Consider the following 243,793-nt stretch of genomic DNA (forward strand, 5'->3'; position numbering starts at 1 on the left):
TACCAATATTTATACACTTGGTTTTCCCTCACACCCCTACCACAATCAAAGGAAATTTTATTTAGATAAACAAGCGAAAACTGCCGCCTTTCAGCCGCTCCACACCATTAAATTCTTTTCAAAGCAGCTCAGCTGGCCTCGTGTAGCCAAAGTCAACAAAAAAAAAAAAATCAGCAAATCAGGTTTCCTTCCTCGCTCTACCAGCTCTTTAAAAAACCAAACTGAGCCACGCAAAAGTTTAGAAGTGTGACCTGAAATGCCAGCCTGTGTGAATAAGCCATCTATGCCAACCTGTGCCACTATTCAGGGCAGCGGAAAGTGGGTCACTTCATGACAAGCCAAACAGCTTTCTGAATAAGAGAGCAGCAAAAGCAGTCGCTTCTCATTCTCAATTATGCTTTTTGAGTCAAGATCCTTCAAACATGTCATTGAGACTTGAGGCTGGACCACAATTAGTTTCTTTAAGGCCCTGCCTATAAAAACAAACAGTCTGGGTTTACAGGTCTCCATGCACGGCTGCTCCCAGCGCGCTGTAGTTTCATGCGAAACTCCAGCTGTGGTGTTTTGAAAACATGCACCATGGTGACCTTATCTTTCTAGGAACTAGGAAGACACGTCAGCTTTGTGATGTCACGGGTCTGATACAGCATTGCCAGGTGCAGCCAGGTCACAGTCTACTTTCAGACTTTATTTGGATTTGTGGGTGTGGTGGTGGAGTTCCCTGATTGTAGAGTGATCTTAATGTAAACTGCAGTCTGGAGAATAATGTGCTGTGCTAAAACATAGTGGTGGAGTGACAAAAACACCCTCTGTCTAGGGATGCCTTCATGTAAGACTTGCACATGAATTTCAGGAGAAGTCACTTTCCATGAATAGGCACAAAATAGGACCTCAAATTTAAAACAAAAACAAAAAAACTCTTTCTTTCAGCAACTGGTCAGTGAAATGAGGCACTTAACTTTCAGAAAAAGGCAGTTTACCCTCATTCTTTGAGTTTCCATCATGGGATCATTTTATGGATTTAGTTTTAATTAATTATTTTTTTATTTTAATTAAATTTTTATGAATTAAACAGCTTGTAAACATACCTTATCACTAGAAATAATTGGAATTAAAGCTGCAAGCAGCGATGAAAGGGCCCTTAGGAAAGCAGTGAACAGTGGGCGACATGCATGTAAGCGAGTAAATACAGGAGAAATATGGCAAAGTCATTTCGCCGTGCCCCACTTCCTGCTGCCAACAGGTGGCACTTTAACTATAACTGAATATTGCCATGTAGATGTCTTCAGGCCAGGACTATTATCAAATGTGAAGTTTGGAGCCGATTGGACATTGTATGCCTGAGTTACAACAACTTCCTGTTTCGTGGCATTCATCGCACACATTAGCACTTAGCTAAGTGTTTCGTGATTTAACGTGTTTCTAGCATGTTTGGTAGTTCATGGCATATTGAAATGTGTTTCTGGGAGTGAATTACAGTGTAAAGCATGCCATTTCCAGTTGCCAGCAGGTGGCGCTATGACTAACTGAACATTGGCATATACTGTAGATGTCTTTAGGCCAGGACTCTTATCACACGTGAAGTTTGGGGCAGATCGGACATTGTATGCCTGAGTTACAACAGCTTCCTGTTTCATGGCAAAACATCAGATTTTGTCAGGCCGCCACGGACACGCCCTTCAGCGAAAACTCAAGATCTTTGCAATTTAACATCACTAAGGCCTTAAGATTAGACTGACCAAATATGATGTTGATCTGGTTAAATCTCTATGAGGAGTTAATCACAGTGTAAAACAAGTCATTTCCTGTTGCCTGCAGGTGGCGCTATGACTGTAACTGAATATTGGGATGTAGATGTCTTCAGGCCAGGACTCTAATAAAACATGTGTAGTTCTGGGCAGATCGGACATGTAATAGTTGTATGCCTGAGTTACAATAACTTCCTGTTTCATAGCGAAACATCAAAATTTGTCAGGCCGCCACGGACACGCCCTTCAGCGAAAACTCTAGATCTTCGCAATTTAACGTCGCAAAGGCCGTAAGATTAGACTGACCAAATATGTTGTTGATCTGATTAAAGCTCTAGGAGGAGTTTGTTAAAGTACGACGTATGGGAATGGCAAAAACTGCAAAAATTTTGCAGAGAAAATTCAAAACATCGCACTTCCTGTTGGGTTTTCAGATTTTGCACCCAGGACCTTTCATACCTGTACGTGAAACATAGCGTGAAGGGCGCTCAATTGAAATTTTGTAGGTGGCGCTATCGAGCCATTTTGCCACACCTAATTCTGAAACCCATATCAGACATAAATTTTCACCACTTCTGACGTGTGTGCAAAGTTTCATGAGTTTTCTATTTATTTCAGAGAAGAAGAATTGACTGAGCAATTACAATAGGGTCCTCACATCATCTGTGCTCGGGCCCTAATAACCTGTTAAATATGAAAGTATTGTGCAATTATTGAAGACATTTCTCCTTACATAGAACCTTTTTGGCATAAAGAGTTCTTTAAAATTGAGTCAAGAACACTAGGGTTTTTTATAGAACCTCATTAAACCTTTTTTTTCCCCCAAGAGTGTACAAAATACATGGGATTTTTATAAAATAATGTCACACCAAAGTATACCCTATTAATGGGAATAACCAGGAATCTACAGGACGGGTCAGGTGTATTTTAGTGATTATGTGTCTGCAGGAGCTTGACATTTTGTCCCTTTGTGCCAAATCCTGAACACACACAGCTGAGCAGTTCATCCATATCTCGCCTGCTCGTATTCTTAGCCTGTCACTAATGATGTAATGTTTGAGGCGGGCATTCCCCATGGAAGCGTTAGTGAAACGCTCCTCACTAAGTGACAGGGTGAAGGGCAGGTTTCACAGCAGCATGTGACAGTCATTGTCTCTGCTGCAGCTCATGAGTCAGTGCAGGAATGCAGGTGAAAGTCAACAGCAGTTTACATTCAGATGAAAAGCTCCAGACACGCTGCGCTTCCGTAATGGTTTAAATGTGCTGGAAGTGATTTCAGCTGTTTTGGCAAGGAGGTCATTTCAATCTGATGTCAGCAAAACTTATCGTCCAACATGATTGACGGACAGAGAGCATTTCTGATTGGCTAGTTTTTGGGCTGCTCATTTTTTTTCTGTTTACAGACTCTAAGGCTGTTGCAGGTGTGAATTCTCACACCTTTTATAATGAAATCTGTAGTAGAAATGTGTTCTAATCAGTATTTAAGTATTGCTTACAGCTGCTTAAAGCAGATTTGCATGATATCAATTCTGTTATTTTAGTATATATATATTGCTGCCAGAAAAAAAATTGCAAAAATTGTACCTTTAGAGGTACAACAACTTGTCACTGGGGCAGTACCCTTAAAAGGACATCTTGACCTTATTTACCAATAAAGGTGCATATTACTGACTTAGAGTAGTAATATGTACTATATAAACTATGAATGTTTAAATTGTGTGTGTGTGTGTGTGTGTGTGTGTGTGTGTATACTTAAGGGTACATATAACTACTCTAAGGCACTAATATATATATATATATATATATATATAGGCCTCGAACCCGGGTCTCCGGCGTGGGAGTCGGACACTCTAACGAGAAGGCAAAAGGCTGCAACCCCTAGCATCAGTTGCTAGATTGAATATATATATATAATTATATATATATATTTATATATATATATATATATATATATAATTATTAATTATAATAATAATTATTAATTTTATTATTTTTTTAAACTAAAAAAAATTAATAAAACTAATTATAATAATTGTATATTTTATATATATATATATGTATATATAATAAAGTTTTAGCAATATTGTTTGATTTAGAACATTTTAAAACATTATTATGTGAAATAATATAAAATAATTCAGATCTTTTCATTATATAGCCAGTTCAGTTCATTTCATCAAAACACATTCCAAACCAAACTTTTGTACCTTGCTTTATATCCAGTTGTATGTTTACAGAATGAAGACATGTTCTCAACACTCATCCCGAGTTCCTGTGCTAAACCTGATAGTTTCAGTATTGCACACAATAGCCACCTTGTCACGCAAGCACATATAAGGCCGTGTTATGTCAGACCAGAGTTATTCAGCCGTATAGGTGACACAGCCGCAGCTCAGAGCAAACACACAGGCTGAGGTCTTTGTGGGATTGTGTTTGTTTTGCCTCCAGTAAACCCTGCATATCTGTCTCTGATGTGTCACCTGACGCCGTCACCGATCTGAGAGCGTAACGAGAGTCTTGCGTGGGAAGTCATGATGGTTCCATCCGCACAATTTCATCTTCCAGGCCACATTCCTGTTGACAATGATCCGTTTGTTTTGAAAAGCAGCACAACTCGAGACTCAAAGTGTGCCCATTTTTACATGCAGCAGGCATTGTAAAGGCAAAAGGCAAGGGTTTGTGGAAGTTCGAGACTGTCATGTAAGGTTATATCATGTGGGGTTTTTGTTAATGAGTGAGGATAGAGTGAATCTTCCTGGTACTGCGGGTTACACGCTCAACAGGTTTCAAGGTGTCCATGGTAGTTACTCACAATAGTGGAGTAATTACTCTGAGATCTGTGTGACCTGTGTGTTCCGGGTAAATCATTTCTGAGAACCTTTTCAAACATTCACAACCTCAGGACTATCTGAGCCCGGTCTGGACAAACTGTCACCACATGTGGCCAGAGACACATAAGCTGCATTCGCACATCTCTTCATGTGGTGTCTCGCAGATTAAGGGTTTCAAATATGACGACATCATAGATGTATAAATATAATATAAAATACCATGCTTTCATACATATAAATGTATATTATACATCTAGTTGTATTTGCATAAAAATACACACTACCAATCAAAAGTCAGTTTTTTTATCATTATTATCTTCCACATTTTGGAGTGCCTTACATAGGACAAGTGGTTTGGAGAATGCATGGATCGATGGAATAGTAAAGTCATCTAACTATAAAACAGCACAAATGGAAGTATTGGAATCAAAACAAACAAAACTCTCTAATATTTGAACTTGTTTGTCTAGATTCAAGCTGTGTTCACTCTAGACATTCACTCAGCCAACTTTATGAGGTAAATCATGAGATGTTTTAAACAGTCATGAATGTGTTTACAGGTATGCAGAACATTTTCTAATGGCTTTTCCTTAACTGTCTAGTTCAACTAACCAATTTAACAAAATACATACATACTTTATTCTATAAAAACTATTTAGTTTGAATTAATTTTTAGTACATTTAAATAATACATATTATTTTATGTTTTGTTATCTTAAACCCCCAAAATGTCAGGTCGTGCAACTGTCCAAACAAATGAACAGACTAAAAAAAAAAGTTATTCTTAATAATAAAAAATTAAAAAACTAAAGACTATGGGATCATTTTAGGTTTGAAATCTTTCATTTAAACAATTTTTTATAAACAGTAGTTGAGATAATTGAAAAACTTTTGTCCAGCAATTTGAATGTCAGGGTGGCACAACTGCAAACATGGCTCTTTTATTATGAATTATGAACATGATAATGCATCATCCAGAGGACTCCAGCTGATCCTTGTGTCAGAGTGAAAAGGTTTGTAGATCTCTCAAATACTGGTAAAAACTGCTCATTTCAAGTATGGGTAGGTTGGTACACTTTCCATGTCAGGTGGTACAACTACAACTATTTGGTTGTACCACCTGACATAAAAACAGTCAAAAAATGAATTTAAACACTTGAAATGTTATTTATCAACTGAAACATGTTTAAACACATTGTTCATGACTCAAAAATATGTATTACATCAGTTCTGAAAAGATTTTTTAAAAACACCTTTTTTGAAGCTTTATTTGTCAATGACCTATTAATAATAATAATAATAATACATAAATTAAATAAAAAATAGATTTTGTAAAGAAATTCATACATGAGTACATTTTGTACTTCTTTAATAACTAATTTTAAACTTTTAATCATAAGCCTTTATGATCAACTTCAGTAAAGTCAAAACATTTGAATGTTTGTGTATTTTATGTAATGAATATAAATGACTGTTTAATATGAAAATGAATGTGATTTGTTATGTTACAAGTATTTGAACTCATATACACCTGTCTAGTACCTGTTTCTGAGTTAAATTAAACATTTATTGGTAGCACTTTATTTTACAGTCCTGTTCCCCATGTACATACTATGTACTTAGTCTAGTAATTGCAATAACTGAGTAATAACTAGGTACTAACCCTGAACCTACCCCTAAACCTAACCTTAACCAATGTAGTTACCTTATATTACCCAGTACTTTCTTAGATAAGTAAACATTAAGTAAGTGTAAGTGCACGTACTGTAAAAAAAAAAAAAAAAGAAAAAAAAAGTGCAACTCATTGATTTTAACATTTGTAATGATGTGCTTAATGTTTAACCCTTGTGCGTCCTTATGGACATTTTTGCCTTTTTCAGTTTTTTTTGTTTTGTTTTGTTTTGATCATTTTGCCTGTGTTAATGCCAACTGCAAAATTTTTGGCTCAGGGTGTGTATTTTTATTGGAATTTTACTATTCCAACCCCATTTCCTTTAATAAATCTATTTTACACTAGGTACACAAAATAGTTCCACTCAGGACCTTAAGGACAAAAATTTCCCCATTAAAACAGCAATTTTTAATCCCGGGGCCATTTAACTATAAAATGATGCAATCTTTGTTAATAGGCTTTCATTCTGTTGGAAAGGCTTCAAAACTAAATTTTTTCTATTTTTTACCAGATGGTGTAATTTTCTCAAGTTTGGCCTATAAAGCAAATACTTGCTTTATTCCTGTTTTCTGCTTAGGCATATTATAGAGCCAATTGGATAAATTATGCAGCTATAATTGTGTGGGTGTGTTAGTATGGATGTCAGAGTGTGGTTTGTATGTGTGTAATAAACAAAATTGTGCGTATGTGCGCATGTAATATTTGAGAAAAACTATTGCAAATCACAAATCCAACCCCTGTGTGTACCAGTGGAGTTTTACTGGCATCTAATGGGGAAAATTTGGTACTGCGCCCAAACAAAATCTTACTGAAAGCTCATTTTTTTAAGATATCAACCTCAAATTTGGAACACAACTTGTTTAGATTTATGGCTTTGATTTTCTAGCAGGTTTGGAGTTCAACATGTATCATAAAATATATATTTTATATAAAATAATGTTCATAAATCATTTTCATAAATGTAAACCTCTGTAGCTTTTTTCTTATTTCACTTTTTTAACTGCCAAGGGTCCTCTTAAAAATGAGACCAAACTTCAAGCTTCAAATTGTCATGACAGTTTTTGGACATGGACATTTTGTCATCTTTGGACCTATGTGTAACTTTTTTTTAATTGACGCACAAGGGTTAAATGTTGAAATGCTTTCTCTTTCAGGTTGGCCACAGTGACTGATGGGTGAGTGAAATTTCCCTGCCCGCTTCCTGTGAGGTTACATCGGCATACACTTGTGAAGATATGCTGCGTTTCAGGCCGAGCATATACACGCACCCTGTGATACGTTATCTTTTTGATCTTAAAAAACTTAGCATAATCATAATTAATGTTTAAAAACATAATAGTTTTTAGATGCATTTAAGCATGCTGTTTTAGACTCTCCAGTGCTGTAAGCATTTTCTAAGATCTAAGCAACAAATATTTCTTGAAAAGAATCAATTCTGCAAGCCAATCTTTGCAAATAAAGAAGCTCAGGCAACAAGCGGTTCATCCTCAGCAGTGGTTTGAGCCGAGGAGAATCAATCAGACAGATTCCAGCACAGCCAAACCAAACAGGGCTGTTCAAACAGCCGACAACACACCATCTCTGTCTCTTAAACACACCTCTCTCTTTCCCTCTGCGGGCCCCGCTTTTTTCCCACAGTCCCTACTGTATGTGCACATGTATACACTCCACATGTGAGGAAAATATTTGGCCAAATGGTTGGCAGCTGTAAAGCAGAGAGGCCCCTCGGAGGGTGGAGACTCAGCCGGCTTGAAGAACACAGGGCTCAGACGGTCTCGAGGGAGTCGGTACAGGTATATGGGTCAGCTTTGCCAGGTTGAAAGATCCTCACTAGTCTTTCCCAGGGCTACCGAATCTGCTGAATGTGAGGGAATAAAAACATCCCCCGGCTTGTTTGCACTCTTTATAGATTCAGAGCTGCGACTGAGCCAGTGCACAGACGTGAATAACAGACAGCCTATTCAGCCCAGCTGCTGAGATCACCTGAGTACAACTGGCACTTCCTTCAACCTCGCCAGGAAAAAAAACACTCCCTCCAAAACAGCTGGCTGGCTCTGCCCGGCTCACTTCCTGTCAAGACTCGGCAAACTAGATCAGACCAGTTTCTTTGACAGATTCCAAAGAAGTCTTTCAAAGTCGTTCTCATCTGAGATTATAAACAGTTTCAGATTTATTTAGCTCTTTTGGAAGGGGCTGTTGATGAGAACTGATTTTTTTTCTGTTCAGATGTAATTCCTAAAATACTTAACTTTGTATTACAGTATTTATATAATTAAGCAATACCACAAGAGATGGCTCAATGAAGTAATGTTATTGCTTTTGTCCAAACCTATTATTTATTGAAAAATACATTAAAAGTGTACTTTTATTTGAATACACCTCTTTTTGGTGTATATTTTTAAAATTATTTTTATATTTAGCCTATATATATTTTTTAATTATATAATTTTTTTTTTCAGGGGGAATAAATTCAAAGACGTCTAAAACAAATCCTAATTAAACAGGTATCTAGAAAAAACATTATTAGGTAAATTTGCATAATCTTTTTTTTATTTTTAAGCTTTTTAATTATTATTTCTTAGAAAAAAAAAACAGTGGAGTAAAATATATTAATTATCTGAAATTATTTGAAAAAAAAATATTGTTTGCTAAATCAAAGTCATGTGATTCAATCAATGTGCAGAAACATGCAGGACATAAAATATTATAATAATTATATATTTATTATTACTATATAATTGTAATAACAATAATTATAATAATGTTATTTCTTTTGTCCGAACCTATTGATTGAAAAATACATTAAAAGTGTAATTTATATGGAAATATTTGAATACACCTCTTTTTGAAGAATATATATATATAGTCATGTGATTCAATCAATATGCAGAAACATGCAGGACAAAAATATTATAATAATTATATAATTGTTTATTATTATAATATAATTGTAATAATAATAATTATGAGGAAATAATAAGTACAAATTACATCTGTTAATATTTAATGATTTTATGGAACTGCTTGTATTTGCACATTGTTGTTTATTGTATATTTATATTTGTAACATGAACATCGTAGGTATTTACCGCATTCAGTGTGTGATTTATTGTCTAATGTTAAAGGTGATGTGTGTTAAAGATTTTTTTGACATACACCGACACTGTTCACTATCAGCATGAACTCTTTCTGAATTTTGTACCATTTTCTCAGACGTACCGTAACAATACATTTACAAATGATTTCTCACTGTTGTATTTTTGGACTGAGTTGAAGAACTGAAAGCAGAACAGCTATTTTCAAAAGCAGCTCATAATTAGAATGCCAATCAGATGAACAGACTGAAGGATCTAGAGGGCCAAAATAACCAAGCCGAAGAGGGAAAGGAGGTTTCTCACAGTCGTTACTGTCACACAGCAGATTTAACTAGAATTGCTCTATGATGGTATAAATAATCTAAAATACTTAATGTGGTAACATATAACATTGTATTTTTTAATCAGTCAAAATATACTGTAATATGACTGTAGAATCAACTTGCATAGGTAGTAGGGACATTTTATGCTAGCCATTCAATTTTTTTTTATACCTATAAAGACATCAGAAATGTGTTTCTATTAAGTCATATTACACTGGATATCATTAAGCATTATGGCACTGACTGAATTTAGTGAAGCCTGCAGTCTATTAGTGACGCTATTAAAATGATTGGGGCTCATTAAAGATATCTCTAGAACCTGAAGGACTTTTTCCCCTCTGGGAGGGAAACTCAATCACATTAAGGCTGTATTTATCACTCTAGTCCACTCAAAAATGTGAAAGGATGTGGATGTGGAACAGTGGGTCAGCTGGCAGCAGGGCACTGCGGCTGATCTCTTGGCAGTGAGAAACAGAAATGTGAGGCTCTTATTAATTGTGTTTTAGGGTGGCCTGAAGAAACCTGCTGAGATGTCTCTGCCACCCAAGATGAAGAGGACAGTCAGCATTACCCCGGGACTGCGGCCAGAAGGAGAAAAGAGCCAAAGGAAGCTTTTATTCAGTGCAAGATGAAGTTAAGCAGCCAAAGGAGGAAACTGTAACAACAGTCTTTTTAAATGTAAAAGATCAAAGTGCTGTGCTAGTTTCAATCATAGCATGATAAGAGGCAAGATGCTCTTGATGTCCAGAGCTCTTGGTAATCGGGGCAGGATCTCAGAGGCGGGCAGACAGAATGAAGGGATTAGAGAAGAGAGGGCATCATGTTTCAAACACAGAGAGAGAGGGTGAAGGTCAATCCAGGGTCAGTAATCCTTGTTAACATGATGAAAGCAATCATGCTTCTCAGTGGCGTGCAGAGATGCAGATGAACCGCTTTGGGCCAAAAACATACTTAATAGAATACTGTGAAAAATACTTGAGGAGCAAAACTGCTTTATCTTGATTTTTTATGATCATTTTTTCAATTTTGTCAGATATATGATCAAAACAAGATTGCTTTAGTTTTCAAAAATATGCAGAAGGACTAAGAAAAAACCTAAAAACAAAAGTCCTACTATCGTATGCATTTTTTTTTTGGAAGTAAATGTATCCTGTTTACATTACTGGAAGAACAGTAATTTTAAAAAATTGCAGTGAAGTACGCAAACACGGTTGTGACAACATATGAAATTGAACTTGGGTAGTTAGAAGCTTTTGCATTCATGTACACTACCGTTCAAAATTTTGGAATCGTTATGATTTTTGGTAACAATTAACTTAAAGCCTTTATGTACAATGCATTATAAAGGTACTCATAATGTACGTTATAATGCACTACTTATAAATTAATTGTAACCAAAGTTAAAATGCATCACAATACATTCAGATTTTTTGTTACATCTGAAATTGGTTGTTGTCATATTATGTTTTAATGCGTTATACTTTCTAAAGGTGTAACAATGAATAGATAAGTATTATTATGTATTGTGGTTACTATTATTAATGAGACCATACACTGCATTATAAGGTGCATTACAAGGCATAATTAATGCATTAAAAATTTAATGATTTTGTAATAAGTCTCTTATGCTCACACCAAGACTTCATTTATTTGATCAAAAATAGAGTAAAACTGTAATAATGTGAAATATCTGCTTTTTATTTTAATGCATTTTAAAAATGTAGTTTATTCCTGTGATCAAAGCTGAATTTTCAGAATCATTACTCAATCTTCAGTGTCACATGATCAGAAATCATTCTAATATGCTGATTTGCTGCTCAATAAACATTTCTGATTATTATCAATGTTGAAAACACTTGTGGTGCTAAATATTTTTTATGGAAACCATGATACATTGTAATCTTTGACATATAGAAAATTCAAAAGAACAGCATTAACTTCAAATACAAAGTTCTGTCGTGATGAAACCCTAGATGGCACAGGCTGATAGGTCATTAACTCAATCTGCTTGCCATCATATCATTCTCTATAGGGCAGAGCTGACTGGTTTCTGCTTTATCAGTAGCCAATGATCTCGCTGCTCAACCTTCAAATGTCAGCATTTTCTGTAGCAGTGCAGTGGGTTTCTGAAAACACACTGCACTGCTACAGAAAATGCTGACAGAGTATTTGAAGATGGAGGAGCAATAACAGCAACAGCAGCAGCAATAGCAGCAACAGCAGCAATATTGGCAGCAATAACAGCAGCAGCAATAAGAGCAACAGCAGAAATAACAGCAACAGCAGCAGCAGCAGCAATAACGGCAACAACAGCAGCAATAACAGCAACAGCAGCAATAACAGCAGCAGCAATAACAGCAACTGCAGCAATAACAGCAACTGCAGCAATAACAGCAGCAGCAGCAATAACAGCAACAGCAATAACAGCAGCAGCAGCAGCAATAACAGCAACAGCAATAACAGCAGCAGCAGCAGCAATAACAGCAACAGCAATAACAGCAGCAGCAGCAGCAATAACAGCAACAGCAGCAGCAGCAACAGCAGAAATAACTGCAACAGCAGCAGCAGCAGCAGCAGCAATAACAGCAGCAGCAATAACTGCAACAGCAGCAGCAGCAACAGCAGAAATAACAGCAACAGCAATAACAGCAGCAGCAGCAGCAATAACAGCAACAGAAGCAGCAGCAACAGCAGCAGCAGCAGCAGCAATAGCAGAAATAACTGCAACAGCAGCAATAACAGCAACAGCAGCAGCAGCAATAACAGCAACATCAGCAGCAATAACAACAACAGCAATAACAGCAGCAGCAATAACAGCAACAGCAGCAATAACAGCAACTGCAGCAATAACAGCAGCAGCAGCAATAACAGCAACAGCAATAACAGCAGCAGCAGCAATAACAGCAACAACAGCAGCAATAACAGCAGCAGGAGCAATAACAGCAGCAGCAATAACAGCAGCAGGAGCAATAACAGCAACAGCAGCAATAACAGCAATAGCAGCAATAACAGCAACAGCAATAACAGGAGCAGCAGCAAAAACAGCAAAAGCAGCAATAACAGCAACAGCAGTAGCAACAGCAGCAATAACAGCAACAGCAGCAATAACAACAGCAGCAGCAATAACAGCAATAAAAACAGAAACAGCAGCAATAAGAGCAACAGCAGCAGCAACAACAACAGCAGCAATAAAAGCAACAGCAGCAGCAGCAGCAATAACAGCAACAGCAGCAATAAGAGCAACAGCAGCAGCAATAACAGCAGCAGCAATAACAGGAGCAGCAGTAATAACAGCAATAGCAACAGCAGCAATAACAGCAACAGCAGCAGCAGCAGCAATAACAGCAATAACAGGAGCAGCAGCAATAAAAGCAACAGCAGCAATAACAGCAGCAGTAACAGCAGCAATAACAACAGCAGCAGCAATAACAGGAGCAGCAGCAATAAAAGCAACAGCAGCAATAACAGCAGCAGTAACAGCAGCAATAACAACAGCAACAGCAATAACAGCAGCAGCAGCAGCATCAATAACAGCAGTAGTAACAGCAGCAATAACAGCAGCAGCAGCAATAACAGCCGCAGCAAAAACAGCAACATCAGCAGCAGCAATAACAGCAACAGCAATAACAGAAGCAGCAATAACAGCAAAAGCTGCAGCATCTATCTTAAATAAACCACATTAGTTAAAGTATCTAGTATTAGTTAAAGTTTCTGCAGCAGCAGCAGCAATAACAGCAGTAGCAAAAACAGCAACATCAGCAGCAGCAATAACAGCAACAGCAATAACAGAAGCAGCAATAACAGCAAAAGCTGCAGCAGCAATAACAGCAATAACAGGAGCAGCAGCAACAAAAGCAACAGCAGCAATAACAGCAGCAATAACCACAGCAGCAGCAATAACAGCAGCAGTAACAGCAGCAATAACAGCAGCAGCAGCAATAACAACAGCAGCAGCAAAAACAGCAACATCAGCAGCAGCAGCAATAACAACAGCAGCAGCAAAAACAGCAACATCAGCAGCAGCAATAACAGCAACAGCAATAACAGAAGCAGCAATAACAGCAAAATCTGCAGCAGCAATAACAGCAGGAGCAGCAACAATAACAGCAGCAGCAGCAGCAGCAAACTTTTGAAAAGTAGTGTACGTTCGTAGAGTATATTCCAGGTTATAGCCTCATTGCTGACAGCAGTGAGTGGACGGTGCCAAGAATGTGTCTCTCTGTAAACTCTTCCATCAGCAGGCCTGCATCTGCAGGTGAGAGAAAGCTGCTGCATCAGCATTAACGTGCAATCCATACTGCACTTCAGCCAACACTGTTCTGCACTGCAGACCTGCACTGGCTCCGAATCTACCCTCCAGCATCACCCTTGGGCTCGGATCCTCCTCTGACTCAGCTAGTAGACAGAGGAAGAGTAATGAAAATAGTGTTATGCCACAGGGCCCAGTAATTGGCATTTGTTAATGTTTCATTTTATTTAGCAAACATTACAGTGCTAAAATGTAATTGTATTATGCTTTTAAAACTGTTACTTTGTTAAACCCAGGGTGCAGTGTGGTACTCATGCCAGTGAAACAGATTCAAACGTGGCTCGCAACATCACACTACACCTCTCTCTCCCAAAGAATCTTATTCCACTCTCTACTGTACCCACTTGTTAAAGGAATAGTTCACCCAAGAATGAAAATTCTGTCATCATTTACTCACCCTCAAGTTGTTCCAAACCTGTATGAATTTCTTCTGCTGAACACAAAAGAAGATATTTTGAAGAATGTTGGTAACCAAACAGTTGATGTCCCTCATTGACTTCTATAGTATAGAAAAAAATACAGTGGAAGTCAATGGAGCCTATCAACTGTTTGATTACCAACATTCTTCAAAATAACTTCTTTTGTGTTCAGCAGAAGAAAGAAATTCATACAGGTTTGGAACAACTTGAAGGTGAGTAAATGATGACAGCATTTTCATTTTTGGGTGAACTATCCCTTTAAGGAGGTAAAAGCCTCTTTCTAAGGAATACGAACAAACATCAACAACATTTACAAGAATGATACTTTAACTAATGTGGTTTATTTAAGATAGATGTTTTTGGTAACCAAATAGCAAACAACCTGGAACAACAGCATAGCAACACTCAACCACCCAGAACACCCTAACAACTGCATATTATTGTCCTAGCAACCAATCAGAACACCATAGCCACCGTATAGACATCCTGGTAACCAGTAAGTTCTGCAAGGGAAAGCACCAGTTTCTTCAAAATACTACAGAAAAGTATATTGCTCATAGTAGCCATAAACTCAAACAGGGGGAGCTCGATGACAATATATAGACAGTTCTCCTTTTAGATGTCTGACTTATGTCTGAGTCATATACAGTAAAAACAGACCATATTGCATCAGTAAAAATGTATTATCAAGCCCTGAGATGTAGGAGGGAGACACAAACCACATAAAACATAACGGAAGGGCCGTCTGAACTGTAGATCCAGTTGGAACTGGATTTTGCCTCTTGGTCTGGCTCGCCCTCTGACAGATTTTTTTTGCTAGTTATCCCTTTCCATTTATGATGTTACTCAAGGTAATGTTTGCAGACATGACTCAATAAAAAAATCAGAAAAGGACAGTCAGAGACAATCCACACCCAAAACTACTTGTATTTTGAGCAAGCCCCTGTTTCCATATCCACAGAGTAATCGTGACAAAGCAAAGCAAGCCGCCCACATCAAAGATGAGAAGGGAGCGGGTTGAGGGGGTGGGGGTGCATGGCTCATGAAGCATGAAAAAGCTCTCGCCTCAAGCGGCAGATAATATTGAGATATTAGCATTTCTTAAAACTAAATTTCAGTAGCTTTGAATATATGTGGATTTAGGCTCATTATAAACTTATCTGAAAGGGATCTGTAATGTTTATGGTGCTTTTAAAGTTAAACATGTTCTGTGTACATAGACAGGATATGTTTTTATATAGTGGGTCCTGCTTCAGCAGATAGCTGATATAAACACTAATGTTTATACGGAACGCAAAAATGTGGATGATGGGGGTGGAAAGGGTCATCGACACAGTTACATAAGCAGACTCAGTATAAATATATAGGAAAGACTTAATCTCAACTTTGATCGAATATACCATGGCGACTGAGACCACATAAAAATCTGTGGGTTTTTTTCTTCATTATTTTTTAAATTGTGTCATTGTAAATGGCAAAATTTTATATTATATATATATATATACATTTTAAAATGAATGATATTTTTTCCAGATATTTTTTAAATTGTGTCATTGTAAATGGCAAAATTTTATATTATATATATATATATATATATATATATATATATATACATTTTAAAATGAATGATATTTTTTCCAGATATTTTTTAAATTGTGTCATTGTAAATGGCAAAATTTTATATTATATATATATATATATATATATATATATATATATATATACATTTTAAAATGAATGATATTTTTTTCCAGATATTTTTTAAATTGTGTCATTGTAAATGGCAAAATTTTATATTATATATGCATATATATATATATATATATATATATATACACATATATATATATACATTTTAAAATGAATGATATTTTTTCCAGATATTTTTTAAATTGTGTCATTGTAAATGGCAAAATTTTATATTATATATGCATATATATATATATATATATATATATATATATATATATATACATTTTAAAATGAATTATATTTTTTCCAGATACTTTTTAAATTGTGTCATTGTAAATTGCAAAATTTTATATTATATATGCATATATATATATATATATATACATTTTAAAATGAATGATATAGACATGGACTGAAAGAATGTCAGATATCTCGCATACATCCTGTCTCAGAATATTTAGAAAGGTCAGGAAGCCTGTTTCCAGTAAATCACTATTGTAAATAACTGCTGCATGGCAGGGCTACGTGCAGACATGGATACTGGTGTGAGGACGTGCTGTTTTTTCCATAACAAACGGTCTGCATATCTGTATTTTGGAAGCTTTTTAAGCCTTCTTCCCTCATTGAAGCAAATCAAATGGGCCTGGACACACGGTCATCACCAACATATGCATTTTTGGAGTTCAAAATGCTGTTGTCTGACTATACTGAATCTCAAGAAATAGTGACTAAAGGCCCGTTTTCCATATCAGGACATAATAAAAAATCATCTGGTCCTTGGCAGGTCTTAAAACTTGGAAAATAAAACCTTAGATGAACAACAACACATGACATATCACACCGTTTCATTATTTATTTAACAAAAACTAGGGCAAAATGGAAAAGCCATGTGTGACATCCTTAATGTTAACATAGGAATTAACAGTCAGGGAAGTAGCAGTCAGGTGCTGCTATTGAAATGCCTTTGATTAATTGATCACCAGCAAATGTGATCACCTCTAAAAGCTGAAGTTTTGGCAGTTTGCTGGTCTGGAGCCTTCAGGTGTATGTTAACACAATGCCAAGGAGGAAAGACATCAGCTATGATCCTAGAGAAGCAATTGGTGCTGCCATCAATCTGGGAAGGGTTATACAGCTATTTCCAAACAATTTGAAGTCCATCATTCTACAGAGAGGAAGATTATTCACAAATGGAAAACCAGTCTTCCGAAGAGTGAACGTCCCAGCAAATTCACCCCAAGATCAGACCGTGTAATGCTCAAAGAAACTGCAGACAACCAAAGAACTACAGCTCAGACTCTACAGGCCTCAGTTAACATGTTAAATGATAAAGTTCATGAGAGTACAATTAGAAAAATATGGGACAAGTATGGATTGTTTGCAAGGGTTGCCAGGAGAAAGCTTCTTCTCTCTAAAAAGAACATGGCAGCATGGCTTAGGTTTGCAAAGTTGCATCTGAACACACTCTATTGGACAGATGAAACTAAAATGGAGATGTTTGGCCATATAATGAACAGCGTCAAGTTTGGTGAAAACTAAACACAGCATATCAGAACAAACACCTCATACCAAAACTCAAGCATTGACTTCATTTTCACATGACTGTATAGATACAGTATATATATATATATATATATATATATATATATATATATATATATGGTCAAGACGATCTGCTGAAGTTCAAATTGAGCATCAGAATGGGGAAGAAATGTGATTTAAGTGACTTTTAACATGGCATGGTTGTTGGTGCCAGACGGGCTTGTCTGAGTAATTCAGAAACTGCTGATCTACTGGGATTTTCATGCACAATCATCTCTAGGGTTTACAGAAAATGGTCCGAAAAAGAGAAAATATCCAGTGAGCAGCAGTTCTGTGGGTGAAAATGCCTTGTTGATGCCAGAGGTCAGAGGAGAATGGCCAGACTGGTAGAACTGATAGAAGCAACAGTAACTCAAATAAGCACTTGTTACAACTGAGGTCTGCAGAAGAGCATCTCTGAATGCACAACATGTCGAACCGTGAAGCAGATGGGCTACAGCAGCAGAAGATCACACCGGTGAAACTTCTGTCAGCTAACAACAGGAAACTGAGGCTACAATTCGCACGGACTCACCAAAATTGGACAATTTTCAAGACTGGAAAAACGTTGCTGGTCTGATGAGTCTCGATTTCTGCTGCGACATTCAGATGGTCGGGTCAGAATTTGGCATAAACAATATGAAAGCATGGATCCATCCTGCCTTGTCTCGACGGCTCAGGCTGCTGGTGTAATGGTCTGGAGGGTATTTTCTTGGCACACTTTGAGCATCGTTTAGCATTGCCACAGTCTACCTGAGTATTGTTGCTGACCATGTCCAACCCATTTATAACCACAGTGTACCCATCTTCTGATGGCTACTTCCAGCACGATAACGCACCATGTCACAAAGCTCAAATCATCTCAAACATGTTTCTTGAACATGACAATGAGCTCACTAGACTCAAATGGGCTCCACAGTAGTGTTGTAGTACTCAAGACCGGTCTTGGTCTCGAGACCGGTCTTCTTGATTGGAGTTTTTCAATTGATTGGTAACAGCTCTATATAGTGTCTTATTATTCTAATTGTAATTATTGATTAAAAATAAGACATTTCTCAGGCAGTAAATGTGGATCTTTCAGATGAATTTGAGGAGTGCTAGTCTGGTCTTGGTTTTGTCTTGGTCTTGTCTTAGTCCGACACACACTGGTCTTGGTCTCGGTTTAGGTGGTCTTGACTATAGCACTACTCCACAGTCACCAGATCTCAATGAAGCACCTTCGGGTGGTGGAAGGGGAGATTCGCATCATGGATGTGCAGCTAACAAATCTGAAGCAACTGCGTGATGCTGTCATGTCAATATGGACCAAAATCTCTGAGGAATGTTTCCAGCAACTTGTTGAACCTATGACATGAAGAATTAAGGCAGTTCTGAAGGCAAAAGTGAATCCAACCAGGTACTAGCAAGGTGTACCTAATAAAGTGGCCGGTGAGTGTATATATGAATTTTGTGAGTGAGGAGAAACTGACTCATTCACAGTGCTTCATGGGAGTGGGCAGTTCTTTTGGCGCAATTTGCTTGTCACAGTTTTCTGATTGGTAAGGTTTGTATGGTCTAAATGACCACCAGGAATTCTGCTGTTAAACTTGAATATTTAAAAAAAAAAAAAAAAAAAGGAAGCTGTCTTCAACAAAAGCATACACCATTGATTAACCTCGTAGCTCACAGTAGGTCAGTCATTAAAGGTTTATAAGTTAGCTTTAAAAATCAATTCCCCTATGAAGAAAATGAATCGTTATAGTTATCTTGACTGTAAGCACACCCATTAGCCGATCAAAAACCTCCTTACATCTACATCTTTATGGTCAGATCACGTGATTTCTAGTAAGACTGGCTGATGGTGTTGTGTTTGCTCATTGTAAATGTAGATTAAGTTGGAATTCAGGTTAATAAAACAAACTATGGCACAGGAGCTGCCCAGGCCAAGACTTGTGCATCTGGTTCACAGATGAGTTCTGTAATACCACTGGACTTGGCAACCATCTAACACGTCTATATCCCGTTTTCTAAATGCGATTTAACTTGCTTTTATTTTGTTTACAAGTCTGCACACACAGTTTCTTTGGAAGCGTTTCCTCGAGCACAAAGGATATGCGAGTTGAGTACTTTAATAAGTTACAGAAAAACAGAGGTGTGATCGGAAGTCATAAATCAGTAAAACTGTGCCGGTCATTCTGTGGAACAGAACAAACTGTGGTTCTGCAATCATCATGGTCTAAAGTGCAATAAAACCACAATATCAGTGCCAGAAGTGTTTCTGTGAATGTATGTGTAATGATAATGTGGGTCTGGCTTTAGCACACTCTAGACAATATGTACTCTAAAACATCATAAAATGATTAAGTGTTGTTATATGATCTGAAATGAAGAAAAGTTATTTTCAGGAAATCATGGCCTCATCACAACCCTATCCAGAAATTCCCCATCTGTTGCTGCATAGAAATTACCATTCTTTTTTTTTTTTTTTTTGCATGACCCACATAAAAGCACTTTATTAATCTGAGGTTTGACCTCACAGGAAAGTATTTGTACAGCATGTAAATCTATATTTAAATACGAGACCCAGTTATTAAAAGATGCTGCAAATTCATGGTTCACATAAATACTTGACCTGCTCTGTTAACCTCTAATGCCAGCTGAAGGCACCGAGAAGGTAGTGAGTTGGCCTATTGTGAGTAAAGCAGACCGATTTGTTCTAATAGGGTCATGAAGGGCAGGGAAAATGCAAATAATAACAGTAAATGTATAACTGTGCATATAGCTAAAGTAACAAATAAAATGCTTATAGACTTTTATAATAAGAAAACCTTTTTTCCATATCCGTTGTAATTGATGTCAAAGGATATGCGTCTAATCACTACAATATTAACTCAAATTCACTTATAGTAAAATATATTAATACATTATTTTCCCCAGTGTTTGTTTTTATGGCTGAGAAACCATAATGCCATTGTTGTTTATGAATTTAAAGCTACACTATGTAACTTTGTTTTGGTTGCGCTTCGGCTAGCTTCTCTGTACGGATAAATCAAGGCACCAATGTACACATACAGGATACAGGACATCTTATAAGAGTGGATGGACAAATAAATAAATTGCATCTGATTTTAAATCTGATCTGAAATTAAATTTGTTTTTACAACTGGTGATTCTCGGAGGTTTGCCGTTTTGAATGGCCCATGGTTAATTTTTCAAGTTCGTTGTGACAACAAACTTGCAGCTTCACGCTAACCACAACCGGAACTACTTCTCTACAGATGACGTGACAAATGGCATAAGCAATGCATTTTTACGCAAAATCCGTCCCGAGAACTTAAAAATAAATCATCATTATAGACAATAAACTAACTGTATTTGGGTAAAGATATGTGTAGAAGATTTTTTTGCAGTCTATCATTAATAACATTTTATTTTTTATCAAAAAAAGTTACATTGTGTAAAATGTAGGCTACATTTTCCTATTTAGCCAAGCTCTGTCATGTTAATAATTTCCCATATTGTTGGGATAAACAATTTTAGTACAGTTCCACATTACATCCAATCTAAATTCTGGATACTAAAGCAGAACCAGAACCATCTGATAGGCCTATGGTATAGTATGGTGATTAAGGGGTGCATGTGTTGGCTATGTTTGAACCCTTAGTAGGTTAGCAGAGGTGTTATTGAGGTTTTGTCAATAGTTAGGTTTACCACAGTCATTTTCTGTCAACACGGAAAACACAATCACTTGCACGCTGCTGCTTGTGTAGACAATAGGGCTGACAAGCGTCTTTTCTGCAGTGCTGGTCAAACACAACGTCACATCTATTGCCCTCCTTTATGACTTGATAGTAAAATGGTGCTGTTATTTCAACAGCACGCGATAAGGAATAGCTGAGATGGTTTTGTGACATTGCAAAAGTGTTGTTGGAGACCAAAGCTGCCCGTGATGCTGCTGAAGGGATCTTGGCCACAAGCCAACAATCAGAGTCTCTCGAGTAATAAACAAGAGCGCGCGCAGCGTACAGTAACAGCAGTGACGCGAGCGCCCTCTAGTGTCGCCTCTACTGAATAAATACAAAACAGATGTGAAGATAAACGAATTTAGAGACATGTACACATAATAATGCTAAACAAGCGAGTTTACACATATTTTACAATTAATTTTATTGTACATAATACAATACAAAAATAGGCTATGTTATCCCACTAGGACAGTTTCAAGCTTAACATTTGGCAAAAGCAGCTGTTTTCGCTGTGATATGAGCAATGTTACAGCAAAACATTTAATAACTAAACAATTTTACTGATCATTCATAACGTGTAATGGTGGTCACGCTAAGATGAAAGAAATCAAACGATTAGCTCCCTCTAGTGTACATTCACAGTCTATTTTAACCTCTCAAAATAGTTCATTAAAAATAAATTGTGCAATTAAAAACATCTCATTTACAAAACACAAATCACACTCATACTGACGGACATCAACAGACAGTTCCTAAATTATGTATTTTAGAGAGGTTTCTTTCAGTAGCTTTTAATAATGGGTTGTTGACATGACATGTAATTTACTGTACTCATAGAAAAATGCCATTTTTCTTTTCATTTCCCCCATTATATTTTTAGAATTTGTCTGGACAGTACAGATCTTGTCCAATACATAATATTATTTATATAGCTTTAATATTTTAACAATTCAGCAATTACCAAATAAAATGTTGAAACTGTCCTGTCATGTACAACTATCCCTTAGTTTCAAAATTAACAATGTGGATAGAAATACTATTTAAATATATATTTATATTGAATTATATAATGTGGTCATAAAATTATCGATCATAAATGTATTTATTTATTAAGTCTATAAATCTGTGTCACCACTTATTGAGTCCTGAAGAGTGACAAAATCTAATCAACAGTCTCTTGAAAATGTTGCCAAACAGGACAGGAACAGGAAGGAATTTTTTAAAAAGTAAAGTTTTACCTCCAACTATTAATTAGATTTGTAGTGTTTATGTGAAGCTACTTCTTCAGTCCTGTTGTGTGACACATCCATATTATAGCAAGAGAGATTAATTAATAAACATAAAATAAGTCAATATGTATTTATTAATATTTGAAATATTTCTATTTTTAAAAATCCATTTGTCACACTACAGGACTTCAAATGAACTAGCAAAAAAGTTGATTAAAAGTTGTGGAAAAACATGGTGACTAGCATCTAAACAAACACTTTCTATTATTAAAATATTCACATTTTTAGTCTGAAATCTTGAGGTTGGAAAAATAAATCATGCCCATTTGTGTACATACCAAATGAAAGTGTTCATAGCATATTTGAGTTTGACACAAGTGGTGGTAATCCCATACAAATTAATTTATTATATTAGTAGATTTATATACTGGCTTTTAGACACATTTTTTAAATGAATACACATAGACGTAATCACATTCAGTCAGAGCTCAGTGAATGCAGGATTATTTGATCCACAGAAAGCCAATTTGTGTCCCAAAGTCAAGTCCATCTCTTACATGGGAGAAGAATAATTCAGGAAGGCAGGAGGTGCACAGTGTGGAATCAGGCTGGTCTGGGATCCTGATGTCCTCGATGTGTTCAGGCTTAATCCCACCTCTCTCCAGCAGGATTCTGAAAGACAAAGCATGATTGGTTGGTTGACATATTGCAGTTTAATAAATGCAAGATAACGTAATATAATTCAAATAATAGTTTTTTTAATAATAGTTTTTAAAAATTTTAATAATAGGCTTAATTTTATATAGCGCAAGCTACTCAAAGTGCTTTACATAGTTAAAAACCTGTTATTTTAGTATTATTGAGATACTATTATAGGTTTTATTAATATTTTTAGTCAGATTTTATTTTATTACAGTTTTCATTTTCATTTTAGTTAATGTTTTAGTAATTCTGGTGTGTATTTTTGTAATTTTTAATAATTAAAAATATGTATTTATAGTTTTTATTCATTTTTATTTCAGTTGTAGTTTTAGTTATTTTAGTACATCAAGTTGCAGTAAATTAAAATGAGAAATGCTGAAATAGCTGAAATAAAATTAGTTTAAGTTTTATATTTTTGTATTTTATTTTAGTTAACATTTATTTTATTTCAAATAACATTTTTTAAGGGTTTTAGTTTCAGTTTTAGTTAACTATAATAACCCTGTGAAATCTGGGAGTGAAGATACAGTATACAGTGTTAAAAGATCAAATCAATCAAACGTCTACCATTAGAACACTAAAATATTTTTAAAATCTTATCAGATTTTCAAAATGTGAGAGACCACAAACATGGCGATTAAAAAATCATAGATTTAATGGTTTTGTTCCTATAGTATGTGGAGTGCCGCGATGTGACCAGGGGTCATCAGCTCCCTAGCTTCCGAGGTCGTGAATCAGTATATCATGTACATAAATTTGGTCACTGATAAGAAGAGTAAGGACACTGGCTTACTATACATTGGGACACTAACAACTCTATTTCCGGCGAGGTGACAACATCTTCATTGTACAACATCACTACAGGTATTTATGAACAACAGCAGAACTGATAATATCTTTCTTTTTGACATTATTTTTTAATATTATTTAAAGTATGTTATGATAAATACTTTACTTGTTACATATTTGTAACCCCTCCTGTTCGAACCGACCGCTCTAAACAGGACTCGAACCCGGGTCCACAAGATTGGGAGTCAATTGCTGTAACAAGGAGGCTAAAGGCCGCAGACCACAGTAAAGTTTACATACACAACTCTTACCAGCCTACATCCGTTACCTGTCTAGTGATATATGTTTATGCTGAAATATAATTAAAGGTTTGTATTTTAGAAAACATCACGTGTCATTATGTGTAGTGAGTTGGCTCATGTGATTTATGTTTCGCGCTTCAGCACTTCCGTTAAGGAAACATAGTGAGCACCAAAGCTCCCACTGTGCATTGTGGGACTTTTTAGGCAGCAAAAGTTTCAGTGGACTGGAAGGATTTTGCGATTGAGATGGCCCTTAAAATGGCTGACTCCCTGATCAGTTCCCTGACTACTGAACTAGGGAACTAATTGAGACCCCAAGACAGCACACCACACACTAACAGATTACATTCACTAACAACCGGATTCCCGACTGTGAACATGGGAAGCCTTGCAAAATCTCTCACGGTCAAACGTGACTTTAGAGTAAACAAACTTGGCGAATGACGGTCAAGAAGAAATGGCAAAAATAGTGTTTGGAACTGCTTTTTACAGAAAATTTGCTGAGAAAAAAAAGAAAAGATTTGAAAGAAGTCATGTTATGCTTCCGTCTTCCATCAGCTCGCTTTCTGATTGTGTATCGTTTCGTTCCACATGACAATCTACAGATTGTGTTTAACTTTCCTCTTGGAAATCATCAGTCTTTGTTTCTGCTAATATTCTAACAGAGATATATTACTCTTTACATAAATCACCTTTATTTCAGAGGTGTTCATTACTGTGAGTCACTTTAGGGAATGACTTGACCTACGTGAGTGACACAGAGGACTGAGGGATCAATAAAACAGGTCTCTGGAGTACAGTTGAAGTCAAACCAAGATTCTGCTGGTTGACCTTTGAACTTTACCTGGTTGCGAGTCTGATGTCGACATAAGGTCTCGATGAGTCCATGTTTCGAACACAGTCTGGGTGTATGGCATGAAACTCTCTGGCTGAATCTTGCTCCAGAGTAAAGCAGCATGGCCCAACAGAAGGCCCGATCACACACACAATGTCTGCAGGCCTGCTGCCAAACTCTGACACCATGGCTTTCACTATTGCCATGGCAATTCCCATGAGGGTCCCCCTCCAGCCTGGGACACACACACAAGAAATACCAGATAAACAATTGTTACATTATGCTATAGCTGGTCACATCATTTCTGGCATAGACATTATGTATAAACACAGAAAATGTTCATACTGTATGTATCTAACTAACTCTGAAATAGCATGAACCAGGATTATGTAAGCACAGCAAGCACTGAGAATAACTCAATTACATTTACCCTTCACGGAATACTTTAATACCAACTGAATTTCAGATGAAACTAATTGATTTATATGTCTGTCAGTAATGAATGTGCTGCGTTCTGATTGACAGGGTCCCTGTGAGGTGTACATGGCTCCCTGCTCCCTGAGCATGGGATATCAGTTGTTCACTTCACTTGAGAAAACGCACTCATTTGGAACAGCCTGCTACGCCATCACACAGACGACACTTGAGACGCGCTTATTGTAGTTTGAGGTATAATGACAAAATATCTCTCTGTAAATATAACAAATGTTTATATAAATATGAAATTATTCATTTTTGAAAGCACTAAACTGAGTGATAAATGTCTGTTCTGATGTCTAATATGAAAATAACACAATTTGGTTAGTTATGTATTTTATCTTATTTAAAGCTGCAGTCCGTAAGTTTTGCCTCTTTGTCGCCATCTCTGTTTGAAACTTGCAATTGCAGTTATTTGTGGAATTCTCATCTTTACGTGGGTTGTGCCTCGGCACGACTCCTCAGCACGGATGAATCTAATGTTTGCTGTCAGGTACGCACCGGTGTGGAAACTGTACTCCGGAATCACAGATTGTAGTCTTGAAGTATGACCAAAATAAGAATTTTCACTGGAAAATATCATCTGAACAAGTAACATGTCTGCCACTTTTGTTCTGACCAACTGAGAACAAAAGCATTACAATAAATCGTGCTACCAATAGTGATTAAATCTAACGATCGCTTAGCTCGGATCATGTTAAACCATGCAAATTATTATTATTGTTATACTTTTTTCTCAATTTTTTAATGTTAACAACATCAGCATTGTGTATTTACCTGTAGATTTTAATTTCTGTACAGTCTAATCTCTAATGTTAATTTGTCAAACCATACAATCCGCCATCAAAATAAGTTTAATTATTGCAGCTGCTGTGAGAAAAGGCTATAAATGATCTGCTACCAGCAGCATCCTCACATGATATAGCCTACTAACTGGGACTCGTTCTTTATGTAAACAGAAGTGATGTAATGATGCAAAGATGAACGAATGCTTGAATTTCCAGCAGAAACCAATACCACCTGAATTAGAAAACATTATTACAAGCTTACCATTGTGAATCGGGATAGTTTAACACTGGCTGGTTATGTACTTGCTCAAAAATTGATTTTGGATAATTTTTAACCAAAAAACTTACAGACTGCAGCTTTATCTAAAATTATAATAATTGCACTGTCACATCTCATGCACATTATACCCCTCAAACAACTGCTTACAAAACTTCGGAAGCTTGTTTCTGACTTTTTTTCTTGCAATGCGGTATATAAAAAGTCAGAATTGCAAGATATAAACAATTCTGACTTTTTTCTCACAATTGTGAATTTATATCCCACATTTCGGAATTGTGAGATACAAACAATTCTGCAATTCTGAAATAAAGTCGCAATTCTGAGAAATAAATATGTTCTGACATTTTTCTCGCAATTGTGAGTTTATATCCCACAATTCTGATTTTTTTTTCTCAGAATTGTGAGATATAAACTCGCAATTGCGAGTTATAAAGTCCGAATTGGAAGATATAAACTCTTTTTTTCTAAAAAAAAAAAAAAAAGGAAAAAAAAAAAAGAAATCTCACAATTCTGACATTTTCTCACAGAATTGCGACTTTATTTCTCAGAATTGTGACTTTATATCCCGAAATTCTGACTTTGCAACTCGCAATTACGAGGTTATATCCTGAAATTCTGACTTTACAATTCGCAATTACGAGTTTATATCCCGAAATTCTGACATTACAATTCGCAATTGCGAGTTTATACCCTGAAATTCTGACTTTAACTCGCAATTGCGAGTTTATATCCCGAAATTCTGACTTTCACTCGCAATTACAAGTTTATATCCTGAATTTCTGACATTACAATTCGCAATTGTGAGTTTATATCCTGAAATTCTGACTTTATAACTCGCAATTACGAATTTATATCCTGAAATGCTGACATTACAATTCGCAATTGTGAGTTTAGATCTCATAATTCTGACATTATAACTCGCAATTGCAACTTTATATCTCACAAATCTGACTTTATAAATCGCAATTGCGAGTTTAATTCTGAGAAAAAAGTCAGAATTACGAGATAAAAATTGACAATTACTTTTTTTTATTTTTTATTTAGTGGGGGAAACAACCTTCTATATAAAACACACCTGGGACTAAATAAACTCAATTAAACTGCTTGAGCCTCAACTCACTTTCACTGCGTTTATTTTATTCAAACTACTTTAGTACTTACGGAGCCCTGCACATGACATGCAAGAAAAAAAAGTAAATTGTGCGCACAATTTACCAAGTCGTTCCCTTGATTTATATATTGTGCGCACAATTTACTAATTCGTTCCCTCGATTAGCTAAATCATGCACATGATTTGGCAAATCGAGGGAACAAATTAGTAAATTAGCCTACGATTTAGCCTACTATTTTTTTCCTACATGTCACGTGCAGGGCTCCGTAAATACTGGAGTGATGCGCAATGACCAGTGGGTAAATGTCCTTCTCGACTTCATGTGAAGTGATATTCTCTTATTCCTTATAGCATTCGCTGGTACATACTGTATGGTCGAATGGAACGCACCTTTAGACTTCCCTTTTGTTTCAGACTATATGATCACATACTTCCCACAGAACTCACTGCGAAGCTTGAAGTCAATCACTAGAAGGTTATGCAGATCTAACCATAATTTATCAATTAAATTATTATTGAGTGTATTTAGGTGAGTTAACCTGTCAAGAAAATGTCTTGGTCATATTTCACTCTAACATCAAAAGATCTGATGACTGAAATTATATATTTTTTAAAGACAATCAAGTCTATTTGAAGAAGCATTAAGATTTTTTGCATTGTGATGTGACTAACCTGCATGTGCCACTCCAGTGACCTTTTTCACAGGGTCAGTGAAGAGCAGCGGCATGCAATCGGCCCCTGGTGCTGCTATGACAACTCCAACCTGATTGGTCACCATTCCGTCGTAACTGGCGGGGGCGGGTTTACCCATCACCCACACATCACTGGCATGATTGCACTGAAGTCAATAACAAAGACACATGTAATCAGTATATAGAAGCATTACGTAGAAAATGTTGGTAACACTTTAGTATGGGGAACAATTCTCACTTTTAACTAGTTACTTATTAGCTTGCATATTGGCTGTTTATTAGTACTTATAAAGCACATATTAATGCCTTATTGAGCATGACCATATTCTACACCCCTTAATCCTACCCCATACCTAAACTCAAACCAGTGGTGTAGTCCTAAAAAAATAAGTGGTGTACTATTACCCAGTCGCAAACCCCCTTTTTTTTTAAACTTGGTACAATGAGATGACATTATTCTATTCACCCTTCAACCAACGAACATTAAAAGGCCATTTAAAAGTGTAAAAGCATCAAGAAGGTACTTTCAACAGGCCATGAAAAAGCGCGATTCTTTCCACAGCAATAACGGACGGGTTAAACATAACAGTAGTAATATCTGTATTATGTAATATAGGCTACGTTGCCTTAATAGAAATGTTCATAAACTTCAGCATTGCGTGAAACTAATTCAAAGTGATTTCCGTCATTTTGACAGATAATAAATTGTATTTACCTGTGAAAACAAACCTGGAAAGAGACGTGAGGCTTTAAGGAGAAAAACGAGAGATTCTTCGTGCATTCCAGTGAATTATTAATGGGATATATCGTAAATTATATCCGGAGAACAGACTACTATTACAGTGGAATGCAAAGGGACAAAAGAAAATAATCACGAGGATAGAAAGCAGCGACTGAAAAGAGCTCTTGCCATAGATATTCTTGTTATAACATAACATACATACATTAAAATACCAAGCGTTACATTATTCTCATGATGTCTGAAAATAAAACATGAAAGAAAAATTGACAGCTCATTCAGTCAAACTGACGGATAAGCTTTATTTGTAGGGCAACCTTATATTTGAAATGATTCGTTTCAGTCTTTTTAAATGGAAGTTCCCCAAACCGGAAGTGCCACCCATAATTCAAAACGCAGTAGGCTAGTCAGGAATAAGGTCAATACTTTCCCTCAGTAACCTCTCACTTCTTTCCGTCATTTTTTTAAACGAAACGAAACCTACCCTGTGTGTACGTGAGACTGTTGCTTACTTTCAAAATTTTAATGATGATTAAAAATATTAAACACACTAACCGTCAGAAACTGCATCATGGTTTATAGCCTATGATGTTTTATATTATTTCAGCACCTGTAAGCTTATCATCAGTTTGACAGAATTTTATACTCCAATGTGCCATAAAAAGTCAAACATTTTTGTTTTTTATCATAGCATTTATTATGAAAAATAGCAAACTACACATATAGAAACAATAGCTAGTCTACAACATGTCACATAATATCTATAGTGAAAATATATTCCCTTAATATAATATAAATTGTAAAAGCTGATCACAATTAAAACCAAGGGTTGGTCTGGGTCATGATGAATAGTTTAAAAAGCTTTCTAATCTTGGCTCAAGATGATGTTTTTCTCTCTTTTCATCAGTCTTTTGTTCATTTTGTTCATCAGTCTCAAGATCATGTTTGACTTTATAGCGTTTTAAAGTGTTTAACTTACAATATATAATCAAATAGATCGCACATTTTATCATCAGTGTCACGATAGGAATGGCTTGTGGAAATCTTATCTGTGTTAATGCACCAATTACAACAAAGAATCGCGAGTTTACGCAACAGCATTGGACACACAGTTAAAGGGGAAGCTAACATGACAATAGATTGGACTTTCGAAGCAAAAAATACAAGTGGGTATACGCAAATACTGATCCTTAGAAGTCGTAATACGCAAACAGCCCTGGGCAAAAAGTAAGTATACGGCGTATACGTGCGTATGGCCCCGACTACACCACTGACTCCAACGCTACAACAACTATCTTACTAACTATTAATAAGCAGTAAATTAAGAGTTTATTGAGGCAAAAGTCATAGTTAATAGTGAATATGTGTACCAAAGTGTTACCAAAATGTTTAATGTGAAAGATCAATGTGTGAGCCAGTATTCAAATAACTTCTTTGGCAGAATGCAACAGGAAAAGTTAAAAATGCAGTGACATGTGTTTAAAGTTATGATATGCTGCTTGCTCTTAGATTGCTTCCTCATATTTTCTTTGTAAGTAAAGTACCTTTATGAGGTTGAACTGATGAGGGTGAAATCCAGCCCGCAGGCCGAGCCGGCGGAGGTTCTCGGCCACCACAGCTCTGGAGTCTTTGCGCCGAGGGTTACAGAAGAGGTTCAGTGAGCTCAGGGTGCTGATGTAGGAGATACCTCCAGTACGAGTGGTGAAGCCATGACCAAAGCAGTCTTTGAATGAGAAGGAAATACAGGAAAATTTAAGGAATTACAGCCAAAAAGCCTTGGCTGTGTGAATGTCCAGATTAAGCAGAGACAAAGAAACAGCTAATATATACAAATTATCCATTAATCCTACAAAGCCTATGGAACATATTTGATAAATGATTTTCTAAGGCCAATAAATGATCAACATTATAAAAAAAATGTTGCTGAAAAACCTGTTGTACACCATCTACTACTTTACGTCTGCCCTCTAAATGATAGTTCATACTTTAGCAGGAAGAAAAAAATGCTTTTTAGTAGAATTGTAAAAATGTCCCCCTTCAGGTTGGGGTACACGTGTCTTTTTGCTGTGAAATCTTATAAAACGTAAGACTAACTTTTATATTGTTATGAATATTTCAGAATGAACACTTACTGCACTGCACTGAAGCAACTTAGGATTACTTGATTATACATACAGATTTTTTTTTTTGAATAATTACATTAAAAATCGACAGCGCTCGACATTTAAATATCATTTTTAGAGTTTTAAATATCAAGTTTAGAGTGACAATAGTGACAATCTGTTATAAAATCTCATTGATTTAAATCACAAGGTACATTACATCTTACTTTTACCATATAAATAACTAAACTTCATATTTTTGCTCAATTTGAGTCTTTCCTCCTCAATATGAGCTCCATATTCTACTATATCATACTATAACACAAAACACAAACTTTTAGATTTTTTTTATTTTTTTCTATAAAAAAAAGCTATAAAAACTTTTTTTTTTTTTTTTTTAATAAACGGTTCCATTTCAAACAACAAAAAAAGAAGAAGAAAGTTTTTCTCACTATGATTTCATATGTCAGGCTTTACAGGTTTAATAATAATAATAATAATAATAATAATAATAAAATTAGTTTGTAGAAAATTTATATTTGTGCACTAAACTAATTTCAAGCATTTAAGCATAAGCATTTACAACAAAAGTTTTAAAGATCATAAGAATCATAAATTAACTGTATTGTATTTACTATTCCAAATGAAATAATGCTAGCCCTCAAATTCATAGCCTATAGTTCCTGTTTTGTAGACAGTGAACATAACTTTTACATTTTTACTTTATTACTAGTTCAATAAAAAGTATTCAAATTAAATAATATAGCCTAACGAAAAGTAGTACATACTTAAGTATAACCTCAAAGGTAAAATACACGTATAATGTGATCAGGAAGACGAACACCACCAACCTGAAATTAAAGCAGATCTAAGAACTGTAATGTCTCCTTTGACCGCTGGTAGGTGCTGTAGGAACCTGCCGAGCTCGTGTTTAGCATCAGCTGCCTCAGTGCTGATGGCTGTGCAGTCACCCATGGGACAGGAGTCGGAGGACAGATTGTCAAACATGATAGTGTACTCAAAATTATACGCAGAAGTGAAGAGGAGCTCCTGGTAGACCTGAAACACTCCTCTCCCGTGGCTCGAGGTCATAATCTTCACATTACTAATGTCCTCTTTGTCTATAGCCTGTTTGAATGAGTATAATGAGGCTGAAAGAGAGCTTTTGCACAGGACCTGTGGGGAATTGCTGAACCCGATAAACATCTCCAGAATAGAGCTTCTTGGAAATCTGTCCGTCCCCACGGAGCTCTCTGGATCCGCTATGATGAAGACCGGTTCCTGTGAGCCATTCCCGGTGACTGCACAGAACTTGCTGATGCGCTTTTTCACACAAATGTCGTACTGTGAACAGCGGACATGTGTGAGATCGACAAGAGTAACTGCAGCCATCTCTGCTCGGATCATCACACGCAGACACGCTTGCTTCTCTCTCTCTGGGATAGAAGTTATGTGGACGTGCAAACATACCACACCTGGTTATAAGAGTTACAAACGAGGAACCTTTTTTTATTTACCACGAAAATAAAATTTCCTCTGTCCTAGCACTTCCTGAAAAGAGTGTAGCGCCGCCCTCAGTGGAAACTCCTCACCAGACGAGCACGTCGCATGTACAGACACTGATTAATTTCTCATGCAACGTATAGCATATGACATTTCTCAGACACAGAATTTCCAGCCTGTTGCTACAATCTTTTGCGTTTTCATTTTATCCATTGACTGCTTTTCAGACATGCACAGTCAGATTTCCTCATAAACTTTCCCATTAAAGTGTCTTGTTCTGAGACTGGACTGACATTGTCATTGAACCTTGCACTGTGGTCATAAGAGTAATTCCTACTATGCTATTGGCATAGGCGTAATTTGCGGGTGGGCCGGGTGGGACATGTCCCCACCACTTTTTGGCAGGGTCGATATTGTCCCCACCACTTTTTGAAACATCTCGCGGCACAGATGTATACTAATGCATAAGAACCATCTCTAGATGATTAGCAATTCGTTTGTGTTAAAAAATAGGCGATCTGTCACTGGGATGTGTTGTTTTTGAAATCATGTTGAGTGCTCGTTGCCGCTGTTATCAGTGGCGCAACAGTGTGCTCTTGGCGCTCGTGCACACTGCGCAGTCTTCACTGGGACGAGCGCTTCAATCTATCGCTAACGCTGTTGCGGCCGGAGACTCTATTCTTTCCAGTGAAATCACAAAACAAAATACACATAAACGTGTCCCTGCTCTTGATATACAATCACTGATGAACATCTTTGGTTTTAATGAGAAAAAAAATAAAGTAAATTACACGAGGGTGGATTAGAACGCGAAACCTCTGGCATGCTGCACAGAAGTTCTACCCCTCGTCTTGTCATCAGGACAACCTAACAATAGTTGCGGATCCATGTATTTATTGACTAATGTAAATGCTCTTGGGACTAACAACAGATGTAAGGACAAAACTATGATATTAAACATGAGGTCTATGTCGATACATTTTGTGCATTTATTATTGCAATGATACAATACCGCCCCACCCCCCACCACACACATTCCTGTCCCACCCACTTTTTTAAACCATGTTATAGTATAATATAATATTGGGATAATATATAGGCTATATATAAAATTGGGAGAATTATAAGTCACTTTTCACTGGTTTGAATGGATGTAGCCATGAACTTTGCTTGAACTTCTGATGTGAAAAATATGGAAATATTCCAGGTGGTTCTTCACTGTTTCCTTTCTTTAATCAAAATTTTTAAACTAAAAAATGCCCTCAATTTCACTTTCCATTGTGTTAGCCTTTTGTAGTGTCCCTTTATCTAACAATTACCACACTGTAAAAAAGAATTGTTGGTTTAACTTAAAAAAGTAAGTTACCTGGTTGCCTTAAAGGGCTAGTTCACCCAAAAATGAAAATTCTGTCATTTATTACTCAACCTCATATCATTCCACACCTGTAAGACCTTCGTTCATCTTCGGAACACATATTAAGATATTTTTGGGTAAAATCCGATGGCTCAGTGAGGCCTCCATTGACAGCAAAGTTAATTTACACTTTCAGATGCCCAGAAAGCTACTAAAGACTTATTTAAAACAGTTCATGTGACTACAGAGGTTCAACCTTAATATTATAAAGCGACGAGAATACTTTTTGCGTGCCAAAAAAACAAAAAGACAACTTTTAAACAATATCTAGTGATGGCCGATTTCAAAATACTGCTTCATGAAGCTTCGAAGCTTTACGAATCTTTTGTTTTGAATCAGTGGTTCGGAGCATGTATCAAACTGCCAAAGTCACGTGATTTCAGTAAACGAGGCTTCGTTACGTCATAAGTGTTTCGAAATTTCAATAGTTCACGTGACTTTAGCAGTTTGATACGCGATCCGAACCAATGATTCGAAACAAAAGATTCGTAAAGCTTCGAACCTTCATGAAGCAGTGTTTTGAAATCGCCCATCACTAGATATTGTTGAAAAGTCATTATTTTGTTTTTTGGCGCACAAAAAGTATTTTCGTCGCTTCATAATATTAAGGTTGAACCACTGTAGTCACATGAACTGTTTTAAATATGTTTTTAGTAGCTTTCTGGGCATCTGTTAATTATCTTGCTGGCAATGGAGGCCTCACTGAGCCATCGGATTTTATCAAAAATATCTTAATTTGTGTTCTGAAGATTAACGAAGGTCTTACGGGTGTGGAACGACGTGAGGATGAGTAATTAATGACAGCATTTTCATTTTTGGGTGAACTAACCTAGGGCTGCACGATTTATCGCGATTAAACCGCACGCGATTTGGCAAAGGCTGCAATTATTTTATGCGCAGCTTGTCAGAGCTGTATGGCTGTGATCAGAAGTAAATGCTTCTCCATCTGAAAGCCAGAGGGCGCTCTTGCGCAGAAACTGCAAAATATACCCTGCTGCAGAAGAAGATAACACGCGTCATATAGCCAAAGCCACTGGAAGGCAAACCTCAGAGATCGTAGATCGTATTATTATAGGGAGATAAGAGGGTCTGTATCTATGGAAGCCCATTTCCGCCACAATTGAGTAAAAAAATATAATTCTGTAAGTCATAATAATGAGAAACTTTCTCATAATTATGACTTAGTATCTCATTATATTGAGAAAGTTTCTCATAATTATGACTTAGTATCTCATTATATTGAGAAAGTTTCTCGTAATAATAGTTTCTCATAATAATGAGAAACTTTCTCGTAATAATGACTTAGTTTCTCATAATAACGAGAAACTTTCTCGTAATAATGACTTAGTTTCTCATAATAACGAGAAACTTTCTCATAATTATGACTTAGTATCTCATAATAACGAGAAACTTTCTCGTAATAATGACTTAGTTTCTCATAATAATGAGAAACTTCTACGCATGCGCAGAGCAGCGGAGCAGAAGGGCGTGGCACGCTAGCGACATCCGCTGGTCAATGTCTCGTAAATGCGAGAACAGCAAACATGGCACGTTATGCAAAACAGTTGTTTTCGTTAAAGTAATCTACAAAGTGCAGTCTATCTAGTATCATTAAATAACATCAGTTATTATAAATTATTAGTATATCTTCAATACTTTCCATGCGCACGAGAAGGTGGAACGCAAAGTGGTTTCCGTGGTAACGGTGGAAACTGTTGCATGAACGCGACGGCTTACACAACTATCAGATTAACGAAGGAATATGACATGTATTCGTTAAGTTTAAGTGCAACGTCTTCATAAAATGTGTGGGTTTATGTGTTAACGTTAACACGTATTTCGCGGATGAGTCTAGGCTATTTGATGTGCAGGTTTGCCTAGACAAGGCGCTGGGAAGCTTTTCTAATATAAACCGGGTCCTAAAGCACTTGCCCAGTCATAAACTTTCATTCCAGTGATATTCCTACAGAAAACACCTTTTAAGATGTTTATGACTCATTAGAATGTATGCAAAAGACAGCTTTCCAGGTGAAGCGTTCTTTAACAGACTTGGATATGTTGGTGTGTGCTGTCTTATCATTCCTCTATCTGTTTGAAATCCATGAATCACCACTCTGTACTTCTGCTTGTTCATACACAAAAATACAAATGAATGTTACAAATGAATAAACGACTATATCCCGTCTCATAGGCTACTGATAATTTATCAATAATGTTATTTATTAAATGATATTATAGATTACACTTTTGCAGAACGTGCCATGGTTGCGGAGTTATCGCATTTGACCAGCGGATGTCGCTAGCGTGTCACTGCTCCGCTGCTTTGCGCATGCGTAGAAGTTTCTCATTATTATGAGAAACTAAGTCATAATTACGAGAAAGTTTTTCGTTATTATGAGAAACGTAAGTCATTATTACGAGAAAGTTTCTCGTTATTATGAGAAACTAAGTCATTATTACGAGAAAGTTTCTCGTTATTATGAGAAACTAAGTCATAATTACGAGAAAGTTTCTCATTATTATGAGAAACTAAGTCATAATTATGAGAAAGTTTCTCATTATTATGACTTACAGAATTATATTTTTTTTACTCAATTGTGGCGGAAACGGGCTTCCATATGTATCTCTTACCATTGGAGAAAGCGTAACGGCTAACTTAATCATGTGCGGCACCTCTCAGCCTATCGTGTCGCGTTCAAAACTCCTCCCTGCGTACCGCCAATGTGTAGCATTAGCCGTTATGCTTTTTTGGCTAAAGGTTGCAGGCTTGCCTTCCAGTGGCTTTGGCAAGCCTGCAACCTTTAGCCAAAAAAGAGTAACGGCTAATGCTAACTGGCAGTACGGGCGGTACGCATTGGTAGTATGCAGGGAAGGGGACCAGAGGCCGTTTTTTGAATGCTTTGATTGATTAAACATGACTAATAAACACACAACTGCCTTATACTATGTAAGAAGCCACATCATCTCACAGAAGGATGCTCAACTGTCGTTATGAAGTGAGTTTGGAGTAAAAACATGTTATTAAATGTCTTTTGTTGGACAAGATGTTAACAAATGCTTCTCATGTCTGGAAAGATGTTTGACGCATGTTGCTTTTTCAAATGTACATTATAAGCGACTCAAACTCGCAGTGCTTTCATTTGGAGCCATACTTCATTGACAAGCTGCGCATAAAAAAAACAATCGCAGCCTTTGTGATTTCATAGATGCACTAAGAATCACGTATAAGCGATAATCGCATTTAAGTTCAATTTTATTTTTCATATCGTGCGATAAATCTTGCAGCCCTAATTTTGAGTTCATTGAAATTAAAAATTTGAGTTTATACAATGAAGGCGATTGGTTTAATCAACAGAAACACAAAAGATCATGTTATCTGAACTACATTAATTATCTAAGTTGATTTGACAAAAGAAAAAATATTATGATTACAAATCATGAAAACATTTTTTTTTACAGCGCAGAAGCCATTTGCAACAAACCCCAGCAGCTGCAAAACAATAAGAGAGCTCTCAGTAGTGTCCTTACAATTGAAGATTTTCTTGAAGGCTTTCAGGAAGTGACATCATTTTTGGTGAAAAAAAGACAGCAGAAACATCAGTAAACATATGAATCATCAGTGGTTTAGTTTTTGTCAGTATACATTCCATTGAGTTATAAAGGTTTCCAAAGTTTCCACTGATAGCCTGTCAGAGATTATAATTACGTGATTATTATTGTTAGTTATTTTGTTGTACTGCACTGCACTGATCCCAAGAGAAAACCCCAGGTAATAACTAGAGAAGTTATCGTATTATTCCTATATTTCACAGAAATTCCTTCATCATTTCACCATTTGAATAGAATGTCATTTATGGAGAACAAAGCTAGATGTCACAGGGGCACAAATGCTTGTTTTCTCAGCAGTGGATGTTAATTACAAAAACCTATTAAAAATGGCTTTCATGAATTATATCCTCCAAACTAAAATTACAATATCATTATATTTCTGTAGCTCTTAGGTAACAAGTGAAAACAATATAACCACACTGAAATACATTCAGGCCAGTTTCAGGTATAATAACTTAAACACTGAATTAAATTCAACTGTTAATAAGCGTTTTATTAAAAACCTTTAAGTAGCATAGGTATAATACAATTTTCCAATGCAGATGTATTGTGTAAAATGTTTTTTTTTTTATTACTTTTTAATTTCACATTTCCTAAAAAGCTAGATCCCTATTATACTCAAATCAGTAGTCCAATAGGTTTTCACCATGATAAGAGTGACAACATACGGTTAAATGCACTACATTTTTTTCTTGGGCAATAACAGTAGAAATGTTCGGCCTCACCAGCTGGTTGACCATCTGATCCATAAATGAGCACTTTGGTCCAGAAAACATCAGAAGAGTCACATAGCCTATATGTAACCTCATGTTTGGGCTTTATCTACAATAGGCTATTTATAGCCTAATATTGTGTTAATCCCCCTTTTGCTGCCAAAACAGGCAGAGGCATGGACTCCACTAGACCCCTGAAGGTGTGCTGTGGTGTCTGGTACCAAGATGTTAGCAGCAGATCCTTTAAGTCCTGTAAGTTGCGAGGTGGGGCCTCCATGGATCGGACTTGTTTGTTTAGCACATCCAACAGATGCTCAATCGGATTGAGATCTGGGGAATTTGGAAGCCAAATCAACACCTCAAACTCATTGTTGTGCTTCTCAAGCCATTCCTGAACCATTTTTGCTTTGTGGCAGGGCGCATTGTCCTGCTGAAAGAGGCCACAGCCACCAGGGAATACCGTTTCCATGAAAGGGTGTACATGGTCTGCAAAAATGCTTAGGTAGGTGGTACGTGTCAAAGTAACATCCACATGGATGGCAGGACCCAAGGTTTCCCAGCAGAACATTGCCCAAAGCATCACACTGCCTCCGCCGGCTTGCCTTCTTCCCATAGTGCATCCTGGTGTCATGTGTTCCCCAGGTAAGCGACGCACACGCACCCGGTCATCCATGTGATGTAAAAGGGAACATGATTCATCAGACCAGGCCACCTTCTTCCATTGCTTCGTGGTCCAGTTCTGATGCTCACGTGCCCACTGTTGGTGCTTTTGGTGGTGGACAGGAGTCAGCATGGGCACCCTGACCACGTGAATCAATGAGCCATGACCCTGTCGCCAGTTCACCACTGTTCCTTCCTTGGAGCACTTTTGATAGATACTCACCACTGCAGACCGGGAACACCCCACAAGAGCTTTTATAGATGTTCTGATCCAATCATCTACCCATCACAATTTGGCCCTTGTCAAACTTGCTCAAATCCTTACGCTTGCCCATTTTTCCTGCTTCTAACACATCGACTTTGAGGACAAAATGTTCACTTGCTGCCTAATATATCCCACCCACTAACAGACGCCTTGATAAAGAGATAATCAGTGTTATTCACTTCACCTGTCAGTGCTCATAATGTTATGTCTGATCGGTGTATATTCTCTAGGCTTAAGAAGGGCTTTCATTTATTAGTTGATTTTCCATGTATTTTCTTAGATCAGTTTGATGTTGACATTTGATCAAATCCACCATGCTGATGCCATGCAAATGAAAACATTTTCAGAATGACAATTAATAATCCTTACATTTGATTTTCTCCTGATAGGGCCTATAAAAAGGCCAATCAGTCAGGAAACTTTTTTTTTGCTCTACCTTACATAATGATTCAATCACTTCCTCATAGTTTTATGACGTGTTATAGTAAGTGACGAGTTGATCATTTGATAGGCCAACTAAAACATTTAGCAGCAGATACCGAGTGTGTCCAGTGGCCAACAGAGGGAGTACAATTACCAGATGATTTTGCGTTTACCGTGATCAGCAATGGTACTCTGACTCTGATCTGAAATACATGCAATAACCTCTCTGTTAAAAATCACTCACACTGTATCTCTCATCTTGAGCTTTTGAATTTCATTTAAAATTAATACACAAGCAATAAACAGATCACAGCAAACTTCTACCCGCATCACATACATTTTAAGTCACAAGACTAAATCCTGAAAAGTTTCTGAATGCATCCAAAGAATCTTTTTTCATCAAGCACTCATAAAAAAATAGATAAATAAAAAACCACAACACCAAATTATTCTGTTAATAATTTCAGTATGTAGTGAATATTGTCATGCGTCTTAATACATTAGTATAGTCTGACGCACACTATAGTACTAGTGATGGCGGTGTTGTATAAAAAATATATTAAAAAAAAAAATTCTGGTGTAAGAACTTTATAATATTTTCCCTGACCCCAGACCGGAGACATAACACATCAGGCAACTGACTCAGTCGTTACTTTAGATTATTTGCCAGTTTTTAGACATTAAAAAATAGGCATATATATCGTTTTTTATTAAAATGCACACGAACTGTCCTCGTTCATTGGAGGCAGTTCGCTGTGGACTCGTGCACGCTGATCCGTGTCGCGCGCGCCTCAGTCTCTCGTTCTCAGCGCGTGGAAACAGCAGCTGTGCCGTCAGATGCAGCAGCACTGAAGAGCAACGACGGGCAACATTTCGCCATTCAGCTTCATTCACGTTTATTTTGCAGGATTATTACGCCGAATCACACCGAGGCTCGGAGCAGGCTTGATTCAGACCGGTAAGAGTCGTTCTTCATTTCTTCAGTGTTGCTGTTGTCTGTATTCGCTCCTTGTGTACGTCCCAGTCCTGATAGCGTCTGCTAGTTCCCATTCTTCTCATTTCATCAGACTGAGCTGAGCTCCATCACAATGTTTCCCCCTATCGAAGCATCAATAACATTTACGAGTGGTGTGTTTACTACATTTTGTTTACATTCTCTATATATTTTCTAAATTGCGCGCGTTTCACTTGAGACATATTATACTTGTTGAAATACTTGTTGAGACAGAATTATTATTATAAGCTGTTGTATGTTAAATATTTTGTCAGTTTTGAAAGTTCAACGGGCAAATGTTTTGCTTTGGATACAGAGTTCACTGGGAAGAAAGCTACACGGACTCAGTGAAGGACCTTATTTCGTGCACGTGATAAAAAACGAAAGACGGTCACAAACAATAAGTTTCTCGGCTTTGCGATGTTTTGAAACAGGCTGAAGACAACATACGTTGGTTAAATTCTGTTGAGAAGTGTTGAATGTCGTGTAATTTTTGTATTTTACTTATTAATCACGGTGGTTTCGTGAGCGTCAGATGGTTCAGCGGCTCTGCGCTGCTCTGTAGAAACGCCGATGCCCTTGATATCATGTCACCTGGGCAACCGCTTCAGCACCATGGAGAGAGTTCGCTGGCTGAACGCGACGAGGTCCACATTCTGAGGAACCAAAGTTATTTACTCTCATCTGTTCGACTTCACAGGTCGTTGATTATCAACTTTTGTATTGACGCTATTCTTGGTTTCTAAGTACGTTTGCTATGACACTAATCTTATACAAACAAAACGAAACAAAACAAAAATTTAAAGTCAACATAAAATCAAAATGGACAATTCTTAATTTTTCATGGAATATTGCAGTATTTATTATAAATGATTTATCCGTGCACATCATTATTTAAAAAAAATAAATAAATAATAATAATAATATGCCCTCATAATCTAATCAAATAGCTTCCCCTCCCTTTTGCAGCCTCTTCTCTTCTCTTCTCTTCTCTTCTCTTCTCTTCTCTTCTCTAATGACGTTTACTGGTGCAAGGATGGGACAACCTGTCACTCACATGACATCACAGCAATCAATTCCTGATGGACAAAATCAAGTCCCGCCCTACATTTTTTCTTGTTCAAGTAGACGTTTCACTCACATATATGTCCCAACAGAGGAGAAAAGAATATACACTCTAAAAAATGCTGGGTTAAAAACAACCCAAGTTGGGTTGAAAATGGACAAACCCAGCGATTGGGTTCTTTTAACCCAGCGGTTGGGTTAAATGTTTGACCCAACGTTATTTAACCCAACTATTGTTTAAAAATGACTATATGGCTGGCTTAAAATGAACCCAAAATAGGTTGGAAATTAAAGGTGCAGTATGTAAGATTTCTGTCCGCTAGAGGTCGCTAGAGGCCTATTAAAAAAAAAGGCATAGCTTGATGACAGCAAGTTTGAGCGCAGAATCTTGGGACATGTGGAATAGGACTCAGGAAGAAATCATTTTCATGGATGCGATTATTAACGTTATTGTAGTATGAAGCAGAGCAGGACCGAGTGTTGTGGGAGCTGAACGAGGCCGCTGGAGCGATTGCGCAACACACGCCTCACGAGCAGCGTAACTTTTATTATGCCACAGTCGCCGGCGCCGCTTCCGCTTTTCCGGTCATGAGTATGAAGTAACGCAGATCTGTTTATCATATTAGATACATTTGAGTGTGTTGAAAATGTTATAACGTTACTCTGTGCGTTCGCTCGGCGGCTGTTGTGAGACACTTGTTGCACACTGCAGTAAGCTAGATCGATTTTAGAATATCAAATTAAATGCTGGATGGCTTGTGTTGATAAATGGCATGGAATTAATTTTAAAACGTATTGTATGATGGAGAAAATTCTGTATTATTTTTACTATAAATAAAGCTGCATCTGATTATGCTATGTTAGCTACTTCACAAAATAGTGTTTTTCTCTGAGGCATGGGAAAGCATGGTACTCGCAAAAAATCAAGAAAATTAGATTTAAACAATAAGACTAAACGTGTTGAGCTATATAACAATAATTAGTTTTCTGTCTATAAATATATCAAAACAGTTGTTCCCTTGTCTATTAAAACATGTAATATATTAAAGCGTCTTTGGTGTTTCCATGGTTCTACAAAATAAAACTGGAAACCGAGGCAGACCGAGGGTTAACGCGGGTATGACGCAATTGACAGGCGACTCCTCACACGTTCCGGAGCCTTGGTTAAAATTGCAATTTTCTCAAGAATTAGAAATAGTTACAAATAGTTTTAAATTAGAATTACAAATAGTTGGAAACATTTGGGATATTTTAAGTACTCAAGTGAACAAAATATATAACACTGGCCCAGTGGTTTTTGGATATTTTACTGCAAAATTCTTACATATTGCACCTTTAATAATCAGACACATAATTACTAGTGGCAACAATAATAATCAATAGGTAAACAATTATTAATAAGCAATTTAATACATGCTTATTGTTTAATTATTATTCATTAAACATATTAATAAATGTTCATTTATTAAACATATTAATAAATGTTAATTTCCAACATACTTTGGGTACATTTTAAGGAAGCAATACAGTCATTTTTAAACAATAATTGGGTTAAATCAAACTATCCAGCAGGTTGGCCAAACATTTAACCCAACCACTGGGTTAAAACAACCCAGTTAATGGGTTTGTCCATTTTCAACCCAGCTTGGGTTGTTTTTAACCCAGCGTTTTTTAGAGTGTAGCAACTACTGTTTCATGCTGACTTTAAATTCATGTAACGTTCTAAATATAAAGTATTTATTTTAAATGACAGTTTGTTCTGGTCCTCAAATTTGGTTAGCTTAATGAATATTTAGTTGTATTTTTAATGAAGCCCTGCCCTCATAGAGGTCACTGTCCAATTAAATAAATTCTATTGGTCAATGATGTGAATTTGTGTGTCAAAGTTCCCCAAACTTGAAACAGACATGAAATTCATGGAGGGAAATTTCTCCGCCATTTGATCATAAGGAACAGGCATGTTAAAAGTTGTTGTGTCTCTGTTTTCTCTCGTGAACTGAAGCAGAGTTGTGTGGGTTTTGCTTATAGCAGCAAGTATCATTCTAAGTGCGTTTATTATTATGTATGCATGTTATATTTGGCGTGTTTATATCGCTCCACGATCGCCACGCTTTCTCTCACTATTGTGCGCTGAGTGAAAACCTGGAATGGAGTTTGAGCCGAGTGATTACAAAGCACTTTCAGCGGGGGAGGCCAAATATCTGTCGCTTCGCTACACTCATATATGCTGTTCCAGCCCGGATTTCAGCCTGTGCACTGCTTAGTTACGTGCAAAGCTTGATGCTTTGGCTTCTTTTGGAAGCATTTTTGTTGACAGATAAGAAATATACAAACCAACTGGTAAATTTCTGTCCAAAATGTAAATTACTTGATTTTAATTACTTGCATGTTGAACGTTTGTGTAAAAGCATTATCAGACTTGCAATAGGTTGTTTGCAATCACGTGGTTCTGGTGATGCGCAAAATTAATGTGGAGGTTGACTTGACTGCCATCGAGGAGGTAGATATAGAGAATGTGAAGCTGCCGTCACGCCGTGTTCAGTTCTAGTCTGGTTTGTTTATATCGCGCTGCCTTTCTGCTAGTGACTGTTAGGGCAGTATTTTTGATTTTCTATCGTGATTGTGAAATATGTCGCCATTGTAGGTCATTTATGCTGAATCGAGAATTGCAACAGGAGCTCACATCATCGTTCAGGGAAAAAACTGGACGGTGTAATACAATTTTCGCATTTCTACGTGTAAAAACACACTAAGGGAAGCAGGTTGAGGAGGTGATGGGAAGACGCCGTATAGCAAACCTAATAATGTCACTGATTGAACCCACTGAACCCATTTTATCACTCAATAAAATAATCACATAGCTGAGTGTTTTTGAAAGTGTTGTATTTTAATAATTAACATTACATTTGTGAGTATGACCCTCACTCGGCTTGTGAATGAGCATAACTTGCACGCAGCCACAACTGTTCACAAGCTTCTATGGGTTTGATTTTGGTTGTCATTTGTTGAAATAAAAAACAAAAAAAATACAGTGTGTCGGTGTCTGCCATAGACTGTAAAAAACGGTGTCTGTCCGCTGAATGCCCCTCTGATTCTCCTCCGTGGTCATATGGGAAAGTGAATATTTACAAAGAAAACATTAAAACTACAGTTACATTTACACCCTTCCAACAAAGAAATGGATCGACTTCTGTCAGCTTGTTGAACACATTTTTATTTGGACATTTTCTACCACATGATGGCTGAAGCAGCAGCGTGTGACACTGCTTTCATGATAACCAGATCAACATTGTAAACGGGATTCTACAAAACTGAAGTGAAAACAACAAATGATCATGCAATGGGATAAAATAGCTTCTCTTCCCTGCAAACGATACCATGAAGAATGGGAATATTTAACCAAATCAAAAACAAAAAAGGGTAAACAGGTATCCATATTCATTTCAGTATCAGTATCAGCAGACGCAAAACGCTATAAAAGGTGACAACTTTTAAAGTTAAAAAAACGATATAAGTTACGTAAACGATAAAAGCTCATTGTGGTTTCTCGGTTTGATAGATTTGAGCAACCATAAACGATGCAAAACATAAGAATTTTGAGTTTGTGATAGGATTCCTATATAGAAAAAACACTCCTTGCCCTCCAGCCACATTTCGCGTGCAGCAATGACGTCATGTGCAAACAACCTATTGTGCAACTACATTACAATTTTTTATTATATATTCTAAAAACCACATCGCTTTGAATGCAATTGTTTTCTCTGAACTGTAGTATTACAGCATGTAATATATTACAAAGAAGCCAGTCTTCTGCTGAAAAAGAGGATTAGAAATGGTTCGATATGATTCAGATTAGAATATAAACAAAAGTCCATTGTACAACCTGCAAATTTCTGTCGACCTATTAGTTACAATGGGAGAAAGTGCTCTAGAAATCTTCAGGGGCTGTCATTGTTATGAGGCACTGAACTTACAACATGTTTGTTATAACATTATTTTCCATTCTGGGTCAGTGAAGTACCTCAACAAGAACTGTTTTTGAAACGATAGCAAATGAGTTCTTTATGGATGGCCAAGCAAAATCAGTACAAAATAACCAAATCCACACTTTAATCAGAGCTGGCAGTTGGACCTACAGGAGAAGAGCTGTGAAGACAAAAGAAATAATGATATTTAATACTGACTTTATGAATGCTTGGCCAGCTATTTTTTATGATACATGAGTAATAAATAATCTTGTAGTTAGGGGTGCAACAAGCAGATATTTGACTCTGAATTTTATTTTGAAGTCCATATATTTTAGAAATGTGTTGCTTTTAGTCTTACCAGGACCTAAAATCCATGTATGAAGGAGATCTATATGTATGAATAGGTATAAATATAAACATGCAGTCAGATTAATGCAAACAAAACCAAAATTGACTGGTGCATAAGGTGAAGAAAATACATCTCAGATGGATCTCTAGAAGGAGATCCTTAAGTGAGATTCTTAAGTGTCCCATAAGGATGATGCAGTAAGTAACTCTCTTCATAAAAGCCTCTGATGATAGTCACAGCATTTTTACTGCTGCTGCTTTTCTTTCAAAGGCTCTGTATACAGAGAAAGACACGCACTGATTGAAATGCGCTGGTTGTGGAATTAGAGTATGATATCAGGCAAACACTTAGTGGTCATGGGTCCATATTAGAGCTGCACGATTAGTTGTTAAAAGATCTCAATTCAAACACCCACGCGACATATTCCTAAATGACAATGATTCTCCTGTGTCTAATAAACCTGACAAAATGACACCTGAACATTCAGATCTGCACTGGCGCTGTCGCTGACCAAGCAGTTGTCATGTAGGTATGAAACAGCTTCTTTTCAACCACTCAGTATCATTATTTCTGTGATAAAAATATTCAAATTATCACAGAAGTACTGGGATAAAAGTTTATAGTTCAGATATGGACACTGATGTCAATGGTAGCGATCAAAATCATCTTTTGAAAGTAACTTGGTACTTCAAATAACGATTGTATCTGCATACCCCGTATTTGTGGCTCTGTTTGTAGTTGCATGTTTCTCTGAACTTAATATATGGTAATTATTCCCATCTGTATTGACTTCATTGCAGATTCATGAAAATGAAGCAAAGCATCACTTTGTGATGACTTAATAGCATTATGCCAATACTACAATTAAGATTTGAAAGCTATAACAAAGCGTTAGAAAATCCTGGAAACATTCCCTCTCGAATTCATATTGTTTACAAATGTAGTCATACTACAAAAGAATGCCATACTAATGTCTTCCCTCTCAAATTAAATTACCCTCAGTGATTGAACTGGCATTGCAGTGTGCTCCAATACTTTCCACAGGCTCTGTTTTTCAAATAGTTGAATCATCTGTGAGAGTGAACTGTTTCACTGCTGGCCAGCATTTTTGCAAAAAACAGTTGTTTTTTTCCATCTATCAAAAGTGAGTCCAATTAGACTCATGTGCAGATAATTCTTCTACCAGTGCTTTTCTCATTCACCATTACGTGTAGCACAGCACGAACCCTTAAACAATACAGAGATTGTAAAGATCAACTGAGGAAAATTATAGTCACCAAGTGTGCACATGGCTGATATATTCTTAATAGTTCGGCTATTGATGCAAAGATATTCTGAACGCAGACACGCTGGGCTGTCACAAGTTAGAGGATCCGGGGCACCCCTTGATTGGGTCATGGGGTGGGGGGGACTTCACCATGCGGGCCCTTAAAGCACAGTTATTTAATATGATTGAAATAAACCATGCGGGCCCTTGAAGCACAGTTATTTAATATGATTGAAATAAACAGTGTTTTAAGATTTTCAGGTAGCCTATTCAGGTACAGAATCTGTAATCAAAAAATAACTCTGCACTTTATAAATAAAATATACATTTTATTTTAACTACATTACAAATATAGTTACAAAAGTTATACAGTCAAGAACAGCGAGTGAATTTTCTCTTTGTCTTTTGTCGTTTGATTAACATTATTATAGAGACGGCAGCAGGAATAATAGGCTGCTGTTACTTTAAGAGCTGCACGGATCCATTTTACTGTTACATGCGTTTTCTTTCTCAATTGTTTACGTTCACTTAAGACTGGACCGACTGTGTTTACGAGGATATTTTGACATATTTTTGTGTGTATTTGTCCATTCAAGTACAAAAAGACTAGGGCGAGAAATACACTGTATGAGAGGTGGCTTTCTGTGCGCACGTTTTGGATGTGTGTGCAGCACAGAAAACAGTGTGCGAGTCTTTTGCCGCTTGAATTGTTTAAAATCACATTAAAATCACTTTTTCTGTGAGCAGGCTTTGACAGAAACGGCGCACGGGTCTTCTTGCGCTTAAATGGTTTAAAGTCATATTAAAATGTGCACAAAGGAATCGATAAGAGGAATCAAAATTTTATTTTTTAAGTTTATAACGAGTATCCAATTCCTGACCTTAAGTTTCAATCCCAAACCCTAATTTTGTGTTTAAAGTATAACTGCTAAATCTTTTCTCCTCTCATATCTTATGTCACACTTTCACTAACAGATTTAGGACACTGTGACGTTGATGCTATTCTGCATGGCATGCTTTTCCTCAGCTGGCCCCCATACCAGCTGTCTCCTCGGTTTAGCAATACTAGCCATTATTAGAATTCTCTCATCTAGACCCCCTGTACTTTAACACATGATCATGACCGCCGTTGACGAGACAGTAATTGGCCCAATGTGCCGTGTCCGAATGGCTTTGGTCACACTTGCCATCTGAAGCCACTGTATCTCACTGCATCTCAAAGCAGCAATTATGAAAGCCTCCTTTGATGTTTGGATGTTTTTCTGGGACGGCTTTTCTGCCACAATAAGCTGCGTTATCCTTTGGAAGGGGGCTGTGAGCCCCGAAGTAAGGCTTGGCAATAAATCAAGTTATAATTTAATTTATATGGAGATCCATGGAATAAAGCGAGCAGGAAATGCAATTTGCTGCCTCTTAGATCTCTGAATAAACATGGCTGGGTTAGTACAGGACACGAGGAGACGCTTCAGTAAGAGTCAAACTGGTGGGTCACAAACCAAAAATGGGTTGCAGACAAGTTGTTTATTGGTCGCAAACTGAAAAAAATTGTTACAATAAGGTCTCATTTGTAAACATTACATATTGGACTAGCTAACATGAACTAACAATGAACAAAATGTTTATTATGTTTTATTATTTATTATCTTTCTCAATATTAGTAAAAATATAATTGTTCATTGTGTTCATATTAGTTCACAGTGTGTTAACTATGTTAATAAATACAGCTTTTGATTTAAAAAATGTATTAGTAAATGTTGAAATTAACATTGATTGACTAAGATTAATAAATTATGTAGAAGTGTTGGTAATTTTTAGTTCATGTTAACTAACATAGTTAACTAATGTTAACAAATGAAACCTTATTGTAAAGTGTTACCAAAAAATGTGGTGTATGATTAGCCTTTTATTCAGAAACTGCTAGTAAATTTCACTAATAATTACAAAGAAATGGCAAGTAACACACTGAATTAAAAGTGAAATTTTGTAGTAGAAACAATAAAATAGTATTTTCATGTAAAATTTACTCTAATAATCTTTTTTTATTTACAATTTCGAAAAGTCATTTTTTACAGTGCAGACATCAAGGGGAAATGCTGAATGCAAATAATTAAATGTAAATAAAGAACTAACTAGTTATGAAAGCAAGATAAATAGGCTTATTGTATGGCTCTCTGGAATACTCAATTCTATTGCACAATTCAGGATTTTTTTTAAATTATTGCAATTATGTGATGTGAATTATTGACTGCTAAGAGCATGAAAATATTGGAAGTAAAATACATTAGGAACCAATCGATCAATCTTCTTTTTTTTTTTTTGCACAATAAAACAATTTTAATGTTGGGTTGCCAGTTGTCACTTGACATCCTTGTAAAATCTTGTTTCTGAATTAAATCCAGTAAAGAACCACAGCTATACTAATTAAATAGCAATGAAGAGAAATGGGAAAATATTTTTCTTTTTAAAGAGAGCTGTTTACAATAATTAACTGTGAATGACTGTATTTGCCTTCTATTCAACTAGCTTTTGTTGTAATTACACATTTTAAGTGCTAAAGTTAATTGTCCATGGGTGGCTTTTACAGTGTTATTTCATTCTCGTTGATTGCTGAACGGCAGGGTCTGGCTGTTAAAATGGACGATTCTTTCCTCCATCTCTCTTGGGTTTTCATGTCAGTTAGAAAGTCAAGATTTTGGCGACTGCACTGGAATCTTTTTTTATTATTTCAGGAGAGAGTGCTGCGTGACTTCAGCTATGTTACTTTGCCTTGAGAGGTGCATTTGCTTAGTCTCTCACTGACAAGGGTGCTATGGAAAAGGAACAGACCGTCTGTCTCCCCATTACCAGCCTGTGGCCAGAGAGAGATTATCATCCGTGCACACACAAACCTCTGCCTGCGAACAGTGCAGCAGGCAGTGATGCAGAAGCCTTCAGGAATGGGGGTTAATGGTTTTTGCTGTGCGTGTCTCTCTCATTTGGTTATTCAATCCTTCCATTCTGCATGCTTTACTGCAAGAGGGCTGTGAAAGGGGAAAAAACTGTCAGCAGGCCTGCTGCTTCTACATTGGTAAAATGATTTTTAGACTTTTTTTGACATCATTATTTTCACTGTAAAATTTGCTAGAGTTTTCTTTCTTTTTTAATTCAGCATGCTGTATGTAATGCTGTATTTTTACTGTGGGAGAATTGTACTGTGAAATTAATGCAGGCTAGGTCCTTTCTGTCATTACATTCTTGTTAGGGGCAGAACACCGATGGTTCCTGCTGTATCAGTAGCCAATGATCTCGCTGCTCAACCTTCAAATACTTGGTCAGCACTTTCTGTAGCAGTGCAGTGCGCTTTCAGAAACCCTACACCCCAACTCCACCTGTATAGAACTGCTATGGGTAATTCATGTACACTATATTGTACAGCAGCAGCATGTCTTACTTGCTCACAGTAGTGTGCTGTGTAGGCATTGGCAGTAGCAATTCTTATACTTGCCCTGCAGTAGCAGCAATAGCCAACAGCAGCAGCAATAACCAACAACAGCAGCAGCAGCAGCAGCAGCAATAACCAACAGCAGAAGCAATAACAGCAACAGCAGCAGCAGCAGCAATAAAAGCAGCAGTAGCAGCAACAGAAGCAGCAGCAATAACCAACAGCAGCAGCAACAGAAGCAGCAGCAATAACCAACAGCAGCAGCAACAGAAGCAGCAGCATAACCAACAGCAGCAGCAGCAGCAGCAGCAATAACCAACATCATCATCAGCAGCAATAACAGCAGCAGCAGCAGCACCAATAACCAACAGCAGCAGCAATAACCGCAGCAGCAGCAATAACCAACAGCAGCAGCAATAACCAACAGCAGCAGCAGAAGCAGCAATAACCAACAGCAGCAACAGCATAATCAACAACAGCAGCAGCAATAACCAACAGCAGCAGCATAATCAACAACAGCAGCAATAACCAACAGCAGCAACAGCAGAAATAACCAACAACAGCAGCAGCAACAGCAGCAGAAGTAGCAACATAACCAACAACAGCAGCAGCAGCAGCAGCAAAACCAACAGCAGCAATAACAGCAGCAGCAGCATAATCAACAACAGCAGCAATAACCAACAGCAGCAGCAGCAGCAATAACCAACAGCAGCAGCATAATCAACAACAGCAGCAATAACCAACAGCAGCAACAGCAGAAATAACCAACAGCAGCAGCATAACCAACAGCAGCAGCAGCAACAGCAGCAGAAGTAGCAACATAACCAACAACAGCAGCAGCAGCAGCAGCAGCAGCAAAACCAACAGCAAAACCAACAGCAGCAATAACAGCAGCAGCAGCAGCAGCAGCAATAAGAGCAGCAGCAGCAGCAGCAGCAGCAGCAATGACCCACAGCAGCAGCAGCAGCAAAACCAGCAGCAAAACCAACAGCAGAAGCAATGACCCACAGCAGCAGCAGCAGCAATAACCAACAGCAGCAGCAAAACCAACAGCAGCAGCAGCAATAACAGCAGCAGCAATAACCAACAGCAGGACCAGATTTTAAGACCAAACATACCAACATTGTCAGATCCATCACCATTCCAAACACTCAGAGAGTCATGACAAAATTATATTTAATCTTCTTTTGGTTAAGGAACGTATTTGGTTTCTCTGTGTTATATGGAGAAAATAAGCTCAGCTTAATGACTCTTAAGCCAAAAGTATTAGAAATTAGGGGTTTTTTTGCGCGTACACTAGCGTATGCATAAAGTCGAACGTGTATCTCATAAACCCCTCATACACCCGCTTGTCAGTGCAGGCATCTGTTGTTGTTGCAGTCTCCGGTATTTTGTTGTTGTTGTTTTTCCGTCTCTTTAGTTTCGTTTTCTACTGTGAAACAATGGCTTGGACCAGTGTTGCCACCTTAGCTATGTCCCAGTTCAGAGGCTACATCCTTTGAAGGCCGTGAAGGTTGGACCAAGCGTTGTTAAATGGGACGGCCTAGCCTATGGAGGATTGTTCTTGTCGCTTAGCAACTGTGACAGCTGCCGTTGATGAGCAGCAGTAACGTTTGTACTGGACTTTTTTGAAATTTATATTAAACTGTCTGAAAACAAAACAGGGTTCACAAACTGTCTAAATATGTTCACCATGGTCCATTTCTGTATATAATAAAGAGTCTAAACTATAATCACATCTTAGTAAGATATGTCAACATTTGAACCGCTTTAAAGTTTTTATTTTTATTTTTACATTTGTATTATTAGATATTCGAGTAAGCTGATACTTAATACTTATGTTTAAAAGTATAATTCGACAATTTCTCTCAAAAAAATCCTGTCGTCACTGGCACGCAATGAATTGTGGGGTAGGCAAGGCTGCGAAGGATCCATCTGTTGGATCCTTCATTGCACTTCATTGCAAAACAAATTCAATGCACATGTGCGACGCGTGTACTCTTCTGGTGACGAAATTTGCATCACGCACACTGTACACAGATCCTCGTGTAAGCATAAAAAGTATACTTTAAAGGGATAGTTCAACCAAAAATTAAAATTCTGTCATTTACTCACCCTCATGTTGTTCCAATCCCTTATTACATTCTTTACAGACAATACATAATGGTGCATTAAATGAAAATTGTACCCTTAAGGGGACATGGTGGTGGAAAAAATATGAGATGGGAGGAAAAATTATGTCAATGCTTTTGCGTTCTCTCACAAAAGTTTCGCATTCCTTTTGCAATCGCTTGCAAAACCTTTTAATTTTTATGAAAACGAATGCAAAGTTTGCGAGGGAATGCAAAGCTTTTGCAAGTGAACATAAAGTTTCTCAAGGAATGCAAAATTTTTGCGAGAGAACGCAAAAGAATTGACATATCCCATCCAAAAATTTTTCCACCACCATGTCCCTTTAGGGGCTCTGTACAATTTAAAACCTCCCACACAAAAATATGAATATGATATAATATAAAACCAGTTATCCATACCCTAAATTCAAGGGGAAGGAAAAAAATACTGTATGACTTTCATCTTATGTGGGACACACAAAAAGACATTTTGAAAAATGTGTTAGTGCTTTTTTTTTCATTCAGTGAAAGTTGTTTTGGACCCCATTGCCTTTCATTGTGTAGATAGAAACAGTTCTTCACAATATCTTTTTTTTTTTTTTGGACAGGTTTGGACAGAATTCACACTAAATTGTATTTAATGTGTATTTAGTTTGTTGTTACAGTACATGTTCCTTTTCTTCAGCTTCATTTGCAATACAAAGTCCTCCACGCTTATGTTGTGGCAGCTATTGTCCTGACCTTGCACTGCATCATTGGACATGCATAGATTGAATGAGATAGTATCTCTTCAGGCGGAGAGTATCAGATTGTGCCATTGCCTTGTTTTACATTAGGTCTTGGTTTTACTCCAGGTTTTAGAGCTTGAAACACAACTCAAATTATCTGGTTTGAGCTGATCTGGAAGATCAGCACAAAGTGAAAAAGTGAGTTCATTCTAAGTGCACAGGACGTAGTGCTGGTTGATATATATTTACAATATATTTGCTATGGTGCAGAAAATTACTACATAATTAAGCAGCAGGATTTTAATATGCTATTTATTAGGAAATCACCATTCGGTGATACTGCATGGTGTGGGAAACACACTCAGTTGTGAACAATTCAATTACTATGGGGGCCACAAACAGTGTTTCAGTCCAACACACCTGGACTCATTGTGTCCAAAGCCAAGAGTCTCTTTGAAATTACATGGATTGCTCTCCAGATTTTAGTGTTTTTTTATTCTTTAAATGAACTAACAGAAGAACAGGTTTGCTGTATCCTGCATTACCCTTAGAAAATGCAATTTTTACAGAGTAAGACAATGATCAAATGATGTCTGTAAGTCTCTCACTTCCTGAAATGAATTAGATTTTTGCCTTGTATGATGGATCAATGGACAGACACTGCATGACTGCACAGATGTCCTAAGATATGAAACCCTTTCAAAGATGGCTTTCATCTCCTCTGTCTCTGTCCTGTTCAAGGACAAAGGCTTGTAAAGATGGGGGAGGGGAGACAATGGAGATATAAGAAGCGCTTGACCACTGACACATGCACACCGGCTCGAAACATACTCATACGTGAATGCAAATGCTTCTAGTTAAGCAAGCTGCATCATTTTTTTTCCCATTTCATACACTTTATCAACATTTAGCAAGTGTACACTGCAGTTCAAAAATTTGGGGTCAGTAAGATTTTTATAGAAATTAATATTTTATTCAGCAAGGATGCATTAAAATGATCAAAAGTGACAGTAAAGACATTTATAATGTTACAAAATAAATGCTGTTCGTCTTGATCAGAGAATCCTGAAATAATGAATCACAGTTTCCACAAAAATATTAAGCAGCACAACTGTTTTCAACATTGATAATAATGAGAAATGTTTCTTGAGCACTAAGTCAGCATATTAGAGGATCATGTGACACTGAAGACTGGAGTAATGGCTGCTGAAAATTCAGCTTTGAATGAATTACATTTTAACCCTTAAACGCATACCTTTATCAACCCATGATGTCATTCACTACCCTCCCCCTTATTCATTTTTTAAAGTAAGACATCAACCTTTTTAGTATTCCTCAATCTATTCATTATAAACAATATAACAAGAAAAAATATAAAAGGATGTGTGTTTTCTAATTATTTTTTTTTTATAAAAAGTCTATAGGGTCGCTAGTGACCCGAGGTATATAATAGTGCAATTATATATATTTTTTTGTGCTACAATAATTGAATCTTTGATGACTCAATAAGTTCAGTTCACCTTTATTCCTCAAGGTGGCGAAGTCTGATACATAAAAACGTGATGTTTCACTCATTACCGCAGGCATAAAACAAAAGGGTTAAGGCCTTTGCACACTGAGTCCGAAATTTGCGTCCGAAATTTTCGCACGTTAAAAAATAAATACGACCTCACGTTATGTCAATCACGTTTACACACTGCCACCGAAACCTTCGTCCGTCATAAAAAAATTCGGATCAGGTTCGATTTTCTGTGTTTTTCGCATCCATGGCATGCATTTTGAGAGACATTTTGACAATTCAGAGCTACCGTACAAGCGAACGCCAAAATCCCGAATGCCATCTGACTAGTTCATCCACGTCGTCTACAGCACAAAGCAGTAGCACTGTATGACAAACAAAGTACGTTATACAAAGAGACAGAATATAAAGACAGATTGTGCCAGTAGCAAAGCATCAAAACTGAGCCAATGACATCCTGAAGTACACTTTGAAACGCTGGGGATAATCCCGCAGCTCCTTGATGAGGTGGAACTCTCCTTCCTCTGTATGCAATCTCGGGATTGGATGGACCCAATATTTCCTCTTTCTTTTTCTCTTTTTAAGAAGAGAGAGGACAACTAAATCATGCTCACTGCTTGAAGACTTCATTTTGTATTGTTTTGCGAATTTTTTCGCAATGGATTCATTAATATGCATCGCACTCAGTGTGCAAGGTCTCTGTGCATGACGAATTTTTAGGATCACGAATATGAAAAAACGCATACGAAAATTTTGGACTCAGTGTGCAAAGGCCTTTACACTTTAGTTTAAGGTGTCAGTATTACAGTGTAATTATACATTTAAGTACTGAGTAATAACAATTAACTACATGTACTTACTATAGGGTTAGGGTTAGAATTAGGATTAGGGTTTGGTTTAGGGTTAGTCACATGTGCGCTCTGATGATGACAGTGATGATGGTAAAAAGCTCAAACTAAATTCTTATAAGTTCCAAAAGGTATCAAAATATGGTTTATTTTATTCTTTTGTCATTTTTATTAATATATCAATAGAGTTTTATACTATTGCGGCAGTTAGAGATTTATTACGTTAGATATACGCTAAAGACACGAATATGTAATAATGAATGGCAAAGCATTCATGCATTTAAAGGTTAAAAAATATTAAAATAGAAAACAGTTATTTTAAATTGTAATAATATTTAATATATTTTTGATCGAATAAAAGCAGCCTTGGTGAGCATAAGGCACTTTCAAAAACATTAAAAAGATCTTACCAACCCTAAACTTTTGAACGATAATGTACTTGCTCAATAAAAACTTTAAAATTCATTATAATAAGTTTTATACTTCCTTTGAGTCAGTGCTGCTGCTGGTTATGTCATATATCAGCCAGATAACTAGATTTTAGTGCTCTTCCTGATTTAACCCCTCACATCAACCATCCTCCTCTCTGCAGCAGGTGTTGGGAGATGATGAAGACGGGTCTTTGAATAGCCCACAGCTCCACAGCACTGAGCTCCATGTTGGATGATGAGATTTCTCTAGACATTAATGGCCAGTGAGCAGAAAGGCTGTACAGGCCGTGCTTTCTCTTCCAGCTGAACTGCTGACTGATCAGAGGAGATTCTCTGGCTACGGCCTCAGTAAACACAGACAGCCTTTTGCATTGAACTCTCTAATGAAACAACGTCAGCACTGATAGTGTTGGAGCTGGGTACACCTCACAGTCCAAATCTCATCTCAGTTCCATTTCTCTTGCCTAGATTGCTTCTGGGATAGATCTAACCCGAAAGGGCCAGACGAATACATAAAACAGGGAACAAAGTGAGTCATCTGTAAATCTCTAGTGTTTCTCTCTCTATCACCGAGAGGGACTATTGTTCGGGCCTAAAGACTGGCACAGAGGTTTGGCACGCACACTGAATGTTGCATCAGGAACAAAGCTTTATACTTGACATTTTAACACTTCACCACTTCAGTCAATCCATGTCCCTAAACCTGATGACATGCACACTAGTCAGGGATGGCCAATGAGTCCTTCATTATTATTACTAACATTATAAAACAGATAGTTACAACATTAAATGAGGGTATATTCAATACAACAAAATCACACATCCCTAGTGTCTTTTAATATCAAATTAAGAATTTATTCTCTTCTGGACAAAAGGTTGAGCAAAAAACTTAGTAAACCACTTGAGCCCAAAAAATAACTTGTGATTGATCAGAAGTAAAAGTTTCATTATTTTATATAATTCCTCATGAATCAGTTCTCCCTGTTATCACAAATAATAAAAGTAAAGACACATTGAAGTCTGCAAAACAATTGGACCTTATTTACTTTTCCAATGCATTTTCTACATTGTCATATTCTGAATGATTCATCACTCCACGTTATTCCACGGGAAAATAAAAATGTTTGTCATCTTTATCTTCAATCAGAATGTAATAGCTTTTCACCTGAATCAACTTTCTTTTTTTTTCGCAACACTTTTGTTAAAAAGGCTATTATATATAAATGTAGTCATTAGGTCAGTCTCAGTTCACATACTATTCTGCACTATTCTGTGTAATATAAGTAGTGTGAGTAGTGTGTTCACACTGAAAACCCCAAAAAGAAAAAGTGCACTTTAAATACCCAGACGATGCACTTAATTAATCCAAAAACTGAAGTGTGGAATGTTGGACACTTAAAGGGGCCATCCCAGGTGAAAAAAAAGTAATGTAATGTACTTAAAGTGCTCTATTTTCATGCACTAATTTTGTACCTAATATACTAACAATTCTTCTTTAGTACTTCTTAAGATAATCTTCTAAGTGTACTCAACTGTGCTATTTTGAGACACCATGAAATATGAACTAAAATGTGCTTTTAATATACTATCTCTATTTAAAAAAAATAGCACAGTTGAGTACACTTAGATGTTCTTAAGATTATCTTAAGAACTACTAAAGAAGAATTTTTAGTATATTAAGTACAAAATTAGTGCGTGAAAATAGAGCAATTAAGTACATTATAGAAGTGTACTTTTTTTTTTTTCCTGGGATGACATGAGAAATCAAATTTGCCTTGATCTTTTGATATATAAGAGGTCTTTGTACCATTAAAACATCCTGCAAGTTTAATAGCTTACAACATCCTCCTCATTACAAACAAAGCATTTATTTAATCAAGCTCCAAAAGTAGCTTGTTTTTATATTGCGCAATCTGTGATGTCACACTGGCAAATACATTTGCATATGACTGCCTCCTGAGCAAGACATCAACAAATAGCTATACATCATTGCACCATTGGTCCCACCCACTGGGATTAACGACTGACATTTGGCTACACTGGATACGAGCATCACATCGCATCAAAAGCATATAGAGCCCATTATAATCACTGACACTGTCTACACTGGATATAGTATACAGATGCACTTTCAGTTTTTGGCATACTCCACTTGAGCACTTTGAGACTGTTCTTCAAGAAGAGGATAACTGGAAGAGAGAAAGTATGTTCGCTTTGACGCGTCCAGTTTAAACAGCTTGTTTGCGTCTCTTTACAGACTTCAGAAGGATTCCAGCATCTGAAACAAGTGGATGGTTTCTTGGCAGCGGCTGTTTGCACTTAGTGCAAATAGCGATAGATGCTATTTACACTAAGTGTAAATAACAATTAGATGCTATTTGCACTAAGTGAAAATAGCATATTTTCTTAGCGATAGATGCTATATACACTAAGTGAAAATAGCAATATTCTATTTACACTAAGTGACAATAGCAGCATTTTCTTAGCGATATGCTATTTACACTAAGTGAAAATAGCGATAGATTCTATTTACACCATGTAAAAGTATCAGTTCTTTGCAATAAGAGTAAACAGTAATTAGATGGTATCTATACTTTATATTGGCAGATACTATTTGTACCTCAGTATTTTTGTACATTAACAGGATGCAATAATATCAGAGTGTAAATGATTATATTTATTTAAATTATTAAATGGATGCTGCCTTATTGGAAGAATAAAAACCCTCCCTACACCTTTCCCTAACCCTACCCAATAAACACTTTTAATATTGTTAAACACTGGTTCACAGTTTATTTCCACTTTTAGAACATTATTTTCAATTTTATTGAAAATAAATGCAAGCTCGGCAAAAGGCGGATTCGAACCTGCGCCGATCGTGTTAAAAGCCAGGTCTGCAAGCCTTAATCGCCACTGCTCTGCCAGTGAAGACGCTGTTTTCTGCGTGTCCTTTTTAAAACTTAAGTGGCTCAACCAGACATTGGTGGGCGGAGCTAGTGTAAATAGCGTTTGCCAACAAGGGACACTATTTGCACTTAGTGTAAAGAGACATGCCGTTATTTTAATGTCGCCCCAGATTGTGTCTGAGGATTATATGTTTGTTCGGAGCATTTTGTTTTGTAAATGAGGCACAGTGTAATGTAGAGTTCACAAAGAAACTTTTGTTAAAAGATGAAGCATCCAACTGTATTGGAACTGATAGCAGCTGTCTGTAAATGGATAATGTTTTCAAAACACTTTCTCATATTCAATAGCAACTGGGAATGCAATGACATTAGCCAGTCATATGTAACATTATAAGTGAACCTCCAGGAACATATTACAATTATAAAAATCCATGTCATGACCATTTTAATGAACTTATGTGCAGCTTTCCTTAGTCACTAGTGATGGATGACAAAATAACCTTATAAAATTCATATGTATGTCATTCAGAACACAACTATTGTTTTAGCAAACTCACATATTGTCTGGCTCGGTTCTGGATTGTAATGGACTTTTCACCATCCGCTTAATCCCCATCCTACTTTTTTTCTTGTTGAAATTCTAATTTCACATGAAAATATGCCACATTGCTGCAGTAAAATGGATTGAGAATACCAATTCACATTGACTTTACCGTCACATAGCAATGTGATTAATTAATAGTAAGTGTGGTATTTTCATGATGGATGAATTAAATCGCATTTGATTTTGTCAGATCAGTGCTAGGAGAGTATCAATGAATGGAAGAGATCAGCACGTAAAGGCTGATGTACACATGTACCTGCCATGGATCTGACACCTTCTCGACTGGGAATTGAACAGGTTGCTAAGCAACAAGCACAAGCCTCCTTGGAAGGCTTGAATCTTAATTGGTCTGACTGGTCAGTCCTTTTTTATTTATTTATTTATTTATTTATTTTTGATGACAAGGTCACAGGTAGGAACACCAACAAAGAAAAAACATGTTGGAGCTTCATAAATTAAACATGAGCAAACCTCCCTTGCTGTCCAATCTTCTTCCAACTATTTATGTGGACACACTCACTCAGTTTTCCCTCAAGCATGAAAGAGCAGCAGCTGCAGCACCTGAGGACTACAGAGTGTGTTTTCCAATGCAATGAAGATCTCAGGCGTTCAGAGGGTTTAGGCTTGAGGTGCAGACCTCACTGCCTTTGTAATTTCACTCCTGAAGCATGCCTCATCCAGAATAAAAACTCATTGTCGAAGTGACACTCACTTTTTTCACATTATGATCAGACAGATGGGAACTTTATCTAGTTTTTATTAAAATGTACTCAGATTGGGAATAAAGGAAATACTGGAACAGAATGATTTTCATTTGAAAATGATTTTCATTTGGTTTCTTTAAGAATTCTTGAACATCTTTATTCGTCTCTGCAAGTAACAGTGTTTACTGGTGCCGCTACTGAATCTACAGCAGCACTGCAAAAGAAACTGTCAGCCAAGTAGTGCCTGAATTGAATGTGATGAGAGAGAAAGAATGGGTTCTCTGAAAAAATAAAGGACCATAAATAGACAACACAGCTCTCTGTTGTAGTGTCTTCGCTGGTTGCACACAGCAAATGCAGAGAGCGGCCATAGTGCTCACGACTAAATAGCTCTTATGAGCCTTAAAAAAAAAATAATAATAATATTTTTATATATATATATATATATATATATATATATATATATATATATTTATATATTTGTCAAAAATACAAACTCTAAGGGCCCTAATGATCTAAGCACATTGCCTGAAGTGGATGGCGATGGTGCACTTAGGGTGAGTCCAAATCCACTTTTGCTAGTTTAACGACGGAAAAAATGGTTGGCGCACCAGACGTATGGTCCAAAAGGGATATACCTAGTGTCTCAATGAGTCATGGGTATGTTTTGGGCGTAACGTGCAATAAACCAACCAGTCAGTCTCATCTCCCATTCCCTTTAAAAGACAGTTGTGTTTGCACCATGGCGGATTTGCTATTTACATGGCGGAATTTGCAAGCGGAAAGACTGATCGTTTCTCCAGAGAGAAATCCTTTTATTTTTAATATTTAAAAATGTCTGGGTGCTGCTGCGCGTCCCTGTGTGTGTAACAATCAGAGTGTGCACACGTTGTACACACGCCTATAGGCGCATATTACTAATGTGGCCTTTAAATAACAACAACAACAACAACAACAAAATACTGTGCCATTGACTTGACCAGGTTTTTGTTGGTCAATGGCGCAGTCTTTTTCAGTTGCCTCAAAACAGCAACACGCCAACAAAGCGCCTGAACACACCTCATTTTCAGACTAGCATGCCCATCGGTGAATAGATGGCCACAAATGCATTTGCTATTTAAACAACGTGGCGCTGGACATGTAAATGATAACTGTGTCGGGCTGAAACCAGCAAAAAACACTTGCGTCACGTCGCATTGCACCGGGTGTATGATAAGGTCCTTAATGTTACCAAAAAGTAATATTGTTTTTGTTTAGTGTGTTATTGTATATTTCTACACAGACAAACTTTTGGATTGTGTTCCTGTCACAAAGATGCATGATGCAGAATGACAAATGAACCGAGAGATTTTAATAAACACAAGAGAGCAAAAAAACACTACACATTTACCATAAAACGAAAAACACAGAACTGAGGAAACTGAGGGCTTAAGGGGCCATTTACACAACACCATTTTTCAAAACAGAAAACTTTTAATGCGTTTTGGCCATTCATTTAAACGACAACAGTGTTTTGGGGGCCTGAAAACACAAAGTTTTGAAAGCGGGTTTTAAAGTGCATGTTTTTGAAAATGATACGATTACCATCTCCATGTACCACAAAAACGCAAATTTGTGAAAACGGTGACATCATGCGCATGCGTATTATGTGTTCAGTCTATAGTGTTTCTTTACAAAGTGACATCGCCAACTACTGGCCTGACATGAACAATACAGCGGTTTAGTTGTTTTCGAGTCATGGCAGTTCCGTCAACACCATTAAAAAGTTTGGGGTCTTATGATCTCCAAGACTGCATTTTATTTGATTAAAAATACAAAAAAGTAACATTATAAAATATTTTTACAATTTAAAATAAGTGTTTTTTATTATTATTTTAGTTTTTAGTATTTTATTATTTATTTATTTCTGTGATGCAAAGCTGAATTTTCAGCATCATTACTCCAGTCTTCAGTGTCACAAGATCCTTCAGAAATCATTCTAATATTCTGATTTGATGCTCAAGAATAATTTCTTATTATTATCAATGTTGAAAACAGTTGTGCTGCTAAATATTTTTGTGGAAACATTTTTCAGGTTTCTTTGATGAATATAAAGCTCAAAAGAACAGAACTGATTTGAAATAGAAATCTTTTGGAACATTATAAATGTTTTTACTGTCACTTTTGATCACTTTAATGCATTCTTGCTGAATAAAAGTATTAATTTCTTTTAAAAAAATCTACTGACCCCAAACTTTTGAATGGTAGTGTAGATTTGCAAAAAATATTCAAGAACCAAGTGTCATGAAAATAATTTAGGTACTGTGCAAGAAATGGTTCTAGGTTCCCAATGCTACTACTGTGATTTTCAGGGAAACAGTAGTCCTTCATTTACACAAGACTGGCATCATATATAATGGCCCAAAGGGCTTAAACAAAGATTTTCTCTCATTGGCCAATGGTGTTTCCCCATGAATGTTTCATCAACCATTGAATATCAGCCAAAAATAGAGCCTACAAAAATATGTGTAACATTATCCCACTCCCTCTCACGGCAGCTTACAGTCACCATTTGAAATGTGTACCCAGCAATGTGTACCCAGAAATCCCTCTCTCTCTCTCCACAGTAAACACACATTCATACTCTTACGCTACTGACCCACACACACAATCTTCCGGCGTAACGCACACTTTTTACTCCAGTGTGAGCCTAATGCACTTCAAGGTGGAGATTGTTTTTCACTCATTCGGCGGGCAATATGTGCTGTATGGTGATATCCCTAAGAAAGGATGGTTTAAATTTTAATGACTTTTGCAGGAGGTGGTTATTTCATTGGAAACACTTGGGTGCACAGGCTGGAATCTATAATCCTCTTTATTGGATGGCGTCTCGTTGTATTCTCACGGGACGTCCACCTCCATAATGCTGCTGCGTGCTCGGGATAGTGATGGGGGTTGTCTGTGGAATTTCTTTGTTTGGTGTATACATATTGTTTTTATCTCATCTATCATAAAAATAGGTTTGTTACAATCAATTTAATGAGTTATTCTGAAGAATAATATGGGAATTAGTCACATGAAATCACTCTGAATGGATGTATTTGATTTCGTACTAACAAAATGTGTTGAACAGAAATATCCACAATAGCATTTCCACATAGGAAAGCAGGTTAGATTGACCTCTACAGTGATATTTCTATATGCAGTGGTGATCTAAGATATAAATACTTTAAGCACATATAGGTCAGAAGCATTTCGTAAATCTCTAATGACACAAAAATGAAGCATGAAGTGGTGCTTCAAAAAGGAACTTCTCGACATGAGGAGATAACAAAGAAGTGAGATGTAAATGTGCTTTGATGTATTCTGCTCTACTTAGACTGGTTTAGGACTCTGGAGAAGCACAAATCAATAGCATCTCCAGAGCCTGTGGGAGAAATTAGACCAGATTTCCTGGATTGGAGACATTCAAAGAATAGGCTTGTGCACAGTTGCGTTGATGTTTCGACCTGGTGTTTACAGTAAACAATGCATAATTTGTATTCTCTCTTTGGAAATTCTGCATGGACTTTGACAAGCACGCAAAACCACTCCATCTGTTTTTTGTTTTGAAATTAATGTTGCATAGAAAAGCTGGAACTCTCAAATAATGCAGTAAATTTCTCTGTGCTTACCTTATTTTTTAATGTTTATACACCCCTGGAACAAACGCTGTACTTAGCAGGCCTTCCAGATCTCTGAGCTCACTCAAGTAAGGACAGGTGAAGGTATTGGCAATTTACTCACAATATACTGTGACAAAGAAAGAGAGGGTTTTGAGTTAACCTCCATTGATTAGAACAGGTAATTTGAATTAATTGGACTTCTGTATATTGATCAACAAACAGAAACTGAAGCTTCTGAAACTTTTAACTGTTTGAATCTGGGTTGCTTCTATGCTGAGGTCACTTACACAGCTTAAGTATAATGTCTCTGAAAGGACTGAAAAGAATTCAAGTATGATTGCGTGACCTGAAAATGATTATAGCATGTCCATAAACATAATCAGAAAATGTATATACACTTAATGTGTATCTTGGCATAAGTACACTTGTTAACTAGCTAGGGGGTTGGGTTGGGGTAGACAGACTGATTAGCTATATAGATTGGAAGCAGCCAATCTCCATGCTAAATATGTTATCTGCAATTGGCTGATGTTCCTTCCATTTGGCCGATATCTGAGGCGATCTATGATACCAAATATTCAAGCCAACATTTTGCTGTGTGCCTTGGAATGAAAACATGCCCATCTGGCATTTTTTTTCTCCTTTAAATTGGATCAGGCTAATGCTATTTTCAGTGTTTGTAAAACATGTTTTGTGTGTAGAGCAACACAAAGGCTTTCAATATAGCTAAGGCGAGTATGAGGAAGTACTATATCATTAGCCATATAGTTATATCAAAATGATCACAGCTGGCAGTGTAAATGGTTTTAGCTTCTTCTTAGGCTGGATAGCAATAAACATTGTCCTTACAAAATGCTGATGTGCCTGTTTCAAGTTTATGCTTTCTAAATCTGTAAAGATAAGTGCATTTTGCTTTTAAATGTTCATACATGTGACCATTGATCATTGAACGTGATGCAGGTTCTGTTAATTGTATAGAAATTGTAATATGGTACACAGCTTTTTTTTTTTTTAATTAAAAATGTAAAAAATGTAGATGATTGAGTACATCATAAATCCATCTTCCAAACCATGTTTTTGTTATATCATAAATCACTACGGTACACCTATAATAAGTGTATGGGTCAGTGACGTGACACATAATTTTTTTGGTTCAAAGGCCTTAATAATAATAAAAAACAAAGATATGACATCCAAAGTATGTAAGGTAGTACAACTAGATCTCTTTTACTGAATCCAAAAGGTTTTAATTATATTTTGCCACATATAAAGGTATTTTAAAGATTTTGAATTGTCAAAAGGTCATTCGGTTTAACCGTCCTAAAGGCCAATACAGCCATTTCATTTGTGATTAAAATATCTTAAAATGTAATAAATGTATATATATTTTTTATTCTGGCATGATTTTAAAACATCATATATCAACATAGTGCAAAATGGTATTAAAATTATTTGTAGAAGTCGTGGCTTTGTTATGAGAAAGAATGTCTGGTAAAATTAATTTCATTGATGTCATTCAGAGTAACCAATATAAAGGGACCATTTTGGATCAAGACGCGGTCATTATCATGTGACAGGATGTGACATCATTCAGACACCTGCAAAGGACCACATGGTCATGAAGCAAAGTAACTAACTCTCTCTTAACTATTTGAAAAATTCATGTTTTCACTTTCTCATACGCATGTCCCGAAACATCAGGTCATTTGGTACAGCTGCTATAAAACATGGAAAATGTTGTAATATTTTAAAAGCTTGTACTAAATACAAAATGGTTGATTGTCCTTTTGCTAGATAGCAGCATGTTAGCATTGTTTGAAAATATTGTCATTCGGTATAACCAAAAGTGTCATTCGGTAAAACCGAAATTTTGGTTAAACCGAATGACTTTTTTGGTGACAAACTTTGTCCATCTTGTAAAAAATGACAAAAGCAGTGTTGATTGATTATAAAAAACACATAATCTCTTAACACTTAATACAACTTCAAAATTAATTATATCTCCATTATGTTTTTTTACACTTTTAAAAACCTTATTCGTCAATGACCCATTTACATTCAGACTATTTTAGACCGAGCAGGACGACAACCGCTGCGGAATAGCCCAGTGCCTGCGTGAAGCCCAAAGTATACTTCATTTTTTTACGTGCACAGTTGAAAGCACAGCCTTGCAAAGTATACTTAATTTTAATCGTACGCGTAAACAGCCGTTCGACGCATGTGCATCGTTGTATTCTCTAATGCTAGAGTTGTACAAATGATGGTACTTTCTGTTTATGCAGTTTTTCTTGAACTACCTTGTAAATCGACTGCCCCAGGGCACGGTTGCCACCTTGTGGATAAACTAATTACTGCAGAAAAATTTAATGCGCATGTGCAACCTGCGCATACAAAGCACAAAAAGTCGCCGGTTACAAAAATCTGGCGGTGCGTGTACAGTATGTGCGTACTCTTCTGATGAAGAAACTCGCGTCACGCACACTGTACGCTGACCCTCACGTAAGCGTAAAAAGTGAAGTATACTTTGGGCTTAACTTGTCATAGACATAAACAGAGAGAAGTAGCTCCGGCTACAATGTTCTTCCACAAGACGCATGCAGTTTTGTTTATTACCCGCTAGAACGCCAAAAGTTACATAGTGTACCTTTAGTTGCACTGTCTGTTTCCAAACAGGTTTCCTAAACACTCCTCCCATTTGCCATTGGTCAGGCAAATAGATAGTCCCGTCCCAAAGGTTGAGCCAGTGTTGCTGTTGTCGGACTGGAGTGTGTTTCCCATACAATGATGTAACTCGCTGCTTAACTACCATAGTATGATGGATCGTTGGAGAAAATCGCTATTTTACGTTACTTCTTACACCTTTCGTGACACATTCAAAGTGAAATGTCCAGTGAGTGGCGCTAAATGCATGTTTTGATTTATCTGAAACAGATGAATGTGAATCTGGCAACGTTTTATTAGGTTGACTGTGGCAGTTCAGAAATGAAATGTCTGGTGAATGGTGCTAAAGGGTTAATGCTCATGTTACTTGGCTACTTTTACTCTGTTGCCACCAGTTGTTATAACATGATATTTAGCCCATGGAATGTGAATTTTACCAGGGGAACCCCACCAAAAATGTGGATTTTACCCCCTGGAACGGGGGGCAAAAATGCGATTGGGCTAGTTTTGAGCAGCAATTGGGCAGGTTTTGTTGTGAAAACCTGGCAACACTGTTCCAGCTGGAAATTGCAGTGAATTGTACTGTATACTGTATATAGGTACGTTTTTTACATTTTGCAAACATGTAGGTAGAGGCACCTTTTTTCAATGCGCCTGGGTTGAGATTGTACTACATGTTATCTTGCTTATTGTGTTCAAGAGCATGATTTATTTCAGTCTACATGTCATGTAACAAGAAACTATGCTTCTAACCACAGGTTGAGAGATGTAGTTTCAACCACACAAGTTTGCAAAGCTGTTTGCGAATGTTCTTTGAAACTTCTGTTTCAGGAAACATGGAATCATTTAATTAGGTTGGTAATGATGAAACTTGAGAACACAGATGCTTTTTGGTAAGCAATTAGAAATATGTTTTGACAGCACCACAGGTTTTACACTTTTTAAGGGAATGAAACAAATAGCTTATTGTAGTCTCTCCTTATTATGCTAGTAATTTAACATTGCAAAAAAAATGAAGCAGTTCACCTGGGTGACTGGTCTTTGTATTTGGTGAAAGATTGGTAGAGCCTTGTTGGCCAATGGTGTTAACCAGAATAAAGGTAGTGAGCCGCAGATTCCTGTTAGCTGAAGGTGATTGATCGTGACAAAAGCTTCATCCCTACATCACATCTCTTAGATACACTCCATCCAGCAGCCTGTGAGAGGAAGTCAGCCCTGCCACAAGAGGTGCTCATTAGAGGAGGCGTCTCTGTTCATGGACATCATGATGAATGGAGGACACAGCACCTCAGGCTGACGGCTGTTTATCTGTGAACACTTCCTCTGCCCTGAGCCTGACATCACAAGGCTCTTCTGCTATTTCACAAGTCTATTCAATTCACATACTGAACTTAGTGAATCAGCTTGTCTGCACTGCCATTTGAAAAATGCCCAGGCTATTTATCATCACACTGCTAAAGTGATTTACTAATTTATAATCAGTGTTGTTGTTCAATCCCTGAGAAGATACCCAAAACAATTAAATTTAGTCAATTTAGAAGTCATATACACCTGAGGGTGACTAAATCATGGGATAATTTTCATTTTTGTGTGAACTATCCCTTTAATCTTGCTAGATCCCTGTGCTTAAATAATTTTTTTAGAAAGATTTTTGCTATTAAACATTGTTTATTTCTATGACTTTTAGCTCTCATTCATTAGTGTTTATGAATTTCCATGCAGTCACGACTAAAGAATGTACCTCTCACCCAAAAGTCCTCCAGCTAATGAGATGTTCCCTTCGGAGTCAGAGAGCACCCACTGCTCTCCACCATATGTACAGCCATGCTACGCAGTTTTCGCTCATCTAGCAGTGGGTTATCTGACCACGACCGCTCCACCATATGTGCATTTTTGGCAAACAAATCCCCAACACTTGTTTCTGCTTTAACAGCAGTATTTTCTGATTTTCTTTCCATGACATGCAGAACTTGCTGTCCTACATTTTGCCACTCATCACATTCGTTTCAGTTCTTCCCTGTGCTGCACTTGCAAATTCAGCCAAGACGTGCTATTTTCCACTCCTTAGCAGGGGTGCAGGAACCAGGTGGGATGTTTTTGGCCTGCATAAACTGAACCTAATGGGTTGATATTTAATATGTCCTTAGGTTATATTGTATTCAATGTGCATTTCTGTTATAAACTATAATTTGCTTTTAACTAAAATTAATAAAATATTGTATGCTGTGCTAAACTTGTATCTAACAATGAAGCTAATGTTACTTTTAAGTTAACATCCCTTGTGAAAAAGAAGTATGCTTTATTGTGTTGAATGTGCACTTGTAGTGTACTTAAGTGTATTTTTTTTTTTTTTTTAACTGTGCTTAGATAATATAATATTAATGAAAGAGGCTATTTAAGTGTATTTAAAGAGAGCATACTTTCATTAATATGCTTCTAACACACTTAAAAAAATCCACATTGCAATAATGTTAAGTTAAAGGTTTTAATTTAAAGTACATTTTAAACCATTGTTTAGTAAACTTTTGAAATGCACTTGTTTTGATGTGTTTGCCTCAACACACTAAAGCACATGTAAAGTAGGCCTACTTGATTATAATTTTTATCTAGTGTTATTCAATATTACATTTAAAATTAATATACTTTAAATTAACTAAATTGAAACTTTATCATTACAAATGTGTAATTATAAATAGATTTAAATACATGACATACAAATTTCAATAGAAATGACATTAAAGTAAATTTTAGTTTACCATAAATGTTTGTCAGTATGTTCGTGCGGTTCCGACTCATGACCGGGATCATTATCGCTGTGACCGCTCCATCTTTCAGTTTCAAACGATCTGTAAATCCAGCGTAGAACTGGACCTTGTTTATGAAACCATAAGCGCCGATCCTGAGGGCTCGAGCAGCCACAGAAAACACGAGATATTCTTCATTCATTTTAACCAATAAAAAAGTGATTGCAACTATCAGTTTCTATAGTTATTTTAATAACAAATATCGAAAGCACATCAGTGTATTGCGTGAGCACAAAACTCTCAGCTCTATTTAACGCTGGGTTCTTTGGGAAGCAAGGTTATCTTTCCCTCACAATCAAAAACACACTTCTTTGGTGACATTGTTGATTTCGTTAAGTCCTGTGACCTGTGCAGCGCTGCCGACGACTTCCGTAAACCCGAACGCACGTTGATGTGCGTGCTCTTGCTAAGGATTTGGAAGAGAATTTTTGGCACAGAAATACTCCGTCATTCATTCAACTCGTGTTTTGAAACTTTGGCCATGTTTAGCATGAGAATCCAACTCTTTAACAGTGTAAATAAGTCAGAATACATGAAATAGCATTATACCCCCACTTTAAGTCAGACTTAAGTGCATCAAAAAAAGCACTCTAAAGTTCAGCTAATGTTATTTAATACAAATTTAAACTATAATTACCATTGCATTACATGTAATTTTGCATAAACATTTCATTCAGTTTGCACTTAAGTATACTACTTCTGTAAGAAGTACTCTTTTTAAAAGTATGCTAAAGTGTACTTCCTTTTCACAAGGGATATTCTGGCTAGAATAACGGTGAAGTAATCATAACTTGATGTTAAACTGTTGACATTGTTTTGATATATGAGACATAAGCAAAGCATAAGCATCTGTTCTCCAGATCTTAATTACGATACATTATGTTACATCTTAAGTATTAGGACACCAAGAACCCCTTTCTTTACTCCAAAATGCTCACAAACCCCCACACTTCCATTGTAACCACAAGAAAATATAACAAAACATAGGACCTTTAGTCTGGTGCAGTAACAGCAAAAACACTAACAAAATAACAGTCAATCTACATACAGGAGACAGAAATAGACCGAAGCGAATGCTGCATAGATTGGATATGACAGATTACATTCTGGTCATATGCACACAAAAATGAGCAAAAATAAATCATGCAGAAAAGTAACTGCACGCAAAAAGGAAAAGGCTATATTTTTCGGTCACACATTCAGGATGCTTGTTTAGCCAGTGGTAGTAATCCATTTATTTTTTGCAATAATATATTTTCATTGTTGGTAAACTCTAAGCCTCTAATTTGGACTGCTGAAGGACTATTTCTCATTTGGTCTGACAGTTAAAGCCAATAATACAGCGGACAGTGGATCTCCTCTCTTAATTTACTGTCTTCAAATGGAAAACACTCTGCTTAAAATGTGGCCTGTACAAATAAACATGAAATAACAATTCCAAGTCAAATAAATTTAAATAATGTAACCATTAAATCTGTTAATATTTACCAGGCATACAAAGGAATAATATGCTCTGCAACACGTCAAATCATAATTATTGCAATATCATCATCTAATTTAAAGGGTTAGGTCACCCAAAAATGAAAATAATGTCATTTATTACTCACCCTCATGTCGTTCTACACCCCTAAGACCTTTATTCACCTTCGGAACACAAATTAAGATATTTTGATGAAATTCGATGGCTCAGTGAGGCCTGCATTCACAGCAATGGTACTTCCTCTCTCAAGATCCATAAAGCTACTAAAAACATATTTAAATCAGTTCATGTGAGTACAGTGGTTCAACTTTAATATTATAAAGCGACGAGAATATTTTTTGTGCACCAAAAAAAAAAAAAAAAAAAGACTTTTTAACAATATCTATTTCAAAACATTGCTTCATGAAGCTTCAGAGCTTTACGAATTGAATTAGTGATTAGGATCGCGTATCAAACCGCCAAACTGCTGAAATCATGTGACTTTGGCGCTCCGAATCACTGATTTGATTCGTAAAGCTCTGAAGCTTCATAAAAAAAAATCGTTATTTTGTTTTTTTGGCGCACAAAAAATATTCTCATTGCTTTATAATATTAATATTGAACCACTGTACTCACAAGAACTGATTTAAATATGTTTTTAGTACCTTAATGGATCTTGAGAGAGGAAATACCATTGCTGTGAATGCAGGCCTCACTGAGCCATCGGATTTCATCAAAATATCTTAATTTGTGTTCTGAAGATTAACAAAGGTCTTACGGGTGTGGAACAACATGAGGGTGAGTAATAAATGACATTATTTTCATTTTTGGGTGAACTAACCCTTTAACTTTGTGAAAGCTTGGCATATTGACACCCGATTGTAAGCTTGTACAGGTCTGTTAAGCCGCATTTCCACTGCAGGAACTAGGGATTTAGGGGGGGGTGCTCGGTGTGTTTCGACCGCAGGTACAAGGGTCTAAATGAAGTTCTGGGTAAAAATTTCTCCCTCAGAAAGTCCCTGCTCACAGGGTAGTACTTAATCAAAGCTCAGGAACTTTCGGGGGTGAGACTTGGGCGCTCAACATGATGATTGGTTGACTCCACGCAGCATTTTATTTCAACCACCATTTTTAAAAGTCTATTACGGTGCGTTTAGCAAGAGTTGTTTGCTGTTCGAATCAACAATGGAATTTGAAAAATACGACAGACGGATCGACGATGAGGTTCAGGCTTTATTAAGCTTACATGCGGAGGATGAAATCCAGCGGGAATTGGAAAGTTGTGCACAGTCCTACATCACTGGACTTAATCTTTACGGTACTTTAGACCGCGATGGAAACGCAGACAGCAACAGGTCTGGGAGGAAAAAAAGTTCTTGGGACAAATTGTTACGGGTAATTACGGTGGAAAAGCGGCTAAATTGTCTCAAATGAAAAGTCTGAAAACCCTTGCTCTCTGTGGGCCATGGAGGATGTAAATTTGATGTCATGCAGTGATGTCTGGATCCCACCCTGCAATGACAGATTACTTGACTGCACCCAAAATCTTTTGTGGGTTTTGCAGGCCTGTTTTTTGTCAGGAAGGGTGTGCACTGTTTACAGCTGACCCAGATATCAGAACACATCTGTGAGAACACAGGCCAGACATGACCAAACTACAGCCACCTGTCCCTGCAGCATTACGGCTTGCTGAGCTCCAGGAACTCTTCCTTTACAAAGATCAATATTATTCAAGGAAGCTGGAGAAATATTGATCATTTCTATTTGGAAGCTTTTCCCTTATGCTTATCAGCATGGCTGGAGTTAACTTAATGTTCCCTTCTGTATTTTATATAGTTCATCATGGTTCCTAAATATAATGGTTTGCTTTTTAAATTAATTTTCAAATCATACTTATCAAAAGACTTTTGATTTTTGGACAGTATGGAATGCTGGTGTCTTCATCGCAGAACCTGATTTCACCAAGTGCAACAAGTTCCTGGATCAACATCTTTGTTGATCCTGGAACAACATTCCAATCAACCAATCAGATTTGAGGGGCAAGTTTACAGTTTATGTCAAGTTTAGCCTCACTCGGCAAAATCAGGACATGCGTCTCCATCAGGCTTTTTAATTGGCTTAACCAGCAAGACTTCATTGGTTAACCAGCTTTAGAAAGACATATTCTGATTTCTTTCTCAAGAGCTGTAACTGACTACGTTTACATTTATAGCTGCAACTGTTATAGGGAATGCTAGACAGCCATTTAAATGTTGAGCAGGAAGCTCATTGGCTGCAGATGTGGCATTAACCAATCAGCTTGTGCCAAGTAGTTAACACTGTAAATATCATCAGTTTGCATTAAGGACCAATCAGCTTGCGCCATCTAGAGTTTCATGACAGAACTAGACATTATTCACATACCCCAATGCACAGCATGAATGATGAATTGACATACAGTAGGTGTGTTACTGGCCACTGTTTTAATCTACTTAAATCAAAGAACGTATTGGATTTTTTTTTCGGTGATGTGCCTAAAATGTCATCATTTTGTTATTTTTTTACCATCAATATACTGTATTATATTCATGTCAAACAACATTGTCAAAATGAATTCTTCAGCACCCCAAAAATGTGGTAACACTTTAGTTTGGACACAACTAGAAACAACTAGTTGCTTATTAACTTGCATATTACTAGCATATTGGCTATTTACTACTACTTATAAAGCACATATTAATGCCTTACTCTGCATGACCATATTCTACATCCCTTAATCCTACCTAATACCTAAATAGTGTTTACCTTATAGTGTTTACATGCATGTTTATTGAGATTTAAATAGGCATACATCACATATTTTACTGCATCTTATGCAATTATGAGCTTAATCACATCAATTTGATCAAAGTATCATGTTTACATGAGGTAGATTTTAATTGCAATATTGCCTAAATCTCATTATAATCACATGTAAACAAATGTGCATGTAAATGCACTGTATCAATTGGTACTTTAAAGAAAAAAAAACTTCCAGGCAGACTTGTGCACCCTAACTGCAGGAAACTGCATATACAAGTCAGCCAATCAGATTAGAGCTGCTAAATTTCATATAGTGCTTGCGAGTTTTCATGCAATATGCACTAGAGAGTCTGCCATCTGAGGCTGATATGAAGGTCTAGCTGAGGCAGCTGATCATAGAGATGAAATGAAGTAATGAAGAGAGAGAGAGAGAGAGAGAGAGAGAGAGAGAGAGCATCAGGTGTGTGACACCCCCAACCTCTGATGGCCACCGGAGAGGAGAAGCAATAAAAGTGGATTAGAGCTGGATTAGCTGATTGTCACTTCACTCTGCATTTTCACCCTCTCCACACACTTTCCTGTAGGGAAAACACACAAGCATGCCATTTTCCATGAACAGGGTAGACTTTACTTTTTAATGGCATTAAATTATTATCAAACATACAATTAGGATTAAAAGTAGCTAGATACACAAAATAACCATCACCTTAGAGGTTTAAACCTTCTTGGCTGTTGTAACCATTAAAATCATACAACAATTGTGACATAATCTGTTGAATTAATATTCAATTTATTGTAGTAAAACTATTTTTTTAATTAGAAAGTAATTTAATGACCAAAACATGATTAGTTGCGCCCCGACTCCGATGATTTTACAAAAAAGTGAATGTATATTTAAATTTTGATTCTTTCTATGGGATGATGGAAAGATAATGAAATTATCCCATTCCATTTTGTATTACTTTTGTTAAGATCTGCGTTATTTTACTATTGTAGTATTTACTATTTCGAATTAGCTTTTATTTTTTGTACTTTGTTTTCATTTTAATTTTAGTTTGAGCAATTTTATGTGATATTGTCATTTGTATTAGTTTTGTTATTTTTATTTTTAATATTTCAGTTTACCTTTAATTTTTATTTATTTTTATTTTTTATTTTTATTTCAGTTTTAGTTAAGGTAATTTTAGTACTTTAACATTAAGTTAATTTACCAAGGCAAAATTTCTTAAAGGGGACATATCACGAAAATCTGACTTTTTCCATGTTTAAGTGCTATAATCGGGTCCCCGGTGCATCTACCAACCCAGAAAATGTGAAAAAGGACAACCCCGTAACTTTGTTTGGCAAGCCTTTGTCGGCAAGCATGTAAAAAAATGAGCCGCTCAGATTTCACTCCCCTGGTGGCGTAGGAAGGAGATCTTATTATAATATCACCACCCCTTTAATCTGTACGTTTCCACCCACAGCGCCTCCATTTTGTTTTTGCAAGCGAGGCAAGGCTGCAGATGAAAAAAATTTAAGTATTTTTAAGTAATGCAATGTGTTTCTTTGGTTCAGGCAGCTCCACTTTCCGTGTGCTTTCCCTTGGCCTCCATACGCTCTATTACTTTATGCTAGCACAAACAGAGGTTGTGTTTGACAGAAATGTATTGGTGTTACTTATGACTCACCCACAAAACAGCTTAGACTACTGTGATGTCATTTTACGACTGCTTCACAAATGAGGGTCAATTCAATGCTGGATTTGCACAAAAGATTAACATGACGACACATGCTAGTCGATGAGTTGAATCAACTCCACAGCAACTACATTAATTTATCCACTAACCATTCAGAAACGTCCAGTTGCATTCTAAAAGTTGTAACTTCTTCCTGAATCTCTCCATCAGTATCCGACTCCAGTTTGATCAATGTAAGGCTGAACACCGTTACTGACAATCGTCATTTTGGCTGCGTGAGATTCTCCAGCTTTGTTGTTGTTGAGCAACCGAAGCACGAGCTGTTAAAGCTCCACCCTCTTCTGGAAAGCAGCAGCTCATTTGCATTTAAAGGGACACACAGAAATGGCGTGTTTTTGCTCACACCCAAATAGGGACAAATTTGACAAGCTAAAATAAATGATCTGTGGGGTATTTCTAGCTGAAGCTTCACAGACACATTCTGGGGACAACAGAGACTTCTTGTCTCGTAAAAGGGGCATAATAGGTCCCTTAAGTTTTTGTCTTTCATCTAATATTTATATTTTATTTCAGCTTTATTTCAGTTCAGCTGTTAAGCTCTTGTACCTACGTTATTATAATACAGAAAAATGATTTACATAATTTAGCTATAAATTAGCTATTGCCAAATTTGCACCCTGCTACCAATTCTATAACATTTTTTTATTTTTATTTTATGTATTTAAAATTTGGTTTAGTTTGATGTTTATTTAAAGTTTATTGCAAGAAACAAAAATCGCACAAAATTACATTGTCTAGATATTTACAATAGATTCACTATTAAGGTTAATATTTTCTGAAGGCTCTAAAAGTTCATTTTAATTAAAAAATACTTTTTAATTAAAATGGTGTAGTAATGGTGTTGGAATTAACATGTTGATTTGTCAGAGGACTCTTGTAGTGTGGAGGTGATGAATGGGTCACGGCTGCTATTGTGCTGTGCTAAACCTGTGGTGATTTACGGAGGCTATTAAAGGCTGAGATGGTCACTATAAGGCCACTTCATCTTGTTGATATATAAGAGGACAGCCATAGATAGGGACACCAAAAGTAGAAAAACCGAGACCAGTGAAAGCATGTGGCGGCAGACGATGAGAAAGGATCAGGAACACAGAGGTAAGGATACCTTGTGCCCAAGCTAAGGGCTGCTGTTGTCGAGGTTGGCACTGCTTGGATCGTATCTCACAAGAGATGGTGCTGATCTGGAGCGACGGGCCGTGTGGCTCATGCGTCTTTGCCAGGGCGCTGCATCTCATTCAGCTGGCTTAAAGGCCTGGGCATGAATATGATTTCCATGATTCAACTGTCCCGACAAGACCTATGAGTGCTATAAAGCCCTGTAGGACCGCACACAACTGTGACCGCATCCAAACCAGAATAAAAAAACGAGAGAGAGGGTGAAGCAGGGAAAAAAGTGAGAGATGTTTTGAGAGGATTTCATATAACAACACAAAGCCCAAGGCTGTTCTATGTGTCTGTGTAAGTGAGATAGGATGTTTGGATGGATGCTCTGTTCCCTGTCTTGTTGTGTTTGTGTAAATGCGTGTGTGTGTGTGTGTGTGTGTGTGCATGACAGAAAGAGAGGGTTTTTGTTGTGGATTGCAGTTTGTCACAACATTAGCTCAAAAAGTTGCATTTCTCCCTGAGACAGTTACCAGAAACTGTTTATCTTTCTTAAAGCGGCAGTGTGTAATTTTTGTGCTTGCATCACCAAAAGAAAACATTACTGTTTTCAAACTGGTTTCCTGAAAATTTGCAGTTAGTCAGACTGACAGGTAGTCCAGCCCAAACTAGCACCATCGGGGAAATGTTACTTACGAATGGTTGTCACATTAAGGACACGTTTACACTAGTTTTCGTTTTAAAATGCATAACTTTTGCTACTGTTATGCCTGTCGTTTACTCTACTTCAGCGTTATCGACTCTCGAAAACGGAGACTTTACGCTGTAGAGCCTGTTTTAGTTTGAAAACGCTGGGGTTTGCGTTTCAGTGTAAACGGACCAAAACGGAGACTGGCGTGGCTGCCCACGTTCACTCTCACTTTTGCCATTTTTAGCAGAAATTGTGCAGTTAAACTATGCATTTTTTTAAAGCAGCTGCCTACATGCGCAAGAGGCAACTGTTTTACATTTGAAGAATTCATTTGCAAAAACCGATAAACGCCACTTTTAAAAAAAATGAACTAACTGCTGTGCGTTATTCTCCACATATAGCACGTTCTGAACGCTAAATATGTTTTGTCAAAAAAGCCGGTATTGTCCACTGTCGAGGCATCGCGGGTTCATGTTTACAGCAAAAACCGACAAAGGCCCTTGTTGTTTGTGTACAGAAACCGGTAAGTCCATTTTAGCGAATCAGCGCGGAGTATTTAGTTCAGATGACAAGGCTGCTAGTCGATTCAAAAAGACACGCTAGCTGAGGAGAGTTTCGTCAAAGCTGACTAAAAGTGATCGAGGATTCATAATTTCGACTCCTGCAAATACTTGTACACCATACATGTCTTACATGCTGAACCCTTGCTTGTCCTTTTGGGTTTGTGTGTGTGTGTGTGTGCGTTTGTGTGCACCCGTGTGTTTGAGTATGTGTAAATGCAATTACAAAGAAATTTACTTGGTTAGGTTTAACATGAAATGTGGAGTTATCTGCTTTTGCTAAAAAACAAACTTTTAATATATATAAAAAACATACTTTCAATGAACTTTAATTTTGTAAGTTACCTGTAGTTTTTGGAGTTATTATTAATTAAATTCAATTAAATTCACATTTATTTGTATAGCGCTTTTCACGATACATATCGTTTCAAAGTAGCTTTACAGAGAATGCATGTCAACATTACAATTTAGAGAATGCAGTTAGCTAATAATGTAATAATTTAGGCAATTCAATTTACAATCACTGTTAGCAGTTTAATTGAAGGTCGAAGCAATGAGCTCCTGGAAATAATGAATTACATATTAACAATAATTAGGATATATAGAAATTTGGGAATATTACTTAATCAAAACAACCCAACTGCAGTTTGATTGATATTACTTGGAATGCACAATAAAAAAAAAAAACAAACAAAAAAAAAAAAAAACATGATTTGTGAGAATTAATAAAAACAGAGTTATCTGTTTTTGCAAATGAACTCTTCATTTGTATGCACATGCCCAGTGTGCATGAATGGTCATGTGAGATTGTTTCTGAAACGCTGTGGAAACGCCAGTTTCGTGGAAACGAGTATAGTTTTTATTTTAAAATGCCGTTTTAAAACAAAAACGCACTAGTGTAAACGAGGCCTAAGCCAAGATAGGAGAAAGCATTTTAACATAGAATAAATGAGCTTCCAGCATTCCATGGAACAAGCATATTATTGGAGTTCCGTATGTCTGGATGCTCCCATCCTAATCATTTATTTCAGTATGTGGGTGTAATTGCAAGAGTTCATGAGTCCTGGAGAATGTCAGACTCTCAGTCCTTAGGGATCTATTTTGGTTTTCTGTGTTGAACTGGAGTGTCTCATGATCTCACGTCTAGTCCAGCTGTCAGCTGCCAGCACTTTCGACTCAACTTCCTTCAATGGCATCAATCTCAGCTTTGAGTCAAGGGAAAATATGACACTCCTGCCTTCGTTTAAAAGGTGCTCATTTTAAGCAGTTTAACCAATGGTCATGTTAACTGATGTCTTTGAATATGCCTGTGGACTGGGATGCAATATGCAATCTTTTATAGATGACCCATATATATGGGTCAATGACGTGACTGGTCTTTTTTTTTTTTTTTTTTTGTCCAAAGGCCTTAATAATAATAAAAAAACAAAGATATGACATCCAAAGTATGTAAGGTAGTACAACTAGATCTCTTTTATTGAATCCAAAAGGTTTTAATTATATTTTGCTACATATAAATGTATTTTAAAGATTTTGAAGTTTCAAAAGGTCATTCAGTTTAACCGTCCAAAGGCCAATACAGCCATTTCATTTGTGATTAAAATATCTTAAAATGTAATAAATATATATATTTTTTATTCTGGCATGATTTTATAACATTATATATCAACATAGTGCAAAATGGTATTAAAGTTATGTGTAGAGGTCGTGGCTTTGTTATGAGAAAGTTAATTTCATTAATGTCATTCGGAGTAACCAATATAAAGGGACCATTTTAGATCAAATCATGTGGTCAATATCATGTGACAGGATGTGACATCATTCAGACACCTGCAAAGGACCGCATGGTCATGAAGCAAAGTAACTAACTCTCTCTTAACTATTTGAAAAATTCATGTTTTCACTTGCTCATACGCATGTCCCGAAACATCAGGTCATTCGGTACAACCGCTATAAAACATGGAAAATGTTGTAATATTTTAAAAGCTTGTACTAAATATAAAATGTTTGTTTGTCCTTTTGCTAGATAGCAGCATGTTAGCATTGTTTGAAAATATCATCATTCGGTATAACCAAAAATGTCATCCGATAAAACCAAAATTTTTTTGGTGACAAACTTTGTCCATCTTGTAAAAAAAAATGACAAAAGCAGTGTTAATTAAATATAAAAAACACATAATCTCATTGTTAATACTGAATAAAAAAAATAATTAATTATATCTCCATTATGTTTTTTTTTACATTTTTAAGAAACTTATTCGTCAATGACCCTCATACGGTATCTGGCAGTATTATTTTCACTTTGCAATTTCATATTTTTCATTAGTTTTTGTTGTCACTGACATTTTTATCAGTAATTTTATTAATACGATGAAGACATGAGGGAGATTCATGCTATTACATTCTATGTTTACCTCACAATTTTTATTTTATCAATAGTCAGATTCTGATCTCAAAGGCAGACAGGCTTAAGTTTTTTCCCTGTCAAAAAAGATAAACTATGAGCTGAAAAATGGGTGAAGTCAGAGGTCGCTTACAAGTCACATTCTGATTAGTTTTGCGTATGGGCCTTCAGTGAATGAAATCCATGACTTCAGCAAAATCTGTGTATATCTGAACTCTAGAGACATGCATGATGTCATCAGACTGTGAGAGTGTTGAATGTCAAAGTCTTCTTTCCATGACAAAGACTAACTACAAGTGCACATTAAATCTATTGCATATATCTTAGCATCCTGTGATCTGTAATGTCACTCTTTAATAGTGAAGTTCTGTGCCAGTAGTGACAGAATCATCTTCCATTGTTCAGCCAAACCCATGCTACTGTTGAAGCCAATGTTCCAGCTAGTCAGGCCAGTTAGAAAAAAAAAAAAAAACAGAAAAAACAAAAAACAAAACAGACTGCAATTCTGTCTGGTGGCACAAAAATTACACACTTCACCTTTAATTTATTTTGCTCTCAAATCGAAGCTCATGCCTGAGCTGAACTCCAGCTATGAGACAAGATTTGTGGTGGCAATGAATCATCTCTCCCTTTTAATTAAAACTCTCTGCGCTTAAATGACACAACATCCATCTGATGAACATTGTCACATATATGGTTATAACAGACTGCACTGGAGTGCAGCATGCAGTTTCCCTCCCTTCTTTATGAGACAAAACAATATAAATCCCTTCAATAGACAAAATAACGGCGTCTCATTCACTCTTCTTGACAGAAGAAAACATATGTGACAAATGATAAAGAACTAATGGGAAACTAGGAACATAAAGGTTCCTTTGGGGCCTCACATGACCTTCTGCTGATGTGGATATATAGATCATCTTGGTCTGGCTTTGTTTCATGGAAAAAAACCACAAACATCCACTGACAAATATGCCTTTTGTCCCACTGTATGTTCAACACAGGCATTTCTGTGAAAGCATCATCTATTATTTTTTGCTTTCCAAAACCAAAATTATTTACCAGAACAAAATTGTGTTTATATATGTAGTCAGAGTCCTCATGAAGTGATGGTTAGTTGTCCTGGAGACAAGTGAGGCCACTGAGGTCCTCTGTGGTAAAGCCTGCTCATTGATTTTCTTTTTTGGCCCTGCGAATTAGAGGGTCCCTGAATCTAATTAAAGTTTATTAGCAGTTATGCAGGTCAATGACATCTAAGAGCAAAGAAAAGGATATTTTAAAGTGTCAAAATTTTAGAAATACTATTTGTAATCATGTTGGTTTCATATGGTTTTGAAAAACTACATTTTAGGTAACACTTTACAATAATATCCCATTAGTTAACTTAGTTCATGCATTGACTAACATGAAGTAACAATGAGCAATATATTTATTACAGTATTTATTAATCTTTGTTAATGGTAGTTAAAGGTACACTATGTAACCCTAACCCACTAGCAGTTAAAAACAAAACTGTATGCATTTTGCGGAAGAGCATTGAGCATTGTTGTGCTTCTGCTCTCGTGACTGCGCATATGGTTATCCTACTGCTCATAAAACATTCACTACTAGGCTTAAGAGATATCACCAGTTCAGATGGAAAGGATCTCAAGCTGACTAGCTGAAGACGTTACTGTAGCTTTACCCATTAATAGACACGGTACTTCCTTGAAAATAAATTCCAGCACAGTGCTACAACAACCCATAATCAAAGGATTAGTTCACTTTAAAAATAAAAATTATCCCAAGCTTTACTCACCCTTAAGCCATCCTAGGTGTATATGACTTTCTTCTTTCTGATGAACACAATCGGAGTTATATTAATAAATATCCTGAAGCTTTATAATGGCAGTGAACGGGAAACAACGTTTTTTTTTTTTTTTTTTTTACACTTTCTTCGTAAGTTAAATACGGAAGGCGATCTGGCGGAAGCTAGATATTTTACTTTATAACTTGTTAAATATGGATATTTTTCTTACACAAACGCACCGCTTAATTTCAGAAGGCCTTTATTAACCCCCCGGAGCCGTGTGGAGTACATGTTTATAATGAACGATTGCACTTTCTTGAGCTTCATACTCATTGGTCCCATTCACTGCCATTATATCCAATGGCAACTTATCTGTTCAATAAAATACCTTACTTACCTGTTAAGTAAAAGTTCCATTTCAGTGCTGCTTTTACAACATTTCAAATCCCTCAGTTCTCGCCATCTCTGAAAAGCCAATCCAATGTTGATTCTTGTTTTATTACGAGCTCTGTCGCATTCTCTTTCTGCCAGCAGACTGACAGTTTGACATTTTTTAAAACTGGTGATTCTCCGGAGGTTGGAGATTTAGCTGCTCCATCATATCAACCTTTCTCGCTCGTTGTGACAACTAACCTATGCCACTCCCACACCAGACACGCGCCAAAGTAGCCGGAGCAACTTTTCTCTATTTACAGATATGACGAGACACACACGGGCGAGTGACGTATGTACGCAATTTCCTGTAAAAACCATCCGTCAGGTCTAAGATATAAGAATTTTTCTCTTTTTTTTTAAGCTTATGCTAACTAATGTATTTAAAGGGATAGTTCACCCAAAAATTAAAAAAATTGGCATAAATATGCATGGAAGTATGCTGTTTCCTGTGAAATATGCTATAAAATAATATAAATCATTATTAAAGTCTTCCCGTAGTGATTCATAAGCCAAAAACACAGAGTTAACACTGTAAATTTTCACCTACTTCAACTTAAAGAATTCAATTGCTTCCTTAAATTAAAAAAAAAAAAAAAAGTCTCCCAGTTCATTTGAGTTTAATGTGAGACCAATATTCAATATACGGTTCAAATCTGAGCCTGATGGACTCTCAAGCTACTTCTTGGTTGTCTTTGCAATTTGGGCAGGAAAATAACATCTGATCATTTCTATTTTAGATAGCAACTTTTCATTTGTGGGAAGCAAGCCATTCTGCACTATTCTCCTGTAGTAGCTCACCAATACCAGCAGCTAAAAAGTCTCCCCACACAATGACACCTTTTCCTCCACGCTTCACTGTGGTAGAGATGCATTTATATTTCTCAGCAGATTTTCCGAGATACTGCTCTGGAGCATCTCCATGCAACTCGTGTTTCATTGTGATTCATCAGTCCACGCACAACTTCCCATTTTCTGCCAAAAACTTTTTTCTGTCTTTGATGTTTTTCTGAGACAGCAATGGCTTTTTAAGTAGTGCATTTGCTTAAATTGAGCTAATTTCCTGACCAATAATTTGTGGTTAAGACAATTAAAAGCTTAGTGTTATGGGCTTGATTAATTATTGCCCAGGAGTGTAGTGTAGCTTTAATGTATTTTTGAATACATTTAAAAGATCTGGACTGAAAAGAGCACTATATCATTGACCAATGTAGTGCAAAAATACCCCAAACTCTTTGTTATTTACCCCATTTTAGAGTGAATACAATAAAAAGAAATCCATTAAAAGTATATTTTTTCTTTTGAATACCAGTTAAATGTCTTCTTTATGTCTTAATACCAGCTAAATGGCCGCTTTGTCATTTTCATTTCAAAAATGTTAGTTCAGATGGAACAACGTGGGTTGAAATAATAATTCAGTGCATAGCCTGAGTTAAACTTTTCTTCTCCCACACATTAAAATAACCATGTCAGAAAGGTCAGTCAGAAAGGAGAATTAGTTCAGGGCAGGATAATCTCGTGTGCTTAGACTTTTGAGGGTTTGACGGGTAAACCTGAGGTAGTCTGACAGAAGCATAAGAGAGAAACACCGTCATGTACATCACAGGTTGTTTAGTGCAGGTGGATTATGGAGATACTCAAAGCTTGCCTGTGACCTCCCGCTGGTGGTATTACACACTTAATCGAATGAGATTTAAGCAGGAGGCATTTTGAAGCTCAGTTTTTGCATCATACATTTTGAACCACTGTCAGATCTTGTGGCCAGGGCAACGCTAATACCTCCTAACAGCAGCAAAGAAGAGAAGGGCATGTCATATTCAAGTGTTTCTTTTTTCACTGTGTTAAATGTGCTGGGCCGCCACCTACATTTAAGGCACACTTTCCCTCTCGGAAAACAGGCTTTTTAAAATTCAGCACATTATTCTGTACCCTTCAGCTATGCATTTGTTCCTTCTATTATTTTCCCTCTTTGTCTCTCTCATCAGCCATCTTTAGAGCTTAAAAAACATCAAAGATTTCCGTATTCAAAATTTAGAATTTGAGAATGTTGTTATCTTCACAGCTGCAGCCGCAGAGCATAACTCAAGGCTCAAAAATCACAGTATGGGCTAAAATATCTAAGGCTGAGAGCTTATGTTGCTATTTCAATCCTGTTTGTTAACAGCCCTAAGGATCCAGCGCACTCCATGCAAGAGAGCACATTAGTAAATTGATGAATGTATTGTCTCATGCTATGATTTGCTTGTTTTTAGTTGATAATTTGCTTATTTGTTCATCCAGGCATCCCTGACAAGATGTCTTAAAGGGGTTGGCATTGGTCAAATGAAGGTAAACAGAGAAAATAGGAGAAAATAAATTTGGATTCATCATCAGCCTTGTAGCATGTAACTGATTATGTTGTGAAATCAGTGTTTGTCGCATGCGTTGAAGCAATTATCTCTTAGGTAATAGAACATGTTGTTCAAGTTTTTTATGGTGGATTACTGATGAATAATGTCAAGTGAATTCTTGACTAAAAGCTGGATAGCACCTGATCTATTATGATCTAGCATGCATCTGCTTTTTCAACCCTAGGGGTGAATACGACCGTGTCTATAGTGTCTGCATCTCTGGGGAGAAAAAATGAAGTCTCTTCTCTCCTTTGCTGGTTTTCTCTATTTTTAATTGGCTGCATATCAGATGTTTTTTCTCCTGATTCTATACATAATCTTCATGCAACAGCAGTTCTATTAAAGCCTGCGTAGAGTGAATCTCTCTAAAAGGAGAAAAGTGCTGCTGTATTTCAGCTGTTGAGAAGTATGTTTTCTTACTGGTCTATCAAGCATTTATTCAAAGGAACTTTATGAATTGCCTCATAAGATGTTTATTTATTGAATGTGCTTGACTTGAAAATGAGTCTTTCCTCTAAGCAAGAAAGTGCCACAATTTGACTGTGAGCTGATTTGTTTGATACTATTCATTAGATGCAGAAGAATACATGAACCTGAATCACTGAAGGCTTTCAGTTCAAATAATCACACAAAGAGCTCTAGTTCATGCCCAGTTTCTTCCACCTAAATATATAATCTCTTAAACAAGTTAGTAGATGTAGTAGTAGTAGTAGGATGTTGTGATGCAATACAAAAGGTTCAAAATATCTTTTTAAATGCTCCTCATTTTTAGGCCACATCATTGTTTCATGCTGTTTTTTCAGTGTCTCATGCCATGAGCGCTGCTTGTGATTAAAATTTTAAAACAGTTCAACTATTAAAAACATTTTATATTTCATTCTGTCTCACTCTGTCCAGCTGTTTTTTAACCTAAGAATGAATTCCAAGAATCTGATTTAAGTGTGGTAGACACTACATCATTCTTGCTGTAGGGTTGCCTTAAGATTTCCTTTTGGATGTTTGCAGGTTAGTAGAGTGAGGGGTTAAAAAATTAGAGGGCTTTGATTATGTTAGACAAAAAGAGTCATTTTAGAGGCAGAGCAAGTTCGACCATGACAACTCTCTGAAGATTTTAACATGGTAATGGATATGACATTTGGTGGAACACATCTGCTATGCTGCTGCTGTTGATTATTGCTATAGTTGTTGATTATTGCTGCTGCTGCAGAGCAATAATCTGCTACAGCAACTTGCTACTGAAAATACATATGCTGCTGTGCGTTTGCAAGACATAACAGCTCACTTTCAGCAGTTATTTTATCTATGGTTCGTAACATTTCTTACAGATTTCTGCTTGTTGTAAATCAGATAAAGATAAATTAGCTTGCGTGTGTGAATTAGTCATACCGTTTCTCTATTAATTGTGAAGCTGTGGGTTGTAAATAGTTACTTCAAAAGTAGAAAAACATATGCTATAATAACTTTTGAGTTTCTAAGCTACTTTAGTGATAATCACAAGACAGCACTGACAACTAGTTTCTGCATTCCTCTCTGTGCGCGCGATCTTCAAGTTTTGTGCAGCTACTGTTTGTATGAGTGTTCGTGCCACAATGCAGCTGCGCGAGCACGGTAGCTCGATATAATACACATAAGATCGTCTAAATCGCTTGAATGTCCATACTGGCAAACCTTAAAACAAATGCATCTGACAAAGTTTAGTGAAGACGCAAGGCTCACCGCTCGTGCACCGTCTCTGTGTGTTGACTCGGCGTTCACCTGTGTGCTGACTGGAGGGGGGGGAGTCACGTGACTATACTCCACTGCTATAGTGAATGCTAAACAGCCATTTAAATGTTGTGAGCAGCAAGCTCATTGGCTGCAAATGGGACATGAACCAATCAGCTTGTGCCAAGTAGTTAATGCTGAGAATATCATCAGCTTTCATTAATGACCAATCAGCCTGTGCCATCTAGAGTTTCATGACAGAACTAGGCATTTATTACATTTTTTCATGGAAGAATTATTGTTCACAACAAGACCAAAAAACTTGTATTAAGAAAGTAAATGCAGTATACACTACCATTTAAAAGTGAGGGGTTATTAATACTTTCATTCAGGAAGGATGCATTAAATGGATCAAAAGTGACATTAAAGACATTTATAATGATATAAAAGATTTCTAGTTCAGATAAATACTGTTCTTTTGAACTTTCTATTCAACAAAGAATCCTGAACAAAAAAATGTTTCCAAAGAAAAAAAAACTGTTTTCAACATTGATAATATAAGAAATGTTTCTTAAGCATCAAATCAGCATATTAGAATGATTTCTGAAGGATCATGTGACACTGAAGACTGGAGTAATGATGCTGAAAATTCAGCTTCGCATCACAGGAATAAATTACATTTCATTTTCTAATACAGCAAACAGTTATTTTAAAGCATTATATTTCATAATATTTTTTTTTTTTTACTGTATTTTGAACAAATAATTAGTGTATTAGTAATGTATTTAGATTTCATGTTGATTTGAGTTAGAGAGAATATAGACATGAGACAAAATCATTGAACATATTCAAGATATCCCTCTTTGTTTGACATAATGATTTATTGAACAATGGAAAGTTGAAATATGTTTACCAGACATATTTACCCGAGAATGACAATGGCTTGCTTTGATGGTGAACTGAAGTAGATCTTGGTCCAGATTGTCGACTATGTGGACGGAAAACAAATGTAAAAATTAAATAAAAAAAATGTAAGTAACAATATTCATTTTATTTGGTGATTTCTATGAAACAAGTTTAGGCTCAGTGGTGTCTTCACTGCAAGATAAAGACTTTGAATGTGTCCATTTCTAACAGGGATGTTGCCAGGGTCATAGCCAGACTATGGAAAATGTTGAGCTCTTTTGCTCACAACAAAAGCCAAGTGCTGTTAAGTTTCACAGAGAATAATAACAGACAACCTGCGTTTAATTTGCTGCTTTCACTCTTCTGACTTGTTGAAGAAACTAGACCTGCAGGCAGCTCAGCCCGGGATGCCCTGAAGTAAGAGCCAAAACATCTGGGTCTCTCATCAACCCAGTGAAACTGAAACCCTGCAGACACGCCTGGATCGCACTGGGTCCCGACTGCTTCTAAATCAGGTCCGCCTTGGAGTCGCGCTTGCCTGTCATTAGCCAAGGGTGGGCCTGTCTCAGGATATTATTCATAGATTTGATGGTAAACATGTGTTGTTTACTCTAGTGTGCACACCTCTGAGGCTCACCAATTAATGCTTACGTCTGAAATTAATTGGAAGGGAAGGGAACATACGGTGTTGCTATAGCTCAGTGACTCCGTCAATCATGCTGTTTAGTGCAGATATGCAGGCCTGTGACAAACAGGCATGAATGTGTAGAACAGGTTGACTTCCTGTTTGGCTTACGGACACAGATTTTTTTTCTCGCTACAGCGTAGTGGTTGTGCCATTACGGTGTATTAGGGCTGCACAGTATATCGAAATAAAATCGATATTGCAATATGGCTTAGTGCGATTGACAGACTGCGATCTAATAAAATAAATATATGAGGTACCGATGTAGTAATGTAGTAGTTTCATAGTGAAGCACAGCACTGTGTTTATTTACATGAATGCAGCTCATGATTGAATGTTTATGCTTCTCAGAGCCGCTGTGAACCATGAGCTGTATGCGTGTAAATGAACAACACAGTGTTGGCAACACATATTCATTTTATATTTGTACTATAAAATATAAAATATGATTTTTCTGAAATACTAAATTTCTTATGTTGTTTAATATTTTAGTTATAGTCACATTAAAATCACGATAATTATTATTTTATAGATTATAGACTAATGAATTACACACACACACACACACACACAATATAAATATAAAAAGTATTTACAATATTTCAGTTTTTTATGTATTTGTAATAAAAGAAATGTTGTCTATAAAAGCTCAAGTGGAAATACAAATATTAAACAACATAAGAAATTGAGTATGTAATAATAGTCACAATAAAATCACAATAATTATTACCTATAGATTTATAGACTAATAAATTATATATTTATATATATATATATATATATATATATATATATAATATATATATATATATATATATATATATATATATATATATATATATTTATATATATAAAGTATTTATTTATTTATTTATTTTTCAATATTTCAGTTTTTAATTAACCAAAATATTGTTGTCTATAAAAGCTCAAGTGGAAATCAATTTTGTAAAGAATAAACCCAACTGCGAAGACCCATATTTTTCAGGTTTTCCCAAATTGTTCGGCCATAAAAGGATGGATTGCACTCAAAAAAGAAGTCTTCAAAGTAAAAAGTAATTTATTTTTTCATATTGCAATATCTATTGCAGAAAAACAAAATATCACAATGTCAGTATTTTCCAATATCGTGCAGCCCTATGGTGAATTGTCCTCTGTAGTGGCTGTCATGCTTTCTGCTGGTGTTTGTCAGCTAATTTATCTCTCTCATGGTCTTGGGTATAATGTCCTTGCAGAGGACCTGATATACAGCAACAAATGCTGTAGTAATATTTCACTGCTCCTGGTGACACTTGGCATGAAGATTTTCCATCACAGGGGTAAAGGCCCACAGTGCATTGCTGTATGCAAATGGCAGGACAGGTTTGTCACGTACCATGTGGTAGGAATGCAATAGTAGCCTCTTTCATTGGTTCATTAAGATAACAGAGACGATTTATTTGGAGATGTTTACTTTTGGACCAGACAGTGTTTCTCACCTCCTCTTATTGGATTCCTCCCCCTCCTTCTGTTTCGTTGGGCTTTGGCGGTGCCTTTCTGCATGGTGTAAGGCCATTGGCCCTGTTCCAGGAACAGCAGCGCTGCTTTAGGGTTGGGAGCTTCGTACTCCATCAACAGTAAACAGCCATATGGATCCAAGGTCAAGGATACAGAGCCATTCTACCAATACTGTGAGATACTGGGTTTCTGTGAGAGGTCTTAAACTTCAGAGAGATAAAAGCTTGTTCTCACTCTGTTCCACTGCCTTATGAAAGTGAACATTCACCATCCATTTATAATGTTTACGGGTGGACTGACTGACTGACAGAAGAGGGAATCAATTTCAGTCAGCCTTGGCCTTCCTCACATCCTAACATAATGGCCTGTAATAAAGCCTGATGGTTGAGTGGATTTAGACGAGATGGGTGTGGATGGAGAAACCTGGAGCATGAAGAGCAATCTTAGTCTGGATACTTACTCTTATGCAAGTATGTAAGCGAATGGCGGAGCTGAAAAAGGTAGATATTATAAACGTTTATAGATAGCTATCTGAATAGGGGCTTTCACACCGGAGGAATGTTTTCATAGTTTCTCTAACAATTGGTGGCCGCGGAAGTACCCGCTTTTTGGCAAGTTCGCTCCGCAAGAACGAAATTACAGTAGCTCACTAGCTCCTACTTCAGAGTAGGGTCTAACCCAGCACAATAGGAACTACCAGTGATGTAAGTGTATGATGATTGGTCAAACGCATGCCATACGAAACACCGGCACCCGCCATTTTTAAAAAGCTGTGTAAGCACAGAGTTTACATATACTTAATCCATGAACTAACTCTATGAACATGGAAAACAGGTATAGATATACTGACAGCGAAGTCCACGGCCCCCCTCATTTGTCACTTGACTTCAATTGACATTGGTCTTACAATATCAGTGTTAAAGTGCCCCTATTATGGATTTTTGAAAATTACCTTTCATGCAGTGTGTATTGTAGCTGTATGTGAATGTAAACTGTCTGCAAAGTTGTAAAACTGAAAGTACATCATAAAGAAAGTTATTGTCTCTCAAAAGAAAGAGTCGACTCTGAACTGCTTAAATGAGTCGTTTGTAATTCGAATCCCATTTCCACAAAGTTTGTCACAAGTTAATACATTTGCATTATAGCCCGCCTACATTCTGCATGGACATCCCGCTAAAACTTTAACCCCTCTCAAACGCTGTATTAGTGTGGATAACATGTCGACAAGACACTGTGCTCTGTACTGTGAAAGGAAATTCGGTTTATTTTCACTTCCAAAGGATGAGGCTGTGAAGAATCAGAGGTTAAAGATTGGACAGTACCTGCTTTATTTGGGCCAACTTGCTCCTCAGAATCACAAACTGTAAGTGTGATTAATTATTGATGTATTTTATATCGAGTGTTCAAAATACATAGTTTTGTGTTTTAGCTATATTGTGTATGTCTCCGGCTAACCGGCTAACTCGCGTTACTGAAATACTTCTGCTAATCAGCTCTGGGCCCACTATTAGGCCTACCAAAAATTGTGTCCATTAATGCAGAATGTCTTTTGTTCTTACTACTCAGAGTAATGATAAAGGATGGAGCAAGATTTGTTTTACAAACTTTAGTGTTACATTAGTCATTCACGTTAGTGCTCCGCTAACATTAGCACTGTTGATACTGTTAATAATATAGTTCCCACATGTTCACTGCAAAAAATTAGAAATATACACATCGGTTTGTTGATGGATATACATTTGTTAATGCTAATGTAGAGGAATTACAGTTGCAACATCTCATGATGAACGTCAAACTTAGTTGCGTATCACTGAGAAACGTCCTGCTCAAGTTGTCCTTGCGATAAAGGCTTGGGTTGAATAACTAGTTCTTCCAATATTTCATCATCGGACTCGTGCTTGGATTGATATGGTAAAATTGATGCAATTGCTGAGATTTAGGAATCCTCCGGAGCTGTAAGCAGTAGACCAATTGCAACAGACTGGGTAATCTGGCCAGTCAGAGCAGAGCAGGCTCTTGGAAAGGAGGGATTTAGAGAGACTGATTCATCCGACGAGTCATTTGAGAATCATTGAAAAATGTGGTGATGTGCAATGTATAATATCAGAAAATGAAAGTGTTTTTTTGACCTTTGATACATGTAAACCTGTTGTAGGAGACCTCCTAAACAGAATTAGGAACCTTTCAAATAGCATAATAGGGACATTTTAAAATATTTCAAAAGTGCATATGGTGATTTTCCTATTATGTTGAAAAAGTTTTTAAGTTTATTTATTTTTTCATATGGTTCATGTCTAATTTTGTTAATGTTTGTTGCAAGCGTTAGATTGAGAAGGAATAATAAGATAAAGAGCAGTTAGAAAAACTAACAAACTAAAAAAAAAAAACTTTTCGGTACATTGGAAAATCAGCCTTTTATGAGAATGTACTGTATATTTGTACCATATGTACCATACTTGCATCATATGTACCTACAACAGGACCACACACTTGCAATATGTTGGCGAAGCATTTGCGTCTGCGTTTGTATACTATTTTTCTGGCCCTAAGGAACGTCCCACTGTGGAGCATCTGTGCATGGGACAGTAGGGCACTGCAGTACCCAATGCCTCCAGGAATTGGGTTCAGCTCTTTTTAACAAACAGCGTCTGGCAGGAATCGGGCATTGTGGATGTAAGCCAGTGTGGGGTTTGTGTTGCATCTGACGTGTGCATATATTCTCTAACTGCATGGTGAGGAGAGACATACTTTATCATCAGGCTGGCCTGTGTGAGTGTTAAGTCAGCACAGCTGTGAGATTCATTAGCAGGCCTGGGGAAGATTCCACTCAAATATGATATGCATCCAAGAGTTCAATGCTCCTCTTTATGGGGATTATATCGTGGTCATTTGCAAGTCTTTGACCTCCCTTGTGTATATTATGGGATTAGATTGCGATCTTGGGATTTTTTTTTTTGTCATGGTTTGGCACATTGATGACATTTAATCTGTAATAACACAGTGCAAAGAAAGCCATAACAGTTTATGTGATGTATCTTAGCCAGCTGTGCCCTAATTAACCCATTTCAGCACCACTAGTGGCACCAAATAGAATTGCAAAAATAATCAAAATCGGCCAATAATAAAATTCAAATAATAATAATAATAATAATAATAATAATAATAATAAATTATCCTATTCAAATCAATGTGATAAATGAGTTTAGTCAAAAGTAATCTAAAAGTAATTAAAAAGTAGTCAGATTACATTACCTTAAATGTGTAATGTAATGGATTACGTTACTAACTACAATTTTTGTCATGCAATTTGGAATCAGTAACTGATTAAAATTTTTAAGTAATCTACCCAGCTCTGAATATGAACACATGCAAAAACAAGAGAGAACCAACAAATTTATTGATAACTGTTATTACTGTTATTAATAACTGATTATGTTGTAGTCTATGCATGCTTTTTTCTGAGTTTTTGTTTTTCTATGCATTTTTTGCATAGTAAAATAAAACCTGTAGCTGTAGTTTGCCCTTTTTTGCCAAATAATTTTGTCAGATAAATACCTTAACCAAATTTAGTGTTTTGTTCTTCCATCATATTTAAAATACTTTCCTCAAATTTTGATGGTTTTACGAACTTGTAGGGTCATTAAAAACAAATATCCCCTCCGTACATCACTTTTGGCCACTACTGTACTGCATTTTGTATACTATATAGTAAGAAAGTAGGCTTATTTGGACAAGGGGACTGTCTTTATACAATCCCCCCATCATTCATTGGTCAGGGAAATGCCTCATGCCATTGGTTGCTGTGTTGGGCTGGTCAGCATTGAAGACAGAACCACATTGTTACATTTTTCAGGGAAATCAATCTACCTAATTATACAGTAGTTGACTCTGCACATTAAACTGTGATAAGATAATGTATTTAAGCATTGTAAATGACACACTTCACCTTTAACAACACTTTACTTCTGAACACATACACTTGTGCTTTGCAGGTGGTTAGATGAACACAATGGCCATGGAGGCTCTTTTCAGGCAGTAATAACATCCTGTGCTATTTCACCCTGTCTCTGTGGACCACTGTCTCTAAATATTCATGGCTCAGGTTTATAGGCAATGTGTGAATTGCAGTACGATGCTAATTGGCTCTGCCTGCCTGCGTGTTTGGGTGTGTGTATGTGTGTGTGCGCGTGATGTGGGATCATGGTGAGGCAGGCTGTTTAAAATGCAGATCAGTCGAGGCTAGAGGAATGCTTCAGTTCGCTTTCGCCATCTGGTCACTTTCACTGTGACTTAGAATCATCACCCTACCACACGTTTCTAACTGCCACATCACACACACACACACACACACACACACACACACACACACACACACACACACACACACACACAGTGAAGTACAATTTAGCATTTTTTTTTTAAAAAGGTGCTTGTTATGGAAACAATATATGTTTTCAGGCACTTAATTTCATATCGTTTGCAATTAAATGAAAATGTATTATATTAAGTTAAGTTTTATTAAATGCAACGTAACAGTATTTTTTTGACTCACTTAAGTAGGACTTACTGTAAGTACATCTTTAATTTCGTAATTACTTCTATTGTCTTTGAAAGAGTGTACTGCCAAATGTACTGACAAGCATTCATGGTAGACTAAAATATACTTTAATGTCATTTCTATTAAAACTTATATGTCATGTATTTAAATGTATTGGTAATTGCACATTTTTAATAATGAAGTTGCCATTTTGTACATTTAAAACATTAACTTTAAATGTAATATTGAATTACACACTACAGTTAAAATTAGAATTGATTATACATGTGCTTCATATGTGCTTTTGTATGTTAGTAACACATCAAAATAAGTGCACTTCTTTAAAGTATAACTTTTAATTTCTTATACTTATACTTCTTATTTCTTATACTTCTTTAAAGTATAACTTTTAATTTGACATTATCACAAAGTGGACTTTTTAAAAGTGAAATTCATGAAAGTAAACTATCTTTAAGTACACTTAAGTGGTCTTTTATTTCATTAATATTATATTATCTGCAAGTACCTTTTTAAAAATATATATTTATTTGAAGTACAAGTGCACATTTAACACAGTTAAGCACACACACTTACAGTAGGCTCTGTTGCAAAACCTAGTCAGCATCATTCTAACCTCAAGTAATTCTTTTTCATAGGCAGCAGATTTGGGCATCACAAATAGTGCTTCTCACATGAAAATACATTTTCTAGTTCATTTCAATAGAGAATTAGCATGTTGCTAAGCTAACAGCGTGGTACTCTTATGAGCACAAAAAAATAGACAAAAAACAAATACTGGGTACATGTTTTAAATAAACTAAACAATTTTTTTTTTATCTATATGTAACCCCTCACCCAGGTCCTACTTGCTCCGTTCTGTGCGGGCCTCAAACCTGGGTCTCCGGCGTGGGAGTCGGACACTCTAACAAGGAGGCTAAAGGCTATAACCTCTAGTGTCATTCGCTAGAGCAGGGGTTCTCAACCTTTTGCAAGCTGGGCCCCCCCCCAAAACTGGTTCATTGCAGTTGGGGCCCCAGTGCGGACTCAGTCAGGGTGCAAGGACCTTAAACTTTTGAGGCTTGCGCAGCTTCTCGAGGAGAAATCAAACAAATGAGCGCTGTTTTCTAAAGTCTATGAGCGCAGCACACACAAATAAACTAAATTGACATACTGCAGTTAAATTTCAAAATGTGGTGTTTTTATATTTATAACATTTGAATACAGTTCAGCAACATACATCACACGACCTGACGACCAAAAAAGCAGACAATTGACCATCACTTAATTTACCATCACCTCGCGATTGAAAATGTGACACTGATATGACAGTCCAACAAACAAGTTAATAACATTAAGTCACTTACATTTTAGACGAAATAATGACTGTTTTGGTCTATTTTAGCAGCGAAAATAGATCCAATGAATCCAAACAAAGATCACAACATAGCGCATCTCACAGCAACACTCAATCGTGTTTTGAATGATTCAGTGTTTTGAACAAATCGTCAAAGATTCAATCACCCATTCACAAACATCTGTCTCATTCTTGATGAATCGGCCGTTTGAACGAATCGTGAATGAACGACTCAATGACTCACTTAATAAAACCGCTTATCACCTGCATTTGCGCTCACTATCGACAAACCAATCAAATTTGTTCAAAACTTTTTTTTTTAAATCAGTCCAAACACATTTTAATTTTATTCAGGAGTTATGTATATACAAAACTATAACTTTTTATGACAGTAGTTTAGTGATAAAAAAAGTGAAAAAAAATTTTTTCAGGTTTTTTTTTTCCCCCTCTCATCCTGTAGCCTACTAGCGCCCCCCCCGGGAGAGTGTCTGCGCCCCACCAGTTGAGAACCACTGCGCCAGAGCATCTCTTGAGATCAGAGGAGTGAGGTTTACTCGCACAGCAATTACTAGCTGGCCTCCGTTACACTCACCCCCCTAAACCTCACTTCCATCCGGGTCACGGCACCAATGTAATCCCTCCACCCAAGTCCTACTTGCCCCACTCTGCGTGGGCCTCGAACCTGGGTCTCTGGTGTGGGAGTCGGACGCTCTAACGAGGAGGCTAAAGGCTGCAACCCCTAGCGTCAGTTGCGTCAGTGAGGTTTACTTGCACAGCAACTACTAGCTGGCCTCAGTTACATATAGGCCTACTGATAATTAATCAGTATTATACTGAATTCTATTTATACCAGAAATTTCTCTTGTCCGCCATCTTGGATGAATTCTTTTCGCTGAGTTTGTTGCAGTGCATATTCTGAGTTTTCCTTCAAGGATACATGCAATGATGCCAACAGAAGGTGACTTAGGTGCTCACTATTTTTTTGGAAAAGAGCTTAAAACCCTCTATACAGGCCCAGACAGGCACTGTCTCAACCGTTTACTAACTTCATTTTCCTCTTTAGGCTTTATATAATACACTCACACTTCTTGTCACAGAGATGTGATTACAACACCAAAAATGGGTTGTGCAGCCAGCGGTGGATAAAATTGGTGACTGGTGCTCAGACTGCCATGATGGAAGGACACACAGGGTGAGAGGAGGTGATTAGTTTGTTCAGAGATAGATTAGTTAGATTGAGATGCAAGTCTTCATCCATATGGCTTCCTCCAAAAAATAAATAAAGAGAGGAACAGAAATAAGAAACAGAAAGTGAAGATGATGGGGTACAGAGCACATTTTTAGAACATTTATCATACTCTAACATGTTGAGATGTGACACTCGTGTGAGTGTTTGCCAGGGTCGTTCACCACTATTTTTACTCACTAGAAAAGGGCTTGGGTCCCACCTTCAGTGTTAAGATTAGGTCACTTTTACTGTTGTATGGCATATATTTATAGGCAAAATCCTGTCATTTTGCCTATAAATTCCATTTAAAATGGAATCCATGCAACTGAGAATGAGGGTGAAAGATTTCCTCACGCCGATTTCACAAGTTGGTCACGCAAATTTATTGTGTTGACCAAAAGAAAGCTGCTTGGTTTGAAAGTGACTACATACATTGCTACACTACTGACAATAGACAATGGACCTTTTTTGCCCATGAAATTTCACTAATGTGAATTGATTTGACTAATGTGAATTCATTTTGACCCTGCACTCTTAAAAATAATGGTTATTTTTTGGTGTCTTTGGTGAAGAATCTTTAACATCCATTTTAACATTTCCATTACACAAAATGTTTGTGTAAAATGAAAATGTTTCTCCAAATTAATAAAATGTCCTTCAGACTAGGAAAAAAAAAACGAGCTGTTTTAAGAGTTTAGCATTGTAGGTAGCTCTGCATGGGCGAGCACAATATTTTCCTCAGAAAGTATAAATATCTAGTTTTTGTATACTGTCTCTATCAATAAGAGGGGTGAAAAGGTCTGCAGTATGCATAAAAATATTTATTTATTCTCATTGCAGATGCTATACAAAAAAACAACATATTGCGTTTTGACATCTCATAAAGGGAAATGTGAAAATAATATTAAAAAGGGAAGGGGGGAAAATGAGTGGTGATAATCTTTTTCAAAATAGAAAACATCTAATCTGCAGTGTGTGTTAATGCATACTGAATCTGTTGACCCATTAATATGGATTTATCACGCATTAAATTTATGTGCACATAGATTAACATGCTCTTATACTCAGAGTATTAAAGCTTATGTATGCAGGGCCAAATCTCGCAGGGTGACTGGAGGTTTGCTCTCCTCATGTGTGCATGAGTGCACAGGTGCTGGGCTGCAAAGATCTGTCATGTGATAGTTTACTGTACCTTCAGCCAAGAGTTGACCCTCTCGGCAGTGGGTGTCAACGGACAGGAGCAACAGATGGTGCGAACAGACAGATGAGAAGAGAGTTGGGAAAGGGGGAGGGAAAAGCAGTGTCATCATTTTGAGGAGCTGTAGAGTTGGTGACCTGCAGTGCAATGTGCCTTAATCAAGTGGGGTCTTTGTCACATTAGACTACATGCAAAGAAAACACTAAGAGAGCATTCCAGTAATGACTTGAAACAATTTTGGAGATTACGAAGGGTATGTCACACCTACCAACATTTTTTTTGAAACCTCACCCTCTTCTATGGAGTCCTGCACATGACACAATGGAAGAAAAAATAGGTATTGTGGCCATGAATTAAGAATTTGTTTCCACAACTTAATTTCTGGCCACGATGTATTAATTTGTTCCATTGTTTTGCTTAAATAATAGCCATAATTTAAAACAAGGGTATATTAAGGGTATATTAAAACAAGGGTATGAGCTAGTACAACATTGCCATAATTTAAAGGGGCCATAAGTAAGAATTTTCATGTATTTGTCGTTTTTTTTAAATCCATTGTGTGAACAGCTTGTGATGAAACTTAAAAAACGAGACATTTCCTGACTTCCTAGGTAGACTGATTTTTATGTGAAGGACTCGGCACGTTTTTGCCAGGAAAATCCAAAGGATGTGACATTTACACGCTCTCGAAAAAGCGTCAGGATGTTCGTTAGCAGTATATCTAAGCAAAGAACAGAAAAGAACTTCCCCGTGAGTATATCGGGGCACTGAATTAAATTCAGTTTCTTGTATGTTATGATCACAAGCAATAAGTCGCTGCCTGCAGTTCACTTAATGGACACTGGTGTCGCTAATAACAAGGATTTCTGAATTCTACATATACTGTAGCCCTTTTAACTAAAATTAGGAAACACATTAATACAACATGGCCACAAATTAATAAGTTGTGGGAACAAATTCTTAATTCATGGCCACAATATCTATTTTTTTTCTTCCGTATATCATGTGCAGGATGTAATTTTTCTCTCCCACGATAGGCAAAATATAAGAATTGGCTCATGAGTTTGAATTTGAAATAAATCAGACACACCTAACAGGATATTGAATTGGAGTGACAGGATGAGGAATTTAGTGAATTACATTTTTAAGAAATACAGTCAGACAACAGAACATTTCAATTTTAGCTAATGAAATATCATTAATATTCCTAGAATATATTTTAACCTGTTAAGACATGATTAGACATATTTTCCTAAATTTTGTCAAATTACCAACACCTTTAAAACAAACTTTAATTTTGCCAGTATGATAATCAGTATCATAACATTTTTATTGGTAACTCATATTTAAACAGTACTTTTATGAATTCTGCATTCAAATTACAATTTAAATTACAAATTACAACGTTTGCCCCTCCTTAATTCAAGTGAGAGTGATAGCGACCCTGCTCCTGTCGACTGCCTGTGACATTTCTATATGACTACCTATCACATATTGCAACATCAGTCCCAATCGTTCTCACACAAACTTATTGTGTCAAGTTCATTCTTGACACAATGTCAACAGGCCTTGTGCTCAATTTTGCACATAATTTGAAAAAGAGTAAAAAATGTAGTTCTGAGAGTTGGAGGGACGTGGGCAGCAGTTTGATGTTTTTTTTTTTTGGGGGGGGGGGGGGGGGGGGTTATGCCTATGCCTACTTCCCACTGCCTTTCTATCCTCCTGCAGTCTCTCTCTCAATTTCATTGGCCATTGCTCATTACCACAGTCTCTTATACACTCTAAAAAAATCTGGGTTGGTTCAACCCATGTTTGGGTCAAATATAGACAAACCAAACTGTTGGTTATTTTTTAAATACATTGTTTTAAACCTAGCGTTTGGGTTAGTTCATATTTGACAAAAACATGAGTTGAAACAACTCAGCATTTTTAGAGTGTACAGTCAGTGATTAAATGCAGTGTGACTCACAGGAAGAGGGTCAGTGACGTCACATGCTGCAAATGAGTTATTATGTGGGGCTTTTCTTGTAGTCTACTCACAGACTGGTGATGAGTGTTGTATTGAATGTGCACTTGTACTGTACTTCAAATCTTAAAAGTATATTTAAATAAAAAAAATGTACTTCCATATATTCAAATAAAAGGCCATTTAAGTGTACTTAAATAGAACACACTTTCATGACTGTTTCTTAACACACTTAATTACACGTTTAAAAAGTCCACTTTGTAATAATGTCAAATTAAAAGTTTTACTTTGAAGTACATTTAAATCATTATGTTTTAATAAACTTTTGCCATGCTTTAAAGAAGTACACTTATTTGTGATGTGTTGACTAACATACTAAAGCTCATAAAGTACTTGATTACGAACTGTAGTGTGTTGTTCAATATTTCATTTAAAGTAAATATATTTTAAATGTACGAAATTGCAACTTCATCATTACAAATGTGTAATTACAAATATTTTTAAATTCATGCCACACAAATCTCAATAGATATGACTAAAAAGTATATTTTAGTTTATCATAAATGTCAAAGACAACAGAAGTAATTATGAAAGTACATAAAGACTTCAGCTAATTGCATTTAATATTTTTAACACTATAACAGATTTTCATTTAATTACAATTAACATGCAATTAAGTGTCCGAAAACATTACATTCAGTTTGCACTTAAATTGTTAGTTCACCCAAAAAGCTTTACGAATCAGTGGTTTGTATTGGCAGTAGCAAGTCTCGGTACTTCTGCAGCAGCAGCGTAGCAGATCTGTTCTGCTAAGACCAAATACATTAACATCATTGCCAAATCCATTACCATGCCAATCTCTATTACCATAAATCTCCTGAGAGTTTTCATGATAGAACGTCTGTAATACTGTAAGTACTTTTATTTATGCTAAAGTGTACTTCTTTGTCACAAAGAAAAAGAAAGTGTGCTTGGCATAAGAAAAAAGTCAGAGTGAGTGGTCAGAGAAAGAAAAAGAGTGTGCGGCGGAAAGGATGGCTGCAGGAAGTGAGGGATCGTGGCTGAAAGGCTGGAGGAAGGGAGCGAGCAGATATGAGAAGTTGACTTCCGTTGCATGCTCCTTTGTGTTGGGTGTCTGCAAACACAATCGCTCACATTTGTCTTCATTAACAGTTGAGATGCGTTCTGGTCTGACAGTAGCAGGCCTGGTCAGCCTACAGGCGCTCTGAATCCTCCCGGACGCTTCCACAGGCCTGTACAGACACTCTAATTAGTTTTGCGATGTAATGGCCAACTAATGACTTTGTCCTCATGTAAGGGTATTATGACAGAAATGCACAGACCTGGTTTCCTGTTTGTCGTATACTGCAGAGTAATCAGTGACATGCCCGGTGCTGCCCAGAGACAGAACAAAGAGAAATAATCCTCAGACGAATGTCTGTTCTGCTTTGACACACAGATACAGATTGTACCTTGGTGCGACAGAGTGGATAGAGGGCAGCTGAAAGACATGGATATGCTTCATAGTGAATGCCAATTAGGTGGAAGTTGTAGGGCAGGGAGATGAAATGGCCAGTCAGGGAGGATCAGACATAGCTCTTGGCTTTTGTTCTGGCGTCAACTGCCAGTCACGGTACGCTTTTTCATTTTTACACTCAGGAAAATAAAAGCTAAGATATCTCTACAGTGAATTTCAGCACTACCCCATTTGTCCTCACTGGTGACATCTGCTCATTTTTCTTGCCTGTTTAGCTACAAATGTGCTGAACAAAGTGAGAGAAACATCTCGCAAGACAATTGTTTTTCGTCTTTTCTGTGTGGGCTGCAGCTTCACTATGTATTTTGGCTGGATTCATCATTCATTTTTTGACTTTTGTGGCTACATTATCTGTTCATTTACTTGCAGTTAAAAGATGCATATTTCCACAACCAAACGTCTTTAGCCTCTATATTTATGTAATGTACACTAAAAAATACTGGGTTAAACAACTCAAGTTAGGTTGAAAATGGACCCAGCGGTTGGGTTAAATGTTTGCTCAACGTGCTGGGCAGTTTTATTTAACTGAACTATTGTTTAAAAATTACTATATGGCTGGCTTAAAATGAGCCCAAAAATGGTTAGAAATTTAAAAATCCGACACATAATTACTACAGGCAACAATAATAATCAAAAGGTGAACATTTATTTATAAGCAATTTAATAAAGGTTTATTGTTTAATTATTATTAATTAAACTTAATAAATGTTCATTTATTAAACATATTAATAAATGTTAATTTCCAACATACTTTAGGATCATTTTAAGCAAGCAGTACAGTAATTTTTAAACAATAGTTGAGTTAAATAAAACTACCCAGCAGGTTGAGCAAACATTTAACCCAACCACTGGGTTAAAACAACTCATTCGCTGGGTTTTTCCATTTTCAACCCAACTTGGGTTGTTTTTAGCCCAATTTTTTTAGAGTGTACATTCACTTGATCATTGTCTCAAAATAAACCCCAATAGGTTAATCAGGACGGGGTGTCTTGAATCACTTTGATGGGGTTTATTTTGTAGTAATGAGTGACTGAATTATTGATTTGAGTTGAAATTGTTTTATTATCACTGCACTATAAAAAATGCTGGGTTGTTTCAACCCAAATTTAGGTCACATATGGACAATTTAATTTATAAATGTAACCCAATAGTTGAGTTTGTCCATTTTTGACCAAAAATAATTTGCTCTTATATAACCAAGCATTTTTTAGAGTGTGTAAAAAATATCCTGTTAAATTTACTGTAAAAAAAATGTCAGTTGTGGTTTCTAGAAATTCACAGTAAAACATACAGTGACAACGTATCAGGAATTAAGGCATATTGGCATCTGTATATTTTACTACTAATAAACGTAATGTTAATTTACCAATCTATCAAAATCTGCTTACCATAAAATGTACTGATAACCACAAAACAGCTGCAACAGGTAACCTATAGAAAGCCACATGATGAATCCATTGCTAGTGGCCTGTCAATAAAACATGCCAGTACTCGTATATATACTGTAGACCGTGCAAATGGAAGGTCAATTTACTGTTCATAGTTTATAGTTTATGAAGGTAAAATTACATATACAGTAAAATTACATATAACACAATGTTAGAACATTCACAGTTTTTCACCGTTTATGGTAAGGTAACTCTCAGTTAACCAGTTAACAGGTTTGTACTGTAGAACTGATTTTTTTTTTTTTTTTTTTCTGTAAAAGTTACAAACAATTTTTACAGTGTATGAGAAGATTGCAAATAGCTCTTTAATAAAGTTAATTCATCCAGATCAACAGGTGTCAGCATAAAGTCCAGGACCACTCAGACAAAGAAGAGCCAGCGACACATAAAAAATGACAGAGGGTGCTTCTCATTACTCTAACTGATGCTTCCTGTTTTCCTTGCTGTCCTGGAAATCATCAAAAATTGCACTGTGAGGAGGCTAGGAACAGGTGCATGGTTTTTTGCAACACAGTTTTTTAAAAATATATTACACATTACAGTTTTTTTTTTATTTTATTTTTTTATTGCTTACACACAAAAAGTGGTACTTGAGGCCCACTCAGTGAAATCGTTCACTCATGTACCTAATCTTGAGGCCAAGTCTGCAAAACTGCAAGCACATTATCTGTTTTACACTCAGTCTGCAACTGTAAAACAATTTTTTTGCAAAACGCTAAACACAATCCTCTACATTAGACACATCATTCAAAACTAACAGCTCTTGTATTTCATTTGGGAAACACTGCCACTTAAATGGCACACTCATTTACTGATTACCTACACCCAACGATCATGTATGAAAACACTCACATAATTCGCTCACTTAGAAATCAAAACTTCTTGTTTTGAGAAATAAATAATTTATTTTTACCCCTTTGCAGTTGTCACCTCTATGTCTATAGAGCTTTATACAATACAGATAGTAACAATTCAAATTCTCCTGTAAATCAGCACTGACAAGCCAATAGTGTCATTTTTCAGCTCAATTCAGTTCAGTATTGATTCAGTTCAGTTCAATAACTGTAAAGTTCATGTATTTGTGTACATACATGTACTGTACACTCCACTTCACACTGAACAAGCAAAAGACACAAGATAGTAGTGTTTTACATTTTCACATGTGTGTAGTTTGACGTGTATATGGCTAATCATTTGATGGTTTGTGTGTAGAGTTACTATGCAAAAATACCATTTTTCATAAAATAGTTTTGAATGAAGTGTTTGCTTGTGCAAGAGTTTTAGAGTTTTGAGAAATGGAGCTATAGTTTCAAAAATTGTATGTAAGCAATTTTAAAAAACTGTAAGCACACTTCTTTTTCACAAGGGTAATTAATGAATGTCAAAGTATTTGCAAACAAAAGTGTACAGTACAACACTTCATTTATTAAGATTTATTAAAAATGTCTTGCTTAACCAGGCTCTAGCAACATCACTTAAGCACAGTGAGGTAATGCAGTTGTGTCATCAGTAATAGATACTCGAAAGCCAAAAACATGGCTCCAACATAATTACACCTTTCAGGAAGGAATTTATTGGTCAGCACCATTAGCAATCTCATATGTCCTATAAATGTAATATGGTCTGGTTTCCCATTTGCCCTCATTCCCATCTCAATGACCACTGACCACCACAAGAGTTACAGAAACTCTTCAAATTAGCATAGCAAAACATTAATCACTAATAAATCTCCCACTTAACATTAATCTTGCACAAAAAAAACAAAAAAAAAAACATTATATAACACTTAATTTTAGCATTTACTATCACTTTGAGTGTCATGCTGGGAAATAGAAATCCCAGCCCAGTTTCAGTTAAATTTAAGTTTGTCTAAATTAAAAGAAACAAGTTCATAAAACTCAAAACAATGAAACAATTCAGATTACTTAAAATGTGTCGGTTTTGTGAACTCAAAAGAAAAAGAAAGTTCTAAATACTCATAAAAGTTCATTTGATTGAACTAATTTGTTAAATTTAAGTTTATCCTGAGCATTACGGATTACAGTGTTGATTGAATTACACCTTTCAGGAAGGAATTTATTGGTCAGCACCATTAACAATCTCATATGTCCTATAAATGTAATATGGTCTGGTTTCCCATTGGCCCTCATTCCCATCTCAATGACCACTCATCCCCAACAGCACTAAAAAGATTAGAGAGAGCCATCAGAGCTGTGCTTCACCGGATCTTAACCAACGCTCCAGCAGGAATTACATTTCTGTAATACATACTGAGGGATTCTCCAGCTTTTTCATCTCACTAATGGGATTAGGATAATGCAAAGGTGTGCATGCTTCAGAGGAAGAGTGTGGGAGGGAGAGACAGGCTTTACAAACCACAATCAAAAGGACCATTCTGCAGCGTAAACATCTGTGTCTTTCCTCAGATGCTTCTGTTGTTGCTTAGTTTTAGCTCACATGCTTCCTCTTGGAGTTACTGTCAGTGTCTTTGCTCTGTGTGTTGCCAGTGCTTAAGCGCGAGCACTTCGCGTTCTCCTCTGTCAGTTGGCGGAGGTCTAGTCGTACAGCGAGTGATCTTAAGAGCTCCTCTCCTATACAGCCATTTGTGCTCCTCTGACTCTGTTCAGGACGAGCAGATGGAGAATTGCCTCCCTTTGTTCGGATGCAGTGTCACATTCAGCATTTAATTCAGTGAATACGCTAAGTAGTGTATTCACCAGGAGCTGCAGATATGAGTGCTGATTCTGAGCTACTTGAGCTTGGCTTGAGGCCAAAGAATTGCATTATGGATGTTAATTTCTGGTAGTAAAACTTGCACGCAGTTGCCTTCAGTGTAAACCCAAATAAGTTGGCAAAACTCCAAAAATTTGAGGTAATCAGTTAGTTGAGAAATTCAAAGTTTAAGTAAGTAGAACTGACAGTTTTTTATTTTGTACTAATACATTTTAATTTGTCTTAACGTGCAATATTTGAGTAAGCTAATTCATACATTTAACTTAAAATTGTCATGTAATCTCAACTTAAATATTTTAAGTAGTGGAAACTTGGCTAGTTCAAGGTAGCTAATTCAGTAAAGGCTAACTTACTAATCGCTAACAATGCTTTGATAGCATTAGCATAGCATAACAATTGCTGAATAAATACAGCAATATAGAACATTTATCAAACTAAGCTCATGCTTCACTCGTCTCCATGATGATAACCCCCCAAAACACCCAACATTACAGAAACTCTTCTAAATTAGCATAGCAAAACATTAAACACTAATAAATCTCCCACTTAACATTAATCTTGCACAAAAAACATTATATAACACTTAATTTTAGCATTTACTCTCCCTTTGAGTGTCATGGCAAAGTATGCTGGGAAATAGAAATGCCAGCCTAGTTTCAGTTAAATTTAAGTTTGTCTAAATTAAAAGAAACAGGTTCATAAAACTCAAAATAATGAAACAATTAAGATTACTTAAAATGTGTCGGTTTTGTGAACTCAAAAGTAAAAGAAAGTTCTAAATACTCATAAAAGTTAATTTGATTGAACTAATTTGTTTAATTTAAGTTTACCCTACTCAAACCAATTAATTATTTTGAGCATTAGGAATTACATTGTTCAGTTTAGAGTGTCAGTTGACTAATTGCATCTGAAGTGGTCTTTTTGAGCCGATCAGTGTGGTGTTGGACTAATTTCACAATTTTTCCTCTCTCAAACATGTTTTTTTCTCCATGTACAGACCTGGGTTTAATGGTGCCTTTCTAATGGTATTATTAAGAACAATTTGCACTAAGCTATGAATGATATTGTGACCTCTTTTCCATCAAAGGGAAGTGCTGGTGTTAGTGCCAGTCATTTCATACTGTAGCTCTGTTCTGCTCATTTAGATCTGAGTGCTAGGATATATGCGCCTAATGTTAGTCCACCAGCAAAACAGGAAGGAAAACCAGGACACAGCGAGAAGTCAGACAAGAGAGGCTTAACCTAAAGATGATGTGTGTAATTTTTTCGATGTTAAAATATTTTCCTCTGCTCTCCAGGCTTAATATGCAGAGACAACTGTAAGTAAGCCGTTTTTTGTAGGTTGATTCACCCAAAAGCATAAACACTGTGGCTATATGTGCTGCTATCAAAGCCAACCAATGGCAAACAGTCTGGGAAACTTATTTAAAAAACAGTCATTATTTTTCAGTTCTGTTCTGATCAGTGTAAAAATTACATAATTTTTACAAAGAGAATCCAAAAACAATGTAGAATGAAAATTAAATTAGCACCTCCATATATAAACTGACATTCATTTTGAATATGCATAAGACAAAATACTATGTAAGCCTGTTTCCAGCACTGAATTAAAAAAGTAACTTTATATCTCACAATTCTGACCTCTTGCAATTCTTATATCTCACAATTTAGAGTTAACATAAAACGATTCAGATTTTTTTTTTCTCACGGTTATAAGTTTATGTCGCTTTTTTATATTTGCAATGTGATATATACACCGATCAGGCATAACATTATGACCACCTTCCTAATATTGTGTCGGTCCCCCTTTTGCTGCCAAAACAGCCCTGACCCGTCGAGGCATATAATATATAATATATCCCAGCCACTAACAGGTGCCGTGATGAAGAGATAATCGGTGTTATTCACTTCACCTGTCAGTGGTCATAATGTTATGCCTGATCGGTGTATATATAATGTTGTCTACTTTTTAAGCTGTCTTGGTTATGAAAATATTTCCCATTTTAAATTTTAATTTAAAGCTAAATAAATAATTAAAATTAAATTAAGTAAAAAGACAAACGTACTACACTGTGTACTTAACATCATTAATAATGAGTGAATGAGGAGTGATAATGAGTTAATAGTTAATAATGAGTGAACAGTTCCATAAAGCATTATAAATTATTTAATTGAATTTAAAACAATAGAAAAAAACAAACAAAAAAAACTGTTGATTATAAATGCAAAAGTATAAAAAAGCATGCATATCACCTAAAAAGCTTCACTGTGGGTGCTTGTCCAAAAAAAACTATAGGACATCAAGAAAAAGTAGGCACACTTCGACTGCAAACAACTGTAGAATTGTGGGATGTGAACTCACAACTCTGAGAAATAAAGTCAGAATTGTGAAGTATAAAGTTGAAATTGTCTGCGGTGGAAACAAGCTTCCATAGAATAGCGCTTAGTGAATTCCTCCATTGGAGTTTATACCTGGAAAGTCTGCAGGTGTCATTGAGCTTGCACATTAGATTGTGCCATAAATCTGATGTTATGCGCAGGCTGCAGCTTGAGCGTATGATGTATTTGCACCAAAACATTAGATACACCATGGGTGGGTTATTATAAAGCATTGATATAGTTACAGTCTTTCACAAGTTCTGCGTAGGTGAGACTATTTGCTGACGTACAGCATGCTGCGCTGAGCTTTTTAAACCAGTGTGTTCATAGAATGCATTTGGTCTTACCATGAGAAGCATGTGGGACGCGTATCATCTGTTCCATGGCCTCAGGCGAATAAATAGATCACCCTTATACTGGATGGCTGAAAGCACATACTTATGATGTTCTGAGGGGTGGAATGTTCGGCATTTTGGATCCATCAGATGGATGTAGACAGAAGAACACAACAATGGATAAGACATTTAAAACTGAGTTAGAAATAGAGCAACGGAGGCCGCCCACGTTTTAAGCTATCTTGGTTCTGGAAGTATTTTCTCCATTTATTTCCCATTTCAAGTTCACATAGACAAAGTAGTTTTGCTTTGAGTTCAAGCAAAAAAAAGACAAAAATTATTATTATTTTTTTTTTTTTAAATTAAGCAAAACAACAAAGATACAACACACTGTGTACTTAAAGGGTTAGTTCAGCCAAATTGACTGCAAGATAATTAACACTTACATTGCCCAGAAAGCTACTAAAAACATATTTAAAACAGTTCATGTGGTTTAACCTTAATACCTTAATATTGTAAAGTGACGAGAATACTTTTTGTGCGCTAAAAAAACAAAACGACTTTATTCAACAATATCTAGTGATGGGCGACTTCAAAACACTGCTTCATGAAGCTTCGAAGCTTTACGAACCTTTTGTTTCGAATCAGTGGTTCGGAGCGTGAATCAAACTGCCAAAATCACGCGAACCATTGAAATTTCGAAACACTTATGATGTAACGAAGCCTTTTTTACTGAAATCACCTGATTTTGGCACTCCGAACCACTGATTCAGAAACAAAAGATTCGTAAAGCTTCGAAGCTTCATGAAGCAGAGTTTTGAAATCGCCCATCACTAGATATTGTTGAATAAAGTCATTATTTTGTTTTTTTGGTGCACAAAAAGTATTCTCATCGCTTCATAACATTAAGGTTGAACCACTGTAGTCACATGAACTGTTTTAAATATGTTTTTAGTAGCTTTCTGGGCAATGTAAGTGTTAATTATCTTGCTGGCGATGCAGGCCTCACTGAGCCATCGGATTTTATGAAAAAATATTTATGCAAAAGAATAAAAAAGCATGTATATCACCTAAAAAGCTTCACTGAAGGTAAGGAAAAACAACAACAACAACAAAATTGAGAAAAAAAATGAAAAGACCCTGAGCACTGGCCCCATCCTTGATGTTTACCCTGACATTGAGAATTGATCTTTTCATTTACCAAAGAACACATCACATAGCCAAGTCCAGCTAATCAGATCAATCTTGACATACTGCTGAGAGAAAAACAACAATTTGGATCTTGAAGTGGAATCTTCTGGAATTGAAAGCTAATAAAACCAATTCACGTCAAATTGATTTATCAATTTTACTTCCGAAGGAGCATTTGGAAACCATCAAGAGTCTTGCACATGGATAACACATTTAAGATCCCTACACTTTTCATTTTTTTTTTTTTTTTTTTTAAACATTTTGATTATAATATACTCTAATTTTGAAATGGCCTGCTTGCTTGGGAATGGATGCCACCTAAATGATTTAGAAATGTCAAGTGAGCCCATGAATTATAAAAGCAACATGGATTGCGGTGTAAATATTTCATGGTATGTGAAAGTGAGCCGGATGCTTCATGGGGTTTGTTGATAATGACCAGTGTGAGAGAAGCACAGACTGATAGGAGGAGAGATGAGAAGGGGTGTTCAGGCAGTTCTGGTGTGTTTTAGCTGGCCATGCTTTACCCCACACTGTCTTCTGGACCTTATGAGGGAGGAGATGATGCTATATTAAGCCATGTTTGTGATGCTACATTGCCTTCACACTAAGGACACATTAACCACAGTGAGATTGAGATGAGGGAGGGATACTCTTGCTTAGTATGCATGTTTTGGATTTTTCACCCACAGGAAAGAAAAATCACAAATGAGATCTTGGCTGAGATCTTCGAAAGAGAAAATATCCTGCCTCCGCAGGGAGCATATGGAGGTAGGAAGGGAACGAGGCACGTCCGACTCTAATGGTAGTGTCACATCCTGTCTACTGAAATACCCTCATCTGACTGATTTTTGAAGGCAGCATAGATGTATCCTTCACACAATCCTGTGATTCCATGAAAATTAAAATAAAAAATAAAAATGGCATCTGAAAGTTGGATTTGATGGTCAGTTTGTGTGGAAATGTAAAAAACTTTTTTTCAGTTTTGACTTTTTGTAGCCAGAAATAAGTATTGTAGTAATTACATATTTGCTTAGTTATCACCACTATATTGCTTTAAGCCCAGGACACACTAAGCCTTCGTCAAAGAACTAGCAGCGACGAAAGCTGGCAGGGTTGTCGCCTCTCATTGGCTGCATCTTGGCCAAAAAGCTGTGCTTAAACACAACAAAAGGACTAATGGTGACTGTCAACTAGCATGTGCGTTCTGCGCCTGCGTGTAAGTAAATGTCTGTCTATATCAGCAGGTATTGTTAGTCTATCTTCGTCTTTCAAAAAGGGAAACCAAAACCAGTACTGCAAATATACAAACCGTAAACAAAGCAGCACTTGCTTTTTGAATATCAATGACGCTGATCACTTTCTTCATTCCAGTCGGCCACTGTTGTTATGAAAATATTTGTGGATTCGTATGCTCAGGTAAGATGACGTAAAATTATAACACCCTTCTGTTTGTACCTTCTGGACTTTGCTCGCTTTCATTACTTTCGCTTTTATTCTCATGCACTGACTTGTTCACTAAGCTGAACAGCCAATCAGAGTTCTCTCTCTCACCGATTCAACACGCTGAATCGGCCCAAAAAACCCAGATGGCGTCCAACTAGATCCAACGGGGCAAAACACGCCGAAAAAACTAAGCCAACAGACGCTCAAAAATGGCCACCATTGCCCGATGGCCGACCGTCGTCTTGGTGTGTGGGCCCTTAAGTCATTAGACTGTTATGCTTCCTCAGAAGCCTGTCCAAAAATCAATTTCGGGTGGTGCCTTCATGCGCAAATGCTGCCTGCAAAGTCATTGCCTGATAGGGCAGTGAAGCAACAAGTCAGCTGCCTAATCTTTCGGATACAGCAGTTGTTTGGATCTCTCAGTTGTTTCCTCTAAATCATGGGTGTCCAATCCTGCTCTTGGAGGGCCACATCCCAGCAGAGTTTAACCGCCATCACTGTAAAAACACCTTAACCAGCTAATCAAGGTCATCTGGATCACTAGAAACTTCTAGGCAGGTGTGTTGGTGCTAAACTGGGATGGTGGACCTCCAGGATTGGACAGACTTTATTGAGATTAAATGGAGAGTCAAAAGAGACAAGTCTCCTTCTCCTCAGATTTTTTTTTTTTTTTTCCTGAGAAAAAGACCCAAGTAGTCTCATGTTTCTCCTTTTGAGCAGTGGTTCTCAACTCTGTTCCTGGAGATTTAGGTTATCAGCTTATTAGTAAAGACACCAAGAACCAGGATTGAGAGCCACTAGTTTCAGAAAAGATCTCAACAACATCTCAAAATGTGCTCTAATTTGCAAACATGCCAAAATCTGTAATCAAACATAAAAGATTTCAAACTGAACTCAAATATTTCTTATCATATAAGACCAAGACCAAATTAGCAACATTTTATAGTGGTAGTCTTTTAGGTCTCATTTAGGTCTAAACCTAGACATAAATGAGAACTCCAAGAATTCTTGGAGGCCATTCACACAGATTGCGTTTTTGGTTTAATTATCCCCATATACTGGTTGGCTTCATAACTCTGTCTCCTCTCCACCAATAAGCTGGTGTGAAGTGGGCGTTCTGGCGCAATATGGCTGCCGACGCATCATCCAGGTGGATACTGCACATTGCTGGTGGTTGAGGAGATTCCCCCTTCCATATGTAAAGCGCTTTGAGTGCTGAGAAAAGCAGTATATAAAAGTAAAAAAGCACTATATAAACTATATAAATGTAACAAATTATTATTATTAAAGATGCAAAATTGCTAGGTCTAGAGACACTTTTTAAAAAAAAAAAAATATTGAACTACTTTTAACTTAAGCTCTGCATTTTTAGAATGCCATGTCATGCAAGAGACGCTGCAAAAGATATGAGACACAAGCACAATGGTCTAGCACGCTTACACGGAAAAAGAATGCATAATGAAAAATTGCGTTCTGTGTTACTTATGACTTCTGAGCAATACACGTGCACACGTCAAGCAATATTTGTCTCATGTATTTATGTATGCATTGAAGTAAAATCTGTATGTTTTATATTCTAATGTGGCACATTTCAGAGTTAAACAGGATATTCAAAACGACAAAATGTAGGGCAGGACTTGATTGTATGCATCAGGAATTGATTGAATCTCCCTTTTTTATGATTGGATCATGTAAAATGGCGTTACCAGAATAGGAAAGTCATTTCACAGACAGAGCAAGTTTTTAAAATTTGATGAAATATTATGAAGATGTGCATGCAATGTCACACACAATAGCATGCACCCATAAATCATGCACAATAAGACCAGGGAAATGCATTTAAAAAAGTACTTAAGGTCAATTTTGATGTCATGCTGACAGGCATTAACCCTGTAAAGCCTGTAAAGCATATTATTATGAAATAATAGTAAGGAAAATCTTTTTTTTTTTTTTTTTTTAAATGGAACAGTTTTTTAACATTTAGACAAAATAATAGCAGACTACCTACATACGATGCATACAAAATATCAGTTATCACTCTATATTTCGCAGTAATATGTCTTATAAGATCATATTTAAATGATTTGATCAGTGCTCTGTAGTTTTATTGTGGGAGGCAAAACATAATGCAATGGAGAGCAATGATGACTGAGAGATGTACAAATAAACGCTCCTTAAAAGCCATTTAATATGTACATTTTAACATAACTTTTCTAACAAAATATGTATGGATGTTCCAGTAAACATACAGTAGGTTGTTTTAGTTCAGTAAGTGTTCATCTATAAATATTAATGATAATTAATCAATAGTCATTCTTACATTTTCCATATAAAAATTGGTAAACATTTCACAGCAAAAAAACGTGTACCACGACCTGAAGGTAGACGTTTTTACAATTATACTAAAAGGCTGACAGATGACAGAAGGCATGTAGTAAATTGTGTACAACATTTTTTGATCTTTTTAAACAATTAGAGGCCTTAGAAATGTGCATATCAAATGTGATACATTAGGATTTAGGGTTAAGTGTGTTGAGTGCTATTGCACATTGTGAAAGAGTTAAAATCCACACACTTTTTCACCAGATATCCATTTCCTACAAATAAAACGCAAACACATTAACACTGTGCCTAATCAAAGTTGTGATATGATTGTTTCTCAATTAAAGGGAATCTCATTGTGCTCCTAAGTTGATATCCGCGTGTCAGATTTGAATAATGTGCTATGGTTTAGAGTGGCAGAGAGGAACGCGTTTGGCATACTGATGATACTTCACTCTCACAGACCCGCTGGGGATGGAGCACTGAGCTTTCGCCGCATATGGGATCCATTATTCCAACCCGTATTAAACAGCTTAATGGCCCCATCTCCCAGACTTTGATTTTCAGGATGATATAATGCGTGAGGATAGAGAGTGCTGGAGGAGGGGATGTGATCTGTCAGGAGGGAGGGGGTCAGATCTCTCACACACACTGTAACCCATCAGCTGATGACATGTGTCATGTTGATGGAAGACTGATGGGTCAGCTGTAAGTCATTCCGAGCGGATGCACTGACAGAATGACTCAAAGTGGCTTTAAGGAGCTACACGTCCTTGAAGGCATTTCCTGCAGTCTTGTTACCGCAGCTGTAGAAACTATTGGACCCGGTATGATTGTGAAGAGTTTGCACATTAGGATCCGATAATGAAAGTTACTGTGATATTTCTCCTCTAGTGATTATCATTACTATTTACAGCTTCGCTCCATCTGAGGAGACATTTGTAGCTGTGCGTTTGGCTGGAGCGATGGGAACCGAGCGGCCTTCCTCAGCCGCATTAAATAGTCCTAATAAAAGTGTGGCTGTGCTTTGAATGCTGGGGCTGGCATCAACTCCGATTCCTGGTTTTTGTTGTTTTCGATTCTGTTTCAATTCTTTGTTTTTTGAAAGATTAGAGGAACATGTTCACTTAATCTCGCTGTGACTGCATGATATGATACGAAGGCTTATCTCCTTTGTATACATTGATTATTATCAGCATCTATTATTTCTTCACATTAGTCAAGAACAGAACAAACCAGTTTCACCCTTTAAAGGGGACCTATTATGCAAAATTTACTTTTACATTGTATTTAAACATATGTGTGTCGGCAATGTGTACACAACCACCATATAATTGTAAAAATCCACCCACTCCTCTTTTTTTAATCCCCATAAATCATAAGCAGTGTCTCAAAACAAGCCATTTGCAGATTATAGCTTTTGTGACCTCACAAATGCTTTAAGCCCCACCCACGACTGCTGATGGACTCTGCCCTATTAGCATAAACCCCGCCTTCAGTGAGCCGTATACAGTCCGCCATGTTTATCTCCTCACTAGAGCATTTAACAGCAGCATTTAAGTAAGAAATGTATTCTTATTAAAGGGTTAGTTCACCCAAAAATGAAAATAATGTCATTTATTACTCACCCTCATGCCGTTCTACACCCGTAAGACCTTCGTTAATCTTCGGAACACAAATTAAGATATTTTTGTTGAAATCCGATGGCTCAGTGAGGCCTGCATAGGCAGCAATGACATTTCCACTCTCAAGATCCATTAATGTACTAAAAACTATTAAGATCCATTAATGTACTAATATTTAAATCAGTTCATGTGAGTACAGTGGTTCAATATTAATATTATAAAGCGACGAGAATATTTTTGGTGCGCCAAAAAAACAAAATAATGACTTATATAGTGATGGCCAATTTAAAAAAACTGCTTCATGAAGCTTCGCAGCGTTATGAATCAGCGTATCGAATCATGATTCACGTGACTTTGGAGCTCTGAACTGCTGATTCGACACGCTGATTCATAACGCTCCGAAGCTTCATGAAGCAGTGTTTTGAAATTGGCCATCACTATAGAAGTCGTCATTTTGTTTTTTGGCGCACCAAAAATATTCTCGTCACTTTATAATATATATTATTACTGAGCCATCGGATTTCAACAAAAATATCTTAATTTGCGTTCCGAAGATTAACGAAGGTCTTACAGGTGTGGAACGGCATGAGGGTGAGTAATAAATGACATTATTTTTATTTTTGGGTGAACTAACCCTTTAAAGCTACTAAGTTATTCAGTCAAGAGGAGTGAGTGATTTTCTGTTTTTCTTTTGTTGTTTGATTCATATTAACTGCATATACAGCAGTAGGTACTGTATATTATGCTGCTTTCATTCTAATACACAGATTTAATATACACACTCTTTACTTGCTGTTTACGTTCACAGACATAACTGACTGTTTTTATGTAAACTTTGTGTGTTTTTGACAGTTTAAGCACAATAACATGTGAAAGAGAACTTAGTTTAATACTCACAGGACGCGCCGTCTGACAGCCAGCTTTCTGTGCGCGTGCTTTGGATGTGTGCACTCAGAAAATACCATATATCAGTAGTTTAGACTGATATGGCTTTATAACGCATGCAGATAATAAACTTTCTTGATGATGAGGAACTGCAATGTCACATTCTGGGACACCAGAGACTTAAAAAGGGGCATAATCTGTCCTCTTTAAACTAAATTATGGACTTTATAAGATTAGTTTATACTTTTTATATACTTAGAACATAGAACAAATCCGTGTTTGTGCATAAATGTCTGTATTGTGTGTTTTAGGTACAAAACTTTAATGTAACAAACTTGTCCAAGATAGGCTAATCTATATTTGTCAATCATATGCTATTCTACATGCAGGATCACGGAATGAAACGGTGACAAACCTTATTAATTTAAGTGAACAAAAGGTAAATCAGCAATGTGTTTATAGCTTTATTTGAATGTTTCAGCGTGACATAACAATGACACCGAGTTATTACATAATAGTGATATCATTACGCACTGACATAAAAGAATGGCTGCAATCTTTTATTATTATTATTATTATTATTATTATTATTATTGTTTTTAACCCTCTGAAAGAACCGACTCGAGAAAATGAATCAGACATCACATCACTATAGTGAGCGATTGAGAGGCAAAAAAATGATAGCTCTATTAAATAACAAAAAAAAAGCAATTAAAGAGGAGTCGATTCTCTTTGATGGAATCAATTTTTGACTCCCATCACCTCGGAATCAATACTTTTTGGAAACGAATCCCAGCACTACTGAATGGCATCTCAGTTCTCACATGGTTGTGTGGTTTGTGTGTCTGCAGGTTCCTGTTATGAGTTCCTGAGTGCCCCATTCTCCCCAGCCAGCTGTCTTGGAAGAGCAAGGGCTCAGGTGACAGCAGTGGCACCCAGAGAAACAAACACTGACGACCGGCCATGGCGAGCGGTAACTAACCTCCAGTACTTGCCCTGTTTAGCAGACCAGTCAAACCACACATGCTTCCAAAACCTAGTGAGCTGCCTACGTGGGCAGCATTTTAAGCGTGTTAATGATGTGAAAACTGTTCCAAACGTAGGCAGGATGATTACGCTGTCCTCTGAGATACCTCGTTACAGCAAATTTTAGGGCATCCTCGCATGTGGCCATTGTGGAAAATGCAATCCCATTATGCATTGCATTGAGCTCAGTGAAAAAATAAGTCAGTACATTTAAAAAAAAAAAAAAGAAATTTATAGTTTTATGCAAGGATGCATTAAATTGATCAAAAGTGACAATAAAGACATTTCTATTGTTACAAAAGTTTCTATTTCAAATACTGTTCTTTTAAACTTTCTATTCATCAAAGAATCCTGAAAAAAATGCATTACAATATCCACATAAATATTAAGCTGTTTTTAGCTGTTTTTAACATTAATAAATTAAGTACTGCAACATAAACAGTTTGAAACAAAAATAGTTAAATCTAATAAAAATTAAAGCTGCAAGCAGCATTTATGGGGCCAAGCACAAACAAGGCACAACAAGCCAGCCAACATGGCTGTGAGCATCTGCAGCAGTGAGCAATTAAAGACCTATTAAGATAATTTTAGGCAAAATAGCTGAAAAATACAGTTAATAATAAGGATTTACTGGTTTATCACTTTTGAACAATAGGTGGCGCTGTGACCAAATCAATGCAGTATGGTCAGAGTGAGGTGACAATGACACTTGCAAAGTTTGGTGTCAATATATCAAAGCATTGCAGAGATACAGCCCCGAGAGTCCTTTTGGCATCAAGCCTCTACTTCGTTGCTGTGGTATATGAATATGGTTTCGTCTATCAACACGAAATCCATAACATTTTACCGTATCGTTGTATCGTTACGAAACTCGGTATGGGTCATCAGCACAATGCCCTGAAGGAGCCTGAGAAGTTTCGGACCAGCGCCACCTAGTAGAGATTTTTTTTTCATATGCTTATAACTTTTGATCTGGTTGACATATTTTCACGGTTTGTGCGGCATGGTGATTTAGCGCTTAAAAAACGATTGCGAATATCTTCGAAACCGTTAGTCCGATCGAGACGAAACCAGCATAGGAAACACGGAACCTAAGCTGGTTAACTAGATGTTAAAGCCCAAATGTCAAAATTTTGATAGGAAGTGGCAAAAAAATCTAAACAAAGTCGTCCATGGGTCATTTTTTATGATCTCATACATATAAATGTCTATAACTCCAAAACGAAATGAGATATTTGCACCAAATTTGACACACACATGTATGGGGTCACCCTGAGGACACATTAAAAAAATTGGTGGGATTGTGCCTCTTAGTGGCGCTATAATTGAAAAAAACATGAAATTGCCATTAACTACAATACAGTATTATGATATAAAATGCTGTATTATATGAATGTATTGATGTACCATTACAAAAATCGGAGTAACAGCCTAGGAGGAGTTCGAAAAAGTAGGTTTTTAGGACAAATCAGGAAATGGCAGGAAAATTTTTATGATGGAAAATGACGTCGAATTGGCTTGAGCCAGGGAATCAGAAGAAAACAGAATTTTGTTTCTAGCCCTTATGGTTCAAAAGTTATTAGCATAAACATGAGTTAAATTTGGACAGCTGATGGCGCTATAGGGATTGAGTTAGAGACTCCAAATTTGCTACACACACATTTCAGAATGCCCTCTATCAGTGTGCCAAATTTCACAACTTTCATACGGTTCTATGGGCTGCCATAGACTTCCAGAGCGGAAGAAGAAGAAGAAGAAGAAAAAAAAGAACGCCAACGATTACAATAGGTGCCTACACACCTTCAGTGCTTGACCCCTAATTATGTACATGCTAGCATATTCAGAGTAATGTGCTATTAGCTTAGCAAACACCAATCTCTATTGAAATCTGTGCGGTGTGGGCATTGTCCATTTTCTCTATTGATTAAGTTATGACATAAAATTATTTACGAATAGAGTATTTGTTTTTGTTACACATTTAAATGACAAAGCCAGCTTGGACATTGTGGACTTTGGCCTACTTATTTACATAATCTTTTGTTTCTGTCTATATAAGCTTAGGCTATACACTGTTGTGGCAATACTAACATTATTTATTATATAATGTTGTTGTTTTTATTGTAAAATAGCAAAGGAAATGTTCATACCAATGGATTTTATCGATGGAGAATAAAGCATATACAGTAATACACTGAAACAGTGTAAGTTGTGATTGTCTGGGCAGATAGGTAACATTTAGACTGGGCCTTTCTCAACTTTAATTGAACTAAAGTAAGATCTAATGTGTGTACAACTAGTGCAAGCAGCCCCTGATGTCAAGCATAGCAGTCCGGTTATGCTCAGATGAACACATATAGTAAATGCAGCTGTTGAACCAGTGTGTGATTGGAAGGTACTTGTCATTTTGACTAATGGTGTGTGCACAGCAAAAGCAAATTTTTATTATTTGCCTGAGTAGATTACATTTAGCAATGCGAATGACACGATTTGGGCAACACAATTGCAGTGAACACACAATATTCGCCTCAATCGCGTCTTCCGCACAATTTTAAAAAGAGCGGGAAATTTGCATGACGCGTTGTCACACAAGCCAATCAGCGAAGAGCTTACTGACATGTCTGGTTATATCAGAAAATGGAGGAGAGCACTATTGTAGCCTTCTGCGGGCACCCCGAAATTTATGACACAACTTCTCATTCATACAGAGACCAGACAAAAAAGGAGATAGCTTGGAGAAAAGTAAGCGAGGACGAAATGTTTTTGTTGTTGTTGATGATGTGCGTGAAGACACTCCTCATCGCGCATGTTTTTATTTGTGCGAGTGACACAAAAAACAAGTAATCCCTCAAGTAACCTAGAGCGAGTATATTACTATGGTAACTGACACTATGGTTTCTGTTAAGAGAATATGGGCTTGACTCTCGTTGAACTTTCATACAGACAGTATTCGAGACTCTACTCTATGTTGTTGTGTGAACAGGACATTTCGAGACTCGTACTTGTAAGCAGGGCTTGACATTAACTTTTTTGCTCACCAGCCACTTTGGCTAGTGGTTTTCCAAAGTGAGCCATTTTCACTGGCCACAATTTTGACATTGATACCATAGGGAAAAAAAACTGTAATTTAGATATTTTTAATATTGTCTCATAATTTGGCAGCAGGTATATTAGGCTGCTGTCACTTTAAGAACTGACGCACAGATCTACAAACCCGATTCCAAAAAAGTTGGGACACTGTACAAATTGTGAATAAAAAAGGAATGCAATGATGTGGAAGTTTCAAATTTCAATATTTTATTCAGAATACAACATAGATGACATATCAAATGTATAAACTGAGAAAATTTATAATTTTAAGGGAAAAATAAGTTGATTTTAAATCTCATGGCATCAACACATCTCAAAAAAGTTGGGACAAGGCCATGTTTACCACTGTGTGGCATCCCCTCTTCTTTATATAACAGTCTGCAAACGTCTGGGGACTGAGGAGACAAGTTGCTCAAGTTTAGGAATAGGAATGTTGTCCCATTCTTGTCTAATACAGGCTTCTAGTTGCTCAACTGTCTTAGGTCTTCTTTGTCGCATCTTCCTCTTTATGATGCGGCAAATGTTTTTTGGCTTCTGAACTGAGCGCTGATAACAACTTGGGTTGTCCTTGTCCTCTTTAGTCCGGATGACATGGCGTCCCAGTTTTCCAAAAAGAACTTCAAATTTTGATTCGTCTGACCACAGAACAGTTTTTCACTTTGCCACAGTCCATTTTAAATGAGCCTTGGCCCAGAAAAACCGCCTGCGCTTCTGGATCATGTTTAGATATGGCTTCTTTTTTGACCTATAGAGTTTTAGCCGGCAACGGCGAATGGCACGGTGGATTGTGTTCACCGACAATGTTTTCTGGAAGTATTCCTGAGCCCATGTTGTGATTTCCATTACAGTAGCATTCCTGTATGTGATGCAGTGCCGTCTAAGGGCCCGAAGATCACGGGCATCCAGTAAGGTTTTCCAGCCTTGACCCTTACGCACAGAGATTGTTCCAGATTCTCTGAATCTTTGGATGATATTATGCACTGTAGATGATGATAACTTCAGACTCTTTGCAATTTTTCTCTGAGAAACTCCTTTCTGATATTGCTCCACTATTTTTTGCCGCAGCATTGGGGGAATTGGTGATTCTCTGCCCATCTTGACTTCTGAGAGACACTGCCACTCTGAGAGGCTCTTTTTATACCCAATCATGTTGCCAATTGACCTAATAAGTTGCAAATTGGTCCTCCAGCTGTTCCTTATATGTACATTTAACTTTTCTGGCCTCTTATTGCTACCTGTCCCAACTTTATTGGAATGTGTAGCTCTCATGAAATCCAAAATGAACCAATATTTGGCATGACATTTCAAAATGTCTCACTTTCAACATTTGATATGTTATCTATATTCTATTGTGAATAAAATATAAGTTTATGAGATTTGTAAATTATTGCATTCCTTTTTTATTCACAATTTGTACAGTGTCCCAACTTTTTTGGAATCGGGTTTGTATTATAATGCTACACATTTGTTTCTTTCTCAACTGTTTATGTTCACTTAAAACATAACTGACTGTGTTTATGTGAAAACTCACCAAGACCAGCATTATGACATTTTTTCTGTATTTTACTGTTTAAGCACAATAATCAGCAAAAAAAAAAAAAAACTCAACTGAGTACTGTGAGGTGGCTTTATGTGTGCGCACTTTGGGTGTGAGCACAAAATCTGCTGGAATTAGTAAAATTATGTGCAATATGCGCAATCCCACGCCAAAATTCAAGCCCTGTCAACAATATTCACCCGAATATTCACCAAATGAAATGAGTGAGTGAGGGGAGGCGTGTTTGTGTGTCAACTCGCTGTCAGAGAGATGAGAGAGAGAAAGCGCAGCTGGTATCGTGTATCTATTCTGTGGAAAATGAGTATTGGAAGTGCTTCAGATATGTCAGTATTGATATGTATCGAAACATCGATATTTTTGTATATGCATATATTATAAATAAAATTCAACCTGCCAAAGTGGCTAGTAGGAGTGACTGTGTTACACGACACTGCTGAAATCCACCCGCATTTAGTTGGTTGGCCAGTTGTCAATCTCTAAAACTGACAGTGTGAACGTAGCCTAATAAACTGTATTGTCTTTTGCAGCAGCAGACGGCATCGGCAGTTTGGGAACCGAGCAGAGCCACATCAACGTTCCCGTGGCCGATCCCAGTGCCTGGGCCACCGCCATGAACAACCTGGGCATTGTGCCGATGGGCTTAGCCGGGCAGCAGCTGGTATCAGGTAAAGCCTTGCGCTCTCCCTCCAGTGTGCTAATCCTTGTGTTTCATCCACAGCTCTCTCTGCTCTTCCCTTTCACGGCAGGGGGAATAAAAGACAGATATTAAACCGGGGTTCCCATATTCCCCCTCTGGCAAGCTGCACAGGCACTAGCCTCCCCTGCCAAATATGTGACCTTTAGAAGCAACACTACATATTGGATTTTACATTGAAGCATGTTACAGTTTGTTGAGCTTTATTCTTCGGCTGAGATGCTGGATTGTTGTGGATCTGAAAAGCTCACGGCCTGGCGTGACGGTGGTACCTACCGCTTTCTTGCCTTAAGCTCTGAGTGCTGGTCTCCACTGAAGCTTTGTAGAGATTGTCCGAGAGCTGGACAGCTCTCTTCATTGCTGATCATCAGCAGCCATCTGCAATCAGTCTTCATAACAGGCCTGCTGCTTTTGTAAATGCCAGTTACACACACACACATACAAACAATGTCTCTTATAATCAGAAGCGTTTATGGATTTTATCACAAACATGCTGTGGATGCAGTGAGTAAACTAATGAAGTGCTTGAAAGTTTGTTTTCTCCATACACTGGCAATTCACCTCTCTTGCTTTGACAGCACTCATGAGTGGGAGTGGAAGTAGTTCAACTACAGTCAAGCTACAGTACTCTTTTAAAGAAGTTGTTAGTATCACCAAAAGCTGCTAGCCAAATACAATGAAACTATTAAAGTGGTCAATATTTTTATATCTAAATATTATGCAGTGATATGACTTATTATTTGATCTCTGTTAGGATGACAGTGTTTATTCTATTTAAATAAAAAAAAATAAAAAACTACAATACTAAAAGATACATAATACTACATACTGTATACAAATAGTAATGAACATCAGCAAATAACTGAAAAGGGGGATACTCGGATATGTTTGGTACATTTACGATCTTAAACTGTCTGAATGAACCGATTCTCTAGAATAAACTGAACATGTTTTTGATTATTCCTCTCCTCATTTGCTCACAATACAAATGTGAAATTAAAAACAGCAAAAAAACAAACAAACAAAAAGTACACTACCATTCAAAAGTTTAGTAAGATTATTTAATGTTTTTGAAAGAAGCCTCTTATGCTCACCAAGGCTGCATTTATTTGATCAAAAACACAAAAAACAAAAAAAAACAGTAATATTGTGAAATAATATTACAATTTAAAATGAATGTTTTCTATTTTAATATATTTTAAAATGTAATTTATTTCTGTGATGCAAAACTGAATTTTCAGCATTCATTGCTCCAGTCTTCAGTGCCACATGATCCTTCAGAAATCATTCTAAAGTCCAGAACACACCAAGACAGTTTTTGTTCGTCGTTGGTCCACGTCGGCTTTTTTCCGGCCGATTCGACATGTTGAATCGGCGTCGGAGCTTGTCGGTCAGTCGGGCCATCTGATCATTCTGATTGGCTGTTCAGCTACTGCCACCTGCTGGTACGGAGAGGCATTTCTTCTTACGCAGGCGCAGAGCGGACGTGCTACTTGGCCGTCGGGTGTCAAGCGTCGGTTTGGTGTGTCAGGGCGACTTTGGACCCAGACGCTGCCGACATGAGCCAAATCCGCAGTCTGCTTTTGTCGCCACTAGTTCGTCGGCGTCGGCTTGGTGTTTAATAATAATCTTTTGTAACATTATAAATGTCTTTACTGTCACTTTTGATAACTTTAATTGCCCTTGTTATAAATGTAAATATAGCTTATTACTGGAAAAACTACATTTTCAACCATATAAAACTTAAGTTCGTAGCGTTGCTACTTTTTTTGTTAACGATTCCCCACTCAAGACACTTTTTGAGACAAATAAATTCTCTCCTTGGTTTGGATCCTATTATAATTATTATCACGCTAGGGAAGCTGTGGATTGAGGCAAATTAGGCTCAGATTAAAATGCATGAGCTGATATTTCAAATCATGATTATTTATGAGAATATGGGAAGGCACAAGTCATTTAAATTGCATATAGGTTTTTTTTCTTTTTTTCTTGGGTGATTTCAGAAATCATCTAAGAATGAATATTAAAACTATTATCCTCAGCTTCCGAGCTAAAGCCTTTGGTAATACGTTACAGCTGAAAGAAACACTTTCAGCAATTCACATGAGGATTTTATATACGGTATCCACTTTCTTTCTGTGTTTCTTTCATATACACACATGTAGTACATTTAGGCTTCCAGCGATTTGCCTCTAGATACCTGAAAGAGGATTTTGTCACATAGCACATATGCTGGCCTTTGAGAACAAACAGGCTAGAAAGTCTCTGGATTCAGAAGAACTATTATGATGCTGACAGAAATTCCAGCTTCAAAGGAATGATTGGAAAAGATTTGCCTGGTTTCTGTTGAATATAACAGATTATGCTGAAATAACCTCTGAGTCTTTGTTTTAATTTCCCTCAGCATGTTTCCAGGCACACTTCAACATCACACATACTGCTTATGACACACACATACACACAGCTTCTATTTTGTCCCATATCTGCTCATAAATTTGCTGCTCACAGAGCAGATGCCCACTTGCACATTTTTCGCAGGCAGTTTCATTCTCAGCATTTCAGCACATTTTCTATTGATTATAAATGTTTATTTGCACCAGCTCATTAGAAGACATGCTTTGTCAGAACATTTTTTTTCAGATGGTTTTATCCCGCTAGATTGGTGAGGCACAACAATGAATACAACTCTAAATATAGACGATTTTCCCGCAGTTAGGAGTTGCTTTTGTTGCGGCTCCATTGTGAGAGTTTTATACTGAGCATGCTGGGAGATTTGGGTTCAGAATGTAAGCCCTGAATGTATGAATGCATAGATTTACACAAGATTCACCAAGGCTGCTTTAAGTGGCTTAGAAGAAGAAGAAAGAAAGGAAGAATAAAACCCAAATCAGGCTCCACCAGAAACAGTCGCGTGCAGTCACGATGACCTATTTAACTACTGCACTGTATTGACAAAGAAACATCTTCCTGAATGCTGTTTATGGAAACACTAGAACCTAGAAAGATGTATGAGAATACAACCAACAAGGGTAAAGCTTGTGTTCAAATCTCAGAAAAAATTACGTTATACAGTACATGACAATGTTTATGCATTTATTGTAAATTGATTGTCATTTGGCCAGAAAAGTAATATTATATTATATTATATTATATTAATTATATTATTATACACACTGGCCAAAATTAAAAAGCCACTGTTTTTGGTTAAATGGCAAATCCTCAAGAGTCTATGACTGGATCATTATTGCAGTGATTATTATGTTTCTAGCATGTTATATGTTTGGCAACAGTTCTTCTAACCCTTATTGAGTGTAGCCTTTTATTTCTTAACCATGTAGGAAGACACGTCATGGCCATATTCCATGACAAAGCCAAGATTCATCAGGCTCAAACTATGAAAGAATGGTTGGGAGGGAGCATGAAGAATCATTTTCACACATGAATTGGCACCTCTGAGTCCAGACTTTAATTTCATTGAAAGTCTTTGGGATGTGCTGGAGTAGACTTTACAGAGTGCTCACCTCTTGCATTGTCAATACAAGATCTTGACCAAAAACTGATGCACCTATTCACATATTCTTCTCATAACTTCACATAACATCACATATTGTGATGTTATATCCACCAAGAGGTGCATCGGTTTTTGGTCAAGATCTTATATTGACATTTTGGTTGACATTTTGCAGCATCAGAAGTCAGGCTGGGTGATTTTTCTGATTAATTCGAATTTAATGTTTTGCCTCGATTTTAAATCGAGAAATCGTGATTTTGAATAAAAATATTAGCAAACGTCACAATTAGACATGTTGACAATACAGCAATGATAACCGTTAAGAGAAGAAAATGATCCAACCTCATGATGGCATGCCTGATTAACTGCTCTCATGTGACGCTCTATGAACGTAGAACACATCACTAGTCTTAAGGCCTCTTTACACTGCTCTGTGCCTGCTCAAAATTCTGTGTAAAGACATAATGCTGCATAAAAGCCAGACCAAACTATGCCTGCTCTGACCCACCTCAGTGCCTAGTGTCAAAGTATACAGTTGAAATTGCTGTGTAAAGCATTTATGCCACCTCTGAGCAGCATTAAAAAGTCTGTGTAAAGACACCTAAATGCCACTTCAGAAGCGCTTCTGTGCCACATTTAGCATTAGGGGCTGTTCATACAGAACGCGTCTTTGCGTCTAAAAACGCAGGAATGGTTTTAAAAAATCGCAGCACAGAACGCGAGGGTCTCGAGATGGCTTTTGAGACATGATGCAATAACAGCAATAACAGAAATAATAGAAATAGGCAAACAGCAGAATAGATAGATACGATTTTTGACATAGAAAAAAAGAAAATAATCCACTGGCTATGGCCTCCTCCACCATATTGCCATCAAATAAAACAGTTGCCATGCCAACTTGCTACTGTAAACAGAAGCTTGCAACGCTTACCCCGCCTCCGAGTTCCTCTGATTGGTGCACTGACATTGATGAGCGGCACTGTGTGTAAAAGTTGAAATTCTTTTAACTTGACACAGCGTCTTAAAAACGCGGCACTCATGTGCGAGGCGCTGCAAAAGACGTGATCGTAACGGTCATAGGGGCCATTCAAACAGAACGCGTCTTTGCGTCTAAAAACGCAGCGCTCAGGAATGGTTTTTAAAAAAGCACAGCGTAAAACACGAGGGTCTCGAGAAGCGCTTTTGAGACATGATGCAATAACGACAATAACAGAAATAATAGAAATAGGCAAACAACAGAATTGATAGATACGAGTTTTGACATGGAAAAAAAATAAGATAATAATGAGCGCCTCCTCCGCCATGTTGCCGTCAAATAAAACAGTTGTCATGCCAACTTGCTACTGTAAATAGAAGCTCGCAACGCTTGCCCCGCCTCCGAGTTCTTCTGATTGGTCCACTGTTTTGGAGCTGACATTGATGAGCGGCGCTGCGTGTAAAAGTTGAAATTCTTTTAACTTGACACGGCGTCTTAAAAATGCGACACTCATGTGCGAGGCACTGCAAAAGATGCGAGACGCGAGTGTAACGGTCATGCATGTCCGTCAAGAGCATGTTTACATAGAAAAACAATGGGAAAGTAGCGCATTGGAATAGAAAAACGCGTTCTGTGTGAATGGCCCCTTAAGTGGCTGTTCAGTCAGAAATGCGTTATTGCGTTGAAAAAAATGAGACACGTGCAGTGGAATGGGGAAAAAGTTATTAAACGCAAGACGCTGCAAAAGACGCGAGACACGGGTGCAACATCCAAACACGTCAAACATAAAAACAATAGGAAAAATAGCGCAATGGAATGCAAAAATCTATAATATGCAAAACTGTTACCCAATCATAGAAGTGGGTGTTTACTTCCATGTCTTGAATGAGGCAGGCCTATCAAAACTGAGTGTTTCAAAGAGAGGCTCAAAAACAGGATAAAAAATTGCCTAAATTATGATGTTTTTGATGTAAAAATCTTGATAACATTATAAGTGGATAAGAGTCGTAATCTCAATTATTATCAAAAAATAAAAATAAAAAATAAAAATCGTTCAGCCCTGAAGTACACAACAAATAGCTTCAGTTCTAATAGAACCTAAGCAGTAAATGTTAAATGTAGGTTTGTTGTGTGACTCAGTGCTGCTAGAGTTATTCACTGTCATTTTGGCTGCTCTGGATAATTATGCATATTAGCTGTGGTGAGCAATGACTGGAAATCTTTCAAGCCCAAAAAAGGCGAGACTGTAAAAAACAGCTGAGACAAATTTCCTTGAGGATTATATATTTGGACTGCAGGGCCTGGGGCTGCAGGGGTTGGCGCTTTGCATTTAGTAATGGTGTTTGTGATGGGCTCTGATTAATGCCGTCTCACCTCTGAAATGATGAGCAGCTGCGTCCTGTAGGAACTAAATGTTTTGGAAGCTGCTGACTTCGTAGTGAATCCAATTTTTATGGAAAACAGATAATAACGACAAATAAAACCTGAAGCAGGTTTTTGGAAAAGAAATAAGAGCTGTGAGCCAAAGGATTGAGTAGCTCTTGAATCATTCTGACTGAAGAAAAACAACATTAAAGAACGATAAATGTGAAGGCGTGTGTGTAATTTACCTGTTTACATTTTGATTTGAGTTTTGCATGGATCTCCTGATGCGTTTCACATGATTGCAGCCGCTATGAGATTTATGGATCGTAATTTTCATCATCTCTTTCCCCAGCAAGGGATTTAAGATTTTCTTCCAGTTCAAGCTTCTCTTGTGTGAGATTTAGTGTTCTCTGTTGTATTGTGTCACTACAGGACAAAGTAAGCAGGATTGTCCTGATTAAGGTTGAAATATTACAACACTTTAAAAAATACTGAGCCCTCAGGAACTGAATAATGGGTGCACTTTACAATAAGGTTTCATTAGTTAACATTAGTTAACTACTTTAGTTAACATGAACTAATTATGAACTGCACTTCTACAGCTTTTATTAATCTTAGTTAATGTTAATTTTAACATATACTAATACATTATTAAAATCAAGATTTGTATTTGTTAACATTAGTTAATGCACTGTGAACTAACATGAACAACTATATTTTTTATTAACTAACATTAACAAAGATTAATAACAAATGTACTGCTCATTGTTAGTTCATGTTAGTTAATACATTAACTAATGTTAATGAATGAGACCAATTCTCATTTACTGGGCTTTGCTGAAGTATGAATCTGAAAAGAGCTTTGTGATGATTCTTTCCTCTTGTGCATCTTCATTAGATTCAACGTGTTTTCTGTATTGAACTTGAAGTATTTTTTCTGTTTATGCTGTGTTGGCCGATATGGCAGTCGTCTAGCAGCTTAGATACAAAGTTTCAGCAATTTATATACTGTTTTAAAAGTGCAGTGAGTTGTCATTAATTTAGTTCAAAACAATTGTCCAGTAGTAGTCTGTTTATCAAGCTAAAATTAGTTCGCATTGGGCTGGCCATGTGATCTCAACATGTCAACATGAGCTGCTCCATGTAAAAAAACAAAAGCTTTTATAGGTCACTAAACTGGAGTCTTCAACTCATGTGAGTAAAGATTTTATTGTAAATAGTACTATTCATTTATCTGTATATCAAACTGTTTTAATGAGAACAAATTACTGAGTGCTTGTTTAAGTGGTTGACTCAGCACAGTAATTATAATGACTGAATACGACCTTATTAGTTAAGAGGCCAAAATTACATAACCACTGATACAGTTATAAAAATGTAGTAGTAGGAACACTCAAATCTTCTAGATACACACAGTGAGAAAACAGCTTGCAACCTCAAGATTGTTTCTGTTTTAACTTAAGCTCTCAGTACTCTCACTTTTGAGTGTTAAAGGATTAGTTCACTTCAGAATGAAAATTTCCTGATAATTTACTCACCCCCGTGTCATCCAAGATGTTTATGTCTTTCTTTCTTCAGTCGAAAATAAATTAAGGTTTTTGAGGAAAACAGTCAAGGATTTTTCTCCATATAGTGGACTTCAACGGGGTACAAAGGGCTTTACACGATCCCAGCCGAGGAATAAGGGGCTTATCTAGTGAAACGATTTGTCATTTTCTAAAAAAAAATGAAAATTGATATACTGTTTAACCATAAATGCTCTTCTTGCACTTGCTCTGCAATGCGGCACGCATTACGTAATCACGTTGGAAAAGTCATGCATGATGTGGGCGGAAGTACAGAGCAAGTGTCTACAAAGCGAACGTGTAAAGACTAAGTCAAGTGGCCAAAAAAAAGATAAAACAACGATGTTGGACGATTTTGATGTTGGAGGAGAAAATGAGATGGAGTTTTTCGCCCTACCGCGGTACTTCCGCCTGTCACGTGTGACCTTTCCAACGTAATTACGTAATGCGTGATGCATCGCAGAGACGAGCATTTGTGGTTAAAATGTATATCATTTTTATTTTTTTTAAGAAAATGACAGATCGTTTCGGTAGATAAGACATTTATTCCTCGGCTGGGATCGTGTAGAGCCCTTTGTACCCTGTTGAAGTCCACAATATGGAGAAAAATCCTGGAATGTGACTATTTTAATTCTTAGTTTATAAAGACAACATTAAAGGGATAGTTCACCTAAAAATTATAATTATCTCATCATCTCCCTTAAGATGTTCCAAACCTGTATAAATTTCTTTCTTCTGTTGAACACAACAGAAGATATTTTGAAGACTGTCTGTAACCAAACAGTTGATGGGCCAGTTGACTTCCATAGTATTTGTTTTTCCACACTATGGAAGTCAATGGAGCCCATCAACTGTTTGGTTACTGACAATCTTCAAAATATCTTCTTTTGTGTTCAACAGAAGAAAGAAATTCATACAGGTTTGGAACATCTTAAAGGTGAGTAAAGGATGACAGAATTTTCATTTTCTGGGTGAACTATCCCTTTAATAACAGTAAGCAGACATTAGGGGTATATGGTACTTGAGCACTTGAGTATTATCATACTATCTTTGATCATTTATACTTTACTGAAGTACTGCTGAAGCTAAATACCTTTACATTTTATTTATTCAAGCCAATGGAATCATTTTACTCAACTGAATTCATCAGTCAAAACAAAGTCTTTGATCTGAAGCAGATGTCTTAATGAATGCATTTCATTTTAACCATCATTGATGACTGGTGAACTTGACCAGAGTGAGAGATCACTCAACTGCTGCTGTTGCGTTTCAACTTTAACAGTTTTATAATTAGCTTCATGTGTGTCCTGGAACCTTCAACATGGTCAGGACAAGGAGAAAATTGTTATTAAACAGGCTGCTTTATAAAACCTTCTCATCAAAAATCATTTAATAGGAAAACATTTTCTGCTTCTTCTTGGTTTCATCATTCAAGTTTCCTTTGAAAATGCAAGTACAATTAAATGTGGAAACTTTTAAACTTTCACTCAAGCATGTTTTGTTCTAGATACTTCAGATATATTCTAATGCATCTTTTCTCTCTTTTTAAATAAAATGCAACAAATCAATTGGTGTAATTATATGATTGTATTATTCATAATCAGTATCCAATGAAATGTAAAATAGGAATAATGGAATATAATCAATTAAAAGAAAAAAAAATCATTCTTGATTGGTTATCATTCATAGTAATCATTCAGAGCAGCAAATTTTGACACTAAACAGGCTGTCATCAAACATATACAGTATAAAGTGTGCATGCAGGTATAGGACTTCCATCATGGTTTACAGTGTACACAGTTTACTGCATAAATCCAATGCGTTCCAGTCCCAGATCCTATGCAGCTTAGTGTGATGAAAGCTCATTGAAGGAGAAACTAATCTTTAGTAGATTTTCTGGGTTTTGTCGTCTGTGGAGAGAGCAGTGACCAGGTCTTTTCTCATCTCTGTGAAGTCTTTCACCAGCTTTTCTCTTATTTCTTTGGCTTTTTTTTGTGTGTGATAGTGCTCAGATCCAAATCAATGACTGCATTTAGAACTCTTTCTGTTTCCCTCTCCAGACTCAATCTGTATACAGGGTTTTGACCCCAACCTAGGCATCATCACCCCAATAAACCCCATGATGGCTGGCATCAGTCTGGTCCCGCCTCATCCTGTGGCAGCAGAACTTCCCGTTATTAAGGAAATCATCCACTGCAAGAGCTGCACGCTGTTCCCGCAGAACCCCAGTAAGAGCCACTGCGTTTTACAGCAGCTTTCCACAGCACAATTATTAGAGGTTTCACCATAAAAGCAGGCGCACAGATGAATGTAGCCAACCGTTATTTACTTCTACTGATGTCATGGTAAATATATAAAGTACAGTCTGTGCCATTTCGAATGACCTGTAAAATGTTCCATTGAAAGGCCTGTAACTTTATGCCAAACGTTTTACGGTTATTGAAATCACAGCAACCACAGGACAGTGTTCATTAAATCCTCCAATGTGGAAAATCAGAGAAAGACGAAATGTTAAATCTGTAGAGCTTACTGCAAATCGAAATGAACCCTAAAGCATAATTAACTTTACCCACACAGACTCCAGTTACTCCAATTAAATTCATATTCTTTATAAAACTACTTGCTTTGTTAAAGGGTTAGTTCACCCAAAAATGAAAATAATGTCATTTATTACTCGCCCTCATGCCGTCCCACACCCATAAGACTTTCGTTCATCTTCAGAACACAAATTAAGATATTTCTGATTAAATCCGATAGCTCAGTGAGGCCTGCATAGCGAGCAATGACATGTCCTCTCTCAAGATCCATTAATGTTTTAAAAACATATTTAAATCAGTTTGTGTGAGTACAGTGGTTTAATATTAATATTATAAAGCGACAAGAATATTTTTGGTGCGCCAAAAAAAACAAAATAATATATTACAATATAGTGATGGCCGATTTCAAAACACTGCTTCATTAAGCTTCGGAACGTTATGAATCAGCGTGTCGAATCATGATTCGGATCGCGTGTCAAACCGGCAAACTGCTGAAATCACATGACTTTGGCGCTCCGAACCGCTGATTCGACACGCTGATTCATAACACTCCAAAGCTTCATGAAGCAGTGTTTTGAAATCTATATAAGTCGTTATTTGTTTTTTTTGGCGCACCAAAAATATTCTCGTCGCTTTATAATATTAATATTAAACCACTGTACTCACATGAACTGATTTAAATATGTTTTTAGTACATTAATGGATCTTGAGAGAGGAGATGTCATTGCTGGCTATGCAGGCCTCACTAAGCCATCGGATTTCAACAAAAATATCTTAATTTGTGTTCCAAAGATTAACGAAGGTCTTACGGGTGTGGAACGGCATGAGGGTGAGTAATAAATGACATTATTTTCATTTTTGGGTGAACTAACCTTTTAATTGAAGTAAACTACTGATAATTCGTCAATGTAATTTGTATAATATCAGATATGTTACTCCACACCATAATGGACCATCTCCATGTTTGGTGATTTGCAGATGCAATTTCACAAAAGTTATGGTAATATATTAGTAATAAAATAATTTTTGCTCTAAAAAATATTCCATTTCCATGTATTTATGTACTTGGAAAAAAGTATATTTCAATTGTTAAAATGTTTTAATTTTTTCAAAGCCCTAAAATCTATTTCCATGTTACTGCATTTCCATGTTTAAATTCCATTTTGACCTTTTCAGTGTGGCTTCAGACTTCTGAACCCTGTTATATGTAAACTAGACTCCATTTTCTATTAAAAATAGCTAGTTAATGTGAAATTAGTTCACTTGATTAAACTCATTTAGTCAAGCAATCTGAGTGCAGTAAGACGCTTTGTGGATTCTGCAGATCTTCCTCCTCCCTCCACGAGAGAGAGGCCTCCAGGGTGCAAGACGGTGTTTGTTGGTGGGCTTCCAGAGAATGCAACAGAGGAGATCATCAAAGAAGTGTTTGACCAGTGTGGAGAGATTGTTGCCATCCGCAAGAGCAAGAAAAACTTCTGTCACATTCGTTTTAGTGAGGAGTTCATGGTGGACAAGGCCCTCTACCTCTCTGGTGTGTCTTTGCTTTCTATTTATACATGTAAATGCTTTGTTTTGTTTCTCTACCTCTCTGTATGTCTTTGTTTTATTCATAGATGTAAATGCATACATCTTAAATGCATAGCGCTGAAACCCTGTTGTAGTTGTTAGAATTTCCAAGGATCAGCATTCTCCTGTAAAAGTGATCGGGCAGACCAAACCGTAAGTCATTGAGACTTGAAACTTTGACGTCACCAAGGCGTGCCCCAATCGACCTGATGGTGGTGCTACAGCTGTCAAAAGTACAAGATGGCTCATAACTCCTAAACCTTTCATCGCAGGCTCAAGTGTCTTATATCGTTGGAATCTTTGGCTCAAGACGAACAACATTTTTTGTGTATTTTGTATTTTCCGAAAAACGAACTAGTCCTATGTTTTTTACCCGATCAGAACCAAACCAGTGCAGAAAGATTCTCTGGAGTCTAATTGTCAATAATTATATAAAAAAAAGTCAAACACTCTTGAACAGAATGAGATCATTTCACCAAACTCAGCACACCTATGTACGAGCTCGGTCTGTGGTCACGTGAAAAAGGACGCAGTGACTGGCCACTTGGTGGCGCTATAAAATAAAAAACAAAACACAAAAACAGCTATAGCTACGCAATGGTTGACTTGAAAACTGGCATGTGGTGTCTTTGTCCAAGGTGCCGAGATTGTCTATGAGGACATTCGCGTATCTCGAATAACATGGCCGCCGTCTTTCAATGAAATTCGAGCGGTTGTCGGACAAGGTTAACGGAGGCCGATCAGAACAAAACTCCCTGAGCCTGTTTGACTCACTGCCCTAGAGGCCTGTGAAAAATTCAAAAGCAGCCGGGGGTGCCTTCATGTTTTTCACATGCGTAAAGGATTGTATATCACGCCATTTTTCGCACATGCCCACGACATTCATGCTATATGGTAGAACTCCACATTCTGAGCAACTTTGCCTCTAGGACCACTGCTGTCAATCTAATTGTTCATTAAATATTGAAGATTATCTAAAAAACCAACTTTCGCAAACTAGTCCTAGGTTTTTCGCTCTACCTTGATAACTGTTAGAAAGCTTTAAAACATGTATTTCCTTAGTAAATTCCCTGTTTTGGCTGTAAATGGTCTTTTCCATCTATGATCTAGATAGTTACAGGCTTGCTAAATAAAACTTGCGTTTCACGGCTGACCTGCTCCACAGCAGGTTTTATTCTGGGTTAGAGATCGCAAACCCAATCTGGACCAATCAGCTGTGAGCAAAGTGATATATATCTGATGCAATAAAGCCATGCCTCCTATATCTCTCGCTCCAAATACAGCGGTTTATAGTGATAAGAGTTTAGAGACAAATTGCCTGTCTTTTGTTGCTAATTATTTATTATATTTATATTTTATGGATTATGTATAATTCATATAATATATTCTTATAATTATTATATGTATTGACGTTTATTATTAATCGTTGCATATAAATGCGCTCCATGTGCCGTGTGATTGGCTGTTCACAGCACATGTCACACTTTCAGGTCCTGAGCTGGAGCTAGTTGCTTAGGACCTGCTTAGGACCAGCACTTGACCAGCTTAAACCAGCTGCCATGCTTCAAAACATATGGGTTTCAAAGTGCACATTTTTGAAAACGATACCGTTATAGTCTTCTTGTAAACTACAAAAGCTCGAATTTGTGAAAATGTTGACCAGCCTATCTGATGCAAATGCTGCAACATACATGCGACATAGTTTAATGACCGGCTGTATTGTTTTGTTCAACAGGGGCTTTTATGTTGCAAGAAGGAACATCTTAGAATGAGCAAATTCTATTTTGCATAGTGTATTGATATTTTATTTATGCAAGTAGCCTGTACGATAGCTGTGTTTGCTGAACAATGTTTGTTATCCTAGGTTATCGGATGCGCATTGGCTCCAGCACTGATAAAAAGGATTCGGGTCGCATACATGTAGATTTTGCTCAGGCGAGAGATGACTTATATGAGTGGGAGTGCAAACAAAGATTGCTGGCACGAGAGGAGCGGCACCGACGAAAAATCCAGGAGGACCGGCTGAGACCTCCATCACCTCCTCCCATAATGCACTACTCTGAGCACGAGGCAGCTCTTTTGGCTGAGAAACTGAAAGGTAAGCTTTCCCACAGACTGTGGTGCCATGATCTCATCTACCCTTTAAAGCACAGATTTGTCATCATTAATGTAGTGCCGAGAGAAATTTGGGTTCTTTGGAAAAGCTTCAAGGCAGAACTTTTATGCTTCTAATAAAGGCAAAATGTGGTAAGATGACCTATACAAGCCAGGTCTGCTTTCCTTCAGACATTTCGCAGATGTCCACGACTGCTCTCTGATGATGTGACAGACCTTAATGAGTGACTACATAGTTTTGAGGCTCTTACGCTTCAGTCCTCATTCCCGTCTGCAGCTGCCAGCCGAACAGCCCCAGCTGTTGTTTATTCTGTGCGACTCTTGTGTTTATATGATCAGCTAGTTCCATTCATCAGCTTCAATCAGAAAGACCAATGATTGCCAATGAAGTGAACACTCAGTACCAGGCTCCTGTAAAGTCAAAGGGTTTCCAAGGTTGACTAAATAGTTTTCATTTGAATTTAGGTTGCTTAATTGTGCTTAAAATTGATTTGATATTTGGTTGATTCTAATCTGGAAATAGGATACTGTGCAAGAGTGTATCATACTGTGCTTTATCATAGCACTAGAGACCTAGTGCAGTTTCACTGGAGTCTCATTTTAGTATCAACTTTGTCTCTCCGAAAATTGTTGACATGCCGTAAAAGTATAGAGCTATGGAGAGCAGCTCAGATAATTTAATCTTTCTTGCAAAACTCTAGAGGAGATGTGTGCGATTTATTGGGACATTTTCTCAGGAGAAAACTCTGAGAAGTAGAGGTATACCATTTGCTCATTGTGGCACAAATAATATGTTGTGTAGAAGAACCAAATGAGATATTAAAGAGATTCCACGGCTTTGCATGGACATAAAAGTATTTAGTTGCATCAGCAACAGATAGTTAGTGTGAGGTTTAAAATATTTAACCATGTTTACTTTTTCTGTTTCTTCTGAGAATCAAATGAGATATAAAAAGATATAATTTGTGATATCATTTTTTTTCTCTTCTATGGCTTGTTTAGTTTAGTTTAGTTTATTTCTCTACCATATGCCCTCTACCTTTCTGCATAAACTTTAATGGCTCATCTGGAAACAAAGCTGTTGTGATGCCAAACCCCCTCATGGAAAAAAAAAAAGCTGCTGTGTTTACAACTGTGACAATGAGCGTTTATCATGATCAACTAAACGCTGGATTTTCAAAAGTATTTGAAATGTGTGATGTTCACGGCATAGGCTCTTAAAAATAGGGACATCGACGTTACATTTTCACACCCCTAAATATGATGCTGAAGAAAACAAACTGTGATTGGTTGCTTTTCATGTCAGTCAGCGGTTTGGGTGGTCCTTGGCCAATGAAAGCTGCTATAGAGTCTAGACCTGCTGCTGTCAGTATAAAGGTCTGGCTGTGCAAGACTATTTAGGGACTGATTGTTTTGTTTCTCTATATGCCCTCTACCTCTCTAGTGTGTCTTTGTTTTTAATTTATACATATAAATGTTTGTTTTGTTTCTCTTATGTTATAACAATAGATGGTAACATGAACAGTGAACACTCAGTATCAGGGCTCTATAAAGCCAAAGGGTTCCAAGGTTGACTAAATAGTTTTCATTTGCTTTTAGGGTGCTTAAAATCTGAGGTTAAAAAAACTCAGATCCTGTAATCTATCTTGTGAAACTCTAGAGGATACGTGCATGAAATCTATTGGTACATTATCTCAGTAAACTCTGAGAAGCTGGAGGCTTAGGCAGAAGTATCCATTTGCTGTCCTTTTAATTCCATTGTTGTCTAGAAGTACCATATGAGAAATCAAAGAGATATATTTTGTTTTAATGGACATAAGTGGCCAGTTGTGTCAACAACGTAGGCTTTAAATGTTTTTGCAGATCGATTTCAGACAGACAGGGACAGTTATTGTAAGGTTTAATATAATTTATCCACATTTATTTCTGAATCTAGAGAGGTTTGAACACTCATACAATATGCCAAATTTTCAATATACAGAATCACTTTCAAGGTGCCACATACTGTGTTTCCATCTCAGAGTTATGCCAATCCATCACACCCTTTGGCATTCACACACATTTGTAACGTCACCTTTCACGTTTTAATTTCAGAGCCGGTTCCTGGCTGACAGCTATTTTCCCATGCTGTGATTTGATTACAGCTAGCGGCTCCAGGAAGGTAGTGATGGTTGAGTTATGCTGGCGGCTACAGTGGTTTCCATGCCTCTCTGAGCTCTTGTCTCTCTGGAGAGACTGCTTTCATTTCGATGATGGGGACTTGACTGCAGCCTCCACCTCATCAGCAATCACAGCACTTCCCATGTCAAGCACTTCCCATTCTCCCTGCGTGGCGCATCCCGAGCTCTGTCTGTATGTTCTCATGTTTATTGAGCCCAGGAGGCAACAGACAAAACATCTCAGACGGGGTTTGGATATTCTGGTGTCTGGCACAGATTTGCTCATGCCTGACATCTAATTGCCTCTCACACAAAACCTTTGTTTAAACTCAAGCCATTCTGCTAATTAGTTCTACACAAATATTTATTGAATACAGCTATCAGTGCCTTTTTGAAATATCAACAACATAGAAATGGTAATGATCTTATGGTAATAATGGTAATAATCTTAAGTAATGAAAGTCCATCATAAAAATGATTACATTTTATGAAAAAAACTATAACTAATCAATAAGTGAAATAAAGTTTGTGTGAAATTGCTTTATATATATTACAAATGATGATTGTCCTTCAATTATAGCATTCCACAACAAACAACAATTCTACCATTCATTACATTGTAAATAAAAATAAATAAACTGTTACCAAAAGTTAGTGTACTTGTTTATCAAGGAGATAACAGTGTCAGTGAAGAGCAAGGTGAAATGTGAAACATGCGAAGAAATCGAAATATCATTTGTGAACAGAAACATTGTTTATTGTCATTTCCAATCAAATTATGTAAAAGCTGTGAAAACATTAATTCATTGTGTGTATTTAGGATACATAAAATATAGCTTTAGCGAGACAAAAAATTAGTATTTTATTCAACAAATTTTACAAATGTCATTTAAACAGAGTACAATGTGTTGATATGGAAATGACAATGTGAAAATGTTCATGATGTTTCAGAAAAAAAGAAAAAAATGGAAGAGTTTGAAAAAGATGGAAGTGGAAAAGTTTTGAGTTTATTTTCTTGAAGGTCAAAAAATGTCCAATAGGTAAAAAATCAGTAAAAGGTAATTGGTGCATTAAAACCCTTTTTAATGTAAATACCTTGTCTCGCTCATCCTCAAATCTGGCCGTTCTTCAGCTCTTTTTTAAAATATCGACTCTTATTCTGTCTTTTGCAGCTTTCTGTCTCTTGCATTTGGAAACATTTTAATGCTATTCATTCAAACAGCCCCTGGTTAATGCTTTCTGGCAAGTAAATGCTTATTGCCACATTATGCTTTCATGGAAAAATTAATATGAGCGATGTTTAAAACAAAGCTAATTTCCCCACCATAACTGAAACCGACTGAATTGGCAGTAACGTAGTGGCTTACATAGTGTCTGCGTTACAAAGAGGTCGGATGACTGAATGCTGGGTATTTTAAAGGAGAGTATGGAGATTTCACATTTGCATTTCTTGTGGAGGCTCTCATTAGGCGTGAGATTGGCAGAGCAGGCTCATTTGACTGTGGAAATTATTTTTATTCTCGTCAGATGGCATTTTTTGCCAGAGGGTTGGGAGAATTCAATTTCCTTTAATTAGCTGGGAAGTATGAGTGCCACCTTAATAACATACCTGCCCTTGATCTCAAACGCCCAGTGTCCCTTGGGTCTCTTACCAACTGCACATGAGAATAACATTTATTTAATTGAAAAAAGGACTAAAACAGATATCACATAAAAATTTCAAATTAAACGAGGACATATTTTAAGGACCTGGAATAGAGGTTCGGTATAATTGATACATCTCTCATGACGCCAGTCTCCTCATTGGCTTGAAATGGGTAATTCTGTGGTGAGATGAAACAATAACAGTCTGGTGAAAAGCGCACAGATGCAAGGAATGATGTTGTTGCTGTGTACAGCATCTCATTAAGGGAGGGATTGAATTTACTGCCAGCCCCACTGCACTGACTTTGAGGCAAAATTCAATTATTCTTCCAATTTCAGTAATGTATTTCACACGGGTCCACAGGGAGCAGATTACTGAAGCTTGGGAAAGGCCACACTGAACGCCTCATGTCTCAGCTGCTCAGGCTGGAATTACACTTCATGTTTAGACAGGAAAAATGCAGGGTTAGTTACTGATTCATGAGCCGTGACTGAACACACTGATGAGATGATGTTCTTGTCCAATAGGAAAAGACAATGCAGGGAAAGAGTTTTTAAATGAGGCTCTAAAGTTAGAGCCATAGCTTAGCGATTAGCTTAGCTGTCGCATGCAGCATGTGGACACGAGTTCCAATCCCGTTCTCCTTATCCTTTCTTTTCCTCTCAATACAGCGCCTATTAATAGATGTGGCAAAAAAGTAAAGTCTTGTCTGAATCTGTAGTAAAGTTTTGAATTCTGAAGGTTATAAGTCTTATGTACTGTTGTTTGAATACTTGAGCAGTTTAAAAAGAGTTTCAAAGTTTGAAGGTTATGAGTCTTGTGTAATGTGAAAACTTGGGAAGGGAAATTTTGAAGTGTGAAGGGTATGTAGGCCTTATGTAGTTTGAGGAAAGATTTGAATATTAAAAACTATGTTGCTTGGGTTTTCTGGTGATTGCCATGGAAGGCTGCTAGTGTATTCTGTATTGTTACTTGATAGGTGGACAGACAGAATGATTGGACATGGATAGATGGATGAGGGCAGCAGCTTAAAGCAGGCTATTGAATTTTTATCTGTTCAAAGTTGTTCAAAGAATTTTCAAACTTGAACATTCCATCAATACATGGATTTTTTTTTAACCGCTCACTACAGGAAAACCTCAGGACCATAACTGTAAGTCAGAACAGCCTGAAAGGTATCTTAAAAATGTCTCAGGATATGACTGTAACTCGGTTCCCTGAGAAAGGAACACGTCATTTGGTCAGCATGGGTATTACGCTCCCATAGCATCAACACCAAGACACAGTGACGAAGTTCCCTCAAAAGCGAACATCTCAGGTTACGAATGTAACCCGGTTCCCTAAGAAGGGAACTTCGACATTGTGTTGTTGTACTTAGGACGTCTGCGCATCTTCCTTCAGACAATTAGAATCTGGGGATTCTGTGACATAGGTGCCCTTTTATGGTCTTGTTGACATGCTACACTACATTACCGTCAGCCAATAGAATTGGGATGTTTTCACACGTGCTTCAGACACTGGTTTCGCAGGAAGTGTTCCCATATTGGGGCAGTTGTGGCCTAACCAACAGGAAATGTAGGTTGGGGGAATGAATGAACGCCGCTCTCTTCCATTCTCATTACTCACAACTGAGGTGCCCTTGAGCAAGACACCTAACCCCCAATCGCTCCCCGGGCGCCGCAGCAAAAATGGTCACTTTCACTGTCACTTTCATATCGTCAACACCATGACACAGCGTTGATGTTTCTTTGAAAGTCTCATTAAGCAGCCTCATGTTTTTCCAAACCCATAAAAGCACTATGAGTAGTCCATATAACTTGTGTACTATATTTAAGTCTTCTAAAGTTCTACAATAGCTTTGTATGAGAAACAGTTTAAAAAATTAATTTCAAATCAGTGACATTTAAAGTAGCCAAGTAATGAAAGAGGTGACAGATTTTTTCTTCCGTATTGTGATGTACATCCGAGTGAAATGGATTATCGAAAAAGAAAAAATGTAGGACAAGGATTTGGTTCTATTTATCAGATGTTTATTGGATAATGCAAGCTTGCAGTCAATTGTAAGAAAGAGGCAGGTTTTAATTGGATGAAATGATTGAAGTCCAGCAAATGTCACCAGAGAGAAGTTTGTTGTTTGTTGTAGCTTTGATATATTTGAGAGCATATTTGATTTTAAGCTGAAGGTCTGTACCAAGTTTAGTAGATGTGACTTGAAAGTTTTAGGGGGAAGTTACAGTTAAAAATGTGCTCTCAGGTAAGGTTTTTGAGAAACTGTATGCTGGCTTTGTCAAGCCAACAAAGTAAGTGTAACAGCAGTCTATGTCATAAGTAGTTGAAGTAAAAATGACAGTTCTCCCCTCTGACAGATTTCCTCATTCATTCCTTCAGATGACAACAAGTTCAGCGAGGCAACGGCAGTGCTATTCACATGGGTTGAAAGAGGCGAGGTGAACCGACGCACAGCAAATCATTTCTACTCCATGATCCAGTCAGCAAACAGCCACGTGCGGCGCCTAATGAACGAGAAAGCTCAGCACGAGGAGGAGATGGAGCTGGCCAAAGAACACTTTAAGAATTCCCTGCTTGCCATCCTCACACAATGTAAGATACCTCCTGGCTTCACTGTTTCTATCCCAACTGGTTACTATGAGATTTTTATCTAGTGTTGCTATGACAACGGCACATCCTTTGTACCGAGCAAGATGATATAGCTGTCCTTAAGTGGGCTCAGTCTCTGATCTGATTGTTGGTCGTTTCTCACTCATATTGATATGACTGTACTGCCAGTAGGAGTGTATTTGTATATGTCCAGAACTGCAACATACACTACACTGCCCCTAATTTTAATAGACAAGACACAGGCTCTATTCCAAAACCTAGAGGGCTGCCTACATATGCATCATAGGTGAGCTTCCTACACAGAGCTGTTTCGAAAGGTAGGCACCATAAAGCCACCACATTTATCCTTCATGGATAATAAAATCGCACGATGCACTGCAACAAAATCCATCTTAAATTGCATCACATTTACCATTGCTTTGTAAAATTTTGAGTTCAAAATCAAGTAGTTTCAATAGTAATCTGTGCAGTTGGGAGTTTCAAGTGGTTCAGGTTGGTCATACAAATGTGCCACGTTGGCTGCTTTGTTTTAAAGTGACCTTTATGTGAGCTGTGCTTCATGCATCACTACTATTGACAATGGACATTTTTTGTCAGCAAAATTTCACAGAAGTTTTGCTAATGTGACCACACCTTAAGTGATTAGAAATGTAGATTATAAATATACAGTGCTCAGCGTAAATGAGTACGCCCCCTTTGAAAAGTAACATTTTAAACAATATCTCAATGAACACAAAAACAATTTCCAAAATGTAGACAAGACTAAGTTTTATATAACATCTGAAAGTAAGGTTAATAATATAACTTAGATTACACATTTTTCAGTTTTACTCAAATTAGGGTGATGCAAAAATGAGTACACCCCACTGAAAGTCTCTGGAGCAAAGCTAAATTTTAGACTACAAATGTTTAATTTAACAAGAATTCAACCACAGGTGAGTCTAATTATTCATTACACAGGTGTCCAGCAGACAGCTGACTATAAAAGGGTGTTAAAACCCCTTCCCATTTCATGCTGTCAGCAATGGCACCACATGGAAGAGAAATGTCACAAGACCTAAGAAAGAAAATAATTTCTTTACACCAGAAAGGTGAAGCCTACAAGAAGATCAGCCTAAAACTTCACTTATCAGTCAGACTACTGTAGCAAAAGTGGTACAAAAATTTTAAAAAGATGGAACTGCAACCATCTCACAGAGGCGTCCAGGTCGTCCACGGAAGTTAACACCACGACAGGAGCGTCTTCTGATGAGAAGGTTGAAGAAAATCAGCATGCAAGTTCACTGCAGTTATTTAAAGAAGTAGAAAGCCAAACTGGGGTGACTATTTCCCGTGACACAATGCGGCGTACACTGCAGAGGAATGGCATATTGACCAATTTTTGGGGGAAACGTTTTGCTAAATGTTTTGCGAGCAAACTAAGTTTCTTGGGGAAAGTAATAATTTTGCAAGAAAACAAATGTTTTCCTCCCCCCTGCATATTATTTCTATTTCTATTCTATTATTTCTTTTATTATTTGCAAGAAAGCGCCAACAGGGTCATCAGGACCCAACATTGAGTTGAGGGGTTTTTGTACAGTATCCTGCGTATTACTTTGCTAAACAGCAAAAAAAAAAAAAAAACTACTAGGGCATGAACTATTGATTTGCCTACAAAATTATTTTACAATTTTACCTGTATATTATTTTAAAGCTTCAGCTATAAAAAACAATAGTCCATTGTACAAAACAGCCAACTAGCAACAAGATGAACATGGCAATAATATTGCAGTACTATTAATACTGAAGTCCTCTGAGGTCATTTCACTACAACTGATAACTAAGACGCAAGATGACAGCAGTTGCATTTGTATGAATCAAGAAAGTGAATATGAGATACGTGATATGAGAGACATGAAAGTAGCAGCGATTTCGGTCAGATATACAGCATTGCCATAGACAAGTGGGAATATTAGGAAATATTTGACCACTGAATGCAGCAACTGACCAATCAGAATCTACTATTCTAAAATGCAGTGTAATGAGAATTATATTTATGTTTCTGTTAGCTTAGCAAAGGGCTTGATATGTCACTCACTTACTGTATGAGGTTCGGATACTGTTTAGAAGGTAGTAGCCCACAGTATGTATAGAAAGCAAGGCAGCTCACTAGTTGTGGAACAGAGCCTCACAGTCTTTCCTTTACACAGTTCACAACCCTTCGCTGCAGATATACAATATATAAATGTACACTAGGAGATACTATGTATGCTCAAACAGCATTGAGACCTAGCTGTCCATGTCAGTGTGACTGTAGCCAAAGCCCATAGAAGGGCCCTGGGTAAGTACAGTCTCAGTGGAAGCACTCTGACCTTATAGCAGATGTGGAGATGTTCAACTTAACTTAAAGGTAGGCCAACATCAGATTCACTCATCTTTTTTTTGCGGCCTGGACAGGTGAGAAGACAATGTCCCAACTAGAGCTGGGACAATAAATCAATGCATCGCGATTCGTGGATAGATTCTGAGATTTTCCGAATGCATTGTGATTCTCTCTCGAATCGATTCTGAGCTTAGTTTTTAATAGCAGATGGTGCTCTAGGCTAGTTTTTTACCGCACGCTTAAATGCTCACGAAGAAGAGCGCTCGTGTGTTCGGCTGAATCTGAGAATGTACTTGCACCTCAGAATGCTTATCTTTTTAAACAGCCCACTGCAAACACCCTTGTAATTCGCTTCAACCTTTTTGAACTTCATGAATGAATATATTATAGAAGGTTCAAGTGGTGTGTGTAAGGAATTGGAAGCAAGCAGAGTAAGGCTGTGTATAAAGCACGCAGTGCCATCTGCTGTTAAAAACTAAGCTCAGAATCAATTCGAGAGAGAATCGCGATGCATACGGAAAATCTCAGAACTGATCCAGAATCATTTCTCGATTCGCAATGCATCGATTTATTGTCCCAGCCGTAGTCCCAACTCATCCAAAGAGTCAAGAAAAGTAATTTGCTTGAATGAATATGTGTAATAGAGATTTGCAATTGGCAGCTTGACAGAATTTAGACATTTTCAACACCATATGTGCATGAAATACTAAGAGAAAATGTATTTTAGAGTTATGCCAGTTGAAGTGAAGAAGATAATCGTATAATTGTTTAGTAAAGAGTAGACTTGGTCAAATTAATAAATAGCAGGCAACAGTTTACAATTGGTCCAAATCTCAATCCTACAATCCTAATGCAAATCCAGCAATCTAATGCAAAAGAAAAGAATGCACACGTACACAGTTTGAGCTAAATCCTCAATCAATGTTTGCCATCAAACACTCAGTACTTTATTAATACTTCTCCAGCAAATCCATCATTGTAGACTGTTGCCTTCCTCAGTCCTAAGGAATTGAAACAGCAGCTAATGAGATGTAAGTACAACAGACACTATCAGGGGCCTCTCAGAGAAGTGTTTGCGAGGGTCCTGATGTGTCTGACTCTAGCTGGCGCAGATGCTGAGCTCTACATAAATGGCTTGTCTTGTCTGACTTCCTTACCCACCAAAGTTGAGCAGATTACGGCTGTGTTCACCGCTGCCACCAGGCAAAAGGCATGGGACCATTTCTCAAAAGCGCAGCGCAAGAACATAGACATTTGGCGAAAGCAGTGCGAGGTTGGTATTTTTCCTCCCCTTTTGTCATGCTGACTCTACATCAGGGGTCTCAAACTCTGGGCCAAGATTTTTCATTACAAATAAATTTTCAGTTTGGCGCCAAAGTATTGCCCTAATGTTTAATAAAATTCAAGGTTGTAAAAATACGTTTTGTTGTGAATGTTCAACTTCCCCCGAAGGAGAACATCACCTGGCTAGTAGTAGTTTGAGACCCCTGCTCTACATGGTACACTGACACGGCAGCTGTTTATATGACAGTGTATCTTGTGGCTTTTCATTGTACAGACTTGTGGGCCCTCACACAGCAAACATCCCAGTTTTCTAGCCTCTGCTCTTTCGTGCACCAGAGCTCTCCTTGAAACTGCCACCTAGAAAGAACCTCCATTGCTGCCATGGCAACAGATACTGGCAGGATTATAATGATGCTCATCAGTGATTAGCCTGAATTAATTGTTAATAACTCATCCAATTTGAATTAGGTCTCTATGAGGAAAGAAAATGGAGGTGCATGTTAACCTACGATATGCCTGTATGAATCTATCCATATAAACCCCTGAATTCTCTGGAATGCACAATATGGAATTTCCATATTCATAATATGGAACATCACCAGTATGCAAAATTCATGTTAGTGCAAACAGAATACTCAATGAACCTTGAAATATAAAAATCCCTCACTGGTGATAGACTCCAGCTGCAGTCTTTCCTCCAGCCATCTGACTTTTTCCGTGACTGTATATCATGAGCAGTGATGTGAGGACCGAAACCTAATCCTAGAAATACACTGACTGTATTGATTAATTGCTTTAAGTCAAGTCTATGAAAGGATTCCATTTCAGTTCACAGTCGCCAAGAGGTAAGACATCAGTGATGCGGCAGAGTCTTTGGTGCTGTGAGAGGTGAAAGCCAGTCGAGATGCCACCCCTGTGAAGAGTTCTGTTGTTGTTGTTTTTTTATAAAAATAATGTAGCCCTGTTCACACCAAGGAAGTAATAACGATAAAGATATCGTTCTAAAAATCATTCTAAATATAAAAGAATAACAGAGTCCACACCACAACTATAATGATAACGATATAGTTGGAATCACTTTCAGAATGATTTTATCCAGCTGATGAATGATAAGAATCAGAATCCATCCTGCTTTAAAGAGCTCAAGCAATTAAAGTGGCAGACGACAAAACTACAGAATGATATTGTGCACTGGTGTGGACGCAAATATAGTTATCATTATAGTTTTTCTTATAGTTATCGCTCTTGGTGTGAACAAGACTTTAGACAGACAAGTTTGCACTTTTTTAATAAACAAAGTTAAGTACAGATTTCCCAGGTTTTACTGTCTGAATGTTGCAAAAAGTCTTTAAAAAATCATAGAAATAAAGAAGTCATGGAAAAATACTATATATTTTAAAGCTTTAAAATAGGGGGGAAGAGGCAAGTTGCACACTTTTGCACAATTTTATTTTATTTTTTTACTTTTCTTAAAGTTTTTTCCGCTGTTATTACCCATGCCAAAGATACCATTAAAATTACCATTTATATATTGTCAAAGTGGGAATTTACCATTAAATACAGAATCAGAAACCATTTAATAGCTTTCAGCAAAATTTAAACAGAAACACGTGAAATATGCAACATGAAAAACATACAAAAGCAAGTTACATACAAAAATATACTAAATATGCTTAAACAGCCTAACAGAAATCGTAATTTGAAAAAAAAAAGTTGTGTAATTCATAAAAATAAATTTTATGTTTGGTTTTATTGTGTTTACGGACCTTACGGGTGCTTTTACAAGATATATATTGGAATTAGTTTTTACAAAATTACAAAAATGCCTAGTTCTGTCATGAAACTCTAGATGGCACAGGCTGATGGGTTCTTAACGCAAACTGATGATATTCACAGCGTTAACTACTTGGCACAAGCTGATTGGTTAATGTCGCATCTGCAGCCAATGAGCTTGCTGCTCGACATTTAAATGGCTGTTTAGCATTCACTATAGCAGTTTCTGCACACTTTCAGAGTTTCAACAACAGCAATAATCAATAGCAGCAGCAATTCAGCAGCAAAAGCATAGCAGATCTATTCCGCCAAGACCAAATACATTAACACTGTCATATCCATTACCATGCTAAAAATCTTCTGAGAGTATATTATTTCCATTTAATTAGGTTTTGAAGTAGGTATTTTAAACCAACATACACAATCACTGCTAGAAAAAAGAAAAAGTATTTTGGACTTTTGACTCAAAACCTTATTTTTACTGAGATATAGGCCTTGTGACAGTGTCCCAGTGTGACAGCTAGCCTCAGTCTAACCCGTTTTGTTGGCTAGTAATTGCTTTTTGTGAATGCAGTCTTTGTAAAAGGAATTTTAAAAACCTTACTGCATTTTCCCAAAAGACTATAAAATGCTATTGGAAAAGTCTTGGAAATTCATTGGTCAAAAGGTGTGGGAACCCTGTAAAATAATATTGCGAGAATTGGAGAGAAATATGATATCAGAAACAATCCAGAATACACTTGTATTCCTCTGATACTACTGCTTTCAAGAAACAGATGAAAGTTCAGGCGACACAGTGCTAGAATAAGATGTATTCAATCACAGATAAAGTAAAGCTCAAATGCACTCCCTTTTATAGAGTCAGATCTGCAAGATTTCACAGTGGTGGCATTAAACGTCCTTTGTGCTGATCCCTATAATGGCTATCAGAGGATCAGTGGGCTTGGAAGTTTGTGTAATGTGATTTTTACGCTCCATTTTCAGACCTAGACAAATGAACTTTCACTATTGCGCGGCACTGAGACGGCAGAGCCTCCGTTTTCCCTCTGGGTTGTATTTTTAAGTTAAGGAATCAATCACCAGAGCCCGTGCTTGCCAAATCATTGCCTGGTTTTTCATCAGAAGTTTCCAGGTTAAATTAGAGTAAAATTGCAGAAAAAAACATTTGATTGATATGTGTGATTTTCATATGTTACTGCTCCATTTATACAGCAAATGAAACTATAAAGTGTGTCCTTGTAGAATTACTCAGAGCAAGAGGAAATGTTAATGTGTGCAAAATGTAATCTTTAATCATTCAAGGTCTCGGACAGAAGCCAGTAATGGGATGTGTGTGTGTTTGTTTGATTTCTGTATTGTGCTCCATTAGGAGCTGAGAAATGCTCACAGTGAAGAGATAATGGGAATACGAAGAGAAGAGGAAATGGAGATGTCAGATGAAGACTTGGAGGAAAACCCCTGCAAAAAGATCAGAATGGAGGACTCGGGTAGGCCTGTGATCAGCCACTGATTATCATAATCATGATTCACTAGGATACTGGAGACAGGGACTGATTGTGCCTAAAACAACCCTAGACATCTAGTTTATATACGCCGATTTCAACTGTAGTTTTATGTTTAACAGAGCTGTTTTACACACATGCAGTGCAATTAAATTGATCAATAAATCATTAATAAAGGCAAATGGTGAATAAGAGGAATATGTAATGCAGTGCCATAGAGAGCTTTGTTCAGTGCCCACATAATTACATTTCATTTTAGGGCTCAACAATATGGATTTTTTTCTGCTAAGCCAATAGATTTTTACTTGACCTGCAAGCATTTTCACTTGCCCAACAAAAAATAAATATTACCATTCAAAGGTTTTGGATCGGGTCGGCACCGATAGCCTCATGGGCAGCAAATCGACATATAGCTCCGTTGCGCTTCGTGCAACCTGAGTTCGAGTCACGGCTCACGGATCTTTCCCGAACAGCATTTAAAAACAAGAACAGCATTTACTTGAAATAGAAATCTCATAAAACAGATAGTTCCGGCCTTTGATTCTGATTGGTTGAGCCGCGTTCAAAGCCGATGTAAAATTCCCAAAAACATACAGTACAAACATATGTTGCTGCGTGTGTCTTAGCAATGTAAACATATATTTTGTTCATTGAAGCTTACTGCATTATGTAGAAGAGTATTGTGAGAGATATCGAGTGACCGAGTATTACCTGCATTCAGATTTAGCATTTTCCTTCAGGTCAGTCCTGTTCATAATAAAAATCCGTTTGAATGTCCGCTGTGATCTTGTCCTTTTAATAGTTAATGGGTTTTCCCGTGCCCTGCTGACACTGACAGCACTAGTCAAAGCACTTGTCATTTGCGTCTGGTTCCGTGTTCACAACAAGTTTCAATATAAAAGTCTGAATGACTCGTTCATAAAGACAGTCTTTGCTGCCATCTAATGGAAATAAATGTAACTTCTGTTGCTGTTCATGGTCAGGGACTATTTTCTTCAGTGGAAGGAAGGCTTTTAATGATTTTAATTCATGAAAGTTGCATTGATACATATTTTTTGGCTTTAATATTTGAATTGTGTAGTAACCGTTTTATAAAAGCAATAAGCCCTGTGAAGCCGTGGTTTACAGTGAATTTACAACAGGTAAGGGGGTTTTAGGCACTCTGCTCCATGTCATGCCTAACAACAACCCTTAGCTGTTATACATTCACTGTAAATGACAGCTTCTTGGGGCTTATTGCTTTATTATAACATCATGAATGTTTTTTATTGTTATTTTTGATCAATTTAATGCATTCTTGCTGAATAGAAGTATCATATCTTTCAATCAATCAATCAATCTATACAAAACTTACTGAACCCACATTTTTGAATGGTAATGAATATTATATATATATATATATATATATATATATATATATATATATATATATATATATAAGATTTTTTTTGTATTGTTCTCACCATGTATGCATGCTGAAAAAAGATGGCATATGGTGCAAAAATTATTTGTGTATAATTTTTCTAACTCAATTTGTAACTGACGCTTTCAACGCTATATCACAAATCACTGAGTTTCACACAATTTCAACAATACCTTATCAATATCTACTGAACTAAACAAGTTTTTTTTTTTTTTTCATTAAATCAAGGAATGATTGAGAATTATTATTAGCCTTATAGTCACTCTCCAGAGATGGACTTTTCCTGGTGGAGCAGTCGACTTCAGTATATAAAAAAAAAAATGATAACAATACACTTTGCAATACACTTTAACTATTTGTTAACATTATGGCTAAAATGTCCTATAGGATCAGTGCTGCACTCTCACTACATCTGATCATGTACATGTGTTTTAATGCCTTGAAAATGACAACATCTGGTTTGCTACAATTATTCCTTGATTTACTGAAAAAAATAAACTTGGTTTAATGTCAACCACAATCACCCTGTTAGTCTCTAATCAAATCAGCTCCGCCGTAACCACTTATATATTTATTAGGTTTATTTAAACAGAGCAATCACTCCTTCAGATAACCTTGAGTACAACAGCATTTGTGCTGAGATATCAACATGAGTGATTACACTCTCCTTCCTGCATGTATCCCACAGCAAATCTGATTATGAATGATATTGCTTCAGCAGAGAACGGCAGCACAACGTGTCAGGGGATTCTGAGCTCAGCGATATTTCATGACCTGTCACAGCACACTAGCTCTGGCTCAATAAAAGAAGTATTTTCAGTGGCAGGAAGGAATATCTAATAGTTGAGATTCTCTGTTGACACAGCAGAGACTCAGCACATTGACCAAGTTGTTATGCAAACTTCACCATCAATTTCAGCTATGAATCATAACACTTCCTCTAAAGCCTGCCACCGTGACTGCCATGTAGGTATATGCTGATTCAACCAGAAGGATTGATGTTAGAACTTGTCTTATATGCTGCATGTTAGGTTAAGCAACAGATCATATGTTGCAACATGCTAGAAGAGAAAGCTCGTTGAAGACCACTACAGGCAAAATCATAGATTTTTTTTCTGGACAAATTGGAGATTTGGGCTATTTGGCTTTCCATGTTGTTTCAGACTAGTGGAAAGAACACATCCAAAATACACTTTTAAGTGTTTATAACAATTTTATCTATTTTCATCTGTAGATTTAAAAGACAATACATATCTTTAGAGGCGGTTTTCTCAAAATGAGTTTTTTCCTCCTACACTGAGTCAGAAATCTCCATTTCAGTAGCACTTACACACACCAATTTTAAAGTTTTGTTAATTTCGAAATTTCTAGGTTTCTAGATTTTTACAGAGTGGTTTGTTCATATATAATTTGCCAGATTTTCTACAACGTTATCCCTAAAAACTTTTTTATGGAGTTATATCCAAAATCCCCTCCATAAAAACTCTAATATGTCAACAAAATGAAACGAGAATGCTCAACCCGGCTTAATTCAATGTTCGGATTTCTGTTTTGGCAATGTATGTAAATTAGCGCATACTTAATCAGCCTTATTTGCATCTTTAAATGTAGCTTTTAAGAACTCTTGTAATACAAAAAAAGTTTTAAATTTCTATTGTAATCAATCAGCTTTAGAAGTATAATATCTAGTTATTTTTTTTATTAACCTGAAGTATTTTTACCCTATTCACCATGAAATCAAAATTGACAATTCTTGTTGCAGTATGTTATAAATAATTTATCTGTGCACATATATATATATATATATATATATATATATATATATATATATATATAAATTAATGTGTTCTCGTAATCTTAATCAAAATAACTTCCCCTCCCTCTTGCAGCGACATCTCTTCTTCACTGATGATGTGTTTACTGGCGTGAGGGCAGGACAACCTGTCACTCACATGAGATCGACCAATAGCAAACCACAACGATCCAATCAATTCCCGATAGACAAAATCAAGTCCCATCCTGCAGTTTTTTCCTGTTCGAGAAGCCGTTTCATTTGGATATACCACAATAGGGAACAAAAGACTATCACAACATCCAATTCATGCTGACTTACAGGTGGTAAAGATGGTCGACTAGTTTAAGCTAGATTATGGAACACAGTTAACTGGCTCAATCGGGTCTCACCAGCTGAGTCAAGGTGATCTACTAGATATACCGAACACAAAAGTGTGAATTTACCCTATCTATGCCACAGGTTAGGGAAGTTGTAAATTGAAAACATTCTTCCAAGCTCACTTCCTGTCTCTCTTTCTTCCTGTCTGAGAGCAGTGCTGTCTGCGCAGACATGTGCTCTGCGAGAGGAAAATGACAGTCTGCGCTGGCAGCTGGACGCTTACAGGAACGAGGTAGAGCTGCTGAAGAAGGAGCAGGGCAAGGCGTACCGTACCGAGGAGGACCACACACAAGAACAGCAGCTGCACTTCCTGCAGCAGACCATGCAGAACATGCAGCAGGTAATATACACACATCAGCAGCAGTTTTAGGGTTCAGTCTCAGGCTGGTGTCCTGCTTGCTGTTACTATATTATGCTATAATCCTATTCAAAAGTTTAGGGGTTGAAAAGTTTTTTTAATGTTTTTCATGTTTTTAATTTCTATCAAAACAAAAAACATCTTACTGACCCTAAACATTTGAACAGTAGTATATGTTTTTATAGTTGTGGGTGAATTAGAGGTACATGCTGATGCGTCTCTCAGCGGGTGGGCGTTAACAGCCTCAACGACTCAACTTCCTGCTGACACTGCATGTTTGATATTATTGTCCAGTCATTAGAGTCATGAATCATGGAGTGACCAATTAGATCACACGAAAGAAGAGGCAAGCTATTATCCTGCTCTAAACCTTTTCTTTATGCTGTTATGTAACCCTGTAAAGCCTAACATATTAAAATAACAGTCAGAAATATATATATATATATATATATATATATATATGAAGAGTTCAGATGCAAAAGTTGCTAAACACCACCTCCGTCAAAAATTAGATAATTAGATGTCAGCAAAAGCCTCTAAGTCCACAGAAGAAACCAAACGGAAGACGTGAATCAAATCATATGATTTCAAGATATAACAAAGCACTCTCTTTTCTTCAGTGATTCTGCTTGTTAACAGCAGGTGTTCATCACTAATGCTTAATCATCGCTTGATTAATTGCTTAATTATCTCATTAACTTTAACTCTGCTTCAATGTTATTTTAACACTGTTTAGAGAGGGACCAAATGTACTCTGAGCAGAGTTGATTTAACTCTGGGGATTTTACTGTGTGTGCTTATAAGCCGGCTTTCAATTGCCGAGCTGCAAGTTTTTATCATGTTTTGTCCATCGTTACAGTGGCAATGACAGGATTTCGCGAGTAGCAAGTAAACACAACAGTGTTCCTTTTGCTGCTGTAAAACTGACAGAAACAGACGTTTTACTATGTCTTGTTGTCCAAAGAGGTGGACTTAGAAGTTTTTGCAAAAAAAGCACACATGGACTTCAAAAAGACAGTCAAGTTTGTTCAATACCATTGAATTGACTAATTGACTATAGTGACATTTTTAAAAATAAGGCATTTCAATAACTGACCTTTTCATTGCTACTAAAGTGAAATTACCGAACCTAAACATAGTAGCCTGGTTAAAATAATGCTCATTTAAAAGAAAACATGTCAGATGGTCTACATGATACAGTAGGCTTTATAGGCTTAAAAATCACTGGTAAAGTTGTGGAACATGTTTGTCCCGTGTCCGAAGAATCAGAAAAGTAGCATCTTACACAGTCCACTCAATCTCAGTTGATGTTGGCGAAAGATCACATCGTCACAGCTGAGATTAAAGATCCTCCTAAATAGTAAAACACATTCCACACATTCAAACATACTCAAAGCATCAGTTATGCGTGAGTGTTCAGCATGCTCGCACGTCAGCGCTCCATCTGGAACACAAACACTCACACCTCCGTTAATTAGCTGTCAAATCAGCTTAAATGATGATTGGACACAGTGTTCTTCATGACGCAGGCTGTCATAGTGCAGCCATTAAACCAGGCCCCGGTGAGCTCTTGTTCTCATTCTGTCTCTCTCGCTCACTATCATTTTACATTGTGCAGTTGCATTAAAGGCTTTTATGTACAAGATCAATACTAATGTAAGAAATGAGTATCCTTTTGCTGAAAGAGAAAGATGATATTTAGATTTATATAGAGTGCAGTGGACTGTCCTTATTTAATTGAAAACTTACCAACCCCAAACTATTTTTGCGTTAGTACATATATATCTTTATCATATGTTACGTCGCCATTTGTGGACTAGAGGTACAACGGAACATTAACATTTTAATATTCAATTTTTTTTTCTTTTCAATACATGCTACAAAAAGCTGACCACATGAACTTTTGAACAGGCATAAAGAGCTGACTCAGTCAACCTCCCTAACCCACCGCACCCCTCTTTATTATCTTTGTTGTATGCTGTTCAATAATGTTTATGTGGTGTTTGTTTTTTGAGGGCACCATGCAGCCCCACACGCTGCTCATTGTTCCAGCCATCTGCTTTCTGTTGCTCACGATGCTGTTTGTCTCCACAGCAACTGCTTCGGCTACAGGAAGAGCTGAAAGGGAAGGAACTGGAGCTGGAGCAGGCCAGAGATGAGCAGCGCTACCTAGAGGGAGAGGTCCTCAGCCTCCGGGAAAAGGTTGGACAGACTTCTTGGCCATTTTGCTGAATAATCTGAATTTACATACACATAATAGTATTATACGAGGGCACAAACAATGGTTATGAGGAGCACTGTTGGGGGAGCTACTTTGAAGCTGCAACTACTCAATTTAAATTTACCCTTAGCTACACTACAAGCTTATTATTTTGTAAGACTATTATTTTGCAATCAGAACAGTTATATGGCAGAAAACAATTCCAATTATGGTGGCATCATTAAACCGCATTTATTTCCACTAAATACCACCAAGAAAATTTGAAAAAAGCCATAAATTACTGTATATAACTGAGCAGAAAGTTTGTCGAGACAAACTTATAGTAACAAATACAGTCTAAAAACCAATGTTTTGGCTCAAAAACACATCTTTAAAACGTTTACATCAGTCTTTAATAAGGAAATAATGTTTAACCAACAAACTTCACTAAATCAGATTAAATTAATAATTTGTAGCATAAACAATTTTTTTTTAAGATGATTATTCAAAAAAATTAAGCTGTTCCAACTAATTTCAGCATAATTGAGCAGTGGCACTGGAACCAATTAATCGTATCTATTTAAGTTCAAATTAACAGCTAGCATACAGCACGGTTTTAGATTGTATTACAATATTATTTAGTTTAGCTTTACAAAAAAGAAGACTTGAAATGTCACACAGACATTTGAACTTTTACTTTGCCTTTGACTTTTACATGACCCATCTAAACTCACTTAATCGGACTTCTCACTACAGAAGCTTGTTTCTGCCACTGAATAAACATACAAAAGTTAATTGTGAATTTTTATCTCACAATTCAGATTTTTTTTCTTGCAATTGCAAGTTTATATCGACTTTTTTCCTCAGAATTGCAGGAACTCGCAATTGCAAGTTATAAAGTCAGAACTGTGATGTATAAAGTCAGAATTATGAGATTATATCAGAATTGCAAGTTTATATCTCACAATTCTGAGAAAAAAAGTAAGAATTGTAGGATATAAACTTGGAATTCTGACTTTTTTCTTCCAATTGCAAGTTTATATCTCACAATTCTGACTTTTTTCCTCAGAATTGCAGAATATAAATACAGTTGTGAGTTATAAAGTCAGAATTGTGAGATATAAACTCTGAATTGTGAGATTATATCAGAATTGTGAGTTTATATCTCACAATTCTGACTTTTTTCCTCAGAATTGCAAGATATAAATTTGCAATTGCAATTTATAAACTCAGAATTGTGAGATTATATCAGAATTGCAATTTTATATCTCACAATTCTGAGGAAAAAAGTAAAAATTGTAGGATATAAACTCTAATTCTGACTTATTCTTGCAATTGCAAGTCTATCCCCCAGTTTCACAGACAGGGCTTAAGCTAGTCCTAGACTAAAATGCATGTTTGAGCCATTTTAACTGTAAGCAAATTGCACTGACATATCTTAAAATAAGTCAGTGCCATTGTTTTGTCTCAAGATACACACCAGTAATGTTTTTTTTCTGGTGTACTTTTATAAAAGCTACTTAAATGGCCTAATTGAACTAAGGTCTAATCCTGGCTTAGGCTAAGCCCTGTCTGTAAAACCGGGCCTATATCTCACACATTTATTTCTCAGAATTGCAAGTTTATAGAAAAAAATTGTCAGAATTGTGAGATAAAAAGATCACAATTACCTTTTTTATTTTTTTATACTTTGGTGGAAACAAGCTTCTATATCTCACTGCTTCATTTGAAATAAATAGTGAAAATTTTAAGCAAGCTTGTTTGATTAGTTCACTTGGCTGTAAAACTTCACATGCAATACATGTTGTGTCACTATATTTTACTGTCATATAGTTTAGTGTGTAACATTCAGTTACTTCCCAGCACTGGCAGGGAGTTAGTTTGTAGAGGGGCACAAAGCCTTATGTAAGCCATTAAGAGCACTGTTCGCTTCAGATATACTGCATTTTGGCAGTGTCTGCCTCTTCATGTGTGACAGCGGGAAGCTCTGCAGCCTGGGGTCACTTACTGTCCTCACTCCCTCTGTGCATGCAGCAAGAAACAACTCAACATGGCAGCAGGAGCACAGGGTGCACACACACACACCTGAAAACAGAGACATGTAAACAGCAACACACGAAAAAGAGCAGGACAGTTTTTCGTCTCAAGATGAATATGTTTTGTTGTGGCTGGGGAAGGGGAACAAGGCTACGCTGGAGAGCCGGGTTGTTCTTCATTTCTACACTAGGCACGCATAGTCATATATGCCCAGTCTATGAAAATGATATAGATACAACACAACAGCTGCATGTGGAGAAAACATACACAATGGCCTCAAAAAAGAGACAGCCACACACAAATGTTGGCCCTAGACACCTTGTGAAATTTTACGCTAATGTAACCAGGGTTCACTTGTGAAAAAGAAGTACACTGTAAAAAACTTTATAGTTCTTTATAGCTTTTTAAAGTGTAAACTTTACACTTTATAGTACTTTTAAAAAGACTAATTATTATGGAAATAATATACTTAAAAACATATTCTTGAGCGTTAATTGCAATTAACTGAAGATGTATTATAGTTTACATTTATATTAAATGCAGTTAGCTGAATGTTTTTGACCCATTTAAGTAGTACATCTTTATATGTAATTCCACAATTACTTCTATTGTCTTTGAAATATTGTTAAAGTATACTGCTGAATGTACTGACATGCATTTAAAGGATTAGTTCACTTTCAAATGAAAATTACCCCAAGCTTTACTCACCCTCAAGCCATCCTAGGTGTATATTACTTTCTTCTTTCTGATGAACACAATCTGAGAAATATTAATAAATATCCTGACGCATCCGAGCTTTATAATGGCATTAATGCGTTACCAAATGAGTATGAGCTGAAGAAAGTGCCTCCATCCACATCCACCCATCATAAACATATCCCACACTGCTCCGGGGGGTTAATAAAGGCCTTTTGAAGCGAAGTGATGCGTTTGTGTAAGAAAAATATCCATGTTTAACAAGTTATGAAGTAAAATATCTAGCTTCTGCCAGACCGCCTTCCATTTTCGATTACGAGAAAAAGCGGAATTGCCGTCGCTTCAGTTAATTTTTTTCCGTAAGTTGAATAGGGAAGGCATAGGACGTAGCGTAAGCTTTTTGAACTGCGTTTCAAAAGTTTTACACTTTCTTCGTAAGTTGAATACGGAAGGCGGTCTGGCAGAAGCTACATATTTTACTTCATAACTTGTTAAACATGGATATTTTTCTTATACAAACGCATTACTTCGCTTCAGAAGGCCTTTATTAACCCCCCGGAGCCGTGTGGAGTACATTTATGATGGATGGATGCACTTTCTTCAGCTCATACTCATTGATCCCGCTCACTGCCGTTATAAAGCTCGGATGCGTCAGGATATTTATTAATATTTCTCAGATTGTGGTCATCAGAAAGAAGAAAGTCATATACACCTAGGATGGCTTGAGGGTGAGTAAAGCTTGGGGTAATTTTCATTTGAAAGTGAACTAATCCTTTAAGGTAAACTAAAAACTTTACTTTAAAGTAAAATGTTAAATTTGACATTATTAAAAAAAGTGCACTTTTTGTGTTAAGAAACAGTCATGAAAATGTTTTATATAATTTCATTAATATATTATCTCCAAGCACAGTTTTTCCAAATATACATTTAAGAATTGAAGTACACTAAGGGCACATTCAATAGTTAATTGTACATCTAATTCTAAAAACACTCTAAAGTTAAGCTACTTAGACTTAACATTCTGTCTCTGTGGGTGCCTCAATACAGGTACCTCAATACAGAACAACTGAAAACAGATCTTTACAAAAAATAGAGACAGAGTTGTGACATGACTTCATCCATGTCAATTGAAATGTGGTGTCTGCCTTGATTAAGGTCTATAGAGCGGTTGTCAGTGAGGACAGATGATATGTTCTTTCTGTTGCTGAACAGCACAACATGATACCTTATTATTTGTGCCAGTATAGTGGTTTGCCCAGACGCAGGGAATAATGACCAGCCTTGTTTACTCTATTTTCCTAACAGCAGACATTGGTTTGCATGAATGTTATTTGACTGAGATAATAGGAACATCAATAGTCGTGGAGGTCCTGTGGAGCCCATACTATATATGCACTCCTTACCGAACCCGTGAGCAGATGTGAGACGTGTGTACAGTATTTTTAGACCCAGAGGGTGCTTGCTTCCATATTTCATAAATAAGAAACTGCTGTGACCTTCTAGAGACACCCTGGCTGTAATGTATGGAATCACAAATGTGTTTCATTACCCCATTTCTCACAAGCATCCATTAAAAATGTAGTATCAACTTGGCACACTCAAGGCCAGTCTGAGGTTTCCCAGACGTCACACATTAGGCTATATTTCCACCCACCTATATTTATGCGCATTTTGGAATATCGCATTAAAAAAAACACTAGATGGAAACACCAAGATGTGCATAAATTCTAAAAATGCAAATAAAAAAACGTATGCACTCAACTGAGTCGGAGAAATTTTTTATTCAATAAGAAGATGTGCATAAACTACGATGGTAACGTATAAATTCCTCAATGCGCATCAAAAAAATCATGAGACTTTGCGCAATGGGACGGCATAACTGGACTAACCAGTGGACTGATCTCGTTGCACAACATCTGAAATGCTGTTTTGGTCATTCTGAAATGCCTCAGTCTGTCGTCCAAGTGGTTCGGTTTAATTACCTCCAGAACTGTCTTGTTTTGTTTTGCGGAAGTAATTTATTATAGGCTGTACGGAAATTATTATATAAAGTGGTTTCTCCTATTGCAGCAACTTCCATTTTTCTTGATATTTAGCACCAGTTTATCAGGAAGTGACAATTTTGTTCTCTTCGACTCACTGGATGGAAATGGTGCTTTATTCGCAAATGTTTTATGCGATATTTCAATTTTGCACGCAAGTTAAATTCGCAACTTTGGATGGAAACATAGCTACTGTCTGCAAAGCTCCTTCACAGCTGCACTGCAAAATGGGATTGGGTCTGGAAATGAGTATTTCTGTTCTTTCTTGACAGCTGTTGAACGCCATGGAATCGGTTGATTTGACGAACCACAACTCTGAAGGGCATGAAAAGGTAAGTCACTTGGTGTCCATCACGTCACTGATGTTCACCAGTGAGATTAGTCTGCACACTTCAAAAGAGGCATGTGAACATTGCATCATCCCTTCATTACTCTTCACACCATGAGTTCTCTGGCAGGAGTTAATTTTAGCCTACTGATCTGTATGTTTAGTGAGTGTATGGCCTCCCTCTGCTTTTCTGCATAGTATAAACACTCCCAAACTGAACCAGTTCTGACAAGAGTGTCAGCTGCAGTGTCAGAAATTAACTTTTTATTAAGGTGCAATATTTGCATTCAGGAACTGAATTTCACAAATTTGTAAATTTTTTCTAACCAAAGAAAAACAGTGTCAAACACTGAATCAAAAGAAATTCACAATTGATGTAATTCATAATGGTGACTGTTAGCCCTCTGGTCCTTTTCGGTCAAAACTGACAGAAACATTTTACGTTTTGAAATTGTTTAATTTTTTGCTTCATCAGAATGGGATGACACTTGATGAGTTTTGTCGCATTAGCTATGTGAACACACAAACAAATCATGGACATGATTCGGATATGTTAAAGGGTTGAAAAAAAATAGTCACACTTGGCTCCTTCGCGGTCAAAAATGACTGACATAGGAAATGAGTAGCAAATACGAAAAAATACGAAAACTCAGAGAATCTTTTGGTGGTACAAACTACAATTCAGCCACTGTGCCGAAAAATAGTGCACAGCAATGAAGGGGTGACACTAAAATGTCAAGAGTGCAAAAGAGACATCCACCCCCCACCCCCCTCCCCACACACACACACACACACACATATATATATGAAGTAGCCTGACTATAACACAGAACAAAAGTGTGAAATAAAAACAATAATTCAGCCACAAAGCAGTAAAAAAACAAACAGCCAGGAAGAGGTTACACTCTAAAATATTGAGAGTACAAAACAGACACACCCACTCAAACACACTCATAGACACACACACATCACACTGTTATACGCACACAAATGAACCAGTGTGGCTGTAACAATATGGTAAAATTGAGCCAAAAGACTCAAATAAGAGGTTGAAATCAGATCAGACCCAGATTTATTAAGCTGTAACAAAACAGTCTGTTCATTTTTGTTATATTTGTATTAAATTTTGATGATATATGTAACAAAATGTCCTCAGGTATAAAATTCATGCAAAAACTGACACTTCAAATCAACATTTCAAAAAAAAAAAAAAAAAAAGTAGTCTTTGAGAATGGTTAAGTATAAATCCAAATCCACAACTTAATAAAAATAAATATTTATGTCTAAAAACCACTACAGAATTTATAAGCCACTTTAGAACTATATAGGAATCTGGTAGCTACACCATGGTATTACATAAGTTTTTTTTTTGTTTTTTTTTAATCCTACCAGATGGCACTAATCTACCTTCAAAAAATTGGATTTTAAATGCCTTGTCTCTATTTTTACATGGAATACTGTTTTAACTGAAAAACAATTTAAAAATATATTAGAAACAAATTGTGTATTTTTTTCAATGGGGAAAAATAACTAATAAAAATTATATAAATATTGCATAGTAACATAAAATACCCTCAAAATTTCAAATAATAATCAAATATTATTGAACAAAAATATATTACATTGGTTTTCCTGAAATACAAAAAGGTTACATTTCAAGGCTTCTGTCATTTTTGACCGTGAAGGAGCCAAGTATGACCCCTAAACGAAGAAGACCAGAGGGTTAAATCTGTTAAATATTCCTATCTATTAAATCTATAAAACTATGAAATCAAATACTAATGTAGCTGATAGGATAACCCCTAGGTAATAAAGTGCTCTATTTTCTGTCACAGTTGATTGGAGATTTGGAGTCTTTTCTTAACATCCAGTTAGTTCAGATTACTTTTTTCTTTTTCTTAAAACAACACTTCATATTAGATACACTAATTATTCAGCTGCATTTCTGTTACTTCAAGGGCATTTTCAAACCACGTTCATTCGGAGAATTTGATTCAGAACCTGGTATGTTTTCTTCCTCCCTTAGTTCAAGTCATGTTAATATACAGTATATGAATAAAGCAATCACATTCACACCAAAAAGTAATCTTGTCAGCAGTCAACAGACTGCTTATAATGAGAATGCAATCTGACTGAGCAGACCAAAGAACCAACCGATATCCCAATCGATTCCTAACAATGAGAAAAAGACAGATATTATATAAAAACAGATAATAACCATGAGCGCATTTCGCCTCCTGATCTTTGGAGGCGAAATATCGAAACATGCATAATAAATATTTAATAAACAAAAATAAAAAAATATTTATTTCTATCATGTATTTATACATGGTATCATGCCTGAATGTGAAGTAAACTATAAAGTAAAGTTCAGTGATTAACATTACACCATTCGCTACAGACTTGCTTTCTGCTTACTGATCACAATATACAGATTACAGATATATGATATTTGTTATCTATATCATCAGTTTTGTTTCAAATCTACATGCCCCTTCCAAGGTCATAACTCGTGTGTCATCTAGAATTCTGATTATCCACTCATAAATATGACTTAATTCGGTCACTCGTGCTGTGAATTTGTAATTATGATATTTCTGATTCCGCTTTAAAGGAACACTCCACTTTTTTTGAAAATAGGCTCATTTTCCAGCTCCCCTAGAGTTAAACAGTTGAGTTTTACCGTTTTCGAATCCATTCAGCCGATCTCCGGATCTGGCGGTACCACTTTTAGCATAGCTTAGCATAGTTCATTGAATCTGATTAGACCGTTAGCATCTCGTTAAAAAATGACCAAGGAGTTTCAATATTTTTCCTATTTAAAACTTGACTAGTTACTAGTCAGTTTTACTAGTAAAACTGTAGTTACATCGTGTACTAAGACCGAAGGAAAATTAAAAGTTGCGATTTTCTAGGCCGATATGGCTAGGAACTATACTGTCATTCCGGCGTAATAATCAAGGAACTTTGCTGCCGTACCATGGCTGCAGCAGGCGCAATGATATTACGCTTGCACAGGGAGCATGCCTTGCAACCATGGAGACATTTGTGAGAGACGCTGCGTAATATCATTGCTCTTTGGTCATTTTTTAACGAGGTGCTAACGGTCTAATCAGATTCAATGAACTATGCTAAGCTATGCTAAAAGTGGTACCGCCAGACCCGGAGATCGGCTGAATGGATTCGAAAACGGTAAAACTCAACTGTTTAACTCTAGGGGAGTTGGAAAATGAGCCTATTTTCAAAAAAAGTGGAGTGTTCCTTTAAAGGCAGATAAACCCTGGAATAAAAACATTCTGACCAATGATGGGAACTTTTATAAACAAATTTCATTCCATTTTGAATTATTTACTTGTGAAAACAAACTGAACCCACATTTTAAAAATTTAGTTTGATAACAAAGAAACTGTAGTTCTGCTTGGTTAACTTCTGACTCTGGTCAGCAACCCCCATGCACTGAAAAAGGCACGGAAGTGCTCTATAATCCCCCGGAGTGATGCACTTTCTGGAAATAAAGCAATGTTCTCTCTGAGGATATACATGCACATATTGTGAAGTTTTCTTTCAAAAGTTACTGAACTGGAATTTTCCATAGGTCATAGATGGTTTTAGACACATGCTATATGCACCACTGCCTCCATTTAGAGTTTGTCCCCGAGGGTGTCCAAAAATGCACTAAGCAAGGACGTTTGCTATAATTTAGCTTCAACCTCTATGTGACTTATAGCCTGCCATCTTGGCCAGTATCTTGGAAGAAGAGCCTCTTATATGTCAATAGGCATTGATTTCTCTGAACACAGCAGAATGCAGTGCATTTTCAGTAAAGATTAGCACACCCGACCAACTCAACAGTTTGCATGATCCCATCACTCTTTTATCTGCTTTGTGGAGGTCACACTGCATCCTGATGTGTTTTTTTCTTTTTTCCTTGCGTTTGTACAGGGAGTCAATGGCACCGCTGCACTCTACCACCATCGAGAGAAGAATAACGAGGCGGTCATTTGGGGTCCTTTGAGATCAGAGAAAGAGGCTCTCTTGCTCGGTAATTATTCCAACTCCGCTTCATGCCGTTTTGATCTATAAAACATCTTGAGCCGTGTGCTGAGGGGCTTGAATACCAGATGGGCTTGGAGGATTGAGTCCTAGCTTAAAAGCAAAGGAGGGCGAGCAGGTGTAGGAGCAGTCAAGCAGTTGAGCGCAAGGCTGTTGGGCCCATGTCTGAAGCGCTATGATAACAATGACTAGTAAAGGTGAGGGAAGAGAGGTCGGACACTGCAGCAACACCTCAGCCTCTCTGTCATGTTTTTGGATGACGATCCTAAAGAGGAGCTCAGGGGAGCTGTTCTTCTTTTTGCCAGGCGCTTCGTTGGCTCCAGCCCAGAGAAGACCACACATCCTTCGCTCTATCTAATGGCTGCACAACACCCGCTGCTCACAAAGAGGACACATATACTGCATTGATGGAGTAGGGAACGTCAGCCAGGCTCTGAGGCCCTGAGCCAGAACGGCAGAAAAGCCAAACTCATTTGAGCAGAACAAAGTGATGGGACGGACTGAAGAACACAAATTGTTTAAGTCTCCAGGCGCTCCTGTACTAGACTGTTAGCTCTGAAGAGGACATCTAATGCAGTTATTGAATTAGCTATCTCTGTAAACATAATTTTGTATAAGCTTCCACTGCTAGGCCTTTCCAATGAGTTTGTTTGGTTAGATTTCTCATACGAGTATGTGAAAACAGATATGTTTATCTCGGTAAGCACGATGCACTGTAGCAGAACAGAGACGTATGGTGCCGGCTCAGCTGTTCTGCATTTTATAAAATCGGAACGGACATCTTGAGACTCCTCTTCCCTCCCCAAGTGTAGCTCTGTGAAAGTAGGTCTTGCAGAGGGAATTGAATGAGGTTCATTCGTAATTGGCGGCGTTACGGCATATAAATCAAGGAAATAAATATTGGCTCAGGCCCTTCAGGCAAGGCACTATATCCTGTGCCTCTGCATCAGTGCTTTACCTTTGCAGGACCTCTCTAAAGTAATCAGCTTAAGTGGGGGTGGGATGGGGCTTCTGCTTCAGGCGGTATATTTATGACCACGCGGCTGCGGCTCTTGTCTTGCCACAAGTCAGAGACAGCATATGTTCATTCACAAGCCTGTTCTGTTGTCTGTCTCTCTACACAGGAATCATTTCAACCTTCCTCCATGTCCACCCATTTGGAGCCAACATTGAATATCTGTGGTCTTACATCCAGAGACTTGATACAAAGGTGATTATTTGTGTTAATTAGTTACTGTCATCAGTTACCCTCATGCCATTGCAAACCCATAAGACTTTGGTTAATCTTCGAAACACAATTGAAGATATTTTTAATGAAACCTGAGAGGTTTCTGTCCCTCCATTGAAATTCCAGGTAACCAAAAATTAGATTCATAAAGGTTATAATGTTGTCGTAAAACGTATCCATGTGAATCGAGCGATGTAACACAAGCAGGGCCTAAAACTAACTTTTTTGCCACACCTGTTAATGGCCAGTTACTTAAGAAAATGTACCGGCCATAAATATGTTTTTCCCGGCCATTAAACTGTTTTTGCACAAACAGGCAGTAATGACACCAAAATTTTAGATTCCAGTGAAAATTCACAATTATCTATTCCAATTTTGACTAAAACTACCAGCCTAACTAATATGAATTTAACACATTATTAAAGAGACAAGTAAAAGGTCAGTAATAAAATAAGAACAAATAATCAAATTATAAGCAAAAGCACAAATAAATACAATATAACAAAGAAATAAGCAGTGCTTTTCCGGTTTTTCAGCTGATTTTCAGGTACAGAAATTTAATAAAGTAAGCAAATGTAAAATAACACTGCATAGTCTTCACTGTAAATCAAACATCCTTATTAACTAATCCTTATTAAAGTTAGAAAAGTTATTCAGTCAAGAGCAGCGAGCGATTTTTTTTTTTTTTTTTTTTTTTCCTTTGTTGTTTGATTAACACTAACAACTCAGACTGCAGCAGGAATATTAGGCTGCTGTCACTTTAAGACATAACCGACTATGCTTATTAGGATACTCGCTATTTTTTGACATGATTTTGTATGAATTTGTCCACTCAAGTGCAAGAGGACGTGAAAGAGAGCTCAGTTTAGTATTTGCACGCTGTCTGAGACGCGGTTCTCTGGGCGCGCGCTTCAGATCTTTGCGCACAAAACTTTCCACACAGCGCTCGATGGAATGGAATGAGCTCCCTTTCACGTCTTCTTGCACTTGAATATTTAAATTGTCAAGGCTTAAACTTTCGTGATGATGCAGCACTGGCCCGTCAACTGTCCTGAGCGTCGCTCACGTTTGTTCACGTTTATGCATTGTTAGAATTCGCAAAAATGTTACCAGCCAACTGGCGAGTGACACAGTTTCATATACTCGCCAACACCGATTTTTTACTTGCATTTGGCGCTTGGCGAGTATTTTAGGCCCTGAACACAAGTATTGTGAAGCGATATTGCTTTAAATGAATGAACAGATTTAATGTAGGCTTTTATTCACATATAAACACACATAGGCTACATAGAACGCATAACATACGGTAAACACAGAAGCTCATGTATGTGTCACATGCTAGAACAAACCTCATTGGTTCTCATGCATCAAACACAGCTGAGCTTCCATTTACCATATGTGATGTGCTTCATGTATGTGTGGTTATAATTATTTAGATGTAAATAAAAGCCTAAATTAAATCTGTTCATCATATAAAGCGATTGTGTCCCTTTAGGTTTCATAAAAAAAAAAAAATTAAAAAAAAAAATCTTAATTTGTGTTTCGTAGAGTAACCAAAATCTTGTATGTTTGGAACAACTTGAGGGTGTATAAATGCTGACAGTTTTCATTTTTAGGTGAATTATAATTTTAATTCATTTACACATTATGGCAATGAATGTGCATGCAGGATTAACAAAAGATTAGAAACAATCTCATTTGAGTCAATATGTTAAATAAGCCATGTGTTCGTTATCACTTTGACCCTTAAATACCTTGAATTCAGATATTTGGACTCGGGTAGCCTGGTGGAGCTGGACCAGTCTACAACATAATGCAGATTTCATGTGTCAGATGTGGTCTTGAGGGCACTGGATGTGTTCTGACATTTTGCACAGTGGCACTTACCTGCAGAAAAACCTGAATTTGAATCCCGTTTGTGACATTTTTTGATCCCCATTCCTTCCTGTCAGCACTCTCACTGTCTTTATAAATAAAAGCCCCAAAATAATAAAAAGTTACTATTATAATATACTACTATAGCATTACTGTATATGTTATTATTATATTGTATAATATATTTAGGCAGTAAATTGTCCTGTGAATCATATTGAGTAACAGATTTCAGACAAAAAAAAATGTATCAATTCGTCTGTTTAATATAATTATATTATATTATATTATTAATATTTTATTTTTTATGTTTTTGAAAGAAGTCATTAATGCTATATTATTTTAATATGCTCCTTTGCTGTTAAAGAAACATGTCTTATTATTATCATTGTTGGAAACAGTTGTGCTGCTTAATATTTGAGGGAAAAAAATGGATGAATATAAAGTTAAAAAGAACAACATTTATTTGAAATAGAAATGAAATAGAAACTTTTTTTTTTTTTTTTACCATAAATTGGTTGTGAAGGAAGTGGCTGGAATTTGTTTTTGAAAATGTCTTTATTGCTTGTTATTTATTGCTATCGACCATAAAAATAAATAAATAAATAAATAAATAAATAAAAAAAATTAAGGAAAAGAAACCTGCACTCAGCAAGCCATTTTATGGAGTTTTTAATATAAGATCAGCTGATTAGTTTACATTTTATCTTATCTCAATCTAAATAGTCATTAACTTTAACTAATAGTAGAGAAAACAAGCAGTATTATAAACTGAAGAAAAATGTTTATATAACCTAAAAAATGAATTAAAAAATGAGCAGTACAGTACGACAGTAATTGTTTGCAGGAAGCAAATGACAAATATACTGACAAACACATTAGTGCCTTTGATTAATTTCTAAGCAAGCATAGGCGAGGACACAATAGGCAATTCTATGTCAGTTTATGCACTAAATGTTCAACATGGATTTTCGCTCATGTCTCATTCTTCAGATCTCGGCCAGTGAACTTGAAAGATTAATGGTCCGGCTGCCCAACATGTTCAAGCAAGAGTTCAGTGGGGTTGGAGCGACGTTGGAGAAACGCTGGAAGTTCTGCGGGTTTGAGGCTCTGAAGTCGGCGTGACTCGCAGAGCCACATACATTGACGCTGAGGTTGCTGGACCTCTGGAGGACTGATCCAGGTTCAGCGAGAAGTGCCAGAGCCTCATAGACAAACAACAGGCTCTACACCCCCGTATACCACCTCAGATCAGATGGCTGTCGCTCTTTCTTGCAGACTCTTGAGAGGAAGTAAGACTCTACATGTGGCGCAGCATCAGATGTATTTACTTGAAAAAGCTCTATCCAGACTTCTGTGCCGATTGCGTAACTTATCTGTCAGTGGTGTCGTCCCTGAAGGCTGGGAGATATCCAGGAATATCGCGCCTCTCGGTTAAAAATACGGAATGTTGAATGTGGGACACAGATGTGTGATTGCGGCCCTCTGCGCCTATCAAAGCCAGAGTGTGTGTGTGAAGATGATTTCTGCTCTGAAAAATGATTTAATACATGGCCAAAGTGCTGGAGCTAATAGACAACAGTTGCACAGCTGACGCTCTTTGGACAGTTTGCTGTGTTTCAGGCCATCCATGTTGTGTAGATGATGTACGTAACATGCTCTTCATGTCTTGATGCACTGTTGTTAATGGTCTGCTTATGTAAATTATGATTTTTAAAAAAAAAAAAAATCAATTAAAAAACTTTTTATCCAAAATCTAATGCAGTAGTACTTAGAGAAATCAAAGTCTTTACTAGCCAGCTTTGGGTGCCATTTACCATAGTACTGAATGCAGAATTGAAAACAGAACAATTTTGAAAACAAACAAGAATTGCGTTGTTTTCAACTACTGAAATTCCATAAATGTCATTCCAGTTTAAAGGGGACCTATAATGCCCCTTTTACAAGATGTAATATACATCTCTGGTGTCCCCAGAATGTGTCTGTGAAGTTTCAGCTCAAAATACCCCACAGATCATTTATTATAGCTTGTCAAATTTGCCCCTGTTTGGGTGTGAGCAAAAACACACCATTTTTGTATGTGTCCCTTTAAATACAAATTAACTGCTGCTCCCGGCCCGCTTTCCAGAAGGAGGGCAGAGCTTTAACAAGCTTAGGTTGCTCAACAACAACAAAGCTGGAGAATCTCACACAGCCAAAATGACGATTGTCAGTAATTTGTTCAGCCTCACATTGTTCAAACCAGAGTCTGACACTGATGGAGAGACTCAGGAAGAAGTTACAACTATTAGAATGCAGCTGGAAGTTTCTGAATGGTTAGCGGATAAATTAATGTACTTGCTGTGGAGTTGATTCAACTCATTGACTAGCATGTGCTGTCATGTTAATCTTTTGTGTAAATCCAGCGTTGAATTGACCCTCGTTTCTAAAGCAGTCTGGTGTAAAATGACGGCATGGTACCAACACTCTACTACAACAACTCTTCCTCTTCTCTAAAGCAGACCAACATGTTCTCGGGGGCAGGGTTTATGTAAATTTTAGGGTTAGTGATGTCACTAACCTGGGAAGAAACTTGTTGTAATCCCTACCAGCAAAATCATCAGAGTTAAATCAACTCTGCTCGGAGTACATATGGTCCCTCTCTAAATAGTGTTAAAGCAACACTGAAGCAGAGTTAAAGTTAATGAGATAATTAAGCGATTAATTAAGTGATGAATGAGCATTAGTGATGAACACCTGCTGTTAACAAACAGAATCACTGAAGAAAAGATAATCCTCCTCTACTGAGATCTTGAGAGATATAATGTCTTTTATCTTCAGTTGATTTCATATAAGACTGTGGCTGAAGTCAGTTGTAGTTCTTGTGTTTCTCTTTTCTTCAGTAATTCTGCTTGTTAACAGCAGGTGTTCATCACTAACGCTCAATCATCACTTAATTATCTCATTAACTTTAACTCTGGTTAAGTGTTACTTTAACACTATTTAGAGAGGGACCATATGTACTCCAAGCAGAGCTGATTTAACTCTGGTGATTTTGCTGTGTAGTCCTTAAAAAGTGTTTTCTGTAAAAGAAAATGCATTGAACTTTGCATTGAACTTTGAGCATTGTAACTTTGCAGACATTGTTTACGCTCAAACAGCAACATTACACACTAACTAAAGTTAAAAAAGTGAAATCACAATCAACCACCCCTTTAACATCTTTTGGGATGTGGCCAATTTAAATTCGCCCTCGTGAACTGAAGGGGAGCCAGTTCTTAAATTCTGGATTTTGCCCAACCCCGTTCCCGGCAATGTCTCTGAATATGTCAAAGCTGCCTGGTAGTGTTGTGTCTGACATGTTTTTTGATTCATGTCTGGGATAAACAACTGAACTATCTGCCATGAATGCGGAGCAGAACTTCCCTAATCACCCAGAATATAACAAGCTGTGAATAATGAATGAGAGGGGAGGAGAATGCTGCTCTGTGTGTGTTTAATGTGATCTATTTGCTATTTACATCAGCCACTGAGATGCTGTTAGCAACACAGTAGTGCATTTGAGACCATCTAAGCCATTTGCATTGTTGCTTGTCCCAGCACTGGCATTACTTGAGGTTGTTAGAGTGATGAATAATTAATGCACAAGGATCAAGGATTATGGTGATGCAAGACCTAAAGCACCCAGATCTGTAGAGAACCCCTTTAGTTGCTTTTGCAATGTGTAATTCAAACAAACAATAGATATGTTGTAAAATTCTGAGATATAAAAACACAAAGTTGGATTTACAAGAATGAACACTTCATTTACACTGTAGAAATGTTCTATATAGAGCGCTGCAGGGATGACATCAAAACCTGGAAGACGCCACCAGTTCCCTCGAGATTATCCTATGTTTTTTTGTAAAGGAATTTTTCAATTTATGATTAAAATAAGGTTGTGGTAAACATATCTTGAAGATACTTGGATGTTTTGTTCTACAACATAAACTGCACATATTCACACAGTCTTATCTAGTTACATACCAGATCCAGATGGTATAAACAAACATAACTTGTGGAGTGCTCTCAGAGAATGCATTTATTTGTCATTTTAACTGATGGAAATGGAGTGTAAATGTAAATGTATGGGATTTTTTTTTTTGGAGTTTTCAATAGGTGGCCATGTTGTTAGTGTCAATATCACATGATCAACGTCACGTTAAAGTCAACAAGTCGACTCGTCTGTGCAACCCCTAGTGGAACCCAAATTGGCATTGCTGCAAAAAGCGGCAATGTCTGAAAGTTATTTGGGAATTCTGGGCTGCTCCCATGTCCAATAGCATTTTAACATGACTGACAAAATGATAAAGAAAAGCTTTGGCAAAAATGGATTTGGCAGATGGATTAACGAAAGCAATTGGCCAGTGATTGTTTTTAAAATGCAATTCAAAATGTTATAGTTCCATTAATATTTTAAAAGTAAACTAAGCCATTTTAAATATATATTGTTGATTTGAAAAGTTATTTACATTTTTTATTATTTTTATTCATTTTATTTTTAAATGGCACTTCTAGACTTGCGTTTCCATGTTCGTAATACAGTACAAAAAACATGTGCAATGTATCATAACTAGTGTACATAAAAGCAGCAATGGGGAACTGTGAGACAAAAGATATAAATTAACACCTCAACCCATCAATATCATGAATTGAACAATTAAGTGCTATAATTAGTTCTAAGAACAGGCTTTCTTCAGCTAATGCTATTACTGTTCTGAACTTAACTCAGTGAGCAGAACATCTGCATTTTCTCAGTAGAGAGAATGAAACAGACTAACTGCAATGAAATGTTAATAAACTCAGTGAAAGAATCAGAGGTCAATTTTCAATTTCTAAGATGAGGCTTTTTAATCCCACTCAGAGATGACGGCTCGATATTCAGCGGAGTTGTTTTCAAGTGCGCACGCGGAAATCGGAACCACACAGACAACAAATAAACGAGAAGAGACAGTAATACCTCCTGGAGTATATTTAGACTTCCTGTATCAGATCAAACTGACATTTCCTTGGAAAACGAATTAGGCGTAGTTGAGCTCTCAAGCGGTTTTCAAAGTTTGCTCTGAATGTAAACCTCTTATTATCAAGCAGTGTGTCATTCATATGATGATGAGTACTGCTTCAGAAGAGTGAATATACTGCACTGCAGAGCTCTCAGTCTATCTATCTATCTATCTATCTATCTATCTATCTATCCTTCCACCCATCCATCCTTCCACCCTTCTATCTATCTATCTATCTATCTATCTATCCTTCCACCCATCCATCCATCCTTCCACCCTTCCACCCATCTATCTATCTATCTATCTATCTATCTATGGTCTGAGTACAGATGCATATCTTCTGAAAATATAACTTTGGATGATTCCATGCATTTCAGCTCAATTATATATACTATAATTAACTATTCATAGCAAGTGTAAAATGTTTTTTAATTATGATTATAATCACTGGACTTTACTGATAAAACTAATATTTTGCAATCAATAAAACACAACCAAACACTGAAAGCTTCATTAATGCCCAAAAGTGAATGTATGAACATTTTGACATTCTGAATAGCAAGCAAGACTTCTGGACTGGTTACAAAACTCATTCTCCAGAGATTATATATTTTGTTCTTGCACAAAAATAATAAAAAGAGTTGTAGTTGATGTCGACAGCTGCATAGGACAGACATGCATTGTCTGGCTAAGCTATTTTTATTGACTGAGGCAACAAACAAAAATAGTGCTGCTGCAATAATGCCGGCCAATGAAATGAGGCCTGCCAAACAGCCCATATTACAGCTTCACTTCCCTATCTGACGGATTGCTTTGTTTTCACTGCTCCGCCAGCAACTGAAAATGAACGAGACCCTCTTGTTGCGGTTTCACACGGCGGCTGCATTAGGCACATGCATATTTTCCAGCTTTCCTTCCCGGGCCATTTTGATTTTCATCCATGAAGTCTGTAATGCAATGAACGTCCTTAAAGTGATGGATGACCAGCGAGGCACCAACACACACGACAGCCTGTTTACACGCTCAGACTGAACGCTTGTCTTTCCCTCCTATTTTGGATCCCTCCCAAACAGTTAGCCAGAGCTTGCTCTATTGTTCCCATCTGTCTGCTACTCACATCAGCGTTGAAGAGACGGAGATGTCGTATTTGTCCTGTGGGTGCCATCAGCATGTCTATTGTCTCCGTATTAATGAAAACCAGGTGATATGACATAAGCTCTTCACCCTGATTGGTCAAGCCTGAGGCACAGAGATATTGCACTGCATTGCAGGAGCCCAAAGTCAGACTAAATGGCCTGCACAGCTAGTCATTTTCTCGAAAGAGTTTTCCTCATTTCACAGAAGAAAGTGCAAAAAAGAAACATGCTTCCATCACCAATGAGCTGCATATTTTTGCATTAAGATGAGCGATTTAGCAGGGAAATGTTTTTAGCCTAAGAAAATGAAGCACTGGGGCTCTCCAAGGGAGCCTGGGAGACAAAGCTGGGTTTGTAAATGAGGTTTATTGACATCGTCTATAAATAAACCTGGTGGGAGGGGGAATACGGCAACATTAGATGTGTGGATTTCTGCTAATGAAGCTGCTCGACAGCTCTAATTAGCGTCAGCCTTTATGTGCTTTGTTTATAACGATTAGAAATTCAACACTAAAGTCATTTACATCCCTCCAAATGTCATGCGTTTCACTGCATCGGTGGCGGTGTGAATGATTTGTGACATTACATTCGGTATGAAAATCATTTTCATGCTCTAAAACGATCAAATGAAAACATTTGTGCTGGTGTTGGTACATGGCATCCATCATCATTCTGAAGGTGATCTTATTAAAGCTCCCCACTGGAGAGCATTTCAGCTTCTCTACATGAAGCTAATGAGGCTTGTCTAGAACTGAGAGCATTGCACATTATAATACTGTACTGCTGTTTTGTATATAACTGTACATTACACTCAGGTAGACAGCAGTTGGCACTAGTTCTCAATAGATCTTTCCTCCAGATGTCAATCATATCTACATTGCATCTTTCCTGAAATTCAAACAATCTGTGCAAAGCGTCCCACCGAGCGCACTAAAATAAAGTCTGTTATCCTCTACGGTGTGATGGAACATGCCATGCTAAACTTTACAGGTGTATAACGAAAACTAGCAAAGGAAAGTGTGTCAACAAAATTAATACTGCCTCAAAAAAGGTTTGAAGTTTGAAGGTAGATTGAACATTTGTAGACTGAACACTTAGACAAGATCATTGCTTAGCATATGATGGGCTATTCAGGGTGGTTGCCAACCAGTTGATACTATGCAGATAATAAGGCAGCTTAAAAGTGCATTCAGTAGTTGTCTTCGGCCGTACTGATTCCCTCGTTGTCTTTACTGGTAAAAGCATAATAAAAATGTTGTTTCATTCTCTAATTTCCACCCACCACATCAGCAAACGAAACTACGCTACTAGTGTATCACAGTGGTGTGCGGTCAATATAAGCTGTGAATGCTGGCATACCCAAGCCATTCGTGGACTCGCTAATTAATATTAACACTATAAATTACTATAAATTCCTTTTTTGAGTAGTACCATAAAGCTTGCATGATAAAATGTTGGTAATGACTTTAATGATGTTGGTGTATAACTGTCCGTCATATATTTATTTGCAAAACCACAGTAATTTTCTTGAAATCTGCCAGTGACAGAGGGTTCCAGGTATGCTGATCTTACAGCAGCTTTGACGCATACACTACGTTATGTATCGTCAACACTAACGCGCATTCTCATTGGTTCGCTGGCCTACGAAGGATTTAGGGAGCAGGGTAAGCTGTCCGCGAATCACTTGCCCAAAAGGAAAATTGTGTTGCTGCTGCCAGATCTCGATCTCCGAAAATCACATTGTATTGGATACAAAACTAACTAGACTAAATAAATCAAATTGAAAAGTCATAACTGAAACTATTTTTATAGTAGGCTATTTTATTTTCTCCACAGGGAAATTTATTTTTACAAAAACATATAGGCTAAAATGTTAAAGACAGATTGTAAGCAGACCTGTGTTAACTATCTGAGTTTGGAATCGATGGTCTTCGTTTGTTAATGCCACCAATTTGCATTATTTCAACGTATTTTTAAAACAATACTTATATTTTTATTTTTTTATATTGGGTTTAATTAATTATTATTTGTAATAAGCCTAATTATTAATTCTTAATTAAAAAAATATACTTCTTGCATACATTTAAACTGATGCCTGTCTTAGTGTTTATTTGTTGGTAAGCCGACGTGCTGTACCGTTTAAAGGATTCAACATGTTGAATCGGCAGCGGAGCTCGACGGTCAGTCGGGCCATCTGATTACTCTGATTGGCTGTTCAGCTACTGCCACCTGCTGGTACTGAAAAGGTATTTCTTCTTACACAGGCGCAGAACGGACATGCTACTTGGCCGTTGGGTGTCGAGCATCGGTTTGGTGTGTCAGGACGTGAGCCAACCCCGCAGTCTGCTTTTGTCGGCACTAGTTCGTCAGCGTTGGCTTGGTGTGTTCTGGGCTTAACACACTGAGAAAACTTATTCGGCCGATGAACAAAAAGAGAGTGAGCAAATACAAAGTTCTGGCATGAAACTCTAATGGGCAGGCTAATAGGTCCTTTAACTCAACCTGCTAATTATCACATCATTATCTATAGGTCACAGATGATTGGTTCCTGCTGTATTAGTAGCCAATGAGCTTGCGTGCTCAATCTTTAAATACATGAGTTAGCATTTGCTTAGCAGTGCAGCGCGCTTCAGAAACCCTCCACCTTCCCCAGCTCCACCTGTATAGATCTGCTACAGGTTATTCATGTACGCTATATTGTACAGCAGCAGCATGTCACGGCAGCGTGTCGTGTATGTATTGGCAGTAGCAAGTCCCGTACTTGCTCTGCAGCAGCAGCAGCAATAATCAACAACAGCAGCAGCAGCAGCGTAGCAGATCTATTCCGCCAAGACCAAACATATCTACATTGTCATACCCATTACCATGCCAAACACTCTGAGAGTTGTCATGACAGAACTGAGTATCTAACACTGTGTAGAGTGAACGCAAGAGTTTAGCTCATAATAAACAAATCCAACATTCATATCTGCACCAGGCACAGTTTTGACATGACAGCATACCTGTGGCCTGTTGCATGAAGCAAGTTTAACAAAATCTGAGTTTCAAAGTAGGTTTAGAGTTGACAAATCCAGATAAATCCAACCTGGTTTAGATCAGGATCAGCTGTTGCATAACGCTCGGTATAAACTTTCTCTGTCAACTCAGGTTTAATCCAGAGTTTGCGATTAACTCTGAAGCACGTGCACCTGAAAGTATGACACGTGTGGCAAACAGCCAATCACACGAAACATGGAAAGCGCCTGTTTGATTCACTTCACACGAGAGAGCCGAGCAAATTCACTTCTCTTCTGAAGATTAAGAGATCGTGATGAAAAATGTCATGAAATTAAATGCATTTACTAGGCAGGAATAAACACTGCTGCAGTGAAAGTTTGAGAAGGCAGCTGAAAGAAAATATCTGACTATATCAATGCATGTGAATCAAAGAAATATGCCCAAAGACTATAGAATAACACAAGACGCGTCACTCGTATTATTATGAATGGGAGAAAGTGCAACGGGCAATATGGCGGAATAAGTCCCGCCTTCTAAATAAGAGCCAATCGCCGATTGGTAAAGTTATCGCGTCACTGCAGCAGCCATCAGAAGCTCCAGTTCCTATAGAAACAATCAGACGCGCGCCTCCGAAATGAGACACAAGAGACGCGCATTTAGGACTGCTCATGCGCATTAGCTTGATCCAGCCTGGAAAATACCATTTTTTGTCATGAATCGAGCATTTAGTAACAAAAAGTATGAGACAGTTGTTGTCAGATTTCATTGGTGATTTCAAATATGAAATTTAGTCGTAAGATTGGCGAACAGTTTTGGAGAATTTGATGTTTCACCATTCAAAGAGATAGGAGCTGCACTTGGATACCCGAGAGGCGTTTCAAAGATGGCCGCCGAGTGAAATTACTTGTCTTAAAGGGACTTTGATATGCCTAATAATTTATTTATACTTAATTTGTTTAAAAGCTTAATATATCGATGCTTGTTTTATATTTATATCAATTTAAAAGCAAAGTTTAATATTAATTGTCAATTAATATAATAATTATAGGAATATATATTTTTATATGAATTATACATAATTCATATAATATAAATATAATAAATAATTGGCAGCAAAATATGAGCAATTTTGTCTCTAAAAGGTTTTCAATATAAACTGATTTAATTTGGAGCGAGATACAGGGGGAATGGCTTTATTGCATCAGATACAGGTCACTTTACTCACAGCTGATTGGTCCAGTTTGGGTTTCCGATCTCTTTAAGGGAGTTTGTCTCTAACCCAGAACAAAACCTGCCCTGCTCCGGAGCAGGTTAGCCATGTAGCATAAGTTACCATAGCAGTGAAACCCTCTAAAAACCAATCCACCTTCATAAGCCCGAAAAAACAGAGTTTACTCAAACTAATCTTGAACTTACCTGGGTAGAAACCGAAACCGGCTTTGTGCAACAGGCCACCCGTTAAAAAAAGTCTGCGCTCGCGACTGGTGTATCATACACATACAAATCAAAACATAAGATTCATCCGCGCTGAGGAGCCGTGCCGATGCACAACCCACGTAGCCTAAAGAAGATAACTCCGCAAATAACTGCAATTTCAGATTTCAAACAGAGATGGCGACAAAGTGGCAAAACAACAGCTTTAATCTTTCTATTTCTATTTTAGGCTATTATAAAGGTGCGGTCAGGTGCGATATCAGAAGTAAATGGTTGCGCCAAGAGAAAGACATTCATTTTGTCTGTCTCTTTTATTGTTTCACAGGTACACAGTGCTTCTGTGTGTCTTTTGCTGCCAGTGCCAGCAAAGATGTCCCCTAGGTCTTCTGGTAACACATGCTTAAAACTGTTTGAGAATGATTGTATAGGCCTACTTCAAGTTATTGGGTGTGACTTATGGAAAAATTATTTCCCAATACTCATTTAAATGATTTCCAACTTCTTGAATCATATAGCCTAACTGAAAACATAAGGCAGCTGAAATTACATCCTTTTCTACAGATGAATGAAAAAAAGTTCTGATAACAGGATCAGAACCAAAGCATCAAAGAGCCTTCAAAGAATATAGCTGGCAGCTGGTTGGCTGTCATAAAAGTTATATGAAACATCTCATGAAGTCTCATTCAAGCAGGCGGATAATGCCAGGAAAAAAAAACAAACACTTTTGACATTTTATAACACTTGATCATAATACTAAGATCAAGTGTATCAAGTTAAGTGTGAAAGTTGGCACACTTTTTAAACTATAGGCCTTCGCATATTTCAAATGTACAAGCTGTTAATATCAGTTTTATGAGGTATTTTGTTTTCGCTTACATCATATACTCCTCTGGACAGTGCATTACACATATCTGTAATGAAACCCTGTGGATTAGTTTGGCGGCTTTTTTTTTTTTTTACACTGTTTAATGGAAATTTACTCTGACAGAAAGAAACCTGTGGAGAACAGGCTTGCTCAGGAACTCCATGCTGGTTTCACGGCAAGCAGGGGCCGAAAATAGATGCAGTCACAAGGGTGTTCGAGCAAAACCATCTTACGACAGAGTAGCCTGACCGCAATGCAACTTCAGCCAGAATCGGGGCTTTTACCTCTGTTATACATGTAGTCAGGACAGGTTTAGTGTCACACAGTCTGGGACAGCCTTCCCAGCTGTCTGCCTCTGCATACAGCATAATAGCTTTTAATCAATTTTAACAGCTACTAAGAAGGGTCAGGCAAAAAGACGCAGACTATGGCAGTAAATAAAGCTAGCGAGGCCAGAGCAGGGCAACACTCAAAGTGGCAAGTATTTCATAAGCGTGCCAAACACCTCACTGGGTTTTATTTGTAGACTCAAGCTTTCACCTACAGAGATCTCATGGCTGCAATAATCAAACGGAACATTTGGGAAATGAACTGGGTCAATCGAGTCTTTCCATGACATACGACTCGCATTCATTCTGCAACGGTCTGGATTAATTTTCATGTTGGTCCATCTGGAACAATGAACGATCCAAGATAACGTCCTGTTTTGAAGCACAGACTCAGTTAGTGGCTCTCGTAAAAGCAAGAGGAAAACTTACACACATATTAGGCATGCACCGATACCACTTTTTCCAGAACGAGTCTGATACAATACTTTTATTTTTAGTACTTGTTGATACCGATACCTGAATTTTCATAGCATTTTTAAATTGTAAAAATATTAGCCAGAAAAACCAAAAGAGTAAAAATCAAATTAGTTGGCTTAGCAAATAGATATTTCCTTCAGTAATTTTCATGCCTAATTATGCCTGTTACAATGTATTGAATAGCTACTGTTATTTTCACTCACTGTAAACCCTAAAGCTCAAAATAATTATTTGGTTTGAATAGGGCAAAGTCAAATTAAACAAATTAGTTCAATCAAATTAACTTTTATGAGTATTTAAAACTTTCTTTTTCTTTTGAGTTCACGAAACTGACAAATTTTAAGTAATCTGAATTGTTTCATTGTTTTGAGTTTTATGAACTTGTCTTTTAATTTAGACAAACTTAAATTTACCTGAAACTGGGCTGGGATTTCTATTTCCCAGCATGCTTTGCCATGACACTCGAAAGGGAGAATAAATGCTAAAATTATGTTATATAATGTTTTTTTGTGCAAGATTAATGTTAAGTGTGGTTTAGTATTGTTTAATGCTTTGCTATCCCAGTAGTTTTACCAACTTATTCGGTGCTGTTCATATTATTGCTCTATCATATTTTATCTTTAATTTAATTAAAGATTTTAATTTAATTAATTATTTAATTTTATTGAATATTTAGAGCTGTTCCAGCAGGGCTCAGTCAAGAGCAGTGAGCAATCACAGGAGCAGTGATTTTCTCTTTGTCATTTGTTGTTAGGACAAAAACAGCAGGTTTATTAGGCTGCTGTCAATTTAAGAGCTGCACGTATTCAACATACTGTTACATGCGCGTTTTCTTTCTCATCTGTTTACGTTCACTTCACTAAGAACTGTTTCACAGTTTGCCTATACAGGCATTTTGACATAATTTTGTGTGAATTTGTCCGCCCAAGCACAAGAAGACATGAAAGAGAACTTGATTTAATAGGCTATTCGCGCGCTGTCTGAGAGGCAGCTTTCTGAGCGCGCGCTTCAGATGTTTGTGCACAGAAAACTTCTTGAAAACATAATGTGATTACTGTACCGCCTATTTAATTTGTTTAACATTCTATTAATTCGATACATTTACTTCATAGACATCAGTCTTTGATATATCCATTCTGCTCCGTTTGCTCTGTTGTCTGTGTTTCTTTGTCACAAGTACTGTTCTGTACACACTGTGTGGTATCAGTTGTTGGTATTGGAGCTTTTTAACGAGTACAAGTACGAGTGCACAAGCGCAGTATCGGGTCCAATACTGATACTGGTATTGGAGAATCCCTAACACATATTATAAAGGCTGTGTTCAGAATAGCATACTACTCATACTATTTCTGCACTTCTATTTTCTGTACGCAGATGGCCTACATTTGTCTAAATGAGCAGTACCATGGAGCTTCTAAAGGAACATGGTGAGGGAGAAACAGGGAGGACAATGGGAGCTTTTGCGTTCTCTCATAAATGTGTTGTGTTCCCCTGAGAAACCTTTTGAGCTATTTGTGAACCCAAAAGTTTTGTAAGCGAACGCAAAGTTTCTCAGGGGAATGCAGATGTTTTGCGAGCAAACAAAGTTTCTCGATGGAACGCAAAAGTTTTGCGAGCGAACGCAGTTTCTTGGGGGAAAGCAAGAGTTTTGCAAGCGATTAAGTTTTGAAATATATTTTCTCATTTTTCTTTCACCACCATGTATCTTTAGGGGCTCCGTAGTATGCACATAATACAGTATCCCACAATGCATTGTGCAATGACCTTCAATTTCTAGTGTGATGATCTGGAAGTAATAACAGCTGTGATTTTTAACATTCCTTTTAAGATATTTTTTATTTCATTCAGCTGCCAAAAGTTAACATATTTTGGTCACATTTTATTTTAATGTGTCCTAGTTTAATTAAACAAGAACCGAAGAATATTATTTAACAACATGTAGGCTACATATAGGTTTGGTTTAGTGTCAGTTGTTTGCAATTACATGCAACTTACTGTTATTATTACAATGTAATAATAAAAATGATATAAATGTAATGTAAATGTTATAAAAAATGATGTGATCAAGAAGTCATGGCACCATGTTTTTTCCATCACTTTAACTCATCAAAATAGTTTAACCAATATCAACATTCAACATTTTTCAAGTTTCAACTTAAGTCAGTTTAATATAATTTGATATAAATGAACTCAATAAACATTAGTTGAAATTACTTGTACAACCAATATATTTATACTTAAGTTTTTAAAAGCTTTTGACAGTGTATAGGACTGTAAATACATGTAACGTGTAACAAGGACACATTAAAATAAAAGTTAATTAAAAATACAAATTATTTTCCCAAGATTATTACTGGATGTCTCTCACATCTGAAGTAATGAGGTAATAAGACAATAACAAAGCATAATTTTGTTTGAAACATTTACTATCACTAGCCGTTTTTAAAATACAGTAGGCAGTATGCGGTACAAGCTAATACTGAACAGTTCTAAACATAGCCTCTCTCTCAAAGAAATAAAATATAAAATGCACCCAAGAAGCAATTTTTTTCACTGTTGCTTGCCTTTTATTTCTTATGCAGTAATGTGTTACTGGATTGTGCAGTTTGTGGTGTGGTATCTTGGCCTTGGCATTAATCTCCAGGCCTGACAAACAGCAAATCAGCAGTTCGAAACATGGTGTACAGAACATCCCTCTGTCCAATCCCAAACGCTCCGTTCCTGTGTGGATAACTCAGACGTGCAGACCAGACAGGCATCTGTACCGCATGCATCAGCACGAGCACAGCAGGAGGAAAATGTTAGCTTACAAACAAACACAAAAATACTCACAATGAGTCATTCCAGATTTGTAAAACTGTTTATTCAGCAAGCTAAAATAACTTAACACCTACATGGTCTGGTCCCTGCGGATTAGGGGAAATACTTTGGGCTTTTCAGCCACTGGAAATGATACATCCACCAGATTTTTCAGCAGACGTTATACATTACAGTCACCTCAATAAATAATAAAGATTGCTGTGAGGTATTTCACACAGACACTCTGAAGATCCTTTAACATGAAGGATCAACCTTTGTCACCTTGCATTAAAGTGGTGGTAAGGAACACTGACAGATAGAACGGAGTACAATATGCTGAGAGTCGGCTGATTTATGGCAGAAAAACATGGAGAAGAACAATGACTTGTGGAGGCTCATGGATGAGTTGGCGGCACTGAAGTAGATGTAACTCCCTGTTGGGGTAGCACGGGCAGCTGGGTCAGCGCCGAGGGCCGGAGTCAAGAAGATCTTTTGCTTCATTGATCTTGGCTGCCAAATACGGGGATCCACCTGCAGGAGAAGCAGCAGTTATATTTCAGCATGTCCATGATTTGTCTCCCCTTCCTACTCTTATTCTTTTAAACTGTAAAATGCACATTTCCCCCTGTAACCTCTCTTTCCAATAACTTCCTGTACCATTTCTACACTCTCACGAAAAAAGGTACAAAATCTGTCACTGGTGTGGTACCCCTTCAAAAGGTACACATTTGTACCTTATTTACCCCTAAAAGTGTACATATTAGTACCTAAATTGTAGTACTTTTTGAAAGGGTACCACCCCCCACCCCCCCAGTGACTGCATTTATTTGAACAAAAATACAGTAAAAACAGCAATATTTAGACAACAATAACTGTTTCCTATTTTAATATATTCTAAAATGTTATTCCTATGATGCAAAGCTGAATTTTCAGCGTGATCCTTCAGAAATCATTCCAATATGCTAATTTGCTGCTCAATAAACATTTCTTATTATTATCAGTTGAAAACAGTTGTTCTAATATTTTTTTCAGGATTGCTGAATGAATAGAAAGTTAAAAAGAACAGCATTTATTCTTCACTGTCACTTTTGATCAATTTAACATGCCCTTGCTGAATATAAGTATTAAATTCCTTAAAAAAAAAAAAAAAATCTTACTGGCAAATCTTATTGACCACACTTCTGAACAGTAGTGTATATAACACCCACTTTTGCAATCCAATCAATTTGGGATGAATACAATTTTGTACCACCTTACATTTTCTTTCTCATTTAATATCCCGTTTCATTACAGAAATCAAATGGGTCGCAAACAGTGTTTTACACTGACTTTAAAGTCACTTTGAAACTAAATGGAGCAACATAATTAATTTGCTACTGCGAGTCCACAGGCATAATCTTGATTTCTGCAGCCCGCCTTTCAGCTCTACATCCGCAAGCTTTGTAGAAAATAAATCTCTTTGCCTCCAATCACTTTCAGCCCACGTCCATGGCGTCTGATGGGAGCGTGTGGCTGAGAGGGGGGAAAATGTGCTATTGCTGGCAGCGTGTGATGAGGCACACCTGGTGCCTGCTGCGCCCCACCATGCTGCTATAAATTTCCATTGCATCTTTCCTTCAGTAAACCACGTTCCACGAGTGCGTGTGTGAGGTGCCCTGCAGGTCCAGAACACAGTCACAAAGTCATGGCAGATTTTACCTGATGACAGCTAGATCCTCGCATCTGTACCAATAATTTCTCCCTCACTGTGCAATGAGCACATTCACAACCCCTTATGCATGTTAATTCACCTCCTGCTTACTTTGTAATGTTTTGTGAAATAAAATTCGCAACCCCTGTTATATATATAAATGCATACATGCATACATACATACATACATACACCGATCAGGCATAACATTATGACCACCTTCCTAATATTGTGTTGGTCCCCTTTTGCTGCCAAAATAGCCCTGAACCGTCGAGGCATGGACTCCACTAGACCCCTGAAGGTGTGCTGTGGTATCTGGCACCAAGATTTTAGCAGCAGATCCTTGAAGTCCTGTAAGTTGCGAGGTGGGGCCTCCATGGATCGGACTTGTTTGTTCAGCACATCCACAGATGCTCAATTGGATTGAGATCTAGGGAATTTGGAGGCCAAGTCAACACCTCAAACCTTGTTGTGCTCCTCAAACCATTCCTGAACCATTTTTGCTTTGTGGCAGGGCGCATTGTCCTGCTGAAAGAGGCCACAGCCACCAGGGAATACCGTTTCCATGAAAGGGTGTACATGGTCTGCAACAATGCTTAGGTAGGCGGTACGTGTCAAAGTAACATCCACATGGATGGCAGGACCCAAGGTTTCCCAGCAGAACACTGCCTAAAGCATCACACTGCCTCTGCCGGCTTGCCTTCTTCCCATAGTGCATCCTGGTGTCATGTGTTCTCCAGGTAAGCGACGCACATGCACCCGGCCATCCACATGATGTAAAAGAAAACATGATTCATCAGACCAGGACTTCTTCCGTTGCTCCGTGGTCCAGCTCTGATGCTCACGTGCCCACTGTTGGCGCTTTCGGCGGTGGACAGGGGTCAGCATGGGCACCCTGGTCTATGGCTATGCAGCCCCATAAGCAACAAATTGTGATGCACTGTGTATTCTGACACCTTTCTATCAGAACCAGCATTAACTTCTTGAGCAATTTGAGCTACAGTAGCTCGACTGTTGGATCGGACCACACGGGCCAGCCTTCACTCACCACGTGCATCAATGAGCCTTGGCCGCCCATGACCCTGCCACCCATGATCCTTACACTTGCTCATTTTTCCTGCTTCTAAGAGGAAGCTTCTATCAACTTTGAGGACATGTTCTCTTGCTGCCTAATATATCCCACCCACTAACAGGTGCCGTGATGAAGAGATGATCAGTGTTATTCACTTCACCTCTCTGTTGTCATAATGTTATGCCAGATCAGTGTACATATATATATATATATTTATATATATATATATGCTGTATACATGCTGTATGTAAACAATTATTTAAATTGTATTAAAATATTAAATTATTTAAAATTGAAATAATTAATAGTTGCTAAAACATTTAGTACTATTGCTTGGGTATAATCTAAATGCTACCACATTTTGGCTTATTAATTTTGGCTATAAATGATCTACTATTAAAAATAATTGATTAAATAACAATTGAGATGTTTGATCAACCTTGATGTGGGTTTTGTTTAAATGTTGTGTTCGTTCACCATCTTCACTTTATTTTTTCTTCAGCTATGATAAAGAGACATCCAGAGACATAAAAATATGTATAAAAAGACATGTATTGCATGCCTGTGTATTTTGTGGCCAGAGCAATGAAGGGAGGGGTGTATTTGATTGTGTTGATTTCATATATCAACAGTGTTTCTCAGATATCACTTGCTGCAACTTTAAGTGAATTAATATTCTTACTGTCATTTGGTCAATTTTGACAGATTAAAAATACTGTATGCAATTTAGCAAAATGCTACAGCCAGTTATTTACATTGAAATGTGTATTCCATGTCAGACTGTCTGTTTTTGTTTTCGTCTGTGTGATCCCGCCTACTGCCAATGTAACCAATAGTATTTTGACACCCCAGGTTGCCAGTTGGCGGAAAACACAGCGTATTGTAGCCACGGAAGCCAGCAAACAATCTAGGTTAGAGATCGCAGATTCTACCCGACCTAAAGCCTCAGCATCCATCTAAAAATCTCAATGTCCAGAGGCTTATTAAAACGTGGATAAATCAACTCATCAACTTAAAGTGTAAGGTCCGTTGCCTTCCATTGACAATTGTGCTCATTCCTGTTGCGCATACTCAAACTGACAACCAGCATGAGCGTAGAGTCTGAAGAGGAGGGGCAGGAGAAACAACCCTATCCAATATTTTGAATTTGGACTGCAGTACCCATTTCAACCACTAGCTGTGCCTGTCAATATTACATATGGCACCTTTAAATTGCTAATTGATTGTTATACAGTTATTCATGGATCCAAGGTCACTGGAAGGGTCACCCATGAACTAGAGAATTAATGCTGAATGACTGACTGGCAAAATAATAATAATGATCATCTCGTCATGGGGTGACAGACACTGGCCTAACAAGACAGATTGATGTTCTTAACCCTTTACACCCTAGGCATTTTTAATGATTTCATGTCTAAGCGACATACTTAAAAGTAAGGGCTTATAACTCGACACAAAAAAGGTAGCATGAAGTACATGGTCTCATTTGATAGAAGACCTTTAAAAATTTGAAGAAAATGTTTGGAGGCTCTTATGTTACAACACTACTGAGGAAACACAAGAAAAGGTGATGCAATTTATTGATTTATTTTGTTATTATTCATGTTTGACATGATGACTATTAGAAAGCACATGTGACCGGTCATAAAATCAAGTTTGAGCTCGTTTACAATCATGTCAACTGCATCTGGGCCGAATTTTGTGTTGATATCTCAAAGCAATCAAAAGTTATGGCATTTGGAACCAAGGTAGCCTTTGTATCAAAAGTCCAAAAAACCTCTCCAAATAAGTGACACAATCTACACATTCAAAAACACTGATTCATTCAAAGAGAGATGTAATGAAACAAGCTGTTGAAATAATTTTAACTTTGAGCGCCACTTTAGAAGGCTCAGCTGACCAGCAATGTATCGATGACAGAGATTTCACTTTCCTTGGACATGACAACCTTTTTTCACGAATATATATATGTTTCGGCCTGAAGGACAGATGCAGTTAATCACCAAAGTACACATTATGTTATCATTACTATTTAAAATTCAGTACACATGCACGAAGTGTAAAACGCAAATATCACGGTTGCTGCAGTTCTTGCATTCCTTTGCATTTGGCTCCTCAATAGCGCGGTATTACAATATTGCGGTTATCGCGACAGCCCTAATAATATGGTTTACTAATGTTTTGCAAATTTATAAACCATAACACTGTGCAAAACCCTCAGGTGTGTATACTGTTTACAAGTGTGTCAGCAGTGATTTTTCATACAAAATTTGGTATATTTTGGTCTCTAACTAAAACAAATATGCTTTTTGTTTTCTGCTAGTTGAGACCTTTTCAACGATATGACACAAGACTACCTGTTTTGTATGATGCAGTTTACATTTTCAAGTAGTCATTTTTTACGCTATGAAAATGGAGCTCCTGCAATATTTCAGAAAATTTAAAAGCATCTTTTCAGAGTTGGTCCTCTGTATTCACTGTAAAGCCAAGATTCTAAGCTTTAAACACCTATTTTGTGTTGGTCAAGCAAGAGTATATGAAGTAAAGTGATGATAACATGATGATAACTTTGCAGCGCCCCCTGTCGGCGAAGTACTGGTGCTTCAGGTTTAAGGGATTAAATAAGAAAATAACAACAATACATTAGTTTAAACATTTGTAAAGCTCACTAGTTAATCTGTGTAAGAAAAAATAGCGAGGAGAGAACAAAATAGGATAAAGAAATGACATCACATGGACCCCAATGTCCCCAAAGTAGAAAAAAATAAAGTATATATATATATTTCTAAATGTAAAGTAAAAAAAAAATAATAAAATGTACTAAATAATATGAAGACATTGTAGGACCCTGCTGAAAATAGAAATAAAAATATATAAAATACAAAAAAAAATATCTTATATATATATATATATTTATTTTAAGAATGTCTTAAAATAAAATAAAAACCTTGATCCTACAAAAGTCTTCTTTTAATTAATGAATTCATTATTTATTTATATTTCATTGGGGTCGATGTGACCAGATTTTGTGAGATTCAGGGAACAGCACTGACAACAACAATGACCTTGCTCTGGCTGAAGGACTCACAAGGATTTACATAAAGCCGCCCTTCTCCAAGATCCTGAAAGCATTCATTGTGTGCTTGCTCTCTCTCTCTCTCTCACACACACACACACACACACACACACACACACACACACACACACACACACACACACACACAGTCTCTGCCTGCCCACTTGCACAATACTATCATGATAAGCAACAATAACAAATGGGAAAACACACAGGAGAGTGAACAGGTAGCAGGGAGCAGGGCCTGAGGAGGCTGCTAATCTGTCTGTGTGTCAGAGAGGAAGTGGAGCTGCAGCCTGCAGTGATGCACTTAATTACACTTTTTTTTCTGGCAATATCATTTTGCCCCGTACATTTTCTATAGACATTGTCAATAGACATATTTCACAAGAGAAAAATTTTGCAATAATTTTTAGTGACTTGTAGTGACAGTGTTACACTAGAAAAGTTTGATTCATTTCTATGGATCAAAATCCAAGTGTCCATTTCAATCAATCAATTAAATTAAATCATCAAAACTATGATTCAACAATTAGTTTGCATCATCACCTGGCAGAGAATTTTTCACATTAAAATGTTTCATTAAAAATAGGTTTGTCAAAAGAAAGGAATAGTTCACCCAAAAATGAAAATTATCCCATAATTTACTCACCCTCAGGCCATCCTAGGTGTATATGACATTCTTCCTTCAGCTGAACACAATTAGAGTTATATTAAATAATATCTTGCATTTTCCAAGCTTTATAATGGCACTGAATAGAGTTTTTGAAGCTCCAAAAAGCGAATCCATCCATCATAAAACTCCAGTGGGTTAATAAATGCCTTCTGAAGCGAAGCGATGTGTTTTTCTAAGAAAAAGATTCATATTTAAAATTGTATAAACTATCATCACTGGCTTCCGGCAACGGCCGTACACGCGTTCATGAGTAAAATCAAGTTCCTGTGGAAGGGTGACCTCTCACCTGACATGCCGTATGACATAGGGCATAGGCATAGCTTAGGTGAGAACTGACGACCACAGAAGCGCAGAGGATAGAGAAAAACAAAACACCTGTCTAAAACAAGAAGTTTTAAATTAAAAATGTCAGAGGATTTAGATAAATGAAAAAAGAAGCTACATCCTACATACTTCATACATCGGGTCAGAGGTCACCCTTACGCTGGAACTAGACTCTCTCTTGATCGCGCATACGGTCATTGCCGGATGCCAGTGATTATAGTTTATAAAGTTTTAAATATGGATATTTTTCTTACAAAAACCCACAGCTTCATTTCAGAAGGCATTTATTTACCCACTGGAGTCGTATGGATTACTTTTATGATAGATATCTATGATAGATAGATGCGCTTTTTGGAGCTTCAAAAAGGCTCTATTTATTGGCATTACAAAGCTTGGAAAAGCCAGAATATTATTTAATATAACTCCAGTTGTGTTCAGCTGAAAGAAGAAAGTCATATACACTTAGGATGGCTTGAGGGTGAGTAAATCATGAGATAATTTTCATTTTTGGGTGAAGTATTCCTTTAAAAATCAAAAGTTTGACAGTACTGGCATTTCTGCTGTACCGGTAGTACCGGGTATATTCGGTACCCACAGATTGACGCTTCTTTCAAACGCCCTCATTCATGATTGTTTAAGCTCTCTCTGAGTGTCAAAGGTTTCTATTTACAGCGTGTTTTTAGAAGCGTTGATCATTGTAGCCAATCACAAACATATCTGTTGAGCGCATGAACGCAATGACCAATCAGAGGTGCCAGTCAGTAAGTTGGTCAGAATCCAATCAACACTGCTGAAAACGCACAAGGTTTTGTTTTGTTCAACATGAGCCACGCTCACGAATCCTTTAGTTTTTAGTTTAGTTTTTCATGCTGCTACAGTGCAATATTTTTGGATTTACAATCATATTTAAATGTACGCTTGAATTGGTAACTGCTATGATTGACAGTGATAACCAATGGACAAGATAAAACGAGACAAAATTTTTTAAAGTGTTTAATTAAGTAGATTTTGCTCTGGTACCGAAATTGGTACACAAGTCACATGTCAGCATCTTTTCAGAATGAACATAATAACCTGAAAAACGATTCTTCGATTGCTTTTCCTTTTTTTAGTTTGCTTCCGCTTTTATACAGTTTCTGTAAGATGAGTTAAGGCATGTATGACGGTTTCTCAATGTCCCCATTTGCTCATAGCTAGCAAACTAATGAAAGCCAATTCAACAATCATTCCATGCCATTACCCTGACCGCTCAAAGTTAATCATCTCATTACGACCTAAAGAGCGGATACCAGAGCGAATAACGTCGATCCTCATGTCACTGTGAAACCTTGCCATAGGGGCTTAAACTCACAAAAGGGCTACACGCAAGATGAACACAGAAATATAGAAAAGCGCTCAATCTCAGTTGGGTTACAGACTCTTTTCTGACTTGAATTGTGTGTGATGTCAAGGTGAGACGTGTATGTATAGACCCATATTGATAACTCACCAGTCAACTGAGTTCCTCAGAAACCAATAATACAAAGTCCTTGACTGAAAACGTCTATTGAATTAGAAACAACAGATGAGTGGAAGAAGGGAATAACACATGTTTCAGCAATAACCTGGTGCTGCTGGTGAAAAACTGCTGTCATGTATGGCTCTGCAGATAGACTAGGAAAATCTGAATTTAACAGAATGGAACGCAACTCGAAACAATTCAAACTTTTAACTTGGAAAAACTTGAAGAAATTTCAAGATGCGGATGTACATGTATGTTGTTAGAATCACATGCCGGCGCCCAGTCAGATGTACAGTCAATAAAATGCTACATTAAATTGCTACATTACATCATAAATGATCCTCAGCTGATAATGGCACTCCTGCAGAACAGATTCTAGTGTCGCACAGCATACTTCACTCTCTCAGAGACGTCTTTGTTGACAATGAAACACCTGCTACACATATTTAATGGTTGCTTTCCTCATAGGAGCATTGAGTAACATAACACCTTTGTGTTCAGGAAGTCTGAGATATAATCACTGAGAGTAGGACTATCACACATCCGACTTTGAATAGAACGTAGCATAAATGTGTGATCCCAGTGAAATTTCGCCAAGCAAATAGGTCTATTGTCTATTGTCAATAGTGTAGCAATGTACAGGCCTGTTACAATCATGAATTTTGTGCTGACCATTAATTGTCATACAAATAATTGTGATTAATGATTTAATTCTGTTTTGTTCATGTCACTTACAGTGTAAGCCTACTTGAAATCATATAATAAAATAGGCTCATGATTTACTTTATTGTTGTGAAAATTAATTTTATATAATGAATTATTTATAATAATATAATATAATATAATATAATATAATATAATGCACTCTGATTAAACCCACAAACTTTAATTCTGTATAAAGAAAGACCTTTGACTATCTTTGTGTACTTTATAACAGTGCGTACTCGCAAGTCAAGTCACCTTTATTTATATAGCGCTTTTTACAATGCAGATTGTGTCAAAGCAGCTTTATGGTGGTAAAAGAAACATAATGGCTGTACAGTAGCTCTAGAAGAAAATGGTGTCATTGTCCAGCTTAAGTGAGTTCAATATTGATAACAGAAACAGTGATGTCATCATCCGGCTCAGTTTAATTCGCATTCAATGGTGTTCTAAAATTATTATTTCCTTTGCTTTTCCCACAGTGGAAAAGAGGACATATTGCACATTTAATGGCATTTCAATAAGCGCTTAAATGTACCTTATTTGGGTGGAAAAAAATTGTGGTTACCTCAAATTATTCCGATTAGATTGAATTAATCAATAATCACGTCAGGCCTAGCAACAGTGTTGCCAAGTGCTTTCAATTGAAAGTAGCTAAATCTGATCTCTAAATGTCTATAGATGACGTCAATGGCGATTTCACTGATTTATATAAATACAGATCAGTGAGTGAGATAAGAATCTAGATAATTTTTGTCCAAGATGTTGCTAGATTTGTCACTAGACTTTTGAAAAAGTCTCAAAAGGAGGGAGGGAGTCGCTGAATCTAATGACAAAATAGCTAAATTGGCAACACTGCCTAGCAATGTATGAAGCACAGCTCACACAGAAGTCACCTTTTAAGCCAAGCAGCCTTCTGATAGACTCATACTTGAACCCACTGAGAAATTTGTGTTGGAAAAATCGTTTGCTCTCACGTGAAATGACCGGATTTTGCCCATGAAAATTGGCCAAATAATGGTAAATGTGACCACACCTTAAAGGGTTAGTTCATCCAAAAATGAAATTTCTGTCTTTAATTACTCTCCCTCATGTTGTCCCAAACATGTAAGACCTTTGTTCATCTCCGGAACACAAATTAAAGGTGCAATATGTAAGATTTTCTGTCCGCTAGAGGTCGCTAGAGGCCTATTCAAAACAAAGACGTAGCTTGATGACGTCAAGTTTGAGCGCGGAATCTTGGGACATGTGGTCTTCACCTCAACGGCCGGTGGAAAATAATCGGGATAGGACTCTGGAAGAAATCATGTTTATGGATGTGATTATTAACGTTATTGTAGTATGAAGCAGAGCAGGACCGAGTGTTGTGGGAGCTGAACGATGCCGCTGGAGCGATTGCGCAACACGCCGCGAGCAGCAGAACTTTTATTATGTCACAGTCGCCAGCGCTGTTTCCGCTTTTCCGGTCACGAGTAATGCAGTAATGCAGCTCTGTTAATCATATTAGATACATTTGAGTGTATTGAAAATGTTATAACGTTACTCTGTGCGTTCGCTTGGCGGCTGCTGTGAGACACTTGTTGCACACTGCAGTAAGCTAGATCGATTTTAGAATATCATGTTAAATGCTGGATGGCTTGTGTTGATAAATGGCATGCAATTAATTTTAAAATGTATTTTATGATGGAGAAAATGCTGTATTACTGTTACTAAAAATAAAGCTGCATCTGATTATGCTATGTTAGCTACTTCACAAAATAGTGTTTTTCTCTGAGGCATGGTAAAGCATGGTACTCGCAAAAAATCAAGAAAATTAGATTTAAACAATAAGACTAAACGTGTTGAGCTATATAACAATTAGTTTTCGGTCTATAAATATATCAAAACAGTTGTTCTCGTGCCTATTAAAACATGTAAATATTTAAGCGTCTTTGGTGTTTCCATGGTTTCTACAAAATAAAACCGGAAACCGAGGGTAACGTGCAATTGACAGGAGACTCCTCACATGTCCCGGAGCCTTGGTTAAAATTGCAATTTTCTCACGATTTATAGTTGCAAATATTCCATCTATTCACGATTTATAGTTTGCAACTATTTCTAACGAAATAGTTGCAAACATTTGGGATGTTGTAAGTACTCAAGTGAACAAAATATGTAACACTGGCCTAGTGGTTTTTGGATATTTTACTGCAAAATTCGTACATATTGCACCTTTAAAACTTTTCCGTTTTTAGCTGAAAATGGTATAGTGTAAATGGCCCCTTTGTACATCTTATTCCAGCTTCCAGTTTCAATAAGAAACACATAAATGCCACAGGAAAGCAAACTGCATTCATCAAGCCATTTCACAGAGTCCAATACTTCAGCCCCCTCCACTAGTATAACAAACAAAATGGGCACTTGCACACCATTATTATCAGCACTGTAGTAAAGGATTTCTTAGCAACGCTGGAGGATGGGACAAATCTGGCACACTTTCTCTGCTGGATGTCCTCCCTACAGTCAGAGGTGTTATCGCTCCACTACAGATAGCATCACAGAAACCATCGCTTATTTCACTGAGAGTATTAGTAGAGCAAACAAGGGCTGACACACAAACACACACACATACACACATATATATATATATATATATATATATATATATATATATAAACAGCAACTCTGAGCGCTGTGAGAAATACACCTGAACGAGGAAAAAAACAGAGAAAGGCAAGGTGAGGCCATTAACCTTGAACAGAAAAACAGGGCGAGTACAGTGACCAAGGAAAAATAAAGACTCCTGCTCAGTGTTTATTAGGTGAGACCCTGCACTTAAAAAGACCACTGCAAAAAAGCAATTCTCTAGACAGTGATTTATAACCTCTTTTGCACAGATCAGTGTGAACAAATCCTTATCAGATCTAAATACATTGGTGCCTGGTGCATTATCACTACTGTGTGAAACAGTTTATTCAAAATGTATTGAAAATGATTTTGTTTGTGATGTACACTACACAATATTTTTTAATGCTTTTGAGAGAAGTATTTTATGCTCACCATGGCTGTATTTATGTAATCAATAATACAGTAAAAACAATAATATTGTGAAATATTATTACAATTTCAAAATAACTGTTTTTTATTGTAATATATTTCAAAATGCAATGTGTTCCTTTGATGTCAAAGCTGAATTTTCAGCATCATTACTCCAGTCTTCGGTGTCACATGATCCTTCAGAAATCTTTCTAATATGCTGATTTACTGCTCAAAAACATTTATTACCCTGTAACATTATCATGAGTGTTGAAAACAGCTGCTTATTTTCTGGAAAACGTGATACTTCCAGGATTCTTTAATGAAGTTCAAAAGAACAGCATTTATTTGAAACAGAATTTTACACTCACTTCTGATTAATTTATTTGCATCTTTGCTGAATAAAAGTATTCAGGGGAAAAAACTGGATAAAAACATCTGCTAAATACAAAAAAAATTAAAGTACTTTATTATTCAACCATTAAGACTGTGTCAGTTTTACTTTCCCTTCTCGTCTCATGACTTGTAACTTCGAGAGCATCAAAATGTATTAATACGCTCTCTGATTTAAACTCCAGCTGCAACAATGATATTTTACATTACATTATATAGTTAATAAGACTGATTCATTACCATGAATCAGTTAAAACTCTATTAGCTGAATGATTTGAATTGTTTAAAAATGAATTATTTAATCTTTCATCGATGTCTTTGCATGGCATTTTTTTAAAGGTTTTATTAAAAATATGTCAATATGTATTGTGATTTATGGGTGAATATGAACACAAATGATTCAATATCATTCTTTCTTTACTGAAAGACAGATTCAAAAAACATGCTTTGATTATTTTCAATATATATATTTACAGTATTTTAAATTTTCCATTAAACATTTTGAATCTACAGTACTTGGCAAATGTTCGTTTGAAGTGATGGTTCGCCTGATTATGTCCTGCTTTGTGTGGTTCTGGCTTAAATTACAGCAAGTCAGCATTGCAGGGATGTAAGCCCTCTTTAAAAAGTGTGTTATGACAAATGACAAATGCCATTCAAATCAATAATGTAATCAACACCCGTCTCTGCCAGTGTCTGCTCAGACAATACCTACAGCTACGGCTGCATGTGGAGAGCCGAGTCAGAGAATTATTGATTAAAACACAACCATCCCAACATGTCAACATGAACTACTGACCTTTATCTGGATGATTTAGGACCATGATCCTTCTGTGTGCTTCCCGTACCTTTGCCTTAGTGCTGGTTGGACTGCGCAAACAAGAAAACATAACATTTAGAAAAGGAACACACCACCACCTAGTGGTCACAGTGTGAACTGCTGTGTGAATCTAATTACAGGCCTCCAGACTTGATTTTTTGCACTAATCATCAACATGTGTGGTCTGTCTCCATCACTGCACACATCAACTGGAAATACTCAATCTGTACATCCCCTGAAATTCCCCAATTTAGTGGACAAAACAGGCAACAGAACGAAAAACAAATAAGGTATTGTCTAAGGACTTTTTTAACTCACTGACAAATGGATAAAGAAAAGCATTTGCCAAAATGACCCCAAAAAAGCAACTGGCATTTTTTTTTTTTAATTCAATTTAAAATGTGCATCTATTTTTTCCTTTAACTATATTTTAAAACATGAATGAAATAAACTTTTAAATAGATTCCTAGATCTATTTAAAAGGCTCCTAGATTCCAAAAAGACTTACTTACAATTTCTTTGCAATTTGTGTGAAACATTCAAGCACATTTATTAAAAAAAATTCAGTCAGTATATAGTGTTTCTTTTTAAAGGATTCAAATTTATTAAATTGATTAAATCTTTTAATCTATGTGAATCATTGGGTTATGGTTATTAGTTATTTGGCTTCACACGTCTACTTACTGAAAGATGAATTCATTTCTTTTCAGCCTACAGTTTTCAGGGTTTTGATCTGAGTCATATCTAAACAGCCAGAAGTGATGATTAAAAGATACATTAATGCTTACACAACAAGCATTCAGTCCTACCAACTCTTCTCTCAAGTCTCAAATCATATGCAGGAGTGGGCGTCTGAGAGGGTCCAGAGAAACTAATTAAAACACTGTGCGGAGCGGATGCTTCCAGAATGTGATGACGAATCTGTCAGGCAAAACTGCATTTGTCGGAAGAGTCAGTATCTCCAGCAGATATGTGTGGCAGTCGAGAGACTAAATTGTGCGCTCAAACTCATTTAAAGTCAGAATAGCAATGAATATAAGGAAGATCAAAGAAAACATGAACATGACTGGGATAAAAAAAAGAAAAAGAAAAAAAAGTAACACTTTATTTTACAGTGTTCTTATTACACATTGTATGTAGTTAGTGTAGAAATATTTATAAATTATGCATAATCACATACAGCTAACCCTAAACCAAACCCTAACCCTATAGTAAGTACATGGAGTTAATTATTATTACTCAGTACTTAAATGTACTTAAATTACAGTGTAACACAGACACCTTAAAATAAAGTGTAACGCAATTTTTTAAAGAAACCTGTAGAAACAGGTGATCAAAAATACAGTAAAAACTGTAATATTGTATAATATTGTATACACTATATATAATATATAGTGAAATATCATTGCATATTATTATTATATGTTGTAACATATATATAGTGCTGTCAAACTGAATAATCACAAACTAATCGCACCTACCATAAGTTTGTTTATGTGTATGATGTTTATGTGATTAGATATAGATAGATAGATAGATAGATACAAAGCAGAATACATGCACTATACAAATACTTAAATTGAATAAATAAATCATAATTTATTCCTGTGATGTAAAGCTGATTTTTCAGCATCATTACTCCAGTCACATGTGTACTTCAGTATCACATGATCCTTCAGAAATCATTCTATCATGCTGCTCAAGAAACATTTCCTATCATCATCAATCTTGTGCTGCTTAATATTTTTGTTGCTTTCAGAAAGAGCATGAATTTAAATTAGAAATCTTTTGTAACATTAAACGGGTTTACTGTCACATTTAATTAATTTAATGCATCCTTACTCAAAAGTATTAATTTCTTTTTAAAAAAACTGACCTGAAACTTTTGAACAGTAGTATATGGATGAAAAAAAATGTCAAAATGTTAATTTTTTAGGTGAACTATCCCTTTAAAAAGAACAAATGACCCTACAAATTAGCTGAATTCATCATGGGTGTAGAGAGATCAAAGTATATCAGTGCAAACAGTATAACATTACTGGACTCCGTTATTTCAGCTGTGAGTGACAGACACCAAAGTAAATCTGAAGAAGGATGTGAAGAGAATAAAAGCTATTAACCCGAATCAGTACCGTTTTATGAGCATGAATGCGGTTGACCGAGTTCACATTGGTCACATCCAAGAAATATTGGATAAAGTCTGGTTCAGTTCTATGAAAACATTAGTCCAGTTTGACTGACAACACAAAGAAAAAAAAGCCACATGGCAATGACGCAAGCTACGCCACACAGGATGTGATGCTTGCACGGTGTGAGTCACACCTGGTGTGGGACCCTGTGAACTTCTGTTGAAGTAAGGGAAATTTTTAGAGAAATATACTCTCCTAGGATAAGGAGGGTGGTCCACCAAAAAACAAGATCACAAATTAAAAAGAGACACAGCTGAGAATTTTTCCCATTAGACGTTACAGGATCAAAGCTGTGACGACAGGAGATGACGACCGACTTCAAACCAGAAGAATTGCCCCCAGACTTAACCGCAAGCTTTTCTGGGAAGTTTAGTGATGCAGTGTGTGTATATACTGTAAAACACCTTTGTTTTCTTCCATGACAACTCATAATGAGAGAATTCAGCAAGAGGAATTGCAGTGATTTAGGGCTTTGTTTAGCCCACGGCCCACAATTACCTGATCCCGAGAATAAGGCTGGCTTCCCGTCTGGTCATCTTCTGCTCAAATCCACCTTTGTAATATGCAGAAAATGACTAGGAAAGAAAAGAAAATGTTGAAAACAATGGTCCAGATTCAAAGTTAAGCCCTATCAACAGTTTATCTGTTGATTACTAGAAAAAAATACATCTCCTCAGTTTTTAAACTGTTAGAAGGGAAATACACAAGGTCAGGCAGTTAACATACACAGTTTTTAAAGTGTCACAATAATTCAAACCTTACTGACATGAAATTAGGATGATAGAATCACTTGTAAAGTTATAGCCAATGTTTTAATTTGGTTGTCATGATACACACAATGAGACATGATGGTTGTATCTGTAAAGAACAGGCATTATGTCGGTAATCCGTAATCAGAAGTTCATTCACCCAGAAAAGTGGTCCCAGCTGAAAACCATTTCACCAACTACACACACTAAATTATAAACAGGGTTTAAATGAATAACTCCTCTAAGTGCTTTAACAAAAATATAAGCTTCACATTTCTGTTTTTTACTTAAAAAAAATAAAATAAAATGATGGAATAGACTAAATTAATTCCTGTAGTAATCAAAATTATGCCTCAAATGCTATAAACAGCACTGAACCCATAACGAGAGACTGATGTACACAATAACATGCATAATCAATATAGATGGCAACCAAGTTGCTTTGGCTCAGCTAAAAGCCCCATGATCAGCACTTTTACCTAATTATGTGAAAGTGGAGATTTTAGGGATTTGAGAAGATTGACCCCATAATTATCCAAATTCCAAAACTAAAGATGCGTTCACGCCAGAATTACCGTAATCACTGACTTGAAAAGCGCTCACGTCCTCGTTGAACTCGTAATTCCAATTTGCAAACAATTTTTTTCTGAATTTTCTGAGAGTATCGACTTGCTCCGCCTGATCGCTGCAACATTAGCCGGAAACACTCAAAATGGCTGCGGCTTCAGTGTAGTACAAAGCAGTTATTTCATTATATTTTTGATTTATTGTACTTTCACAATTGTTAATGTCTTAATAATGCAAAAATAATCTGAAAGTATACAAAAGATATACAAGTTTACTGTAGATAGCACTGAATGTACAATAAAATAAACATTAAAATATATGTTTATTAATAAGACATTTGCATTACTTGTTGTATTGTAGTTCTGTCAATTACTCAAATTACACAGATTAATTTGTGTTGCCTTAGAATTATGCATAATTCCGAGGACGTGAAAAGGTCTGAGTAGAACATCCCAGGTTGTCATCTAGTAATTACAGTAATTATGACATAGCGTAAATGCATCAAACGGCCTAAGATTGAGTGTTAAGATCATGTAGGCCAAGCTTTATATGAGCTTCAGGTGTTTGGAAGAAGGTTTTTTGCTGAGATTTTGTTACAGTACAGACCTCATGAGAACCATGTTTATATTTCCATTTTCTTCATAGATTTTTGACTTTGGGACTTTCACACATGAATATTTAACCCTGCATCATTCTAAACCCCAGGTAAATGGAATTCTGCTTTATCCCACTTCATGTTTCACACTGCTCATAATTTACCCGGGGTAAATAATTAATCTGCGACGAGAATACTTTTTGTGGGCAAAAAAAACGTTTTTATTGTTGAATAAAGTTGTTATATTTGTTTTGTTTTTGGGCACAAAAAGTATTCTCATCGCTTCATAAAATTAAGGTTGAACCAGTGCAGTCATGTGGAATGTCTTTTCTGGACCTTGAAAGTGGTGGTTATATTGCGGTCTACTGAGGAGACAGAGAGCTCTTGGATTTCATCAAAAATATCTTAATTTGTGTTCTGAAGATGAACGAAGGTCTTACGGGTGTGGAACTACATAAGGGTGAGTAATTAATGACAGAATTTTCATTTTTGGGTGAACTAATCCTTTAAGCATTAAAATAGGTTTGTATGAGGAACAGACCAAAACAAGTCATTATGTTGTTTTGCCATTTTTGGACCTGAACTGTTCTGATGACATAAACTGTGGTTGAATAGCTTTGAAACGATTCTTCAAAAATGTCAAATTTTGTGTTCTATGGCAAAAATAACAGCACAGGTTTGGAACTCTCAATGTACTGATTGATGTTGAGTAAACAATGACAGAATTTTCATTATTTTTTGCTGAACTATCTCTTTAATAAAGATGCCGTAACCGAATAACATCGGTCTGTGGCTCCTTCAGATATTGTACATACTGCAGGATTTCGGGCAGAGTTCACAACTGAGTAAAAACATATGTATGTTTACAGGGCGAGGGAGACCAGAATGTTCAGTCCAATCTCAGCCCACAACATGTCACTTAATCACATAATCATCCGTTATGTGATTCACAGAAAAATGAAATCATTGGATTAATAACTGTAATAATGATCTATTACAAGAGTGCTCAGTCGCGAATCTGCGAAAGCCACAGAGATTATGGAAGTTTCAGAGCGTACACAGGTGTGCAGGTTGAGTCAAAGCACTGGGAACTAGCCCCAACCACACATCCCTAGAGATTTAGAAGAACCTGGACAAATCAGGTTTACAGACCCCATCAAAAACCAGACGCACAGCGTGAACTATGGCCAGGGCCAGAAAGACACGATGAATCAGTCCTTCGCCCTACAGCAGAAGGTTTAGCTTGCCAACAACAGCGCACGCAAACAAGCGCCTCAAGATGTGGAAATGAACATGGAAATATCCAAATTTCATTCCCACAAATCATCACTTTCAGAAACAGAATCTGTGTTTAAAAAAAATGAATATGTTATGCTGTATCTTTTTTAATGGGAATACTGATTCATAGGGTGTTAGAGAGCAATCCCACAACAAAATCATTCGCTTATGTATGCTAAAAAAAAATTGTTGGTTTGTTTCTGACACTTACCGTAGTGGGCAACTTCTTGGCAGCTTCTGTGATAACCTGTCCCAGAGGCCTCCATAAATGGAATGCATATCGACCTAAAAGCGAATGTAATAAGGGGAAAAAAGGGGTTGATGGGTTTAAAGTGTGCCACTTGATAGCAGATAATTTACAGAGTTAATTTCCAGGGTTAACAAAGTTGGTTTAAGGGTGAAACCAAGGACAAAACCACATTCTAATCTTATTCAATATGTGTTAAAGGTGAGGACGCCTTTCAACTTCCCTTGGTATTTACTTGGTCAGGGTGCTGGTGAACTGCCAGCAGTTGTGGTTCAACTGTGAAGCAACACACTGCAAGTCAGCAGCACTCAATGAAATTAACATGTAATGCCTCTGAACATCCAGCATTCAATAAAAAGCTGAGAAAGGCCGTTAAGCAGCTCATTTATTGAAACCAAATAGTAGGTGAAGAATTCAGAAAATCAATAAAGTAATACATTATGGGAACATTTTTGGATTTTCATTTCATCAAATTCTGAGGAGTATATTTTTGAGAGGAAAACGTTATTTTGCTTCTCAGCAAAAAAGCGTTTGAGGCTCCCTTCACTGTAATCCAAAGCCCTGCCTCTGAGCGAATCAGACCACACACCGCCTCAGCTTTTGGCAGAAGCGCTGCCCCCTCGATGTACTGAAATGGGAATTAGCCCCCTTCCTCAAAGCGACCACAAGTGCTATTCCATCCTGACCTCACACAGCTATGGGTGGAAGACTTGGCGACTAACAATGATTAACTACCAAGCAGCAGTAGGGAGAGACACCTGCCAGAAAAGAATCAAACGTATACAGGCTGATGACAAAGTCGCTTTAATTATTTGGCCACATGCGGCCATTTAAAGACTCTTTGAGACCTCTAATGCTAGAGGCCACATTGACCTCATTAAGCAGGGCGAGCTTCATCTGGGGGCTTGAACAAACACTCACAGTAAGAGCGGCTTAACCATCTCCCTCATCAACGCCGCCATCATCTCGAGTGCTTCCAATCCTTTAGAATCACATCATAAATATCTGTGGGCAGCTTTAACATACACGAGGAAAGTTTAGCTAAATATTTTAAGAAGACAAAAGAGGAAAAAACTTTTATTACATTATACAATGGCTACTCTATCCCACTGTGAACCACAACATGAGGGATTTTAGCTTGCAAACATCCTGCCTAGAAACATACTCTGCGCCAGAACGCAAACACAAAACCTTCGCCAACACGGCGATCCAAGTGTGCTGATATTTAGTCCAACAGCATTGAAACTTTTCGCTGTTGGTAGCACTCCGCTTGTCTGTGTTTGCGAATTCCAGACAGATTGTCAAACTGTGTATTAGTGGTGGAAAGTTTTCACTGATTTATTCAAGCACATTGATTCATTCATGATCGAAACAAGTAACTATTGTGATGAGTAAGTCACTGAATTATTTACTTAACCGATTTGTTCTATCACACTGATTCATTCACAATAGAAGCAAGTGACTGTCTTTTTGAGTTAGTCATTGAATCATTCGCTCAACTGATTTGTTCAAACAAACTGAATAAATTAGGGTTGTAAAAAACAGACTGGATCTCATTCACTAATAATTGCGTAGATTATTTCATATTGTACAGACAGGAGAACTTATGAAAAATGTCTGCCTAATTAACAACACAAATTAACCAGTTGTGCATACGTGTATTTGCATTTTTATACAGAGAAATCTTGCAGCTATGACACAACTTTTCTTACTCTTTCACTGCCATATTGCGCCAGAACACCCACCACACACCAGCTTATTGGTGGAGAGGAGATGGAGTGATGAAGCTAATCAGTATATATGGGGATAATTAGAAGGCCATGATGATGGACAGAGGCCAATGGGCAAATCTGGCCAGGATGCCGGTGTTAAACCCCTACTCTTTTTCGAAGGACATCCTGGGATTTTTTTTATGACCACAGAGCGTCAGGACCTTGGGTAAACTTCTCATCTGAAGGACTGCTTTTTGACAGTATAGTGTCCCCATCACTATACTGGGGCATTAGGACCCACATAGACCATAGGATGAGCACCCCCTGCTGGCCTCACTAACACCTCTTCCACTAGCAACCTAGTTGTCCCAGGAGGTCTCCCATCCAGGTACTGACCAGGATTAACTCTGCTTAGCTTCAGTGGGCAACCAGTCTTGTGCTACTGGGTGATATGGCTGTTGGAAAGTGCTGTATCAGTTGTTCTGTTTTTTTTTTTGTAAATTTAAAATAAATTTTAGTATGAAGGCTATTGGTGAATCATGATATGTTATATGTATACATTTGTATACATATTTCACACAAAATTCTCAATGTCTTTGTGAGTGAGTCATTGAATCATTCACTCAACTCATTCGTTCAAGCACATTGATTCGTTCAGGATCGAAACAAGTGACAAAAAGCTGAAAAATGCTGCCTCCATGGGCAGCATACAGATGTAGGTAGGAAACAATGTATGTCCGAATTTAATGATCTTGTCACATCCTTTCTACCGAGACACCTTCCTCGGATCGATTTTTGAAGGAAGCATAGATATACTTCGCTGCCTATGATATCCCACTACCCTGTGTGTTCCATTCCATTGCAGTTGGTGGCCAGTTTGTGTGAAACGTAATTAAATATTTGCTATGTTATCACCAAAGCTCTCACTATTTTGTTGTAGATCATTAAACCATTATGCTGCCTCAGAAGTCTGTCTTAAATCAATTTCAGCAGGTACCTTTGTGCGTAAATGCTGCCTGCAAAGTCAATGCCTGCACGTGGGCAGGTACCCGACAGGTGAACTGCTAATATTTGATGAAACTGGTGGAATAATAGTTACGTTGTCATTTGCAATGTCATTTGTGCGGGTCGGGAATCGCTAGGGACGGGAGGACTGCGGGATCAATAGCCAAGACCGGTGCTTATTCGTGTTCATGCTCTGTAGTTTGAAGACCGTCAAAGTTTCTAAATACAACGTGATTTGCAGCGTTGAGCATAGCATTTACGCACTGCAACTGATGTGATTGACAGCTTCAGTCATTAAGGGAGCGATCTTTACTCGTTTTCTGTATATAATCTATTCACAATTTGAACAAAAATGTTATTTTCATGCTAAGAGGACCAACTGCAATGTTTACACTGCAGGGTTTCAGGAGTGACAACCACATTTAAATGCAGAGTGAATCTGCTAATATATCCCCAGCTCATATTTGACTACATTTTCTTTTAACTTATCAAGACCTCTAACTGTCTATAGCCTTTTGGGTGATTTATGCACATTTGTTCAAAACAGTCTGTAGTATGGGCAGATTGTTCACATGATGTAGGCAAAAGTTTTGTATTGATTACACAACGGATGCACATTCTCATCTTTTTTCTTTTAATTATTATCATGGTGGGCTGCGTGTCTATTTTTCTTAAATGCATCAACTCAGAATGCCTAATGTTGGTTTTAATGCTTGTGTTACATGAGAAAATAAATAATTTTTTCTACCTAATGTTGATTTAATGCGGGTGCGGTTCGGGTCGTGGTCTTTGTGTCAAACGGGTCGGGTCAGGTACGGAATGAAATTAGTGCTGCTCTCGGATAACGGGTCGGGTGTTCTGTTAAGTACTGCGAGTGCGGGTTTAACAAAAAGGACCCGTGCAGGACTCTGGCAGCCGCTATCTTTGATTGAGCAATTAAATCATTTACTCAACCAATTTTTTAAAGGGCCAGTTCACACAGAATGTGTTTTTCCATTCCACTGCACAAGTTTTCCATTGTTTTTCAATGTAAATGCACTAGATGGACACGTTTGACCGTTGTGCTCACGTCTCGCCTATTTTGCAGCGTCTTGTGCATGACGCGGCAATCTAAAAATGCGGCACTCAAGTTAAAATAATGCGACTCTGCGTCTTGCATTTTTAACCGCAAAACCGGTGAGTGGCCTCTAATTTGTCATGTAGCTAATGCTGTCAACAGCTTGAAAATACTTACTGCAGTCAATCCAGGCAATAAAATACAGGCAATCCAGTCTCCCCTGGAGTAATTTGAGGTTAAGCACTTCCTCAAAAGCACAATGGTAATCAATCATCAGTTGAACCAGTTAACCTTTGGTTCCCAGCCCAGAGCTTTAACCACTAGGCCATACCACACATATTATATGAATGCATGTAGCTTCTGCATGTGACTATGCAACATGTGGTTTAATGACACAGGATTGGGAATCTCCAAATGGGTGCATAGACTGGGGTCAAAGCGGTTGTGCTCACCTGCAAACCCTGCTGCAGCAACCCCCAGTCCCACTGCCATCAGAGTGCCACCCTGAAACACACACACAAACAAACATTTTATCACTATATAATTAACAAAAAACAAAAGACATGTCATATATTTATGTTGGCTACAGAGATTTTAAATGATGTCCACCAAACTCACCACAAACCATCAACCTGTTCTAAGAGAGTAACTGACAATCCAAAATTCCCAAAATCCCACAGACTGAATGTTCAGTGTCTGACTCATGAATCATCATGACATTACATGATGATTCATAAATTCAAGCTGCAAACGTTAAACAGCTAAAATGTACAAGCCCTTTAACCTTCATTCTTCTGACAATCTATCTAGCTAGGTAACTATCTAATGGCATACATATGACTGATGGATCTGTATATACCTATCTATGTATCTGTATATCTATCTATCTGACAGCTTATCTACCAATCTGACAGTTTATCTATCTATCATAGATGGATAGATAGATAGATGGATGGATGGATGGATGGATGGATGAACCGACAGACAGGCAGACAGATAGAACACTCTAATTGCCTAGCAATGCCCTGGCAACCACCAAACAACCAATTTGTATCTATAAGGTGTATATAACATTTAATTTTTAAAGGTATTTTAGGCTAATTTTTCAACGACGTTGACAAGGTTGACTTAACAAAGTTAATGGTTAGTTAAGGATCTTCTTTTATTACTATATTTATTAAATCATCTTTTAGTGGGCCATAAAATGTTTGTTACATACACTCAAAAGGGCTGATGTATAAAAACTGAGACTGTTAATGAGTAATACGTCTTGCATACTAATAATTATTTCCCATGTTACATCAACCGTTATTGAGTGATTTTCATTAATACATCAGTTTACAGTAAGTGTTTAGCACCAATATAACACTATTTGATTAAAAAATAAAAGTAATAGTCTTAATATAAATGTTTGAGTTTCAGATGTGATCAGCAAGGTCAATACTATGATGAGCACAGATGAAACTCTTATGACACAGGTGGTTCAGCCATTTCATACTTAAACAGTGTAAATACTCCAGACTCTCCAGCGCAACATTTACTCACAAGACGTTTGTCAATATCTGTCTCACTCTGCACGTTAGATTTTGGTGTATATTCAGCATGTCTCATTATGTCCCCATCCATCGCTACACCACTGGAGCTCGCCATGCCGGTGACAGACACAGCTACGGAAACACCAGAGGGACAATCTTCATGCTGCTGAGGGGTCTCGCGATTCCAAAACAGAGGTTTTAAAACAATTCTAAAACATATTTATGTCATAAACTTCCAAACCATAATGTAAACCCTACGCATTATATTTATTTATCATGGGTTTAAAAAGGTTTCATGCATTATGTTGCATATCGATACTGGTGTTTAGCGGGGAATCCCACACAGAGACATGCCAATACTGCCACCAGTCTGCTCTGCCACTGCCAGTGATCAGCTGCTGTAGTTTATGCAATAGTCAATAGACACGCAACAGAATATAGTAGCATGAATCAATATACATATCAAAATCGTAATAACGCAAGAAGCGGCGGATATAGAGGAAATACAATAAATCAAGGGAGCAATATGACGGACAGCGAGCAAACGAATGAAAATGAATGTGAGAAGAACTCACCTGATACGCAAAACCCTCAGAATCAGCCAACACAGTGAGTACACTTAAAGCGTTTAGGCCTGTTAGTCAAGTGAAATTTCTTGAAAGTTTACGTTTGATACATGTTTTTTTAAAATATATATAGGATATATGAATGTATAAAATTATAATAATATATGTAGGCTATAAAAATAAACATTTTACATTTAAAACACATTTAAGTTTTAAAAGCATTCAAATGTATCGTTATTTCGATGTGTTTGAGCTAACGCAGCTATTCTGGGGATTAAATTTTATATTTATTTGCATAGCTTCTTCTCTGTTTATGATCCAACAACCACTTTGGTTTCACTTTCGTTTCCGTCTAAACAATCAGGAGAAACGAAACTTTCAGAATGCATTCAAGTACGAATATTTACATGACAGGTGAGACTGAAATACTTATTGTCCACAAAGGGAAGTTTGTCTGATACTAGCACACGAACATTTTTCAATGTATTATCGAATACATTCAAATCGGTAGTATATAAACAGATATAGGCCCTAACACTAAAAATACAATAACCCAATAAAATAAATTGTAAACTTTATTATAAAACAATACCTATTAAAATAACCTTTAAAAATAGGCTACAGCAACCCTCTGGTAGATAGTACATTTCAATAATATAGGCCTATAATAAAACACACGTTTGTAAATAAATGTCTTTATTGTCATTGTCATGTCATGTCGGCCATCATTAGAACTTGAACACATGTTTACACATGTTCTAGCCTGTATAAAACACCTACTGCAAATGGAGTACATCTAAAATGGTTTCTTAAGTTCTAGAGAAATGTTCATCCCTTCATTACCCAAATGTTCAATCCCTTCATTTAGGCTACATTGAGCACATTGTTAAATGTTATGTTCTTCGTCTGTTTTACCTGGTCATTTTGAGTAAAGAAGCAAATGCATACTGTAACTGACATGATATCACAAGACAAAAAGATAATTAACAAACATCAACAGCTACTTTGTAAATAAAAACAATGCAACCATAATTACTCATTCCCCAGGGCATTCTGGGAAGAGAGTGAACTACAATAAATAATAATCTTCTAAAAATCTAGGTAACAACTAAATCATTAACAAACATTATATAATGCTTAACAGATCATTAGTTAATATATATTCACATATCTAAATATGAGATAATATTCTTGTTAATATTTACTAATGAACTTATTAAACATAACCTAATGATTAATAGATCATTATTTAATGTACATTAAAATGCTTACAAATATCAGTAAAGTGTGAATTCATATGCAAAATCATGCATTTAAAAAAAAAAAAATCTAAAAAATGATTTTAACAGAAATTATGCAATGATTAAAAGCTTACTTGTTAATGTACTTTTGAATGCTATACTATTACCTAATGCACTTTTTTACATTTACAAATGTAAAAAAAAATAATAATAATAATAACTTAATAAGTAATTTTAAGCACTTCACAAACTATTCATGTTAACATTCATTAACTCATAACCACAGACTGTAAAGGTGACTTTTTTGGTCTTTGTTTCGTAGACTTCTACTATTTACACATATTAACAAATATTAAAGTGCCCCTATAATGCCTTTTTTAAGGTTCTTAATATTGTTTTGGGAGTCTCCTACAACAGGTTTAAATGCGTCCAAGGTCAAAAAACACTTTCGTTTTCTCATAATATACATTTAATTTCACTTGAGTTTTCAATCTTTTGTAAACGACTCGTTTAAAGCAGTTCAGAGAATCCGTCTCTCTAAACCCCTCCTTTCCGTGAGCTTACACTGCTCTGATTGGTCAGATGGCCCAATCCTTTGTGATTGGTCTACTGCTCGCACCGCTCGCCCATTGCTATAACTGAATGACAGCTATCAATTCGCAAGACATTTTGTATGCATTGTATGGACAGAAAAGACAGCATCGGTTTTACCGTATCAATTTGAGCCCGAGTCCGACGAAGAAACGTCTGAAGTAGTCCAGTGTTTCCCATACATTAACTAGACTGTGGCGGCCCGCCACATTCTAATATGTCCCGCCACAGTCTCAAAATTAAACGGAAATTAGGCCTGTCGCGATATTTAAATAACCGACTGATAATTGCGCTCTTTTATACGGCAAAAATGGAGCAAAAGAAATAGACTAGCACCAATTAAGTTTTCGTGTAGCCTACTATATTCAAAGTCATATATGAAGCCATTGCATAGCTCCGCTGCAGCTGTCAATCATTCTCTGTTCAGCACTCAAACAGTGCGTCGCGTTCGGTAACGACAGTTAGCAAGGTAAAACTCTCCAATATGATATATTCCCATTATAATACTTGATGTGTAGATAAAGGGCTGTGGATTTGCATAAAACGACTTTATCTTGCTGGAGTTTATTGCTGTTTCTGAACGATGTCATACTGGCTACAGGTTGTCTGTTAGATCGCACAACCCAAGGATTATGAATTGGCGTCACACGCACAACAACTGGAATTTAAAAGTGAGAAGAAACATATTATTAATAAACTATTAGATGCAGATATACACAGAGATTCTCTTTGTGCCGTGAACTTTTCAATGCGCAGCGCTGTGACTCCATATTGCTTTAAGCACATCATTCTGCACCCGGGATGCGCATAAGCGGTTTGTGCTGCTGTTTTGAAGCGTTTCATATCAATGTTTTACACACTGAAAGATTATTAATATAGCCTATTTTGTTCTGTCGTATCTATCATATCCTGTTGCCCCATTAAAAAGCTGCACAATACATTTAAAATAAACGTCTTTTAATCTTATAATCTAATCTATAAATACATATAATTATTTATATTCATTTATAAATATAAATCAAATATAAAGTTTTTTCATATCATAAGAATGCAAATAGTGTTTTAAACTTTTTATTAACATATTTAGATTTTATAAAATTACTGTGCAAAGTGTTTTTCAAGAATTAGGCTAGCATACTTTTTGCTGCTGAATTATATAGTTACCTAGATTTTATTTATTTATTGCCCCTGGACCCCCCTAGAGGGACCAATGTCCACCCACTACAGTCTCAAAAAATCCTGTGGGAAACACTGTAGTCAATCAACCAGAAACATTGACTGACTACGTTTCTCTATGGTAAGTGTCACCTTAGTTATTTATAAGACGTGATAGCAGCGTCGCTGTTATACTTTATGTAGGTGCACCTGTGGGAACTGTATCAGAATGCCAAGTGAAGCTAAAAAACCTCTAACATAAGATAAACATTTAGGCCAGACTTTTTCGTCATAACTATTAACAAAGAAAAATGGCTATATCATTGTTTGACATTACAATGGGTGTTTACTGTTTACAGAGAGAATACTTCAACTAGTTAGCACGGACTAGCATCTTAACATCCTATTACAATACAGATAGAGCTCCACTCTACTGTAATAATAAAAACGCAGAGGAAAAAATAAAACAGTTTGTTTTGTATGTTGTAAACTCCCACGTTACCCGAGCACAAACGTGAATAGCTTAAAAAGTCGTGTTCCATCCTTGATCATTACTCCAAGTAATAAGACAGATAAGCTGCATTAATCGACACATTTTTAGACAATATTGGACCCACATCTGAATAGCAGAACTACAGAAACGTGAGTTAGCCGGTTAGTAGGAGACATACAGACTAGGGTGTACATTACACAACATAACATACAAAACTACGAATTTTGAACAATTGCTAGAAAATATAAACATCCGTTATTAATCATACTTACAGGTTGAGATTCAGAGGAGCAAGCTGGTCCAAATACACTGGGCATTGATCCATATTTTAAGACCAAGCGTTTTGTGAATCCTGTGTTAAACTCCCAGAGGTTTGAGAAGCATTCATCAGTAAAATGAGGGGAACACAACAAAAGATTGTACTGCTGTGTATTGTTGAAAAAATGAATTTTCCCTGGCGTCTGCGTGCGCAATAAGTGGCCCGGCAATATGCTAATGTTTCGTTGTGATGTCACAACAAAACGGCTTGGGATTCGTTTTACAAACGACTCGTTTAATTGACTCTGAGTTGACTCTTACTTTTGAGAGACAATAACTTTATATATGGTTCACTTTCAGATTTAAAACTTTGCAGGATGTTTTCATTCACTTAGAGCTATGCTACACACTACATGAAAGGTAATTTTCAAAAATCCATAATTGGGGCACTTTAACATTTACTAATCATTAGTACCTTTATAAATAGCCATATCGATGACAAAAAAATGTCCCAAATGCCCTGAATTCACCATATTTACACATTTTTACAAATCATTTATTAATTATTTGTTCATGTTTTTGCAGGACCCAATCTAAATTTGAAACTATTCATCATTTGTAAATGTTCATAAACATTTACTAATCATTTACAACCAGTGTTGGGAGTAATGCGTTACAAAAGTAATGCATTACAGTAACATATTACTTTTTGCTGTAACGCAGTAGTGTAAGGCATTACTAATAAATTTTCAGTAATATCTTACTCGGTACTCTGCAAGACCGCGAGACATTAAAGGATTAGTCCACTAATAAAAAGGTCCTGATAATTTACTCACCCCCATGTCATCCAAGATGTCCATTTCCTTCTTTCTTCAGGCGAAAAGAAATTAAGGTTCTTGATGAAAACATTCCAGGGTTATTCTCCTTATAGTGGACTTCAATTGGCCCCAAACTGTTGAAGGTCAAAATTACAGTTTCGCTTCAAAGGGCTTTACATGATCCCAAACGAGGAATAAGGGTCTTATCTAGCAAAACCATCGGTCATTTTCTTTAAAAAATGAAAGTGTATATGCTTTATAGACACAAATGATGGCATCACAAGTGCTTCCACCAGACCGCGATTCCGTATTCTTCAAAAAGCTTACTGTGCCTTCCCTATTAAATTTACGGAAAAAACAGGACTGACGCCACGTTCGTTCCGTAAGTTGAATAGGGAAGGTGTAGGACATTTAGCGTAAGCTTTTTGAAGAATACGACCGATCGTTTCGCTAGATAAAGCCCCTTGAAGCTGCACTGAAACTGTAATTTTGACCTTCAACCGTTTGGGGCCAATTGAAGTCCACTATAAGGACATGGACGTCTTGGATGACATGGGGGTGAGTAAATTATCAGGAATTTTTTATTAGAAAGTGGACTTTAACGAATGAAAAATGTCGCAAGTAAGTTCTATTACCTGTTCGTGGTCAGTCAATAGCCGCGTGTGGTGTTCAAGTTTGTAAATAAAGACTAAATGACAGCTTCTGATATATTTGTTTAGCGATTTATTTCATTCATCTCCCCCTCGCTGGTGTAACTTTGTATTGTGTGACGTAGTCCAGTGAAGGCGTTTATGGCGGGTTTTACAGGAGTGCCGCGAGGCTACTGGCCCGACAGTGGAAACGCAGCATGATTTCGGCCTCTGTGCTCACACTGGACAGTAGAAAAGCGGCTAATGGGTGAAGATGGCAGAAGAAGACTGTACATTCGCGAGATGGACGTATGCGCATTACTTCGAGTTTGTCAGATAATCTTTATACCTCTACCATACTTTTAACAGACTTGGATAGTTTGTGATTTTGTCTGTCATCCTTTCTTGCATTGTCTTGAGCCTTCATTTTGCCAATTATAAGCTATATTGTTAGTAGCCTGGATAGCCCACAGTCATTATGCTACATCATATCGCCCTCTACTGGATGTAAAATGCTCTGCAGTACATTTTGTAATTTCATACTTCTGTAGTTATTTTGGTGAAAGTAACTCAAAAGTAATACAGGAGTAATGTAACGCATTACAATTCTGAGACAGGAATATTGTAAGGTAAGGAATTACTTTTAAATAACAGTAACAAGTAATCTATAATGTATTACAGTTTGGAAGTAACTTGCACAACACTGTTTACAGCCCGAATTCTGGAAATGTTGGGACGTTTCTTAAATTTGAATAAAAAGAAAACTAAAAGACTTTCAAATCACATGAGCCAATATTTTATTCACAATAGAACATAGATAACATAACAAATGTTTAAACTGAGAAATTTTACAATTTTATGCACAAAATGAGCTCATTTCAAATTTGATGCCTGCTACAGGTCTCAAAATAGTTCGGATGGGGGCATGTTTACCATGGTGTAGCATCTCCTCTTCTTTTCATAACAGTTTGAAGACGTCTGGGCATCAAGGTTATGAGTTTTTGGAATTTTGGTGTTGGAATTTGGTCCCATTCTTGCCTGATATAAGTTTCCAGATGCTGAAGAGTTTGTGGTCATCTTTCATTTAATGATGCGCCAAATGTTCTCTATAGGTGAAGAAGTAAGATCTAGACTGCAGGCAGGCCAATTCAGCACTCAGACTCTTCTACGACGAAGCCATGCTGTTGAAATAGCTGCAGTATGTGGTTTTGCATTGTCCTTCTGAAATACACAAGGCCTTCCCTGAAATAGACATCGTCTGGAGGGGAGCATATGTTGCTCTAAAACCTTTGTATACCTTTCAGCATTCATAGTGCCTTCCAAAACATGCAAGCTGCCCATACCATATGCACTTATGCACACCCATACCATCAGAGATGCTGGCTTTTGAACTAAACGCTGATAACACGCTGGAAGGTCTCCCTCCTTTTTATCCCAGAGGACACAGCGTCCGTGATTTCCAACAAGAATGTCAAATTTGGACTCATCTGACCATAGAACACTTTTCCATTTTGAAACAGTCCATTTTAAATGAGCCTTGGCCCACAGGACACAATGGCACTTCTGGACCATGTTTACATATGGCTTCCTTTTTGCATGATAGAGCTTTAGTTGGCATCTGCAGATAGCACGGCGGATTGTGTTTACCGACAGTGGTTTCTGGAAGTATTCCTGGGCCCATTTAGTAATGTCATTGACACAATCATGCTGATGAGTGATGCAGTGTCGTCTGAGGGCCCGAAGATCCAATATCCAATAAAGGTCTTCGGCCTTGTCCCTTACGCACAGAGATTTCTCCAGTTTCTCTGAATCTTTTGGTGATGTTATGCACTGTAGATGATGAGATTTGCAAAGCCTTTGCAATTTGACGTTGAGGAACAAATTTTTACGCACTCTTTCACAGATTGGAGAGCCTCTGCCCATCTTTACTTCTGAGAGACTCTGCCTCTCTAAAACATCCCTTTTATAGCTAATCATGTTACAGACCTGATATCAATTAACTTAATTAGTTGCTAGATGTTCTCCCAGCTTAATCTTTTTAAAATTTCTTGCTTTTTCAGCCTTTTGTTGTACCTGTGCCAACTTTTTTGAGACCTGTAGCAGGCATCAAATTTGAAATTAGCTCATTTAGTGGATAAAAGTGTAAAATTTCTCAGTTTAAACATTTGTTATGTTATCTATGTTCTATTGTGAATAAAATATTGGCTCATGTGATTTGAAAGTCTTTTAGTTTTCATTTTATTCAAATTTAAAAAACATCCCAACATTTCCGGAATTCAGGTTGTAGTATCTTTATGGCCATTAGACTTTTAGCTGCTGTAACAATGTTTGTGTAAAGGGTGGTTAGTTAAGTTTAGCTAAATACTAGTTAAATGCTTGCTAAAGAAATTGTACATTAACAGGGGAAAACAAATCAAATTTTCAAGAAAATACTTTATCAAAACAATGTAATATAAACAGATTAAACTGTGTTGCATTATAGTAATCGAACTGACCCCTGCACACTTATGACTCCTTAACCTACCCATACCACCAAACGAAATGTCCCATATCACCAAATGTCCCTAACCTTACCCGCATATACCTCAATGGCAGCAAATGTGTTGTGCATTAACAAAAGTTATTAATCATTGTATGACATCTGTTTAAATCATTTGTAATTTTCATGATCAATACTGAACTGTTGCCTGAACTGAAGTACTCTTCTCACTATTTCTATTTGTGTTGTGATCATTTACTTGATTATTGATTTATCTAACGTCATCATCATAATTCTAATCTTTTCATTTATACCACATGAATCATTGTTTTATATGTCATCATGCAGCACATTTGGGGTAATTTGTGATGTCAGGGGATCAGCTATGATACAGATGTGTTTTTAATTGGATTTTGACAGCTGCATTATTTGGGGTGGGAGTATTGTGTCACATTCAAATATGATGGGGATAGAGGGGGAGTTCCCCAAAGTTGTTTGTGAAAAATTCTGACGTTACGTAAGAAAAGATGACTTATGCCCCACCTTGGTTTTGAGACATTTCTGGCACATGAGACAGCTGATAAGTTCATACCACAGATGGAGACAGAGTCAGAAACCAAATTAACCTATGCATGCCATTGCCCACACAGTGCTGATGGATTCACCAGGATACCACCAAATGAATCAAGACGGAGCAAACTGCAGAGGAGTAAGTCATGACACGACATGTTGTATTTTCCATCTTCATGTGATCCAGATGTTTCTCTAATTGTTACCATCAGGTGCAATTTCAGCATGTTTGTTTGTGACTGCAAAGGATGACAAATTTCTTTTGTTGTTGTTGTTGTTGTTAATGTAGTTAAATATTATCTTAAGCCTAGAATACACACTACACAACTAATACAATTTGAACAGATTTTAAAACACTAGGCATCATACACTTGGTGACTTTGTAAATGGTTACAGAGAAAACCAGGCATCATATGCTAATTCAGAGGTCTTCAACCCTGCTCCTGCACTATCCTGCAAAGTTTATAGGTGCGTTCACACCATGTCGTAATTACCGTAATTACGAGATTTTAACTTGTAAAAAGTGTTCACGTCCTCGTCAAACTCGTAATTACAACCTTTAAACTGGAGTTTTTTTGAGAGATTTTGTACCGATTTGTACCTGACAAATTTAATTTAGGAGTTGATAATGTTGCCATAGAAATGCAAAAATTCCCAACTTTAAATAAATAACCATTTACATGTTTAGAACGTTTGCCATGTAAGAATGTACAGGGAGACTTCATATATAAAGTTTTCTCGTTAAAATCAGATGGTTTCCCATTAAATCAATAGGATGTGTAACCAACTTTGTTACATTATTTTCCTTTTATGACTGTAAAGCTACTTTGAAACAATCTACATTGTAAAAAGCCCTGACTTGGGAATACCAATATGGCTGCATGGTGGCTTCACTTCATGTCATGAGCAATCCAATCATATATATATATATATATATATATATATATGTATATATAAGCAATAAGGTACGAAAGGCAGTGCTGTATCATGAATAAGTCACAGCTGAAGGGCATTGTTAGGCACGACGTGAATGAGAAACCCCTTCAGCCTTGACTTATTCACGATACAGCACTAACCTTGAGTACCTTATTGCTTTTATAAAACGGTTACCACACAATACAAATATTAAAGCCAAAAATATGTAACAATGCAACTTTCATGAAGTAAACTCTTACTAAAAGCCTTCCTTCCACCGGAAAAAATAGTCCCTGACTGTGAACAGCAACAGAAGTTACATTATTACGCCATTAGATGGCAGCAAAGACTGTCTTTATGAGTGTGTCACTCAATAGCGAAGACTTTTACATTGAAAAGACTGAATTGTTGTGAACACAGAACAAGACGCAACTGAAAAATGCTTTGACTAGCGCTGTCAGTCATGGGAAAACCCCTTAACTGTTAAAAGGCCAAGATAATACACTAGATATTTAAACAGATTTTTTATTATGAACATAGGACTGACCTGAAGGAAAATGCTAAATCTGAATGCAGGTAATAAACTTGCTCACTCGATCCCTTTCTCACAGTACTCTTCTACATAATACAGTAAGCTTCAATGAACAATATCAATTGAGAACATACAGTTTACGTTGCTAAGAGTGGTTGCTAAGGGTGTTGTGTAGTGATACACAGAACCGTTGGGTGAAGCAGTGTTTTGAAATCACCCATCACTAGATACTGTCATAAAGTCATTATTTTGTTTTGTTGGTGCACAAAAAGTATTCTCATCGCTTCATAACATTAAGGTTGAACCACTGTAGTCACATGAACTGTTTTAAATATGTCTTTAGTAGCTTTCTGGGCATTGAAAGTGTTAATTGTCTTGGTGGTAATGGAGGCCTCACTGAGCCATCGGATTTTATGAAAAATATCTTAATTTGTGTTCTGAAGATGAACGAAGGTCTTACAAGTGTGGAACGACATGAGGGTGAGTAATTGATGAACCCTTTAAAAAAAGCTTACTTTTTTTAAGCAAGACGAGCCAATGCGCGTCTGCAGTCCTAAGCGCGAGTCTCAGGTTTCTATGGGAACCGGAGCTTCTAACGGCAGCTGCAGTGACGTAATGACATTACCAATCAGCGATTGGCTCTTTTACTTAGAAGACGGGGCGTATTCCACCATATTGTGCATTGCAGTTTCTCCCATTCACAAGTAATAGGAGTGAGCAGTCTTTCTATATCTATAGTCTTTGGTAGAACGTCACGTGTTGTCATCTCGAAAATTACAGTAATTACGACATGGCGTGAACATAGCATATTTCCAGCCTGCTTCAGTACACCTGCCTGTGTTTTTTCAAGTGATCCTGAAGATCTTGATTAGCTGGTTCAGGTGTGTTTTATTAGGGTTGGAGCTGAAATCGGGGCAAACATGGGCAAAATTTGTGTAGTAGTGTATTTCAGCTTTTAATTTGTTTAAAAAAAAAAAAGTCTTAAAAAGTGTGTGTAGAACATAGTCTTTTATTAGAATGCACCATGCACACTTCCAATTGCCAGCCCTGAGTTTCAGCCAGCTGTCAGACCATCCCATTTGTTTTTAGAAATGAAAAGCTCTTCTCTTCCTCTCTGCAGTTGCACAGAAAGAAGAGGAGGATCTGAGGAGATGGAAGGAAGAGAATCGTCCTGGTCCCATTCACCTACCTCCAGAGCAACTTGGTAATGTGAAAATGAAATATATGGAAGTCCTGATCTAAAACACAAAAGAGCAAAGGAAAAGAACTTCTAAAGCTGCAAATATTCTCTTACAGGTGGTGCAGTATCGTTGGCAGAAGTTAGACAGAGACAGCAGATGGAAGCACGCCAGTCAAAGCTGAGAAAAAAGGTGTAGGAGTACCTGCTTAAAATGTCTAATTCATTTCCTAAACAGTTTTGATGTTTTGCATACTTACACAATACATTTGCATATCTCCTCAGCTCATGAAAGAGGAAATGGATAGAAAAAAGAGACAGGCAGAGGAGGAGGAAATTGAGAAGATGAAGGCCATACAGCGAGAGAAGGTACTGCCCAACAAATTGTTTACATCTGATTTTTTACAGCATTTCTGTAGGGCATTCTGTTACTCTCACGCATCTGCAAAACTTCATCTGGTCATCTGGCTTATGTTTGGAGTCTGTGCTTTTTTTATGATGCCTTTGTAATTCAGACTTTATAACTCCAGATGTCACTGCAGGCAACATACAAGTTATCATATTCTCTGCAATTAAAGGAGATATTAGACTTCCGCCTTCAGCTGCTGCATGAGCTTTGTGTGATTGACGAGTCTAATTATTCCAGCAACCACAGACACCAAAGTTCATTCGCTAAAACATGTGCCGGTCACTGCTTGGCAGTTCTCGTAGTGTAATAATGGTTTGCTTTAGGGATCTTGGGATTGTAGATAAGCTTGGAATACTGGAATGCTGGAAATGAAAAACAGTTAAAGAAAAAAGATTTTAATTAGATTAGATTTAACTTTATTGTCATTGTGGAGAGTACAAGCATCGAGCAGGAAGTTCAATCTATAGAGGGGAATGACAAAAGAATGACAAGGCTTTGAAAATATGTGGTTCAAAAATGTATTCAAACCTGAAAAAAAAAAAAAAGAAAGTTTTAGGAATTTGAAAAATTAACATTCTGTTAAGGCTAATCTGCTAATGCTAATAAAAATTTTTGCACTATTTTAAGGTCAGTAATCAAACAATTTAATCCAGTATTTCAAGATGTTTTCAGAAGATCAGATTTTGGATTTTGTGATAAAAATTATTAATAAATTAGAAAAATGCAAAATAAAATCAACTGTCAATGCTTTAGCATTCTCTTGCAAATGTATTGCGTTCTCCCAAGAAACTTAAAGTGTGCTAGCAAAACCTTTGCGTTCGCAAGTTTCTCAGGGGAATGCAAACATTTTACAAAAGAATGAAAAGTTTTAGGTGGAATGCAAAACATTTGCGAGAGAGTACAAAAGTATTGACATATCATTTTTTTTTTTTTATCTCATATTATTTTCCTGTTGCCATGTCCCTTTAGGGCTCTATACAGACAGACCACGCTGTATTATTTAAATCATATTATAGTGCAAGTGCAAATGATATGAGGTATTGAAGGCAATTGTCCAAATGATAATGTGGTATGAATACTGAATGACCATTACACTGCAAAAAAAACGTCATGGTGTTTAAATGGCTGTAAAAAAAAAAAAAAAAAAAAAAAAAAAAATGTTATCATGTATTTTTTGGACAGCACAGAAGAATCATAGAATATAGAAACATCAAAATGAAAAATGCAACAAAAAAAACAAAAAAATCTGCTGCGCTAGCTTCACCAGAATTGCAAAAATACTGATTGTATTCAAACAGGTTTCCCAAACACTCCCCCTGTCTGTAATTGGTTGGTAAGAATTGATAGTTCTGCCCTAAACTAACACCATTGGATAAGCCAACCTTGTTACTGTATGCCCAGCTGGTCAGAATTATCAAACAAACCTAGTAATGTTTTGATATGTCAGAGAGAGCCACAATGTTTACACTTTTCTGGAGAATCAACCTACAAATGGCTTACTTATGGTTCATTTTGCATATTAAGCTGAATAGATACTGTAAATACTTTTACATCAAAACATCTTTATTGCATTGTAGGCCAATAAACTAAAGATGAGGACAAAGCAAGAAGAGGAACAGAGACAGGAGCGGTATCAGCACGACAAACAAATGTATGTTAACACTATTCCTATATGCCAGATTTAAAGTGTAATTTGTTTAAAGGAGGAAGAAGGATGTTAAGCTGCTCTATTGGCCATTATCCAAAAACAATAAACCTGAATGCACACGTTTACCCTTGGCCCAAGTTCTGTAGAAAATATGCCTTTTGTTTAGAGATCTTGTCAAGAGATGATTGAAAGCAAATGCAAGGAATTCTACAAGGTATTGAAACAAATATATCCCACTGTTGGCAGTGAAACTTTTGTTATCTTGTCATCCTTATGTTGTTATAAACCCAAATGACAAACCCATATAACTCTCCAGTGAAAGCATTTTTACCAGTCTGGCCTCCATTCCAGAGGCTATTAAACTCCAAACTGGCCAAAAAATCACAATAATGCATCATTACTGCAGCAGTTCATATGAATTCTGCACTATATTCCAAGTTTTCTAAAATTATACAATAGCTTTGTTTGAAAACCAAGCCAAAATTTAAGTTGTTATTCATAAAAATTGTTAGCTTTTAAATCTTATTTATGCAGTTTTAATGTGTATATTCAAATTTAACACATTGCAATTGGTTACAAAAAGTATCTTGGTCTTGTTAGACATCAGTGCTGCCTTTGACACCATATGCCATGGGCTGCACAGCTGGCTTGGTCTTTCTGGGATGGTATTCGATTTCCCAGTGCATCAGTCTGGGAAATCATAAATCTGATACCATGCCAGCTTGACAGGGTGTTCCTCAGGGTTCAGTAGTGGGCCCAACTCTATTTAGCATGTATGCTTCAGCTTGGGCAGATTATTAGGATATATGGCCTTGAGTATTATTGCTATACTAATGATATTCAAATTTACATCACCACTGGCCCTGATGTCGACAGCACGTTAGCTGTTTTGAGTGAGTGCCAGAAGAAATCAGAACCTGGATGCAGCATAACTTGCTGAAACTTAATGGCTCTAAAACTGAGCTTATGCTGTTTGGTACGAAGGCTGCTAAATTAATTATATTTCAATTCATTTAATTATTTTTAACACATTAAACATCAAATATTATTTTGCAGCCTTAGTATATATGCAAATGTAAATGAGATTTGAGAGCATCCAACAGTCCAAGACAGTCTGTAAATAACAACTTAAATTTCAGTCTTTTCCTCAAATGAATATATAGTTCAGAATTCAGTGCACTTTTTTTTCATTTTTTGGAAGAAAGAAAGTTATATGGGTTTGGAACAACATGAGGATGAGTAAATGACGACAGAATTTTCATTTTTTGGACGAACTATCCCTGTAATCACAATTATGTCTTTTCCTCCTGCAGGAAAACCGAGGAGTTTCTTCAAAGATTTGAGAGGTCCGTTTCTATGGCATCAAGCAATACCATACCAGCATCATCCTGGGTAAGACAGAGGCCAAAAATGCACTGTATGCTCCATAGGCCCGTGTTCAAGCCTCTTGTGCATAACTGTGGTGCTGAGGTTAGAGCCTGAGGCACTGGAATAATTCACACCAATTGATTTGTCTTTGATACATGTTTTTTTAAGTAAACAGCCCTCACTCGAGAGCTTTCATTGACATGGTACATTGGACTGTAGCAAAGAGTAGGCCTGCTGCAAAGCTCCCCCAATTATCTCCTTATTAGCCTCACGCCGGAGAGGGCTATCTGAGTCCATCATAAAGCTTTCTCAGTTCGAAATGCGCAAGTGCTGCTTCTGAATGGTGAGGCAATCAGAGTTCAGGGGACTTCCCAGAGTTCACAGTGAGCATGCCACACAAAAGGCAGAGATGTGTCTGTGAGACTGGTGAACAAAAAGAGAGACTGGTGTGGAATAACCTGTATTGTTTGAGTGAAAGTACCTGGAAAGGAGCCAGAGTCTCAGCCAATGACAAAAGCAATCTAACAGGATGCTTTCAAGGTGTTAATTACTGCTAACCACCATGATTTCACTTGAATTTTAAACAGCTTCAGTATGCATCAGTATGCTCTTGTGTTAACCAAACACTGATATATAGATCATGCTTTCCTTTAAGGTTTTTTTTTTTAAACAAACTTGTAGAATCATTAAGAGTACATTTATTTGATCAAAAACTACATTAACTTTTCTATTTTAATATATTTTAATATTTTAATTTTTATTCCTGTAATGCAAAGCTGAATTTTCAGCATCATTACTCCAGTCTTCAGTGCCACATGATCCTTCATTAATCATTCTAATATGCTGATTGTTACTCAAGAAACATTTCTTATTATTGTCCATGATGAAAACTGTTGTGCTGCTTAATATTTTTCAGTACATCTCTCTCAACCAATCAAATCTTAGGCGTTATTACATCAAACATTTAAAAGTTGCACACATTTTCTGCAGCAAGCTCGTCTACTAGCAGCACACATTGATGTTAAAATTGAATTTTCACACTTCCTTTCCAGCTCCACCTGTCTAGATCTACTATAGATACAGCTCTCTGCTGTCTTTTGTGGCAAATATTTTTGATATATTTAAATTAAATCTCTATTGGTTTTTGGGTGTTTACTTCACATTCATTGTTTTCAGAGCTAATTTTATTTTATTTTATTTTATTTTTTTATCACAAAGCATGTCAAATACTGCACATTCACAACACTTACCTCTGAGACAGACATTGTGCTGTATTGACAGTACTGACTAGAGATCACTACAAAGGCCTAGAATTTGATGTAATGAAATATATTAAATGTTAGGTAACAGATCAAATAGAAGAGTTTGCTGCAGGGGTATTTCTGTCACATTTAGTGGCAATTTGCCGAGCCCTGGTTAATTTCTGACCGTGACTGGTGGGGCTGGGCTGACCATAAGAGGTTTGAGGGCTGCCTCTTATGTTGTAGAAACCACTAAAACTGGCATCTGACAGCACTGTTAAAAAACGACATCGTCTCATGTCGAGCAAAGAATGTTTTGTTGTGCGGCTTTCAAAACCCGTCTGAAATTGTTCCCTGTTTGAGACTTTCAAGGACTTCCCTCTGGATGACTAATGGGGAAAATCCCTCTAATAGACAGATCGTGCATTAGGACTGCAGGGCCTTGGTACACAACACATGCAACAGCGTTCTGTGCAGAGCTCCGGCTCTCTCGGCTTACCAGGAGAGGAGGCCGTTCGATTGTGCTTTCTCTTGCTGTATTGACTTAAGTGGCTGGATGGCCTCCAGGCCAAGTAATGAAACGCTCCAACCTAAATGTCGTAGGCCCGCCGATCAAAGTGTTTGTGGAAAGACGGGTTCTTGATGTGGTTTTGTGGCCACCGAGAATTGTTATGCTTTCAGTGATGCTTCCACAAGACAGATTAATCTCCACCATATCCTCTGTTTGTGCAAAAGATCCTTTGTATTGGCTTCCCAGGATGCCAGGCCCAGGTCGTCCCACCTATTCCCCTTACTCTCTAGCCATTCCAAACAGAGCAGCCCCTGCCTGCTGTCCCCAGGCCGTCTGACCAAACACACAATGGATCTCTTCAACTTCCAGGCTCTCTGCTTGCCCCTCCTTACAGCATCTTTCTGAACAGGGCCATGAGAAACTTAGAGTAACATCACAGCTAACACCCATTTCAGAGCCAAGTTTTGTGCTGAAATGTGTGATGGGCTCACCCTCGGGGGTAGTACTGTATGGACAATGGCTGGGGTCCAGTATGGTTTTGTCCAGGGATGGGTCACAATGATTGACTTGCAGAATAAAGTCTGGTCCTCATTGCAGCTTATTCTGGCTAAGAACCGCCTACTTTGATAGGAAGAGACCACCTGACTGACATGCACAATGACCAACCGCAGTTTTGTTTTTACTTGCTTTTTATGGCCTAGATATCTGAAATACAGTATACCACAATAATAGGCCACTGTGGGAAAATTCATTGAAACAGTTCTCATGAACAGTTGTACAGAAAATATATACACAGTACATATACATATGTATGTATATATGTATATATACAGACATACAGTACACATACATATGCAGGAACTGCAGGAAGACCTTGAAGCTTCTTTTTTGTTGACAACAGATTTCTAAATCATTAATACATATAGGCTTTATGTCGAATGTCACAAACAGGAAAACAGGTCTTATTGCATCCGCTTGTCAGACAAAGTGTTAACGGCAGTATGAACTGACGACGATATCTATGGACTTTTAAGGTAATCGGCTAACCTAGCTAGTTTTTTTTTATTGTTGATGTTTTATTGGTAACACTTTAGAATACTGATCCTTCATTAATGAATAACTACACAGAAACAAATGAGTAATGGATTATTAACACTCTAGTAACTAGTATTAACTAACAAGAAACTCTGATTAATGAATTAGTAAGTAATTGTGCTCAGTTGAAGGTGGTAGTTCACTATTAGCTAATCAGTAACTACTTTTTTTTTTCATACCTCCCAGAGAACTACTAAGAACTACTATATACAGGTTCATAATTAATGTGAATAATGCATAATGTATAATTAATTCTAAAGTAAAGGTCATGGTAACCTACTAGTAATGACTGAAGTATTACCAAATCCTTCAGTAGGAATTACTAATTATTTGGATCAGTATTCTAAAGTGAAAAACATGATAACTCTCTAGTAACTACTGAAGTCATTGTAAACTTTTGAGTTTTTTTTTTTAAAGAATTGGATAGTAATTACTACATAATTCTAAAGGAACTACTACTTATTTGGATCAGTATTCTAAAGTGAAGATCATGGTAACCCACTAGTAATTACTTAAGTGTTACCAAATACATCAGAAGAAATTACTGTACAAAAATGTACAAAAACCTCAAAAGTTTACAATGACTTCAGTAGTTACTAGAGAGTTATCATGTTTTTCACTTTAGAATATTGATCCAAATAATTAGTAATTCCTACTGAATGATTTGGTAATGCTTCAGTCATTACTAGTGGGTTACCATGATGTTCTCTTTAGAATTAATTATACACTATGCATCATTCATGTTAATTATGAACCTGTATATAGAAGTTCTTAGTAGTTCTCTGGGAGATATGAAAAACAGTAGTTACTGATTAGCTAATAGTAATTCATTAATCAGAGTTTCTTGTTAGTTAATAGTAGTTACTAGAGTGTTAATAATGCATTACTCATTTGTTCCTGTGTAGAAATTCATTAATGAAGGATCAGTATTCTAAAGTGTTACCGTTTTATTTGATTTAAATATTTAAATGTTAGTGAGAAGAAGAAAAATAAAAAATGTTTAGATATCAGTCTGCATATGCAATGGACATCGGTTAAGCTCGTCTTTGCTTGCTCCTTTACGACTCTATAATGAAGCACATACAAAAGACCTGAACATGAAACAGTGCAACCTGTTTTACAGAATGAGGAAGTTTGTTGCGAATAAACCCCATTTGAGAATTTGTTTAGTGTGTGGTGTTTTTTAAAAATGCACGTTATAAGCAACTCAAACTCACAGAGCTTGCAGAGACAGAGTTCATGTAGAGTAGCATTAACATTAGCATTAGCAGACACTGAAAACACCAGATCATGAGTTGCTCACGTGTAAATAAACACAGTGCCATGCTTAACACTGAAACTCACAACGGCCAGTTATCGGCCTGCTGGTGAGTATCAGTTTCATGCTATATTTGCCAACATTGATTTTACTCACATTTGCTGTTTACCAAGTGTTAAATTTGAGATGCTAAGGATTTTCCACACACAGCTGCTACTATATGGCCCTGCTAGACTGTTTAGTGCTGTTAGAAGCTAAGGTATCATTGTGTGAAATATATGTATTTCAAAACGTATTTTCCCTCATATTTACGTAATTCACATGGGTCATACTTCAGGTTGGAAAATACAGAAATCCGTATAAATACGGAAAAATCACATCCCTAATATAAGTACTTACATATCACACAGAACTTCAGAACTTAAAGGGTTAGTTCACCCAAAAAATTAAATTTCTGTCATTAAGTACTCACCCTCATGTCGTTACACACCCGTAAGACCTTCGTTCATCTTCAAAACACAAATTAAGATATTTTTGATGAAATCCGAGAGGTATATGACTCGTCCATAGACAGCAATTTAACCGACACTTTCAAGGTCCAGAAAGGTACTAAAGAAATTGTTAAAACAGTTGACATGACTGTAGTGGTTCAACCTTAATGTTATGAAGCGGTGAGAATACTTTTTGTGCGCAAAAACAAAACAAAGATAACGACTTAATTCAACAATCTCTTCTCTTCCTTGTCATCCTTACGTAGTTGCCGAAGTAAGCACAGTGAAGCCTTCAGTGTTTACGTCTGAATGCTGGCTCAGTATTGGCCAACGCTGTTCACGTGAGCAGCACGACGCATGCGTATGAGAATGACACAGAAGAGAAGATAGTGTTGAATAAAGTCGTTATTTTTGTTTTGTTTTTGTGCACAAAATGTATTCCTGTTGCTTCATAAAGGTTGAACAACTGTAGTCACATCGACTTTTTTAACAATGACTTTGGTACCTTTCTGGACTTTGAAAATGACAGTTAAATTGCTGTCTATGGACGAGAATATACCTCTCAGATTTCATCAAAAATATCTTAATTTGTGTTCCGAAGATGAACGAAGGTCTTACGGGTGTGGAAGGACATGAAGGTGAGTAATTAATGATAGAAATTTCATTTTTGGATGAAATAACCCTTTAATAATTCAGGAAATACAGTTATGCTTGTTGATAACTAGTTTACTTGCCTGCCTCAAACTAAACTTTGATGTCTTTAACCTTGCAAATTTTGTCAAGTCCATTGACCGGTTCTTCTTCAGGTTCACCACTCATAGATCCAATCCAGTATCCATAAAAGCGTAAAGACAACTAATCAGATTGGAACTGTCAGTTTTTGTCAGTGCTTGAATTATTGTATGCAGTATGCATAATATGGCCACTGTGAGTGGTCCACAAACATGCAGATGGACATATTTAGCCATTGCATCAAGGTTTTTGAGCACCTGCCATGAGCATTGCATTTTTAAGATAGCGTGGAACAAAGAAGTTTTTGAACACAAAATATTCATCCTATCTGAACAACATCTAAGTAGCAAGTAAGTTCAACATGAAGCCAGCATAATTATTCAGGGCGTTCAGGAAACAGTCAATTGTATTTTTGCACATTCCTAGTTTTCATTGTGTGGCCACTGTTTCTTCACAGGGTAAATCTCATGAGTACAGGGATTCCAGAAGAGAGGAGGAGAACGCAGGCCTGCTTAAGATGAAAGAGGAGCAGAGGAGAAAGGTACAGAATAAAGGAAGGGAAACAGATGGCCTGAACATACGAGCATCACCTCCACTTTTGCTTCATAGGAACACCACAGCTGGGCTTTGCCAAGAAAAAGAACTAACTCTTCCTAGCATATGCTATTGATTACCATGTTCTAGGTTATAGGAGGTATTTATGGATGAAGTAGTGTAGGTGTTTTCCAGCTGGCTGTATAGTGGTATTTCTGTGGCTTTGAATGTCTCTATGTCAGTCAAACACAAACTTAACTCACTGATATGCATCAAGGACAATAGGTCAGTCTGACATATCATGTTGATATTGTTGTTTATTCATGCAAATGCGTAATTAAATTATTACAGCCACAGACCTTGAATCCCTTTACATAAGTAGAGGAGACATTTCTGTTAGAGATGAAATTTTCATTAACTTACTACTGTATTTCCAGACAGAAATTTTGGAGGAAAAACAAAAACAACAGGAGGAGGACAGGAAGAGACGGGCTGAAGCTGACCATCGGCGGTATGGGCGCCTAATCATGACAAACCACTAAAAAAACCATGACTGTCAGAATTAATAAAGGACTCTGAGACCACTAGTGAAAATGCTTATATTATGCATTTTTATAATTTGATGCCATTTTTTTATTACAAATTATATTGTCAACGTTGCCATTTGAATGAATGAAAGTTGAATTGGAAAAATATCATAAATGTTTTAGTATTTTGGTTGCTTTAATGACTCCACAATGACTGCATGAATTTTACGGTTTGTGTAAAACCTGATGATCGGGTTCTCCAGCATGATTTTAGATGATTCAGAGAGCATCTTTATATAAATAGCTACTTTTGTGTTTCATGGGAGAATTCATACAGGTTTCGAAATACATTTTGAGACCTGTATAAAGTATGAAACAACTTGAATACACCATTGGGGACAAATAAATACAATTTAGCATACTTTAAAAACATATTACGGAAATAATTATCGTGTATAGCTGTAATGAAGCGCATGACAGGAGAATCCAAGAAACAAAACGGTCTTTAAATTTTAAATACAACTTGGAAAAACTCAGAAGATTACAGGAATAAGCAAAATAACACAACCACGTTAAAAATTGACGACACAAAACAAAAAAATAGACAGAACTCAGGGTTTAAATACACAGGGAGCATAATCAAAGGAAGTATGAACAGGCGAAGGAACTACTTAACAACCAGGGAAACTAACAATGACCGGGAACTCAAGCAAAACAGAATATAGCAATGACTAAAAATGAAATCAAAACAGAACATACACGTAACAACAATATACTTAAAAAGAATATACTTAAGTGTGAACTGGATGTAATGTTTTCAAGGACTTAAATGCATGTTAATTGCAATTAAAACACAGTGTTTTATAGTTTAAATTTATATTAAATGCAATTAGATGAATTACAGTGTCCTTTTGACCCACTTAAGTAGGAGTTAAGTACATCTTTATCCCCCAGTTTCACAGACAAGGCTTAAAGGGTTAGTTCACCCAAAAATTAAAATTTCTGTCATTAATTACTCACCCTCATGTCGTTCCACACCCATAAGACCTTCGTTCATCTTGACAAAAAAAAAAGAAAAAACGACTTTATTCAACAATATCTAGTGATGTGCAATTTCAAAACACTGCTTCATTAAGCTTAGAAGCTTTACGAATATTTTGTTTCGAATCAGTGGTTCGGAGCATGTATCAAACTGCCAAAGTCATGCCTCCCAGTGGTGAACCATTGAAATTTCGAAACACTTATGACATAACGAAGCCTCGTTTACTGAAATCACGTGACTTTGGCAGTTTGATACGCGCTTTGAACCACTAATTCGAAACAAAACATTCGTAAAGCTTCAAAGCTTCATGAAGCAGTGTTTTGAAATCGCCCATCACTAGATATTGTTGAAGAAAGTCATTATTTTGTTTTTTTGCCGCACAAAAAGTGTTCTCGTCGCTTTATAACCTCTGTAGTCACATGAACTGTTTTAAACATGTCTTTAGTAGCTTTCTGGGCATCTGAAAGTGTTCATTATCTTGCTGTCAATGGAGGCCTCACTGAGCCATCGGATTTTATCAAAGATATCTTAATTTGTGTTCCGAAGATGAACGAAGGTCTTATGGGTGAGTGATTAATGACAGAATTTTCATTTTTGGGTGAACTAAGCCTTTAATCAAGTCCTAGACTAAAATGCATGTTTGAACTGTTTTAACTGAAAGTTACTTGTATCGACATATCTTAAAATATGTCAGTGACATTGTTTTGTCTCAAGATAAAACAATGACACTGACATATTTTAAGACAAGTCAGGGCAAGTTGCGTTTAGTATATCAAATAACACGCTACAGTTAAAATTATAATTAAGTACTTTACGTCTGCTTTAGCATATTAGTGAACACATCAGAATAAGTGTACTTTAAAGCACAACAAAATATTAAAACATGATGTAAAATGTACTTTAAAGTAAAACCTAATTTTAAGAAACATTGTCATGAAAGTGTACTCTCTTTAAGGTCACTTAAGTGGCTTTTATTTCCTTAATTTTATATTTTCTGCAAATAAAGATTTGAATATTTGAAGTACATTACCAGTGCTCATTCAGTACAATTAAGCACACTTCTTTTTCACAATGGTAGAAACCTAGAAATAGTGCAAAATTCCATAACAGTTCTTATTTAAAATTTTCCAAAATCATAAAATGTTTCTTTTACTTACAGATTCATTTGTGATTTCACCATGGTCACCGTTAAAGTCCCACTGTTCTAATGAAGTAGGAGTATTTCATTGCTCGGAACAAGTTGTGAAATGTTCTGATGATGTTTGGCTCTCTTCAGGGTGAACTTGGCCTTTCTAGACCGTCTGGAGAGAAGTTCAGGTAGGGTGTCTGAACCCGTGACCCAAACCCCTGAAAGCAGTAATGACTGGCTGGATGATGATGACAAACCACAGGATACAGCCTTATCCACAGTACCCAACCCATCACAGGTCCATACAGACAGTGCAGAGGAGGATGGTGAGTCTTAAACAAGATTTATATGCATCCGCCATGGCACTGTGTGTGTTTAGGTCTGTTTCATTTCACAGCACTTCTGGAAACGTCTCCATTGCGTCGAGCTCTCGAGTCTCAAAGCTTCCACATGTGTGTGATATTAAACAGATCTCTCACCTCCGGTGCCGGACAGCATAGCATATTGTGTAAATAAAAAATAAAAAAATGTCCCAGCACTCTTGACACGTGATACTCTTAGATGTCCCTGTATATACGAACTACCTGAGTTATGAGAGATTAAAGGGATAGTTTACCCAAAAATTAACATTCTGTCATCATTTCCTCACCCTCAAGTTGTTCCAAACCTAAAAAAATGTCTTTGTTCTGGTGAACACAAAGGAAGATATTTGGAAGAATGTTTGTAACAAAGCAGATCTCGCCCCCCATTGACTACCATAGTATTTTTTTTCTACTATGGTAGTCAATAGGGGGGGGGGGGCGAGATCTGTTATCAACATTAACATCTGTTATTAACATTCTTCTAAATATCTTCCTTTGTGTACAGCAGAACAAAGAAATTCATACAGGTTTGGAACAACTTGAAGGTGAGTAAATGATGACAGAATTTTCATTTTTGGGTGAACTATCCCTTTAATGTCAATTACAGTATGCGCCAGTAACTAGCAAATTCATTATCACTGAGCTGCATGGTTGATGTGTTTTTCCTCCAGATTGTTTTGAGGTCCAAATTGAGGCCTACTCTAAAGTAAACTCATCTAACCTTGGAGAAGCTTGAATCATTGGCATGCCTGTCTGACAACAGACTGATTTATGCCTGCGATTGCTGCTAAAACCCTGGTTAGCTCTTCGAGATCCAGTCTGGCAGCATTGTCATTACTTGGGAATGTGCCATGCTGTCTTCAGACTTGCATTGCTCCAGTGTGGGTTAAAGAAATAGTTAATCTAAAACTGAAAATCAGTCAGTGTTTACACACCCTCATGTGTGTTATATTTTCTGCAGAACAGAAAAAAGCGACTCTTCATGCAGCTCTTTTCCATAAAAAGACAGTTCATACAGTATGTCTGTCAAGCTCCGAAAAGTAAAGCACAATAAAAAGCAGTCCATATGAATTGTGCACCATATTCCAAGTCTTCTGTAGCCAAATTTTTGTGTGAGGAACAGAAGTCATTATTTAATCTAAAATCAAATCAACCATGCAAAAGATTTTACAGCTCTCAAATCAAATACACTTTTTTTCGTTTGATATGTACAGATTATGTGTCTAACCAAAATCACTAGTGACCATTCTGATATGTAATGATTCATGTACAGTCAGATGTTCTTTGTCTTAAAATCGTTTATTGTCAGTAAATCAAACCAGTGACTAAACAGTCAACTTCACATTGTTTATCTTAGTAGGATGACAATAATCTGTTAGCAGACACGCCCCTTAAAACAGAGTGTTCAAAAAGGAAAAATGCCTTTTATTTCTAAATTAAAATAATAAAATAATGCAGTTCATGACCTCTTTAAATGAATGGCTATTAATGTGTCTGTTCAGACCGACATAAACATTTGCATGCCGTCAATGCGACAGATTTTTTATTTTATTTTTTTTTGGAAAGGGGTATAATCTCTTTTCCATTGAAATCTGGCCATCCAATAGGATTTGTGCTTTTGGTAAACAAGTTATTCCACTTTTATAAAAGTACAATTTACTGTCAATGAATGAATCGCATGCAAAAATCTGACAGACTTTTTGCGCCGAACATTTATATTGGAGTGATTAGGCCTTTCGTAGTAATTAACATTGATGGTGCTTTTATGGTGAAATTTTTTTTTTTTTTTTTTTTTTGGAGTATTGGAAGAGCTGTGTAAAGATTTCTCTAAATTTCTTCTGTGTTTCATTGAGGAAAAAAATAGCAGTAAATAATGACAGAGTTTACATTTCTTCTTTGATGGATTGATCATTTTAAAACCAAAAATTATAAATACAATCTTATACTAAATCTGCTTCATATCTGAGAATGACAGTGTATGAAAAACTATTGTTTATTCTATTCTGACAAACAGGCATGGAACTTGTATGATTCACTCATAATGTTTCAGCCTTCTAAGTGGGATTTGGAAATGATGTATGGTCCGAGTATTGAGCCTGAATCTAACTCCATATGTGGAGTTCTTCACCTTTTTTTGCCAAGAGGTGTGACTGTAACGGCCAGCTTTCCCATCTGCAGAGCCTGTGTGATGGTGTGGGACTAATGTGCCATTCACATTGAAACCGTCTGTATATCTTCTCAGATGCCTAATGACACATTATGTTTGTGTGTTCAGCATCACTTACATCTGAATCACGGCAAGGACCAAAGGTTGTATCCTCAGCTGAGGTTTGGGGTCAGCCAGGTCTTCCGATTCTCAAACTCACACCTCTGTCTCTGATTACCAGAAACATTAGATGTGTTTGTCTCCGAACCAAGAGAGTCTCAGAATGACCTCTCGTCTGGCTGCGGTTCGGCTTACTCACGGTAGAGATAGGACCTGCCCTGGCTTATGATGCTTCCATGAGTACAGTTCTCAGGCTGAAGGATGAGTTACTAAGCGTTCTCTGTTTAACCACACCACTGAATCCACCAAATTCAAGCTGTATATTTACTGCAAAATTTTCTTTCTCAGTATTTGTCTTATTTTCCAGTAGGAAATATCTAAACATTCTTAAATCAAGATACATTTACATGAGATGCTAAATGACCTAAGATATTAAGTCTTGTTTTATGACAAATTAATCAAAATTAAAGGGTTAGTTCACCCAAAAATAAAATTTTTAATTCGTCACCCTCATGTCGTTCCACGCCCGTAAGACCTTCGCTTATCTTCGGAACACAAATTAAGATATTTTTGATAAAATCCGATGGCTCAGTGAGGCTTCTATTGCCAGCAAGATAATTAACACTTTCAGATGCCCAGAAAGTTACTAAAGACATATTTAAAACAGTTCATGTGACTACAGTGGTTCAACTTTAATGTTATGAAGCGACGAGAATACTTTTTGTGCGCCAAGAAAACAAAATAAGAATCCAACAATATTGTATTCAACAATATCTAGTGATGGGTGATTTCAAAACACTGCTTCATAAAGCTTCAAAGCTTTACGAATCTTTTGTTTCGAATCAGTGGTTCGGAGTGTGTATCAAACTGCCAAAGTCACGTGAACCGTTGAAATTTCGAAATGTTTATGATGTAAGCCTCATTTACTGAAATCACGTGACTTTGGCAGTTGATACACTCTCCAAACCGGGTTTGGAACGACATGAGGGTAATTAATGACAGAAATTTCATTTTTGGGTAAACTAACCCTTTAAGTGAGTTGTCAGTCCTGTATTTGAATTAGTTATGGGAGTGACAACCACTTCTATAACCGAACTCACACCTGTAAAATCAATCAGAAAACCCATGCTGTGTGAACGGAACTGGACAACTCTGTCAAGTCATACAGTGAAAGAAAACTGCTCTGCGCAGCACAAACCTGTGTCTACCGCGTGTTGGGGATTTTCGTGTGTGGTTTTACTTTCAGTAACTTACAGCGACGGAGATATGAGCTGTGTATCATCAAAAGGTTTTAGATCCGGTCACTGTTGTCCACCAGTGCTGCTCCTGTCAGTTTTGAGTTCTACATGCGACTCAAATGCTCTGCTCTCCACCATATATAAAAGCTGCTGTCGGTTAATGAAGATTTGATGGATGAACTTATCAAAAGTGATAAGACTCTTCAGCTTTATAGACGTCGCCATCTTTGATATTACTTTGGTCACTGTCGCTATGGTTACTGGTAATCGAATACAGGTTTGACTCCCGTTGCTGTTTGAACGGGACATTTCGAGACTCAAATCTGTAAGTAAATTCAGTTGTCAATCCCAAAAACTGACAATGTGAATGTACTGTAGCTTGTGTGTGTGACAGGCTTATTCTGCTGCTGTGTGAACGTGGCCTTTGTCTTAACCCATTGGCAGATACTTCTTATTTTAAGCTTCTTTTTTTCTTCAGATAGCATGACTTAATATCTTAGTAATTTTAGCATTGTTCTTAAAGGTGAAGTGTATTATTTCTGCACATCTAACATCAATGAATTTAACTGGAAAAATAATGACTTCCATTTTCCAAACAACTCCACCCATAAATCAACCAACGAATAGATTACTTACAGTTGACTCTTCATATTAAACTCAGATAAAAAATACACACTTCACCTTCAATTATGTTCCTGTAGCTCAACTGGTAAAGCAAAGCATTAGCAAGGCATTGGTTCGAGTAAAAGCCTATAGCGTTAAAATGTATGCCTTCAACTGAGCGTCTGCCAACGGCATTGAACGCCACTTATTCTGTCGGTTTCAATTAGTTTTCTACTATCCTTTCACAGTTTTCCCAATTTAATAGATTTTCTGTTGCATTATTTGGGGCCTTTGTGTCCAATCACGGCCTTCCTATATATCCGGCATTCCTAGGATCTGTGTGTATGGGACATCTGTCTGCCATAGTGCTAGTTTTGTCCATTAGTGTGTGGTTTAGTGTGGGATCAAGATGCCGTTGTTTGCGGAACAGGCTGGCAGAAGCACTGCGGTGGAGACGAGTTCTCCCACCCTGTCTGTCCTGCTCCATGAACCAGATGAACCAGCAGGGAGGTCAATCTTGCGCTGCGTAGCTGCACATTATTGGAGAGATGTGTGCCTGTGTCTCTAGGAACAAGTGACCATGTTGCTCATAATTTTTTGGCAGCCTCGCACTTGTTCTTAGCCTGGTGTGCATGGAAATGCCAACCTAGAGTGATTCTGCTTTAGTGCTATAAAGATATTAGCTAAACTACTGTACATTTACAGTTTGTTTGTGTTTTTCTTGTAGATTCTGACCTTATATGGAACCTGATGAAACTTCAGAATAGGTTTCCATACTATGACAGAGATATGCTGGAAGACTTCGTGAAACAGTGTAATGGTGATTACCAGCAAGCATATGAGCTGTTAAATGTGTAAATAAACACTTGTGGTGTGTGGTGCTGAATGATAGCTGAAAATTCGGCTGTTATTTACACACCCAAATGTTGTTTTGTGAGTAAATAATGTTTTTTGTGTGAACTGTCCATTTAATTATTGAAGGCGCTGAGCTTTAACAAAACATTCTAGTGTCCTTTGAACTGAAACAAAAACTTCTTTTTTAGTTTGTGCAGTTATTTTTGTTCTGACATAAAATGGATTGACACTAAGCCACAGAGAAAAGAAATCAAAACAATAAATCAAGATTTGAGTCTGCTGTGGGAACGTTTATGGATCCCATGAGTACAGTTCACAGACTAAATGATGTAAATGATGTGCATTCACAAAATCCAAAGGCTAATTTATAATGAGGTATAGGACTAGAGGAATTCTGAACTCATCCACAATAGGGATGGACAGTGAAGAACCAAACCATCATACAGATCATTAGCTTCCTGAATGCTGTATAGGCTCATGCTAGATCTCTACATGAATTTAAAAAGGCTGCCTCTGTTTATGTGAAATAGTGCGCAACAGTCACAACATAGAGAAATTGATTCACTTATAAACCTTTAAAGACAAACCTACTCTGAGCTACAAGATTGTTAATCAATGGTATATTCTTTTGTTGAAGCCATCAGCCCACATTATTTCAATGTATTTTTAAAATAATCATGTTTAACAGTGGAATTCCTGGTGAAAAACTACATTACTTATGATTTTATAGTTAAGTATACAGTCTTGTACCTTTTTTTGTTCAATTTGCAAATCCTTTTAACTTTCAAACAAAGAATGTAATGTTGTGATTTACCTTGTAGCTGGTTGGTTTGGTTCATCACATAACTTTTTAATGAAGAGGTTTTTTTTAAATCCATATGGGAAAAACAAATGAGAATCAAATGAGAAGGTCATAGAAAAAGTGAACAGGCACTGTTGCACTCTATTCAGCAGATTTAACCATGAGCTAATGGAAGGAACATTTTATGAAATGGGTCCTGCTTTAAACATTAAGATTTTAAATGTTATTTAAGATAAATAATGTGTTTAATTGTTAATAAATTGTGTTTATGTTGTCGGAAACGACATGTAGCGCGTTTGTGCTTCGGGCGAGTTTGTCAGTTTTCTTCTGTCCTGTCATCTCAATAAAAGCAAAAACTCAAAAAATCTATCTTTAAAAAACTGTGTTTGTGTCATCTTTATTTTTTATTATTATCCTCAATTTTAATGTTTTAGAATTGATATATTTTACAATTCGTTTATTTATTAACAAAAGTTGTGATGTAATCAGAAAGGCAACAGGGTTGATGGTAACAGGGTTGACAGTTTTACAGTTGAATTTCACAACAACAAAATGCTATCTTCTATGTATTTTGTGCACATATTTGCTTACGTACTGTACAGTAGCAAGGAGAAGTTGAAAACAAGAGTGGGATCAGATTCAAAAAGTGTCCACATGAAGAAAAAGAAAGAAAAAAAAATGTGGTGATGCGTTTAGAAAAGTGCCTAAACTAACACACAGTAAAAGTCGGCACCTTATTATTCATTGTTAAAGTCGATTTACATATATGTAGCCTATATGAAGGACAGATGACTATTTCATGGAGTTCAGATTCAAATGTGGCCAAAATTTAGCTGAACATCTGTTTTTACATCCCATGACACCGTTTCTTGATCTTCAAAAGATCTTTACCCTGCTTAGTAAACAAAATAATGTGGTAGATTCTGTGTGATTATAGCAATAACATAGCTACCTTGTGTTTTTGTTGAACCACGATCAGTCGTGGTCCTGCACAGGAACAGTTTCTCATGTAAATGTGTTCGCTGTATTAAACATGCCGTTTCCTGTGACAGCTTCCCTGTCTTTTGATGAGCACTTTTTTTGTGAGTGTGTTTTCCTGTGTGTGGGGTGGAGAGGTAGTTGTGGAAAGAGCGGTTCCCAAGGTAACCCAAACTCAAAAGAAACTGTTGTTTCTGACACACGATACAAAGAAACATTTCCGAGAGGTGTTGTTCTGGGTCAATGAAACTAAAAGGGATCATTCTACAACGTCATATCGCACAACTCTGATGACCCACAAATCAGAACTACTGGTAGGTCTGCAAGACCCTGATTACCTCAGCAGCATTCTGGGGGATTTCCTGTGGGTGGTTCCCCATCAGAATTAGGTCACAGCATTACCCATATCACCCAAGAATTCTGGGGGAAAAATAATAAAATCTACAGACAGCAATAAACCACAGCATACACCCAGCAGATCTGGGGTCCATTATCCATTGGTGTCGAAAAGACAAATATATTGATTCTCTATGAAATTACCCCTTTTGTTTTTCTCTTTGTCCATTTTCCAAGCATTGTGAGGTTTCAGTTCAAGACTCATGCAAGTTGCCCTTTCACACTTTTATTATTCCAAGGTCTTGTCTGAGAGAATGAGTCATGAAATGCAGCCTAGCTGTATAGAAAAATAAAACAGGCGAGATTGCACAGGCCTGAAGCGATTGCGCCTGCAAAAGATTTTATCGCTAGGGACCACGTCAGTTTTCCACAAAGACTGTACATACAGTGTGAAACATTTGCTTGTGTGCTGACTGAAATATTAGCCATCTCATCTGTTAGAAGGGGAAGAGGATACTTTGGGACAGAAGAGGACCTCAAAGTGAACTAGGAAAACATGCCACTCGCAGGGCTGTAACATGTAGAGATCTCCACAGTCAACCACAACTGAGTCACAGTGCTTCCTGGGGAAAATGGGCTCCACGAGACAGGCTATTGAGGCACGCCTTGGCTGCTGGCTGACAGCGCCGACAATCCTCACTCGCTCTCACACGCGCAGGCACAAACAAACAAATAAACTAGTTACAGCACAAAAATATTTACATACACTACAGTTCCACAGAGAATTGGGAGCCTTTGAAATAGTTGCTTCAATACGGTATGATTAAGCATTGGGAAATCATGCCAAAGAGTGATTCATTTTATATGAGTGATGGTAGATAAGTTTGTAATACAAAGCACTATGTAGTTGACAATGAATAGACAGCCTGCTATTATGCTGAAGTGATTTATTATAGAGATGCAAAATCATATATGGAACTGTTTGTGGTTTAGCTCCATTTTCCCCCCAAAAGTAATTCATCTGAAGCAGGAATACTCCCTAAACAAACAGCTTTAACCAGCCTAGAAGGTAGCAGGGTTGACAGTTTTATGGTCTAACTTGACATTATACGCATTGTGCTCAAGGTCATGATACTATAATGAAAGAGAATTAATTTAATGTTGACATTTCTACAAATATCCATTTTTCAATTATCGATGGTTTACTAAATTAATTCATGGTAACAAGGTTGACATTTTATATAGATGGCATGCTGTTGTGCCAAACACTCTGTGGAAATTTGTCTTGTCTAATAGTTATTTGTTAAAAGGACACAAATTATATATATAAAACTGCTTGTGGTTAAAGTCCAACAGAGGAGGGTGGGTGGGGGCTTAGTAGGAGGACACGGAGCTGGCAGAATCGACAACCACAGAGGGGTAGGAGCCAGGGAGTAACCCCCAGCAGGAGCAACAGGATGCGGGCCCACAACTGAGTCAAAGGAGGGAAGAGCCATGGTGGAGATGCCAGGTGGAACCAGGGAGATAACTGCCTGAGGCGGAGCTGATAGAGGTGGAGACTGGGCAACACTGAAGGACCAGAAGGCCAAGATGGAGCCGCAGTGACGAGCGTCCGAGGTGGAGCCAGGGTGCCGGAGGACTGAGGCAGAGCTGGTGCAAAGGAGGACTGAGGCGGAGCCAAAGGGAAGGAGGAGCCTGACTGAGCTGGAGGGGTGGAGGGATGAGGCAAAGCCGACAGCCCAGAAGTCCGTAGCGTATAGGCATATAGCGTATAGTGACAACTGACCAAGGCAGAGTCGGAGGGATGAGGGAGCCCAGAGGAGCCATAATGATGATGTAGCTGAGGGAGTGAGGAGCCAAGGTGGAGCCAACTGGTCAACAGGCCGAAGTGGATTGATGGGCTTGGAGGTTTGAGGTGGAGCTAAGGGGTCGACACACCAGGGTGAAGCAGGCGAACAGGAAGCCCAAGGTGTATCCAAGCTGTTAGGTGGAATTGAAGGGCTGAATGGAGCCAGAGGAGACAGGGCCAAAGAACTATGTAACACAGGCAAAGGGTTATGTGATGGCCTCCTTGGACGTGTCAGGACAGGCAGAGAGTTCAAAAACGGCCTCCTTGGCCAATACGGGACAAGCAGAGAGTTCAAAAACTGCCTCCTTGGCCAAGGCAAGACAGGCAGAGATTTCAGAAATGGCCTCCTTGGCCGATATGGGACAGGCAGAGGAGGTGGGAGTTGGGACGATGGGTGGGAGCATCATAAACACAGATTTGGTACAGCATGACAAAACAGTCTTGGGGCTGGACGACAAAACAGACTGATCTTTTTGTATTCCTCAACTCGCTCATTAGGGTTCGTGTTATGCACACTCATAACCCCTCATACTCAATTAATATCCCCAGAGGAACGGATAAAGGGATTGGCTCACATACCTGGTCAGACTTATTAACAGGCTTGGGCTCCGGGACAACTGTGGCCTCATGGGTTAGCTCCGTGAAGGAAATGGGGGTTGACTCATGCACCTGTTCAGACTTGGATCTCCTGGCTGCTGGGTCTGCGGTGGGCTCTGGCGGAAAAAAAATCCTTGCTGGGCTTCGGCAGTGTTGTCTTGGCAGGCTCCGGCACTGGTGGGCTCAATATTGTGCTCCGCTGGGCGCATGCCTGCGGGTGCAGCATGCATGCATGGACTGTGTGATCTTGCTCTTAATAATCCTTCTCGCTCTCACCAATGGTGAAGGGGGATCCACACTGAAGAAGTACCCAGTCCACTTACTCAATGAATGTCACTCGAGGTCCGTCTCCGGGCAAGCGCGCTTTCATCTTCATGTTGAGTCTTGCCAGAAAAACACACACAGGCTGGCGTCATCAAAATCATGAGATGTCACAGGTCTAGGAAGTCCTACTTACATTTAAAAGTGTAATCCAGCATTTTCTATTAAGTCAATGGATCACAATGAATCTTGGGCTGCAAAGGATTCGTCCGCTCTATCTTTCACGGCCCGGGAAACGAAGCAGGCCGCATTCAAAGGACCTTTGGAATTGGGACAGCCTTCGTTGTGCCACTATGAATGCAGCTTTCGAAGGATGCAGCCTTTGAAATGGGACGCAACTTATAGACTATATGGATCTGATTATGTGAGACTATAGTTTGAATTAATCCTTTTTCTTTGCATGACACATTGACATTACAGTACAGAATGGTTCTTTCTGCATTATCCTCAACATTGTATTTTCATGTGTTATTGAACATTGCCATTGAATAAATGTCACATTCTTTTCATTTTCACAACAAAAAGTTATTCACATAAAAATCAGTCTACAGGCTTTCGTAATCTACAAGCTTTCATTTTCATGGTTTAGATCTTTTTTTCTCCAAAAGTAATTTATCTGAATATACTTTACTTCCTGCTGGAAAAAAGTGTAAACCAGCCTTTGATGGCATGTCTTGACCAGTGCCTAAACACCTTATAAAACCAAGCTGTATAGCTCTCTTACTGTACTGTATTTCAAATTGTTTTGATTGTGTTTATTAAGACATTTTAGAAAAGACATCTGAGACAAAATGTCATACTTAAATAAGACATGACTTAGAACTGCATTAAGTCTCCTGAGGTATTGCATGAAGTCTCTGGAGCTATGAAAGAACAACCTCTAAGAAATAAAACTGCCAAAGTAGTTGACAATGAAAACTCTGGGAAGCAGCATCAACAGTGATGATATGACAGATTATATCCCAAATGTTTAAGCCGTCATGAGGGTGTGAAGCCGAAATACAGCATACTGGTCGGAAATCTGTCACCATGTTGGCCTAACTGTCATGAAACAGCTTGAGGAAAGACTGAGTAGCGATGAGTGCTCTGTATTCCACTACGATGATGTTCTTCTGTCCTGATGGGACCTTAAGAGAGAGATAGACCAGGGCGCTGACGCCATTCATAGTCCTCACAGCCCATGTGATTTAACACTCTAATTATGGCCAATATTGTTTTGCTGGAGCGTTTTTTATCTTGACCGTTTCCCCGCTGAGGCTTGGCCCTTTTCCAAACTGAAGTCACTCTACATGGAACCTGCACAGCTGCAAGACTAGCAAAATATTTGCTTTCTCTGGTCTGGCACTGGCACAAAACCCAAAACTATAGCAAAAGCAATTGCTCTGCCTGCTTACAAACTCTCTGCTAATACCCACAGATTGGCGTTCTGACAGCCCACTCTGGAAAAAACATCCTCCTCCGACTCTCTCTGGCTTCTCACGGGTAACACAAGATCTGAGCTACGCCATGCCCCGATGAACTTCCTCTGCCCCAGGCCTGCATGTCACTCGAACTTGTCTGACCTCCTCTGCCAGTAGATTTGAGGCGACATTCACTCCTCCCACCCATGGAGAAGCACCCCATGCTGAAAACCACCAACACGCTGTTCTGCGGCAACTCTGTTGGGGGCAGAACAAACTGCTTGCCGCTTAATTAAAGGCCACAACAAAGCTGAAGATGAAGCAACAACAGAAGAGTAGTGCTTTCAGTGGCTGTCTGTGATTTTGGTGGATGATGTGTCGGAGAATATTTGTTTTGTTTGGAAAAATAACATCCAGGTCATGGAAGAACGTCAGGGAAAATTCATTCAAAAGGAATGAACCATGATTATTCATTTGTTGAGGACATTTCTGCACTCATTTAAGCAATTCAGTTTTAACAAATGCATACCACTTTGTGATTAAAAATGCATGCATTATATTCATTTTGTCAGTGTAATAATTTTGAGCTAAAACTAGACCAGTTTCTTCTTTTCTGTATTAGAGGTGCTTTCTAAGGTTTTTTAGAACCACGTGTACTGTATGATTCAGCAGCCTACCGTTCGAAAGTTTGAGGTCAGTAAGATTTTATGAAAAAGTCTCTCATGTACACAAATGCATTTATTTGATCATAAATACAGTAAAAACAGTAATATTGTAAAATATTATTACAATGTAAAATTAGTTTTCTATTTGGATACATTTTTAAATGTAGGCTAATTTACTCCTGTGATTGCAAAGCTGAATTTTCAGCATCATTACTCCAGTCTTCAGTGTCACATGATCCTTTAGAAATCATTCTAATATGCTGATTTGCTGCTCATTATTATCAAAGTTGAAAACAGTTGTGCTGCTTTATATGTTTGTGGAATCCGTGATACATTTTTTTCAGGATTCATTGATGAATAGAAAGTTCAAAAGAATTTGAAATATAAATCTTCTGTAACATTGTAAATGTACTTTCTGTTACTTTTGTTCAATTTAATTTGTCCTTGCTGAACAAATTTCTTTAAAAAAAACAATCTTACCCCACTTTTAGACAGTAGCGTAACTTTTTCTTTCTGGAACATATTGTTCTCTGTATGACTTTAGAATATGTCTGTAGATTATCATAAATAAATATTGCTCCAAAACACGTAGGTTGCTACGATTGTTGTAGCTGAGATGAAAATAAAACACATACTAACTTGAACACAAAAACAGAGGTCTCTACGGTTTTCCGAAAACATTCCACCAAATAAACTCAGTGACTTAATTTAGAAGTTGCACAGGAC

General features: G+C 37.1%; 4 protein-coding genes across 9 annotated transcripts; 2 read left to right on the forward strand and 2 right to left on the reverse strand.

The window, feature by feature from the left end:
* Positions 1–21,791: 21,791 nt before the first annotated feature.
* Positions 21,792–33,193, reverse strand: lacc1 (laccase (multicopper oxidoreductase) domain containing 1). Of its 2 annotated transcripts, XM_051906484.1 has the most exons (5): positions 32,293–33,156; positions 30,884–31,062; positions 28,581–28,746; positions 25,262–25,487; positions 21,792–23,296 (listed from the first exon to the last, which is right to left on the reverse strand). In XM_051906484.1, the coding sequence occupies exons 1-5, from the start codon at positions 32,846–32,848 to the stop codon at positions 23,128–23,130; spliced, it is 1,296 nt and encodes a 431-aa protein (XP_051762444.1). In that variant the 5' UTR covers positions 32,849–33,156; the 3' UTR covers positions 21,792–23,127. The 2 variants fall into 2 exon arrangements, with proteins under 2 accessions (XP_051762444.1, XP_051762445.1); XM_051906485.1 differs by lacking the exon at positions 25,262–25,487 and having other exon boundaries at positions 23,137–23,296; positions 32,293–33,193.
* Positions 33,194–40,775: 7,582 nt separating this feature from the next.
* enox1 (ecto-NOX disulfide-thiol exchanger 1) lies at positions 40,776–172,056 on the forward strand. 2 transcript variants are annotated; one of them, XM_051906328.1, is made up of 15 exons: positions 40,776–40,986; positions 117,223–117,344; positions 122,570–122,707; positions 132,214–132,381; positions 134,015–134,221; positions 136,121–136,354; positions 142,564–142,776; positions 146,323–146,429; positions 149,583–149,700; positions 153,467–153,651; positions 155,764–155,871; positions 160,917–160,976; positions 164,915–165,014; positions 166,150–166,235; positions 169,119–172,056. In XM_051906328.1, exons 2-15 carry the CDS (start codon positions 117,335–117,337, stop codon positions 169,248–169,250), a joined length of 1,866 nt encoding a protein of 621 aa, XP_051762288.1. In that variant the 5' UTR covers positions 40,776–40,986; positions 117,223–117,334; the 3' UTR covers positions 169,251–172,056. The 2 variants fall into 2 exon arrangements, with proteins under 2 accessions (XP_051762288.1, XP_051762289.1); XM_051906329.1 differs by lacking the exon at positions 117,223–117,344.
* Positions 172,057–183,225: 11,169 nt separating this feature from the next.
* dnajc15 (DnaJ (Hsp40) homolog, subfamily C, member 15) lies at positions 183,226–207,512 on the reverse strand. Its single transcript, XM_051905082.1, has 6 exons — positions 207,397–207,512; positions 206,304–206,355; positions 202,042–202,115; positions 199,140–199,216; positions 196,432–196,502; positions 183,226–183,714 (listed from the first exon to the last, which is right to left on the reverse strand). The coding sequence occupies exons 1-6, from the start codon at positions 207,499–207,501 to the stop codon at positions 183,644–183,646; spliced, it is 450 nt and encodes a 149-aa protein (XP_051761042.1). The 5' UTR covers positions 207,502–207,512; the 3' UTR covers positions 183,226–183,643.
* On the forward strand, positions 207,442–236,464 carry epsti1 (epithelial stromal interaction 1). Of its 4 annotated transcripts, none has more exons than XM_051905081.1 (11): positions 207,442–207,581; positions 216,267–216,325; positions 218,754–218,837; positions 218,930–219,003; positions 219,096–219,179; positions 220,797–220,870; positions 222,181–222,259; positions 228,021–228,104; positions 228,535–228,608; positions 230,943–231,121; positions 235,992–236,464. In XM_051905081.1, exons 1-11 carry the CDS (start codon positions 207,454–207,456, stop codon positions 236,120–236,122), a joined length of 1,050 nt encoding a protein of 349 aa, XP_051761041.1. In that variant the 5' UTR covers positions 207,442–207,453; the 3' UTR covers positions 236,123–236,464. The 4 variants fall into 4 exon arrangements, with proteins under 4 accessions (XP_051761041.1, XP_051761038.1, XP_051761037.1 ...); XM_051905077.1 differs by lacking the exon at positions 207,442–207,581 and adding an exon at positions 207,683–207,995; XM_051905079.1 differs by lacking the exon at positions 207,442–207,581 and adding an exon at positions 213,397–213,446.
* The last annotated feature ends 7,329 nt before the right edge of the window (positions 236,465–243,793 follow it).

Source organism: Ctenopharyngodon idella, chromosome 9 (assembly GCF_019924925.1).
Source record: "Ctenopharyngodon idella isolate HZGC_01 chromosome 9, HZGC01, whole genome shotgun sequence".
In the NCBI taxonomy this organism is placed as follows: Eukaryota; Metazoa; Chordata; class Actinopteri; order Cypriniformes; family Xenocyprididae; genus Ctenopharyngodon; species Ctenopharyngodon idella.

What these genes read in the sequence shown, in the direction of transcription:
- epsti1 (XM_051905077.1), top strand. Translation starts at nt 207,832, where the DNA reads ATGAATCAATATACATATCAAAATCGTAATAACGCAAGAAGCGGCGGA. An exon ending in CCTACCTCCAGAGCAACTTG is followed by an intron (nt 218,838 to 218,929) that starts GTAATGTGAAAA and finishes ATTCTCTTACAG; the next exon opens with GTGGTGCAGTATCGTTGGCA. An exon ending in GCTGAAGCTGACCATCGGCG is followed by an intron (nt 228,609 to 230,942) that starts GTATGGGCGCCT and finishes GGCTCTCTTCAG; the next exon opens with GGTGAACTTGGCCTTTCTAG.
- dnajc15 (XM_051905082.1), bottom strand. Translation starts at nt 207,501, where the DNA reads ATGGCGAGCTCCAGTGGTGTAGCGATGGATGGGGACATAATGAGACAT. An exon ending in TGCTGCAGCAGGGTTTGCAG is followed by an intron (nt 202,116 to 206,303) that starts GTGAGCACAACC and finishes ATTCGCTTTTAG; the next exon opens with GTCGATATGCATTCCATTTA. An exon ending in CCAAGAAGTTGCCCACTACG is followed by an intron (nt 199,217 to 202,041) that starts GTAAGTGTCAGA and finishes TTTCTTTCCTAG; the next exon opens with TCATTTTCTGCATATTACAA.
- enox1 (XM_051906328.1), top strand. An exon ending in GCTTGCCATCCTCACACAAT is followed by an intron (nt 142,777 to 146,322) that starts GTAAGATACCTC and finishes TACCCACCAAAG; the next exon opens with TTGAGCAGATTACGGCTGTG. An exon ending in TCCTCAGCCTCCGGGAAAAG is followed by an intron (nt 155,872 to 160,916) that starts GTTGGACAGACT and finishes CTTTCTTGACAG; the next exon opens with CTGTTGAACGCCATGGAATC.
- lacc1 (XM_051906484.1), bottom strand. Translation starts at nt 32,848, where the DNA reads ATGATCCGAGCAGAGATGGCTGCAGTTACTCTTGTCGATCTCACACAT. An exon ending in TAGATCTGCTTTAATTTCAG is followed by an intron (nt 31,063 to 32,292) that starts GTTGGTGGTGTT and finishes TCTCATTCAAAG; the next exon opens with ACTGCTTTGGTCATGGCTTC. An exon ending in GACATCAGACTCGCAACCAG is followed by an intron (nt 23,297 to 25,261) that starts GTAAAGTTCAAA and finishes TTTGTCTTTCAG; the next exon opens with AATCCTGCTGGAGAGAGGTG.